This window comes from Cervus elaphus, chromosome 4 (assembly GCF_910594005.1).
Source record: "Cervus elaphus chromosome 4, mCerEla1.1, whole genome shotgun sequence".
Classification (NCBI taxonomy): domain Eukaryota; kingdom Metazoa; phylum Chordata; class Mammalia; order Artiodactyla; family Cervidae; genus Cervus; species Cervus elaphus.
In genome coordinates, this window is record NC_057818.1 from 35,006,833 (window position 1) to 35,252,386 (window position 245,554).

General features: G+C 43.7%; 6 protein-coding genes, 1 non-coding gene and 1 pseudogene across 15 annotated transcripts; 3 read left to right on the forward strand and 5 right to left on the reverse strand.

The window, feature by feature from the left end:
- Nucleotides 1-15,029: 15,029 nt before the first annotated feature.
- On the forward strand, nt 15,030-23,948 carry CMTM3 (CKLF like MARVEL transmembrane domain containing 3). Of its 3 annotated transcripts, none has more exons than XM_043898678.1 (6): nt 15,030-15,047; nt 15,320-15,563; nt 19,152-19,307; nt 20,294-20,389; nt 20,782-20,902; nt 22,802-23,948. In XM_043898678.1, exons 2-6 carry the CDS (start codon nt 15,417-15,419, stop codon nt 22,828-22,830), a joined length of 549 nt encoding a protein of 182 aa, XP_043754613.1. In that variant the 5' UTR covers nt 15,030-15,047; nt 15,320-15,416; the 3' UTR covers nt 22,831-23,948. The 3 variants fall into 3 exon arrangements, with proteins under 3 accessions (XP_043754613.1, XP_043754614.1, XP_043754615.1); XM_043898679.1 differs by lacking the exon at nt 15,030-15,047 and adding an exon at nt 15,102-15,117; XM_043898680.1 differs by lacking the exon at nt 15,030-15,047 and adding an exon at nt 15,111-15,126.
- A 583-nt stretch (nt 23,949-24,531) lies between these two features.
- CMTM4 (CKLF like MARVEL transmembrane domain containing 4) lies at nt 24,532-97,621 on the reverse strand. The gene is made up of 4 exons (XM_043898677.1): nt 97,198-97,621; nt 41,562-41,738; nt 33,123-33,221; nt 24,532-32,076 (listed from the first exon to the last, which is right to left on the reverse strand). The coding sequence occupies exons 1-4, from the start codon at nt 97,381-97,383 to the stop codon at nt 31,912-31,914; spliced, it is 627 nt and encodes a 208-aa protein (XP_043754612.1). The 5' UTR covers nt 97,384-97,621; the 3' UTR covers nt 24,532-31,911.
- A 17,594-nt stretch (nt 97,622-115,215) lies between these two features.
- On the reverse strand, nt 115,216-138,432 carry DYNC1LI2 (dynein cytoplasmic 1 light intermediate chain 2). The gene is made up of 13 exons (XM_043898682.1): nt 138,274-138,432; nt 138,052-138,125; nt 135,980-136,096; nt 132,027-132,257; nt 126,700-126,869; nt 125,651-125,744; nt 124,545-124,680; nt 122,336-122,447; nt 121,793-121,852; nt 120,897-120,938; nt 120,376-120,493; nt 119,500-119,616; nt 115,216-118,168 (listed from the first exon to the last, which is right to left on the reverse strand). Exons 1-13 carry the CDS (start codon nt 138,378-138,380, stop codon nt 118,068-118,070), a joined length of 1,479 nt encoding a protein of 492 aa, XP_043754617.1. The 5' UTR covers nt 138,381-138,432; the 3' UTR covers nt 115,216-118,067.
- Nucleotides 138,433-141,378: 2,946 nt separating this feature from the next.
- On the reverse strand, nt 141,379-174,607 carry TERB1 (telomere repeat binding bouquet formation protein 1). 7 transcript variants are annotated; one of them, XM_043898685.1, is made up of 20 exons: nt 174,515-174,591; nt 173,945-174,025; nt 172,619-172,691; nt 170,479-170,541; nt 165,849-165,959; nt 165,515-165,643; nt 163,555-163,686; nt 162,402-162,462; nt 162,192-162,307; nt 161,967-162,089; nt 157,414-157,566; nt 155,901-156,032; nt 154,675-154,800; nt 153,417-153,574; nt 152,240-152,589; nt 150,922-150,986; nt 150,525-150,620; nt 147,341-147,490; nt 146,970-147,035; nt 141,379-143,303 (listed from the first exon to the last, which is right to left on the reverse strand). In XM_043898685.1, the coding sequence occupies exons 4-20, from the start codon at nt 170,519-170,521 to the stop codon at nt 143,116-143,118; spliced, it is 2,199 nt and encodes a 732-aa protein (XP_043754620.1). In that variant the 5' UTR covers nt 170,522-170,541; nt 172,619-172,691; nt 173,945-174,025; nt 174,515-174,591; the 3' UTR covers nt 141,379-143,115. The 7 variants fall into 7 exon arrangements, with proteins under 7 accessions (XP_043754620.1, XP_043754622.1, XP_043754618.1 ...); XM_043898687.1 differs by lacking the exon at nt 173,945-174,025 and having other exon boundaries at nt 174,428-174,595; XM_043898683.1 differs by lacking the exons at nt 172,619-172,691; nt 173,945-174,025 and having other exon boundaries at nt 174,515-174,607.
- A 658-nt stretch (nt 174,608-175,265) lies between these two features.
- On the reverse strand, nt 175,266-197,239 carry NAE1 (NEDD8 activating enzyme E1 subunit 1). The gene is made up of 20 exons (XM_043898691.1): nt 197,095-197,239; nt 193,427-193,530; nt 193,278-193,338; nt 192,005-192,035; nt 191,141-191,212; nt 190,833-190,912; nt 190,159-190,268; nt 188,430-188,539; nt 187,200-187,262; nt 186,493-186,556; nt 186,092-186,183; nt 184,229-184,288; nt 184,005-184,138; nt 182,401-182,476; nt 182,121-182,160; nt 180,784-180,870; nt 179,988-180,080; nt 177,553-177,667; nt 177,415-177,464; nt 175,266-175,502 (listed from the first exon to the last, which is right to left on the reverse strand). The coding sequence occupies exons 1-20, from the start codon at nt 197,145-197,147 to the stop codon at nt 175,393-175,395; spliced, it is 1,605 nt and encodes a 534-aa protein (XP_043754626.1). The 5' UTR covers nt 197,148-197,239; the 3' UTR covers nt 175,266-175,392.
- An 8,309-nt stretch (nt 197,240-205,548) lies between these two features.
- Nucleotides 205,549-214,716, forward strand: CA7 (carbonic anhydrase 7). Its single transcript, XM_043897645.1, has 7 exons — nt 205,549-205,701; nt 208,235-208,432; nt 211,418-211,536; nt 212,501-212,596; nt 212,700-212,762; nt 213,288-213,443; nt 213,946-214,716. Exons 1-7 carry the CDS (start codon nt 205,662-205,664, stop codon nt 214,066-214,068), a joined length of 795 nt encoding a protein of 264 aa, XP_043753580.1. The 5' UTR covers nt 205,549-205,661; the 3' UTR covers nt 214,069-214,716.
- A 3,456-nt stretch (nt 214,717-218,172) lies between these two features.
- Nucleotides 218,173-218,279, reverse strand: LOC122693037. The gene has a single exon (XR_006340835.1). It is a non-coding gene; the product is annotated as a U6 spliceosomal RNA (small nuclear RNA).
- Nucleotides 218,280-235,400: 17,121 nt separating this feature from the next.
- Nucleotides 235,401-235,579, forward strand: LOC122693015 (annotated as a pseudogene).
- Nucleotides 235,580-245,554: the final 9,975 nt, after the last annotated feature.

Sequence of the window (245,554 nt, forward strand, 5' to 3'; positions counted from 1 at the left end):
CTCTGGTGCCTTGGGACCCTCTCCGACCCCCCAGTAGGGTGGTGTCAGCCACTCAGCAGATAAGTACTGGCTTAGAGTGGGCTCTGGCTCTGGCCCCTGCATGTCCAGCCTCATCTTCCACCAGGATGACAGCTGACAGCACACCCTGGGGAAAGACATGACCTGTGCTCATTTCAAATTCAGCTCTCCCATCAAAGCCACTGGTACACAGAGTTTGCATAGGGATGCTCCTACACAAGTAACTGTTTCACCTAATTGCTTATGAGAGACACAGGAATTTGTTTCAAGTGAATAAGGGGGGAAAAAACCTGCTGTAATAGCACAATAGCACAGGAAATTGTACTCAATACTCTGTAATAGCCTATCCATATGGGATAAGAATCTTAAAAAAAAAATAGTGGGTATGTGAATATGTATAACTGATTCACTTTACCGTACACCAGAAACTAACACAACATTGTCAATCAACTATACTCCTATTAAAAAAAAAAAAAAAAACAAACTAATGACACAGGGATTACTTACTACCTAAAGAGTTCAATGCATTTGTTTTTTCAAAGCATTTGTAATAAGAGTGCTATCTGAATCAGGGAAAAGAATACATGAATGCAGAACTGTTAACAACTAGAAAATATAAAGAACCAGTTAGAGCTGAAAAGTAAAATAACTGAAATGAAAAACACACTAGAAGGAATTAACAGTGATTTATATAGGTGATACAGAACACATAAGTGGTCTGAAAGGTAGAAAAATGGAAATCACTCAACCAGAATAGCAAAAATAAAATTTTTTAAAAGATGAGAATAAGGGACCTCTGGAATAAGATCAAGCACACTAATATTCACAGGAGGAAAAGAGAAAAAAGGGTTTTAAAAAAAGATGAAATTATGGCTAAAAACTTCCCAAACCTGAAGAAACAGATATCCAGGTTCAGGAATCACAGAGTTCCAAACAAGATGAATCCAAAGAGACCCACACCAAGATATGTCACAATTAAAATGGCAAACGTTAAAGACAATTCTAAAGGCAGCAAGAGAAAAAGACTCAGACACAAAGAAACCCCCTCAAAAGGCTATCAGCTAATTTTTCTAAAGAAACTTTGCAGGTCAAAAGGGAAATGGCATGACATATCTAAAGAGCTGAAAAGGAAAAAAAAAAAAATCTATAATTTAGGATTCTCTATCAAGCAAGATATCATTCAGAATTGAAATTAGAACATCTTCGTACACCATATACAAAAATAAACTCAAAAAGGACTTACCTGGTATCCCAGTGGTTAAGAATTTGCCTTGCAATGCAGAGGACACAGGCTTGGTTCCTGGCCAGAGAACTAAGGTCCCACATGCCACAGAGAATCTAAGCTCAGGCACTACAACGACTGAGACTGCCTGCCTGGCTGCAAGGAAAGATCCTGAATGATGTAATGAAGGTGCCGCTTACCACAGCTAAGACCTGACACAGCCAAATAGATATTTCAAACAGTAGATAAACTCAAAAGAGATTAAGGCCCTAAATGTAAGACTGGGACCCATAAAACTAGAAGAAAACATGTGCAGAACACTCTGACCTAAATCATAGCAGTCATTTTTTTTTTTCTTGTTTTTTGGAATCTGTCACCTAAGGCAAAGGAAACAAAAGCAAAACCAAGTAACTAGAACCTAAAGCTTTTGCACAACAAAGGAAACCATCAACAAAATGAAAAAGCAACCTACTGAATGGGAGAAAATATTTGCAAATGATATGATCAATAAGGGGCTAATATTTAAAGATATAGAAACAGCTCATACAAACTCACTATCAAACAACCTTATTTAAAAATGGGAAAGACTAGTGATCTCTTCAAGAAAATTAGAGATGCCAAGGGAATATTTCATGCAAAGATGAGCACAGTAAAGGACAGAAATGCTATGGACCTAACTGAAGCAGAAGAGATTAAGAAGAGGTAGCAAGAATACACAGAAGAACTGTACAAAAAAGATCACAATGACCCAGATAACCACGATGGTGTGATCACTTACCTAGACTAGACATCCTGAAGTGCAAAGTCAAGTGTGTCTTAGGAAGCATCACTACTAACAAAGCTAGTGGAGGTGATGGAATTCCAGCTGAGCTATTCCAAATCCTAAAAGATGATGCTGTGAAACTGCTGCACTCAATATGCCAGTAAATATGGAAAACTCAGCAGTGGCCACAGGACTGGAAAAGGTCAGTTTTCATTCCAATCCCAAAGAAAGGCAATGCCAAAGAATGCTCAAACTACCACACAATTGCACTCATCTCACATGCTAGCAAAGTAATGCTCAAGATTCTCCAAGCTAGGTTGCAACAAACAGTACATGAACAGAGAACTTCCAGATGTTCAAGCTGGACTTAGAAAAGGCAGAGGGACCAGAGATCAAATTGCCAACATCTGCTGGATCATAGAAAAAGCAAGAGAATTCCAGAAAAACATCTGCTTCATTGACTACACTAAAGCTTTTGACTGTGTGGATCACAACAAACTGTGAAAAATTCTTCAAGAGATGGGAATACCAGACCACCTGACCTGCCTCCTGAGAAATCTGTATGCAGGTCAGGAAGCAACAGTTAGACCCGGACATGGAACAATGGACTGGTTCCAAACTGGGAAAGGAGTACATCAAGGCTGTATATTGTCACCCTGCTTATTTAACTTCTGTGCAGAGTACTTCATGTGAAATGCCAGGCTGGATGAAGCACAAGCTGGACTCAAGACTGCCAGGAGAAATATCGATAACCTCAGATATGCAGATACCACCATCCTTATAGCAGAAAGCGAACAGCAACTAAAGAGCCTCTTGATAAAAGTGAAAGAGGAGAGTGAAAAAGCTGGCTTAAAGCTCAACATTCAGAAAACTAAAATATGGCATCTTGTCCCATCACTTCATGGCAAATAGATGGGGAAACAATGGAAATAGTGACAGAGTTTATTTTCTTGGGCTCCAAAATCACTGCAGATGATTACTGCAGCCATGAAATTAAAAGATACTTGTTCCTTGGAAGAAAAGCTATGACCAACTAGACAGCAGATTCAAAAGCAAAGACATTACTTTGCCAACAAACGTCCATCTAGTCAAAGCTATGGCTTTTCCAGTAGTCATGTACGGATATGAAAGCTGGACCATAAAAAAAAAAAAAAAAACTGAGCGCTGAAGAATTGATGGTTTTGAACCATGGTGTTGGAGAAGACTCTTGAGAGTCCCTTGGACAGCAAGGAGATCAAACCAGTCAATCCTAAAGGAAATCAGTCCTGAGTATTCATTGGAAGGACTGATGCTGAAGCTGAAGCTCCAATACTTTGGCCACCTGATGCAAAGAATTGACTCATTGGAAAAGACTGTGATGCTGGGAAAGATTGAAAGCAGGAAGAGAAGGGGATGACAGAGGTTGAGATGATTGGATGGCATCACCGACTCAATGGACATAAGTTTGAGCAAGCTCTGGGAGTTGGTGATGGACAGGGAAGCCTGGCATGCTGCAGTCAATGGGGTCACAAAGAGTTGGACACAACTGTGTGACTGAACTGAAAAGGTCTAAATAGACATTTATATATACACACACAGAGACATACACACACACTCATATATATATACACAATGGAATATTACTCAGCTATAAAAAGAATGAAATTTTGCTGTTTACAACAACATAGTGGATATCAGGGCTTCCTTGGTGGCTCAGACAGCAAAGAATCTGCCTGCAGTGTGGGAGACCTGCATTTGATCCCTGGGTTGGGAAGATCCCTGGAGGAGGGCATGGCAATCCACTCCAGTATTCTTGCCTACAGAATCCCATGGACAGAAGAACCTGGCAGGCTATAGTCCATGGGGTTGCAAAGAGTCAGACAGCTATCCTTCAATAAAAAAAAAATAAAAAACAAAAGCCTCGGACAGGACTGAGCGACTAAGCACATAGCACAGTGGATATTGTGCTTAGTAAAATAAGTCAGAGAAAGACAAATACTGTATGTTTTCACTTATCAGTGTAATTGAAAAAGTAAACAGGACTTCCCTGGCGGTACAGTGGATAAGAATCCACCTGTCAACTCAGGGGACACAGGTTTGATCCGTAGTCCAGGAAGAGTTCGCATGTCGAGGAGCAATTAAGCATGTGTGCCACAACTATTGAAGCCTGCACATTCCAAGGCCTTCAAGCCACAACTAGCCAGCCCTTGCACCCTAGAGCCAGCAAGCGGCTGCTACTAGGTTCATGCACCTGGAGCCTGTGCCCTGAAACAGGAAAAGCCACCACAACAAGAAGCCCGTGCACCTCAACGAGAGAGCACCTCCCGCTGTCTGCAACTATGCAACTAGGGAAAGCCTGCAAAGCAACGAAGACTGAGCACAGCCAAAAGTACAACTAATTAATTAATTTAAAAAATAAATTTCAAAATGAATGAATGTAACAAAATAGACTCCCAATAGAGAAAACAAATTAATGGTTACCACTGGGGTATGAGACATGGCCAGGCACAAGATAGAGGGAGGGAATTTAAGCTTATAAAATAAATAAGCTACAAGGATATATTTTACAACAAAAGGGATAGAGCCAATATTTTATAATTTTAAGTGGAGTATAACCTATAAAAATATTAAGTCATTTAATACATACACCTGAAACTAATATAATATTGTAAGTCAACTAGCTTCAATAAAAAAAAGAACAAGGATGTTGGTGGGAATGCAAACTAGTACAGCCACTATGGAGAACAGTGTGGAGATTCCTTTAAAAACTGGAAATAGAACTGCCACATGACCCAGCAATCCCACTCCTGGGCATACACACCGAGGAAACCAGATCTGAAAGAGACACGTGCACCCCAATGTTCATCGCAGCACTGTTTATAATAGCCAGGACATGGAAGCAACCTAAATGCCCATCAGCAGACGAATGGATAAGGAAACTGTGGTACATATACACCATGGAATATTACTCAGCCATTAAAAAGAATTCATTTGAATCAGTTCTAATGAGATGGATGAAACTGGAGCCCATTATACAGAGTGAAGTAAGCCAGAAAGATAAAGACCAATAAAGTATACTAACACATATATATGGAATTTAAAAAGATGGTAACGATAACCCTATATGCAAAACAGAAAAAGAGACACAGATGTACAGAACAGACTTTTAGACTCTGTGGGAGAAGTCGACGGTGGAATGTTCAGAGAGAACAGCATTGAAACATGTATACTATCAAGGGTGAAACAGATCGCCAGTCCAGGTTGGATGCATGAGACAAGTGCTCAGGGCTGGTGCACTGGGAAGACCCAGAGGGATGGGGTGGAGAGGGAGGCGGGAGGGGGGATCGGGATGGGGAACACATGTAAATCCATGGCTGATTCATGTCAATGTATGGCAAAAACCACCACAATACGGTAAAGTAATTAGCCTCCAACTAATAAAAATAAATGGGGAAAAAAAAAAAAAAGAACAAGGAAAAATATAGTGAAAGAAATGGAAACTGTAGTTCCCTCAGGAGGTGGAGAATGGAGACAGATTACAAAGGGGCAGGAAGGAGCTTTTGGGAGCATGAGAAAGCTTTATATCTTAATTGGAGGAACTGCTTACACAGGTGTATACATTTGTCAAAACATCCAACTATATACTCAAGATCTGTGTGTTTCATCATAGGTAAATTTTATCAAAAAGCATAAGCTAGGGACTTCCCTGGTGGTCCTGAGGCTAAGATTCCACACTCCCAATGAAATGGGTCTGCGTTTAGTCCCTGTCAGGGAACTAGAGCCCACATGCCACAACCAAGACCCAGCTCAGCTAAATAGGTAAATATTATTTTAAAAGCATAAGATAAATATGAATATGGTCATAATCCAATGGAAAAGGGTGGACCTTCCTAAACTTCTCCGTGTAGCCACTCCTCTCAACCCCTGGCAGTGGCTCTCGGAAGCACATTTTTCCACACCCAATCAGAGAAGGTACAATACACTGGCAGCCACTTGTCTTGCTGAAAAGAGGACCCCAAGTCAGGGATGTGGTCACCAGAGATTGCAGGACGATGCCCCTTCAGAGCAAAACCACACCAGGTATCTGCCAGGAACAGCCTGGGAGTGCGCATATCACCTATGGAACTAGTAGCAATGTAGATTCTGAAAAATCCTATCAAGTACATTCAGAATAAAAATGGGGACTTCCCTGGGGGTCCAATGGTTAAGACTTGGAACTCCCAATGCAGAGAGCCAGGGTTCAATCCCTAGTCAGGGAACTAGATTCCATATTCTGCAACTAAGAGTTTGCATGCTGAAACTAAAGATCTTGCATGTCGCAAGTAAGATCCAGCACTGCCAAATAAATATAAAAAAAAAAAGAAGAAATATGGATGCTGTGTCCATAAAACAAGAAAGACTGTAATGGATACGAAAATCTGTTTTTTCCACCAAATATCTCAGTTGATAGGGTATTAATTTTTTTGTACATTTTCCAAAGCATGTTAATGAATGTTTATTGAGTATTTATATACACAGAGAAGGGAATGGGTAACCCCTCCTGTGTTCCTGCCTGGAGAATTCCATGGACAGAGGAGCCTGGTGGGAACGCAAAGCAACAGACACAACTGAGTGACTAACACTTTCACTTTTCATACTCCCCCCCAAAAACTTCAGCAATTCCCCGCCTAAGCATATGTTCAACAGAAAATATTTATTTACCACAAAGGCATTGACTAGCCTAATAACACAATTCATAATAGCCCCAAACAAGAGACTAGCCAAAACACTAGTAACATTAGAATGAGTAAGCTGTGGTCTAGTCACACGATGATTGCCATAAAGCATCAACAGCTGTATGCAATAAGGATGAATCTCATGAAATGTTGGACAAAAGTTGCCAGATACAAAAAAGTACATACTGCATAATTCTATTAACATAAAATTCAATAACTGATGAAACTCATTTTTTAATTAAAAAAAAAAAAGTGTAAAAGGGCAACAAGCTAACAGTAGTTTTTCTGGGGGGTGGGAGGAACATTTTTAAACAGAAAGGTTGGATGCAATGGAAGATCAGTGCTCTGGAAAAATTAAGTCCAGGAAATTTCCCAGAAAGTAAAGCAAAAAAGCCAGAGACTATTTTAGAAGAACTTAAGAGAGACAGGGAGGATAAATTCAAGAGGTTCAACAATCATCTAAAAGAGATACCAGAAGGTGTGAACAGGAAAAAAAAAAAAAGGTGGGGGAGGGGGGAGAAAACAAAGAAACAATAGGAAAACATTGTTATATTAATAAAAAAGCTAGTCTTCTGATGTAAAGGGGCCACCTGGTGGTGAGCAAGTTTACTGGAAAAGGATCTTCACATCACATTTCTTGGTGAAATATGGGAACTCTAAAGATAGATGCTGACCACCTGATAGAAAGAACTGACTCATTGGAAAAGACCCTCATGCTGGGAAAGATTGAAGGTGGGAGGAGAAGGGGATGACAGAGGATGAGATGGTTGGATGGCATCATCAATTCAATGGACATGAGTTTGAGAAGCTCCAGGAGTTGGTGTTGGACAGGGAAGCCTGGTGTGCTACAGTTCACGGGGTTGCAAAGAGTTGGATATGACTGAGCAACTGAACTGAACTGACTGAAAGAAAATCCTTCAAGTTTTGAGTGAGAGAAACAGTAAGTCTCTTGTTACCGACAAGAGGACAATAGGGAATATCAAAGGTCACCCTGAATATTAGAAGACAATGAAGCAGTAGCTTCAGAATTGGAGGGAATTAGCAATTAAGTGAGAAAGCAAATAAAAATCTCCATCCCCTTCACCCCAGGTAATGACTCTTAAGATTACCACTGACAAACATTTGCTAAAAAATAAATTAATTAATTAAAACATAGGACAGCCCTGGTGGCCCAGTGGTTGGGAATCCGACTGCCAATGCAGGGGACATAGATTCCATCCCTGGTCCAGAAAGATTCCGCATGCTGTGGATTCCACACGTGTAAGCCCGTGCACCACAACTACCAAGCTCCTGAGCCTTGAGGCCCATGCTCTGCAACAAAAGCCACCTAATGAGAGGCCTGTGCAACAACTGAAGTGTGGCCCCTGCTCACCGCAACTAGAGAAAACCCATGCACAGTGATGAGCAGCCAAAAATAAATAAATTTTTAAAAAATAAAAAGGATAATACAACAAAAAAAGGTTTTTTTAATTCTAAGAGAAACTTCTTTTGTCTAATCCTTTATTTGCTTATTAAAAAAAAGCAAAAGAAGAAAATGAAAAAAGAACTGCACCTCAGCCCTAGACATATCAATTTGAAATCCGTGGTAAAATACACATAAAATTTACCATTAGTGACATCTAGTACATGAACAGTGTTCTGAAACCATCAACACAGATCTAGTTGCAGAATTATTTCATCACTCCAAAAAGAAGCCCTGTACCCATTAAGGCATCATTCCCCATTCTTTCCTCTTCCCAACCCCTGGCAACCACTAACTTCCTTTCTGTTTTTATGGATTTGACTACTTTGGGTATTTCATGTAAATGGAGTCATACAATATGTGACCTTTTGTGTCTCCTTCTCTCACTTAGCATGTTTTCAACTTTTGTCAATGCATAGTATCAGTACTTTTTCCTTTTTAAAAAGGACTATTTAAAATTTTTATTGAGGTAAAGTTTACATAATATAAAATTAACCATTCTAAAGTGAACAAGTCACTGGCATTTGTTACATTCACATACTTGATGTATGAAGAACCAGACAATGTCTCATGAAGGAAAAGGCAATCAACAGATAATAATTCTAAGAGTAACACAAATGTTAGGAGGATTAGACAAAGATTTTACAGAGAACATTATAACCATGCTATAATAATACATGAAATAAATGGAAAGTCTTAGAGAAGAAATAGAAGATTTTTTTAAAAAGAAGAGGAAATTTTCAAACTTATAACAATAATCAAAATATGTAACTCACTGAATGGGCTTAATAGAAGACTGGAGGAGATAACAGAAGAGTCGGTGAACTTGCAGAAAGTTCAGTAGAAACAATTATGTTTCACAAAAGGGAGTAAAAAGATAAACAAAAAAAGAAGAGTGTCTCAGGGACATTAGAGATAATTCCAAAAGGTCTAACATTTGTATAAATAGAAGGAGAAGAGAAAGTGAAGAGTCTCTTGATGAAAATGAAAGAGGAGAGTGAAAAGCCTGTCTTAAAACTCAACATTCAAAAAACTAAGATCATGGCATCCGGTCCCAGCATTTCATGACAAACAGATGGGGAAACAATGGAAACAGTAAGAGATTTTATTTTCTCGGGCTCCAAAATCACTGCAGATGGTGACTGCAGCCATGAAATTAAAAGATGCTTACTCCTTGGAAGAAAAGCTATGACCAACTAGACAGCATATTAAAAAGCAGAGATATTACTTTGCCAACAAAGGTCCGTGCAGTCAAAGCTATGGTTTTTCCAGTAGTCATGTATGGATGTGAGAGTTGCACCATAAAGAAAACTGAGCACCAAAAAAAAAAAAAAAAAAGCTGAGCACCAAAGAATTGATGGCTTTGAACTATGGTGTTGGAGAAGACTCTTGAGAGTCTCTTGGTCTGCAAGGAGATCAAACCAGTCAATCCTAAAGGAAATCAGTCCTGATTATTCATTGGAAGGACTGATGCAGAAGCTGAAGCTCCAATATTTTGGCCATCTGATGTGAAGAATTGACTCATTGGAAAAGACCCTGATGCTGGGAAAGATTGAAAGCAGTAGAAGGGGATGACAGAGGGTGAGTTGGTTGGATGGTGTCACCGACTCAATGGACATGAGTTTGAGCAAGTTCTGGGAGTTGGTGATAGACAGGGAGGCCTGCTGTGCTGCAGTCCATGGGGTCACAAAGAGTCAGACATGACTGAGTGACTGAACTGAACTGAAGAGAAAGTGTGGCAGAAAAAATTGAAAAAGTGATGGCTGACAACTTCCCCAGATTGGCAAAAGACATAAATTTACAATTTCATGTTCAGCAAATTCCAAATAGAATAAATTTTTAAAATCTATGCCCAGATACATCATAACTTGTTTGAAACTAAAAATAAAGAAAAAAAAATCTTGAAAGCAGCCAGAGGGAAATGATGCACTACTTTTAGGAAAACAAGAATTTGAATGTTTGAGGATTTCTCATCAGAGACCATGGAACCCAGAAGGAAGTGGCACATTTTTCAAGTGCTGAAAGAAATTAACTGCCAATCCAGAATACTATATCCAGTGAAATTATCTTTCATCAAGGGAAGCAAAATAAAGACATTCTCAAAAAAGAGTAAAACTGGACTTTCCCATTGGTGCAGTGGATAAGAATCTGCCGGCCAATGTAGGGGACACAGGTTCCATCCTTGGTCCGGGAAGATTCCATATGCTGCCGAGCAACTAAGCCTGTGCACCACGACCACAGCCCTCACTCTCAAGGCCTGTGAGCTTCAGCTATGTATATATATGTATACATATATCCCCTCCCTCTTGAGCTCCCCTCCCACCCTCACCGCCATCCCATCTTAGCTCATCATCCTAGCTCATCCAGCTCATCACAGAGCACCAAGCTGAGCTCCCTGTGTTACGTGGCAGCTTCCCACTAGCTCTCTGTTTTACACATGGTGGTGTACATACATGAATACTACTCTCTCAGTTCGTCCCACCTTTTCCTCCCTCCCTGCCACTGGTCGTGTCCACAAGTCCATTCTCTACGTCTGTGTCTGTATTCAATATTCAGTCTTTTTAAATACTCATGGAACATTTACAAAAACTGACTATTGGACACAAATACAAATTATAAAAAGCAGAACATATAGAACTAGTCTCTGAATAAAATAAATAAAATTAGAAACTAACCACAAAGTACAGTCCAAAATTTATCTAATTAAAAACACCTTTTAAAAGTTATTCTTGGATTAAGGAAGAACTTGAAATTGAAACAACCAGCTAGCTGGAAATGGATTGAAAACTAGAGCAACATTTTGGGGATGTATCTGAAATTATTCTCAGAGAAAAAAAATTACAGCTTTAAATCTCTTCATCAAGCAAAATAAAGGATAACACAAAAAATAAAATGAAACAAAAATTAGAGGTCAATTCTATTTATGAAAAATTGGCCAAAATCCCAAGTAAAGTACTAATAGAGTGAATCCAGCAGCATATCAAAAGAGGAAAAACACCATGACTAAGAAAGGCACATCCCACAGATGTAAAGATGGTGAGCATCAGGAAGCCTAATACTGTCATTCACTACATTTATAGATTCAGGGAGAAAAACAGCAGGTTCTAAAGGAAAAAAACCTGTGTGGCAAAAAAACCAAGTAAAAGACAATTGACAAACCAGAAAAAATACTCATAACTAACATTCAAGATTAATTTCCTGAATATATACACTCTTAGATACCAATTTTTTAAACCAGTAATTAATTGAAAAATATGCAAAGGATGTGTAAAGTTGGTTCTCAGAAAAGGAAATGCAAGTGGCTCTTCCACATGTAAAAAACTCAAGTTTGATCCACTCATAACTAGAGAAATGCAAATTAAGACTGTCCCAAGAGATCTCGGTTGCTAAACACCATTCTCCACTAAAAAGCACTTTTAGCTTCTTAGAAGAACAGTTGATTCTAGGATTGGGATGGGGAGAATATAAAATGAACCCGAAGCATCGTATAGCATCAGGAAATAAGAACATGGATGGGACTTCCCTGACAGTTCAGTGCTTAGGACTTCACACTTTCACTGCAGGGGGTCACTGCAGCTTAGATCCCTGGCGGGGGAGCTAAGATCCACATGCTTCTCAACATGGCCCCCCCAAAAAAAGAGGAAGTAGGGGGGAAAGTACATGGGGCATGTTAGATATAGAGGCTCCCACCTGAAGGAGATAGGTCCTAATGACCAAAGATGGAACTGTGTAACCAACAAAATTAAGCATGATAGTATTTAATTATAACCTGAAGAATAAGTTAAGATAAATAAGGGAAGGAGAAAATATTCCTTACATGAAGAATATAAAAGGAGAAGGGCCACCCCACTTCATTCCACAGCTGACATTTCTTAGTGCATCCTGTGTGACGGGTTCTGGGATGGGGCGGGCCACGACGACTGGCCCCTGGGAAGCTCAGAGCCTGCCGGGGGTGCACAGTGGTCACAGGTCACCCCACGCAAGGGCACCCCCCTGTCTCTGCTTGCCCTCTCCTGGGCCGTCTCAGCCAATCTACTCAGTCCCTGTATTTTCTTTTTCCTCAGAACCCCTTCAGTATAAGAGATATAAGTTACATGAAATCCTAAGTGCCCATTTTAAGTGTACAGTTCGGTGTGTTTTGACAAATATAAGTTCCTGTAAAACCATCACCCCAGTCAAAATAAAGAACATTTTCAGCACCCCAGAAAGCTTCCTCATGCCCCCAGGTAAACACAGATCTGACTTTTGTCACCATAGGTTCGTTTCACCTGTACTAAAATTTCACAAAAATGGATTCAAAAGTATCATCCCTTTGGGTCTGACTTTCTTAATTCAATACAATATTTGCAAAATGCATCCATGTTGCTGCATGTGTCAATCATTTATTTCTTTTTATTGCTGAGAAGTATGCCATTGCATAAACATCCCATGGTTAGTTTATTCCTTTACCTGCTGATGGACCATGGGTGATTTCCAGTGGGAGCTATAAAAATAGGCCTACCATAAACATCTGTCTACAAGCCTTTGTAGAGATGTATGCTTTCATTTCTCTTGGGTAAATGGCTGGGTTATATGGTAAATCTCTGTTTAACTTTTTTTTTTAAGTTTTTTATTTAATTGAATAAAGCTAATTTACAATGTTTTTCTGCTGTACAGGAAAGTGATTCAATTATATAGGCATATATATATTTTTTCCATATTATTTTCCATTATACTTTATTAAAGGATATTGAATATAGTTCTCTGTGCTATACAGTTGGACCTTCTTATTTATTTATTCTATATATAATAGTTTGCATCAGATAATCCCAACCTCCCAATCCATCTCTCCTCCACCCCCTTGTCAACCACCAGCCTGTTCTCTATGTCTGAATCTTTTCTGTTTCATAAATAAGTTCATTTCTGCCATATTTTAGACTCCACATATAAGTGATATCATAAGATATTTGTCTTTCTCTTTCTTACTTTGTTCAGTGTGATAATTTGTGGGTCCATCCATGTTGCTACAAATGGCATTATTTCATTCTTTTTATGGCTGAGTAGTATTCCACTGTATATATGTACCACATCTTCTGTATCCATTCCTCTGTTTAACTTTTTAAGAAACTGTCAAGCTGTCTTCCAAAGTGGGGGTAACAACTTCCACCCTTATCTGTGTCTGAGAGTTCCAGCTGGTCCACATCCTCACCAGCACTTAAATAGCAGCATCCCCTTTTACAAAGCCATTTTGATGGGTGTATAATACAATGTGATCTCATTGTGGCTTTAATTCACATTCCAAGATGTCTAATGATATTGGACATCTTTTCATGTGCTTCTTGGATGTTCACATACCTTTGTTGAATTGTCTGTTCAAGTCTTTGGCCCATTCTTTAAATTGGATTGTCTTCTTCTTACTGAGTTAGTGTTGAGTAGTGTTTAATTAACACAGATCAGAACCAGGTCATCCTCTATTCTAATCTTCACCTGACCACCTCCCAGAGAAAATCTAAACCCCAAGGCCTGGTCTTCTACAGTCTGGCTCCTCCTCTTGTCTGATTCATCTTCTCCCCCCAGCTCTTAGCTCAGTCCTTTCTTCCACACAGGCTGATTGGCTGCTCGGCTGCTCTTTGAACCAGCCACTCGTTTATTACCAAGAATCATCTTACTCAGGAGTCTCTGGATACCTTTACCCACCCACCCTGCCCCCTCAAACAAATCTGGGGTTTCCCTGCCTCTTGGGCTTCTAGCACTGGTGTGGAATGAATAAATAAATGACTCAATGACTCTTACCTAGCTGGGAAGGTCCGGAAGTCTCCTTTGAGACAGTGACAATGTGGTTATGATCACAGAAGAATAAAGAGTTAATCAGATAACATTTCTCTTCTTTGTTATCTGATTCCAGGCAGAGGGGTCAGCATTTACAAAGATTCCTTTGCAAGAAGTAGCATGGAGGAGATAATCAGCTCTACAGGTGGGAGAGACAGAGGAAAGCGTAGCAAGGGGCTGTTTTAACTCTATACCAAGACCACAAGCAAGATGGGAAGCTATCAAGGTCTTTGCAGGTGAGGACATGGAAGCAACTGTCATGGATGACTTAAGCATCCCTCTGTCTCCGAAGAGAGGAAGCAGAGAGGCCCCCTATAAGGCTCCCTCACAGGACTTCCCTGGTGGTCCAGCTGTTAAGACTGTTTTCCAATGCAGGCGGTGCGGGTTTAATCCCTGGGTGTGGAACTAAGATCCCACACGCCAAAAAAGTAAAAAAGAAAAGAAAAGACACCCTCACAACAGTCCAGGAAGGAGACAGGAGTTGTCTCAAGTCTAGTGGAGGCTGTAGTGGTTAAGACGTGGACAGAGACACAAGAAAGCTTTAGGAGGTGAAGATGGGCGGGTCACTGGCTCTTAGGGGTAGAAGGGCAACTGGCACAGCCCATTGCAGAGGCTCAGGCGCATTAAGAATGTCTTGGGCGGGATTTTGGTCACACTGAACTCCATGGAGACATGTGTGTGTGTTGTGTAGGGGCTGGGGCTCCGAGGTCTAAGTATGGGAGTCCTCCCAGGATGAAGATGCGTTGGGGCGGGGGGGGGGGGGGGGTGCCGAATCCAGGGCTGGGGCAGCCAAGGAAGAAACTCCAGGAGGTTGGGCAGGCCAAAGAGGGGTGGGGTGGCCAGCGGACAGAGAGAGGGAGTGGGGCAGGGAGCTGACCGCGGGGGTCAAAGCCGCAGGAAGACAAGACAGTAGTCTCGCTCTTTGAAGGCCTAAGTTCCTGGGTCCCCAGCACGCATGGGCAGGAAGTTAGACGGGAGATAGCGAAAGCCGACAATCTTCTGGGCAAGGAGGGGTGGTTTCAGAGCTCCGACGGAGTGTTGGGGGCGGCAGTAAGAAGGTCTCCGGCCGCCAGGACAGGGGTGAGGGGAGAAGGCGGGGTTCTGAGTAAGCCCCCGGCCAGCGCGGGCTGCAGGAGTGCGGGCAGCCGAGGTCCGAGGGGTAGGAGGGGCGGAGGAGGAGGAAGGCGGGCGGAAGAGGGGAGAGAAGAGAGGAGGGGGCAGGACTCAGGGAGGACGGCTGCAGGCGAGGAGGCGAGGAGCGCACAGGAAGGGAGGAGGGGCGGGGCGGGGGCGGAGCGGCAGGGATGCGCCCCCGCGCCCTGCGAGTCTGGCCCCGCTCTCCTTCCGCACAGTCGGGGTTTCCGCTTCCCTCCGGAGCGCAGGGTGAGAGGGAGCGAGGGTGAGAGGGAGCGAGGCCGAGCCTCAGCATCGGCCGCCGCCGCCGCCGCCATGTGGCCCCCAGACCCGGAGCCCGACCCGGACCCCGAGCCCGCGGGCAGCTCCCAGCCCAGCGCGGCCCTTCCCGGGCTCCGCGCCCTCCTGCCGGCGCGCGACTTCCTCTGCTCGCTCAAAGGCCGCCTCCTGCTGGCGGAGACGGTGAGTGCGGCGCCCACGGCCCCCTCCAGGCGGAGCCCAGCCCCCGGCGGCCGCCCCCGCCTGCAGCCCCGCAGAGTTAGGCTGAGTTGGGCAAACTTCTCCCGTTTGGGATGGGCTCGTTGAAGCTGACCCGCGCGCCGGTCGCAGGCGATGCGGGGGCCGCAGGGGAGACCGGGGAGGGGGCTCACCGACTCGGCGGCCGGACCCCGGGGAGCCCAGCCCGGCGCTGTGTGACCTCCGGCGCCTCCGCCCTCTCTGGGCCCCTGGGACGAGCTGCGTCCCCGCATCTTCAGGCCTCCCTCACGGGCACCCCGCTCCGCAAAACCTCCCGCCACGCCCCGGCGGGGTCCGGGAGGCATCGGCCCTTTGCGACCCAGGGTGGGCCCACTGCTCCTTGGCTCACTTCCTCGGGCGCAGGGAGGACCGTCCTGGCCTCGAGTTGCTGGGTGGAAGCCAGAGTGGAGTCCCGCCAGCCGGGAGGGGGGACCCCCCGGGATTGGGTGCGGCCCGGGCCACAAGGTTGGGGGGCGCGCAGGAGCCTACCCCCACCCAGACTGCGGAGGGGCGGCCGGGGGAGATGACTTCATCCCCCGCCCCTTGCCCGCCCGCGTTGGGACCCAGCCCCAGCCGTCCCACCCTCGCTGAGCTCCTTCCTTCTTCCCGCACCCCACACCCAGGCCCGTCAGCCCTTTGTCTTTGGGACACTCTGAAAACCCCTCGCACTGTCGGCCTGTGGGGTTGGGGGTTGGATCTGGGCCTCCGTGGAGGGGAGAGAAGGAAGACGCCTAGCGGGGAGGCGGGATGAGACAGACACACTTGTTACTTAGATCTCAGCAGTTTGATAACCCCTGTCATTATTCCCACTTTGCAGATGGGAAAGCTGAGGTCCCAGCGTCTAGGGGATTTGACCTAGATCAGTTGCGAGTCAGGTGACAGCATGGTTGAGAACAGGAGGGATCAGAGGGAGGAGGACTCTGTCCCCACCTCTCCTTTGGGCTCTCAGGGGGCAGATGGCAGGCGTCGGTCCTACCACCTCCTCTGCCTCTGGGGTCAGCTCAGAGGTCACAAGGCCAGCACCTGTCCAACTCCCCACATGAGGCACCCCAATCGTGGACTCAGCTCACACTGCTGGGAGTCACCTCCTGGTTGGCCACTTTGCAGACTGATAGGAGCCACATTTGTGGAGAGAAGCCTTGAGTCCACGGCCCACTGAGGGGACCCCAAACACACCCGGCTCAGACCCTCCTCATGGGTGAGGACGGGTGGCCAGAGCGTAGAGGAGGCCCTTGGCAAAACTGGGCACCAAGATCCTAGGTCCAGGTGGATGAAGAGGGGAGGAAGGACGGATGAGGGATGGGCACTGAAGAGGCAAGGGGAGCCAGTTGAGATCACTCCTGCCTCCTCAGGTCACCTCCGGCTGCCCCCAGGCCCAAGCAAGTGGGAGGCTGACATGGGCAGGAAGGAGGAGGAAGTTGCCACCAGGAATCCAGGGAATGAGGAACAGAATCAAAAGGGGGATCCCCAGAATCAGGCTCTGGGAGGGGAAAGGAAAATGAGGGCCACAGATAACAGCCTTTGGCACAGGAAGTAGAGGATAGGGTTGGGCCGGAGTCCCGTGGCCTTGTGTTCTTGGGAGGCCCCAGCAGCCTCTCAGCACATCTCTGTGCCTTAGTTTCCCATCTGTTCAAGCTGGGCTCAGCTACCTCCATTGTCATGCTCAGAGCAGACGCCCGTGTTCCGCAGCTTTCGTCTGAAGTCACCATGGTGCCCCCTGAGGGGCATCTGGGTGTCATCCCTACCGAGCCCCCCAGGCCCCGCTCTGAGCTACTCAGCCATGGATGTGCTCAAAGCCAGCCAGAGTGACCGAAAGCAGGATGGAAAAGAGCCAGCAACCACGGAGCAGGATTGCTTAAGAACTCCACACGTGGAGTCAGCCAGACCAGAGTTCAAATTCTGATGCCCTTTTATTAGCTGTATGACACTGAGCGAGCCACTTCATCTCTGTGAACCTCACTCTTCTCACCTGCAAAGTGGGCTGTGAACAACGGCACTGGGTGCACGGGTGGCGGTGAGGAGCTCTCACAAGCCTCGTCAGGCCCTGGCCCTGTGAACAGCCCCATCAACCCCGTCTGCACTTCCCAGTGCATGGTCTGCAGAGCTGACAGGCCTCAGCATCCTCCAGCACCAGTTGCAAAGGCTGCAGCGAACATCTCATTCTCAGTCAGTTCCTCATGACACCTTGCCCCTCCTTTCACAAAGGCTGGACCAGTGATGCAGCAGGGCATGCAGTGTCAGTGTTACCACTCCCTCTCCCTCTGGATGTTTTTTCCTTATTATGAAAATTTGAAAATATACAGCAAAAACATATGCCCACCAATTATACAGTTGGTAACACGTTGCCTTATTTGCTACTTATTTTCTCTCATATCTCTTTGCTACCTGGCTGACTCTTTGCAACCCCATGGACTATACAGTCCATGGCATTCTCCAGGCCAGAATACTGGAGTGGGTAGCTGTTACCTTCTCCAGGGGATCTTCCCAACGTAGGGATCGAACCCAGATCTCCCACATTGCAGGCAGATTCTTTACCAGCTGAACCACAAGGGAAGCCCAAGAATACTCTAGTGGGTAGCCTATCCATCCCTTCTCCAGCAGATCTTCCTGACCTAGGAATCGAACTGGGGTCTCCTGCATTTCAGGTGGATTCTTTACCAACCGAGCTATCAGGAAAGCCCCTCTCACATATCTCTCTGTCCATAAGTCCACTTTCTTAAATTTTTTATAATTTATTTTTGGTTGCACTGGGGCTTTGTTGCTGCTCGCCGGCTTTCTCTAGTTGTGGTGAGCAGAGGCTACTCTTCATTGTGGTGCATGGGCTTCTTATTGTGGTTTTGCTTGTTGCTGGAGCACAGGCTGTTGGTGCATGGGCTTCAGTAGTTGCAGCACACACAGGCTCAGTTGCTCCTTGACATGTGGAGTCTTCCTGGACCGGGGGTAGAACCAGTGTCCCCTGCATTGGCAGGCAGATTCTTACCCACTGTACCACCAGAGGAGTCCAATCCGTTTTATTTTTGGTGCATCCAAAGTAAATTGCAGACATTGGTACGTTTCAACTGTTGAATACTTCAGCAGGCATATTATTAACTAAAGTGCCAGATTTGTGTCCTGTTTTTCATGTAAATTCTTCATTCATTGAAAAACAGATCTTGAGTTTTGGGTGTAATTTTCTGAAACTGGCTCTTGCTTAGTTGACTGCCTTTGAGAGGGCATAGGTTTTATTCTCTCCTGTGGAGCACCATCTGGGTTGGGTGGATTCTGCCACAGAGCCTCAGAGGTGGGTGGCGGGGAGGTGGCCTTCAGGGGGACTGGACGCCGTGAGAGGCTGGGGCTTCCTCATTGGGTCCTGGCTGGGAGCTAGCCTGAGTCTGGGTGCAGGGCCATGCCCAGAGGCACTGGGGCAGCACCGTGTGGGTTCTAATCCTGCGGCTGCAGAACTGGGCAGGTCACTCCCTGCTGGAGCCACCTCCCTTCCTGCCTGCAGGGTGGGGCTGTGCACAGCCCCTGACCTCTCCCTCCCTCGCCTCCCAGGGTCTCTCGTTCATCATCTTCGTCTGCTATGTGGCATCCTCAGCATCTGCCTTCCTCACGGCGCCCCTGCTGGAGTTCCTGCTGGCCCTCTGCTTCCTCTTTGCTGATGCCATGCAGCTGAACGACAAGTGGCAGGGCTTGTGCTGGCCCATGATGGTGAGGGCTGGGGCCCCAGGAGGAAGGGGTTGGCTGGCCCTCACACTCCCTTCAAGTCACTGGAGGCCATTTGGAGCTAGTTGGAACCTGTTGGGTAGGTCTGGCCTTGAATGATCCAGGCCTCACAATGCAGCAGCCAGGGGACCCAGAGCAGGTTGCCCGCCTCCTGGGCCTCCAGGGTCCCTCTGTGAGGCTGTGAACCCAGGTGGCATTGTCACCCTTGGCCATCAGGTGGCGCTGGTGCTCCCAGCTGGGCCTTTCGGAATGAGCCTCGTCCGCAGGAATTCTAGCCATTTCCATAAGGGGCAGGGCCGGTTAACTGAGGACTTGCAGGGCTCCCCCAGATCTCAGCCATCTGGCAACTCACTTTATCACCTGGGAAGGCCCAGAAACCCACCCTGGACTTTGCTGTATGAAATGAGTCAGAAGGGACAGCAAAGGTACACTTGAAACACTTGAACCCTGGTCTGCAGCTTTCTCCCCTGTCTCCATTTTAGGGATCAGTAGGTGCAAACCATGGTACAAAAATGGATCTGCCACAAGCATGTGGCATAGCAAGGCCGGTGACCAGATCTCACTGTTGGAGAGCCAGAGGGAGCGGGTGACAAGGTTTCCAACTTCTCGCTCCCCACCAGATGGGGCGATCTGCATCTGGGCCAGGCCCCAGGGTGGGCTGCAGCCTGGTCCATACCCTGTTGTCCACCTGTCAGAGAAGGGCAGGCAGGGAGCACCTGAACAGGGCAGGAGTAGAGGTTGGAGGAGGACCAGGGCGTTCAGGTGGGGCCTGGAAGGTGGAGTGCATGGATGCTGGTTTGGGGGCCCCGCCTATGTCCTGGATCTGACAGTGGGATTCCAGCCCTGTCCTTGGCACATACTGCCCTTCTGAGCCCCTCTCCCCTGCCTCAGCTCCCCACGGCTGCCTTCCCATGCTGTGTGCCCCACGCCAGGGAGCTCACAGCCGTGCGACTGCACCCCTGTCTCCCCAGGACTTCCTTCGCTGTGTCACGGCAGCCCTCATCTACTTCGCCATCTCCATCACAGCTGTGGCCAAATACCCAGATGGGGCTTCCAAAGCAGCCGGGGTGAGTTGCTCCCCAACCTCTGGGAAGGGGGGTTCCCCACTCACGTTCACCCCACTCCTAAGTGGGTTCCCCTTCTAGCTCCTTGGGCACAGTCTACTTCTGCTGAGGTACCTTGGCCTTTCATCACGGATCTCAGCAACGCCATAGTCCTCTGGTTAAAGACTTCCTTTGCCCAGAATTTGGAAAGGCTGTTGGCCAAACCAAATGAACAGCTCGATTTCCTATCTGTCATTAACGGGAGGGGTCTGTGCTCACCATTCTGAGCTGCTTATCCAAGCAGATGAAGACAGGCTATGGGGACAGGGCGGCAGCTGCCCGGGGCAGCCTTCCCCATTCCCAGGCCCCCCGCTCCTGCTGACACGCGCCATCTGCCCCGCCCCTGTCTCCCCCAGGTGTTTGGATTCTTTGCCACCATCGTGTTTGCCATTGACTTCTACCTGATCTTTAACGATGTGGCCAAATTCCTCAAACAAGGGGACTCCGCACACGAGACCACAGCTGACAAGGCAGAAGGTGGGTGGCCACCCTGTGGGTTCCACCAGCGAACTGGGCTCGTCACCTGGAACGGTCGCTGTGGGGACCCTGCCCTCCCTTGGGGGCACTTGGCTAGTTTAAGGCTGGAGTAAGAGCATTTCCTCTCTCCTCACGGGCAGGAAGTGTGTTCACAGCCTGGTTCTAATATCTCTTCATGTGGCACTGATGATAAAACTGGTCCCCTCTGGGGCTTCAGCCTCTCCAGGAAGGGCATGCTGAGGGCACCCCGGCACGTCCTCGCCTCATGACACCACTCCTGGACTCTGTCCACTGGGCTGCAGAATGGCCACCAGTCCCAGAGTAGCCCCCCAGTCTCCAGTCTTGCCTGCCCCCCAGCTTAAAGACCAGCAAGCCAAGCTCTTATCCACAGCACCCAGGCAAATACAGGGCAGCTTGGGCTTGTTTTATCCAAGGATGGATATTTTTTGTATTCAGGGAAAAGTGCCACAGACTTTCTGGCCACCTCCAGCCATCCTTCAGCTCAGAATGGCTGTTGTGCCATTACCTAACTTAAAAAGAAAGAAAAACCCTGCAAGCTGGATGGCTGGTTTTTCCATCCGCAACAGCAGCCATACCAACACATCACATCCTTGGGGTGCATGTGCAGCACAGGGGGGCCCTTGAGGGACATGCCCAGAGGGACCAAGCCAGTTGGGAGATTGTGATCTCTCAGGGCTTCCTCAGCCACAGCCTGGGGCTTTCCTGCCCGGGGAGGCCATCAGAGGAGGTAGAGGTCCCTGCCCAGAGGGGCGGGACCTGGAGAGGCTCCAACACAGAAATGCAGGGAAGCCCAGGAGCCCATCTGGGATGGAGGGCCCAAGCTGTTCACCTGCCCGTCCCTCTCCAAACCCCCAGGCAGGCTTTAAATGGACAGACAGATGTCAGCTCCTTGCAAGTGAGTAAATCGGATGTTTGGCTCAGCCCAACTCCTCCCCCCAAGCCTGGTGTCCCTGATCCCTCCCAGCCCTTCTGTCAGCATCTGTTGACCCAAACACCTGCTGAGGCTGCCGTGTGCTGGGCCCTAGGGATGTGCAGATGGGCAGGCTAACTGCCTGCCCTCAGGGAATTGAGAGGGCAGGAATCAGACCCAGAGACAGAGTGGTGGTGTACAAACATGGCACAAACAGGGAGCAGGAGGAACCCAAGTGGACGTCAACTATAACAGCAAAACGAGAGCTCACAGCGGGGGATGAAGCAGCTGAGGGAGCACCCCTCCTACGGGCCAGCTTGGAGGCTGTGGAGGTGACTCTAGAGCTGGGTTTTGATAGATGTGTAGGAGTGTGCGGGCAAAATAAATGGGACGGGGGAGTGAGGACCACAGACTGTAAAGGGCAGGTGCCCCATCCAGGTGAGGTGCTTCTCTGGAACAGGTGGTCATGCCCTGTGAGGATCAGCAGTGACATGGGGCTGGACAGAGACAAGGGGGGTTTCGCGGGGCATCTTTCCACTGAGGGCCTGCTGTCCCAGGCAGGTGACATTGAAACTTCTGGGGCAGGGGAAACTGAAATGGCTAAAAACAAGCTTCCTGCTTTTCCAGTATGTTTTAGTTTCTCGGACAACAGCCAGCCCCACTGCAGGCTGGGGGGCGGCGGCGGGGGGCGGAGCGCAGAGATACAAGCCTGCCACCTGCAGTGAGAACAGCCAGGCAGATTTGGGAGGGCCTGGGGCCCCAGAGGAAGGGGCATCTGGGTTCCCCGCCTCCCTTCTGCTGCAGCCTAGAGGGTCCCAGGCACTCATAGTCCCCACACCAAGCGGACACCACCACCAGCTGTTGTGGCCTGAGCCCAGGGTTCCAGCTGACAGCGCCTCCCCGGAGTCGGCTCTCAGTACCACTGGCCCCAGAACTCCTGCCAAGCGTCCTCTCTGCTTTCCTTTCAGAAGAGAATTCCGACTCTGACTCCGACTGAAGACCTGCCCTGCCCTGGCACCTGAGCCACGCAGGCCTCCACTCCCGCACCTTTTGACCAGGCCGGCCAGAGTGTGGCCAGGGAAGCGTGTGGGGAGGGAGGCAGTGATTTCTCGAGCAGCAGTGGGAGCTGCTGGCGGAGCAGGCCTCCTTACAGCCCCAGGCAACATTCCTGAGCCCCATATTCACAGTGGCACCCCTTGGCTTAGCACTGCCAGCCTCTCTGCTGTGAGAGCATTGTGAATATTCCGCCCTTTCTCATTTCTGCCCCCGCAACCTTAAGCCCTTTAACCTCTCTGCCAAAAATAAGCACGGGGGACAGAGCAGATAGAGCCTTGTTACCCCATCACAGGGGGCCCTTCATGCTGTGGCGGGTGTGGGGGAGAGAAGCAAGATAAAGACTGCCACAGGGCCAAGCCCTGGGCCCCAGTGGTTTCCGTCTGCGGCTGGGGCCCCTGCCTCACGCCAGGCACTTTGTCAAGAATGATCCTTCCAAAAATTCTTGTGTTCAAGGAACACCAGTTCCCTCTTCATTCTTGAAGCAGGGAGAAAACTAGCCTTTACCCTGTGACCTAGGAGAGAGTAGGTCCCATTGCCCACCCCACACTTTTGGAGACCCTGACCATGACTTCAGGTGACCTGCCTATTCTGGATGTATGACTCTTTCAAAGCAAAGCTTGTAGGCTAGCTCACCAGGTCCAGAAGATTGAGGGCTCCAAGTGACAAGTGGCAGCGAGAGCGCCTGGACAGCTGGGCAGGCCCAGCCCAACCCTCTCTTTCCCCAGGGCCGTTGGCAGGTGAGTGGCTCCCAGGCCCTCAGGACAATGTACTTCTGGACACCTGACCCATGAGGGGTGAGACGTGCCTTCTGTGTTCACCTAAGGACCTTATGCTGTGCATATATCTTCAGTAGGATTTTGTAACTTTATGTATGATTTTTTTTTTTTAAACACAAAAGCAGCTTCTTCAGTGGCATTTCCTGTGACCCAAGAGACCTTGTGAATGAGCCAAAGTTCTGGACCCATGTTTTGGGCATTTGTAGTCTTTTTCTTCTTCTCTTGCATGTGAATCTCCTATCCTGAAAAAAGCCATCATGGATTAAACCAGACTGACTTCCTGCTTGGAGTGTGTGTGTTTGATAAAAACCTTACACACCCAGAGCAACGCTGTCAGGTGTGATGCATCAGCAGAGGGTGGTCCCACGCACCACGTGGATCCTGCGTCTGCAGGTTACAGCAGCCATGCCCACGCACTTGCTCCCGGCCAGGCATCTTCGTGTGGGCTCTTTACTCCTCACATGATCCTCTCGTAGTCCAGGAATCTGACGGAAGCTTCGGTGACTTGCTCAGGTCTCCACGAGAGGCCCGGGGTCTCAGCTTCTCGCATCAAGCTAACGGTCCCACAGTGAGTCAGTGTCTTGGCCCAGGTGATGGGAAGGATCAAGGCACCCTGCCCCAGCTTTTTGCACAATATGTAATGTGTTCTGAAAACACGTATGAAAGTAGAACCTGGAAAAGCCGACGGGCTGCCGGGGCTGGCTCCACTTTGCCAGCCCTGGCCAAGCCACCAGTCAACAGCAATACCAAAGTGTCCTCACCCCCCACTGTGGCTGTTTGGCCCCCAACTCACAGGCCTGTTTCAGGAACTGGGCCACAGCCTTTGAAGGGGCGGGAGCAAGGCAGAGTGAAGAAAGAGACGATACCGTTTTTACACGTCCGTTTATTAAACAAGAACTCCTTCATGACAATATTTATTAGCGATTAGTGTTGAGAAAATTATTTCCCTCTACATACAAAAATACAGATTTGAACACTATGAAAACAATCAGGACAAGTACCGTGAAAGAATTGGTCCTTCAAAAGAAAGAAAGGGGGAAAACTGAGGGCAGTGTGAGGCTCTGTAGGCTGTCAGGAATAAACCAACAGGAGCGAAGGCTCTGGGGCCCCCAAACCACTCTGAATGGATAGTCAAATCTGGGGCTGGTGGGAGCTGGGTGGTGCCCACACCAGCCTCAGAAGCCAAGATGGGAGCTCAGACCGACCAATAGCATAAACTGAAGTTTGCTGAACACACATCACCTCAGCTCACCCCACAGCTGCATCTACACTGTTAAAGGAAATAAGACTTTTTAAGAAGCAAAGTGTAGTAGTTATTAAATTAACATTGCCCCTCCCCCAAGTACCACTGGGCCAAGTACCAGAGTAGTCACATGGGAATTATCAGCCATCTGACTCGTCTTCCTTTGTTACAAAACAATGACACATTCTGTCTGACCCTTCAAAGCGGAAAAAAAATAAAATTTATGTTTCAATAAATCCATTCCTTCATTTTAAATGGGCTCAGCTAGTTTCCTCAAGATTTCTCTTGACCAGACATAACTCAGTCCTGCAGGGGCGGGAAAGCAAAAGGTCATCCGTGTCTTCATCAAGTTCGTCATAGCACGGAATCTAGTATGTTTGGGCCAGAAACCAGAAAGGGCCATGGAACCTATCCAGGGCATCCGTGAACCAATCAGAGATCCGAGTGGAAGATGAACCCGAGACCAGCAGAGTCCCCACTCCCATCCTGCCCCAGGACGTCTCACACGGGCAGAGGGAAGCTGGTGGCCAAGGAGGAGGATGGCCTGAGCGGATCTGGAAGACAGGCAGCAACCGGGAAAGGGCTTGTCACCATTTCAGACCCAAAGAAGGGGAAGTCAGAGCACCGAGAATGATCTGTTCTGTTCTCATGGAACCACTTTCCTCTTACCATTTGAGGTGAGCAGTGGCTGTTCAGAAGTAGCAAGTGGGTAAAAAAAAAGGCCAAATGCAGTTATACTGATTAATAACTATTTCACAGAAATATACTCTTACTCTCAGACTGTTTAAGCGGAAACAAGATGTTGGGGAGAAAGCAGCAGAGAAGAGACAGGGAAAGCTGAGGGGTTGGATTTTTTTTTTTTCTTTTTTAAAATACATAATGAAGTTTTAAAGGGAAAATGACCGAACCTCAAAACTAGCATTGCTGAAAGCAATATTAAAAGGACACAATCTAAAATCATGCTATAAAAATAGTGTTATCTTGTTTAACCAAATGTACATCTTTTTCCAATTCCATGATTGACGGGAGTGTTTATGTGACTGACACACGGAAGGCACCAAAGGTGAAGTGATTATTATTTGTCTTAAAATATACAAAGACATAATTACCTACTTTGGGAAAAGAAAAAAATACAGTCATACTTGTAATAAATAGCTAAGTGTTTTTGCCACGGGTTCCTGAACCCCTACAAATTTCAACATATACAAATAGTTTCGCCCCCTAGCGTTCTCTTATTGCTTAGGAAAAGCATTGGTTTTATCCACATACATCAGTTTCATCATGAGGCAGGGTTTGAAAACTCGTTTTCAAACGAGTGACAGAGCTGGGAGCGGGGTGAGGCCTTGGACCTGGGCCAGTCCTGGGGGGATTGGGGCGGTGCACATGCGTCCCACCCTTGAGCTCCCCCAGGAGGCCTTGGACCAGTCAGTTTTCCCTCCAAGCCCCGAGTATCTGCCTTCTCACATCTGCAGAGAGAAGAGCAAAGTCCTGAAACTTGCAAAGTCGATTCTGGAAAAGGCAGGAAAGCAAAATGGGCCACAAAGGGAAGCAGCCAGACGCGGCCCTGCCTGCCTGGGCACCAGGCTCCCATGCCGTCCTCGCTTCCTGACTGTTCCTTCGGGTGGCTGTCCTGATAAAATGGGCGCCTCCTACTGGGTTTCAGCAGCATCCTCCCAAGATGACTCAAATTGGATAGTTTCAGATTATTACTGAATCCTCGTCAAATCAATTGTGTCACGTGTTCTCTCTTCTGAGGCGCAATGGTGAAAAGAAACTTCAGGCCTCACCCTAATCCTGCCAGCAAAGCCGATTAAGGTCATTTGAGACAAGGTCCTACTCTAAATGAAAGTTCTGATGTAGCTCACTAGAGTCCAGGCTATTAACCCCTTCATGAAGGCTCTCGGCCCTGTGTAGAATGCATCCCAAAGGAGACACGACACGCCAGGCTGTCCAGATAGCACGTCACCCAGACTGAAGTCTTGGAATAAAAACTAGACAACAAACTAACCCTGTGAAAAAGATACATGATTCAAGGATCCATAAACTAAATGTTAGGCAAACTGCCACTGATTTAGACTCAGCGGGCTGGTGGGTAATTTTTTTTAATGTTTATAGAATAGTAAAAACAAGAAAGGAAAAAATAAATCCCCAAGGCTGAGAAATTACATCCAAATGAAAAGAGAATATAATCTAAACCAAAAAAGGGAGTTTCAAGCCTATAAGTATATAAATGCCATTTACTGATATGAAGAAAAGCTAAATAAACATTAAACTTTGAGAAAAAAAATTATTCTAGATCTAACAGATATTGAGGGCAGAAACAGTTTCTAAATAAATGTAAAGAGTCACAAAGATTTCCAATTACCTTCTCAACCAGACAGTTACAATTTCAGCTACATCTTCTGAGGAAAGAAGAAATGGGAGGTTTTACAAAGAGCCAGGAAGGTTTACACGGCTCGAGGCAGGCGGTGTTAGGTCTGTGTCCCCTCAAGGGGGGCCCCAGATCAGAATCTGAATCACCTGTCCACACCTGTGAGTTCCCAAACTCACACAAAGAGACCAGCAGTGCCCAGGCACGCTGGTCCCAACATTCGGTTCCTGCTCTCAAGTGGGTTCCAGAGTACAAGACCTTGCTTTTCCAAAGAGGACAGGAAGGTAGTTAACCAACTACAGCCTGGGTGGGTAACTGTGTCCAGCGCTCTCGACAGGCCCACAGCAGACGGTCTGGGCCTCCTCCTCCCTCCTCTCACCTCTCAGGCCCGCCCCTGCTCCCTCCTCGTCAGCTGTCACTGAGCTGGTCCTGGGAGTGGGTGCTGATGAAATTAGAGAGCCCCTGGGTTCTGCACACTTCACCAGGAGCTAGAAACGTGTCTGGAGATCTCACTTGCTAACGGCAGTCACTAGAGCAGGAAGCAATTTTTTATGTGGTTGAGACAATCAATTTAGAAGCAGCCCTCAGCTGAGTTGTTTTTGCCTTTTGCTATCTGCTTAGTGTCACGTTTTCCTGTAAACCACATGTGGAGAAAATGACTATCGGGCCTGGGCACAAAGACTTCATGGTTGCTTTGTTTGGAACATGGGTGGCACACCGGGACCCACTTACATCATCACTGCCTCCCAGAATCACTAAAGTGGCCACGCGTTGTCTCCACACTCTGTTAGGGCAGATTCTAGGAACAGCCCACAGAAAATCTTGCACAGCCTGAGATGAGGAACTTGGTCCACCTCTTAAACACATGGAGAGGCGAGGGGTTCCTTCCCAAACAGCAGGTGAGTCTATGAGAAAAGGTGAGCGTGGGCCACACACATGACACATGGAGGGGGGATTCAAGGGTCATTTGCTGCAAGCAGGAATTCACATACATGTGCAGACCAGAGTTAGTGCTTTATCTCCTCAGAGGCTGCCTGTGGCTCAAGCTAAGACTGAGTCACTCAGAAAGCCTCAAAGAAAGGAGAATGAAACTGCAAACTTTAAAAGACTAGGAATGTTTTCAACTGAGTCACCAAGCTCTCTCAAGAAGCCTCTGACATGGGGTGGGGTCAGATGCACCCCATGCCTGCCCACAGGAATGAGCCTTTAGCCAAGGGACAGTGATGGTGTCCAAAGGGTAGGGGCTGACATCCACGTCCCAAAGCCGAGCCCCCAGAACCAGACTGGGTCCCCAGCTTCCCTGCGGCCAGCCTGGGCTCCATCCACGTTGGCACTTTGGTTCAAGCTGCTAAGGAAGACATGGATATTGGGACTGGGCAGGCGTCAACATTCTTGCCTTTCTGTGGGCAAAGGTAGTCTCTCTTGAATGACTTGCTGCAGGGTGAAAATCTGTTTCCTTTACTTCAAATAGAACTTCTGCTATGAGGTTTTAATCTGTAACTGCCTGTGCCTTCCCCGGCTTTATATAGAGCTGACAAGTATCTTTAGGCTCTCATGACTGGAATCTCTCTGTATGAAAGGGCTAAGGTACCCCACCCCCCCTTCCCATGTCTTCGGCAATGTGAAGGGAGGCTAAAGGAGAATCAGAGAAAAGAAAAAATACCACATCAACCAGATCGATGCCAGGATAAACTTTCTCTGAAGACGTCAGTGTTTGCATCCATCTAAAACCACCAGAGGTTCCACCAAATGCTTGAGGGTTTCAACCATCCAGTCTCCAGGAACAAATTCAAACATATACAAGTTGGGCATCAACTGTGAATGCCAACATCATCCCACCAGAAAATTAAAAAACACTAAGATTGCCTCAATCTTAAAAATTCCCCAAACCAAACTGACACTGGTCCATATTACAACTATTAAATGCAAAAATAAGCTTATTTCAATTTGCAAAAAAAAAAAAAAAAGCTCTTTGAAGCCTCCCCAAATCTAGATAGTCTTGTTCATACACAGAAACAACATAAAGAAAATGCAAGTGTCTTTCCATTCACACTAGACAACCATATTCCTTCCTTCCTTCTCACCACGTGACAAGACTTATGACTCTATAGTACGCCAATCAGCATATCTGGTCACTTTTGGCTATACTGGGGGCTAATTAAATATAAAGAAATATATTTACAAAAACCATGGGAGAGCCTCATGGCACAGAGGACATTAAATAGTTACAGGGACATAAATAATTCCAAGACTCTAACACTAAGATGTAAATTAATTCCTAAGTGGTCTATGGCACAAGGTGTCACCACTTTTTATCATCTGTCAGCATGTACAACTTCAGTGGGCTTCAGAACTGTTCCTTGCAGCTGACAACACATTCTCAGGATACCAACAGACTCCTTTCAACCAGATGATAAACTGGTTTTATTGAAGTGACTTGGAAAAATTTGGGCAACAACCCTCGCCTGAAGAGTCTTCTTTTTTCCAATCTCACTTCAAAGGCAGCTTTTTATTGAGGCCAAGTAACATGAATCCCAGAGGGAGATTTCTGATAAAGTTCAGGGTGGTCCTTCCAAGTGGGCCCCATCTGATGCAAGGCTGAGTCTTTGTAACCCTGTTTTTAAATGGAACTCTCAGAGAGCAAGAAGCCCCATTTTGACGAAGCATACACACTCCACAAATGCAAAATAAATATATAAAATGAACAGATAAAATCCAGATGTCATAATCTCCTCGAAAGTCACTATACATAATAGGTATGAGGTTTGTGAAGCCTGGTTTGTACTGCCTCACAACATCCATGGGAAGAGGGCTCAGTCAGACCCGCCGTGACCAGGCCTGGCTGCCCTAGGCAGGGACAGTGGGAGGTCAGTTACCCCCAGACAAGCTGGGTCTCTGAGCAGACCAGGGGCTTGAACAGGTGGCCTGGTTCACGACCCCAGAAAGGAACTTCAGCAGAACTTGAGTTGTATAGGATGTTCGGTTCAGGGAGCCCTAACCCCGACCCTTCAGAGACGGCACAGTACCATTTCCTGCAGGGTCCCCAGCCAAGCAGTGCTTCCTGACGAAGCCACCCGTGCAGGGAATTGTACACTGCTCCGCTCTGCAGAAGGCAATGCCAGCCTCACACAGGCTCTGCTCCCCCAGACCCCCTCTCTCATGCCTGCTGCTGAAGCTGTAAGCGCTCACTAGCACAAGATCCTGGGGACTCTCCTCATTAATGCAAAATCTTCCCACCAGCAGTGAGCGTTCTTTTCCTTGGTGAGGGCGAAACACAAACTTATTAGAGCTAGAGAGAGGTCTGTAAACATTAAGGACAGTTCAAAGAGTGAAAACCCGACAGGTAAAAACAAATTTTCTGTAAGAGGAACAATTAGTCTCCAACAGAAAAAAACAAAAAACTACAGCATCGCGGGGGCTTGTGTAACTTAGTCACCACAATAATCTCCACTTTATCGAGAATTCATACAACACCTTACGTAACTAGAATGTTCCCTGACAGCCTTGAAGATCGACGCTCATAGTTATGACCCTGAGGTACAGGGTCGCCGCCCTCCAAAACATCGGTGAAAGGGGGTGTCGCGGTGCAGATTCAAGTAGTTTCCAAATCCTAGACAGAGCCACTCAGAATTCACTCTAGAACTCTTCTCAGGCTTGCCTTGAAAATCAAGACACACCCTTGAAACAGAGGTGTGTCCCCATCTGTGGTCTGTGAGGCCAGCAAGTGGGCAAGGGTCCAGGCTGGTGGAACAGACTGTATTTCTTCTGTGGCTTTTATCTGAGAAGGTAAGATGACAGAAAATCTGCAGTCCAGCCTCCGCGTATTCAGGGAAGGTAGGAAACTGGAAAACAAGATGGTCCCCGTTTTCTTGGAGGAGCCTCTGGGATTCAGGAAGATGATTCCAGGGACAACTCAGCAGGGTAGGAAACAGATGGTGACCTCCTGAAGGTCAGCAGTGCAGCCCAGCCAAGAGGCTGCCAGCCTCCCCCACCTCCATGAAGCCCAGAGCCAGCAAAGCACCCGGCGGGCACACCCACCGCCGAGACCCTTGGTGTCACACCCGGCTTTCCATGCTCGTGCTGGGGTCCCGGTGCCCCCAGGCATGGAAAACAATGGGGAGAGGGGCATCCTGGCAGCTAGACTAAAGCACATCCAGGGCCTCTATGGGGGTTGCCCAGAAATCACTGCTGACCCACCGTTCCAACCATAAAGTTTCACTCCTTGATATTTGTTTTTTCCCCTCCTAGCAGCCCCCATTTAATCCAAAGTCCTGACCCATCATGAATACACATGTGGGGGTGGCTCAGAGTCAGCCGCGAAGCCTGTGCTCAGGGACAGTGAAGTGGACACGGCGGCCCGCGAGGACACTGGCTCCCACGACCACCAAACCAGAGGATGGGGGGAGGGGAGAGGCCCCTCCCACCACCTCTGTGTGCAAGGCTGGGCACAGGGTCCCCTGCCTCCTGCAACCACCATCAGGGCCACCGTGAAAGCCCTTTCCCAGAATGAACTGTTACCAAGGAGGACAAAATTCGACTTAGTCACATGATAATCTGATGTGATGAGGAAAAGAAAAACTTGATTGAAAGGACGGGCACGAGGACCAGAGGGAAGAAGACTCCAGTGCGTCCTCACGTGTCCAGGCGCTGGATCTCGGGCCTGCTGTCCACGTCTCTGGACTCAGTACGAGCGCGGATGTAGTCGTTGGCGCTCTGCTGCCGGAGGCTGACCCTCCACTTCTGCACAGCCAGGAACGTGTTCACCGCGTAGGCCGCTGTTGCCAAGAAGCCGAATATCTACAAGACACAAGCCGGGTTAGTCCGCGGGGCCCCTGGGCAGCTTACAGTGGGCAAGGTGCGTTAGCCTCTCCTGGCTGTAACCCCAACACCCAGCCCCACTAACTGTCCAAATGTCAGACCCTGGCCAAGTTCATAGTCGTGTGACCCACAGAAAGGCAGCCTCAGGTCTCTTTCGAAGTATTCTGGATCTACAAGGAAAAAAAGATCACAGAAGGGCCTCTTTTACAGACCTTCATGACACTGGTCCCCGGGAGAAATACCATGTAGACAAAACACCATGAGATGAAAAATCAGGGTCTCAAGTGTGACCCCAAATCAAGCCACAAGGCCCAGCATTCCATATCTTAGCCCCCCAGCCCCACTGCCTCTCATGTGGGCAGCTCTGGGGGGACAGCTTGAGAGTGAAAAGTGGTGGTGTTTTAATGATTAGATAATGACTGATGAACCTATTGAGTGATACCTTGGAGAGCTCATAGTTTAGTATTCTCACTAAACCTTTTAACCATCCTCTCAGTTATAAAAGTGCTGCATATTCTTTGTAAATACCAAACAATAAAGAAAGGCAGAGCACAGAGAGACAGTCTTACATTACCTGGTCCCATCCTCCGCCCCCACCCCCTACTGTGCTGGCTGCCATGTGGTGTCCAGGCTGCATCTTCTTCATGAACGCCCCACCCTGGCAGGGAAGGCCCTTGAAAGCAACAGCCCTTTCAGACATCCAGGGTTCCGCTGGGCAGACTGAAACAGGGGTACCCAAGCCACAGTGTGCATCTGAGAGCTTGTTAAAACGCACTGCCAATTCGGCAGCTCTGGGGAAGGCTGAGAACGTCATCTCCAACAAACTCCCGGGTGATGCTGCCGTTGCAGGGACCACACTTTAAGAACCACAGCACTGAAGGAACCGGGGCCTCCACTGGCCCAGCGACATCATTAGCAAAGGAGAAGCTAAAGGAGAAGCAATAGGACACAAGCCCAGGGGACAGAGGAACAAGGCACAGAAAGTGTATGGACCAGCCTTGTTTTGACCTCTTGAGTTCACTTACCACAGCAGCGATTTCTGCTCCGGTCTTGTGGTTTAAAGCAGCCAGTACGATCGAAGCAATAAAGAAAAAGAAAGTGCTGAGTCCAGTGTTGACCAAATCCTAAAGAATAAGATAAAGTCACTTGAAAAGGATCATTGTAGGTTTTGTCTGAAAAAACCACTGAAGAACTTTTGACATAAAAAGCACAATACCCAGCCTCTCTGATGGCTCCTTATTTTTGTTTTGGTGGCCCAGGGGTATTGATCACACAGAGGAAGGCAAAGAGGATGCTATTAATCCTCTTAAATTTAATAGTTAATAATGCTGCTTGATAAACCACCACAGAAAAAATCCACATTTTAACCAAACACATCATGTTACCATTTCTTTCTTTCTTCTTTTTCGACCTTGCCTCAAGGCATGTGGGATCATTTTTTCTGACCAGGTATTGAACCCACGCCCCCTGCAGAAGAAGCTCAGAGCCTTAACCACTGGACCACCAAGGAAGTCACCATGTTAAATTACCATTTATTAATGACCTATTATAGAAACCAAACTGCTAACCCACAAGGATACATTCACTAATTACCAGGTAGAGTTCTATTGTCTTCTTTTCAAAACACGTTCAAATGCTCTTAAGGACAAGAATGGATTTAAACTGGTGAAACCCCTTCATGCATTTGTGACATATAGAGAGTACTGCTTTCAGACCTAAGAACACACTTAGCCAGGCCTCACACTTCTCTTCCTTGTGCGTGGTCTCTCAAGTCTCCACGATGCTAAAGCCTAGAGGATTTTCCCCTAAGCTCCTTGCAAAGCAAATCAGGTTACAAATCCAACGCTTCAAAGATTTAGTTCCTGTCTTACTTGTCCAGGGGAATACAGCACAGTGATTCATAGAAACACCCAGACGAGAGTCCTAACCAACCACAACTGTGGATGGGCCACTTTGCCTCTCGTGTCATTTGTGGGCACAGCCTCCCACCCCTCCGGAGTTGTTTCAAGGACTGGGTGGAACAGCGTACATGAAAAGCCAAAAAGCCAAGCGTGTGCCTAGCCCACACTTAGGGTTCCCTGCACGTTTATTGTTACTTCTGGTATTTCCACTTGTGTATTAGGCCCCCACAGCTTGGGTCATACCAGAGCACCTCTATGATCTCTACAGCAAAAGAGAAACCAGGCAAAACCCTACACTGCTTAGGCGCTAGCTCGACTGTATCATCAACACCAGGTGGGTCCTGCCGGCTGGCCTGGCTTTGGGGGCCATCTCCTCCTTAAAGATGGCAAAAGGCAACATTCACCTCCTAACAGTCCTGAGCCCTGTAGCAGCTCCTGCCACACTCCTGGCCAGCGCCTCTGCCCCTGCTCATGGACATCAGTGAAGTACAACTACAAACTCTACCCAGAGAGGTCTACCAGCAGCGCAGTGTTCAGTGGTGACCAGCGTGAAGCCAGGACAAATGTTTCACGTTAAACCTGGACGCATTTAGTTACACCCAACTCTGGGTAAGGAGCTGCAGGGATAAAGACAAATATACTTTCTAAACCAAAGGCTACTCAGAAACAGGGGAAAATGTTTTTATGATAAAATGCTGAGATTTTGAAGAGGTTCATGTGTTTATAGCTACACCACCCTGAACATGCTCAATCTCCTCTGAAGATGTGCATGTTATTTGTCTATGAATTCCACATTTGGAAATCTTAAACAGCATACTTCTTCAATCCAGTTCAGTGCAGTCGCTCAGTCGTATCCGACTCTCTGCGACCCCATGAATCTCAGCACGCCAGGCCTCCCTGTCCATCACCAACTCCTGGAGTTTACTCAGACCCATGTCCATTGAGTCGGTGATGCCATCCAGCCATCTCATCCTCTGTCGTTCCCTTCTCCTCCTGCCCCCAATCCCTCCCAGCATAAGGGTCTTTTCCAATGAGTCAACTCTTTGCATGAGGTGGCCAAAGTACTGGAGTTTCAGCTTCAGCATCAGTCCTTCCAATGAACACCCAGGACTTATCTCCTTCAGGATGGACTGGTTGGATCTCCTTGTAGTCCAAGGGACTCTCAAGAGTCTTCTCCAACACCACAGCTCAAAAGCATCCATTTTTCGGCGCTCAGCTTTGTTCACAGTCCAACTCTCACATCCATACATGACCACTGGAAAAACCATAGCCTTGACCAGACAGACCTTTGTTGGCAAAGTAATATCTCTACTTTTTAATATGCTATCTAGGTTGGTCATAACTTTCCCTCCAAGGAGTAAGCATCTTTTAATTTCATGGCTGCAGTCACCATCTGCAGTGATTTTGGAGCCCAGAAAAATAAAGTCTGACACTGTTTCCACTGTCTCCCCATCTATTTCCCATGAAGTGATGGGACCAGATGCCATGATCTTAGTTTTCTGAATGTTGAGCTTTAAGCCAGCTTTTTCACTCTCCTCTTTCACTTCATCAAGAGGCTTTTTAGTTCCTCTTCACTTTCAGCCATAAGGGTGGTGTCATCTGCATATCTGTGGTTATTGATATTTCTCCCGGCAATCTTGATTCCAGCTTGTGCTTCATCCAGCCCAGCGTTTTTCATGATGTACTCTGCATACTTCTTAAATCATCTTAAATAGCATACTAGTTGCAAAAAGGTCTAAGCATAAGGATGCTCATCATGTTATTTAAAAGAGTGAAAAACTGAAGATAAAATACTTAAGAATCAAGGACTTGTTAAGTAAAATGCTATTTCCAGTTGGAACAGTATGCAGTCCTTAAAACTAATGATACAGTTATATTTAACATGGAAGACACTCAAGATAGTTCAAATGGGAAAGTTTGACTTTAACAGTTTCATTTTTTGGCATTCACATATCACAACATACATCTACTTGTGAAAGACAGTCTAGGGAATTCTAGAGTATTACACCCCTGTATTAAGTGGTTACCCCTGGACGGCTGCTATCACATATGATTTTAATAACAGCTTTATTGAGATGTAATTCACCACAATCTAATTTTAGAACATTTTTAGCACTTCCAAAACAAACCTCATACTCATTAGCAGTTAATTCTTCATCCTTTCCCTGAATCCTAGGCAACTACGAATCAGTTTTCTGTCTCTAAGGATTTGCTTATCCTGGACATTTCATATAAACAAGAAACTTCTTTAAAAGAAAAAATAATCCAGGGACTTCCCTGGTGGTTAACAACCCACCTCCCAGTGCAGGGGATTCGGGTTCAATCCTTGGTGTAGGAACTAACATCCCATATGCTGGCTGCGGGGCAATTAAGCCCATGCATCACAACTGCTGAGAGTGTGCCACAGCTAGAGAGAGTTCTCACACTGCCACGAAGACCCAGTGCAACCAAAAATTAAAAAAAAAAAAAATCCAACTTTCAGCTGCTCCTGAAAAATTGTCCTTAAAAGTCCCGTGAAGTAACACAACTGGCTGGGACTTAGTAGGAGAACCACCTCTGGGTCTCACGGACCGCTGGCCCATCTCCTCACTTGCCCATTTCCATCACATACCCAGCCCCCCAGGGCCGAGTCCACGATCCTACTCCAGTCCCAGAGAATGGGCCATCCTTCAGCATGCCCCACCCTTCCATACCCTGTGCCCAGCAAGCACCTATTCATCCCTTGAGGCTCAACTGGAATCTGGCATTTCCTCTGAATTTCCCCAATTGACCTGTTCCAGGCCCCCTCCCCTGAGGAACCCACTGTGTTCTCCCAGACCTCACACAAAACTGCATCACACACGGCACACATACCACGGAAGAGCAGCAAGCATCTACCCTGGGCTTGCTTTCAGTTCCTGAAGCCTGGCCCCGGACAGGTGTTCACCACCACTGGGCTCTGTGACTGGCTGAAGTCAGTTCTACACACCCATAAGAGAGGAGGTTTACAACCCTTCAGCCCATACTGCGCCCTGACGGCCCCAGTACCGTGAGATTGATCACAGTACTGATGAGAGAGTGATAGAGACACAGTACAGGGACAAGGTAGGTAATTAAATCGCTGATCCCACTAAGGGATTGTAAGTAAAAAAAAAATATGGGAGACCCCTATAAGTTAATAATCACTTAAGAAAACGGGTTTAAAAAAAAAAGAAAAAAGGTTTGCTTAACTACAAAACCAAGCAGGCTTCCTGAGCAACAAAACCGTGCGGTGAAAGCATGAGACATGCCCCAAGACAATAAAACAATGGTGGCATGAGACCCACATCCTGCCCAGTGAGCTCAATAAGTTAATGACCCCTAGGACATGCTCTTTGCACACATAAAAAAACAACAATTAAAAAAAAAACAACAACAACAATTTATGGAAAGGTGACATTTCAAAGTAAAGACCCTCATTGTACTGAGACCTGAAATAAAATGTCCACAGTGCCATGACCATCTTGGCTTGATTAGGTAGGGACAAAAAAAACTCCCCCACTCAACCTGGAGGAGGAGCTGATGATGGAGGCATGACATCTACTAAAAAAAAAAGAAAATGAGGAAAAAGAAGTCGTCTTTTTCCCCTCCCACTTTTTCTTTGATTATAAAACTGTAGCCCTCTCACCCAGCTGCTTATAAGCCTCACAAGCATCCTGTTCTAATAAATCACTTCTTATCTATCACTTTGCCTCTCGATAAATTCTTTTTGCACTGAGACTTAAAGGACAAGAACTCCTCTGTGGAATGGTTTAGTCACTAAGTTGTGTCCGACTCCTGCAATCCCATGGACTGTAGCCCAGTCCATGTAGGACCATGTAGGACCAGGCTCCTCTGTTCATGGGATTCTCTAGCCAAGAATACTGGAGCGGGTTGCCATTTCCTTCTCCAGGGGATCTTCCCAACCCAGGGATCAAACCCAGGTCTCCTGCACTGCAGGCAGATTCTTTACCTTCTGAGCTACCAGGGAAGCCCCTTTGGAGCCCCCTGAAACGCCACCTTATGGTTTCAGGGGCAGCTACCATCTATAGAGAGCCTACTGTGCCAACCATACAACCCCCAGTGTTGCACTGAGTCCTAACCAAATTAGGATCCAAGACACCTCTAATGAAGGGCCTTGAGGAAGTTGAGTTCTAGAAAAGATGAGTTTGGCATAACGAAAAATATATATTTGGTCTGTGTCCCAGATTCCTTAACATTTCCTGAGTGCCCTTAGTTGCCCTTTAACCTGTGGGGTCTGCATTAACTCCAGGAGTTACTGTCAGAACTAAATTGAATTGCTGAATACCCAAGAGAATCCCCATGGACAGAGGAGCCTGGTGGGCTACTGTCCATGGGGTCGAAAGAGTCGGACACGACTGGGCGACTAAGCAAATTACTCTGTGTGGAAAAACTACACAGATTTGGTGTAGGGAAAAAAAAACACCACAACCTATATATTTGGTGCCAAAAGTAGTGTCAGAAAACACCACACAGTCAGTCACAGCGAAGCCTCAGGACTCTGCAGGTGGCCCCTCTGGGTGACTCCAGACTGTTCTCAACTCACCATAGCACCCAGCCTGGGTTCTCAGGTCAGGAGACACCTGTGTAGACGAGCAGAGGCCACAAAGGCCATCTAAGAAGGAACACAAAGAGGAAGAAGAAAAACAGACTGTGGTATCATCAGAGGCAAGAGAAGAGAGTGGGGCAGGATAGAGAGTGAGCAGAGCATACTCCAGGGCTGAAACGACTGGTGGGGGGTGCGGGACTGGGAAGTAAGCAGAGGACCCGGGAGCTCAGCAATCCCCCCGTGATCCTGACCAGAGGATTTTCAAGAACGGAGGGTCGGGAGAGTGGATGGCAGAGGGGAAGAGGTAGTCCCTGCGTTTGGAAGAGACACGTGGGAGGCTTGGAAGGTGTTGACACTGTCCTAACTCTTGACCCAGGGGTCTGGCTACATAGTCTTTATCATTCTTCACTAAACTCTACTTTGACTTCTACAGATTTCTCTGAATACGCTGTATTTGACAATAAAAACAGAGAAAAGAGAGATCAGGATGTAGGGAAATAGAGCAGACATGTGCGGACCTCCCTCCTCTACAAAGTCTGACTGAGCTTCCAGGGCTGGAGGGCTCTGAGTGCCAGTTCCGGGGAGGGGGAGACCCCAGCGGTTAGTGGTAGGAAAAGGATGGAAGGACGGAGGGACAGGGTGGGAGAGGAGGCCAGGGGCACCACCCAGTCATCTGCCCCAGCCAACCGCATCCTAAAGAAAAGGAGGGATGTTAACTTTCCAGTGAAAAAGATGTGTTTTGATACAACCCCCAACATGTGGTTGCCAACTAGTGGAAAGACTTTTGCAGTTAAAACAGAAAAACTAGGTATTTAAGAAAGCTCACCAAATAGGTATTTCTGGAGATAAAGGCCTGAACAAATTAATCAGAACCTGAAGTCTTTTTTGTTGTTATGGTGATCTGGGATCAGGGGTCCTTTTAAAATTAACTGTTTATTTATTATTTTGGCCACACCACACAGCTGGTGGGATCTTAGTTCCTCAACCAGGGATTGAACCCGGGCCCACGGCAGTGAAAGTGCAGAGTCCTAACCAGTGGACTGCCAGGGAAATCCTGGTGATTCTTTCTTGAAAAAAAAAGAAATAATTGGAAGTGTAGTTGATTTACAATATTGGTTTCAGGGGTACAGCACAGTGATTCAGTATTTTTGCAGATTCTACTCCCTTATAAGCTATTGTAAGACAATGGCTATAATTGCCTATGTTATACAATAGAGTGAAGTATGAAGTCTTCTAACAGATTTGTGGCTATCAAATAAGTAGATAAGACAGAATTCAGGGTGTGAAGTCAAAGCTGGTGAAGTCTATAGGAGAATGACGTGGCTGACAGACACCAGTGGCCTCTGACTCACAGTAAAGTTACTATTTCTCATACTGGCAGCAGTGCCCACTGGTTTGGAACCTTTGTACACACTTGTCTCATTTTGTTCTTAAAACAACCCTGCAAGAAAAATGCTACCATCTCCACTTGGGGGCTCTAAGTGACTACTTGCCCAGGGTCATATATAGCTCTTAAGAGCCACCTCGGACTTGAATACAGACAGGGCGGCCTGACTCAAAGCCCCTGGGTCTTAATCATCCTAGCAGCTGCTTCTTTGTCAAACAGGATAAAACCAGTGTGGTTTTATTCACAGCCCAGCCCAGCGCCTCCCTCAAAAGTATTTACTTTGGCCTTAGACACTCCAGGGGTCTGGGTTTCCAATGTGCCTTGCCCCATGACGATGACCTTGCCCACGGAGCCTGCATGCTGGTTGGGGGAGGTTTGTGAGGTACTCTTGCATTGCCTACTGCCTGTTCATTACACTGTCAATTTAGATCACAACACTGGAAGCATTTTCTTTAACACAGACTTTATCTTAAGAAGAGCTGAGACACTCAAACCCGTCACCAAGAACTGTGACGAAATGCCTCCAGTAAATCTTGAGGTTTTAGAGCTTATTTCTTCCTTTTCAATGTCAGGACGAAACCAACCGAGTTTTCAATGGACAACTTTTCTAGCCCAGTTCTCCTTTTATTTTTCTTCCTAAAAGAGTCTGAATGACGCAGACAGCACTCTGTCAGGAAGATGATCACCTCTTGGTTCCCCCACACGAACACCATGGGAGTGGCCCTGCCAGGCAAGGTGACCATCCAGGCTGCCTCCCTGGGCTCCGGCACTCCAGGCCACGCTCGCCACAGTGCTGCACGGGCCAGCAGGAGGAGCCCATGTGCGGGCAAGTGGTCTCAGAGTCCCTCCCTCCCAATCCAAGGCAGCTGATAGGGCCTGTCTGTGTCTCCCTAACTGGTTTTCTTTGAGCTCCTGCACGTGCTTATTTGCAAAGAAATATCAAGAAAACAAAGTGCTGTTAAGTTCACTCTTCCACTTGGCACAGCAGGGACAAGTAACACAAGTCCAGGAAAGGAGGTCTGGGAGTGACCAGCTCTGATCCCGTGCTGATCAGAGAGTAAGGCTGTCAGAGTCAAGAGCCCCAAACCATGAAGAGAAAAGGACACATTTCCTCAAGACTTGCTGATCAACCCAGCAAACCCTCTGGGACTTCCCAGCTGCTTTGAATTTAATAATAATAATATTCCTAGGTTTCACAAGTTAATGGCAATTTCATTCATATTTTCAGCTCTTCCTGAATCAGTACTTTTGCAAACGGCTTTCAGGTCCAGTGTGAAAATCTGCAAATGTATTCATTCCATGCTCTCTTTCCCATATTCTATAAATATCAACATTACCAATCGTCTCAAAGGATCCGCAAATCAAAATGACATCTTTAAAGAAGTCAGAATAATTGTTAAGTTTCTGTCATTAGTGAAGGTCCTATTAATTCTGTAGTCATGTTATTCAACCCAGGAAGGAAATTTAAAATTTCACAGTTGCATTACAAGGGAATATTTATGTATCAAAATGAACCGGAACCAAACATGTCATAGAATGATTCCTGATTTTCCTGGGAGCCGTGGAGCCCTTGATCCTTTCCTAGTCAGAGAACATGACTTTTACTCACCGTCAGGTTCCAGTTGATCTGGGGAATTCTCATGTGAAGGTTGAGGCTGAACAGAATCAGCAAGACTCCGGTCACCACAAACGCACTGCAGCTCACAAACTCAAAAAAGTAGAGGCCTTCACACGGGGAGCATTCCATGATGGTCTCTATGCAAATGAATGCGATCAGGGCCAAGATCTGGGAAGAAAATTGCAAAAACACATGTATGTGTATGGTTAGCACACGTCTGTAGACACACGTGCCTGCTGCCTTTAAAGAAAACTCAACCGCCACCACCACATAACAACCATGGAGTTTTCCCCCTGGGGACAGCAGTATCACGGACAGGAAAGTGACCTGATCCAATTCTTACATAAGAATAGGTACAGGGGCCTTAATGAAAAGATCAAATTCCTCATGTGAACAACCATGCCACCGCAGGATGCTGACACCAGTGCGGCCCCCCGTGAGGAAGCGGAGAGGAACAGGCTCAGAGTGTTTCTAGTTCTGCCTCTGCCACCAGTGAGCGGACACCACCTACGCGCGTTTCTCACTCACAGTCTCTATCAGGGTGATGTCAAACATTAACAGGGCAGGGTCCTGGGGGTGTCTGTGTTAAGATATTTGCAACTACCCTTGCTGGTTCAGCTGATGTCACACAGGCTGACTGAGACCTGTGTAAGGTCTGACAGTGAGGCTGACTGAGATGGCTTTAGAAGGACTTATAGAACCCCTCCGTTTATAAGTCCTACCCCCAAATAAGGCCCACCTAATTAAATCATGTGTGAAAGGAGAAATCAGTGGCAGAGGATGAGACGGTTGTAGAGCATCACTGACTCAATGGACATGAGTTTGAGCAAACTCTGGGAGATGGTGAGGGACAGGGAGGCCTGGCGTGCTGTAGTCCACGGGGTCACAGAGAGTTGGACACGACCTGGTGCCTGAACAACAACTACAACTAATTTATGAGCCGTGCTTTTTAAAATGTTTATCATTGGAGGGACTTGCCTGGCGGTCCAGTGGTTAAGAATCTGCCTTGCAATGCTGGGGACAAGGGTTCAATCCTTGGTTGGGGAACTAAGATCCCATTTGCTGCAGAGCAATTAAGCCTGAGCACCACAACTAGAGAGTCAGGGTGCCTGAATGAGAATCCACATGACGCAACTACAACCGTCTGTGCCACAACTAAGACTCAGCACTGCTAAATGGATGAATGATTCTGCCTTGCAATGTGGGGGATGCAAGCTCATCCCCTGGTCAGGGAACTAAGATCCCATGTGCCTTGGGGCAACTAAGCCCGAGGGCCACAACTTGAGAGCCGGAATGCTGCAACGAAAGATCTTGTATGTTGCAGCAAAGATCCTGCATGCCGCAGCTAAGACCTGATGCAGCCAAATAAATTTTTTTAAAGTTTATCATTGGATTTGATCATGAAGAGACAGCCTGGGAAGTTTATAAAAACATTTAAAATCTACCAACATTAGAAACACTTTCTTTCTGAAGGACCAAAGTAACACTCTAGCAATATGTCCTAAGAGATCAGAGATCGTGAAGGCAAACAGGTGTCAATGAAAATCACCAGGTCAACTTTTAAAGCGAGATTTTTGGAACAGGAGGCGGCCCAGGGACTGAGTTTAATGGCCCTGTGATCAAGGAAAAGTCACGTGGCCTTACACCTAAAACCAGACCAGTCTTGGGCTCCAGGCCTGTACCCTATACTTTTGTAACCCAGATCCTCACCACCTACCTACCACCTGTCAAGCCTATGCCAAAGCTTCCAGGCTGACCTCCGCCTCCAAGGTGGAGGAAGAATGGGCAGGCAGCTCTGTGGTACCAGGCCTGTCCTCAAGAACAGCAACATCAGCCTCACCAGGGAGCTCATTACAGATGAAAACGCAGACTCTCTGCCTCCCCTCCTTGACCCCCAGAGTCAGAATCTGCTTTTTGACAAGATCCCCAGATGACTGAAGTGTGGGGAGAACAGAAGGCCCAGGCTACTCTGGGGCCCTTCTTTTCCTCTAGGGGTCCCACTTGTGCCTTGATCAGCTCACCTCCTCCCCCTGCCCTCCCTGATGTTGCTTCTCCCCGCCAGACATGACTGATCCCACCCTTCCCCAGGAAAACTTGGTCTGCGGTTGCATCCCATCTTTTATACCTGCCACTACGCACCTCTCTGCCTCCTGAGCTCTCGGAGGGCAGCGGCCAGCCCACCTCCCTCCACTCCCAAGGCACCAACCACGCGAACCTGCACAAAGCAGGTAAATGGGGGCTCAGGGAGCCACTACAAACCCACCCCAACAATTCTTGACAGACTCGTCAGTCTCCACATGAAAGGAAGGGAGGCTCTCCTTTTTCCAAGCCTTTTTAACAATATGTAGTCTTTCCATATTTCCATGTCAACACGTTACAAATACGGCCTTTTAAGCACACACTTTCTGCTTCTCCTCATGGCTCTCCTAACTCTCTACAGAACCAGACACTTTATTTTTTTTTTTAATTTATTTTTATTAGTTGAAAGCTAATTACTTTACAATATTGTAGTGGTTTTTGCCATACACTGACATGTATCAGCCATGGATTTACATGTAGAACCAGACACTTTAATTCTCCATCTGAATTACATGCCTGACTTGCAATCAATTCACAAAGAAATAGTTTATATAAGGGAAACTCCAGAAAAAAAAATTTTTTTTTTACCCCTGTAATTGGATCTAGTAATCTTAGGCAAGAAATAATACACTCTACTGATGAGTTACAAATGTTTCTGGTATGCTAACTTCAACCATATTTGTGTGGGAAGGTAACACATACATTCTTACATATTAAAATAAATATGATTTCAAGAATATGCAAATCAGATAGGCCATTCAACACAGGAGTGCACAGAACAGACAAAATTCCCTGTTCTCTAGCTCATATGCTAATGAAGAATTTTTTTAAATTAAATTTTAAAATGTAGCATATTAGACAGTGATAAGTACAAAGAAGAAAAATCAAAGCAGGGAAGGAAAATGAAATGTAACCAGGGCAAGGATGTTGGAAATTTTAGGCAGAGTGACCATGGGAGGCCTCTATGAGAAGGTTCTAGATTTACTACAAAGTTTACTTTAGTTTATTATAAAGTTATTAAAGGATACAATTGAAGAGTGAGAAAAAGAGATACACAAGGCAAAGTCCAGAAGGGTCTTAATTACAGGAACCTCTGTCTCCCTGGAATCTGAAGTGCACTCACCCCCAGCAATTGGATGTGCTTTGGCTCACCAACGTAGATGATCAATCCTGTTCAAGAGTTTTTATAGAGTTTAATGTGGAGTCCCCTTCCCTTTCCAGAAGTCAGCGGGTAAGGTTAAAAGTTCCAACTCTCTTATCACCTGGTTGCTTCCCCTGGCAATCAGCCCCCATCCTTAGGAGCTTTCCAAAAATCATCTCATTTAACACAAACTCAGGTGTGGCTGAAAGATATTTGTTGTAAGTATAAAAAATATAGATATCAAACACCTCTTATCACTTAGGAAATTCCACGAGTTTTAAGAGCTCTGTGCCAGAAATGGAATGAAGACAAAATATGTATTTCATTATTCCAAATCACAGTATCTCAAGAGTTAGACATAAATACACACATATACACAACTATAGACATACAGTAATACCCAGTGATAGGTGTTTAGGTGGTTTGTAATACTCTAACATAAACTGTACACTGTTTATAAAAATTTGGCTGTGTTGCGAGTTGTCGATCTCTTCTTGCGGTGCTGGGGCTTAGCTGCTCCTTGGCATGTTGGGGGCTTCCCTGGTGGCTCAGATGGTAAAGAATCCGCCTGCAATGCAGGAGACTGGGGTTTGATCCCTGAGTTGGGAAGATCCCCTGGAGGAGGGCACAGCAGCCCATTGGAGTACTCTTGCCTGGGGAATCCCCACGGACAAAGGAGCCTGGCCGGCTACCGTCCACAGGGTCGCAGAGTCGGGCTGAAGGGACTGAGCAGCAGCAGGCGTGTGGGACCTTAGCTCCCCGACCAGGGGCCTTATGGTTTATCCATTCTGTATAATAGTTTGTATCTGCTAATCCCACACTCCCAATCCATACCTCTCCACCCCATCTCCCCCTTGGCAACCTCAAGCCTGTTCTCTATGTCTATGAGTCTGTTTCTGTTTTATACATTGATAAGTTCATTTGTGTTATATTTTAGATGCCACATGTGTCAAACAGTGTTCTGCCTATGTTTTCTTCTAGGAGTTTTATGGTCTTACATTCAGGTCTTCAATCCAATTTTTAAATTTTTGTATATGGTGTTAGAGAATGTTCTATTTTCATTCTTTTACACAGAGCCATCCAGTTTTCCCAGCACCACTTATTGAAGCGACTGTCTTTTCTCTATTGTATATTCTTGTCCCCATTCTCATAAACGAACTGACCATAAATTCTAGTAAGGAAAACACTTTTTTTTTTTTGCCTGCCTTTTGGTACAGAAAATGTCAAATTTCCTCCAGCACAGTCAAATATAACAATCATTGTTGAAGTAAAACCTGTCTAATAACCAATAAGGAAACAGAGACTCAGGCAGTCCAGCGGTTAGGACTCCGCACTTCCACTGCCGGAGGCATGGGTTCGATCCCTGGTTGGGGAACCAAGATCCCGTACGCTGTGTGGCATGGCCGAAAAGAAAGAAAACAGGGACCCAAAGTTATACTGGAAGCCAACAACTTCGAAGCACCTACAGAATCAAAAGTAATTCAACTTATAGCAATTCTGCAGTAGACAAAGATACATGTAAAACTGTACAGAGGAGCTGCCGCCGCCGCCACCACCGCCTGGAGCTCGATGGGCTTCTCCTGCGCGCCGCCCTGTGTCTGGCCGAGTCCAGGGAGCCGCGGCGCCTCGTGCCGGGGAGCCATCGCTGCAGCCCAGGGCCGGGTCCCGGGTCGGGGGCTGAAAGGGGAGCGACGACGGCAGCGGCAGCCGGAGCCCCACCGGGGGGGGGGGGGTCCTGGGACTGGGGAACTGCCTCCGGCTTCACGGTCAGTCGGGTGAGGAAACTGGGATCGGGTGAGAAAGCTGGGGCGAGACGACAGGCGCGGGCCGATTCCGGAGCCCGAAGGACTAGCGGTGGAAGAGGCGTAGGGCGCAGTTTGCTCAGAGCTGGAGTTGAAGTGGCCGGTCGTGTGCGTGTGTGTGTGTGTGTGTGTAAGAAAGAGACCGACCCCAAGTGAGAGGTGGCGGACGTCGCGATTGGCCTGAGAGAGGCTGTCTCTTGGGTCTCCTTCCTGCCCTCTTGTCTTGCATTTCTCTGGCCCATAGGGTGGTGGGTAAGAAAGAGGCGATCAAGCCCTCTTTAGGTCGTTCTCGGTGAGAAGGGTCTGGGCCGGGAGTGAATGCCCGCTAGTCCCGAGACGTCTTCAACTGCACCCCAGGGACTCCCCTACCCCCACCCCCTCTCTCTCTGGGGCTGGCTGACCGAACGCAGACCCCACCGGAACCTTGCAGGATCCCCATGCCCCGGATGGTTGCCGTAGCTTTGTCCCAAAGAGAGTAGAGGGGAGAGTCTTGGTCAACGCTGGCGGGGGGGGGGGGGGGGGGGTTGCGGGGGCGCAGTGCCCCGGCGTCCCCAGCGCTTCCCAGCAGGGACTGGAGGCCCTGGCTTGACCGGGTGATCGCTGGGAACCTTGGACAAAAAAAAAAATGCCGGCCCCGGTCGTGACCAAGTAGGAATATGGGCCTTGAATATCCAGAAGGGATACCTGCAAGGTGAACGTGGGGTCACTGAAGGAGCCCATTAAGGCGGGGTTGATAAGGCAGGGAACAGATTTTAAAGGGGCCAAGTAGATAAATGGAGGAAAGTTAACCCAAAATGATAGTAGCAACGAGGGGATCTGATGACTTTTCCAAGTGCCCTACTTTTGAGGAACCTCCCTGTTGTCAGAAGTGAAACTAACCCTTGACTGCTTGATGGTCCAAAGAATGGCCGGTGTTTCTCAGATAGTAACCTCAGTACAGTTTCACAGATAACTCTTGGGAGCCGACTGTTGATGGTCTTTGTGCTAGCTTTGAGACACTGAAACACAGCTTCTGCCCAGAGAAGCTCCCAGGCAGAGGGAAGGCTCCAGACCCAGCATAAACGTGGTGGTGAAGAGCTGGAACAGTGGCACCAGTGAACATAGTGGGATAGGGAGGTGGTATATCCCCTGAAGAGGGTATGGAGAGGAAGTACCTGCCCACATTCTGAAGCACTAAACTGCTGGGCCCCCAAATTGATGGTCTCTTCTTAGTAGACTGGGCATTTAGTTGTTTCCGGTGTCTCTCCGTAACTCTCTGCAGGTGTACCTATAGGGAGGATGTCTTGCAGTGTTGAATTTTGCCCTCCAGGAAACTCGGAGAGGTAAGCCCGGAAGGGTTTCCTCCTTCATGAAAGTACAGGTGCCCCACCTGTTGGGACACATGCACTTTGAGGCTTTTGTGTGATTGAACGTCTGGATTCTAATGAGCACCTGGGTGATGAGATAACAGGGGACTTCTGATGTTAGAAGTGGTGTCTTGTGCTTGAGATCGCTCAGAAAGAAGAGACCCCGGATGTGAAATTTTAATAGGCAGGATATCTAAGAGGATCGAGGATTTAAAAAGTGGCAGCGAATAGGTCAGAAAAGACATGGATAGAAAATTCTGAGTTTGGATACCATGGGATCATCTTTATGTAAAAATCTTTCAGTGCGTCTTGAAAACTATAGAACATACATTTGAAGTGTTTCCCAGATAAATGACTAAAGATTATCTGCTGGAGAAGGATTGGCAGTATTTGCTAAATAAAATTACAAACAATGAAAAAAAAAAAAACTGTACAGAGATGTTCAAAAAGATGTAAATAAGGAAGAGCCATTGCATTGCTCACCAGGAGATCACAGGGGCACCCGGGAAGAAAGTCTGCTCTGTGTAGCACCTACCGACGGCTCAGGAGTAAATGTTTGCATGCCTGAAAGGTACTGATGCTAAAAGGCTGTCAGCGCTCTGTAACAACCTCAGGGGATGGGGTGGGAGGGGCTTCAGGAGGGAGGGGACACAAGTATGGCAATGGCCAGTTCATGTTGATGGATGGCAAAAAACCATCACAATATTGTAAAGTAATTGGCCTCCCATTAAAATAAAAAACAAAAAAGGTTGTCAAATTTCCACAGCTATGGCTAATTATGACTGGCAACATCAAAAAGCGTGGATGGGGGGCAAACAGCTGGCTGATTAAGATGACATAAAACTTTTAAAAAATTCATAACCCCCTGTTACTACTGGTGGGAGTGAAAACCATCAGGACGCTTCTGGAGCACTGTGCTAACAACAGTATGCTTCACAGTACAGCCCGTTCTCTGACTTCCGGGCTCACGGTAGGGTTGGAGATTGGGGCTGAGTTTCCCAGGGAAAATTTATTTTCAGGATGATGAAACTTCCCATCCATTACAATGCCTTTTGCCAGTGGTGATGGAGTAACAGTGGGCGTTTTGGGGAGTCGGTTAACTGGAAGCTGAGAGAAAGAGACTGAATTTGGGTCTAGCGGTCGCTTCCACCTACAGCCACTGTAGTCTTCCCTCTGTAGGAATGGCCTCCAGATATGCGCTGATCTGACATCATGATGAAGAAACAGGCCTTAAAATTCACAAGATCAACATGCCCTTCCATGCCAAACTAAAAGTGTCTGAGTGGTGAGGAAGAAAGGGTTTGAATCATAAGGGGCCAGAAGCTAGAAGTTTTTAGCAGGAGAACTCTTCAGATCATCAAATGTGTGAAACAGTAGTCAGTGGACAATTCTCTTTTCATCAGCGCCTAAATGGAAGTTAGGTGTTTCCCAACAGGGATATACCCCATAATGCACAGTATCCAATTATAAACACACTATACCTTTCCTCGCATTTTGGTGGGAATCACATGAAACAGAACTTATGAGAATTCCGGGATTCATAGGGCAGAAACTCGTAGCAGTACTATAAGGGGAAAATACCTATATGTGGGAGATTAATATAATTTATGTAGCCAGTGTATCAGATCACATCGTAAAGTATCTGAAAAATCTTGAACTGACAAAGTCTGACAGCCCCAAATAAAATGGCACACCAAGTTGCCTCCAACGCATGGCAACAGCCTGAAGAGACAAACATTCCAATGACAGCCTCCTACACACACCGATCAATAAGGTGATGTATGCAGTATAAGAGCATATCGATTGTGTAATGACATCACCCGACACAAGGGAGTGGGCAAACTAAAACTTGAATTGGCCGGTGTGTGCCATGTCCCTCAGTCGTGTCCAACTCTTTGCCACCCCATGGACTGTAACCTACCAGGCTCTCTGTCCATGGGATCCTGCAGGCAAGAACACTGGAGTGGGTTCTCCAGGGGATCTTCCCAACCCAGGGATCGAACCCACGTCTCTTGCATCTCCTGCAATGGCAGGTGGATTCTTTACCTCTAGTGTCACCTAGGAAGCCCCAGATTGCTCTGATGGCCTCTGAAATTTCAGATCAATTTTTGTGCACTTTTTCAAAATTAACTGATTATACTAATGTTCAAATACCATCTATCTTAGTGGAGGCCAAAATAACAGAAGGAAAATACTTCTAAAATTTGTAATTTTCTGTGCTTCTCATTCTTAACAATGTAAAACTAGGTAGAATAGTATTTAACTCTAAATCTTTTTCCTTAAGAGTGGGTCTCCAAAATCAGATGAGTCTCAAGCCTCTCAAAACCCGACTCTGCTTCTGAGTTTGGGCAAAGAAAGGTGAGTGGATGAGACACCTGTTACCTCTGGCTTCCTTCAGGAACTGTGAGCACCTTCATGATGCTCCTTCTCCAGCTGGCCAGTAGTGTTTCTGGTGGGGGTGGCCTCTGAGTGGGGCTGATGGGGCAGCCAGCTTCCCACTGCCCTGAGATGAGCGCATGACATGGGGGAGAAGGAAACCTCCCTCGTCCTAAGCCATGGAGATTTTAGGTTTGTTTCTTACTATGGCATACTCGAGCTCATATTGACTAAAAAGGGCACCTTGGCATAGAGTTAAATTTGCACAACAGGTCCTGGGTATTTACTACAATGAAAATTCTTGCATGATAGATACATTACTATACCACTCACTCTTAAAGATACCAGATTCAAACGGTTTTACAGACCAATTCTTTTTTTTTTTTTGGCTGTACAGCTTGTGGAATCTTAGTTCCCTGACCAGGGATGGAACCCAGGCCCCTGCATTGGAAGTTCAGAGTCCTAATCCCTGAACCGCTAAGGAATTCCCTACAAATCAATTCATAACAGACTGTTAAGGTAAAGATATTGACTATATTATTTAAATTTTTTCAAAACAAAGAAAAGTATAAAACATTTGGGGAAAAAAACATTTGGAATTTCAGGGATCCATCTATGTGGCAGGATTGTGGGTTTTTTTTTTTTTAATTTAGGCTTCTGTTACTTTCCAAAATTTTTACAATGAGTATGTGTGGTTTTATTTTAAAAACTAATAATTTTATGTGTAAACACTTTGGGAAAACATCCATATTTATTATGAGTTACATTTTAGTGACTTCTAAGAATCATTTGTTTTGAAACTAGTCATGAATATTTTAAAATGATATTATACACTTGAATGGAAAATGAAAGTCACCCTCCAAATGCACATCAGTCCCATTTCTTTATCAGAAAAGTTCATCATCTCCAAGGCCAAACATATGATATGCTTATGTATGTATACGTGTACATGTATGTATGTATATATATATATATATATATATATACATCTGAATCTTATACTTTGTTGTACACCTGAAACCAACATAATATTGCTAGTTTCATTTTAAAAAGAAAGAAAGGAAAAAGGCAGCTGGGGCTACCCAGGTGGCGCTAGTGGTAAAGAACCCGCCTGCCAATGCTGGAGACAAAAAAGATGCAAGTTTGATCCGTGGGTCAGGAAGATCCCCTGGAGGAGGGCATAGCAATCCACTCAAGTTTTCTTGCCTGGAAAATCTTCATGACAGAGGATCCTGACGGGCTACAGTCCACGGGGTTGCAAAGAGTTGGACATTACTAAAGCAACTTAGCATGCACACACACACTCTCACCAATGGGATGGCAAGGACCCTCCCCCCTCACACCTAAGTGAACAGTACCTGTGCATCTATGAAAGCATCTTGGAAGATTAGACAAAATCCTAACCTTCCATGATCACCAGTTTATCAAAGGACTTCATGAAGCTCATTTAAAAATACACCTACAAGCAAAAGTCACAGCTTTTAAAAACAATTTTCAGGAGTCTTAAAAACCACCAGGTGTAAAAATGACTTTCCATTCAAAGATGTCTGAAACAACTTTAAGCTGTGTGGCTCCTATGTAGTCAGACGGCTTCTTCACTGACCCTGACAGCTCGGTGGCACCTGGGGGCTTGCTGTGCTCAGAGTCTCCGTTCCAACCCAGCCACCACACCCCAAAATACACAGATAGGAACTAACCAGGTACCAGGGGCTTGGGGCAGGGTGGGGGGTGCGGGTGGAGGTTTGGAAGGCAGAGGATGACTGAGAGTTTGGGGACCAGCAGAAGGCTCTAGGAGGTTTCCTGGAGAGCAGCAGTCAGTGAACGCTTGTGTCTGGCAGGGCCTCGCTTCCACACTGAATTCCTTAGCTGGGGGTGAGGTGGAGCGTAGGCACAGAACCTAGCCCCTCACCCAAGTACCTTCATTTTAGTGGTTCCTAAACTCTTCTGACTGTGTGGATCACAATAAACTGTGGAAAATTCTGAAAGAGACGGGAATACCAGACCACCTGACCTTCTCTTGAGAAACCTATATGCATGTCAGGAAGCAACAGTTAGAACTGGACATGGAACAACAGACTGGTTCCAAATAGGCAAAGGAGTACGTCAAGGCTGTATATTGTCACCCTGCTTATTTAATTTATATGCAGAGTACATCATGAGAAACGCTAGGCTGGATGAAGCACAAGCTAGAATCAAGATTGCCGGGAGAAATATCAATAACCACAGATATGCAGATGACACCACCCTTATGGCAGAAAGTGAAGAGGAACTAAAAAGCCTCTTGATGAAGTGAAAGAGGAGAGTGAAAAAGCTGGCTTAAAGCTCAACATTCAGAAAACTAAGATCATGGCATCTGGTCCCATCACCTCACGGGAAATAGATGGGGAAACAGTGGAAACAATGTCAGACTTTATTTTTCTGGGCTCCATAATTACTGAAGATGGTGATTGTAGCCATGAAATTAAAAGACGCTTACTCCTTGGAGGGAAAGTTATGACCAACCTAGAGAGCACATTAAAAAGCAGAGACATTACTTTGCCAACAAAGGTCTGTCCAGTCAAGGCTATGGTTTTTCCAGTGGTCATGTATGGATGTGAGAGTTGGACTGTGAAGAAAGCTGAGCGCCGAAAAATTGATGCTTTTCAACTGTGGTGTTGGAGAAGACACTTGAGAGTCCCTTGGATTGCAAGGAGATCCAATCAGTCCATCCTAAAGGAGATCAGTCCTGGGTGTTCATTGGAAGGACTGATGTTGAAGCTGAAACTCCAATACTTTGGCCACCTCATGCGAAGAGCTGACTCATTGGAAAAGACCCTGATGCTGGGAGGGATTGGGGGCAGGAGGAGAAGGGGACGACAGAGGATGAGATGGCTGGATGCCATCACCGACTCAATGGACATGGGTCTGAGTAAACTCCGGGAGTTGGTGATGGACAGGGAGGCCTGGCGTGCTGCAATTCATGGGGTCGCAAAGAGTCAGACACGACTGAGTGACTGAACTGAACTGAAACTCTTCTGATCAAAGAACAGAACACCTATTTTTATTTTTTGGCCATGCTGTGTAGCTTGTGGGATCTTAGTTCCTCAACCAGGAATGAAACCCATGCCCTCAACAGTGAAAATGTGGAGTCCTAACCAGACCGCCAGGGAATTCCCCAGAACACCTGTCAATAGTCTCCTGAACCAACGCTTCAGGAAGCATAGTTTGCAAATCATCAGTCTGGTTTATACACTGGGAAAATATTTCTGTTGTGCTTTAAAAAAAAAAAAAATCCTTTTAAGTTTGAAAACAACTACTGCAGGCTGACTCTTCCAGCTACAGAGCAGCAGTCCTGAATTCACACGGGGTGCTTGGCTATGGCCCCCACGGCCACCCAGCCCTGGGTTTTCTCATGCTAAGCTCCATGCCTGTTTCCATCATAATGACATCCCTCCTGGTCTTGGGGTCCTCAGAACACATGGGCATGTTAACCTTTCTGAAAAGCCTCACAGTCAAAAACCTGTTTACCTTCATCTGACACGTGGACGACATGACCTGAACACAAAATGTTTTTATTTCTCAGGATGCCTATTAATACTACATAGCAGTGTGTAGAGGGAAATGAGTTTGGGAAACACAAAAAGGGTGTGCTGGTCAGTATCCAGGTTTGTCAGGTCATACACAATTTAAATGCACAGAGTCATCTACCTAGAGGGACAGGGTGGTGAGGGTAGTGGGAGAGGGGTTCAGAATGAAGGGGACACATGCATGCCTGTCACTGATTCATGTTGATGTATGGCAAAAATCATCACAATATTGTAAAGTAATTATCCTCCAATTAAATTAATTAAATGCACAGAGTAAAACACAGAAGCTCATTTACTCATCAGGGTGGCAACGACCAAGGACCTGTTAACTGAGTGATACACACCACACACACAAGCAGGGTTCAAAGTACCTTCAGAATCAGACCAAGCTCTAATCAACTCTGGCACGTGCAAAATTAAAATCTCTCTCTTCCCACCCGTGGCGCTACCCAGGTGGCTCAGGGGTAAAGAATCAGCCTGCAGTGCAGGAGATGTGGGTTCAACCCCTGGATTGGGAAGATCCCCTGGAGAAGGGAATGGCAACCCACTCCAGTATTCTTGCCTGGGAAATCCCATGGAAAGAGGAGCCTGGTGGGTTACAGTCCATGGGGTGCCAAAAGTGTCAGACATGACTTAATGACTAAATAACAACAACAAACTTCCCACCAGTACTGAAAAAAATATCTGAAAGATGAGCACGTTTGGCATTTAGTCACAGAGATCCAACAGGTAAGTTGTTAAAATGCCACTGCACTTCAAGAAGCAGTTCCATTCTAACCACTCTCAGTGGATGCTCAGATGGGGTCCCTGAGACCAGAACTGCAGAAAAGGCACAGCAGGTCCTTCCCTTCCATCTTTCTGAGTCTGGAGACCAGGGAATTTAAGCTGCTCTATAGCGGGCCAAAGGACAGATGACCCTAAAGCATAAGCAAGCTCTCAGGTCAGGAGCCACGCGGCATGGTATGCAAAGGGTCTCAACTAGCTACCCGTGCAGCAGCAGTGCTGCAGAAAGACAAGGGCTGGCGTTTAGGCAGCATCAATAGTGTAATGAGGATGTTCTCAGGCCTCGTGCTGGGCACGGTCCACTTGTCATTTCTCTCTCTCTCTTTTTTTAAATACTTATTTCCTTGGCTGTGCCAGTCTTTAGTTTCGGCATACAGGCAGTAGTTGTTCCCTGCCCAGGGATTGAACCTGGGCCCCCTGCATGGGAGTTTGGAGTCTTAGCCACTGGACCACCAGGGAAGCCCCATTTCTTATCTCTGATACTCATGCCTCCCCATGAAGCCAGCGGTACCCAGAAGCTCTGTCCCAGAGCCCAGAGCTGGTTTCTCTGCACACCTCATTCTTCTACTCCAGATGCCTAATGGTGGACTTATCCAAGGTCCAGAACTCCCTGCACCCTAGGCCACGGGAAAAGGCATCCGTGCATAATTTCTCTTCAAGGAACATAGTAAGAGACACCAGGAGCCAGTCATGAGAGTCTCTGACAAAACACACAGCTTGATTACTCAAAGGGATCTAACAACAGCAACAACTCAATTTTTCTAAGAAAAATAATCTTTGAGTTATTCCACTCAAGGGAGGTCATCCATCCCTTGAGCTAAAATATAATCCTCCCTCCCCTGAGACAATAGAGTCACAAGCAAACACATTTTGGTTCCGAAAGGAAGGAGCTAATTACAGGTGTAAATTATTTAACCTGCAATCAATGCTTTTTCCCCATGATTTCTGGTTCCATTATTTTCCTCCAGCTAACCAATGTCCAAGCTTCAGACCTGAGAGATGCAGAAATTAAAAGGAAACTACCTGCTTGGGAAAGGCAGGGACGCCCCCAGGAGCTAAAGTCACCCAGCCTGGCAAGGGACACAAATCAGGCAGTAGTTAAGCAAGGGGGCCAAGGGGGCCAAGGCAAGTAAGTTCCTGACTGTTGAGGAGAAAGGGAGAGATGAAGACAAAAGTGGGGAGGCTGCTGAGGGCTCAGGGCAGTCACAAGAAAAGCAGGGACTCGGGAGGCCAGCTCTGACAGGTACACTCCAGGCTGTGCTCGCTTCAAACCTCTGAGGGCTTTGTTTTCACTGAGGACAGAAGGCTGCTGTTGCTTCAGAAAGCTGTCTGCTGGCTGGCCTGAGGCTGGCCCATGTCACAAGGCCAACTCCAGCCAGTACTCTGACCTGTTGTTCAAGCTGGGTTCTACTGTGTAAATAAGTTTGCTATTTTGGACTCCTAAACCCATATGTAAGTTAAGAGCCAAACTCAGCAGACTGCATTTCCATTTCTTTTTCTGGCAAGACTTACTTTTACCATAAATTATTATACTTAAAACAGCGTGAGCTCTAGGGCACGCATACTAAACCCACACACTACTTGGTGGCAATGGCTGGCCACAGTCTATCAGTCTCAGACCAATTAAAATAGGCTTCTTTGGGGACATTCAATGACTGAGAGCACGTTAAACAATATTATCCAGTGAAGTGCAAAAACATTTTCTTTTCTTTTTTTTTTTTTTTTTAAAAGAAGCCTAGAAAACCTTATTATGTGGCTGATGATATAATTGCACATGATTTCAGAAAACCACAGGACGGTCAGCATCTTTCCTGCCAAAAGAATGCCCACAACATTTTACTGAAAAAGCCACCCTGCCCCAAAGCTGCGTTTTCAGACCATGTGAATCAGAAATGGAGTGAAAACGATGCGTGTGTAGAGGACACAGGAAACAAGCCCTTCAAACCAAACACATCTGAAGCTGTTTAGACGCTGCTGGCGTCTGGGCTTTCTCTGCCCGCTTCCTCTCTGGTGTCCTAGCTTCACAGGTGAAGCAGTGTCACATCACCAACGTGATTCAAAAAAGCAAAACCTTCCCCCCCACTTTTCCTTCCTCCCCCTGCTTTAATTCCTGGGCACCTCCTACCCCAACATCTCTGACAAACTACCTCAACAGATGTGAAGGACAGGACAGCTTTTCTCAGCGAATGAGAAAGCAGGAGGCCGTGAGCAATTTTTTGCTAAAGATTAACTGAGGGCAAAATAGAGATGTAAATGGTGTGCCTGAAGAACTACGGACAGAGGTTCATAATATTGTACGTGAGATTTTGAACAAAACCAGCCCCCAAAACAGAAAAGCAAGAAGGCAAAGTGGTTATCTGAGGTTTTACAAATAGCTGAAGAAAGAAGAGAAGCAAAAGACTAGGGAGAAAGGGAAAGGTACACCCAACTAAACGCAGAGTTCCAAAGAATAGCAAGGACAGACAAGAAGGCCTTCAATGGACAATGAATAAAAATAGAGGAAAACAACAAAAGGGGGAAGACTAGAGATCTCTTCAGGAAAATTGGAAATCTCAAGGAAACACCTCACCCAAAGATGAGCACAATAAAGGACAGAAACGAAAGAGATGTTGAAGAGACCAAGAAGAGATGGAAAGAATATATGTACATAAGAACTGTACAAAAAAGATCTTAATGGAACAGATAACCATGATGGTGTGGTCAGTCATCCAGAACCAGACATTCTGGAGTGTGAAGTCAAGTGGGCCTTAGGAAGGACGGCTGTCAATAAAGCCGGTGGATGCAATGAAATTCCAGCAGAGCTACTCAAAACCCTAAAGGATGGTGCTATCAAAGTGTTGCACTCAATATGTCAGCAAATCTGGAAGACCCAGCAGTGGCCACAGGACTGGAAAAAGTCAACCCTCATCCCAGTTCCCAAGAAGGGTAGTTCTAAAGAACGTGCTAACCATTGGACAATTTCACTCATTTCCCACGCTAGTGAGGTCATGCTTAAAATCTTGCAAGCTAGGCTTCAGCATGGGCTTCCCTGGTGGCTCAGATGATAAAGAATCTGCCTCCAATGTGGGAGACCTGGGTTTGATCCCTGGGTTGGGAAGATCCCCGGGAGGAAGACATGGCATCCCACTCCAGTATTCTTGTATGGAGAATCCCCATAGACAGAGGAGCCTGGCAGGCTGCAGTTCATGGGGGGTCACAAAGAGTGGGACATGACTGAGCAACTGAACTTAGAGAATTGCATAGTCTAAGAGGCCAGGAGAGAGTCCACCTAGAGAAGCCCAGCACAGCCCGAAGAGCCCCCAGCACTGCAGCAGCAGCAGCCAGCTGAGGAAGGGTCCCAAAGGAGAGAAGCCTCCTTAAGTGGCCACACCCCAGGGCCTTGTGCATATATTCAGGGACTTAGACATTCAGGTACCTCCCCCTGCACCTTAGCACACAAATCCAGGCACTGGATTACAAATTCAGCACAGTCTTGGTATACTGGTGTCCCCAACACCGAAGGCAATAAAGACAGTGCCCTCCAGAATGTGTGACCCTGTGGCCCTCCTCAAAAATCCAACATTTGCTGGGTCTTCCCTGATGGTCCAATGGTTAAGAATCTGCCTGTCAGAAACCGACACAAAATTGTAAAGCAATTTTCCACCAATTAAAAAATAAATAAAATTTTAAAAATAAATAAAAAGGTTTAAAAAATGAAGAAGAAGAATCCGCCTGCCAGTGCAGGAGACACCACCAGTTCAATCATTGTCTGGGAAGATCCCAAATGCTGCAGGGTGACTAAGCCTGTGCGCCACAACTGCTGAAGCCCACGAACTCTACAGCCCTCAATCTGCAACTGCTGAGCCCATGTACCTATAGCCTGTGCTCTGCAACAAGAGAAACCACTGCAAAAAAAAAGAAAAAGAGAGAAAGAAGTCACCGCAGTGAGAAGACCAAGCAACCCCAACTAAGACAGTAGCCCCCGCTCGCTGCAACTAGACCAAGCCTGCGTGCAGCAACAAGACTAGTGCAGACAAAAATAAATAAATAAATAAATAATAAATACATAAAACTTTTTAAAAATTCAAGATTTGCTGAGTCCTTCTACCACGGGTCAAATGCTATGCTGGGCAGTGTCACAAGATTCTGTCCTTTTACTTAACCTGCACCTGATCCTGGGAAAAACATGGTTGGTTTGCTTGTTTTTAATTGAGATGTAATTTACTCGCATCATAAAAATCATCCACTTCAAGTGTACATAGAATTCAGTGGTTTTTAACACATTCAGTATCATGCAACCATCACCATTATGTAATTGCAGGATGTCTTCATCACGCCAAGAGGAATATCATTTCTAAGCCCCACCCTATTGATAAGGAAAATAAGGGAGCAATGTTAAACAACCCAACCAGGATCAGCAAGTCTCTGGCAGAGCTGCGGCGAAACCCGGTCCCTGAACCCCTCACAGCACTGGCCATCACTGATCACCCTCCCATCCACTCTTGGCTTCCGCTCCTTCCTTCCCATCCTACAGCCCTGCAAATGGTGGGTGCTCCCCGGGCCAGTTCCCTCTGCTGTTTTCTCACCAGACGTGTGTACCCACAGATTTCCCTGACCCCGACTCCCACTCCCAAATCTGCTTCTCTAGTTCGAGCTCCCATCTAAGCCCCGGATGCAGGCTGCGACACTGCCCCATGTTGGACACCTGCACCTAAATGTCCCCAGTCACCCACGAATGTGAACACAAAACTCCCTCCCTGACGCAACTAATGGCATCGCCAGCCGTAAGCAACAGTCACTCAGCACAGGAGTTACAGAGTTGGGGCTCTGGGGTCTCATGATCCTGAGTTCTGACTTCAGCTCTGCCACTTACTAAAAACAGCTCTGTGCCCTGGGCACACCGCTTCTCTTCTCTGGGCCTCTGTGGCTGCTGAGGATTAAACACTCTAAGACACTCAGCAGCACACCCAACACATAGTGAGTGTGAAGTACAATAAACAGTAGCCCTTGTCATGACTATGCGGAAGGTCCAGCAGAACTCACACACAATCCAGTCTTCATCAAGCTGACTCCGGTGGGGAAATGTGTCCAGGTTGCAACATTTGTCAGAATTTCCTTGTGAAGGACAAACGAGATTCCATCATATGTGTATACCACACTCTGTTTATTCCTCTGTTGATGGACACCTGAGTTGCTTTCATCTTTTGACTATTGTGAATAACACTGCTATGAATGCGGCTGTAGCAACACCCCGTTTGAGTCCCTGCTTTCAATTCTTTTGAGTTCTCCTCAGGAGTAGAACTGCCGGCTGTTGTTCAGCTGCTCAGTCATGTCAGACTCTTTACAACCCCATCCACGGGCTGCAGCACACCAGGCCTCCCTGTCCTTCGCTACCTCCAGGAGTTTGCTTAAACTCATGTCCATTGAGTCAGTGATGCCATGCAACCAACTCATCCTCAGTTGCCTCCTTCTCCTCCTGCCCTCCAGGCAAGAATACTGAAGTGGTTTGCCATTCCCTTCTCCAGGGGAACTGCTGGATCATTTGGTAATTCTACTTGTAATTTTTAGGAGTCAAAAACTTAATCATAAAAGAAAAAGAAATGAAAGTATAAAATCAAAGTAAAGTAAAATCCCTTAAATTTCAATAGAAAATATTAATATGAATTTATTTATTTTAAAAAATAGCTGTATCCATTGAAAAGGGCTAGAAATAATAACTCAATAATGATAAGCACCTCAAGTGTCCAGAACAAGGTTCTGAATATTATTTCCCACTAATAAGAACGGAAACTTCTTGGAGAAATGACTGATTCCAGGTATGTGGCAGGACATACACAAGATGAGTATGTCAGAAAGCAAGGATGCTCTAAAGACTACTGGGACTAAGGATACAAGTCAACTTGAAGGGGCTCCCAATGGCCAAGAGGACGACATAAGCATCAAAATATTTATTCATTAATTTATGTATTTCATTAAAACAACACCCAAATCTTGGTTTCTAAATACCATTGTTTTTCACTGAAAGGAACCAGGGTTCCTTGGAGCTGAGGTAGAAGAGTTTGAGATGAGTCTTTAAAACCTTGTGGTAGAGAGTGAAGTGAACATGTCTAAAGGGCACTAGAGCCAGTTTAAAAGGGATTTCATTGGCCAAACCCAGAACAATCTGATCAAAATAAATAATGATAGCTAAGTCATTAAAACCCACTGATAACATATGAATTCATGAGTCTACACTGATGTAAACAAACAGGGGAGAAGGGAAAATTCTTCCTTAAGATAAAAAATCCTGCTAATAAATACAAAAGGAATGATGGATTCATAAAATTGCCATCACTGGCAATCGTCATAAATAATACTTGGTTCAAGCAAGAATCATCAGTGGATATTAAAAATACTGAGTGAAAGCTGGAGAAGTTATAGGATATTTACAGTCTAAAGTATCTCCCCCACAAAAATAGTTACTAATGACAGGAAAAAAACAACCTCACAGCAGAGAAGTGTGGCACACATCACTTTAACAGAGTTAAGTTCATCAGTAACGGAACAAATCGGTATCATTTGCCTCTGGGGTGATGCACTAAAAAGAATGCATCATCATTTCTGTGGTATTCCTGACAACACCACAAAACAACCAGGATCGAAACAGGAGACAACATCAGACAAACCCAAACTGAGGGACTTTCTACAAAATAACTAGACTGTATTCTTTCAAAATGTCAATGTCATGAAACACAAAGGCTGATACTCCAGACTCAAGGAGACTGAAGAGACATGATGAGTGAATGCAACATCAATCCAGGACATTCTTGTACCATAAAGATCAGTTTTGAGACAATAAGGGAACACAACTCAGGTGAACAGGTTAGCAATTGTATCAGGGTTAACTCCCTGACTTCCATCATTATACTGAGGTTACTTAAAAAGTGGTCTTGTCTTTGAGGATTCTGAAGTATTTAGGGACAAAGAGGCATCAAGTCTGCAACATATCCTCAAAAGATTTAAAATATTATGAAAATACACAGATACACAGGTTCACATATATACATATAAGCAGAGGGAAATAGAAAGGATAAAGCAAAAATGTGGTAAAAAAATTTAACATTTGGAGAATCTAAGTGAGAGTATGTATGATTTTATATTCCTGCAATACTTATGTAATACTGAAATTATTTCAAAATAAAGTCTTTTTAGATGATCACAAAATATTGAAATATATTAAATACATAAAAATTCACAAGTTCCCTGGTGGCTCAGACAGTAGAGAATCTGCCTGCAATGCGGGAGACCCAGGTTCAACCCCTGGAAGAGGGAACAGCAGCCCACTCCAGTATTCCTGCCTAGAGAATTCCAAGGACAGAGGAGCCTGGCAGGCTACAGTCTATGGGGATGCAAAGAGTCAGACACGACTAAAAGACTAACACCATATCACAAGTTTGTATGAACATTACAAGGAGGAAGAACCCATTGTTCAACTGTGGAAGTTGCTAAAGCATCAGCTTGTTATTAGGAACACTGATAAATAAAGGGAAAAAAATCAAGCATGTACCCTGCCTTTGCTGTATAAACTGTATTTCAGGGTAATCAAATGGATGATGAGGGCAAGTTCCTTACAGAATCCCAGCTAACAAAGGCAGAAGGACTGATAGAGAATCACCATTGTGTAATGGACCAAGGCCAGAGTTTCTCAATCCACTTGAAAACTAGATGGTTTTAACTTTGCTGGACTCAACCAAAAACCTTCTTGTTCTGTATGTTCACATATCAAAGTCATTCTTCTAACTCCAATTTGAGTCAGTCTCCACTAAAGCTTTCTCTGGCTCTTTCTTCTGCCAAACCAGTCTCATCTCTCTCTCTCTGATTTACTGTAGCTTTTGGTCTATGCTAGTGGTTCACATCCTTGGTTCATCGTTTCAAAATTCTGATACCCACACTATACCTACCCTGCACTCCAGGTTTTCATGAACTCAGCACTACTGATACTGTGGGCCAGATCACTTGTTGCAGGGATGGTCCTCTGCACTGCAGATGTTTAGCAGCATCGCTGGCCTCTGCCCTCTTGATGCCAATACTTACTCCAACTGTTGCAAGAAGGGGGACCCCAGTGGTGACAAACAAAAACTGTCTCCAGATACTGTCAAATGTTCAAACGGTTCTCATGGAACAATGGACTGGTTCAAAATTGGGAAAGGAGTATGTCAAGGCTGTATATTGTCACCCTGCTTATTTAACTTATATGCAGAATACATCATGTGAAATGCCAGGCTGGATGAAGCACAAGCTGGAATCAAGATTGCAGGGAGAAACAGCAATAACCTCAGATATGCAGGTGACACCACCCTAATGGAAGAAAAGGAAGAGGAACTAAATAGCCTCTTGATGATGGTGAAAGAAGAGAGTGAAAAAGCTGGCTTGAAACTCAACATTCAAAAAACTAAGATCATGGCATCTGGTCCCATCACTTCATGGCAAATAGATGTGGAAACAATGGAAACAGTGAGAGACTTAATTTTCTTGGGCTCCAAAATCACTGTGGGCAGTGACTCAGTTCAGTTCGGTTCAGTCACTCAGTCATGTCCAACTCTTTGCGACCCCATGAACCGCAGCACACCAGGCCTCCCTGTCCATCACCAACTCCCGGAGTCCACCCAAACCCATGTCCATCGAGTTGGTGATGCCATCCAACCATCTCATCCTCTGTTGCCCTCTTCTCCTTTTGCTTTGGATTTTTTCCAGCGTCAGGGTGTTTTCCAATGAGTCAGCCCTTCACATCAGGTGGCCAAAGTATCAAAGCTTCAGCATCAGTCCTTCCAATGAATATTCAGAGTTGATTTCCTTTAGGACTGACTCACTTGGTCTCCTTTAACTGTTAGGGATGCATACTAATAAGCATTTACAGTTGAAATGCTATGGTAGCTGAGACTTGTTTTAAAATAATGCTAATGTGGTGCTCTGACTCTCTGTGACCCCACGGACTGTAACCCACCAGTTCCTCTGTCCATGACATTCTCCCTGCGAGAATACTGGAATGGGTTGCTATTTCCTCCTCTAGGGGATCTTCGCAACCCAGGGATCAAACTCAAGTCTCCTGCATTGGCAGGCAAATTCTTTACCACTGAGCCAACAGGGAAGCCCCGAAAGATATACTATCTAATGGTTAATTTTATGTGTCGACTTGAGTGAGTCACAGGATGCCCAGATTAAACACTCTTTCTAGATATGTCTGTAAGGATGTTTCCAGGTGAGATTAGCATTTGAATTGTAAACTCACTAAAGCACACTGCTTCCCCTCAAGTGGTTGAGCTTTGTCCAGTCTCTTGAGGGCCTATATAGAATAAAAGGCGGGGGGGGATTTGTCTCTTTTTCCAGCCTGTTGAGCTGGCACATCTCATCACATCTTTTCCTGTCCTTGAATTCATTTCCAGCTCCCTGGTTCTCAGGTCTTCAGCTTCAGAGTAAATTACACCACTGGCTTTCTTGGGTCTTGAGCTTGCAGAAGATCAAGGGACTTTCTCAGCCTCCATAATCTCATGAACCAACTCTTCAATAATAAATCTTTCATAGCCTACTGTTCTGTTTCTCTGGAGAACCCTGATTAACACAATTAGTAAACATTTGAAAGTTTCCATAATAAAAAGGTAAATTTAAAAAGAATATTGAAGGACTATATCCAGAATACACAGATGACTCTCAAATCTGTATAACAAGAAAACAATCCATGGGAGTTCCCTGGTGCTTTCATTTCATGACCTGGGTTCAGTCCCTGGTTGGGGAACTGAGATCCCACAAGTCACGCAGCATGGCCAAAAAATAAATAAAATAAAAATGAAAGGAAGAAAACAAACCCAATTAAAAAGTGGAAAGAAGATATGAACAGACACTTCATGAAAGAAGATAACATTACAGCAAATAAGCACAAGAAAAGATCCTTAACATCATCAGCCGTTAAGGAAATACAAATTAAAATCACAGTGATATGCCACTTCACACTCACTACCATGGCTATAATTTTTTAAAGTTTTAAGACACTATCCAGTGATGGCAAGGATGCAAAGCAACTGGAACTCTCATACACTACTGGTGAGAATGCAAAATGGTACAGCCACTGTGAAAACAGCTTGGCAGTTTTTTATAAAGTTAAACATACACTTGTCACATGGCCCAGTAATCCCACTCGTAGGTATTTGCCCTAGAGAAATGGAAATTATAACCCTATACCTCAATGTAAATGTTTACGTGCTTAGTTGGGCCCAACTCTTTGTGACCCCATGGACTGTAGCCTGCCAGGCTCCTCCATCCATGAGAATTCTCCAGGCAAGAATGCTGGAGTAGGTTGCCATGCCACCCTCTAGGGGATCTTCCCAACTCAGGGCTCAAACCCAGGTGTCCCTCATTGCAGGCAGATTCTTTACTGTCTGATCCAGCAGGGATAGCACCTCCATTTATAACTACCCACAAATTGGATACAATCCAAAATGTCCTCCAATGAGCAAATGGATACGCAAACAGTGGTATGTCCATAAAATGGAATACTACTCAGCAGTAAAAAGCATCAAACCGCAGATACACATATAAACATGGAAGAATATCTCACAGACATGGTGCTAAGTGAAAAAAGCCAGGCTGAAAAAACTACACACTGGAAAAGGTAAAACTTACATGGATGGAAACATGATCACTGGTTGCCAAGGGTTAGATCAAAGAAGAGAGGGACTGACCAAAAAAATGCAGCATGAGACAATTTTGAGGGGTGATAAACATTCTGAACTTTGCGGTGATAGACACATGACCATATGCTTGTCAAACTCACAGAACTGTACACTATGAAAAGTGAGTTTATTGTATATAAACTAAAAATAAAGAAAAACAGAAAAAAGAAAATGCTGTTAAGTCTGTTGGTAAACAGAGGCACGTATAAAATAGTCATGTTATAAAGCCAGTTATAGTTAGTGTGCGTGTGTTTATGCATGCGTGTGTACACACCCATATTTACACGTTAGTAAATACACAGGCAAAAGTATCACATGTGCAACATGAATAATGCTCATCTCTGATTAGCAAAATTCCAAGAAACTTGCTTTTTTCTTTTAACTTACTGCTGTTTCCTGATTTTTTTCCCCTAAAATAAATTAGTACTATTTGTATGCTTTCTTTAAAAAGTAATGTTAAAATCAACAGATAAAAAGAAAAATGCAAGCTCCTCTGGGAAGCTTTCCCCGGCTCCCTCCACAAATTAACCTTTCACCTTTCAGGCTTCCTCTCCATCTCCTCCAAGTACTTGACCGCGGGCTGCCCTGCAGCCTCAGTCTCTCTGAGAATGAGGAGCCTTAGTCTCTACTGAGCTAAGCGAGGAAGTGCCTCCTCACCAGCCTTACTCCTGTGTTCATGGCAGTTTACTCCAGGGGGCGCCTGCCTCAAGACTCAAGTGTATCCGGTTCCCTGCTTTATTCCACAAGCAGCCCCCAACAGGCACTCACTAAAGTGACTCACCACGCAACTGGGAGTGCATAGGCATCTAATAAATGACCAGTAAAGCACATCTACAGGTAACAGGATACTATCCAAAGGGTGATGATTAATGTTTCACATCAACTCACAATATGCGCTCAGGTGAAGGGCCCTTGAAATGACCCATGCCCATTTTAGTTTCTAGAAATTATTTGGGAGAGAACATACAAAGCTGGCTTATCACTTACCATATTTGTGGATAAGACTTGGGATTGTTAATACTTAAAATTAAGTTTCAAAATCATTCCAACAGGTGATAAAGTGGATGCTACCTGGAATACACTGAAAGTTCAAAGAGCCAACTGAGAGAGATTCGATAAAAACAAGTCATGATAAAACAGATCTGGTGATCTGAGGTGACATCAGTCACGTTGAAGCTAAATGTCTGTCAGTAAAGGATGAAGTTACAAGACAAAATTTTGGTGGCAGGCCCCAGGGTTTGACAGTTTGGCCCCAGGGTTGAGCTGAGTGATCATAAATCTTTCTCATCTATGACCCTTCATTTTCACATCCACAGGCTAAAGTCTGTGTATTAGTCTAAAAAGACATTAAGTCCAAACCTTATTAAAATGATCATTTTAATGATTCCATTCACATGTCAGGAATATTCAGAGTGACGTTTTAAATATTTCCTTACTTCAAAAACAAATAACAATATAAACAAACCAAAATATGACAGCATTCTAACTTCTCTCTAGCCTAAACAGACCAAGGTCCCAGCAGCCTGCAAGCCAATAATCTCTCTGCTGAATAAAAACATAACAGAAAGCTTCCAAACGTCACAACTTCAGTATTTCAGTTCCAGTTAATGGAGTAAGTACACTCTTCCCTGAATGCTGCTATCATGTCTGCAAACAATGCATGGAGCAGCTATTTCAGGACTCTGAAAAATAAACAGTAGCAGGTAAATGGGAGGAAGAAGACCAGAACACAAAAGTTCCACTGAGCAAGCAGTCAGTTTCCTATTTTTCCTCCAAGATTCCCCAGCTTAGACTCAAAGTAGCCTCAAATTCAGGAAAGGGAACCAGGTGTGGACACAGAGAACTCCAGGACAATCCCTCCTATTCTGGCTGGGGACGTGGGCAAGGGGATTCTTAATACTATAAACACTGGGAGGAATCCTGGTTTTGTTTTCTTTTGTTTTTTATTGAAGGATAATTGCTTTACAATATTGTGTTGGTTTCTGCCGTACATCAACATGAATCAGAAACAGTACACATATGTTCTCTCCTTCCTGACCCCCCTCGTTATCTCCCTCCCCATCTCACCCTCTCGGGTGTCACAGAATACTAGGTTGAGCTCCCTGTGTCACACGGCAAATCCCCACTTGGCATCTATTTCACATATGGTAATGTACATGTTCCCACGCTATTCTCTCAATTCGTCCCAGCCTCTTCTTCCCCCACCGTGTTCACAGGTCTGTTCTCTACGTCTGCGTCTCCACTGCTGCCCTGCAAACAAGTTCATCAGTACCATCTTTCTAGATTCCATATACATGCGTTTAATATAAAATATTTTGGTTTTGCTTTCATTTTTTCCCCTTCATTCTCTCCTATTCCAGATTCTAGGCAATCCTGAAGTGGCAGAAGCAGCTGCCGCAGCAGGAACCTACAGATGCCCGACCCTCTGAGGGAGGGGACTCTTCCTGCATGATCAGAGGAATGAGAATTCTAAGAGAGTGGGTGAATCCTACTGCTTTTTCCTATCCCTGTCCTCCCAGACAGTTTGGCCCCAGACAAACAGTTGTGATGGCAATTACACTAGTAACTAAAGGGCCAGCTTTCTGGACAGACCTGAAAGGGGAGTTACAGAGAAATGGACAGAGACCGCAGAAAGGGAAACAAATCCATAAGGCTGCTGCTGCTTATACACGCAGGGTTCACTCCAAGCTGTACATGCGTACCCTACTTGAAACAGCACAGTAAAGACTAAAATCTATGGGACAGGTCACCACACAGGTGAAAGACTGGCCACTGGGTGGTACACACAAAGGAGAGGTCCACAGAGCGCTGCAGAGGCTTTGCAACAACTGACACTGAATCCTTAATCCACAGAAGACTGGCCACAATGTGCCACCTAAACCCAATCAGATTGACTGCCTTATAAAATAAAACAAACTCAGGATTCTTCATAGGGTTTAAATAAGGCCAGAATTTCAAAACGTAGTAATCAAATGCTCATGATATAATCCAAAATTAGTTGAAATACAGAAACTAGGAAAATCCCACCTCACAGAAAAAAACAACTGACAGATGGCAATGGTCAGATGACAGAATTGTTGGAATTATCAGATTATAAAGCAGCTATAATAAGAATAATCCAAGAAAAAAGGATGGACACTCTTCAAAAGAATGGAAAGATAGAAAGTCTCAGCAAAGAAACTGAAATACGAAGAACAAAGTGATAATTTCAAAACTATAAAATCACAATATCCAGAATAAACTCAATGTATGGGCAAAAAAAATGGAGGTGATGAAAGAAAATAATCAGTGAACCTGAAGATAAATCAATATAAATCACCAGATCTAAACAACAAAGAGAGAAAAAAATGAACAGAACTCAATAGAGCCTTGAGTAGACCAAAAGGTCTACTATTGGTGTCACTGAAATCCCAAAAGTAGAAGAGAATGTGGAATGGAAAAAAAGTGTTTGAAGAAATAATGGCAGACAACTTCCCATATTTGGCAAAAAAAAAAAAAAACACATAAATTTAAAGATTCAAGAAGCTCAGCAAACTCTAAATAGAAAAAAAAGAATAGCAAAACCTCAAAGAAATTTATGCCCAGATTCATCAAAATCAAACTGCCTAAAACTGAGAAAGACAAAGTCCTAAAAATAGCCAGAGAAAAAATGGTGTGCTATAATACATAGCAAAACAATGATTCAAAGGATGCAGATTTATCATCAGAAACCACAGAGACCAGAAATAAGTGGAATAACATTTTTAAAGTGCTAAGAAACAAATTGACAATCCAGAATTCTACAGCCAGCAAAACTGTCCTACAGGAATAATGGTGAAGAGACTTCCTTGATGGTCCAGTGGTTAAGACTCTGCACTTCCAATGCAGGGGGCATGGGTTTGACCCTTGGTTGAGGAGCTAAGATCCCACATGCCTTGTGGCCAAAAAATTTTTTTTAATTAAAAAAATTTTTTAAATAATAAAGGTGAAATAAAGACAGTCTCAGACAAAAGAAAATTGAAAGAATTCACAGCCAGCAGAGAGGCTCTAAATGAAATGACAAATTTTCATATATTCAGATAGAATGAAAATGATACCAGAAAGAAACTTGGAACATCAGAAAGGAACAACTGAAAAGGTAAAAATCTGGGTAAATAAATAGACAATATTTCCCCTTTTGAGTTTTTTAAAATATACATGATGGTTGAGAGCATCAAATAGATAAACAACAAGTATTTACTGTATAGTACAGGGAACTATATTCATTACAAGATATTCAATATCTTGTAATAAACTATAATGGAAAATAATCTGAAAAAGAATATATGTATTAATATAAGTGAATGACTTTGTTGTATACCCAAAACTAATACAATATTGTAAATCAACTTCAAATGGATAAAAATAAACAAAATATGCAGAGAGAAAATATGTTTTGCATATTTTGCCTATTTTATCACAATTTCAATAATATAAACATATTGAACAATATCATCTACCACCTGAATCTCATGTTTATAAAACACTTCATCCATCTAGAGGAGAGAACACATTCTTCATAAATACATATGGAACATCAACGAAATACAGTTTCTTTTATTAGAAAACATACTTGAATAAATTTTAAAAAATCAAAATCACATAAAGTATGTTATCTGCCCATAATGAAACTAAACTAGAATAATAGAAAGAAAATTGGAAAAATCTCCAATCATTTGGCAATTAAACAACATATTCATAAATAATTGATGTATTAAACAAGAAGTTTCTTTTTTTTTTAAACAAGAAGTTTCAAGAGAAATTAGAAAATATTTTGAACTGAATGAAAATAAAAACATTATACAACTTATGAAAAGCTTGTGATATAGTTAAACTAGTGCTGAGGGAAACTTATCACACTGAACACTCACATTAGAAAAGAGCAAAGATCTCAAATCAACAACCCAACTTTCTACCTCGAGAAACTAGAAAGTAATCAAAATAAGTAGGAGAAAGGAAATAATAAAGAGCTAAAATCAATAAAGTGGAACAAAATAGACAATTGTCAGTGCAACAAAAAATGTCAGTTCACAGAAAAAAAAGCAAAAAATTTACCAATTATCAGAAATTAAGAAAACACTACCAACAAATCCCCACAAACATTAAAAGGCTAATACAGAAATACTACAAACAATCCTATACACATGAATTAATAATAATTGGGACCAATTTCTTGAAAGCCATGAACTACCAAAACCCACCCAAGAAGTAAAAGATGACTATATTCCTCATGAACACAGACACAAAAATCTTCAACAAAATATGAGGAAATCAAATCCAACAATATTAGGTAAAAAGAGTAGTATACCCCAATCATTGTGATTTATTCCAGGAACTTAAAAAATTGGCTCAGTTTTCCAAATCAACAGAAGTAATCCAGCATAGAACACTTGATTATTTCAATGGATGGAGACGAAAAAAAACAAAAAAAACTCACATTTGACAAAATTTAACATTCATTCATGATAAATGTTGCCAGCAAACTAGGAAGATAAGCGAACTTCCTCAACCCAAGAGGCATCTACCAAAAATCTACAGTTAACATCATACTTTGTCAAGAAAATGAATGCTTTCCTCTTAAGATGGGGAGCAAGGCAATGCAGTCTGTTCTATTCGACATCCTACTGGAAGTGCTAGCCAGTGCAAGGAAAACAGATAGAAGGCATACAGGTTGGAAAGAAAGAACTGCCCCTATTCACTGATGGCATGATTATCTACACAGACAATTCCATGGGAATCTATTAAAAAAACTCCAAGGACTAATATGTAAGTTAGCAAGGTTACAAGATATCAGGTTTACACACGAAAATCTATTGTATTTCTATATCCTAGCAGTAAATCATCAAAAACTGAAAATTTAAAAATATATATTAATTACAATAGATCTGAAAAGAATAAAATACTTTCATATAAATCTAACAACAGGGATCTGCACAACAAAAACTATGAAACATTTGAAAGAAGAAATTAAAACAACCTAAATAGGTCGATAGACATACAGTGTTCCTGAACTGGAAAGCTCAATACTGTGGTAATATCAATTCTCCACAAACTGATCTGTAGGTTTAACACAATACCAAAATCCTAACGAGATTTTTTTGTAGATAGAAACAAGGTGATTATAAAATTTATATGGAAAATCAAAGGAATGGTCAAAATAATTTTGAAGAAGAACTAAGTTGAAGGATTCACACTACCTGATTTAAGAATTACTATAAAGCTACAGTAATCAAGACAGTATATAGGAATAAAGGGATGGACACATGTATCAATGGAACAGAGTCCAGAAATAGACATACACAGTGTGGCCAGTAGATTTTTGACAAAGATGGAAAGGCAACAATAAAGGATGACCTTTTTGACAGTGTTGGAACTAGACATCAACAAGTATATGAACCTCAAGCTAAATTTTTCACCTTGTATAAAAACTTACCAAATCTAGATCTACATAAATGTAAAACATGAAACTATAATTCTTAGAAGAAAACATGGGAAAACTCTTTGTGACCTGAGATTTGTTCTTAGATATGACATAAACAGGCAAATCCATGAGAAAAAAAAATCTGTTGATTTTCATCAAAACTAAAAACTCATTCTGCAAGACAGGGTTAAGAGAATGCAAAGAAAAGACACAGAATGAGTTTAAAGTATTTTCAAGTCATGTATTTGACAAAGTTCTTGTATCCAAAGTATATAAAGAATTCTTTTTTAACATTAAATTAAATTAATTAATTCACCAGGTCTTCATTGCTGTGCATGGGCTTTCTCTACTTGTGGCAAGCAGGGACTACTCTTCATTGCCGAGTGCGCAAGCTCAGTAGTTGCGGTCCACAAGCTTAGTTGTTCCGCAGCATGTGGAATCTTCCCGGACTAGGAACCAAATCCACGTCTCGAATCCACGTCTCCTACATTGGCAGGTGGCTTTTTCAACCACTGGACCACCAGGGGAGACCTACAAAGAATTCTTAAGGGGGGGAAGTTCAGGATGGGGGACACATGTAAATCCATGGCTGATTCATGTCTATGTATGGCAAAAACCACTACAATATTGTAAAGTAATTAGCCCCCAACTAATAAAAATAAATGAAAAAAAAAAAAAAAAGAATTCTTAAAATTGTCGGGATTTTCCTGGCAGTCCAATGGTTAAAAATCTGCCTTGCAAAGCAGGGGACACAGGTTCAATCCCTGATTGGGGAACTAAGATCCCACATGCCACGGGGCAACTAAGCCGGAGCACCGTAACTAGAGAAAACCTAGGCACTGCAGTGACAAGCCCATGTGCCACAATAAAGACCCAGCGCAGCCAAAATAAAAAAATTTTTAAAGCAAACTAATAAGAAAAACAGTCAAAAGACTCCAATTCTTCTCCAGAGAGAATATACAGATAGCAAATAATTGCAAGATGCTTAAATCATTGGCTATTTAGGGAAATGCAAATTAAAACTGCTGTGAGATACCACCTATTACATTGATTTAAGAAAAAAGATGGTAACACCAAGTGTTAGCCAGGATGCAGGGCAACTGGAACTCTCATATACTGATGATAAAATGCAACACGGTACAGACACTCTGGAAAACTATTCAGCAGTTTCTTACACATGTAAGGCTTCCCTTGTGGCTCAGATGGGAAAGATTCTGTCTGCAATGTAGGAGACCTGGGTTCAATCCTTGGGTTAGGAAGATTCCCCTGGAGAAAGGAATGGCTACTCACTCCAGTATTTCTTGCCTGAAGAATTCCAGGAACAAGAAGAGCCTGGTGGGCTACAGTCCATGGGGTCACAGAGTCAGACACAACTGAGCGACTAACACTTTTACCACACGTGTAAACATACACATGCCATATGATCCAGCAATTTCACGTCTAGATATTAACCCCAGTGAAATAAAACCTGTGTTCACATAAAAACTGTATATTTACAGCAGCTCTATTCATAATCACCAAAAACTGGAACTCAAATGTCCTCCAACAGTAAATGACTGTAAGCAAACTGCAGTACGTACCTACAGTGTGAAACTACTTAGCAATAAAAAAGAATGAACTACTGATAAAACACAACATAAATGAATCTCAAATGCACCACACTGAAACACAAAATCAAAAAGTTGTATACTCTATGACGCTCTGGAAAAGACATAGCTATAATGATGGGGAAGAGATGAGTGGTTGTCAAGCGGGAGGGTGTGACCACAAAGGAAAAGAATGAGGAAATTTTGTGGGTTGATGTAACTGTTCTGTATCTTGATTGTGGTAGTGGTTACATGAATGTATGTATATGTTTGTTATAACTCACAGACCTGAACGTCAAAAAAAAGTCAATTTTATTGTATTTGAATTTCAAAAAATGAACATATGGAGACTACCAACATCCTTAGCATGTTCCCAAACCTCTAGAGCTCAAACTTCCATCAGTTTTCTTACACACTCAGAAAGAAAATAGTGTGAATTTCCTTACTAAATTTTTTTTCTTGTTGGTTTATTTCTCAAAACCACGATGTGACAAATTTCAAATTAGCTTTTAAATGCTGTTTTTCAAGAATTCAAGATACAGAATGAAAGCCTTCAATTTTGCCACTCAATCACGAAACAAAAATAATCTAAAGAAAGAAACCGATCCATTTCCAAAATGGCAACCAAAACAAAGCAAGACTGAGTTGACTGGATGGGCCCGACCAGCTAGAGTCTAAAGCACTTCTGAGGCTTCCCTTGCGGTTCAGTGGTAAAAAATGTGCCTGTCAGTGCAGGAGACACAGGTGTGATTCCTGGTCTGGGAAGACCCCACATGCCATGGAGCAACTAAGCCTGTGTGCCACAATTATTGAGCCTGTGCTCTAGAGTCTGGGAACTACAACTATGGAGCCCATGTGCCCAACTACTGAAGGCCTCGTGCCCCAGAGTATCTGCTCCACAAGAAGCCACTGCCATGAGAAGCCCAAGCACTGTGGCAAAAAGGAGCCCCTGCTCGCGCAACCAGAGAAGAGCCTGCACAGCAAGGAAGACCCAGCAGAGTCAAAAATAAATTAATCTTAAAAAAAAAGATTTGTGCGGTTTTCTGAATATATACAACTCCATAAAAAGTCCTTAAAAGCAATAACATAAATCTATAGTTGTAACTCAAAAAAAAAAAAAGAAAGAAAGAAAACACCACTCTGTGCCATACCTGAAAGCAAGTTACTGAATGACATCCCATTTTTACAAATATGCACACAAAGGCGTAACAATAGGTACCCGATCATGGAAGTGGGATTCCCAGGCGGCTCAGTGGTAAAGAATCTGCCTTCCAATGCAGGAGAAACGGGTTCGATCCCTGGGTCAGAAAGATCCCATGAAGAAGTAAATGACAACCCTCTCCAGTACTTTTCCCTGAAGAATCTCATGGACAGAGGAGCCTGGCGGCCACAGTCAATACTATTGCAGAGTTGGACACAACTGAGCAACTAAACAACAATGGAAGTTCTCTCTAGCTAATGAGAATATTCCAGATTTTTACTCTTTTCTTCATTGTTCTATAGTGGGTTTTTTTTTTTTTTTTTAAATAACCACAGACACAAATACTTTTACAATCAGAAAAGATGTGGGTTGTTTTTTTTCCCCCATTTTGGAAAACAGCATTCAAGTTGAAAATCTGATATTTATACTATGGTTCCATCTATGTATGACTTATGCTGTGGACTCCTTGACATAACGGGGCCTTGTAAGCCTCACACAATACCAGTTTCCCAAAAGACACTTAACCAGATGCATGACTGGAGAAGGGAGAACAGAAATATGGCAAGTTTGTCATGAGAAGTGGTAAGTTCTCTAGCGCCTCTGAATAAACAGAGGGGAAGAAATCAGGCAAGTGGCAAAAGTATTCAGATGGGGGAATGCCCAAAAGTGATAGCAAAGAGGCAGAATAGATCCTGACGTGGAACAAAGGCAGGGGAGTAACCAAGGTGGGGGACCAGGAAATCTAGAATAGGTGAGAAGGAAGAGACCACTGTGCCCACTAAAGATCAGAGAGCTAACTAGTCCATCCCTCTTCCCGCCCCTGCCTCCCCACCCTTAAGGGAAGGGACCTCAGGCTGTTCCTTGCACAGGGGTGTCATGCTCAGGACCCCAGCGCACAAGAGGCATGGGCCCTTGACCCGAGGACAGCCAACCCACAGGCCGGCGAGGCTGTCTCCTCTGGCCTGCCTGGGAAGGCTCCACACAAACAGAGGCAGTGGTAAGCAGGCCAATCCGACGCTTTCTGGAATTCAGCTGCAGTGAGCAAGTGAGCATTGGAAAGGGCAGAGAGACCTGGAAGGGGCATTTTAAATAATCGATCACAATCTATTTATAATACGTACATCAGAAACCATAACACCTGCAACTTTACCTAACCGTTCTTTTATGATTCCTCTGAATTGCTTTTTGTGTTACACCATCATTTACAGAAAACACCCAAGGGCGCACACTGCAGAGCCTGAATGCTGTCCTGCACTTTGGTGCCGCTACTCAACAGTGAGATGTGCTTGTTCCACAGGCGATTCCTAACGGCAGGAGATTGTGTTCCCCACAGCTAACAAGTCAGGCAGCAATGTTTTTAACATGCTCCTCCTTGCACTCTTTCCCTCAGCCAGTTTTCACTTCTTGGAAGCAAGCAAGCGGAGGGTTCACATTTTATTAAGAAAACTGTCTCCCTGTGCATAGTTTTCAGCCCCCACTTGGATCCCTGACCAGACTCACTGCTAGGATTCTTCCAGGTTGACAGCATCCAGCCCTTGGTGGCCTGAGACAGACCCCCTACCACGGGCTGCACTCCACAGTGGGGCAGGACCCTGGAGCCCCACCAGCCAGTCCGTGCCCCCAACTTCTCAGACCAAGGCAGTCAGTGCTCAGAAGCCCCTGCAGCCAGACCAGCCCAACGGACAGATGCCCACCCCTAAGCAAGCCCAGCTGTCAAAAAGATGAGGCGCTTGGCAGGCCTCGGGCTAGAATGGGGCCAGCTCGGAGCTGGGCAGAGCCCAGTCCGTTTCAGATGTGATGAGGTCACAGGCCAGGGCATGGGCCCTGTGGACATGAGAAGAGAGGACATGGGCTCTTTGTGGCCCAGGAGCCACGGGCTGCCCTCAACCCGGCAGCTAGAAAGAGAAACAGTCCTGCTGAATCATGCACTGACCCGAGTAAAACCCCCAAGATTCATGAGGGCCCACTGCTTGGCCCTGCCAGGGTTCCCTCCAAGGTTTATCTGGTCTTGCAGTCCACCCAAAGAAACCCATGCGTCCCTCTGTTCCAGGCAACTCAGAGCGGACCCACACTGCACGGATGGGCTCGGCTATGCGAGCAGCCCACCCGGTCAGTCCTGGAGGCCCCTCACTGCTCACACCCAGAGCTCCTGGGGTAGAAGGCATGTCAGGGGATTGGTACAGCCTTGATGACCCAGCACACACCATCAGTTGTTGGACAGATGTTCCAACAAACAGCGGGATTGCAAGTTTAATTTCAACAACATGGGAGCTCTCGTTGAAATGAGTCAGAAGGTTACCTTTTTATCTGTATTCACCTATGTATTCAGCACTGAATACATCACCATCTACATACCTCACAGAGGACCACACAAAAGGCTAGAAGGCCCTGCATATGCTTACTAATCTAAATAAATTTATTTACTGAATCTGGAAAATTAAACTTCAAGTTCACACTTTTGTTTTATCCGGTCTTATTTTAAAATGCACTTGCCCGACTTCCCTGGAGGGCCAGTTAAGAATCCACCTGCCAGTACAGAGGACAAGATCATCCCTGGTCCGGGGGGACTCCACATGCCACGGGGCACCTAAGCCCATGCACCACAACTACTGAAACCCATGCACCTCTAAAGCCTGTGCTCACGAGAAACCACCGCAGTGAGAAGCCCATGTACGGCAACGAGAGGAGCCTCTGCACAGCAACACAGACCAGCGTAGCCAAAAATAAAAATAAATTAAAAATTTTCTTAAATAAAAATGCACTCTTGTATCTAACTTAATATCACAGCTAAGCCATGCCTCTAAAATAAGTTTCCCAGTTAAATAATCAACACATAAGCTGCTTCACATAGCACCTCTGTGCCAGTCAGAGACATTCCAGTCTGGGTGGCAACTTGGCTTGGCAAGAGGACAGCAAATTAAAAACAGCACCTGCTCTAGGCTGATGAATTGGGACGCTGCCCAGTACCAGGGCATGTGCCTTGGCAAAAGAGTATGCAGGCTGGATCTCAGCCTCCTTCACCCTCTTGGCCAGACCCACTGTGCAGCACACAACCTGCCCAACTGTACAAAGTAGCCATGGACAATACAGATTCAGAGCAGGATCTTGGGGACTTTCTTTGTTCCTCTAGAACAATAACAGTAATACTGAACCAATCCTGCTAAATCCTGTATTTGGCAGGTCTTGATGATCTGTTTGTTAAGTATTAAGAAGCTTACTAATAGGTAGAATTTTAAAATATTGTTTTACTTTGTTTTCATTTATATGGATCTGATCTGGGACTCAACAATAGATGTCACTGTCCATTAAAAAAAAGACAAAACAAAGGGGCTTTCCTGGTGGCTCAGTGATAAAGAAACTGCCTGTCAATGCAGGCGACACAGGTTCGATTCCTGATTTTCCCAGGGAAGATCCCACATGCTTCAGAGCCCATGCATGCACCTGAGCCTGTGTGCCACAACCACGGAGGCTGTGCTGTACAGCCTGGGAGCTGAAGCTGCTAAAGCCCACACGCCCGAGAGCCGGGGCTCTGCAACAAGAGAAGCCACCGCGATGACCAGCTCGTGCACCGTGACTAGAGAGCAGCCCCCACTCACTGCTAGAAAAATGCCCGAGCAGCAACAAAAACTCAGCACAGCCAAAAACAAACAAACAAATGAAATGATTAAAAAATAAAAATAAGGACAGCAGGTCTCCTGCAGAACTCCATGGAGCTAAACACAGAGGAAGGCCTCATAAACTATTGCCCCTGATGAGGTCCCCCAGGTTACCCTCAACCTAGTAATTCATCATTCTCTGTGGGCTTCCCTCATCTAATAAGCTTGGCAGTCCCAGGCCCAAAAAACCCCAAGCTAAGAGCTGAAATTTTTCCAAAGCATCTAGGGAAGGTGAGACATGTGCAGCATCTCCCCAGCTACCTCACCAAAACCAACTCTGAGCACCCACACCACCAGCAACACCCTCATCACCACCTCCACACCATCGCACATTTTGGGACCCGGCACAGAGCCGTGTGGAGGAGCCCACCTGTGACGAGTGGGGGTCTGTCTCCCTAGTTTCAGCTCTAAAACCAAACTCTAAAGGAACACACATCAATCTGCGAAAAATTATCTGGATCTCAACTTTTTAAATAACTGTATTTATTATTTTGGGCTGTGGGAGGTCTTTGTTGCTGCGCAGGCTTTTGTCTAGTCTCAGAGAGCGGGGTCTCCTCTATGTCTTGGTGCGCAAGTTCCTCACTGTGGCTTCTCTTGTTACAGAGCACGGACTCTAGGACGCTTGGGTTCAGTAGTTGTGGCTCATGGGCTTAGTTCTTCCATGGCATGTGGGATCTTCTTGGATCAGGGATTGAATCCATGTCTCCTTCATTGGCAGAACTCTTTGCCATTAAGCCACCAGAGAAGCCCCTCTGATTTCAGTTTTTAAAAAATTATTTTTTGACCTCTCTGTACAGCTTGTAGGATCTTAATTCCCTGACCAGGGATCAAACCCAGGTCCCTGGAATGAAAGCACCAAGTCTTAACCACTGGACAGCCAGCAAATTCCCCCTGATCTCAATTTATTAACAAATTAAGGAACTAAACTGAACCAAACTGAAGGAACTAAAAGGCAAATAATATCTATCAACATCAGGGCTTCGTTATAATCCAAGCTTTGGGGGTTCCCAAGTCCACTGCCCACCCTAGTACATTCACTTGAGCCATGTGCCTGGGTTGGGTAAAAACCTACACTTTAAACTGAATTATCACAGGCAAAGACTTGATTTGTCATATACAGCTGTTCCTGAAACTACTGTCCTAGAATGTGCCTGAGGCTATTAACCATTCATCTGTCTTCCCCATAATCACATAAAGGATAAGAAAGATGATCAGAATTCAGAGCTGTCCCACAGAAAGGAATCAAACTGTCACCAAGAGCAGCAGCTAGTTACAGGGGCAAGCACACCGGTCTGAGACCCAGGTTGCAGCACCATCAACAAACTGGGCAGCCATAGGTTAAGTTACAGCTTCTCTAGGGTCCGATTCCTCACCTAGGAAACAAAGGAGGGGCACACACGGATGGCTTCTAGATTCCTTCTAGTCTAAAACTCTAAGTTGGAGTAGGAAACGGCAACCTGCTCCAGTATTCTCGCCTGGAGAATCCCATGAACAGAGCCTGTACATGGGATGTACAGTCCATAGGGTCACAAAGAGTCGGACACGACTGAGCACACATACAAAATTGTATTTTAAGTTGGAGTTTCAAGATGTTTTGAGCCATCTTAAACCTCTATTACTGATTTATACCATTCTCTTACCTTGCTATGGACTGAACTGTATCCCCCTAACCCCCTAATTCACACTTATCACGGCCAGGCTCTATGCTAGGCAGTTTCAGTTCAACTTCACATCAATTCTACAGTGTCAGGTAATCTTAACTGTGCCTGTGTGCTAAGTCACTTCAGTAGTGTCTGACTTTTTGCGACCCCATGGACTCCTGCCAGGCTCCTCTGTCCATGCCTATTCAGGCAATAATACTGGAGTGAGTTGCCATGCCCTCCTCCAGGGGATCTTCCTGACCCAGGGATCAAACCTGCGTCTCTTATGTCTCGTGCATTGACAGGTAGGTCCTTTACCACTAGCATCATCTGGGAAGTCACGGAAGGGCCAGGCTGAGGCCTAAAATGTATAGTTCTATGGATGGGTGATCAGGATCTATTTTTGTGAAGAACAGTAACCAGGGAGAAGTAAGAAAAACAAAAGAGAAATCTAGAGTAGGGTGCAGGAGGCCATAAAGAATGTTCCTCCAGCCACCCGACAATGTGGAGATCAAACATCAGGTTGGAGGAACACAGGAAAGAGAGTAAGGAATGAATAAAATCAGGAGGTTCTAACATATACAGGATGGATAAAAACCCTGCCCACTCAGACCCCTCCCCATTTATTTCCCTTCTCAGGATAAACTGTGGACAATTTTGAAAATAGACCAAAAAGACATATTCAATGGATGAATAGGCCTTGTTAGGACATAACTTTGCAAGTTATCTGATCCCATGGTTTTTATACTTTTCACAGTCTTTTGAGATATTTTGCAACTCTGTTAAGTTGTACATAAATGATAGCAATGCAAATAATTCTTGTCTGAAGACAGGTACATGAATTGTCTGGCAGAGAGACAACAGATTCCCCCCTTCCAAAGTCAAAGCTGCATCTACTGAAATTCATTTCATGGTATGTGTATGTGTGCCTACTCTGAATTTTCCTTTGAACAGGCTATAACATCTTACTGGCTCCTTTAATTAATCTTTTTAATCTTTTTAATTAATTTGTATGTGAGTCATAATTTTATCTTTTAAAAATTATCCTCTAATACCCATAAACATGGTTTCCCAGATGGCGCTAGTGATAAAGAACTGGCCTGCCAGTTCAGGAAATATAAAGAGATGTGGGTTCGATCCCTGGGTCAGGAAGATCCCCTGGAGGAGGGCATGGCAACCCACACCAGTATTTGTGCCTGGAGAATCCCATGGAGAGAGGAGCCTGGCGGGCTGCAGTCCAGTGGGTGGCAGAATCGGACATGACTGAAGCGACTTAGCATGCATGTGCCCATAAATGAGCTAAGTCCAAAAAGGTGCCCAAGGGTGTATTAGCTGCTCTAAGGGGAAAAAAAAGGTTCCAGAAATCAATAATCCTTCCAACCCCACATACTTTGAAGGCCACTGGCTCAAGCAAACAGGAAAATAAAGCTTCAATCTTTACCCCTCTACCCCTCCTCTACCAGAAATTCTTAAATTTCACTGATAATCCAAAGAGTTAGAAGAGAAGGACTAAGGGGCCTCGCTCTGTAGTACCACCCACCCCTCCCAACTATAACAGATGTGATTCATGTATTGTGCAAGAACTGACAGCCAGAAGGCCTCTTAAAGCTGCCTGGCCCACCAGGAGCAATATCGGCAGAAGAGGGAAAACAGAAACGGGCTAAGTCCCTGTAGAGCGGGAAAGACGAGTGATGTTGGAACAAATCTCATAATCTGTCTAATGGTTGGATTATAGAATCACACACATGTAGGGGTCCAGGTGTGGTCTCCGAAGGCAGACTAGTGAGCTCCCCACTCACTAGCTGTGGGGACTCTGAGTGAGTGATTGAACTCAGTAAGCCTCTGTTTCCTCAGCAGTAAAGTATCTGCCTTGTAGGACTGCTGTGAGCATTAAATGAGATAACACATGTAGAACACTAGCAGTCTGGACGTGGTAGAAGTGCAATAAATGTTAGCTTCAATATTTCTTTGTTTGAGGAACAAACAACGAAAAGTAAAAACAAGGGATATAATAAAACATGATTGCCATCTCTTCTCTCCCACTTGTCACGTCCTTTCCGCCTCTGATCCTCACCTGAGTTACTCAAAGTCTCTTAGCAGGCCTTGGATCATCTCATCCTTCTCAAAGCCATTTCTCACACTCTCTAACCCAGCGAGGGCCAATAGAAACACACAAGCCACATGAGTAATTTCAAATTTTCTAACAGTCATACTTTAAAAAGTAAAAAGAAATAGGGGGAGTGGACTTCCATGGTGGTACAGTGGATAGCAATCCACCTGCCAATGCAGGGGGACATGGGTTCGATCCCTTGTCTGGGAAGATTTTACACACTGCAGAGCAACCAAGCCCGAGTGCCACACCGCTGAGCCTGCGCTCTACAGCCCACAAGCTGCAGCTCCTAAGCCCTGAGCCTAGAGCCTGTGCTCTGCAACAAGAGAAGCCACAGCAATGAGAAGCCAGCACACCGCAACGAAGAGTAGCCCCCTTCTCCACAACTAGAGAAAGCCCTCGCACAGCAATGAAGACCCACCACAACAAAAAAAATAAATAATTTTAAAAATAAGACTCCAAAATGGAGGCCTTTCCTTGACCCATGGTTTCACATTTTAAAAAAAGAAACAGGTGGAGCAAATTTTAATAGTAAATTTAATTTATCCCTATGTAGCCAAAATATCACCATTTTGACACATAATTTTACATTCTGGTTGTTTCCTATTACATCCTTAAACTCTAGCATGTATTTTACACTTATGCACACCTCAAATTCAGTATGTCAGCAAATCTGGAAGACTCAGCAGTGGCCACAGGACTGGAAAAGGTCAATCCTCATCCCAATTCCCAAGAAGGGTAGTACTAAAGAATGTGCTAGCCATCAGACAATTGCACTCATCTTCTATGCTAGTAACGTCAAGCTTAAAATCTTGCATGCCAGGATTCAGCATTATGCAAACCAAGAACTTCCAGATGTCCAAGCTGGGTTTAGAAAAGGAAGAAAAACCAGAGATCAAATTGCCAACATTTGCTGGATCATAGAGAAACCAAAGGAATTTCAGAAAAACATCTACCTCTGTTTTGTCAACTACACCAAAGCCTATGACGGTGTTCAGTTCAGTTCAGTTGCTCAGTCTTGTCCAACTCTTTGAGACTCCATGGACTGCAGTACGCCAGGCTTCCCTCCCTGTCCATCACCAACTTCTGGAGCTTGCTCAAACTCATGTCCATTGAGTCGGTGATGCCATCCAACCATCTCATCCTCTGTCATCCCCTTCTCCTCCTGCCTTCAATCTTTCCCAGCACCAGGGTCTTTTCCAACGAGCCAGTTCTTCCCATCAGGTGGCCAAAGTATTGGAGCTTCAGCTTCAGTCCTTTCAATGAATATTTGACTGTGTGAACCATAATGAACTGTGGAAAGCTCTTAAAGAGATGGGAATACCAGACCATCTTACCTGTCTCCCAAGAAACCTGTATGCAGTTCAAGAAGCAACAGTTAGAACCCTGTATGGAACAACTGAATTGAACAATTTCAATTTCAGGATTGAAAAAGGAATACGACAGGACCGTCTGCTGTAACCCTCTTTGTTTAACCCATACACTGAGCACGTCATGAGAAAGGCCAAGCTGGATGAGTTATAAGCTGGAATCAAGACAGGCAGGAGAAACGTCAACAACCTCAGACATGCGGATGATACCATTCTAATGGCAGAAATCGAAGAGGAACTAAAGAGCCTCATGATGAGGGTGAAGGAGTAGAGTGAAAGAGTTGGCTTAAAACTAAATATTAAAAAAACTAAGATTATGGCATCTGGCCCCATTACTGCCTGGCAAATAGAAGGGGAAAACGTGGAAGTAGTGACAGATTTCCTCTTCTTGGATTCCAAAATCACTGCAGACAGTGACTGCAGCCATGAAATCAGACAATTGCTTCTTGGCAGGAAAGCTATGACAAACCTAGACAGTGTGTTGAAAAGCAGAGACATTACGCTGCTGACAAAGGTCCATATAGTCAAGGCTACGGTTCTCCCAGGGGTCACGTATGGGTGTGAGAGTTGAACCATAATTACAGAAGGCCAAGCGCTGAAGAATTGATGCCTTCAAACTGCGGTGCTGGAGAAGACTCCTGAGAGTCCCTTGGACTGCAAGGAGATCAAACCAGTCAAATCTTAAGGGAAATCAACCCTGAGTACTTGTTGGAAGGACTGATGCTGAAGCTGAAACTCCAGTATTTTGGTCATCTGATGAAATAGCCAACTCATTGGAAAAGTCCCTGATGCTGGGAAAGATTGAGGGCAGAAGGAGAAGAGGGCATCAGAAGATGAGATAGCTGGATGGCATCACCGATTCAATGGACATGAGCTTGGGCAAACTTTGGGAAACTATGAGGGACAGGGAGGCCTGGGCTGCTGCAGTCCATGAGGTCACAGAGTCAGACACCACTGGGAGACTGAACTACAACAGCACCTCAAATTCATACTAGCCACATTGCAAGTGCTCAACAGCCACCGCTCTGCCTGCTCATGTCTTTCAGAAGATTCAAATTCATTAGCCTAACATGTTGGGCCCAATTTCAGTGCCCCCATACCCTCCCCCATCCCTGCCCTTCCATACCTTTGCCTGGTGAACCACACCTGGTACCTCCTCCTCACCCCTTTCCTGGGCTCACCCTTGACTCCCAGGACCTGGTATACTCCTTCTCCACAGGACACACCCTACCTGGTTCCAGGACCTAGCCATTCAACATGCAAATATGTCCATTTCCCACAAGGGCTTCCTAGCCAAGCCCACTGTCCTGGGCCACTAGTAGAGCACCTGGCTCCAGTGGTCAGGACAGACGGTGCACCTTTTCTGCCTCACACCAAACCCTCCAAGCCCCTCAGAGGCAGGGCTCTGTGTCCTACTGATGGGTGCACAATAGTACCTGGCCCAGCCTAGGTGTTCAACACATATATAAAGCACAGATTTTTTTTTTTAATGGAAAGAATATGTTAGAATTTTTACCAACATCTAGTTAGTGACCTTGATCTAACTCTAAAGTCATTTAGCCAACTCTTAATCTGAAATTATACACAATGTGTAGGGCTTGGACCAAAAATGGTTGAAAGTAGACCAGCTATAAAGAAGCAACTACTGCTGGAAGAGCCATTGTTCCTGAGGTTTGTTTTTTTTCCACTGGCACAAAAAACTTTTAGCCTTAAACTGTTTTTCATAGCTGTGCTGGAATAAACGGGAAACCACAAAAATGAAGGCTTCCCCTGCACCAGTCATCAAACTGTAGTGGCAAGAAAGAAAGCATCCAAAATGATCCACGTTTGATTAAACCCAACATTTTAAGTGTTTATTAACCCACTGAATTCCCAAATTGAACCAATCATTTGAAATGCTCAGAGACACCATTCTGGATTCCAGTATTTCCTATGGGCCTCTGCGGTCTTCACTGAAGATCAAGGCCTCCCTTTCTCAGGCCTCACAGAACTGCTATTCTTCTGTTTTCATCAGAGAAGCCATAAAAACAAGCACAAGGACCCTCAGTTGTGACTTCTTCTTTGCACGTGTTAAGTGTCTGCTCTAAGGATTCTCAAAACACTGACTTGGCAGATCCTGAGTGACCCTGTCGCCCAGCAAGTCAATCAGAAAGCAGACAACTTTAATAATAATTACAGAACCCCTGGTTTTCATTTTATACTTTCCTAAGCAGAAAGTTTGGCAAAGCCTCTTATGGTTTCCTCTTCTTTTACAAAAATCTGTCTCCTAAGCAAAAGCTTCTGTTTCCTAGTAGCACTCTACACACTTTTAAAACTCACAGTTTAAGGAAAAAAAAGAAAAAATAATTACAAAGGCATTTTGTCTCTATACTTTCTCCCCAATATTTTCCATTTACAACAGAGTCCAGTTTATCTGCTTAGAAATACATGTTATTGTTCTCTGATAGATTCCATGTTTTCAAACAATTGGACCTTTTAGGAGCTATGTTAAATACTACATAAACTGTGACTTTTTTTCTTTCTTCTATGAAACAAATATGTATTCACCTGTTTATTCAGGGCCTCCCTATGGGCAGGCACTGTTTTAGACACAAGGGATATAGCAGGGAACTCAAAACAGAAAGCTTCAGCTCTGGTGCAGTTGAAATTCTAGTTGGGTAGTAAATGCCGCAAAGCAAAGTAAAGCAGGGTGCGGGGGATAAAAAGTGGGAATGGGGGGACATCCCACTTTTGACAGGGTGGTCAGGGAAGGTCTCCTGGACAGAACAGAAGAACAGCAATTCTGAAGAACAGAGCCAAGTGGGCATTTTGGGGAAGGGATGGATGGCGGAGAGGGGTGGCAGGGTGGGGTCTACGGAAGACTGAACTTCAAATGCAAAGACTCTCAGGCAGGAATATGTTAATCCAACAGTTAATCAAAGTTTCTGGTCAAGTGAAATAATCAGTACCGTAAAACCCTAGTCAAAAAAGAAACTGGGGCGGGGACGGCGTTGGACAGAGGCTCGTGAGGGAGAGGAGATATATATATATATAGACATACACATACTTATGGCTGATTCACATTGTTGAATAGCAGAAACCAATACAACACTGTAAAAGAATTATCCTCCAATTTAAAATAAGAAGAAGAAAAAAAAAAACGGATGCTGGGCTTTATATGAGATTTTCTGAAATACAATTGGTACACAGTCCCTCAGTCTCTCAGTCTCCCATTTCTATCTTGATAACCTTAGAGCTCCCGGGGGACACCCGCACTCTGAAAACGAGTGGCAGACTCGACCACCTAATGTGAGCACATAAGGCCACACACAAGAGGAGCTGAGATGAGGGCTGGGCCTCCCTTTGAGGGAGAATTTTTCACACAAAAATCCTCCCCCTCAAGAAGTTAAACTGGGCCATTCTTACATTTTGAGATGGACTACACTCTGTGAAGTGTGTTTCTCTAAATAACCCACTTCTTACCTATCACTTTATCTCTCACCGAATGCGTTCTGCAATGAGCTTCATTAAGTTCTGAAATCAGGTGTGTGATCTCAATTGGAAGACTGTGGGGTTTGGCCAGGTTCCAGTCCCCGTGTATGGGTTCAAGTTCTAATCGGAGGCGAACAGTCGCAATGGATACCCAGTGTGTGACCAGCAAAGCCTGAAGTTGAACCTTGGCTGTGCCACTCTAGCGTGCAGCCTCCATGCTGTAGTGTTCCTAGCCAAAGTGCCCACAGCAGTCTGTACAAGTATCACCCCTGCGGTATCCTGCAACTATCTGTTTACATCTTTCTCCCAGCCTCGAGGTGCTGTTAAGAAAGAGCCATTCATGGAAAAGGAAATGGCAACCCACTTCAGTGTTCTTGCCCGGGAAATCCCATGGACAGAGGAGCCTGGTGGGCTACCGTCCTTGGGGTCGCAAAGGAGTCAGACATGAGTTAGCAACTAAACATGACTATGCTAAAAATATTTTCAAGAGTAAAGGATATTTTCTTACCTCCATTATAGCTTTAAAAATAGCATTAAAAAAAAAAAAGAAGTTAAACTGTTTCACAATAAGATGGTTTCCAAATGCTGAGAAGGCAAGCTCTTCTCCCAAAAGAGGTGTCACTTTCTGACTTCTGTACTACTTATCTGTCCCCTCTTCAGTCAGCTACAGGCCTGCTCCCAGCTCTGGACCACTTTAAACTGAGCCTCTGAAAGTTTAAATTGGCTCCTGGCCACCACATGAGATGCTGAGGCCATGCCCTCAGCCAGAGGTGTCTTGTTCTCTCATTCTCTGCCTTTCTATTCTCCTATTCTAGACTCCTCTATTCTCCTATTCTCCTCCTTCTAGACTCGCTGAAGGCTCACCCTGCTAAGGAATCCAAATCCCAGCTTGTCTCACCCGCTTTTATCTCTTCTGCACACACAGGCTGTCCCCCAAGAATAATCTTACTTTCCAAAGAAAAACCTCAGAACACACTGTCAATACATGAGCCCTTGCTGCTCTGATTTCAATGACGGGACTATTTCATAGTTTAAAGTACAGTAATTTTTTTTAAAACTTAGGACGTACTTACATAGAGTCTGAGACAGCACAGGAAATCAGGACTGTCTGGGAAAATGTAGGATCTGTGATCAGGCCTTTGACTGTTGCTCTATTCTCTAAAAAACAACTTTATTTTCTAAAGACACATGACATCGTTCTACAAAAGGATTTGGAGCTACTTCTAGGAGTAAGGATAAAGAGTCAGCAAGTGATAGCTGTGGGTTGAAGGCCAGAACGCTGGTATTTCCAGCCATTTCAACAGCTCAGGAAGCTAAATGGACCATCATGGAAAATAATCAGCTCTGGCCGCCACACAGACCTCAGCCCTTAATGGGGTGAATCACACACTCCATTACCTGTGCTGGAGCTCAGGTAAACGCAGCACTAATTCCAGAGGCTGGAATATGCCTCTCCCCAGCATGCAGGAAAGTACCCATTCATTCTACCAGGAGAAGCCTCTTGGATCTGACAGGGCATGTACACCTGACCCCTTGACCCCTCTAAGCGTCCTCTGAAGTGCCTTGACATGGGAAAGGCTCCTATAACTTTCTAATTAAGAAAAAAAGTCACCATAGTGATAATTTTGTTTTTTTTTATAATGATAATTTCGAAATGTACAGAAATACCAAACTCTATCTTGTATATAACAGGAACTAACCCAGGGACGGCGGAGCCTGGTGGGCTGCTGGGGTCACACACAGTCGGACATGACTGAAGTGACTTAGCAGCAGCAGCAACAGTGTGTACGCGCCAAGTCACTTCAGTTGTGTCGAACTCTTTGCGATCCCACGGACAGTAGCCCGCCGGGTTCCTCTGTCCATGGGATTCTTCAGGCAAGAATACTGGAGTGGGTTGCCATGCCCTCCTCCAGGGGGTCTTCCCGACCCAGGGACTGAATCCGTGTCTCTTACGTCTGCTGCATTGGCAGGGGGGTTCTTTACCAGTAGGGCCACCTGGGAAGCCCCAACACAGGTTTGTAGGTCAATTATACTTCAAAATTAAACTCATAGAAAAAGAGATCAGAATTGTGGCTACCAGAGATGGAAGAAGGAGAGGAATGAAGGCAGGGAAGGTACAAACTTCTAGTTACAAGATAAACAAGCACTAGGAATGTTATGTACAATATGGTAAGTATAATTAACAACGCTATTGTTATGTACGAAAGTTGTCAAGAGAGTAAATTCTAAGAGTTCTTCTAGTCACAAGGCAAAAAAGTTTTTTTCTATTTCTTCTTTTTTTTTTTTTTTACTGTGCCACATGGCGTGTGGGCTCTTAGTTCCTGTATCAGGGATTGAACCTATGCCCACTGCAGTGGAAGCACAGAGTCTTAACTACTGGGAAGTCCTCTATTTCTTTAATTTTTATCTATATGAGATGGCTGTTCATTAAAGTTAACTGTGGTAACCATTTCATGATGTATGTAAATTAAATCATTAAGCTGTATACCTTAAACTTACAGTGTTTATGTTAAGTATATCTCAATAAATCAACCCACTCCGGTATGTTCTTGCCTGAAAAATCCTAGGGACAGAGGAGCCTGGCAGACTACAGTCCACAGGGTCACAAAGAGTCAGGACACGACTGAGAGTCCACTCACACACATATGTCAACAAAACTGAAAGGACTTTTTTTTTTTTTTTTTTAAAGAAAGAAAGAACAAAGGTCTTCCAGAGCTGTCAATTGAGAATTAATTTGGTCCTGGGACCCAGGAGGAGTCCTGAAGGTCTTACCGAGCTCACCATTTCCCACTGGAGGTTCTTGTGAATAAGCACATTGATAACTCGGAGTAAACTGAGACCTTTAGGTATGTTGTATGACCAAGTTCATAATTTTTTTAAAAAGTGTTCAGAAATGTAATGATATTGCCCTTTGATCTAGTAGAAGTACTCCTTGAAATTTAACAACAACAACAAAATAGTAACAATTCAAAAGAAGAATGCCGGACATTTACTGAAGGATCCTTCCTTTTAGCAAAAAATTGGGAACAATGATCAGGGGAAACCATGATCAGGGGATCTTATGCAGTCTTCGGAAGGGAAAAATTCCAAAATTCTTTTCATTGCCTAAGATTTTTTTCCCTAATTTCTTTCTAAGTTACAATGGCTTTTTTTTTTTTTTTCATTGAGATTTACCTGGCATGTAACATTATACTAGGGTGTACAACAAAATAATTCAATATCTCTATATACAAATATTTGTATCAATAATGATGTAGACATCACCACATGATCAGCACAACAGGTCTTATGTAACATGCATCATTATACATAGTCAAAAAAATTTTTCCTGTGATGAGAGCCTATCAGATCTATTCTCTTAGCAACTTTCAATTGCAATACAATTGCAATACAGTTTTATTAACTACAGTCACCATGCTATAGGGTAAATTCCTTTCAAGTGGAAGAAGTTTTCCCATTAGCATCAGCAAATTTATTAAGCACCTGCTATTATACAGAAGGCTTTTTTTTAAACAGGAAGATAGACCGAAAAACTTCTTAAACTTCAAGTTTCTTCAAGATGTCTGTATTGTTGATATCACTCTCCCCAAGGGCCTCCAAATTACAAAGTAAGGAAAGTAATAAGAGGTTAACTAAAGATTATGATTGGTACAACAGCTTTAAGGCTAATCTATCCTGAGGTGGAGCCAGTGACAGCTGGCGCCCTGGGAAGTTTTGAATAGAAGACATTTGCATGTGATGTACAAAAGGATGAAGAGTCATACAGTGAAAAACAAGTCTCCCTTCCACCCTGACTCTTGGTCACCCAGTTTCCCAACTGGGACCATGTCAGAGATACGTCACAGTGCCAACGGGCTCATGTGACTTCTGTGTGTGAGACACGCTGCTGAGGACTTTGTACAGAAGGCTCACGGCTGCCGTGCCAGCAGCACTCTGATCAGCTTCGATTTACAAATCAGGAGACCTGCTTGTGGCCTGAAGTGAACAAGCAACTGCCCAAAGTCCTGTGGTGGTAAGAGACATAAAGTCGGTACTTTCAGACCCCCTCCTCATCCCCCTTCCCCCTGCACACACCCCTAAACTCCACATTCTCTCTTCCTGTTGTGCTGTGTCCTCTGCCCTGGAAAGCAATCCTTCACCACGCCTCTGCCTGGTTAACCTGACTTTCCATATCAATTTTAGAATCATCTTGTCTCTTAAAAAAAAAAAACCAACCTTGCTGGGCTTTTGGGATTATGTTAAACCTACAGATCGATTTGTGGAGACAAAATATTTTAGTAACTATATTGAGTCTTCCAATTCATGAATATGTCTTCCCACTTATATCGGTAGTCTTTGATTTCCTCCTTCAGTGTTTCATAGTTTTCAGATCCTGTATGTGTTTTGTTAGATTTAGACCTACTTCATTCTTTTCAGAGCTATCATAACTGACATGGGTTGCTTCCCCCCACCACCCCCCCACCAATTTCAGCTTCCAGTGATTTATTGCTAGGATATAAAAATATGATTGATTTTTCTGTGTTGACCTTGCTAACTCACACATTAGTCCTTGGAGCTTTTCTTTTTATGGATTCCCATGGGATTGTCTATATAGACAATCATGCCATCTGCAAATAAGGACAGTTGTTCTTTCTTTCCAATCTGAATGCCTTCTATTTACTTTTCCTGCACTGGCTAGCACTTCCAGTAGGATGTGGAATAGCAGTGGTGAGAACAGACTTCATTGCCTTGCTCCCCATCTTAAGGGGAAAGCATTCTCTCACCACCAAGTATGTCAGCTGTAGATTTCTGGCAGATGCCCTTTTCTGGGTTTGCTTGGCAACATTTATCATGAATGAATGCTGAATTTTGTCAAAAGTTTTTTTTTACTGCATGCACTGACATAATCAAGTGTATTTTGCCCTTTAAACTGTTAGTATGGTGGATTATATCTCCTGATTTTGGAAAACTGAACCAGCCTTTTGTTCCTGGGACAAACCACAATGATTGTGGTGTACTATTCTTTTTACATAACATTGCTGGATTCTATTTCCTCGTATTTTGTTGAGAATTTTTGTGCCTGTGTTCATGAGGATGACTGGTCTGGAGTGTTCTTTTCTTGAACTGTCTTTGTCTGGTTTTATAAAACAGATGTGTCCTAGACATTTTTCTGAGGCCTTGAATGATAATTTTACTATTTTAAGCATCATAAAAACTTATGAATGGTTTTAATCTTCGATTTTCTGCTAGAATTTCTTTGACTCCAAATTTTTGAGCAGGAACACAACTTTCAAAGATAACAAAATTCCCAAGGGGAAAGAAAACTATTCTAACTATTCTCACCTTAAGGTACATGTGAGAATCTCATGCAGTGAAACTATTTCACCTGCCATTCTCTGCACATCCCCGCCCTGCTTCAGTATAGTCAAGGAAGCAGGAACTGTACTCCCCAGCCTGGGATGAAAAACTGACACAGTTTCCATCAAATAAAAGATACATTATTACCCAACCCTGAAATGCAAATACTCACAGTGGTCCTTGAGTTACTGAAGAAAGCACCTGCAAACATTAACCCCTTTAGTTCTTAAAATTCCCCAAACGTTCAGTCATTACTACTCACGTTCTACTATGGGAGAAGCCCAAACACAAAGGGATTAAGAGATTTCAAGGCGATCAGCAGAGCTAAAGTCTGAATTTAAACATCACCTACTATCCAACTTTGTTTTAAAAAACAGTCCTAGACAAATGCAATGCAAGGTCAGAAGGTCAATCAGGCATGGGAGGGACTTCAGAAAGGGGTTCAGGGACTTTCCAGATGGTCCAGTGGTTAAGACTTCGCACTTCCACTGCAGATGGCACAGGTTCCAGCCCTGGTTGGGGAAGTAACATCCCTCAAGCTGGGCAGCACAGCCCAAAAACATTAATACAAGTGTTGTAAGAAAGGAAGGAAGAGAGAGAGAGAGAGAGAGAGAAAGGAGAGAGAGAAGGAAAGAAGAAAACTAAGAAAGAAAGGAATGTGATGCAAAAGAGCTCACTGAGGGGTGTTTTAGGAACTTAAATGCTGATTCTGATCTTGGCTCTTTTGACAAGGCCCATCCCCTCACTGCAGAAAGTGAGCAAGACTAATGGCTGAGGAACAGAACACCACACAGGAACTGCTCACCTAGGGACGGCACAATGGCCACAGAGAAATCAAAACCCTTGTAAAGTGTCTCATTTCAGCATGTAAAAGTCAGCCAAAAGGTCACCCAAAAGTCGCCCAAAAGGGTGGACCAAAGACCACAGAAATGTCCCTGGACTCAAGATCTGTCCTGTTGAGTGGAACAACTCAAAGTCATGTGTTAAAGAGGCAGTAAAGGATACATGAGCATACATGCTAAGTCACTTCAGTCGTGTTTGACTCTGTGCAACACTATGGACTACAGCCTGCCAGACTCCTCTGTCCATGGGATTCTCCAGGCAAGAATACTGGACTGGGCTGCCATGCCCTCCTCCAGGGGATCTTCCCGACCCAGGGGTCAAACCTGCATCTCTTATGTCTCCTGCATTGTCAGGCAGGTTCTTTACCACTAGTACCACCTGGGAAGCCTAAAGAGCATACTGCCTGGGTTCAAATCCCAGTTTCACCAACCACTAGACACAAGACCTTAAAGGAGTCACAACCTCTGTACCGCTAATGTTCTCATCCATAAAAGTGGCAAGAGTAAGCATTCATTAACGATGCCTGCTGTTGTTATTACTCAGAAAGTTGTCCCACTGAAGGCCGGTGCTTTTCTGACACTGTCCTAACATCGTGGTACCCCTTTCCCATCACAAGAGCAAAATTTTGCCTTCAACCAAGTGTGCTTGAGAAAAAAAAATCAGAACAATAAACAAATAAACAATAAATAAACATTAACTATTTCATTAAATGATGTGTGGGAGCTAAAAACCAATAAGCACTCACAGAATCCACATCCAAAAGGAAGAAGAAGGTATTTAAATCTATAGCTTAAACCAACTGTTTTCCCACAAAAAGTACATTTACATTGTTTGAGATATTCTCCCCAACGAAGAAACAGGTATGAGCTGTATTTTTAAAAGATATAAACTATGAAAATGCACTGATTAATTTCCATACTATTTCAGATTAGTTTTACGATCAAATAACATTCCACTTCAAAGATCAATTTAACTTTTAAATCACTAGGAAGTAAGCTATCTTTAGTTCAAATATGTAATTTTAGGACTTCCCTGGTGGCGCAGTGGATAAGAATCTGCCTGCCAATTCAGGGAACACAAGCTGGATCTCTGGTCTGGGAAGTTTCACGTGCTGCGGAGCAACTAAGCCCATGTGCTCTAGAGCCCATGTTCCCCAACCAATGAAGGGTAGCCCCCGCGCATGGCAACCAGAGCAATACCTTGCAGAGCAACCAAGACCCAGTGCAACCAAAAACAAATAAATAAAACTTTTTTTAAAAGAGGGACCAGAGAGCTGGTGAAAGTTTATTTTTTAAAAAATTTAATTATAATTTTGGGGTGGCATTTTCATCAAGTTTCTTTAATTAATTAGCAACAGTGACAGCTAACGTTTTATTATACACTAAGCGCCTAATAAGCCAGGTCCTAATTTCTACGTATTACCTCATTCTCTTAATCCTCTGAGGAAAGTATAGGCTCATTTTACAGAAGAACCCCAGCCTTGATGCTGACTATTTACGATTCTGATTGCCAGTACCTGTATATAAAGTTTTAACGCTAAAATGATATAGAGCTTCCCTGGTGGTTCAGCTGATAAAGAACCCGCCTGCCAATGTAGGAGATGCAAGAAACGTCTGATCCCTGGGTCAGGAAGATCCCCTGGAGAAGGAAATGGCAACTCGCTCCAGTACTCTTGCCTGGAAAATTCCATAGACAGAGGAGCCTGGCGGGCTACAGTCCATGGGGTCATGAAGAGTCGGACACAACTGAGCACATATACACGGGTATAAAGTTTTAATACTAAAAATGATTACAGAAAGGTAAGTCTCAAACTCTAACGTGCAAGAGAACTCCTGGCGAATCTTGCTAAACTGTAGATTATGATTCATAAGGTCTGAGGTGAAGCCTATGATTCTGCAATTCTAACAAGCTCTTAGGTGCTAGGAGTACTGCCGACCACACTTGTAGCAAGGACCTACAGGTAGCAATAAGCCACAGACCACAAAAAAATGTCTCTAAAGACTAATACAAAATTTTAAAAAATCAAATTTTTCACAAAAGCCACAGAATTAGAACTTATATTAAAATATTTCTTGATGGGATATTGCAACATCTTAGAAATATCTTCAGGGACTTCTCTGGTGGTCCAGTGAATAGGACTCCAAGCTTCCAATGCTTCCAAGGCAGGAGAGATGGGTTCGATCCCTGGTCAGGGAACTAAGACCCCACATGCTATATGGGGCAGCCAAAAAAAAAATCTTCATAACGACTCTTGTTTTCTTTTTCAGTTTAAGTCAAGAGTCCAATTTCTTAGAGTTTTATGGAGGGGTTTTTCCCCTAAAAACCCTGATTTTTCAATCAAGGCTGAAAAGCTAAATGCATGGGAGACTATTTCATGTTGCCACACCCTTCAAGCAGATCCCTGTCCTTCACTCACCCACATATAACACAACCTCTCACTGTTTAAATTCTAGAGGCAAGAGTTAGTGGAGATTTTAGGAGCTGGACACCAAAGTTCTTCTAGATGAAAAGCAAAGTTCTACTAAAAATAGCACCTTACAAAAAGGCAATGATAAATACCATTTATCATTGGCTTCCATTTATGGCCTTAGGTGACCAAATTCCAGCAATGAGGTGGTAGCTAACATTCTATACAAACTACTGGATTTCATTCTTTTACCAGATCCCTTAAGTGGCAAGGTCTATTTACTTTCAAAAGTCCAGAGTGAACAAAGCCAGGTACTTAACAGGATCCCTAAATTCCACCTGGGTCCAAGTTCCCTTTCTCCCAGCCTTTATTCATTTGTGATTATCTGTGTTGTACTCAAACATCAGCTAGCTGCCTCTTCTAAATGGCACCTCCCCCACCTTCTCCATTCTCTTTACTAACAGCAGTGCCTAAGTCCAGAACCAATATATCTCTGAGAACATTCCAGTTTACCAGATAAGGTCAGTTTAAAATTCTAGAGAGGAATAACCTGCTCCGTTTGTCTTTCCTGAGAGCCCTTCAAAAACTACCATCTCACAATCAGCAGAACAAGCCTTTCACCCAAAAGAAAGATAAAACATTTTTCTATGATTCTGCAATTTACAAACCTTTATTGAAAGGATAGTCACGTTAAATAATTCCCAAGGAACCTTTACCGACGTGCTCAAGTAAGCACAAGGAGACCAATGCTTGGAATAAACAAAATGCATATACCGTGCAGGTCCGTGCAAATGGCTTCTCTAGCTAAGAAGTCAATGAAGTTTTGCTAAGCGGCCCCAGAGGAAGGCCTACCTGTGTCAGGGAATACCGGGACACAGTTTTGTCCCAACCCGAGCATGGTCCATCCACATCAGAGCTAAGCAACCAACCAAACAGGCTCGTTAGAAACCCACAAAAGAGGGGCAGAGGGGACAGGACCCTGCCCTGAACGCCCTGGAAGCTAAAAATAAGTATTCTGAGGAATGAGCTCTACCATAGACAAGCCCAACAGAAAGTTCTCTGTTTCTATTACCTCCAAAACTGGCTGCCCTCCCGCAGTGATTTAACTCTGGGTACCAATTGGGCAATGCCAGCCACCGTGCTGGGGCGGAGGATTCAGAGATGCCGGTTCTATCTTCTGGGCTAATTAGAAGGAATCAAAACCTCTGCAATATAAACTGGAGACTCTGCGGGCAGAGTCGGGCTCCCTCAATGCTTCTAGACTACATGCCTCCATTCAACCAACATTTATCTGAGCGTCTACCATATGCTCAGCACTCTGCTGGGCACCGGGGGAAGAAATCTTCCCCAGTAGTGGAAGCAGAGACAAACGAGGACGGTCCGGAGGAGTGGAGGACGTGCGGCCCCCGAAAACCTAACACAAGTTATTGCTACGACCAGCAGCACCCAGGGGAAGGCGTGACCCCCGCCGGGTTCCGCGCACCACCAAGTCCAACAGTGAAAGAGGCCCGCTATAGCGAAGGTTGGCGTGGACAGGTAGGCCCGGGGGCAGGTGTTCAGGTAGAAGGCGCACACCTGAGACGGCAGGGGTCGGAAAGGTGGGGTCCCCAGGGGAGAAGGGAGGGAGGCCCGGGGATCCGGCTAGAAGAGGGGGCGCAAGGAGTCGGGAGATGGGAAGCCCGGGGCGCGGTGGAGGCCGGCCGGGCCTGCGCCCCCTGAAGCGGGAGCAGCGAGAGAAGGCGCGCGGCTAGGCCGCCCGCCCGCACCTGGGGCCCCGCCCGGCACCTACCACTTGGGCGACCTTGAGGCAGCCGAGCGCGCCGCGCAGGTAGTCGGGGTCGCAGCGCAGGCCGGCCAGCCCGCGGCGCTGGCTCACCGGCTCGGTGGTGGGCTGGTACGGGCTGCTGGCGCCCGAGATCATGGAGGTGCTCGAGGCCTCGCCCTCGAAGCCGTCCAGCTCCTCGCCGCTCCGCATGCTGCCGCCCGGCCCAAGCCGCCTCGCGCGGCTGGCTCCCGGCGCCCGGAGCTGGCGGGCTCAGCAGGGCCGCCGCATTGCCGCCGCCGCCGCTGCCGACGGAGACGACGACAGACTGACTTCCCGCACCAGCGCCGCCGCCGCCTCTGCACCCGCCGCCCCGCTGCGGCCGCGGTTCGGTCCGCTCGGGCTCGGCTCCCGCCGCCTCAGCAGCGGAAAGGGAGGGAGGCGGGAGCGAGTGGAGAGAGAAGGAGGCGGGAGCCGGCGCGGCGGGCCGGGAGGGGGCGGAGCGAGCGCCCGCCCGCTGGCCGCTCGGCGGCGCTCTGCTCGGCGGCTCCCGCGAGGGGAGGCGACGGCCCGCGCCGCGGGGCCTCGGAGAGGCGGGGCCTCTAGCCAGACCGGGCTGGGGGCGGGGCGCCGGGAACTCCGGCCCCGCCCTCACCTGCCCGTGCGGGGGCCCGGGCCGCGGCTGCGCGTCAGGCCATCACGGCGTGGGAAGGCAGGGGTCCAGGAGACTGGGGATTGTGGGGACCCGGGACAGTGGGGGCTGTCGGAGGGTTGAGGTGGGCCTAGAGGGGCACGGTGTTGCTTTCTCAGGGCGCTGCCTCAGTTTCTCCCCTGGAGGAAGTAGGCTAGAGGACTTTCTGGTGAAGGCCAAGATGTGCGGCCTCAGTGCTGAGAACAGTAAGAAGTCCCGGGTGGACTTGACTTGGACTGTTTGACTGACAAGAGGGGGCACAGTGTCTGGGCTCCCACACCGGGCAACAAACCGGTTCTGAGGTCAGGGACACGAGTGAGGAGAAATCAGGGTGAGTGAGTGAGGGGGGTCGTTTAGTACTGGGTCTGCAAGACAGACACACAGTAAGATTGGTGAATAACTCCCAGTGTACGTTCTGGGTCCACCTGCCTGACCGAGGAGTGGCCGCTTGCCCATAGGAGACCCTTGGTGACGAACATTAGTTTCCTCTCTTAGATGCAAAGGTTTTGCCATCTCTGTCTAATCATCAAGGCAAGTAAAACACAGATTTTTTACACTGAAGGGCATTAATTAGGGGCCAATTTGCAATTCAAGTGTGAAGGCTAATTTTGAGCTTAAGTAAAACACTGACTTTCTAAGAATTGTCGCTTTGGTATCAAACCCTTCCACACCTCAAATATCTAGAGCTTATCATGCTCTGAGCACCGAGGAAGACACTTGAAAGTGTTATTCCCATTTTACAGAAGACTCAAGTAAGGTTTCAGACTGGTAGTCCCAGGCCACACAGTTGGTGGGCAGAGCCGGCTCATGTCCAATTTTTTTTCACTACACGTTGTTCAGTTCAGTTCAGTTCAGTTGCTCAGTCATGTCTGACTCTTTGTGACCCCATGAACCGCAGCACGCCAGGCCTCCCTGTCCATCACCAACTCCCAGAGTCTACCCAAACTCATGTCCATTGACTAGTATATATTTCAGATGAGGTTGTGAAGTGAGAAGCAGTAAATGCCGTAACTAAGGAGATCTCAATTTAAACAGCTCTCACCTTTTGGTTACCAAAGATGGGAAAGACAAGGACTCTAACACTCTATTCAACCAACAAATATTTATTGGGCACTTCTATGCTAAAGGATATGTTAAGACCTGGAGATTGCCAGTGAAAGACAAGGTGAATGACTGGATGCAGGCTTTGGCCTCTGCTTTCTTCCCACATCCCAGTGAAATGACAGTTACACGGATTTATGTTTTAAAGGCATAAAACCACAGGGACAAAGAATGAGAGAGGAGAAAATGGCAACAAAATGTTGGAAGCAGAAGAGCAAAGGGGCAAGTGGTAACTGACTTAGCAGATCCAAGAAAGCTAAACCCTAAGCTGGTACAGGGGAAGGCTGAAATGCAACCTAGGTCATATCACAGGAAAAAACGCTTGGGAATCATGACATCACCAAGCACATCTAGAAGTGGGGGTGAAAGCAGAAATCTAAAAAACAAACTAAAAGAAGACCTTAACTGAAAGTCTTTTAAGAAGCAAATGGATTCCTGGATCCTCTCCCTTGCTCATCCCCCACAACTAGAACTTTTTTCTCTAGAGAAGGTAAGACAGAGTGTCCCTTAGCTAGGGAACACTAGGCACAGTTGAGGGTAGGGGGTACCATATTAAAAATTATATGTATTTGTGTCTTGGATATTAAATAATATGAAAGCAAAACAAATTTTAATTCATTATGAGTTAAAGCATTACTTTGCCAACAAAGGTCTGTCTAGTCAAGGCTATGGTTTTTCCAGTGGTCATGTATGGATGTGAAAGTTGCACTGCAAAGAAAGCTGAGCGCCTAAGAATTGATGCTTTTGAACTGTGGTGTTGGAGAAGACTCTTGAGAGTCCCTTGGATTGCAAGGAGATCAGTCCTGGGTGTTCATTGGAAGGACTGATGCTGAAGCTGAAACTCCAATACTTTGGCCACCTCATGCAAAGAGTTGACTCATTGGAAAAGACCCTGATGCTGGGAGGGATTGGGGGCAGGAGGAGAAGGGGACGACAGAGGATGAGATGGCTGGATGGCATCACCGACTCAATGGACATGAGTTTGAGTAAACTCCGGGAGTTGGTGATGGACAGGGAGGCCTGGCGTGCTGCGATTCATGGGGTCACAAAGAGTGGGACACAACTGAGCGACTGAACTGAACTGATGAGTTAAAGAAAATCTCACAGGAAAAAGAATCAAAAGACAAAGAGGTGGAAAATGAGAGAAAAGAGACTAATAGAATAATAAGACTCTCATAAAGTTAGAACAGAGAATATGGAGGGAAGAAAACAAAAAATAATAATTCAGGAACATGTTTACAGAGCCGAAGGATATGAGTTTTGGATTTAAAGGACCCATCAGTGCCCAGCACAATGAATCAACATGGACCAGCATCAGATACATCAAGATCACTGAGGCAAAAAGAAGAGCCTCAAGGTTCCAGACAACGAGCAGATTTCATTATAAAGGATCAGGAATCGGAAAAGCATCAAGAAAGAAAGAGAAAGGCATCAGACCTTTCAAAAGCAACTTAGGGAAGTACAAGGGAATGGAGTAAATCATTCCATATCCTGAGGAAAAATGACGCCTATTTAGAAGTCTGATTCCAGCTGGAGTATCAACTGCGTATGATGACTTATGAAAGACTCTTTTGGACATGAAAGACTCCTTCTGTCTCTTCTCAGGAAGCTGCTGGAGAACACCACGAGTACAAGGATTTAAACCAAAGAAGCAGAGGACATGCGATCCAGGAAAGGGTGGATGCAGCCTAGAGAGAGGTGATAAGGGTCCTTATGGTGGAGGGGACATAGGCCCCTGTGCAGCAGGGCTGGGGGTTAACCAGACCAGATTAGAGCAGCTAGAGGCTTCGGGAGACACCTTCAAGATGAAATTATTCAGTTCGTCAAAAAATTCGTTCAGGTTTTTCACCATCTTACCCAAAGAACTTTTTGGCCAACCCAGTAAGAATGTGTCTGAATATACAGAAAAGAAAGATTCATAGTTTCAGTAAAGTTTTCAGATAAATTAGTGATAAATGTGTGCTTCCCAGGTGGCTCAGTGGTAAAGAATCTGCCTGCCAATGCAGGAGACGCAGGAGACGTGGGTTTGATCCCTGGGTTGGGAAGACCCCCTGGAGGAGAAAATGGCAACCCACTCCAGTATCCTTGTTGGGAAAATCCCATGGACAGAGGAGCTTGATGGGCTACAGTCCATGGGGTCGCAAAGAGTCAGGCACAACTGAGTAACTGAGCACACACACACATATAGGGATAAATGCACAGAAAATTAAGGAAATATTCATAGATGAACTGTGGGGAAATAAAATGATACATAGAAAAGAAGTACGGTAAATCACAGGTGAATAATACCTGCATAATTATAAGAATGTAAACAATGAGTGCTGACCTAACCACAGTACCTGGTCATATTAGGAAGAAAGGACAGAGAGATAGAATGTGTCCATGTGGGATAGGAAGAAGGGGAAGATGGGCAAGAGACCTAAAGACTCATCATCCATGCTTAAAACTCAAGAGGTAGCAGTATATGCATGTCAATTAAAAAGATAATGCTAAAGGGACTTCCCATATAATTATGAATACGATTGGTTAAAAGTTTTAAAATGTCAATTCTGGGAAGCAGGAAATGTAATGGGGGTTATAGGCCTTGTAGAACTATTTGATTCTCTCAACGATGGGTTCATGTCATTTTTATGTGTTCATATAATTTTAATAAATGCTAGATCTTAAATGATTTTTTAAAAAGAAACTTGAGCGTTTGATATCATCCCTGCCAGCACAGACGTGGGGAGCAAGCATTGAAACCAATAAAATGTGTGGAGGATTGTTCATGGTGGTAAGGGAATTTCCAGGAAGGATTTCACTGAGTCTGTGGGTCAGAATTTCAGCTGAGGTCTGAAATAGGAAGAGCAGTTAGCAAGGCAAAGAGATGATAAGGATTGGTGGAAAAGTGTTTCAGCAAGAAGGAACAACATGCACAAAGACCCAAAGATAAGTGAGAAAGCAAAGCACAATGAAGAGGGTGGAATGTGGCTTTGGGCGTCCCTGCAGGGCCTCGGGGGCCATGTAAGAGGATGGATTAAGCAGTGTTAAGCAGAAGAGTGACACCTCCCTCTAGAATGTTCTCTTGGCTTCATCAAAGGAGATAGATTGAGCGGAAGCAAGACTGGAGGCTCCTCTCCAGTCCTCATTAACTGTTCCCTGTTCCTGGACACTTGCCTACATTTATTTTTAGTTCTAGGGACACATGCAAAATTTTTCCTTCTGGTTTTTAACAAAAGTTCACAGACTTTCAATGGGCGTTGTTGGGAATCCCACATAGTAGATAAAACTTGGCATCGTTGCCTTCCTCAAGTGGTCAACTGTAATAGAGCATGAGCTTGTGGCTAGAGCTGTGCTTCCAGGTGTCTGCAAATGCTGAAGACAAAAAGAAGATGAGAAATGACAGAGAGGTGGGTAGCCCTCAGGTCCCTAGGTTCCAGCATCTGGTCCACCTATCCAGGCCTTACTCAAGGAAACCAGACTCAGAAGAGATTGATGAAGGAACCAGACGCTACTTCACTCATTGCTGCCAGTGGATAGCCTCTGCCAGCAAATATAATGCTGATTCTTAGCTCAGTCCCTGAACTCATTGTGAAAGAGCTGCTCAAAGCACATCATCCTTTGTTGTTCAATTGCTCAGTTGTGTCTGACTCTTTGCGACCCCATGGACTGCAGCACGCCAGGCTTCCCTGTCCTTCACTATCTCTTGGAGTTTGATTGAACTCATATCCATTGAGTCGTTGATGCCATCCAACCCTCTCGTCCTCTGATATCCCTTTCTCTCCCTGCCCTCAATCTTTCCCAGCATCAGGGGCTTTTCCAAAGAAAAGGTACTGGAATAAACTCTTTAACCTCTGAAGGTGCACATTATGCCCCAGTATCCATTGCATTACCTGCATCAGGCCTGACCTCTTGCCAAGTCTCTCAGCTTCTCATTCAGCCCAAAGGTAACCACCTCCAAGTCTGGGGGACTCCTTACTCTAGCCCTCCCCCCCAAGCATATGGATTCCTTGGAGAGTACTAACCTCAAAAGCATTGATACTACAAGGGCTTTAGATTCTAAATTCCATGAAAGGCTGGGAGCAAAACCTTCCCCAACTGGGGTCCCTGTCCCTGAAGGCATTGCCTGATGATGATGAGAAGGGCTTCCAATTTCACTTTGTTTCTTACTGAGGCCCCCTCCCCAGGGTAACCCCCTGAGTGTTGGGGGCTGGGGTAGCTTTTCCTGTGACTTCAATTAAGCAGTAGATCTAATCTACCACTTTTAATAAGCTCAGTAATTAGCAGGATCCCTAGAGACTTCCACCTCAAACAGAAAAACAGACAATGGTAGTTAAGTAGAACACTGCAAGCATAAAGCAGGTAGTGGGAAGACTAAGTTGATCATGAACGATTATTAATATTAAGCATGATCTGAACAACCAAGAAAATCATGTTTAATGTTTCCAGACTATGAGCTTGGCCTGAAATGATTCTCTACTTTTAAAGAAAGGTACCAGTATAAATTCCTAATGTTTGAAGGATTCAACTCAAAGATGTAAAAATAAACAAACAACCTCTTTCCCTGTTTGAAAGGAGCCGATAACCCCCTCCCCCATCAAACACCCCACCCCCCACCCCGACCTCGAGTGTTCCCATGAGCCTGGAGGGCCTGGGTCGATTCCAGGCGGGAGCGGTTCAGGGGTTAGAGTTAACTGCTGCTTCTGAAAGAACTTGTCCCTTCAGCCGGAAAAATGCTCTCCAAGTCTCCTCTAAAAATAGTGCTTGCCGGGATTTTCCAGTTTGACATTCCTTCAGTTCCTATGACCAAGGACAACCCGGGCCAAACCATCTGTGCCCCTCATGGGGGCCTCCAGTGGAATCCCAGCCTCCGTGGGACCCCAGTTTGTGGTTCCTGCCACCTCCACACCCTGCTGGCACCTGACGATTCAGGGATTCAGGGGAAGATTGGCCCGCTCAGCAGCTGCCTGGCTTCTCCCTAGCTGCCTTCCCCCATCCCGTTCTCTTCCCAGGGCAGGCGCAGGGGAAAGGTTTTCTGGGGAAGAAAGAGGAAAGTGTGGCTACAAGGGAAAGGGGACACTGCGTACACTTACCTCCGATACCTGTGGCCCCCACTGGCCTGGGCTGGCTAAACTAGCCTATGAGCCTCCAGGAGCTGCCCAGGTTAGCCAGGAGTCAAGGCACATAAAGTAAATATTTGCTGACGGCCCTCCCCCGGTGCCCGAACCCCATGCTGGAGCTTGGAGGCTCTCTGAAAAGAACTGTGGAAGCACAGAGGACATCTGTCTGTCCAGCACAATCCCTGCTCCTAGTAACAGCAGCTCTCCCGTTCCGGGGCCATTCCTCTTCTACTCCAGCATCCACCTCCCACCTCCCACCATGCCCACCTGGGAAGAGTCGGCACCTGACCCAAGAATGACCAATAAGGGTTCCCTTCAGGGTGGGCGTGGGACTAATGAGAATTCTACCCTGGGATTCTTGTCTCTAGAAAGCAGGCTTCTGCAGGCTTTAATGTGCACAGGATTCAGTCAAGGGGTAGATTTTCAGGACCTCCCCCAAGAGTCTGATGCTTAGGCCCTAAGGTGGGGAATGGGAATCTGCTGCTGCCACATATGCAGGACTACAAGGCCAGTACAGTCGCCCAGGGTGAGAGAGGAAGAGAAAGCTTTGCAGAGTTACACTGCGTCTGGAAAGCTAAGGAGGAGTTCACCAAGCAGCACGTGATCCTGCCAACCGCTTCTGCCTTCTTGTGACAATCTCCCTGCGTGGCACAGACGGCCCCAGGCTCTCCTGATTTTCCTCTCATCTCTCTGGTGGCTCTCGTCAGTCATCTTTATGGGCTTAGCTCCTAGTACTCCGTGTTCTTCAGGGTGCTAGCTTCATCCTCTTTCCTATGACCTTTCTCCCACTAGAAGTCACCCCTGGGTGTCCTGAATTCCATCAGGCCAGAATGTAACTCATAATCTCACCTGCTGCACCCCCTTCCACATTAAAAACAGCCATTCCTTTATAAGGCCAAGAGGAAGAGGAAGAAGAGGAGGGGAAGGTGGAGGTGACACTCTTAGCATGCTTTCTACATGCCAGACACTGCTCTACTTGTTCTCACATCTTAAAGCATTTAAACCTCGAAACAGCAGAGGGCTACGTCCTGCATATCAGGAACACCTTCCTGCATTCCCAGGCTGGGTCAGGTGCTCCGGCTCCGGCTTCCACGGCTCCTAGGATCAAAGTGTTTGTAACACTGTGTTATGACTCACTGTTTACCCATCGGTCTCTGACCATGAGCTCCGAGAGGGCAAAGGCCTCTCTGTTGTATCCTCTGGCCTGGCTCAGGGCCAGACATGGGGTGGATGTGCAAAGAAGCATTTGTGGAACACAGGATTGTATTCACTGGCTGCATGACCTCAGACAAGTCGTGAACATCTGTGAGCCTCAGCCTCCTCATCTTTACCTTGTAAAGGCTCTAGTATCGTGTCTGAGACAAAGGAGACTCTGAGCAAATGTTTACTCATTATTGTTGCTGTCACCATTCTGAACAAGCAAGGCATTCTGGAAAGAGGACCCAGCCTAAGAAAAGGCCCTGATGGAAAGGCTGTAGCGGTTCAGAAAGAGGGGAGCAGTCTGGGTTCTTGTTCAGATAGAAAGGGGTTAAAAGGCATGTGAAGGGCAGGGACAAGGGCAGATACTGCAGGCCCCTGTAGTCAGGGGAGCCATCGGAGCCGCGCTGTGCTCTTTAAGCAGGGAGCTGACGTGATTGGATACGGGTGAAAATGAAGCACCGATGAATAATTCAAAGTCCTATCTCTGCTGTATCAAATGGGCACTAGAGCTTGTTATCCTGAAAAATGTACAGAGCTCTTTGAAAGAAGAAATGTCTCAGAGGCCCCTAAGAATACTTCTCTGGATGCCTAGGGGGTCCCCAGACCTACTCAGGGAAAGCCAGGGGGCAGCCAGAAATGCTCCAGGAGTTCTTTGACCTGGTCTTAGAAGGGGCATGGAGGCCCCTGGACCCATGGGCAGGAAAACAGATGGGACTTAGGTAAACGATCAGAGTGGGCAGGAAAGGATGATGGTAGGACATGCCAAGGACAAAGTGTGGAAAGTCAGGAGACTTGGGGAGGAAGAATGAAATATGAGCTGAAAAAACCACAAAGAAGTGGAAAGGTTTTAGGAGTTACTATGAATGGCCTGAATGTCACACCACCTGATTCTTTAATCCACATACATGGGCAGACTCAAAGGTGGTTTGTTTGAATTAAATGTATTTGAAACCAGTCTCCAGAAAAGTTTTAAGTACAGAACAAAGAACTTCCCCCCACCCCAAACTATTTGAGAGTAAGTTGCCAACCTAACACCACATCACCTCAAATACTACATACAGGGATGTTTTCCTCCTTTACCAGAATACAACCATCAAAACCTGAAAGTTACTCAAGATACATTACTACCATCCAACTGTCGATGACATTACTTTGCCTACAAAGGTCTGTATAGTCAAAGCTACGGTTTTGCCAGTAGTCATGTAGGGACGTAAGCTGGACAATAAAACAGGCTGAGGCCAAAGAATTAATGGCTTTGAACTGTGGCGCTGGAGAAGACTCTTGAGAGTCCCTTGGACTGCAAGATCAAACCAGTCAATCCTAAAGGATATCAGTCCTGAATATTCATTGGAAGGATTGATGCTGAAGCTGAAGCTCCAATATTTTGGCCACCTGATGTGAAAAACTGACCGATTAGAAAAAACCCTGATGCTGGGAAAGATTGAAGGCAGGAGGAGAAGGGGACGATAGAGGATGAGATGGCTGGATGGCATCATCAATTCAATGGACTGAGTTTGAGCAGGCTCCAGGAGATGGTGATGGACAGAGGAGCCTGGAGTGCTGCAGTCCATGGGGTCACAGAGTTGGACATGACTGAGCGACTGAACGATACTGACACTTATATTACTAATGGCGTTTACTTCTAGGGATTAAGCTTGGGTCTCCCAGGCTTGTCCTCCACTGTTACTCTTCCCCGCTGCTCTCTTGTAATGAACAAATAAATCTGAAGCAATCAAATTAAGTACTGACTGTAATGAATTATAACCCACCAAAGAAATCACATCCATTGAAATTTTGAGGAGGCAGGGAATGTTGTTTCTTATTAAACTTTCAATTAATTTATATAAATATAGGCTTCCTTTTTTTTTTTTAATGGGTTGTAATCCATTACAAATTTTGTTTTTTAATGCTCAAATTGTCCCTCAAACCTGGCCACTGGACTGCTGGTTTTTTTTTTTTTTTGGACACATCTCCATTGCTCTGAGCCCTTTCTGTCTGGCACAGATGTCCAAGCTCACTTATACTTTCCCTATCCCAGCCCTGACTTCGTTTTTTGGAAAGGGGTACCTCAAAAATGAGCCTGGACCTGAGGTATGTTCAGTAGGCTGTTGCTGCTCCCAGGCCTGAGCTATCCATGCAACCAGCTAGGGAATGTGTATGTAAACACACACATATACATGCACATACTACATCTATATATTGGTTCTCTCTCAGTGTGAAAATGAGTTCATAACGCTATATCCAACTCCAATTCAGCATTCTAGTTTTCTCTCTTCATTCTTTGTAACTCCCTTCTCCAGTGGTGAGGACCCTGGTTACTCTTTCATCTGGTAATTTGCTTAATCCATGTCTCTGTGTTCATCCATCTCCACATCACTCCCACCCCTACCCAGATGCACTTCTACCACGCGGCCCCACTCCGGGCCACCCCTCTCCTGTGGAGGCTCCCTTCACCTGCCTCAGGTTCTGACACCTCCTGTGGATGCTCGCCTCACCCCACCCACGCTGACAGTCTGAGCCAGTTCAGCTCCACGCCACCCTCCCTCTGGCGGGCTTGCTCTCCTCACCTGACTTGGGCTCCGACACTGGTGTCCCGCCCAAGCCCTGCCCTGGGCAGGAAGCTGCCCTCCTCACCCTGCTCAGGTTAATGCTCCATGCTGGGCCATTCCCTCATCCCCACCCACAGGGACACTCTCAGGTTCCAAAGCCCAGCCCGGGGTCACCACCCCACCACACCCTGACCTACCAAGTTCTGCCCACCTAAAGGCTGTAGGGGCAAGTCGGTGGGGAACAGGAAGACCACAAAGACCTCAGTGTTTATTTGGAGCAGAGAGCGGACTGTGGTGGTAGAGACGGCAGGTGTCTGTTGCTCCCAGCAGACTCTAAGCCCTGAGGGGAAGGCTCACCTTCATCACCAGCATCTTGAGTCACCCTCTCTTGCCCATGGTTTCCTGCGAGAGGGCAGTGGTAGCTGAGGGGCAGGGAGGAGGCGCCAGGAGACCCCATACCTCACCACGTATTCAGGTGCCCACGCGCGCAGATGGTGAAGCACTGCCTTGCCCAAGAAATCAGGCAGTTGCCCAGGTGATGGAATTTATGGTGTGCTGAAAGTGTGCCTGCCCTAAAATAGCTCTCTTGCTCACAGTCTAAACTAGCAATTTATTTCTTCGGATTTAAGACCTGGTGTTTAGCTCGACTGGGTGGGGAAGAGGCCTCGGGTAGAGGAAGGCAGGGACGGGGCAGCAGTCACAACTCTGCTCTTCTGTGTGACCGGGACACGTCTTTCCCCTCCCTGGCCTTATTTCCCCACCTTGAAAGTGGCGATTTCTAAGACCCTTCAAAAACTAAGGTGTGTCTCTCACAGCTGGGACAGGGTTGGCTGTTTCAGGATGGTCTGCACACCAGGCACTCTGCTGCATGTCCATTCCAGTGCATCCGGCCTCCCTGTGAGGCAGGTGAGAATCTGTTCACCGCTCTCCAGATGAAGACACTGAGACTCAGAGGGGTTAAGTGACTTGTCACCCAAGTCCACCTAACTCAGGGTTCGCAGCTGAGACCGTCCAGGCTGGAACTGTGGGCCGTGGTTTTCCTTGTTATGTCAGAGCAGCTCCAGTTCAGCTCAATGCCAGAAACACTTCTGGTTCCAAGTGTGGGCCGAGTGGCTGGTCTGAGGCTGTGCTGGTGATGCTCCCCCTTAAGGACCCACAGCCAGTTGTGTCTGTTGTACTCCTTTTGTGCCTAGGGCCACGATGGCTGTGAGAGCCACTGGAGAAATGTGCTCCCAGGGGCAAAACCTCCCAGGAGTTGTCCTAGTTATGATGAACTCACCCGTCTATGGAAGCTGATCCCCACTGGGGTAGTGAGAGGGAAGAGAAGGTGGGGCAGGAAAGAGGACACCGAGAAGCCACAAGCAAAGATCACCAGCGTCCAAATTCCATGAGTCATGAAAACATGGACCTTGACCCAGCCTCACAAACCCTTCATGTGGAAGTTCTCAAAGGGCGTTCTGTGAAACCTGGAGGTTTGTCCACAGTCATGCTCAGCTGGAAACGCCCACACTTGAGCCTTTCTGAAGAGTCACACCTACCCAGTCCCCTGTAAAAACAAATCAAGACTGAAAACCTGTTTCCACCAAGTTAAACCTTGAGTCTTCCAATCCTTCTTGACTGCCTATACTATGACATGGCCAAAGGACACTCTGGGAAACCTAGATTTAGGTCTTCACAAATGCAAAGAGCAATGTTAAGAGCAAGGCTGCCTGAGAGGGGACCACAAGTCAGAACCACAGCTCCGGGCTGTTACCAGCACAGTCGCTTTATTACAGAGCAAAGTCTGGGCGTCTGCTGGCCTCCTGCAGCTCTGCTGGAACAGAGGACAGATCTGCTCAGACGGGCCTGCAGGGCGCAAAGCCACCTGGTGCTAATTGGAACCTTGGAAATACCTCCTCACCACACATATATCGTCTGTATACACAGTTTAAACAATGACAGTGTTCTGTTTCCCATGGACTCCAAGGATTCATTCCAGGCCAGCATTTGTTAGATGATTCTGAGTAGGTCAGAAATGGATTCACAGGAAAATGGTGCCAAATATTTTAAGTATCAAGGACAGATGTAACACACCACAAGCTGCTGACAGATGTGCCAAAGCACCCCCCACTCTTTAAAATAAATTACTGCATTCAACAGGGACATAGTTTAAATTGTTAAATTCTTCCCCACACGAAACTTAAGATGCTTAAAATCTGAGGTTCACATCATGTTTGCCTTTCAAGGACTTTAAAATAGATAGTTCCACAGAGAAGCTGACTGGGTGAGGGGGGTTTGTGGGGAGGCAGCCTGAGGAAGATGGTGAAGGCTGACCATCATTTAGGAATGTTAACTCAGTCCTACACCCAAAAAGTCAGTTCAATTAAATGTTCCAGGAAAACATCTTTGACATAAATGAATAAATCATAAATGAAAAACATAATGAAAACATCTCACGTCGCTCCTGTGATTTATCCTGACTTGCTTGATGAGAACAATCAAGATGGAACACAAAAGTTAATTTTAACCTTACCCACATAGAAATTTCTTCACAAGATTAGAAACACTTTAAAGGTTAGGTTCTTCTTGTCTGAAATGCTGGCCAGGGTTGGGGAAAGGACCTTGTGACTTCTCAACCCTCCCACACAGCACCCTGGTTCCCACTTATCTGGTGACCGCCCCTCCCCCCATTCCTGGCCTCTCTACCCCCTGCCACCTCAGCAGTGTCTCCTCTCCCATCAAGCTGTGAGTCCCTCAGTCAGAGCCTAGGGAGAGACTTCTGGGCTATGCCTCAACCGGAGTCTGGCTCCGTGTACCAGCAGAAAGCAATGTCCACCCACGGTGGAGTTTTGGCTTCTTCCTCCTGCTCCCAACAACCCTGCCACAGGCCTGTCATCTCCGTCTCCTCCTAGTCAGAACTCACCATCTGTGCCTCCCCCAGCAAGTCAGAAAGAGCATCCAAACAGCACTCTGCATCCTCATGGTTATCTGCAGGCCTTCACAGGGTAAGGCACACAGCACAAAGTAACAAGCACTGTCCTTGCCTTCAGAATCCAAGGCTCTGGTGTGGGATCCCATGGGTACAGTACCAAACAGTTACAGGATATCCATCCCTCCAACCTCTATTTTCTTCAGAGATGAGACGATCTTTAGACTACTAATTGTGAAATCCCACAAATGGATAGGGTAGATTCTACAGGGATACAAATGGGGTTGCTGGAACAATATTCACTGGAGAGCTTCCTAGAGGTATTTTCAGGGTCAACCATCACACTGAGGACCTACCACATACCGGGCACTTGTGTGCCTCCTCTAATGTTCACAACAACTGGGAAGAAACTTTATCCCCACTTTACTATGAAAGGAGGCCTAAGAGGGGTGAAGTTCCCCAAGCCTCATTGTTTTCTTGTTCTACTTCTTGATCAATTTCTCATCTACCTAAACTGTTACTTGCCTGATTCAAAAGTAATGAGACTTCCATAAAGTCAGAGGAAGCACCAGGATTGGAACCTACTCCCCAACATTCTAGCTGCCTCAGTCCACGTGCTGTCCCCAGTCCACAGGTGGCCGGAAAGGGAATGGGGGGGGAGGGTGGTGGTGGCGTGCGGTGTGTGTGAAGGCCAGGTGGACAGGCAGGCTGGCCTCTCACATACATTCAGGAGTATCTGTACTGATGCAGGTCTACATCTCAGGGCCCGCCAGGAGCCCTTACCACTTGTGACCCACCAAATCACTCATACCTAAGGGGCAGAGATCCTTCCAAGGGGAGTGGCAGGCATTCCAACCTGCCTTTCTCAGGAAAGTACTGACTGCAATCCTGTCCCCTTTTGCATAGGTGTACTGTATACTTTTCCTTTGGGTACATTCTCTGCCATGTTTTTCCCCACCTAACAAGGACTCCTTCATCCCCAACAGAAAAGGGTAAAGGCTGTGGAGGAGCACCATGCATGCTTATGACGACAGATGAAAACACCCTCAATTGCTTTTATTTTCCCCATTTGCTTCAAAAATGAGCACAATGAATCCAAGCGTAGCTCCGCTGACTGGGTTCAAATTCTGGCTCTGACCCTGGTAGCTGCCTAACCTGTCCATGTTTAGTTTGCCTCTATAGGGTTTTTGTAAAGATTAAATCAATTTACATAAAACATCTAGAGGAATCACTGGTATCATCAAATAAAGCAAACTCTATTTACTCACAAAACTTCCTAAACTAAATTTTAAGCCAAAATATAACAAGTTAATAATTTCCACAACTGCTGACAGCTGTACAGAATGATGTGATCTTTATGAAAGGGACGCGGAAACATTTAACAAAAACTACATTTACGTGGGGATTTCCTGACAGCCCAGGGGTTAGGACTCTGAGCTCTCACTGGCAAGGGCCTGGGTTCTATCCCTGGCTGGGGAACCAGGAACCCACAAGCCGCACAGTGTGGTCGGCCAAGACAAAAAGAAACAAGAAAAAAACAACAACAAAAAACACGAGTAACGCAGTAAAGGAAGTCACAGGAAATTTAAAAACAAAACAAACTACATTTGCCTTTTAAGGAGGAAGAGCCACACTAGGAATTTACCCTGAAGATGCATCTCCACAAATAAAAGCAACACATGCACAAGGCTACTCACTGCAGCATTGCCTAAAAACAAAATGACTGGAAATGTCCCAAATGCCTAGCTACAAGAGACTGGGTCAGTAAACCAAGGTACATCCGCATAATCAAGTACTGTGGAGCCATAAACAACAATAATAAACTGAACTGATATATATATAAACAACTTTTAGGCAACTTTTAGGTGAAAAAGGACATATTGTATGTCCACTGAAAGGGCCTAGAGGCAACAGCATCCATAACATGAAGCATGCCCACAGTCTAGATCTTGGTTTCTAAATACCAGCCCTCCCTAAAGGGACCAGGGGAAAGACAAGGTGAGCTTGGAACACCTTTTTTGTGGCAGAAACTAGAGAAATGCTCAAAGAACAATGATGGAGTCAAAAGGACACAGCTCTATCTGGGAGAGTCTACTATCCAGAATATATAAAGAACTCTTACCATTCAACAGTAAGACAAATAGTTTTAAAGTGGGCAAAGGATTTGAACACACACCTCTCCTAAGAGGCTATGTAAATGGCCAACAAACAAGCAGATGAAAAGATGCTCAACATCATTAGTCACTGAGATACCATTTCACTCACTAGGAGAGCTATAGTCAAAGCAAACAAAAAACTCCCAGAAAGCAAGTCTCGGCCAAGATATGGAGAAAGAACATTATACACTGACAGCAGGAATATAAAGTGGTTCAGTTGCTATGGAAAAGTTTGGGGATTCTCTGCTAAAACAGAATTACCAATTTAGCCCTTCCACTTGTAAGTATCTGCCTAAAGAACATATGCTTACATAAAATCTTCACAGTAGCCTTATTCATAATAACCAACAACTTGAAATAACCCGAATGTGCATCAACTTATGAATGGATAAAATATGGTCTTCCATGTAATGGGACATCATTCAGTCATAAAAGGAATGATACAATGTTACAACATGGATGAACTTAGAAAACATGCTAGAATGAAATAAACCAGATACAAAAAGGCCACATGTTGAAAGAGTCCAACTATGTAAAATATCCAGGATAGGCAAATCCCTGGTCAGATCTGTGGTTGCTAGGAATGGGGAGAAGGAAGTGGGACTAGCAGGCATGGAGTTCCTTTTTAGGGTATTAAGTTTGATGATGGCAATAGGTGCACAATATAATGAATATACATACTAAAACCCCCTGAATATTCTAAAATGATGAATTTTATCTCAATAAAAGGGAAAAAAGGACACAGCTGGTTGAAGAAGCTCCCACTCATCAAATCTGGAGCCATCTGAGCATCAAATAGAGCAAGCTATTAGATTACAACAGTTCGAATTAAAAAAACAAAACTAAATTCATAGTGAAAACAAGAAGAGTAGAGGGACAAAAACTTTTTTATAGATGAATGCCAGCTGATACAGGCAGGGGATGATGGGATAAGAAAATTACCATTTAAGAATTTCTCATGTGGTTATATATGGAATTTAGAAAGATGGTAACGATAACCCTATATGCAAAACAGAAAAAGAGACATGGAAGTACAGAACAGACTTTTGAACTCTGTGGGAGAAGGTGAGGGTGGGATGTTTCGAAAGAACAGCATGTATATTATCCATGGTGAAACAGATCAACAGCCCAGGTGGGATGCATGAGACAAGTGCTCGGGCCTGGTGCACTGGGAAGACCCAGAGGAATCGGGTAGAGAGGGAGGTGGGAGGGGGGATCGGGATGGGGAATGCATGTAACTCTATGGCTGATTCATATCAATGTGTGACAAAACCCACTGAAATGTTGTGAAGTAATTAGCCTCCAACTAATAAAAAAAAAAAAAGAATTTCTCATGTGGTAACTGGTTTAGGAAAGGATCACCAGTGGATGCTACAAATGATGTGTAAAAGGCGGCTGAGAGCCAAGATCTTCAAGGGTATCACCTCAGTTTGACAGACATGGAGGACATACCTTCACCAAAGCATCACCAACACAGAAATAAACCTGATGTGCCATACTGGAGCACATTCGACTTCACTCATGTAGCGTTCTTACAAAAACTGTTTAACCTAAATGAAATCATGAGGAAACACTAAGACAAATCCAGACTGTGAGATATTCTCACAAGACAACTGGCCTGGATCCAGCTAATATATTTAGGGGTGAAATATCCTGGTGTTTAAAACTGATTTTAAATGGCTTGGGGGGAGAAAAAGTGAGATAGATATAAGGAAGGAGGGAGAGAGGAAGAGAGGCAAAGAGAAAAAAAATATGGCAAAAAGTCAATTACTGGTGAATCTATGTAAAAGAACACAGGTATTCAATATATTCCTCTTTCAACTTCTCTGTTGAAAATTTTTTTCAAAATAAAAAGTTGGGGAGAAATTTTCTGTAATCAGCTTTAAAAGAACAGAAAATTCAACATGCTTAAAAGTGTAATAATCAGAAACACAATTCCTCTCCAATATAAAGTATCTGATTTTCTCAAACATACTTTACTGTTGCCCATTTCAGTAAGTGAGAAACATTATGGTATAATTGCTCTGAAATTCCTCTATGAATCCTCAAGGTTTCTAAAAAAGTTAAGCGAAAATTTCTTAGCCCAATTCTGACAATCAAAAATTTACCTAAGAGGCAAGAAACTATGCTGGACAACTCACAACCCTTGCACTTTACCCACAGCCTGGAATTCCACATACCTCAGAATATGGCTTTAAAATGTTCCTTAATAGAATTTTTGATATTTTCAAGTGAGAGATGTATACATTTTTAGCTACATGGCAGACACCCCACATATGACTAGTGGACAACTCAATGTATCTCCAGCGGGATGATTTATCATAAATAAAGTCACCAAAAATTGTAAGCAGTCTGGATTCGTGTTTATTGAAGCCAGTAATTAGAGACATCTTCTTTTCAGCACTAGAAAGCAAGGTTCCACATGACTGCATACTGCATCCAGATAGAGTCACACCCCTGGACTAAGGCTGGTTGGGGAATATATCTGCAGTCCTAATTTTTAAGTTAAAAACACCAATAAACTTAGTATAGAGACAACAGTGAACTTTCACTTACAGCATCAACATTGTTAAGGTCATGATGTACAGAGCAGTCACTTTCAATTAACTAATAAAACACATCTTCAGTTTAAATACTGGTTTAAAAATGCCAATCCAAAAAAAAAAAAAAAAGTGCAAATGAAATTAAATAATTCTAGCAGCATACCCGTTGCATTTTTAGGAAAGACCAATTCATGGCCTTTATCATGGCCATATCTTTAAGGTTGGGCTTGTTTCTTTGATTTTTCCATTTTGAAGACAAACTGCAGCAGATGTAGCCACTACAATGTATATAAATAGTCATAAAATTATCTTTAACAGTCTACCATACAAGTGTATTCTGCAAATAAAATGAATTTTACTTTAAAAAGTAAAGGCTGTTTATTGTTTGGCCTTTGGTTCCAATGCTTGAAGACCCCCAAAATAACAAAAAATATGCCCCCTCCTCCCACCCTCCCTAAGAAGAACCCTGCAGCTCCCCAAAGTTGGTAGACTTTGGCAACCACTGAGCACATGACACTATACATCAGCTTCTTCTGATCCTAGGAGTAGCCACTTGTCCCAGGAAACTAAAAGTGATTGCCAAGAAATCCTCCTTCACAAGACAGGTGTCTTGGCATTTCTTCGGTTTTAGTACATTTTATACTGACACAAAAAGTGCTTATCAGTTTAAGTGATAAAAGTAAAGTCTTGCATTAAAATTTTAAATCACACTGTATCCCTCCTGGATATGTGGCCTTTCAAATAATTTTTCTGAGGTCACTTATTTTGTGGCCTCAGCCCGCCCCTGCCAGATGCTAGAGAGGGATAAAGTGACCCCATCATTCGTGTGGCCGCAAGCTGTTTGGCATCTATTGGTCATTATACCACAACTATCATTCCAAGTCAGTTTACTGTCATCACCTGGACAATCTGGTAACTGGAAGCCACAATACATTTAAAAAAAAAAAAAAAAACAATTAAAAAAGGGGGGTAAAAGTGTATTTTCAACAATAAAACTGGCACGAGAAACATATTTTTATGTTTGTCAGAAAGGTAAGTAAATACTCAGCTTTCTCCTTAACAGTGTTCAGACCTTTACAAAAAAGCAATTCAAGACAGTCTTAGAGTCTTATTATATAACACAGGATATTAAGTTATACCCAGTACAGTTAGTGGTCAGTCAAATCTGGTATGTAAAAGTAATGATATTAGGGAAGTTATGCTCAGAAACAGTACAACAAACATTCATATAAAAAAAGTAAACTCCACAGAAGTGAACTGTGGTTTTCCCTTGGTTTGACAACAAAGGTTTTATACATTAAATTAATGGTAGTGTTTGCATTTCAACGTTCTGTGTCATGTATAAAATTAAAAGTGCTGTTTTAAATCCACAGAAGTCACTTCCAGGGTGATGTGAGACGACAATGTGCATGAATCTGCCCTAAATGGAAACACCTGAAACACTTATTTCCATAAGAAAAAAAAATGCTAGTTTATGAAAGACATAAAACAAGAGAAATGCATCATTTCCATCCTCAGTACAAAACATTCATACTCATTTGTTTATCTAATAGCACTGATCAGACCAGGGAGCTAGGACAAAACCCTTTTGCATCACTGGAACTCCATGAAAGTTTCCAATGACCTTAAGGCAGGGACAGTGTGAGCTAATTAATCAAGAGTGCAATTACATTAAAACCTCCCTCATACTTTCTGTAGCACACTGCATTATGGTAAAATGAGAGGTTGGTCACCCATTCTCTACTAATAGGCCAGCCTGTGATAGTAAAAAAAATAAAATAAAAAATGACAAAGCAGAAGCTATTCAGAACACACAATTCAAGGTAAACTAATGTTGTAACTGCTGACTTTAAACACGCCCCACAGTGACTGACTGCCCCACGATGCACATGTGTGGAGCCCAACACCTCCCACGAGGACATGGCCTGAGCCACACACATGAGCCCTGGGCAGCTGCATCTTCCCCACCCCCACATCAGCTCTACCTGACTCAGGCATCCCCACACCAACACATCTTCCGTAAGGTAAAGATGCATTCAGAACAAGTCCAATTCCTACTCTGCTTAGTGTTTAGTTTGGAAATGCTTCTGATTTTTAAGTTTTAAAAATGATTTGACTTCTACTGAACACACGGTATTTACTAACATTGCTCATCTCCTCCTCCGCCTCCTGCAACGTTCAGCTTCCCCAACACTTTTCTCATTCTTCCTTCCAGTCTTTCTCTTCCCTGGACTTTCTGCTACTTAATCTGCTTCCCATGAAGAAGTGAATCTGTTAACATGCAATTGGTTGGACTAGCCACCATCTGATCAATGACTTCCTGGTCTCATTGGCTCCACCCTAAAAGAAAGTGGGCCCTCTTTCTCTCCATCTATCTTCCCTTCCACAAGAGGCCCAGCTGCACTTGCTGCCCACAAGAGAGCCACACGCCTGAGAGTCCAAGGGTTATCCATCACAAAGGGGTCTGACACACAGCCTTCCTAAAGGTGCATTTCACACTCGGACAGCCACTCAAGTTTTTTTTTTTTAAGTTCATCTCCCCTGCCCCCAAAAACTGATAGCATGTGCCATATCAGAAAAATCCTGGTCTTAGAGAAGATCAATATACATAGTTATTTGGTCATTTTACATATGCACTTTTTAAGGAGGATCAGGCTTCATTTTCTGTTGAAGAGTTTGTTACCATGGAGTCTGGCTTTCGAGTCATTCTATCCAGTTCTTCCTGAACATTTGTCAACACAGTCTTTTGTCCTTAAAAAAAAAAAAAAAAGCAGTAATGATGAGACCAGAAAAAAGAAATTTTTTTTAAAGGAACATTTAAAATAATACAGATTTCTATAATCATTTCTGGTGATAATTCCAGTAAGAATGAGAAAAGTCTTTTTTCATTGTACTGATTATAAGGAGACAGACTCTGTAATTCAGCCCTTCTTTATTCCAAATGCCACAGGTCTGGGCTCCCGGACTACATTACTGCCCCCTGCCTGGGGATGCCTTTGTGCCAAAAACAAAGGCCTTTCTGAAAACCCTCTGAGCCCTATGCACTCTCATCACCATCTTCCGAGAGGTGATATTTGAGTTTCTGGCATGCAGCAAACTACTCTCTGTGCCTCAGACAGATGTTTATGTTTTGTTTCTAATACAGTGGACTCATATGGAATCCTGGAATCACCATATTTCAATAAGAATATTAGACTAAGGCTGACAATTTCAACCTTGCACAAAGTTGGTGCACACATTATTGAATACTAACTGGGGCCTAGAAATGACCCCTATTTCCTCCCAGGGAATACCAGCTTATAGCCTGGGCCACCAGACCAGACTCCTGAGTCTCCAAGGACACAAGAGCCCCTGAAGGCCCAGGCTGACTTGAGGATACAGTGATTTCCTGAGGGCTTTGATCAGAAAATACCAATTAAGGAAAACACTGTATTAATTGATATTTCTTATAGCTAATGGAAAACTTAAAACCCTTCTGAAATGGCCTCAAGCTTCCTGAGAAAACGCGTAATCTTTGAGGAAGCTGGTTCTTTTGTTTCAGAGACCTCCAAGTCATAGACTTGCCCCACCTGCCCATCTGGAAGAACAGATGAGTGGGCAGTCACAGAGCTGGCTATGTGTGACGAGACAGGGAGAGTCAAGGAGGAGAATGCCTGCAGACTTCACAGGCAGCTGATGCTGAGACTGGGGGGGGCAACAGAGTGAACAAAACCCTTATAAAGCAACATAGAAAATTAAAAGGTAAATAGGATGTCAACAGTACACTCTAGACCACACTTCCAACGGACAGAGCTTCTACACCAGGGCCATATGTTTAGGATCTACTTCAATTCACCCAGTACTCAGTTCCTGAGAACCAAATATACATAAAACCCACATTAAAAAAACAAACAAACAAAAAAACCCACCTCAAATGTGCCAAGAAACATGCATGTTAATACGGTAATTCTGTTGTAAAGTATACTGCTCAGTATAAACCAAACACCTGTTCAGAACATCGAGGGTCTGCAGGTCAGTCTACCACCTCATCTTCCAGCACCCTTCCATCACAAGGGTCATAAATCTTTGGGGCCCTTCAGTACCTGACTTCTTGGATGTGCTCTGCACCCCACCAGCACCAGGACTTCCAGGAGAGCCTGTTTTTTTACTCAATAGACTATTGAAGAAGCTGGCCAACACCCCTTCACTTGCTGCATTATCTAAGGAAACATTAAAGAAAAAAGCATCATACAAACTGGATGACTCAATTAAACACCAAACTATTTTCCAGCTTAGAATTATCCACTTGTGGTTATGATCTTTGATACTGAGCACATTCCTTCACTATTATGCCTTATATATGGCTACTGCTAAGGCTGATTATGTGTTAGCATAATTAAGTGAAACTTGTTTATATTTCTCACCGGGGAACCTGTACTCCATGAGGCAGAAGTTTTATGACATTCCATGACATTCCAAAGGTGCTGTGAAAAACTCTCATTCAGAATATAGGCACCAAACATGCAAGAACTAAATACAATTTGAGCGTTTTACTAAAGCCAGTATCTTGGGATATTTATTAAGTCACTGGGATGAGGGCCAAACTAGTAAGCGATTGAGCTTGACAAAAGAAGTGACAATTCATAATTGGTAAAAATATATACCTATTAAGAAACAAAACCAAGGATTCAAAATATACATTTTAAATGACTTCTTATGCTGTATTCTTCTCTGAATACAGAGAGGCCTAAGCAAGGCCTTTACAAAGCCAGGTGTGAGGGGCCACCAATTCCAGTGAAGGAACAGGCCTTGGTCTCTGCCAACCCATGAGCTCCCTCTCTCTAAGACAGGAAGTGGAAAACAGCCCTTGTGGGGAAGAAAATAGCTCAGCTGCCTTAAGATTCCACCTACTAAACCCACCAACTCAGCCCCTAAAGCAAGAAAGGGCCAAGGACCCTCCAAGGAGACAGGACACATACTTTTGATGTTCGGGTCCGGCTTCTTTACTGACGTGCCTGGGGAGGCGCTGGGCACGCTGGCTGGCCCTCCCCGGCCCTGGGTTCTCGGAGAGCCGGAGGGTCCTCTTGCAGGGGATTCCTAAGTCCAAAACCAGGTCGAGTCACACACAGGCATCAAAATAACAGAAAATACATATTCCAAAAACAAGGACATGCCTCTGCGGGGTATTTTTCACAGTCTAGGGAGACAGGTGGCAGGAATGGGAGCTTGTGCTCAGCTCAGTTTCTTTTTAGATCCTAGTTTCTCCTGAGAGAAATATCAAGGTAACAAAGCCTGTTCACTCTAATGCCCAGAGCTCTGTATTCCTTCATCAGACATTTTCTGATTTTCTACCATGTTTCTGGCCCTGGGCTTTTAGGGGGACAACATTCCCTCTGAAAATATAAAAGCCCACACAAATATAAGTTCTCAAAATAATGGTACAAAGCTTGGACACCCATGACACTGGCCCTGGACCCTCAGCTTAATTTAAGGTACTTACGGAGGCTCTAGTGGGCGTGGCTGGCTGCTTGGCAAGGAGTGACTGCAAGAGAGGGACACACCGGCCATTAACACACGCCTGCAGAGTGAGCGGGTCTGGAGAAACACCTGAGTATTCCACTAGAGGGCACCATTAACAACACGCAAGTCATAGGGTCTACACTATAAATGCAAACAGTTTAATCGAGCAACTTGATAGATGGTGGGAAAAAAAATACTTCCAGGAACCAGTTTTTAAGCTAAAAAAGTAAAGAGAGCACAGAAGGGAGGAAAAGCTGGCAGAGGAACTATCGACTCCCTCTGCTGACCTGCCTGCACCACGGGGTCTAACAACAGTCTCATTGAAACAGACAGGTGGGACTGGGTCTGCAATCTGAACCGATCAGCTTGGCTTTACTCCCCTCACCTACAAAGTGTGTATTGGCTCACCTCCTTCACGCACAGGGCTGTGTGGGGGCTATGTGACAAACTGGAGGTAAGGTCAGGGCATTTGGTAAACTGTTAACATGGAAAATGTTATGTCAGGAAATGTACATTTACAGACAGAACAGGTACTTAAGGGACTTCCCCAGTGGTCAGTGGTTAAGACTCTGAGCTCCCAATGCAGAGTGCACAGGTTCAAATCCTGGTGAGAGAGCTAAGATCCCGCATGCCACTCAGCACGGCCAAAAAAACCCTCCAAAGAGAAGGCACTTAATAAGGCAGTAAGCCTACTGCTGTAAGATAATCTGCAAGGCAGGTACCTTGTACTGATCTGACAAACAAGAGAGAATGACGAGAACTGGTAACAATCCCTTTGTTGCTGCAGGCTCTTTGTGGTATCCCCTAACCTTGCCCCAGGGAGCTGGCCTTCCACTCACGAGAAAGCCTCTGCTTCAGCCTCACTGGTCTTCTTACCTGTTGCTTCATTAGAAACACCTGCTCATCCTCCGCTGCCAACTCTTTGTCGTGGACCAGCTGTGAAGTGAAGCAACACGCTCATTTGCAGTCACAGGCCAAGAACACCCCAACTACTTGTCAAAATTCACACCGAAAGGAGAATCTTGGGTTCATGTCTCAACAAGGGTTTTGGAAGTCTCTGCAGAGGTAGGTTTTTCTAGCCTAGCAAAGACCCTGTTTCAAGGCCAGCCTTGGCATGTGAGCAAATGATATTTTAAGTCTGGCAGGTTCTAAACAATACCTCCCAGCTCAGGGTCTGCAGGTGATCTCAGGAGCAAAGGGCATCTACGAACAGTAACCCAGAGGCAGTGGAGGCACTCCGTCCCTCATGCCGCACCACCCAGAGCCATTTACATAACACCACATTTCATCTAAAGCCTTTTTAAAGGCCCCTGGATTATTATCTATTTTTTACTCCCTAAGTGGTTCAATGTGTAAGACTTGTATCTTTATATGTTAAAAAAAAACACCTACAACTCTTAAAATGATTGATTTGGGTACCTTTCTCACAGGAGGTTTCACAATAAAGTCTTCATATGCATCTTCTGGCTTAACAGTTGTGAAATTTTCATGTAAAATAGCTATTTTCTTTTCATTGTCCCAGCCTGCGGGTCTAAAGGCAAAGAGACAGAGACTGACTTGCTTCTCCTTAGACTGAATTAGAGAACACTCCACACACTCTGGGTTAGAGAGGACCCCCAGCTGATACCCTTTTCCCCCAAGTTCTGATACACAGTTGCTGGGCTGGCTGGTAGCCTCTGGCAGAGAAGCCAATATTCACTGCAGGTCCAGTTCCATACTGAGGTCACAGGGCCAAGGCCTAAGGAACCAGCAAAAGATCTGACTGTACATGCTGACTGATCCATAGCAAGTGTTCAGAGCTTTCCCACAACTCCGCCCAGAAGAACTAGGACACCGCGGGGCCCTGTTCTGACAGAGGGGAGAATACAGAGCAACAGAGAGCTCAGGGTGAGACTGTTTCTCTTGGACTCTGGCACAGAGACCCTCGTGAGTCGTCTGAAACCTCTTCTTTCTGACAATGGTTTTTTTACAATGTGTGAATATGTACCCTGGAGCAAAGGGGAGTGGTAGGATCTGCACTTCCCTGGGCCTCAAAACAGAGGAACAGAGGAGTTTTTGAGGGCCCTAAATGGGTGCTGCCCAGCTCAATATCGCAGGACAGGATGGCACCCAGGTTCCATTAAGTTAAGCTGCAGCCTAAGGTAAGGAGCAACTGTAAAATGCCCTACATGACAAACTTTTCTCTAGGCTTCTCATTCTCCATCCAACTCTAGCTCTACAGCTCTATAGAGGTGCTTAGTCAGGGCGCTCCCCACAAATGGCTTTGCTGACTTCACCAGCTCCTCAATGGGCAACGACCAACAGTACCCCAGGTGCCAAAGACACTGCCGTGACCTATGTCACCCTCAGAAGCTCTGAGCTTCTTCTCCACTCCAGATTGCCCTGAACACGACCAGTCTCCCTGTATCTCTTCCTCCTGAGATCTTAAGTGACTTGGGTATTGACTGACTCCAAAAGCATACCACTCACTGCGTGCTTGTGGCTTTGGTGCTGGCCTGACTGCTCTGGACAACGGTTCTCTGATATCAGTCCGTGTCTCTAAGTTTGCTGTCTGGGAATCTCCTGACAGCAGGCAGCCAGCCTGTTCGGTACCCTGAGCACTCTGGGCTTCCACACCTTCAGGCGTCTTCCCCACTGTCCCTCCTGCCCTTCCATTCCTCTGGCTTGCACACACCACTCACCCTCCCGGCGTCTCTCTGCTCTCCCTGTGGCACCGCCTCTCCTACCCCACCAGTGACCTATCCCCCCCTCCGCTGTGTCTCTTACAGGCCACATACAGGGACCACATCTCATTCATTTCTGTGTCCTCAGCAAAAAAACGTGGTCACCTAGGAGGTACTCAGTGTTTGCTGGATGAACTGCCATTCTTTTTTAAGTCAAGAGGACATCTAAGCCTAAAAACGCACAAGTCCTCTCAGAGACCACACCTCCAACATTTATTTATGCATCCACCATACTTCTCATTCTCCAGTGAGAAAATGACACAGGTTCCAAGTCTCTGCCCAGGACAGTCGGCCCCAGTGGCTCCCAAGTGTGAAAAGCCAGAAACACAACAGGCATTCAGTATAGCCAAAGCCCAAGCTGATGAGGTGCGAGGGAGGGGGCAGGCAGTCATCCTGCCAACAGATGCCAGTAAACCAGACGTTGCAACAGAAAATGTCCAGGATCCCCAAAGTGCCAATTCCCTATGCTGGCACTCCTTTGCTCAGCCAGTATTTTACCAGAGTTGACAGTAAGTTGGCAAAAATGTTTTGTCAACTTGCTTTCAATGAAGAGAGGCAGCACACCTGACCTCACTCCATCCACTTCCTTCAGACAGGAGGCAACGACAAGTAATCTGGAAAGGAGCGGAGAGGTAAAGTTGGGTGTATCTATGCCCTAGGAGGTCCAACTCCAAGAACTTTGCCAAGCAAGCTGGCTATATGAGAGAGAAACAGAGGCACCTCACTTGGAAGGATAAAATGTAAAGAGCAAATGTACCATAAAGAGAAGCATTCAAAAGCACCACTCTCTGCCCTCTTTAGATGTCTCTGTCAAAAGCTTCTTCTGTCCCTTTTTCACTATAATAAAACTCTGCTACACACACACACACAAACACACACACACGCATCACCTACAAAGAACTCACATAAAAACTGCTTCCTTTTCCACAACTAAGGCAGGCGTGGTAAAGTGGAAACCGTATGTTTTATGAACAATGTACTTATACAACAAGTCGAGGTTCTTCTCTTCCTTCACTGATGTGTATATCAAAGCCGCTCCATCTGATCAATCTGCTTAAGGAAAACAAATTCACTGCAGGAGACAAAAACAAACACATACAAGAACAATCCTCAAAGTATTAATCACAGGTTGCTCAGTTTTGATCAATATATGATTAACAGAAAGTGTTAAAATTTTAACAAAAAAGGGAATAGTAGCAGAGGAAGTAAGTTGAAAGCATAGAGCATGTTGATGATAGTGGGCCACGTAGGTCTTTTTTTTAAAACATGTAAACTGCCATCTTCTGACCCATTAGGCTGTGTCCCAAGCAGTCAAGTTACTGGTTCTAAGGCTAGCCTGGGAAAACCTTGAGCACCGCCCAGGCACACAGGCTCTTTCCCAGACAGATGCCCACATGTGATCAAGTGTGCCATTAAGCATAAGAGAGATGGGTACCACCATGTCACTGCCCTCACCACTGAGCGGGACAAGTTGAAGAGCCCGAAGGAAGCAGTGGAACCCATCCTTACCCTCCCCAGCCCAGGATGTGGGGCTACTGGATTGTCACAGAAATAAAGACTCAAAAGACTGTTGACAAAGCATCTCTCTCATTGACAGGACAAAACATAAACATACAGGAAACCCTGAAGCATCTAAAACACTGTCATTTGGGTAATTAACCTTTTCTAAAAACAAAAAAAAAGTGAAGTTTAGAAAGATTTCCAAGATACAATAAAGATAATTTGTAATAAAATTATCACATATCAGCTTTCTTCTTAATATGAAAGCCTATCACATGTACACCATTAAAAATAGAAAGCAATCAAAAATAGGCAGAAATTAAGTCTCAAATACCAACACTGTTAAATTTTAAAAAGTAAAAACATGTATACAGTTTCATCCCAGCATGAGACTATTCTGGGTTCAGGAAGTATTTCGTCTCTTTGAAGATGCCCCATCTGGAGCAAGACTGGATCAACACACAGAGGGAAGCCTGTGCCCCTGGGCCCCAGCTCAGCGCCCCAAGGATACACTGAAGGCAGAACCTCCGTAGGTGTGACTGGATGAAGTCAAAGTGCTCGTCCCTGTAATCATGCTCCTTCTCCAGGACACTCACTGCATCACACTGCAGGGAAGATAGAAAGAGAAGGCAGTTACCTTTCTGCCTCTCTGCCTGCTGAGATGAGGACCACTGGCTGCTTCAGAAATAAAATTATCACAGCTTCAAAGAAGGAAGCCACAGCCCAGAGTCCAAGCATTAATTAACTAAACAGACAAGAATGAAAAGCAACTGGAGATTTCCCCCTTCATCCTGGGCCTTAGCTTCCGCATCTGTAAAGTGGGATAAAACAGCCCTGATCAAAAAAAAAAAAAAAAAAACAGCCCTGATCATCTCACAGTTGTTCCAGGACTCAAACAAGGTCACATCAGGGAACAGGCAGGTGACCGTGCGCCGCACACTCCGAGGGCTCCAGTCTCAGAGTATGGTGTGAACAGCTCATGCTGTACTTGGGCAACCTACCAGCTCCGACTAAGATCACAGAACGTCTGAAACCCAGAGTGTTTTTACAGCTATTTCCTTTTCATTTCTAAGAGACACAACTTTATGTCTCTATGACTACCCTTTATTTCTATTCCCACCTCATTATCTTACAAACCCTGAATCCCCTTTCTTCTTTTTCGAGGGTTGCTATGTTCCTTTCTGAAAACAAGCCCGATAGACTTTAGAGACTAAAGGCCAAAAGAATTCTGCTCTTCTGTGTTCCTTTTGCACCATTAGTTTGATCTAAACAAACTGGTTTACACAGCCTTAAGAAAACTACTTTCAGTTCTGAATCTGAGTCCCTCAATAGAGTTGACAGTGCTCCATGAGGAGATTAACTCAAGCTATAAGTAAATGTCACATTTCTAGCAACAAGGTAAAATGACAATATTTTCTATACTAATATATTCAGTGTACCTTAATGAATCCTGAATTAGCCCAACATCCCCTTGGGAAGACACCTAATTAGAGCCTCTCAAAGTTTCTTACAGATGGTGAGTGTTCACTGACCAAACCCAGCCAAGCTTACGACTCCCACCTTTGCGCACACCACCAGCACTGGGATCCCGAGGTTATGAGTCAGCATGTTGTCACCGAGAGGCAGGGCAACATTTTCTTCATCAGGACCTGAGGTCAGAGGCCCTCTTCTTTGTGGGGAACCTTGACAACCTTCCTCAGGCTCGACATAGTCTTGAAAATCTTTCACAACTACAGGTGAAGAAGGAAAAGAAAATTACACACGCATTCACACAATAAAAAATGCACAAGCCAGCTTTAGAAGACGAAAGAGGGAGTAATAAGCACAAAACCTTAAGAGTTGTGACAAACTTCCTAACTGCATCCAACTTAACTGCTGTATTAAGGATTTAGGGGTACTGATGCAAAAATCTCAATTCTGACATATTCAGTCTGAGCAGCAAAGATACTGACCTGGTCATCTTCAACTGTATCCAGCTCTTAACAATTAAACAGGTTTTTAAAAATCTAAGGCTTCAGTAGTTCCTACTATGAAAACAAAAAGCAAACACTTTTTTTTTTTGGTCCACACAGGGAGGCTTGCAGGATCTTAGTTTCCCAATCAGGGATTGAACCCAGGTCATGGCAGTGAAAGCGCTGAGTCCCAACCATGGGACCACCAGGGAATTCCCAACGATTTTCTTATATGTTTTACACTTTCAAAACATTAGGATAGTTGAACTGTGTTAATTCAACAGAGGCAACCACTAGAAATAGGTTATAACTTATAAAACTCCCCAGCTTTCTCATTAGAAATAGTTAAAACCACTTGATCTACACAAAAACATGCTGTTTCCACGCAGAGGAGGTGTGTCCCTGGTAAAAAGTGAGGCTGCATCTGCCCAGCACCACCTGCATCTCCTCGTCATCCTCACTCTTGCGGACGTTCACCTTTAAGAGATCCTGAGGTGTGTGTGTCATGGGCCTGTCCCTGCCTAACACAAGGAGGGGTCAGTGGTACCACATTCACCCCCTGGCACACACAGCCACTACTCCGGCCAGGGATGCAACCCCACAGGAGGGCCTTCAAGCTGAGAGAGGTCTATGGCCTTGGTTCAGGCAAAGCCCACAGACCTGCACCTTTTTCTTGGTGCTTCAAAGTCACATGCCAAGCCAGAGAATAAGGACATGGTGATTAAAGCTACTTCGAGCCAGAGGAACAAACGGGCAATTTACAGAGTTTAGGGTATCATTATCCAAGCTTCTGGAATTATCTGGGGACACACTGTCTTTCACATAAACTGAAAATCACTGATTAAGCCCAAAAGTGTAGATGTAATATTTCATCTCTACAACTTCTCTCATATATATATAATTAAGCTCATTCATATAATTTCATTGCCAATATAAACAACTGACTGAAGAGATCTTCACTGCATTGCATTTTGGACAAAAACAGAGAAGGGTTTTTTGATAACTGCTGAAGGATCTTGAAGCAATCAAAGGTTCCCACTTATTTTTTTAAAATCTGCTTTATTTTAGCTTTATGGAGCCAAGACTGACACACAACAAACTGCACATGTTTAAAATGTAAATTTGAAAAAAAATTAAATGTAAATTTGATTTGGGGGGAGGGATGGGAACCTGACTGGTGTTTTGCGGGAACTCAGTTTCCTGACCAGGAATTGAATCCAGGCCACAGCAAAGAGCCTGGGATCCTAACTACCAGGCCACCACGGAACTCCCTAAATTTGGTATTTCTGACATTATGAATACACCCCTGAGTCAGTAACACCATCAAGATGGTACATGTATCTATCACTCCCAGAAGTTTCCTTATACCTTTTGGTAATCTGTTCTCCCCACCTCTCCTCAACACCATCCCTAACTCCATGCAATCACGGATCCACTTTCTTTCAATACAGATTAGTTTGCATTTTCTAGAATTATATATAAATGTAACTGAGAATATGTTCTCTTTTTAGTCTTCCCACATTTTCTCTTTAAAAGCATTTTAACAGATCTCCAGGTCAAGGAAAAATACAATGGCTTAACTTGGTAGTATCTGTAACTCCCCAAGGTCACAGGCAGCACTCAAACAGGCCGCAAGACAGTGAGCACGGCAGAGCCTGGAACAGGTTACGGGTGAGCTAGGGGACTGCGGGAGGGCAGGCAGGGGCGGGCAGCTCCAGCAGTCTGCTCCATGAACCTCCACTCCCAGCACGCTGTATCAACTCTGTTGTGTTCTACACATGCCATGATATGAACGTGGGTGGGAAACCCTGGGCTGGGCTCCTTATTCTCTGAAGGACTGGCTTAACTACTGCTATCCAAAAACAGTAGGAAACGCACACATGTTTTTAATAATCCAGCATTTAAAAAATAAGTTGGAAGACAGAGCAGATATTCCTAACAGAGGTGACGAAAAGGAATGATAAAAATAAAGTGAGGACTGTGTAATCTGAATAATAAAATGTACATTTCACTTAAGGCACACAAATTTGTTGTTGTTTAGTCACTAGGTGGTGGCTGACTCCTTGCGACACCATAGACTGTAGCCCGCCAGGCTCCTCTGTCCATGGGATTCTCCAGGCAAGAATACTGCAGTGGGTTGCCATTTCCTCCTCCAGGGGATCCTCCTGACCCAAGGATCGAACCTGCATCTCCTGCATTGGCATGCAGATTCTCTACCACTGAACCCAGGGAAGCCCAAGTGCACACATACTATAGGATTAACAGTTTCTCTCCGGCAGGTGGGATGGCCAGGATTTCACAGAAGCCATCTGCCCACCTGGGGCGTCAGATGGGAATTGGTACAGGAAGGAGCAGCGCTCTACCCTACTGCTGCCACCTCCTTCTGTTCTCTTCCCTCCTATCTCACTGATCACCTGTTGGTTCCATAGTTCTGAGAAGACTCAAGAGACAGTACCTAACTGTTTTCCTCTACCTGATAAGCAAGGGAAGCCCCAGACACAAAGCTGGAAAGAGAAGACCAACCTACACACAAGCACCACCTTCTGGCAGCTTCAGGGACTGCTCTATCCTCCCCCATCAATCCTGCTGCCAAACAGCTGCAATGGATTCAGGACCACTGGGGACCCTAATCCAGAAAGAACAACTGGCCAGGGAGCAGCCTTCCAAACTCAGCCGACTGGAGACTGAAAGCAGGATGGGCGACAGCCTTTTGCTTATTCAATACAATACCTAGAGCGCAATTAATCTGGAAAGTGGGAGTCCTTCAAGCGAAAAGATGGCCAACCACTTTATTAAAATGTAACCTAAAACCAGCACTAACAAAGGCACTCCTTCAACGGGTAACACAAAGGCGTGAATACCATTCCAAACATCTCAGACGAAGGGCAGTGAGAACAAGAGAGGCCCTCAGAAGGTTAACCAGAGTCACGAGGCATGGATGCGGTGCCAGCAATCTCTAGCTGCCCTCTAGTGTCCTCCTCTCCTTCCTTACAACCAAACAGAACACACGGCCACACCGACTACATTTCCTAGGGAAATGTCTTCTTAGGAAGACCATGGGCACACGCCCTTCAGTCCTTTGCTTTTCCTCCATCTGGCTGCCTGCAACACAGATGTGAAGGCTGGAGCTCTAGGTGCCAAGAAGTGAACCACACCCTAGAGATGACCAAGTAGTAAGCAAAAAGGAGCCTGGGTCCTTGACCTGTCTTCCTTGAGCCACTTTCCAGGCCTGAACTTACCAACCACTTCTGGATTTCACTTGCAGGAGCGAGTAATAAAACCCAGTCTTGTTTAGGCCACTGTTATTTTGGGGCTTGTGTCACATGCAGCTCAATCTAATCCTAAAAGATACAGACATCAATGACTAAGACCACAAAATGAATTCTGTGTGTCATGGGAACACAAGCTCCCCAGGATTGGGCACCCTGTCTGCTGTATGTATCCCAACACCTAGAACAGACCTGGCCCAAGGCAGACACTTTCCCTCTCTGGGAAGTAAAAATATCCTTGGCCCAATCTCTTCCTTTTTTTTTCTGTTTTAACAAGCCTTTACAAGGTTTATAACTCTCAAGAAAACAGGTTCAGAGACTGAAATCTCTTGTGCCATTAATCTGGGTATGATGGTAAATGTGCAATGAAAAGGAAAATGGCTCTTCAGCCTCAGAAGTCTTCTCAGAAGTTGTCTTCAGGGTCTCTATTTCAGGGGCAAGATCGGCTTTATCTAGAAAGATCAGTGTTTGAGGACTGATGAGCTGAGCTGCATAACAATCACTGCAGCACACAGGCGGGTGTCCCAGGAAACATATGCACATAGCAAACTAAACAATCACCCATTAAACTCGTTTTAGCTAATCTGAGACAGGGACAAGCTGAAGTTATGACGGGAAGACACTCCCGTCAAGAAATCTGATTTGAAAAGCACATCGAGATTCCCGATGTGTCTCTGCCAGTAAGTATGAAGGTCCCGTGTGCCATGCCCCAGCAGCCCTCACTAATTCACTAAAGGGAATGATGTCATCCTGTGGAAATAAGCCAGGTGGAGCCAAGACTGCCCTGGCCAAGAGAGCGCTGCTGCCGCTCCAGCCCCTGCCCCTCCCATTTCCCTGGCAAGTGGACAGAAGCTGATGTAACTGCACAGAAGCAAAGACAACGAAAAACAAGCTTCTGAATCACAAAAAGGAAAAACAAAAACGAACTTCCTTTAAAGTTTGCTCTCAAAAGGCCTTGGATATCCTGAGTCTTAAAATATCCTTTCATTTTAATGACCAAAAAAAAAAAAAAAGAACTTCCTATTTTTTACTAAAATCGTATTTGCCGGATGGCAAAATGAACTAAGGTAAGAGCCGAAAGATTTATCTCTTGTGAGGCTTCCTTTAAACCTGCAAACGAAAGGGTCCATAGAACCTCAATGACATCCAGGGCAATGAACTCGCTACAGAAATCACAATAAATCTCCAAACCCACAGATGTGAACTCAGCAGACAAGGGGTAAACAGAAGAGGAAAAAGACTTATAGAACCGATCACATTTTAGGGGATGAGGCAAGAACACTTATTATAAAAGAAAACCAATGACAATAAGGAACACTGATTCATGTATTTTCTTCAACTGTGACAGCTGAGACAAAGACTGCCTTGAAGACTTTTTTTTGGCCATGCCACACAGCTTGCAGGATCTTACTTCCCCGACCAGGGATGGAACCTGTATCCCTGCAGGGGAAGCATGGAGTCCCAGCCACTGGACAGCCAGGAAATTCCCTGCTTTGAAGACTTTCTGACCACTGAATCAACAAAAGCAACTCTGAAATAAATGGTGCAAACAAACACTCTAAAAGGGGAGCTTTGCAGCCTCTTGATCCTGTTGAAAACGAAGGTGGTTGGAATCATCCAAAGTGAGCAGGGAGCTTTCCAATTAAGAAAACCCTACATTACTTACACTTCCGTTCCAGCTCCCTCATTTCTTCTGGTGGAATTTTCATTTTATCAATGTGCTCACGTAAAACACTAGCCCATTTCTGTAGTGATTCCATCACAGTCCAAGGCCTAGACATATCTGCAACAAAGATGACCAAGGTCTCCGGCAAGGATTCAGCAGAAACTGCAAATTTCAGCAGGCCTTTGTGGTATAGATCTCCATCCAGAATCCACACATTGCAGCGTGTGTGATCTAAGAAAAGAAGCGAAGTGAAGTTACTGACGATGACCATCAGCACAGCTGAAAAGGAGAGTCACAATAGGAATAAATTTGAAGATGAGAGCCACAGAATTCCACACAGAACACAAAAAAATCCTAACCAGGAAACACAACGCTTCATCAAGATGTCCTGTGAACTGTCCAAACTATAAAATTTCTTTAACAACCATAATATACTGTGCCCACATCTAACAGAATTGCTGCAACATCTGAAGACCAAAGAATAAAGGACATTTTAGCTTTCAGTAAGGATCAGGAAATATGAATAAAAGCTACAAAAGTTCCCTGGACAACTGTGCCATAGTCTAAATAATCCATTCTAAGATATCAGCAATCTGTGAAGCAGCAAGCTGGGGCCAAGAGCCTGTGGTTAAACAAGCTCTTCTTCTGTCAGTCACACTAAACAGTGAGCTCACATACCACAAAGGGTGCAAAGAAACAGGACCTTTGTAATTAAACGCTGAGATAAACTCATTACTTACATAACTCAGATATGGATTATGGGATGCCTGATGATATTAAGGAATTACACTTATTTTGGGTATAATATAATTACATTTTCAAAAGCCCTAATCTTTTAGAGATACATTTGGAAGTAGTCACAGATAAAAAGACATAATGTCTGTGAAGTCTGCTTGAAAATAATCCAATGTGGAGTAAAAAGAGGGTGTAAAGTATAGCTGACGTAACACACCAAGAACTGGTAACCTGAAGGCAGCGGATAGATATACTGGGGCTCATCAAACTAGTCTGTGTTTTAGGTAGTTTGGTTTTCCCCCGTAAAGTTAAAAACGCATTTGCACAAATGTGCAAGTGCTGACTTTTAATGAAGCACGATTCTAAAATTATACCTAAATAATCAAACTGTAAAATTCTCCAAATTAATAATAAAGTTTTTAAAATATCTTTTTCAAGAAAAAATTTTTTTAAATATAAGCACCTCAAGGGAGCCATCCTACTATCAAAATATAATTTTATTAATTTCTTCCCCAAAAAATTCCAACTTATACTTTAAAAAACCTGTCTTCAAATTCAGGAAAGGTCAAAAGGAGATTCTAGATGTCCTACTGACCTCCCGGAACCCTCCTCGTTGGAAACATTTTGACTGAGCAATGTGTGTGCTACCAGGAAGGACCCTGAGTCAGAGTGACTGGCCAGAGACAAACCGGAAACTAATCCTATCACCATAAAATCCAAGAATTCGAGCCATGAAATCTGAGAAATGGCAAAGCATTTCTCCTGGGTTCCCTTACCATCCTGTGCTCCACCTGGGGGCCCCTCCCCAATGAAGTCTCTTGCTTTAAAAAAAAAAAACAAACAAACCTATCTTCAGTTAGCCACCTTTTTCTGATATAATCAATTCATTTACAGGCTGTAAAAAATCTTATATTCATGACTTTATTTCAATAGTACAATAAAGGTATCTACATCCAACTATGCTTTCAAAACTCTTAACACATTTCAGATAGCAGTTTTGATTTGGATTCTACGAATGCCTTCAAAAATACTGCACTATACCTGAAGTCTGCAGATTTTAATGCCTGCTGCTCACAAAACATAGCTCCTTTCTTCCCACTGCCCATTACATATAACTCACCCGTGTGCATGGAGGTTACACACACCACAAGTGGTATCAAATGGATACCCCAAACCCTGAAGGCAGAGGTCCTTTGACATGTCAAGTCCTACCACAAATGAAGGACAAACCAGATCCTATATTCTCTACCTAGGTGATTGCCTGCAAAATGTATATTTATAACCCAGTCATAACACACAATTAAAAAAAGGGAGGCTGAAAGATGTATAATTAACCACAGGTAAGGACAACTCTTTCATCAAAGAGGAACTTGCAAGTAGGCGGCCTAAAAAAATCCTGTAAATGCAGAGGTCAAGAAGTTTTTAAGGCAAGTTTAAGGAATCTGAAATAAAAATTAACATGTACTTCAACTCAAAAGCAAGTGAACATGGTTACTTTGAGGCTGGGATGAGATATGTTTATGCCCTTTGAAACAAGCATCTGTAGACATGTAAAGAGTATATACATGATGTTTCATATACTTTCAAAAAGTTACTAGATCACTTTGCTGTTCCCCTGAAACTACAACATTGTTAATCAGCTATATCCCAATACAAAATAAAAAGTTTATAAAGTTTTTTTGGGGGAAAAAATGGGTACTAGACCTACCACTGTGTTTCAAGCACTCAGCAACACTTAACACACGCCACCTCTCATTCTGTCAACTTACAAACTAGTTTCATTGCCCAATATTACTAATGAGGAAACTGAGGAACAGAGTGGTTAAGTCAGTTACAACTAGTGACTACAGGAGTGGGATCTAAACCAGTTCTGCCTGGCTACAATGCCCAAGTTATTTCCACAATAATCATCAAAGACAGGAATCAAAAGACTCAGACATGTAAGGCCCCCTAGTCTAGCTCAGTGACCCCTGAGTCCCAACCCTACTACCTACACAAACTCCAGTGGGCCTAGGCAGGCACTGGAAAGCCTCTGCTCTCCTTAGACAAGGAGTCTCAGCACCTTCCACCTCTCTTTCACAATGAACACAGGGAATGTTCAGTAAGGCAAAGGAAGCCAAGGAAGGAGGAGCAGGAAAAAAGTCCTTGGGGTTCTAAGATGACCATAAAGTTAAGATTAAAGGGTTTTTTCCCCTTTATTTATATGATTCTTGGAACTTAAAGAATTAAGGTAGAAGGAACCATCTGAGATCAGCTTCTTCATTCCAGCAATAAAGAAATGAGGGACTAGAGATGGTGGAATTTGTCCCCTTGTAAAATCACTGTTACATGGTGATTCTTACTGTTTAAATGGGTAAAGGCAATTTTAAAGAAAGTAATTTAATGAAGATATTTCATCCTTAGGCTACATAGATAACTTTCCTACAAATTAAAAGACCTAGGCGCTAATAATTATTTATTCTAGAGTCATTCAAGATCTAACATAAAATCTGAAAGTTTAGAAAGGAGGCAATACTGACTAGTGGTAACCAAAAACCATTATTCCTACTGGACTCATAAGAAAAAACTTGTAAATGATATCTAATCCTTATAAGAGAGTTTACCATGCACTTTTAATCATCCCAAATACCCAGAAGGTAGAAAACGATTACTATCCACATTCTACAAATGTGAATTAAAAGAGAACATTATTGCCTCTGAGTCTCTATTCTCTCCACTTGGGGAAAACAAAAAATACTAAACAAATATCCCCCAGGAAATCAGCATTTCTACACTATCACACACACACACAAAAACCTCCAAATTCTCTTGTGAATATCTGTTAAGCAGGTACATTTTGAATTACACTATTTTCAGATTTTCCACTAGAACCAGACAGAGTAACAATAGTGCCCAGATCAGCGAGCCAAGCATTTCTCTCAAACAAAAGTCTAAGGCACTTAAAAATTTCTTAGTTTCTTACATTCATGTGCATCTGAAACTTTACCCTCAGTATCTCCTTTTAAATGGGGCCAGCCAGCTAACAGGCCCATTCCCCATTTTGCTAACATACTCTATATAAAGAGAAGTAGGTAAAGTCCTACAAAAACACACACTTCATCTCTTCTCCTGTGACTAATTCTCTTAGAACTAAACAGAAAATTGAGAATGCCTGGCCATGTTGCAGGAGTGGTAACCAAGGACTCAGACACCTGCATGGGTATCAATGCTTCACTCACCATCTCGGTCCTCATCATGGACGCTGAGGTAGAGATACTCTAGGCCTCTTCCTTTTTTGCCATGCTCAGCTCCTTGAAGTTTCGTCATGAGGGTTGTTTTACCAGAACCATCTTCACCTGCAAGTGATGCACGTAAGAAGACAAAGTGTACTGTTTATTCTAGGCAAGGATGGGGAGTCTGCAGTCACACAAGGAACTTTCATACGGAGCTTGCTACAGAGGTCTCATCTGCATTCATAAACAAAGCAGGACCTGCTGCAAGAGTAGTCAGGGTGGGGAGAGGTGAGAAAGGTGGCAATTTCCAAGATCTCAAACGACAATCTACTGCAGCCATCCTTACCTCCCAAGGAAAGGAAGAAGGCAGGTCCACAGACCCTATCTACAATTTGTAAGACACGCAAATGGAGAAGTGAAAGTAAAAGGTGGGGCCAGTGTCTCACAAAATAAACTTCTACCCCAAGAAAAGCAAATCTTCAAAATATAATCAACCTTAATGAAAAAAACTCTAACCCTGCCTCATAACCATGAATGATGGGGATGCTTTTCACTTTCAGTTTTCATACATTTCCTTCACAAGCACCCTGAAGGCCAGGAAACCAATGAAAATAATCACAGACTTAAGCAAAACTCTTAAAGCGCAACCTTAATAATTACCAAGCCTCTCCTCGTCCCCCTCCACCCAGTGAACAACTCCCCTCCCCCAGCCTCAAAAGAAACCTTAAACATCAGAAGGAGCCACCACCAAGAAACACTGCTGGCACTCCTGGGATTTAATACTACAGAATTATGGACCAAGAATACTGAAAGGCAATCCACAGATCCAAGTTCTCCTCTCCACCCCCAATGCCTCTCACTCAGGCCCTCCGCATCCCATCTGGACACGGTGAGCACTCAGCCTGACTTCAGGCCACCTGCCGCTCTCTGCCAGAGTCCCCTTTCTAAACATAGATCTGGTGCCCCGGATCCCCCAATTTGTGAAGACCTCTAAGGGTCTTTCATTACCTGGTGCAGTGGTCATCAACTAAAGAGGGCCATCCATTCTCCTCAAAAACAGTGGGAAAACCACCCTCCAAGTGATTCCCATGAGAATCAGACCGAAGAGGTGAAATAAAATGCCCCCAAGAATCAAGTGGCTTCAGGAAAAAGCAGCGACTCTTCAGCCTTCCACAGTGTACCTCCACCTTACCTCATCAGTCACCTTCCACAAGGAGGCTGTGCTAGCTTCCACCCTCCTCCATCCTCCTCACCTCTGTGTTCCTGAGAACACTAACCCTCTGCGGCCCTGCATGTTGACACTTATCTTTCAAAATACCTACCTCCAAACAGCAGCAAGCCATGGCTGATGCTCCAGAATCATCTACCTATGCCCAGGACATCTATCCCCCTCTCACTAGACTGAGATTCTTGTGTACTGTCTGCGGGATGTCTGCACAGTCCCAAGGCCCAACCTGGGCAGTACATGACTCACTCAACAAATAGGTATTGGCTGTATGAATGAACCCAGCCAAAGCCTCTCACTCGACAGAGATGTTGAGGGACCTAAGCCAGGTAACCCAGCAGTAAAGCCTTCAACAATGCAGGAAAAGTCCCTGGTGGGGACTCCAAAGCCTGCTGCCCTTTGCGGCGTCCCTCTCACCTTACACTGCTTTATCAAGATCGAGAAATGGCTCCTGTGGCATCTCCTCCCAGTCCGACGACCCCCAGTTCACCTCGTTCCCCCAGCCTCCTCCGCTAACCTCCTCATCCAGTCCCTCCCCTCTTTATGCCCAGTTTGGTGAACTTCGAGGCTATGAGCGGAGGAAGTCAGGGACATTTAAAGCAAAGCTAATATTGCGGCCAAGCGACTAAGGAATGTGCCGAGAAGCACTTGCCAGCATCCCTGGGCTCTCGAAAAGGGGCAGCGTCCCGACCTCGGCCGTGGTGACTCGGCCACACTAGGACTGTCCAGCCAGGGTCTCCAGGCCCTCCCGAGCAGGCAGGCGGCAGAGGAGAGAGAAGGCAGGGACGAGGGAGAGGGCGCCCCGCCTCGCCCACCCCAGCTCCCCGGACAACGCCCCGCCGGCGGCGCTCACCGAAGACCAGAATGTTCTTGCCGGACGGTAGCTTGGATCTGGCGCGGGTGGACACCTCGCTCAGGATCGAGGACCTGTGGGGAAACGGCAGAGCGGTCGGCCCCGGGGCCAGCCTGAAACTGACCGGTCCGCGACTGCCCGTCAGTCCGTCCGACGGTCCGCCCCGCCCGGGCGCACCCTCCCCGGACCGGCTGCCGTAGCCCGGCCGCCTCGCAGTCTCACCATAGACTCTGGCCCTCCTCCTCTTCACTGGTCAGGTCGCCGGCGGCCGCCACCGCGGGCCCGTTGGGGCCCAGCAGCAGCTTCTTCTCCACCCCCACCGGCGCCATCTTGCCAACTGCAGCCACAAAGAGGGCCCTCCCCCGGGCCCGCCGAGGACCCGCGAGGACCCCGCCGGGCCGCCCGCGCCCGCCGCACCCCGCGCCACCCGCCCCGCACGGTCCGCGCCGCTCGCCGCGCTCCGCCGGGCTTGCGAAGTCCGCGGGCTCCTACAGGGTCGTGAGGCCACCGCGGTGGTGGGAGGTGGGCGGTGGTCAGGCAGCTGCCTGGGCAGCCCTGCTCAGGGAGGCGGCGGTGCGAGCGGGAGCCGCCCGGGCGGAGGTCGCGCTGGCGGCCTCTGCCGGCCGAAGAGGGCAACAGCATCCCCGGTTCCCGGTCTTCCGTCCAGTGGCCGCTCCGGCTGCGCTGTCCGAGGACTGAGGCACCGGACGGAGGCGCTGAAGCGAAAAGCTCAGGCTTTGGAATGAGAACAATACAGAATAACGCCGTTTGTCGGGCGCTTATCGTGTGCCAGAGTCCCACGTTATCTCACTAAATCTCGTCAAACTCTTTAACGGTGAGGAACCTGAAGCTCAGAAATCTTAAGAAACCTGACCGAGGACTCAATGCTTTCCAGCTATCTTTTGATAGCATCCTGGTACTTCCAGTCTTACTCACCAGTTTTAACCTATTATATATACCATGAACTCTGCCTAACCCTAATCGAGCCACGAATTGAAAGATCGGCCTTAAACGAGACTCCCCAAATACAAATATCCTGCTTTTCACGTCGTTCTTCCTTGACCCTATTAAGACCACGAGGCAGTGATTTTTACCGCAATGAAGAATACACTTTTTTTTTTTTCTGGGAGCCACCGTTTGACACCAAAAATACTAGGCTTTAATTTCCTTTCTTCAGGAAAAGAAAGAAAAAGGAATAGATGTGAAAGGAGAAGGGGCAGGGGAGGAAAGGGGAGGAAGAGGGTAATGGGAAGAAAAGGAAAGAAAAAATACACTTCACCTGTCCAGTTTCACTTTAGGTGTGACTGCTACCTGAGGGCTCTGTGGACGCAGAGGCATTTTACAAGGCATTTCTAAATATCACAAGGAAGTAGGATATAGCAGAAAAGCAATCAAGTATGTGGGTTTCAGATGAGTAGGACTCTGATCCTGGCTCTGCCAACATGATGGCAGCATGAATTAAAGGATCTAACAAATCAGCATATATGCCAACCTGAATGTAAGGTTCAAACAAGACAATGGGAGTGAAAACTTATTTATAATTATACCTCGAAGTCTAGGAAAAGCAGAGAAAGTGTTGTACATCATAAGTAGTATCAGAATTTTCACAGGACAAAAGATGGAGTTGAAAACTACAGGCCAGTGAAATTCATCACCCCTAGGTGAAATTCTCTAATGTGACCAGTTGGAAAAGGAAAAGATAGCACCAGATTTAGTTTCTTTTTTTTTTTTTTGCAGGAATACCAAGTAGGAGGATGCTGCAGAGTTAGCAAATTCAGATTTCAACAGGACATTTGCCAATGCACATTGTAAACGAGAAAGTGAAATGTAGGCTGGATGATGGTATCCAGGCTTGTTAAAGACCAGGCCCAGAGTGGGCTGATAAGCAAGCACCCTGCTCCCTTCCACCCCGAGGAGGCTGCTAGGAGCCTGCTCCAATCTCCTGCCTTGGCCCAGTCAATTCAGGGTATACCATTCGTGACTTGGATGAGAATGCAGCCACACACTCCTAGAAGTTGTGGATGACCTGAAGCAGGAAGGGAGGCCTAACACACTGGATGACAAATGATTACAGAATAAATCTAAAATTCAATTTAACAGGGACCACTGAAGTCTTGTGGGGCTTCCCTGGTGACTCAGATGGTAAATAATCTGCCTGCAATGCAGAAGACCCAGGTTTGATCCCTGGATTGCAAAGATCCCCTGGAGAAGGAAATAGCTACCTATTCCAATATTCTTGCCTGGAGAATTCCATGGACAGAGGAGCCTGGTGGGCTATAATCCATGGGATTACAAAGAGTTGGACACAACTGATTAACACATACAAACACTGAAGTCTTGTAGTGGAGTTAAAATAAGAAGGTAAGAATTAGTAAAAAAAAAAAAAAAAAAAAATCATGTCTTAACTATATCAATTATAATTGGAGAGTTGGTCATGTAGAATGCCAAGAAGCATGTTAGGTAAGGTCCATAAAACCTTTGGCGCTTCCCAGGTGGCACTAGTAGTAAAGAATCCACCTGTCAATGCAGGAGACACAAGAGACACAGGTTCGATCCCTGGGTCGGGAATATTCGTGGGTTGGGAAGATCTCCTGGAGATGGAAATGGCAACCCACTCCAGTATCCTTGCCAGGATAATTCTATGGACAGAGGAGCCTGGTGGGCTATAGTCTATGGGTCTGCAAAGAGTTGAACATGACTTAGCACACAAGACTCACTGAATTGAGTCCATGCTCACTTGCTCTTATAAAACCTTTGGGAGAGCAAAGAAACTGGTCCTTATACTCTGCCAGTCAGTCCACATTTTTGGGTGGACAGTCTATAAACAAAAAGGTGCCCCGTGGTCAGTGACTAAGTTCATAAGGGGACATGACACTGTTCTGCTGAAGCAGGAAGTAGCTAAGATTCAGCAGCATGGAAGATAAAGGATGTAGAGGGGAAACTGATGAACATCTATCTTTAACTCTCTAAAGGGCTGGTATGTGGAAAAGAGATTCAACTTTTGTGGTTCTGCAGGAGGTACTCCAGAAAAGCATATTTCATTTTGGCATAAGGAAGAACTGACCATCAGTTTTCACCCTGTGAAACAGTAAATTCCAGGTTTCTGAGCATATAGGCAAAACTAAAGACAGTCACCAATGTCCGGATTGTTGTACAGCAGTTAGTTCTCTGGCATGAACTATAACTGAGGTAAGCTCCAACTCCAAGGGTCTGACTTCTTGTTCCCTGTGGAACTGGTCGGGTTTGGGTTCCTAAAACCAAACAGTCCTCTAATATGTGATCATTCTTTGGCTTTCCTTTTGATGTGTATTTATTTACTATCAAATTCCATTTGAGGGGAAAAAAAGCAGTTCACGTTAACCAAGTTAGCCAAAGGTTAGGATAAAATTTCAAGGTTTCAGAAGGCAATGTAAGTTATTTTAAATAAAGTGTCAGTGACGGATACAAAACATCTTCCAAGTTACAGTGTGTCATGCTCTTGGGGATGTAAGTAGTATTTGATTTTCTGTTACAGATAACTTCCAATTAAAACAGAAAACAAACAAACAAACAAAAAACTATTGCCAGCAAGGTTGAGGCAACAAAATGTCTTCCCCGTTGACCTAAAACAACATTCACACATCTTGAGAATTACACAGCACAGTAGCCCAGCAGACCATTTAAATCACCTCCATAGAGCTTAGGAAAGACTGATAATGGACTAAATTCACTCACACTTTAAATGATGCAAAGAATTTTCCTAACTGTAAATTATTCTTAGGCCTAAAGGAACTTTTGGATTTTAAACAGAGACTTTTCTGCTTATTGACCCTCCGGTATTTTCATTGTACAACAGAAATTAATAAGTAGACATACTTTATCTAAGTAGACATACTCATGATCTGAAAGGATCCAAGAATACATGCTTATAGGAAAATACCCTTCAGTATTTTAAGAATGACATCAAACAGTGAGCCAATGTGTACAGACGTGCAGCTGAACTTTCAGGCCTTGATGCTTGATCACTGCCACGGTATTTTAAGTATAATGAAGAAGGCATTGGTGTGATGGAATATAAAAAGAGTAAGAAAAATAGAAGTTTGAGATTTAATAGTTTGGTTTCCAACTGGAAGAAAACTTAAAAGCAAACAATCAAAAATTGTTTCAAACTTTGAAAATGCAGAAGCAAATAAATATGCACCAAAAAGAAGTGAACCTGACAATAGAATCTGGAGTATTTGGAGCAACTGCACAATTGCCTGTAGAAGGAGAAACATTAGTGTGTGGGAACATAATTTGAACAACCTGGGAAACTAAGTTCCAGGGAGGGACTTTCACTGGGTAAAAATACTAAATCCAGTGTCTCATATAGTATATAATATCAAATAATGTTTAAAGGCCAATAATTTTTTTTCTCTGACCTGGGTTGAGCTTAAGGGAAAAAAAGCGTAATCCTATACATATGTTTCACCTCATGTGGAATTTTGTCCTACCAATCTACACATTGAAAATGTATTTGTTTTAGGGACTTCTCTGATGGTCCAGTGGTTAAGAATCTGCCTTCCAATGCATGGAACATGGGTTCGATCTCTGGTCAGGGAACTAAGATCCCACATGCTATGGGGCAACTAAGGCTGCATGATACAACTAGAGAGCTCTCGTACCAGAACTAGAGAGAAGCCCACACATCACAACTAGCGCAGCCAAAGATATGATAAAATAAAATTTTTAGAAGAAAATGTACTTGTTTTATAATTAAAAAATAATAATTTTATTTGGCTGCACTGGGTCTTAGTTGCAGGGGATTTTTAGTTGCAACTTATGGGATCTAATTCCCTGACCAAGAACTGAATCCAGGATCCCTGCATTGGGACCACAGGGTCTTAGACACTGGACCACCAGGGAAGTCCTTATAAGTTATTTTAATAGTCTGATGAGCTACAGCATCACAAAAAATAATTAAAACAGTATCCCCATTGCTGCATTTCCTGTCTCATGAGAGTGTCTAAGAATATTTAAAATTTTGTATTTTTAACACACTGTTTTTCAAGGTGTCAAACTAACAATTGACAAGTCTTCTTCCAATCAAGGAGCCACACACTTGGGGCATTTGGTCAGCTTATGGTATTTGTGAGCAAGGTCCACAGCCTTCCGTCCTTGCTGAAAGGGGAAAGACCACAAAATTAAATTCCAGTGATTTCCCATTTTCTTAACTCCATTGAAAAGGTAATTTATTTCTTCTTTGGTAAAGTTTTTACGAACTCTTCTTTTCTCTGTAATTAATGAGAATTGTAGAATATATTAGTACTTGCTAAAAAAGAGATCTTCTTGAGAAATAAAAACTTATTCTAAGGATATGGATTATACAGTGAGAAAACTTCATGCCTGGGCTACTCATCATATGAAAATACACTTCAAATGAAAACAAACAATCTCTGAGTGCCTACTATCAACCTAGATGCTATCACTGTGATCTCTGTAATAACTGTAACTTAATCTTATGATAAGAAACACAAAATTTTATAAACATTTGGTTGTTAACTCTTTCGACATTCCTGTGAGGACAGTTAACCACTTACCTGTCTTACAGCTACAGTCTTCCCAAAGGGCTCCATAACTTCATAGAAAAGAATATCAATACTTGTTACTTTAATTATCATGCTTGATTAATATTTTTAAAGGATTAAGGGTCTTTTTTGAAATTTGACTTAAAGAACATGTTCATCACCTATATGAGGGCTAGCTTGATTAAAACTAAAAAAAAAAAAAAACAGGCTGCACAAGGAGGAAGTTTTATCTGGTTTTTAGGGGTAATTTCTACAACAGAAAGAATACACAGTTGATATCCGTAAACAAATATTTTCTAGTCATGACTACCTGGAAATAGTCCTCCTTTAAGGTTTTTATTTTATTGTGAATGCTGATGAGGAGGAGTTTTTGTATTTCCAATTAAGGCTGCTATTCACTCTAGTAGGACCTGGAATAATTGCTGGGACAACCTTAGAAAATCTTGCCTTTGCAGGTCAGGACTGTTAGTCCATCTCTCCTAAAATAGGAGCCACAGTTCAGATCTCTTAAATCAGAAGAGAAAAATCTTAGCAGCAGAAGGCCAAGAAATCAATGAAATAATGTCTAATTATTACCGAATGGTATTGCTTAGAATGCGAGATCCATGAAGACTGGGATTTTTGTCTGTTTCACTCACCATTATGTCCCCCGTGCCTAAAATTGTGTCAGACACACGGGAGGTAATCAATAAATATTTGTTGAAAGAAAAAAAAGTTACTACTGGTAAAAAAATTTTTTTTTAATTTATCACTGGGACTTCCCTGGTGGTACAGTGGATAGGAATCCACCTGCTAGGGCAGGGGACACAGGTTCGATCTGTGGTCCGGGTAGATTCCACATGCCTCAGGGCAACTAAGCCAGTGTGCCACAGCTGCTGAGCTAGCGTGCTACAACCACTGAAGCCTGTGTGCCTAGACTCTGTGTTCCCCAAGAGAAGCCACCTCAATGAGAAGCCCATGTATTGCAATGGAGTAGATCCCGCTCTCCGCACAACTAGAGTGCCTGCACACAGCAACAAAGATGAAGAGCAACCAAAAATAAAATAATATATATTTAATATATTAAATATATTTTAAATATAAAATTTATATATATACATATAAGTTTTTAAAAAACTCATCAATGAAGTTACTTCTTACTTTTAGGTCTACTGGGAAACTGTAGTTCTCTGAGAAATAGATGATTTCAATTTCACTTGCTAAATGATCTCAAAACTCATTATAATCAGAACCAGATGGGTTATTATATCATTCAGGATATTGGGTCTTGGGGTTGTTCATGTAGAGCCCATCCCCACTTTTCCACTGCAGTTGCCATTTCACTGACTTCTAACTTAAATTAACATCTGTGCCCAACTCCTCAAAGGTCTCCACAGCAGAGCAGTGGGCAGCCTAGAAGGGGAAACAGCTCTCTACACCACAAGGCTCCCTTCTGTGGCTTCTTTAGTGCTCTTTTTTATACTGATTGGGCATTAGAAGAAAGCAGGGGGAAGAAAATAGTAGGGAAAAGTAGGCAAGAAGACTCAGTTTTAGACTTATTTTTCAATCCATCCTAAAAAAGCCTTGTCCCCAAGACTCTTTTAAATACTTAGATGCTGCAATGGTCCCTTCTCAAAAGAATAGTCTCAAATTTGAGTGTAACCTATAACCAAATGAAAGGTAATGAATGTCTCTAGTAAAAAAGGGAAATTTATTAACGGGGGAAAACAGTACATCAAATATTCCTGGCCTGCCTGTAAAAGAGATATGGATGCATACTAAGTCGCTTCAGTCGTGTCCCACTCTTTGTGATCCCATGGACTGTAGTCTGCCAGGTTCCTTTGTCCATGGGATTCTCCAAGCAAGATTACTGGAGAGGGTTGCCATGCCCTCCTCCAGAGGATCTTCCTGACCCACATCTCCTGCCTTGGCAGGCAGGTTCTTTACCACTAGTGCCACCTGGGAGGCCCCATAAGAGATATAAGACCAATCTAATCACCACCTCCTCAAGATGCCTAAATTTGAAAAACAGCAGGCCAACTTATTATTTGATTTTAACTAAGCAATTCTAACCTACAAAAAAGATGTAGGTGTTTATGAGTTGAAAATGATCCTAACAGTATTTAGGATCCCTCTGTATAATCAATATATAGGAATAATTATGTATATTTCATGAGGTTATGCAAATGACTTTACTATGAAAAATGATTATCAAATATTTTTAGTTGTTTTATATTTGTTTTAAGACATGCTGGTGAAGAAATTCTATTGTTAATTTGATGCTAACTCCTTGTCAAAGACAAGACTTCCAACTGTAACATTTCTATGGAAAAATAACTATTTTCTAACAGTTTCTACAGAAAATATTACTTTAAGAAGTGGGCTACCCTATACTGGTACTGCACTTAATTTATATGCAGAATTTTAATCTTGAAAAAGACCCAGTTATAAAAAGTAAATTTGAAATTTCTTTCAAGGTTTTGGCAGTGAAAATGGCCAAACAAAAGTGAGTGGCAAAATGTTTCCTGGATGGATCAAGTCCAGACCTCTTCACAATAAATAACAGAATGGCTCTATAGTTACTAATGGCTATTAATTTCTAGGTTACTTTGACAAGTAATGTACTCAATTGCTTACTCTTATTCTGCAGGTACTAATTCCATACAAACAGAAGAAAATGGTAACATTCTTTAAGTCTCATGATAAATTTGAAATGGTGATAAACCTGAACTGTTAACCCTGTAGTTTAATAAAACCCCCTATAAGTTAACTCATAGTCAGAGAAGTATATTAACTTTTAAGCAGGGATCTAAGCTTTATACTATTTGTCTTTCAATTTTGATTATTTGAAGTGCTATAGATGTAAACCAAAATCTTCTGCAAAACCTTTCTGAAGCACTTGTGCATAGGAGAATAAACTTTATTCTTAAAACAGAAATGTGATCTAGAGGAATGAACCGGGGGTTCTGGAGAAAGACAAACTTGCATTTGAATCTAAGTTCTGCCATTTGTTCACTGGCAAATTTTGGCTATTCAGGGATTTTCCTATTGTTATGCAACCCAAAAGAAAGTAAAGTAGAAATAAAATAATACCTTATCTTACAATTTTATTTTATGAAATAAAGGAAATAATATCCATAAAACACCTAATACATAATGGGTTCTTAATAAATGTTGTTTTCTCTTGCTCCTTCCCCAACTAGAAAGCAAGAGATGAGCGAGTGGCATGAGGAAGGGAGGAGGGAAACCTCTTTTCTCAGGAAATATGACTCTTATCAGAGCCAAGGGTTATTATTTAGAAGCCATTAATGATGTGACTGAGAACAATCATTGAGCTGTTCTGTTTCAAGAGTATATTAAATTTAAATTTATTTAAAAATTAAGTATATTCACTTATTCTTCCAGGGGTAGTAGATTCACTACTGAGTTGATGTCTTCTACGCGGGGTCAGCAGAATTTCTGAAAAATACGAAAACATTTAGCCTACTTAGAGTATTAATCTGAGTAGTATCACATCAATTCCATTAGTATGATATTTCGTTTTTTCCCCTTCTAATGGGAATCCTTAGGTGGATTAGGAAGAATTTTTAAACCACCAGAGACTAAATCTACTCCCTGGGAACATTTTAAATCATAGTTGCTCAGAGACAGATTTTCTTTTCAACACTTTTTGTACCCTTTAGCTTTTAATATACTTAACGTTCTAGATCATAGTTCAGAAGGTACAGTCATAATTACAGTTTTAAAACTGCTGAATTAATTACTTTTGTTACAGATAAGTGATTTCCTTAGTTCACTTTTATATCTGTCTTCAGCTTCCACAATGACTTTGTGACGATCACATTGGTATGGGCAACAGTGCAAGAGCTTGCTAAAATTTCGACTATTCAGGGATTTTCCTACTGCTATGCAACCTAAAAGAAAACAAATTAAAATGATGCATAGATGTTATAAAATATTTAATAACAAATTTATGAAAGCAAATATCTTTATGATGGTAACTGAAGTGAAATCAGAAAGTTAATTATAAATACATTACGAAACTCAAAGCCACATCATATGAAAGAGTAAAGACAACAAATACAATACAGGGAAACGAGTGTTGCCACAGAGGTGTAAACACTTATGGTGATACAGGAAAGGGCGTCTAGCTTGGTCTAATTCTGAGCAGGAGTCACTGTCAGGGAAGATATCCAAAAGAAGTGACCCTTAAGCTCAGTCATCTTTTTTTTTTTTTAATATTATGGAACACTTCAAATACATGAGAATCAATGGAAAAGAATAATGAACCACCATGTAACTAGCATCTAGCTTCAACTATTCTTAACTCAAGGCCAATCATATTTTATCTCCCTCTACCTACTCAGCTCTGCCTTCCTGTACACACTGGATTATGAAGCCTGGAAGTTGCATTTGAGTATTATTTCATATTCATTCTTAACAGATAAGAACTCTTTTTAAAAAGTACTTATTTTGTCTTATTTCTTTAAATGGCAAAACCACTATCACACCTAAGAAAATTATGCTTAATATAATCTAATATCCAGTCAGTGCTCAAATTTCCCCATCATTTTAAAACTTTCTCTTTATGGTCGGTTTATTTGAATCATGATTCAAACAAGGTCGACCATTACATTCAGCTGATATGTCTCTTGAGTTTCTTTTAATCTATCACTTCTCCTCTCTTCCTCTTTGTCATTTGCCTGTTGGAGACACCAGATCATTTGTAATGTGCAATTTCCCAAAATTGGGGTTTTGCTGATTACATCCTAGTTGTATCCTTTAAAATGCTCCTATGTGCCCAAGAAACTGTTAATTAGATCTAGATGACTGATCAGATTCAGATTAAGTTGTTTTTAGTAGAATTCCTCACAGGTAGTAGTGTGGACTTCTAACTGTATCATATTAACAGACACATAAAGTCTGACTATCTTTTTTAAAACGTTAACATTGATCAGTAGCTTCAGGTAATGTTAGCCACATCCATACATTATAAGGTACTCTATCTGCCTGTTGCCTAAAGGAAAAGTTAGCCAGACAGAAAGTTGGCAGGGATGAGGACATTTTAAGTACAAAGAACACGTGCAAAAGCACAGAAGAGTGAGAAAGTGTAGTGTGTCTGGAGTATAAGGTATGAGAGAAGTGTGGGAGAAAAGTTGAGGCTGATAAGGGTTGCCAGGGGTCGATCAACAAGAGTCTTGAGAACCATCCTAAGGATTTTTAGCCATCTTCAAGTCAATGGGAGAACTGAGGGATATTTATCAAGCAGGGATATGATGTAATTTGTCAAAGAGAAAGCTCAGCTGAAAGTAAGAGAATCAGTTGAGGGGTAACTTAAATAGTCCAGAAAACAAATGAGGGGATTCTGAAATACAACATTTGCTGGGAGAAGGCAGAGATTTCTGAGGTAAAATTGATGAATAATGAGCTATTAGGGTAAGACAGACGTTTAGGACAATGCTCAATTGTGATGGATCGAATGGTAGGGTCTGGAATAAACAGCACATTTCTGGTAGAACAAATGTGCAGTAAAATTTTACAAGTGGAAGCAGAAAAAAATTCCACACAATTTTGAAAGCCAGGCAGAGAGTTTGATTTGGTGAGTTACAGAGAAGCACTGAGGGTTCTTTACCCTGGTAACATGATAAAAAGCACATGAGGACGAGAAGTTAATAGCAATATGCATGACTTGGGGGTTGGTGAGACTTGAGACTGAAAGACTGCTAGAGAGTTGCTGGAGTAATTGAGGCATGAAGGAAAAGAGGCCTGTGTGGGAAAGAAAGAAACAACCAAATCTGATAGACTGGAAACAGGGGATGTAAGGAGAAAAGATAGTTATAGATGACTCAATGTTTGATATCTGGGGGGGGCCGGAAGAATAGTGGCAATATTAACAAAAATGAAGACGCTGGAGGGAGGGAAGTTTAAGAGGGAGAAAGTTGTTGTGTTTTTAATATATTAAACTTGAAATAACAAGATATTAAAGTGAGTATGTCCCGGATACAGCTGGAAATGGCAGAATGTGGCTCTAACCCAAGGTACAAGTGAAGTGTGGAGATACAGATTTGAAAATCATTGGTAAAATGAGAGATGATACCACAAAAGTATATGTTGCAGCAGAGTTGAGTAAGTGCTGTAGATTATTTTAGTGGGGGAAATATCTGCAGAAATTTGGCAGGAAGAGAAAGGTCAAGGAATAACAGATGGCTCAGTAGTAAAGAATCTGCCTGCCAATGCAGGAGACACAGACATAGGTTCGATCCCTGGTCAGGAAGATCCCCTGGAGGAAATGGCATCCCACTCCAGTATTCTTGCGTAGGAAATTCCATGGACTGAGGAGCCTGGCAGGCTATAATCCTGCAAAGAGTTGGGCACGACTGGTGGAAGACAGAAGAATAGTAGTATTTTGAGCCTACTGTGGAAGAGCCTCAATTTTCTCCAAAGGGCAGAGTGCAACAATAAGAGTAAACAAAGAGCAAATACTTGGATATGAAGGAGAAGAGAGGATGGAGTAAGCACTGAGGACCCTGAAGAAAAAAGAAATAATGGGACATGGAATACTAGAAAAACTTATAAATTTACTCTAAATATAAAAATAGACAATTAATGCCTATGATTTTCAGAACATAATCCAGAATATATACCTATCTATTGACTCTCTGAAAATACAAAAAATGTTTACCTTACTCAGTAAAGCTAAACTTATAGATGGTGACAAAAAGAGAATAAGGTAATTTTTAAAAACTATTAGCTGTGTTGACTCATATGAACAAATATTGGGAACACAGGCTACTGTAGATAAAACGTATTGAGTTTTTTATGACACCCAAGATTGTTATTTCTCCAAAGGGAATGAAGTCTAAATCACACTGGTAGAACTATTACAAATTCTGGTTAACTTATGTCATATAAACTTTAATTATGAATTACAATTAAAAAAATACTTACCTGAGCATCTATACCTCAACATTTTGGAACAATTGTCTGTTTCTAGAAAACTGATGACTTCTTTATTTATTATATCTGAACATAATGTAAATGGATCTGGAGAAAAAATTGCAAAATGCAAGGTATTTTTGATCAGTAAAAAGTATGTGACATTTACAAGATTTATTAATTCTGAAAATTTTCATAAACTGTAGCCCGGGACTACACATCCAGTCATCCTAGTGGATAAACAGAAAGGTTCTGGATATTAACAAAAGGTGACTGAAGCACTTCGTTTAGAAAGAGAGGTAAAGGCATGGCTTGTATGTTAGAGAGAAGATATACCAATGTACATTTTTAGCTATATTAATCACCTGAATATGTTCAACAATCAAAGAAGAAACATTTTTAGTCATACCTGTTACTGGTAATTGCTGCTTTGTATTTTTGGCAATAGGAGTTGGGTGTTTAAAAATTTGGTCTCTGAAAGAAAATAGACACAAGATTACTATAAGTAAATATTGGTGTGTGAACAAATGTTTCTATATAAGCAGAGTTTGGCAGACAGAAGGAGCTGGAACCAGGATCTACTGAAACCCACCAAATTCTGCCAAAGTATGGTATGCAGCAGTTACATACAACCTTGTTTCTAAAAGTGGAGTTAACTATTATATATAAATAGATGATAAGGGCCTACAGTATAGAATGGGGAACTATATTCAATATCTTGTAGTAATATGTAATGGAAAAGAATCGGAAAAAGAACAGTAAGTGGATCACTGCTGTACAGCTGAAACACTGCAACTGTAACATCAACTCTACTTCAATTTAAAAAAAAGCGAGAGTTAAACAAGACTCCAAACAGCAACAATACTGATGTCAGCAGAAACATGGGGGAAAAAAGAGGAAAATAAGAAAGAAGAAAAGCAAAAAAGAGGAAATAAAAAATTCAGTGGGCCAGAGGGCAAGAAGGCTGGCCCAAGAGCATATCTCACTAATTCCCAATTCTACATGCCTAAGAAATCAAGTTAAAATTACATGGTTTGGAAAAGGAAAAAGGGAATGTGATGATATAATCCATCTTTCTAACACTTGTTTTACCCTGCAACCTCCCAAAACATGGCAGCATCCTCTTCCGTCTCCCTCATAGTCCAGTAACTATCAGAAGAGCAGAACATAAGAAAGGTTCTAAGAAGAAAGGCTATGATCCCAGGTCTAGTCCCGTAGGCTACCCGTGAGGGAGAAAGAACATGTACTGGAGAGGAGATACAGGGGACAAATGAAAAGGTAAGCCTAAACCAGAGCTTAATCACACCTTACTGCCATTTATCAAATTAAACTTACAAACTGGCTTTTGCCAAATTGCTGATTGATTATCAATATGTGTATCATTATTTCAGCTATAGACATTCAGTTTAAGTTTTCTGAGTATCCCTTCTAAAATTCAAATCTGGTTATGCCATTTGATTTAAAATTATCAATGGCTCCTTATACCTTTTAAGTTAAAACAGAAAATCTTGAGTATGACATGCCAGACCCTAGACGAACTGGCCAAGACTGTCCCGTCCAAACCCTTTTCCCAAAACTTCCTACATTAGGTTCCTTCCCAAAACCATGTTTTATCATTTCTATATCCCAGTGCTTAGGAGTATAGCACATTGTACTACACGCACACACACACACAAATGCTGAATAAATAAGTAAAATAAAAGTTAGAAACAATTATTAAATTATACCTTGAGTGAGAAACAAAGTTCTTTTTTTCAGAAGTTGTTTCTTCACATAGGTTTTGTTTGCAGCTTGAATTGGCTGTACATAAAGTCTTATTTTGCCCACTCTCCCTATAACAAGCATTAACTGGATTTGCACTCCTTAACACCATCTTCACTTGATCATCATTTGTACATGCTTTAGACATGACTTTATGGGACTTAGAACCATGTAGCTTTCTAGCCTGGCTTTTATCTTTATCTTCTGCTTTGGGAACATCACCGCTGCTATCTGCATGGAGGTGTTTCAGTGTATCTTGAATATTTATGTTCATAGATGAAACATTATTCTTATAATTCTCTCCTTGTACATTTTCCTATAATATAGAAATAAGTAAATAATTTCAAAATAATCAGGTTTTATAATCCAAATTACACTCCCTTTAAATAATGCATAAAAAGTTTATGACTGTCAGTAGAATAATACATTATAAAAGATGAAGTTTACATTAGGGAGAAAGGGGAGAATATTTATTAAATGATTTGGGGACTTTTGGGTAGTCAGATGGGAACATATATCTCATGATTTACACAAAAATAAAGTCAAAATAAGCCATGTATGAATAGATTCAAGCAGTTCAAACACCTGTTGTTCAAGGGACAACTATTACTTCTCCATTCTTTCTCTTTCTCAAACCCTTACTATATAAATGGTAGATCTCGTGACTCTATCTTCCATGTCTCTTATTTTTTCAGTCACTATTTCCACTTTTTTAAACATCTATTTTAAGCTGCTTTACAGTTGTGGCACCTAGGCTTCTCTGAAGTTGTAGAGAGCAAGGTTCTGGAGTGCCTGGGCTCTGCCATCTGCAGCAGGAAGGCTCTCTAGACGTGAAGGCCAGGCTTAATGCCCCCATGGAATGTGGGATCTTAGTTCTCTGACCAGGAATCGAACCTGCATCCATTGCATTGGAAGGCGGACTCTTAACCAATGGACCACCAGGGAAGTCCTTCATTTTCACTTTTTAAAAATATTTTTTTTTTCTGTGTTCAAGGATGATTCCTCAAGTATTACTATTGAATTTTAAATTTAAAACCATAAAAATAAAAAGCAAATATGTAAGAAAAATATTTTACCCTCCAACCTCTATTATTAAAAAAATTTTGAAAACAGTTCTGTATTATTTGAAACAAAAAAGCCAACCTCATTTCCTTCTGTTTCAAGTTCTTCTATTCTGTGTAAAATTTCCTTTGCTTTCTTCCAGTAATCTTCAAGATTCTTCTCTTTCATATTTATGTCCTTTAAACGCTCTTCATTTTTATCAAAAGAATATTCTCCTAGACTTAGAGATAACTTCTCAGCTTTGTAATATGGAAAAAAAATAGTGAGTTTATCCATTACAAGAAATGTTATTCGAACACTTTAAATAAGGACAAACTCATATCCCACAACCCCTTCTCTAAATTTTGCACATCCAAACCATCTTAACTGCCTAATTGGTACTGAAAATAAGTGGAAAGTGCTTGGCAGAAGTTGAGGACCCGAAGAGTCATAAAATAGACTTTACTTTTTGGAATTATAGGTAAAAAATAGCATGAAAATATGTTATACCAGACATATAAACATGCTCAAGTTTATGGATACTGGTTTTATTTTTTTTTTAACACATGTGGATTATAGGTTCCTTCCTATAATTTTAAAATTTTTTACGTATTGTGGCTGCAATTTTTCTTTCAAAAGACCAAACTCCTTTTCATGGCTATTTCCTCAATGCTCCAGCCATCAATTCTTGGATGTACCAGGTTCTTTCCTCTCACAGGACCTTTGTGCCTCACCGTTGCTTATGCTTGAGACACTGGACCAAGACAAACTCCCTTCTTTTCACCTAATTAACTCTACATTCAGATCTCAGGTGAAGAATCACTTCCTCCCAAAGCCTGTTCTGCTCCAAGTCTAGGTCACCGTCTTTTATTACAGGTTAGGATCTGTGTTCCATCCACTCTTAACCTTTGCATTAATTTATAATAATATATTCATTTACTTCATATTTCTCTAGTTAAACTAAGTTCTATGAGCACATAGACTGCTATATCTTATCACTGTCTCCCTTAAGCTTAGCACAGTGCCTGGCAAATAAGAGGCACTCAAATATTTTTTAAATAAATAAATGAACATACTTTATATTATGATTTAATCCTAAGTCACCTGTAACCCTCAGATTTAAGTTCTAGAACTAAATCTGTCCACAGTGCATTAAATAAGTGAATTATCTATACTGCTGCTCCCTTCCATAGAAGTTTTTTATATGCTGTAATACTCTAGTTGTCATGTCAAAATTATATAGTCTACTTTTCAAATGTAAGAAGAGGCTGGGAGCTAAAGGGGCTTGGTTCATCAAAGCAGATATAAATTGCCTTTCAAAAACTTTGGTAGGTTTTTTTTTAAGTAATAGTAAACTTACTAATTTTTTTGCAGTTGTGAAGCACGAAAGTGGCAGCTTTGTTTAGTTCCTCACTTTGAGATTCAGTTAAGGCTTGTATCATGAGTGGAAGGCCATTGTTTTTAAAAAAATCATACTGATTTTCCTCTGGAAAACACATCAAAAATTAAAGTAGAAAATAGTTATTTCATCTTTTTTTTGGCCGTACCATGGGGCTTACGAGATCTTGGTTCCCCAACCAGAGATCGAACTGATAGTGAAAGTGCCAAGTCCTAACCCCTGGACGACCATGGAATTCTGAGAGTTATTTTATCTTAAGCTATATGCATGAGGTCATAATTCTTTCTTGTGATAATTATGAACACAGTTCAAATTTAAAAATACAGAAAAACAAAGTTTCAAAAGTATTTTCAATCTAGAAAATAATCTACTTACGTAAGATACCTAAGTCTCATAAGTTATAATCTGTGAAAAACAGCCACAGAATAGTGTCATATCTCATAAGAGTAAATGAACTGTCCTCACTTGGTTTAAAAAAAGGTTTAGTTGCCAATTATACCGCAATTAAAAAATAAAAATTAAGAATTTTAAAAGTATAGTAAACCCTAAATTATATACAGGTAAAGAGAAAGTATAGAGAAATAAATGAATGGAGAGAATGGAAAATGAGGGAAGAGAGAGAAGAAGCAAGAAAGCACGAAGAAAGGGAAGTGGAAACATGGGAGGAGGAGACAGAGAAAAGTAAAGAAGGTTAGAAAGGAGGCAAGTGAACAGGGGAACAATGGCAGGAAACTAGAGAGGGAAAAAATGAAAGGGGAAGAGAAAAATAGGAGAGAATGAAAAGTAGCGAAAGAAAGATAGAACTTTTGAAGGCTTTCAACAAGGGAGAACAGGATCATATCTGTGCAGCAATGTGAGGAGTAGAATGAAAAATCGGAGACAGAAGGAAGAGGACACAAGGACGACTCTTGCAAAAACACTGATGAAAGATGTTGAGGGGCTGAGGGCGTAAATTGGGAAAGTAGCACTGGAATTGAGCAGAAAATGCTAAGGAAGGATAAATAGATGTATTAGTAGAACCACAGGTCTTAGTGACTGACTGAATACCATGGATGAAGAAGGATGAGGCCCGATGACTGGCTGAGGGACTAGGAGAAAGGCAACAGTACTTTTAAGCTGGGGAGGAAATAACAGTGTATTTCCACTCTACTGTTTTAATAAACATGCTAAGTAAATCCAGTACTTACCACAATCCTCTGTACAATGACCAAGAGTAAGTATGACACTAAATTTTTCTCCTGAATCCAGACTGTCAAGAAGCAGCAATGCCAGAAGTTTTGAAACAATGTGGTACTTGGATAATACAACACCAAAAGTAGCTTAAAAAGGGGAAAAAAAAGAACAAGTACAAACTTACAACTTATCCCTACCTATACATATTTTCCAGATATTACATATACTATTTTTCAGATCTTATCCTGGGAGAATGATATTATGTAGTATCTAAAATTCACATCTCATATAACATGCAATATATATGTATGACTATAAACAAATGCATTATAATAAGATGGAGGCTTATAAAGCTCTCATTAATTCCTCTTCCCATACTAAAGACATTATACTAAAGCAAATTTTTTGAAGAATGCTTTCTGCTAAGTTGTCCTATATAGTGTTATGAATATGAAGTAATACTACCTTCCCTAAAAGCTGCTTGCTCTCATCTTACATACCTTGTCTTATCTAGACTGACAGTATAGACCTTCCTATGTAATCAATTCCTGCCTGTCATTGAAATACACTACTAACAGGTCATGGTTCTATTGATGTTAATGATGCAGTGAAGCATACTTGAATCTATACTGAGATGTGAAAAATTCAAGAAGTCTACCATTTTAAACTACACTTCTCATGGGTTGTGTTTTTGTTTTTTTTTTTTTTGCAGTTTTTAAAAACAGAGTTCAGAGTCTAACAGTCCTGATAGCAACAAAAAGGTTGTGAACTCCTCAGAGGACTATGTCATAATCATTTTTTTTATCTCTAGAGCTTACATAGAGCCTAGCACATAACTGAATTTTTAAAAAATGATCTACCATGTTTTTTCAGTTATTCATGAATGTCAAGAACTGCTTATTACAAAGATTTGTGGACTATCATTCTTCAGTATTTGTACATGTGAGAACAGCCATGAGTTCTAGTCTGGTTCGGCCACTCGCTCATTATGGTAGGATAAGTCCAACTCATACTTACCAGATAAGAGGCGTACCTTAATTCTTTATGTCATTTTTAAAAATCTATAGCCATGAATTCTAGTCTGGTTCAGCCACTCACTAGTCGTGGTAGGATAAGTCCATCTCATACTTACTGGATAGAGGCATACCTTAATTCTTTATCTCATTTTTTAAAATCTATAAATTGGGCTTTCCATTCCCTGTGTCTCCAAAATGTCCCTTGATTCCTCATCTAATCTTTTTCATTTAATGCTGCTTTTTAACTGAAACAAAGATTTAGGACTGATAGGCTTTTCTCTTGATTCTGTCATCAAACCTGAAATCAGAAGACCTAGATTTGAATCCTTAGGGACGTCATAACCTCCATGAGAAAATAAGTAGTTGGACTAGATAATTTCTAGGTTCTCTCCCACTTATGTGAAACTAGAAGTCCAATCCATGCTTGTGTTCAATCTACCATTTCAACACTCACCATGCTGAATTCAAACAAAATGCAACTGTGGAAAAATTACTAAGCATTTTCACTCACGATTATCAGCAATGCATGCATCCACTGTCTTTGTCACCACCACTGCAAGCTTAGCACTGAAAGGAGTCTTGTGTGAATCAGATTCCAGTTGCACAAGAACTTGAGACAATACATCCAGTCCACCCACAGATATAAAGTATTTCTGAACATAAGCTTAAGGAATAAAGTAGCAGAACTATTAATACTTCAAATAAGACAAGTATATGGTTTCATTAAATTAACTTGTACTAAATATAACATTAACTTGACTTTTAAAAATACTTACTAAAAATCCCAAAATTAAAGAATGAAAAATCTAATCCTTACCTGTGCATATACATAATCACAAGATTGATTCTATTTACTTATATAAGAAACTCATTTCAACATAGTACAACCATATGTATAGTATAGTACTTCTTTCTTGTATGTTAGACATCTCATTTCATTGATCAAGACTGGTAAATTTTGCAAGAATGATATTAAACTCAAGTCCTACAAGAGCTATAGATTCATTCATTTAGCTTGGTATTACAACTAGCAAGCTGCCTATTTTCTGAATTCCAAAATAACTCATTCCTCAGATTGGCTAAATCAACAAAAAGGTAATTTAACTGTTTCAAAAAAACTCACATATTTCATCCATCTTATTTAGGTAAGCCTAATTCTTTTACTTCTTAGAGCATTAGAGTATAACATATTACTGAGAGTCATAACAACTATTCCAAGCAAAGATTCAATGACAGATATATTTTTTAAAAGCCTTCAGTCTTTTATTCCCCTGTTGAAAATGATTCTGATGGGAAAGTACCCCATGGGTCTGTGCATTCAATAGTCTCTATAGCCCCTATCCCAGCAGGGGACATATAACAAATGAATATATGGGCTAATGATTATAATTCTGTGATAAACCTTCTTCCTGGTCTACCCTAGAACCACAAATTAAGCCAGGATGATTTAAACATAAAAGTACTTTTTATATTAAAATTGTTTAATAAAACACAAAGCTCTTAATCTAAAAAGAATCAGGTTCAAAAATTTCTACATCTGGGAACAGACTGTTAGAAAATGTTATTTAAGGATATGTAAACATTTTCAGTTTCTTCAGTTTCCCTGTGGCTTAGATAGTAAAGAATCTGCCTGCAGTGTGGGAGACCCGGGTTCTATCCCTGAGTCAGGAAGATTCCCTGGAAAAGGAAATGGCAATCCACTCCAGTATTCTTGCCTGGAAAATTCCATGGACAGAGAAGGCTGGTAGGCTATAATCCTGCAAAGAGTCAGACATGACTGGTGGCAAAGAGTTGGACACGATTAACCGGCTTTCATTCATTCATTCAAACATTTTCAGTATTACAGGGATGCCAAAATAGGTTTCTTTACTAAAAAGTATTTTCAATTATATTCTGTGTAATGAAAAATCAGACTTATAAACAGAACATCCTAGTCTATACTTTGTACAGAGTATTTAAAATTGTTGTTCGGTCACTAAGTCGTGTCCAACTCTTTGCGACCCCATGGACTGCAGCACGCCATGCTTACCTGTCCTTCACTATCTCCCAGAGTTTGCTCAGATTCATGTCTATTAAGTTGATGATGCCTCTAATCTATTTCATACCAGTCTGCTGAGAGTAATAAGGTCCTATATGTATTATTCATTTAAGTTGGTATTTAAAGAAAGAGGAAATGTCAAAGCATCACGGAAATAGGTTTCAATTTTTGAAATTATATAGAGATATGTTCCTTTGCACATAAGCATGTGAAAGACAACTATTTGCTTTAAATATCTGAATATAGATATACCACCAGCAATGTGTGAGAAAGTTCAGTTGTTCTACAACCTCAATATTTAATGTCACTAGCCTTTTTACTTTTAGTCATGCTAATGGGTGTATAGTGATATTTCCTTGGGGTTTTCCTGGGCACAAGTTCTTTATCAGATGTACATTTCACAAATATTTTCTCCCAGTCAATGGCTTGCCTTTTTGCCTTAACAGGAACTTCTGAAGAATAAAACATTTTTATTTCAGTGAACTCCAAATGATCATTTTTTCTTTGGTGGCTCATGTTTTTTCTATCCTAAGAAATGTGTGTCTACTCCCAAATTATAAAGATTTGCTCCTGTTTTTGTCTAGAAGTTTTATAGTTTATTTCTTATATTGAGGTATATGGATCATTTCATTTTTGTATATTATGTTAATTTTGTATACCAGCTTCCCTAGTGGCTCAGATGGTAAAGAATCTGCCTGCAGTGCAGGAGACCCAGGTTCAATCCCCAAATTGGGAAGATTCCCAGGAGAAGGGCATGGCAACCCACTCCAGCATCCTTGCCTGGAGAATTCTATGGACAGAGGAGCCTGGCTGGCTACAGTCAATGGAGTCACAAAGAATTGGAAACGATTGAGCAACTAACACTTCACACTGTTTAAGGTAAGGGTTGATATTCATATTTCACAGATAGGTAAATACTTTTACCAGCATCATTTTTTTTAAATACTACATTTTCCAACACAGAGTTACCATGGCACCTTTGTAGAAAATCAACCATATGTGTGTGTGTGTGTGTGTGTGTGTGTGTGTGTGTGTGTCTATTTTTAGGCTCTCTATTTTATCCCATTGATCTATACCTACACTTACACCAGTACTACACTGTTGATTACTGTATAGTACATACTGAAATCAGGTAACATAAATTCTACAATTTTGTCCTTTTTCAAATAAATTTTACTATCCTAGCCCCTTTGCATCTCCATGTAAATTTTAGAGTCAAGTTGTCAATTTCTATAGAAAAGCCTGCTGAGATTTTTATAGGGAATGCTATGAATTTAGAGACAAATTTGAGAAGTGACATTATGACAATATTGAATCTTACAATCCATGAGTATGATATCTCTCCCATTAAGTTTTAATTTTTTTTAATCTCAGCAATGTTTTATAGTTTTCAGCATACAGACATTCCACATATATCAATAAATATATCCCTAAGTATTTTGAGTTTTTTATATTATCCTACATGATAGTCACTTTAAGTTCCTAATTGTCTCCATATGACCTTGTATCCTGCAACCTTGCTAAAATCACTTATTAGTTTTGTAGCTTTTTGTAGATTCTTTACACAATCAGGTCATCTATGAATAAGTACTATATTTTCTTCTTCCTTTTCAATCTCTATGTCTTTTATTTCATTTTCTTGCCTTATTGCACTGACTTGGATGTCCAGTTAAATAAAGAGAGTGGCCATCCTTGTCTTCTTTCCAATCTTAGGGGAAAAGCATTAAGTCCTTCACCATTTAAGTATTAGCTATAATATTTTGTAGAGGCCCTTCATCACATTGAGAAAGTTCCCTTCTGTTCCTAGCTCACCAAAATCTTTTGTCATGAATGTATGTTAAATTACGTGAAAAGCTTTTCCTACATCTCTGAAGATCATATAGTTTTTCTTTTCTAGTCTATGAATATTGTGAATTTCCTAATGTTAAACCAACCTTGCATTCCTAAAATGAATGTCACCTAATCAGAATACATCATCCTTTCTATATTTTGCTGGATTGATTTGTTAATATCTTGTTAAGGATGTTTACATCTGCATATATGTAGGATATTGGCATATAGTTTTCTTATAATGCTTTTTTCAAGCTTTAGTATGGAAATAACGCTGGCCTTAAAAGTTTGTTGAGAAGTGCTTCTTCTACTTCTACTTCTTGGAATAATTTATGTAGAACTTTTTTCCTTAAATGTTTGGTAGAATTTACCAGTGATGCCTTTATGACCTAGAATTTCCTCTGTGTTAAGGTTTTAAACTACAAATTCAATTTTTCTGTTAGATACTGAATACTCAGGTTATATATTTCTTCTTGAGTGAGCTTTTGTAGCTTGTCTTTCAAAGAATTTGTCCAGTTCATTATCTAATTTAGTGGCATAAAGCTATATTCCTCATAATTTGGGCCTTCTCTCTATTTCGTGATTAGTCTGGGTAAAGGATCCATTTTACTGATCTTTTCAAAGATCTAGTTTTTGGTTTAATTGATTTATCTATTCTGTTCTTTTTATATTTCATTGATTGCTAATCTTCTCTTTATTATTCACTTTGTTATGCTTACATTTACTTTAACTTGTTTTATTATTTTGTTTCTTAGGTGGAAACTAATATAATTGATTTGGGACCTTTCTTCTTTTCTATGCAAGCCTTACTCCTATAAATTTCCATCTAAAAATATTATGTTTTCATCGTCATTAAGTTAAAAACATTTCTAATTTCCTTTGTAATTTTTTTTTGACTCATAGGTTTGTGTTTTTGTTTTGATGTGGGTTTTTAGTATTTTGTTGCTTAATTTCTAGATATTAGGGACTTTTCTAGATGTTTTACTTTTATTAATTTCTAATTTTTTCAGATAACACTCTATGTGGGTTTTTATAGTTTTGCTATGTTTTTCTATGTATAAGATTGTAACTTATACAATAGTAAAATGTATCCAAAATGACCCAATTTACTGGAATTCATTAATTAATTCAATAGGTTATGCTTTGAAATTCAATAGGTTATCTCAAATAAAGCCTGGAGAATAATAAATACTTACTGTTATTTGCAAGAGTGAGTCCAATAAATGAGCAAATAGGGCGAATTATCTCAGCTTTCATGCAATTTATCAGCCAGTCATTAGCATGCGTAAAAAGTGAGCAGCAAAGCATTTGATTTTCATCTGAAAGGGATAAAGGCAATCATATTTTAGTATACTCGGAAAATATCAGCTTTTTATTTGTTTTTAGTCTTTTTTTAGTATTTAAATATTTGAGATAATTACCATTTTGAGGATTGTTGACACAGACACACAGAGTACTACACACTGAAGACCACAACTGATAACTCTGCAAAGCACTTTCATCTGACAAATTCAACTCATATTTTGAAAGAACAGTCCTATCAGGTTAAAGAGTAAAGAAAGTAATTAATACATATGTGTTAAGGTATTAAGTTATGAATAATTAATAATAAGAAACATCTTTTTACTTACTTGAACAACTGTGATAGAACTGAAATACAACCTGTTTCTCTCACAAGTGTCTGTCCAGTCCCTTAAAAAAATTGCCATGTATTACATGAAAGATTTCTGTTTAGAAAATAATTTTGCACAAATGGAAAACAACATTTAAGCAGTACTTTTAATAAATAACTTTCAGTCACTTTAAAGTATTATAAAGTACAATACAGAATTACAGTAGGTAAAAATTTATAATCAAGATTATTATGGAAAATATATTACTTATGCTTAGAGAATGACAGTATTCAAATTTCCTCTAAAAATCACAAAACATTTATTTTGCATAGTTCTGTGTTATAGTACCAAAATATGCTCCAAAATAGAAAAAAAAATTTAAATATTAAAAAATGAAAAAATAAAATCTAGAAGCATTTAAATGCATATAAAATTTCTAACAATTTGAAGATCTAAATAAAGCAACAAAAAAAAAGCCTTTAGCCTGAGCAAGAGGTATACAGGAACACTCTATATACTATCTTTGCAACTTTTTTGTGAAGCTAAGATTATTCCAAAATAAAAACTAAAACAACAAAAGCAAAGTAAAACTTTAGCCAAGAGCTACATGAAATTTAAGGTCATTGCTGACTGATAAAATGACCTTAAATATGATGATAACTGAGTGGCCAATTCAATGGAAAATCAACCAAACTAATTCATTAAATGGGGCTTCCCTGGTGGCTCAGCAGTAAAGAATCTGCCTGCCAATGCAGGAGACGTGGGTTCGATCCCTGGGTCAGGAAGATCTGGAGAAGGAAATGGCAACCCACTACAGTATTCTTGCCTGGGAAATCCCCTGGACAGAGGAGCCTGGTAGGCTACAGTCCATGGGGTCACAAAAGAGTTGGACATGACTTAGTGTCAAAACAACAATAATTCATTAAATGCTTCTCTTTTGCTTTTAATGCCATTCCTTTGCAATGCTAGTTAAATAATACAAATCACTTTACTATTTTTTAAATTAATAAATATTAAATAATTAAAATCATGCTATATTGTCTTTAGAGCCAGTAGTTCTAAGAAGTTAGTAAAGTTTTAAAAGGCACTGACTAGAATAAAATGATTAATAATGTCTGTTCCAATTTATTATTTTTAAAAATATTTCTATAACATAAGAGAATGTACTTACTGTTATTTGAAACCAGAACCAAAATAACATAGACAGACATTCTTTTCAGATTTGTGTTTGAATCACTGTTAGATAAGAACCAAGTTAAGTCTTCAAACAATTCTGAAGTACACAAAGTCTGCTGACAGTAAACTGAAACATGAAAATATAATTTTAATTTCTATGTATTAGCACAAACAAGTTTTAAAATATGCTGAACAAAATATAAAATTGCCATTATGGATGGTTCTCAACCGAGTCTCATTTCACTGACATTCATCAGTCATATAGCAAATTCTGACAAATTTAAGTGCTTACTCAATTAACAGACCAAAGAAGCAGTATCTTAATCAGAAGTACTTGACCTAGTTCTAAAGCACGTATTACAATCTCAGAATTTTCAGTAACTAAACTTCAAAATTAAGCCTAACAAAAATTTGGGATAAAACATGACCGAAGAATTTGAGGATAAGTAACAAAATGTAGCCAAAGAAAAATTTAAGAAAATTCAGAAACCTGCTTTAGAAGAGAGGGGTAAATGATAGTTGTGCTATTTTTAAAGACTCTTCTAGATATAAAAATATCTTTTCAAAAAGCAAAAGTGATACCTACCTGATAAGGAGGGGTTCTTTGGTGATAATCATGCAATAAGCAGAATTGTAAAAAATAATTTGAACACATATATCCAGGGTCTAGAACAGTTTTTAGACAATCTCAAAGGCAAAGACAATGTCTTTATTTATCCCCAGTGCCTAGAGCATAACTTAGTCTCAAAACAAGTGATGAAGTTAATGGATGAAAATATAAGAATATAAAGTTATTTGATAAACATGATTTAGATTTAACTTCATTTCAGGTACACTACAGAAAAAATATTTTTGTCAGCCACACCCAAAACATGGAGAAGAAAATGGCAACCCATTCCAGTGTTCTTGCCTGGAGAATCCCATGGACAGAAGAGTTGGCAGGAAATAATCCACGGGTTGCAAAGAGTTGGACACAACTGAGTGGCCAAGCACCCAAAACATCTTTATCCACATACAAGATGGTTGTGGGTTACCTTCATATTCTGATTCAAGTACCCGGATATACAGACAATGAACAGAATAGAAAAACTAGAGATAGACTCATTAAGTGATAGTGGCTGCATCTCAAATCAATGTGAAAAAGATCTCCTTTACAATAAGAAGTGCTGCAATAGCTGGATTGCCACATAAAACTGGAACCATTCATCATCTCATACCCCAGGAAAATTCAAAAAGAATAAAACATGCAAAAGTAAAAAATAAAGTCATACAAGTACCAAAAGAAAATGTGGGTGGATTCCTCTATAACCTGGGAATATGGGAAAACTTCCTCTGATTCAAAATTCAGAAACAAGAAAGGAAAAGAATGATGAATTTATTTTTATAAAAATAAAAAAACTTTGTATGGCCAAAAAAAAAAAAAAAGGATAAGCATAGTAAAAGACAAAGTTAAAAAAATGTTTCCAACTAATGGCAAGAAAAAAGCTGTGAAAAATTTCGAAATGGATGATAACAAGTACTGAACATCCTGTCTAGCCTTCTTTCCAGATTATTTGTGCCTTTTACAGTCTTTGGGCTAATTCATAACTCTAGAAAACTGATAGTGACACAAGTTATTCTTGTCCACAGAAATGCAAAACATTTTGACCAGTAGAACGCAACTCATCTTTGACCTGCAGACACTGACTAGTTATGTACCTGTTCATAAAATTCAGCTTTCTCAAATGCCTACAGCACTGTTTTTTGCCATTACTTTTGAAGCAGCTATAACATTTTACTGCTTCCCTCGTTAGTTAAAAAGTTAAATAAAATCTTTGGCATGCATTAATTTAAATAAAACACTTGGATAAAACTATCCAGACATGTAAAAAATTTAATTCTAAAATTGTATTTCAATAGTTTGTTAAAGTAAAACACAATGCTTAGGACAGTGAAATAAAGTTTTCATATTTTACCATTTTGTTCTGCAACAGCTCCTAATGTATATAAGGCTGCTTCTTTTACCATACTATGTTCACTTGACTTTGCAAGATTTTTTACAAACATCAAACCACCGATTTCCCGAAAATAAAGACCTGCATTACCTGTAAAATGTGCAGACAAAACAAAGAAGGATATTTATTATAATTATTCTTTTAAGGACAAGAAATCACATGAACATAACAACATATAAAGTAACTGAATAGAAGAGAAAGAACAATGCATACTTCATAATATGCATTGAAAGAACAACACATACATCACAATACTAAAAAGAATCACAAACAAAATTTCACTATCATGTCTTACTGTTTTGTTGGCAAATTGAATGAATAGTGACCAAAGCTTCCTTTTGTGAAAAAGCATTGTCCATTTGATACTTCAGACACTCCAATAATAAGTTCAGGTCAGTCTTTACTTCTAAAGAACAAAAATTTCATTATTTTAAACATTTCCTTAAAAAACTAATCACTTAAGTTTCACCCTCAAAATACATGTTTTTGTTTTCTAAATAACATGTATTACTTTAAAAAAATCTAACAAGGAATGAAAATATGTAAAGAAAGATGCTCCTTAAATAAAACAACTTGAAATGAGCTTCTTATAATTTGATTTTCTCCACACACAAAATATAGGAAAAGAAAATACAAGCATTATTCTCTTGAATTAAAGCTACTTTGGTTTAAATATTTATTTAGAATGAACTGAATGAAAATGAAATACAGTATATTAGAATTGGTGGGATGTACTAATTGCCTGGTGGTTCAGTAGTTAAGACTTAGCACTTTCAGTGCTGGGGCCTGGGTTTGATCCCTGGTTGGGGAACTAAGATCCCACAAGCCATGCAGCATACACCCCTCCAAAAAAAAGAATTTGTGTGATGCTACTAAATCAGTGTTTAGGAGAAATGTGTAATGCTAAATGTCTACATTATAAAAGAAGAAAGTCACAAATTAATGATCTCAGCTTCCACCTTAAAGAAACTAGTGAAAGAGTAAATTAAACCAGCATAAGCAGAAGGAACGAAATCATAAAGATCCAAGCTGAACTACAGAGCCGGGTCTTTGAGATCAGTAAAACCAACAAACCCCTAGACAAACTGATCAGGGAAAAAAAAGAGCAAAGACAAAAATCACCAATATCAGACTAAGACAGATGCATCAACATAGATTCTAAAGATATTCAAAAGATAATAATGGTCATGTACAACTTCATACCTACAGATTCAATGATTTAGGTGAATGGACAAGTTGCTTCAAAAAAACAAATTAACCAAAACTCGCCCAAGAAGAAATAAATATTATATATATATATATATGTGTGTGTGTGTGTGTGTATGAAATAGATTGAAATCATAGTTTAAAACCTTTCTATAAAGAAAACCCCCCCCCAAAAAAAAGAAAACCCCAGGTTCAGATGGCTTCATCTGTAAATTCTTCCCAACATTTAAGGAAGAAATAATTTCAATTCTACACAAAGTCTTCCAAAAAGTTTCAAGAGAAATAATACTTTACAACTTATTTTCAGTTCAGTTCAGTTCAGTCGCTCAGTCGTGTCCGACTCTTTGTGACCCCGTGACCCCATGCACGCCAGGCCTCCCTGTCCATCACCAACTCCCAGAGTCCACCCAAACCCATGTCCATTGAGTCGGTGATGCCATCCAACCATCTCATCCTTTGTCGTCCCCTTCTGTTCCTGCCCTCAATCTTTCCCAGCATCAGGGTCTTTTCAAATGAGTCAGCTCTTCGCATCAGGTGGCCAAAGTATTGGAGTTTCAGCTTCAGCATCAGCCCTTCCAATGAACACCCAGGACTGATCTCCTTTAGGATGGACTGGTTGGATCTCCCTGCAGTCCAAGGGACTCTCAAGAGTCTTCTCCAACACCACAGTTCAAAAGCATCAATTCTTCAGTGCTCAGCTTTCCTTATAGTCCAACTCTCACATCTATACATGACCACTGGAAAAACCATATCTTTGACTAGACGGACCTTTGTTGGCAAAGTAATGTCTCTGCTTTTTAATATGCTATCTAGGTTGGTCATAACTTTCCTTCCAAGGAGTAAGCATCTTTTAATTTCATGGCTGCAATCACCATCTGCAGTGATTTTGGAGCCCCCCAAAATAAAGTCAGCCACTGTTTCCACTGTTTCCCCATCTATTTTTGGAAAGTATTAGTTCTTCATTCTAATATTAAAACTAAGTCATTAGAAAGGAAAAAAGAAAACTACAGACCAATATCTCTCACAAACATACATGCAAAAAATGTCTAAACAATTTTAACAAATTGAACTCAAAAATAAATTAAAATTATAATGCATCATGACCAAGTGACTTTATCCCAGGAATGCAGGATTAGTTTATGATTTTAAAAATCAGTCAATGTAATACAACAAACTAAAACAGAATACATCATCTCAGTATATGCAAAAAAAGCATTTGATAAAATTTCATTTCTGATCTAAAAAAAAATTCAGCAAACTTGAAATAGAAAGGAACCTCCTCAACCTGATGAAGTATATCTACCAAAAACCCTACAGTAAATACCATACTTAGCAGAGAAAGAATGAATTCTTTCTCCCTAAGGAACAAGACAGAGATGTTTAGCATTGTACTGGAGAAGCTAGCCAGTGTCATTCTATTTAACATTCCATTTATCATTGCACTAGAGAGCCTAGCCAGTGCCATCAGGTAAGAAAAAAGAAAAGGCATCCAAATTGGGAAGGAAGTAATAAAACTATCAGTATTCACATACGACATGGCCTTCTATGTAGATAATCTGATGGAATCTACAAAATAGGTACTGAACTAATAAATGAGTATAGTAAGGTTTCAGAATATCCATCTAACATGCAAAAAATCAGTAACATTTCTATATACCAGCAATAAGTAATTAGAAATTGAAATTAAACACCAATGCCAATTAAAATGGCATAAAAAATATGAAATACTGGAAGCTCCCTGGTGGTACGGGGGTTAAGGCTCTGTGCTTGCACTGCAGGTGGCACAGGTTCAATCTCTGGTTAGGGAACTAGGATCCTGCACAAGGTGTGGCCAAAGAAAAAGAAAAAGAAATTTTACTAGCAAAAGATGTGAATTATATACACACTAAAAACTAAAAAATACTGTGAGGTATTAAAGAAGACAGAAATAAAGGAAGTGATACACCTTGTTCATGGGTCAGAAGATTAAATACTGTTAAGACGTCAATTCTCCCCCAAATTGATCTAGAGATTCAATGCAATCCCAACAGGCTATTTTGGTACAAATTGACAAGCTGATTTAAATTCATACGGAAAGGCAAAGGACCTAGAATAGCCAAACAATTCTGAAAGAGAAGAGTAAAGATGGAAGACTCAACTCTCTTTAATTTCAAGACTTAATACAAACCTATAGTAATCAAGAGTATAGTATGGCATCAACAGATAAATGAAACAGAATATAGTACAAAAATAAACCCATACATATGAGTGGCTGTTTTTTTTACAAAGGCAATGTAGAGAAGAAAGCATAGCCTTTTCAACAAATGGTGTTGGAACAACTGGATAATCATATTCAAAAAGACAATAAAACAAAACTTGAATCCATTATTCACACTGTATACAAAAACTAATTTAAAATAGATTGTAGTTCTAAATGTAAAATCTGAAACTATAAAACTTAAAATATACATGTATATATATATTCAGCTGTGCCACATCTCAGTTGTGGCATGAAGGATCTGCTACCTTCATTTGGAATGTGGAATCTTTTAGCTGGAGTATGAGGGGTCTTTTCAGGTGCAGCCTGCAGGATCTTGTTAGTTGTGGCATGCAAACTCTTAGTGCAGCATGTAGAATCTAGTTCCCTGACCAGGGAGAGAACCCAGGCCCCCTAGAGTGGAAGTGTGAAGTCTTAACCACTAGACCACCAGGAAAGTCCCTTCACAAATTCTCTTATCTCTGTACCTCTTATAAGATCCTTAACATTACAACCTCCCTCTAGTTACTGCCATATATTTTCAGATAAGCTCTGAAGAAGAGCAAGCTATTCATGGGAATCTCTGGTGCCTCAACGGTAAAGAATCCGCCTGCAATGTAGGAGATGTGAGTTTGATCCCTGGGTCAGGAAGATCCTCTAGAGGAGCAAATGGCAACCCACTCCAGTATTCTTGCCTGGGAAATCCCACAGACAGAGGAGTCTGGCAGGCTACAGTTCTTGGGATTGCAAAGAGTTGGACATGACTTAACAACTAAACAACCACCACCAAGCTATTCATACTGTCTCCAGATTATTTCCCACCCAGACCTCAATATACTGCAATCTGGCTGAAATCTATTAAGTTTACTATTAACAAAACAAATGAAAAGGCCAGTGGATACTTCAGTCATCATCTGTGACATTTAAGACTGAGCCTCTTGGGTAATGAGGGTAATGAGAATGCCTTTCTCAAAGCATTCTCATAAGGCTAATTTCCAAAATACCACATTCCTGTCTCTTTACCTTTCTGAAATGTTTTTCTTAGTCTTTTTTTGGGGGCGGGGGGTCTTCTTCCTCAGCCAAACCCTGATGTGATGGGGTCCATCAGGGAGTACTATTTCCCATCCTATTATATTTTAGTATTTCCTCTCTGGTTAACCTCCTCCATGTCCATGAATTAAATTTCCATTTTTCTGAAGACAGTCTGAAATTTGCTGGTGGTCCTCTCAGGTTTCCACTGTTCTTACATACACCTCCATTGAATCAGCTATCATATGGTATTCTAATTATCAGCATGCCATCTCCCATTAGAATGTCAGTTTCCTAAAGTCAGTGTGACTGGTACAGACTAGATGTTTAATAAATACTTACATAAATTAGTGAATAATTCTTTCAATTCCTGGAGCCTGTCAGATAATCTGTGGTGTATTCCACAAATAGACTAAAAAACAAATCCCAGATATATGATCCATAAATTTCTCACCTTGTGTTTTCTTTGTGTCCTCACTTTCCATGCTTGTCTGCATTCTTTTTCCTTATATTTCATCTATAAGATAAAGGTATTCTCTCAATTTAAATCTATTTTGAGAATTCCAGAAGTATAGTATGCAAAGGAGTAGGAAAAGAACACGTGTGCTCAGTAGTGTCTGTCTTTGCAACCCCATGAACTGTAGCCTGCCAGGCTTCTCTGTCCATGGGATTTCCCAGGCAAGAATACTGGATTGGGTTGCCATTTCCTTCTCCAGCAGATCTTCCTGACCCAGGGATCAAACCCACATGTCCTGAATTGGCAGGGCAGATTCTTTACCACTGAGCCACTAGGGAAGCCCCTGAAACTTACTAGATATTAGACTTAAGTTCTCTGTGGCTCAGTTTCCTCATCTATAAAATAGAAATTTCCAACTTCATAGAGTTGTTACAAGAATTAAAATTGAAAACATACACGAATGCACCTCACATTCTTAAATACTACAGGCATTCAATAGGTTTTATTAAACAAACACATGAATTATTGATTGAATCTAACTGCTCTGCTCCTCCTTCCTTATTTTCTTTTCTGTAAATTTTCATCCCATCATTTCAGATTGGCACCCTCCATGAATCAGAGGTTTAAAACACAAATACACACACACTCTTTAGATGTGCGTTTCTCTTCACAAGCTTAGCTTAATACTAAAATTTTTTTCTAACAACTTTTGCTTTCTTTCAAGCTTAAATCTTTGTTTATACATCATTCATTAGAAGAATTTTAAAAATAACTGGAAACCCTAATATGGCCTCTCACATTCTTTACTTTAAAATGCTAAGCTGATTTTTTTTTTTTTAATGCTAAGCTGATTTTTTTAGAAAAATATATCAGAGTCAAGTCAACTTCTTAGAACAATAAATCAGGACTCACAGAACTCAAAAATTCTTATTTACCCCAATACTATGTAGTTAAAAGGAGACAATTATTCTATTGTTCATTCTTACTCTCAAAATTAAAATTCACAACAAATTTAATGATAAATATGCAAATCTTTTATAAAGTAATATACACATATTTACTGGGGGCTTCCCAGGTGGTGCTAGCAGTAAAGAACCTGCCTGACAATCAGTTCAGTTGCTCAGTCATGTCCAGCTCTTTGTGACCCCATGGACCCCACGCCTGTCAGTGCAGGAGATGTAAGAGACATGGATTCAATCCCTGGGTCAGGAAGACCACCTGGAAGAGGGCATGGTGATCCACTCCAGTATTTTTGCCTGGAGAATTCCATGGACAGGGGAGCCTGGCATGCTACAGTCCACAAGGTCACACAGAGTTGGATGTGACTAAAGTGACTTAGTACACAAGCACACAGACATTTACTAGTTTTGCCAGTTTCTTAACCTAAATATTCCATTAAAAAAGGAATGGGTAGGTACACCATAGTATATCTACAGGATATGATATTGTTACAAGAATATTGACATTTACTTGAAATGTTTGATAACATGGAAAAATGCTTATGTTACAATATAATCAAAAAGAGCAAGACTCAAAATTTTATCTACAGTATGACCCCAATTATCTGGAGGCAAACATAAAATTTGATGGAAAACAGCAACATACACTTCTTGTCTTTAGCTGGTAGTGTTTTATTTCACTATTTTTCATTTTTCACAGGTTTTGTAAGAGAAGCTTCTAATGTTCAGCAAGCCCAATGGTAGGTCAGGCCCTGTAAACCCCTATAAATCTTATAAATATTATTATTTTTAGTCTTTACAGGAACCCTGCAAGGGAGCTACAAGGATAAAGATAGATGAGGAGAAAGTAAACAATTTGTCCAAATTCAAAGAGCTAGTAAGTGACAGAGCTGAAATGAGAATCAAGAAAACTAAGATAAGGGCTACACTCTTATCCTCCGTTACTCTGTTTCCTACATATAATTTGGAGACATGTTATAAACAGACATACCATATATACATAAAAGTATACAGGAAAATTTTCATTCTTTTCTAAATGTTGAATTGCCTATGAGCAAATGGGTTAAGATTTGGAAAAACACTAGATTAAAAAACAATCTGTTGAAAAATTAGTCTATTCAGTGGGGAAGGAGAAGGTGGGATGAATTGGGAGAGTAACACTGAAACATATACATTACCATGTGTAAAACAGAAAGCTAGTGGAAAGATGCTGAAAAGCACAAGGAGCTCAACCAGGTGCTCTGTGACAACCTAGAAGGGTGGGATGGAGTAGGGGTGAGAGGGAGGTTCAAAAGGGAGGACATATGTATATTTATGGCTGATTCATGCTATCCTATGACAGAAACCAACACAGCACTGTAAAGTAATTATCTTCCAATTAAAAATACTTCTGCTAAAAAAATAGTCCATTGTATCATACATGGAGGTTTTTGCTTTGTGAGAGTTTAAGGACTCGTTCCTTCATTTTAATTAGTCAATCTGCTTTTTAGTAAGATTTTCATTATTAAAGAGGGATATAACTTTTAAATTGAAACTAACAACACAAACTACCTTCTATTCCCCTGTCTTTTTTATACCATTTTTAATAAAGTTACACAGTAAAATAAGATAAAGTTTGCCAAATATCTAGTAACATTAAAAACAAGTCATTATATTTACTTGTTACATACTTAAAGACATCCACGGCAAAGGATAAATTATAACTTCCAAGTGATTAATAATTATAAATTAATTTTAAAGTATAAAATACAGTATATTCCCAAGAACAAAAGCACCTGCCCCAATAAAGCATATGGTTAAGTATTTTCAGAACTTAGTGAATAGATGCAAACTGTCATGAACAAGATTTCAACATTATTTACTGTATTCTCACAAGAGGAAAAAAGGGATTCCTCCCCCGATCAGCCCCCTCACTCCCCAGGTACCAACAAGAAACTATCCTACTTACAGGTTTCACTCAATTCCCCAAACTCAAATTAAAATTTAAGCAAGTAAAGGAGCTGAACATTACTTATTTATGTGGTCCAGAATATGTTAACATGAAAAGCTTTTTGAAATCTAAATAGCACCCCCAAAATATTAGAAAGATAAATGACATCATTCTGTGGATAAGGCTGGCAGGGGTGAAAATCCCACAATAAATGCCACCACTAAGTAGCTACAGTGGATCCCCAGCTTGGACTCATCCTGCGTAGAAATATTCCTCTAAAGCAGGCGAGGCAGGGGAGAAAGGGCCGATATGCAACTAATGTTAAACCTTCCCTTACAATAGTTTAGGTTGAGAAATAACAATCGATCCGGTCCAGAAACAGGTCGCCAGTACCAGAAGCCATTTCACTACAACATCAGCACTCCCAGCCTCAGGAGCACACCGGTCGACATCCAGCCGCATCACCTCATCCCAGTTTCCACGGGTAACTGATAGACGTCTCTCCCAGGAGGGAGGGCAAACTCCACCCTGTTCCGTCAATTGGCGCTCCTTAACCCCCGCTGGCCTGGCTCACCTAAATAACCGGAGGAACTCCTTTTGAAGAGCATAGGTGGTCCCTCGGGCCTTTCCCTCTTAGAACAGGATTCTCCAATTCCTGCAGTGAGCGGGGCGCTGGTTAGCGACCTGAGGCCGGCCCCACCACTTGCGATTCACCCAAAGGATAGTGGGTGGGTCCGAAAATCAGCCCCTTTAACATGCCTTCCCGCTCAGGTGATGTAGGACACAGGGACCCACACCCGACCTGAGAAACGACCTCCGCAGCAGCGCACACCTCCTTCATATATCAGAATAACCTGGGGAGACGCCCGGGGATTCTGAAGTACTATCGGGCGGAAAACTACCAGGGTCAAGCCTCCTAAGTGGTACGTGACAGTTCTTTTTCCCTGTGGGGGCCGCAGCCGGGGAAGGCCTCCTCCTCAGGAAGGCCCCTTCCCGCCAACTCATTCCATCCCCCCTTGTGGGTCTGTTAAGAAGGTTAAGGAGAGGTGTGCCGCACCCCAGACATTCCACAGGAAGCGACGGCCGGGTTCCCAGAAGGAGCTAAGGGCCCCAAGGCGCAGAGAGTGGAGGCCGTGACCTTTACCCTTAAGTCGCAGCGCGTTGGGTTTCGCCCTTTCTCCCTCGACGGGCGCCTAGTTCGACGCCGCACCCGGTTTCCCGCCGAGAGGGCGGGCGCACTTCCGCAGGGCGGGACTTCCGGCCGCCCCGCCCCTACTCGGAGCCAAAGGCGCGCCGCCGGTCACCAGCATTCCAAAGGGCCGGGGTTTAGTAACTGTGCTCCTGTTTAAGTGGTGGAAAGTCACAACGTGAAACGGGAACTCCTCTAACCTCGCCGCTCTCCATGTAAGGGGCTTTCTTTCCTTAAAGGGGCGTCTGCCTCAAGGACTCAGAACTGGCTGTAGAGTCGCTGAGGCCTTGGGGCAGGTGTATGCAGACGTGGGGACTAAGACTAGGCCCTAGGAGCCCCAAGCCCTGCCTTCATTCCTCTCTTCCAGTCTTCCCTCTCCCTCCCTTTTGTACCCTGTTTTTGTTTTCTGATAAAACTATACATTTGAAATACTTGTTTTCTTTAAATTGTATTAGTTTTAGCAAATAGTGATGGGTACTAAGATCTCCACAGCTTAAATCTGCAACATGCCTTAAATTCATTATTTAAGCCTAAGGAAAAAGTATTTTATGCTGTTTCTAATGTTAACACATTTCTATAAGTAACTTTGAAATAGCAAGCCAGAAATAATGAACTCAATTAGGAATGGATAACTTTTATTCTGAGAAAATTGTTTCCTTCCTCTCCACCTCAGCTCCCCATGCCCCCAAAGAACAAGATTACATTATTACAAATGAGAAAAATGTTTATTAAGGAAACAATTTAACAATTCTCCCCAGCAGAACTTGACAGACTAGGGCACAACCTGAAAACAATTACAGTTTCAGTCATTAACACACTACAGGGTACTTATTCTACAACTGAAAAGTTGCTGAAGTTTGTGACATGCCACTATAAATGTAAGTATTATTAAAAATTACAAATTGTTTGGTGATTATTTTGATAACCTCTTGAGCAGCAGCTCCTGCAAGGAAAAAGGAGAAAAGCAAATCTTTGAAAAAGGTAAATCTTAAAAATTATATAAATATAAAAATACTCAATTCTGTAAAGAAAACCTTTCCTTTCCAAAATCAGAGATGTTTAACAGTAATCCAAAACAGACATAACTTACTGAGTCATATCAAAACAAGGGACTATAAGCTTTTATAACTATGTTATTAAAGGAAATAAAAATTTTGTTCTATACATTCACACCTTGAAATAATATGCCATAGTTTAAAAGAAAGAAGTTTTTAAAATTATGGTGGTTTAAAAATATTGGCAAAATATATGCTGCAAGAAAAAGTCAAACAGTATTATAAATTACTGCTGTTTTTTAAAAAGGCTTTTTTAAAGACAGAAAAGATTCTCAAAGGATACCCTTCTGTTGCATTTGAATTTTACCCTGTGCATGTTTTAAAATAAAAAGGGGTTAAAGGAATATTTATAATTTGGAAAAGATCTATATTAAATACTGCTAGACTGCTTTACTCAGTAACAGTCTGAGGATATAGAGATAGTAACAAGTTTTAAAGTTACTGTTCAAACAACCTGGCTTCCCAGGTACCTGCAAGGCAGGAGACACAGGAGACTTGGGTTCTATCCCTGGGTCAGGAAGATCTGGACAAGCAAATGGCAACCCGCTCCAGTATTATTGCCTGGAAAATTCTATGGACAGAGGAGCCTGGCAGGCTATAGTCCATGGGGTCACAAAGAGTCAAACACAACTGGTACGCATGCACATTCAAAAAAAAGAAAACAAAGAAGCAACAACAAAAAACAACTAAGAAAACAATTTTTCATCTTTTATAATCTGAAGCTTCTGCTTTCATATTCATTCATTCAATAAAATCAGACTCTGCTCTGTACCAGATACTGTCTTAGGCACTAGGGATACAGCAGGGAACAAAAGACAAAAATTCTTGTCCTCATGGATCTTATTTTTCAGTAGTGAGGGAGAGAGAATTTACAAACAAGGAAAATGTCAAGTGACTAGGAGCTAAGGAGAAAAAGCAAGGAGGGGGGTGGATATGAGTGCAAGAGGAGGGACTATTTTAAATCAGGGAATCAGGAATGGCCTCACAGAGAAGATAATATTTAAACAAAGACCCCAAAGAAGTGACTTGTGCAGAATAATAATAGGATGCACGTGTTGTAGACCAAAGGCATGTACCCCAAATTTGTATGTTAAAGCCTTAACCCTCAATGTGACCATATTTGGAGATAGTCTTTGGGAGGTAATTAGGTAACTAAGGTCATGGGGAGGGGCCTTCTAAGAAGAGACACTAGAGAGCTTGTGTTCCACCCACCCTCACCTTCCTGCACAGAAAAGAGGTTATGGCACCCAGCAAGATGGTGACTGCCTACAAGCCATGAAGAGACAGAGGCCTCACCAGAAACCAATTATACCGGCCCTGATCTCAAACTTCCAGACTCCAAGGAGTCTTATGAAAGAGAAGGTATTGTTGAGTTGGGTCATGAAAAGCAGGTAGATTTTAGACATGGAAGAAATAGGGAGATTTAGGGCAAATGGGTCCAGAGAGGGGTAAAGATTCAAGAAGCAGGAATCAAAGGGCATGTCTAGGGGGAAAGCAAGTAACTTGAAAAAAACAAGGAAAGAAAGGCTGGGTAAAACCAGAACACAGAATGAAGGACTCTGGATTTGTTTTCCAAGGACTACTATAGTGTATATGTGTGTACTGGCAGGTCAGAGGGTTCGTTAAGTGAGAGAAACAATCAGAGCTATGCCTCAGAAAGATTAATTGCGCTTCAGGACAGCAGTGGGAGAGATGGAAAGCAGGGAAACCAACTGTGCTACACTGACCTCCTAGGAAAACAAAACTTCACAACTGTACCATATAACAACAGGTGACAGTCTTCTCATCTCTGGAACTTACCCCCTAAGAATGCAGCAGTGGTGTGTGGTTCAGCAGCTCCGTATCGGCAGCTACAGGAAAGAATGGAGACAGGAACACAGATTAACCATATGACACAACAGTATTGTCTCTTAAATTCCCTAAAAAAAAAGTACTCACAATTCATGGACATAATCGTCTTTCACCATTACAGATAATCCATATTCCTGAAGGAAGCCAGTGAGACAAGACTTCAACTTTCCTATATCTTCTTCAACTTGATAGTTAGATACCCCTAAAATATATATATATATATATAAATTAATTTTCATTGAAATAAATACATGATTCAAAATTGTTGACTGCCTCTTCTATTTAATCCAGTTTTAGCTGTTTAGTCAAAACTATAAATCTGAAATAAGAACAAAAATAATGTAAAGTATGAGACCAATAACTGCAACTATCACAAACCTGTAACAATCAAAGAAACCATCTAAAAACCTATTAAACATTTGAGTTTCACAAATCTGCTTTGTTCAGTGCTCTATACCCAGTATCTAGAAGACTATCTGACACATAGTTGGTGCTCAGTAATTGTTTGATAGAATTGAATGAATGAGAAAGTAATGTCATATATATATATACACATACACACACACACACACCCCCTTTATAAAAATTCTGTTTATTACCCTTTCCAGGAGATTAAATGACACTAAGGACATAAAGCTATAATAATAAGTAACACTTATGGAGCATTAATAGACGCTGGACATTGTTTTAAATACCATCTATATATTACTTCATTTATTCCTCACAACAACCCTGTGAAATAGACACTATTATTATCTTCATTTTACAGATGGGAAAACTGAGGCACAGAGAGATCAGGTTATTTGCCTGAGTTACTCAGCTCATAAGTAGCAAAAGTGCAATATGAGCCCAGGCAGTTCTTAATGATCAAACTATGATGTCGCCAAAGGGAAGCTGTTGTTATTACTACTGGAAGGAAAAATGTAATTACCATAATATCCAGGTACTGTTAAATCCCTCTAGTTTAGCTTTTAACCCCTCTAGTTTAAAAACTATCATTATTCCTTGTCCTCAAAATAGTAGCATCTACCCTTTATTAAGTACTTATAAACAGCTAGGCAGTGTGTTAAGTGATTTTCATACATCATGTACCTAACCCTAACAATCTAACAACAGAGTAGTTATTATTGTCACCATTCCATACTGAGAGAACTGAGACTTGGAAGGAAATAGTGACTCACCCAAGATCAAGAAGACAAGAAGTGATTTGAACCTAGGTTTAATTCCAAAGTCAGCTCTATGTAATAGCTAATTTCCCAAGATGGCTCCCCAGTGAACACCTCTTCATGCTCTCATGTGGTCCCCCTTCCACTCAATCTAAGCTGCGAAGCCAACAGGACATAAGTGATGCTTAAAAGCCACGTCATAAAAAGCTCTGTACCATCGAGCTGGGTCTTTTGAATTGTTAACTCTGGGGAAGGCAGCCACTATGTCAGAAATCTCAAACTGCCATGCTGAATGGAAGCCCCAATGAGCCACGGGGTGAGAGGTGCCTGAGCAGCCCCCAGCAGTCCCAGATATCCTGCCTGAAGTGCCACACATGTGAGTGAGTATGTCTTCTTGGACGACTCCAGCCCCAAGTGTCCTGCACCTCCATTCTTGGATGACTCTAGCCCTAGGCATCATGCATCTCCATGGGATCCCCTTTCCCCAGTGAGAACTATCTAACTGAGCCCAGCCAATCCTCAAAGTCACAGACACAATAATGGATTGTTTTAAACTACTAAATTTGGGGATGGTCTGTTATGCAGAAGATAACAAAAAATACATTCTAAGCAAACAATACAAATAAAGCAGTACATTTATTTGGTGTTTTATTCTTTTTCCTTTTCTGGTAAGCTTGCTCATTAAGATTATAACTCATTGGGTATACTACATCAGCTGGGGCAACAGACTTTATGACACACCCAGAATGTGCTGCTATGCAATAATCCTGCACAATTAAAACTATCATCTTAATAAAGATGTCCTGGACAACTGAAGACCTTTGAGCATATGCCAATACTCCAATTACTACATTTATAGATAACAAAAAATAGCTACTGAGCAAAGAAATATCTTTAGAGTTCTGAGTTCAGAAGTCACTGGCATACTTGTGATTTTCCCATTCTACCAAATCAAACTCAGTGTGAATCTAATAAGTCAACTACAGAAACTAGCAGAAAAAAGTTTTATCCCATACGCAACCAACCAACAGTCCCCTGTAATAGTTCAGAATCAAATGCTGTTTGCAGTTGGTTACGTTTGGCCTCACTGAGATGACCCATGTGTAAACTGTTTACAGTGTGAATTCAAGCATTGTACTACTGTAAATACCCCAAGATCCCTTTAAGATTTCATTCCATTTAAGTATTTATTTAAGATTTTATTGGGAACTCCCTGGCAGTCCAATGGTTAGGATTTGGAGCTTTCACTGCTCTGGCCTGGGTTCAATCCCTGGTAGAATTAAGATCCCGCAAACCATGCTGTGAAGCCAAAAAAAATATTTTCACTGTTTTTGACAATTTAATTGCTATCCTTACCTGGATATCTACCATGCTGTTTATGAAATCTATCAACAGCCCGTAACATTAAGTATAATACTATCTCATTATCTGGATTGTCCATGCTGGAAACTGAAAGGAAAAACATTTCAGTATAATTTGGGTAATTCATGATTTAAAAACAAGGAAAAACTGAATTTACTATATACTCAAGTTCCAGAATACAAGGTAATTCTATCACGAAATTTAAATATTTTGTGATAATAAAATAGAAAATGATACATAATAGTAAAATAAAGGGAAACATTAAAATAAAACCCAGTGGTATTACAGATAGTTATGGTCACATAATCTCTTAATATAGTAGTAAAATGCTAAATTTAGCTCTTCTACATATAACACCACTTACTCAGTGACATAAATATGATTATATATAGATACATTAAGTTTTTTAGGCTTCACTGATGGCTCAGATGGTAAAGAATCCAACTGCAATGTGGGAGACCTGGGTTCAATCCCTGGGTTGGGAAGACCCCCAGGAGGAGGGTATGGCAATCCACTCAAGTATTCTGGCCTGGAGAATCCCCATGGCAGACGAGTCTGGTGGTCTACAGTCCATGGGGTCGCAGAGAGTCAGACACAAGAGTCTGACACAACTGAGCGACTAAGCACCACACAGCACATTGAGTTTTATATTTTGAAATTACAACCACTTGGACAGGCTTATAGAATAAAATTTAGAGTATAAATATTTATATTATCCTTTATATTATCATCATACACTCTTATCATATCCTTAAAATTAATAACCTAGCATCAAAAGGTTATTACTCACTAATTTCATCCCTGTTAACTGTATCCAAGCTGTATTCTTCAGCTAAGGATCGACATCTCACCACTCGAAGAAATGCTGAATTGCTGCCTGAACGCAGGAAAGGTATGATGGAAATAAATGGTTAAGATACACTAATATCCTGATTAAGAACAGAAAATTTTGTGTATCCTCTTTACAGACAGAGAAATATGAAGAAGTGGCTCTAATGTTAGCAGAAATGGCACTACAACACAAGCCATCTTAAATTCATGTTCTTGGCGTTACAATCAGTTCAGCACTGAGTACGTGGGTGACGGTACTTGTCTGAGCCTCAGTTTTCATTTGTAAAATAGAAATATATTTTTAAACTTTGAGTTGTTCTGTGGATGAGAATGGCAACTATATAAAGTATATACCGAGCAGAAAGCCTGACAGGGCTCAATGAACAGTAATTTTTATTATTATTCTCGATAAGCAGTCCTGAAGGAGAGTGGTATATATAGTGTGCTCTAAGTATATGTTAAGGCTTTAAAAACAAAAAACTTTGTATTATGGGAATTTTCAAACATATTCCAGTAGAGAGACCAAAATAATACCAAATACCTTCAAATACTCTCAAATACCCAGTATCCAGCTTTTAATCTGGTATCATATAATGTAGTAGAACAAACACTAATGCATAAACAAGGTGCAAGATTAGTAGTGGAACAAAACATTAAATCTAAGCCTAAACAAACATTGCTGAAGAATCTTAAAATGGATAATTTGGATACATATATTTTAAGAATGGGTAACACACAAAACATGCTTTTCCAGAAACGAGAGGTCATAGCTACAGGGAAAAATTCTCAGATGGCATATGAAACAGACTTTATTATTCTTAAACTAACTCTTAAATACTCTGGGCCTACTCAAGAGTTATCAAAAAGACCCCAGGAGCCTAGCCACTCTGAAACTAAATGGCAAAATTCCTAATTCTATCACAGTCTGATCAAATACTGATCAAAATTAGTATTTAAGCCAATCTTGTCAATGTACATGTGACTCAAGACTTGATACCCAAACTCTTCAGATAAGACTGTTCCAAGTTAGTTAAAATTAATAAGCAGAAAACAATTCTGCACTACTGATAATTTTCAATGTATCGATATAGATATGATCTGTCTCTGACCAGTCTTAGAATACCCTCTCCTTTCATTATGAGAGAGAGAAAAAAACCTTACCCAATAATTACCTATATCGATACCACTGAGACCATGGAAAAATTTTAATTTCAATGATTTAAAATTGCTGGGAACATTTTCCATGTCACATTTTTTATCAAACAAAATAAGGAAATTTAAGTCAAGGTGACTTACAGAGTAATTTTAATTCTTTCTCTGAAATGGACTCTGGTGCCTGTAAAGAGATAAATGCAGATTTTGCTCCAGTGTAAAAGAAGATCAACAGAGGGTGCAGCACAAAGCCAGTCACTATGACAGGCCTTCTCATTAGGCAGGCGAGTGAAAGACCCTCTGCAGACGGTCTGAGCCAGTGCCACACCCTCTCTCTGAGCCCTTCCTGGCTGGGTTTATGCAATGCAATCTGGCCCATGTGGAGCTGCACTGTCTGCTAAAGGCACTGCGCCCAGCAGCTTACCTGGCCTACAGACTGAAGCAATTTGGCAACATGATTACCCACAGCAGCAGCATCTTTCTTTGCTTTTTCACGGTAACTGGAAAAGAACAACAAAAAACTATTAACAAATATTTAAATTGCCAGATTTAAATATCACCATGAAGCAAACAAAAAAATGTCTTTCCCTTTCATAAAAAAAATACTGATCTGGCAACATTATGAAATGTGACAATGCCATGGAAATGCTACCGGTAGCACCTGTTAGTGGGTGGTGATGGACTCTGGGACTTCACTAATACCTAGGCTCTCTGAGTAATTAACGGCACCTAACTTAAAACCTGCCCTCCTGGAGAAGTCCATGACCCATGCTCCTCTGATAGAGGACCTAACAAAATGTTCTGCAAAAGAACATGCTTAAGCTCCCTCGTGGCTCAGATGATAAAGAGTCTGCCTGCAATGCGGGAGACCGGGGTTCAATCCCTGGCTTGGGAAGATACCCTGGAGAAGGAAATGGCAATCCACTCCAGTATTCTTGCCTGGAGAATTCCATAGATGCAGGAGCCTGGCAGGCTTCAGTCCATGAGGTTGCAAAGAGTCGGACACGACTGAGAGACTTCACTTTCACTTTTCCAATCTCCTTGAAGTCGAGTCCAAGGAAAGTTAAACCCTTCAAAACCAGCCATCTAGCAAATGCATGTAAAACTTGAGATGGTCACCCTTAGAGATGATCAGCATTAAGCTGATCACCTCTGATATGAGGTCATACTTCTTTCTCTCATCTGACTTTTCCCAAGTTTTAAGTAGTTGAACTTTTAGGCTAGGGCAACAAAGATTTGTTAAGAGAATGACTGAGATGAAGAGTGCAATCTGTTTATGGAATAGAGACCTTCTCTGTGTGACACTATCTGGCCCTTGAAGAAGCCAGGCCAGTGGCCCTGCATTTATCCGCAGCATGCCCAAAGATACACAAGGGTAATATCTATTGAGACCCATCCTTATGACAGTGGATAGCACATGTCTGTCTATAGTCATGAACTCTTTAAATTATGAAACATTAATGACAAAAAATTTATCAAAAACTAAAATCTTGAAAGCTTTAAATTACAGATAAAAGAGTATAGGGCCATGGTTATGAGTACAGATCTGGGTTTCATGAATTCAAATCCTGGTTTTACCATTTACCAGTTGTCCTGCCCTGAATAAATTCTCTCTTCTATGCCTTAGTTTCCTCACCTGTAAAATTGGGACAATAACAGTATCTCTCTCATAGGATTTTTGTGAATATTAAATTAGTTAATACATAGAACAGTTCATAGCACAGAGTTAAGTGTTCAAATGTTAGGCTTTATCTTGAAATATGCAAGAAAAAGTCTGATGCCCAGAAAGCAAGTGGGAACTCTCTATACTTTCTCCCCAATTTTGCTGTGAACCTAAAATTATTCTTAAAAATAAAATAAATTTTTAAAAACATCTGCCCTCTAAGTTTTTTAGCTTATTTTTAAAGCAATGAGATTATAACAAACTTTCATTTGATTTCTGATTTCTGGTAGACTGATAAAACATGTTCTTCTCTAAAATAAACAGATTGATTTTTCTCTTACATAGCTTAAAGACAGGTGACTTACACATTTTGAAGTTTTATATATTTGCCTGAATCTGCAATCATATCAGGAATTGTGCCTCGAACAGGTAGATTTCCTTGACCCTCTTTGGCCACAAATTCCTTTAAGGCACGAGCTAAAATCCAAAATGTCGGAGTCTAAAAAAAAGAAGAAAAAATTTTCTATTAACTGACATTTTAATATGACCTGAAGGTTAAGGGGCACTAATTTTACTTTTTTGTTGTTACCTGTTTGGTGATATTTATGCAGCGATCATCATTAAATATATCTTCAATACTGCTTGGGATCTAATAAAGGAACACAAAACATTTACCTATACTAAGAATTTGCCCACCTTTATTTTAACTGTAATCTTCCAAACAAGTTCAAATACAAACTTCTGATTTGTTTGGACTTTTATTCAGAATTATCACCAGATGGAGATTTGTTGGGGAAAGAGAGAACGGAAGAAAGTCCCCTCCTGCCCACTCAGGTTAGCATTTAAAGACTGACCTATATTCTTACATCATATATGGAGTGAAGATGGAGCCTAAGTAAATCTTTTTACAGTTATATTTGAGGACAGAATGAAGAAAACAGACATTAATCCCAAGCTAGATTTGTAATCCTTCATGTTGTTTCAGCTTGTAAAAAATCTGAAACCTGTATACCCTAACTAGTGATGGTGGAAGGAGACAAGCACTCTGAAAAAAGCAAGACAGTTAAATTAAGAACTTTTAATGCAAGCAAGAATATCATGTTATAAAAACTATAGAAATTGTAGGCTTTGGTTCTACTGTTATGTGGAAAAAAGAAATTTCTTACTGGAAACTCCTAACTGGTCTCCCTGCTTCCACTCCCAGTAGTCTTTTGTCCTCAAAAGAGCCAGAATAACATTTTTAGAAATATAAATCAGGTCACTTCATTCCTCTGCTCAAAACACTTCAGTGGCCTGCACTGCCTTTATGATGGGGCCCTTTCTGCCTCTCCAAACTTAAATTCCTCCCACCACCTTCCCCCTTGTTCACTTCGTTCCAATCACAGCGGCTTTCATACCCATCCTTGAACAAACGCCAGGCGTCATCCCACTTCTGGGCCTTTGTACTTGTGCTTCCTCAGCCTGAAAAGCTCTCCTTCCAGACCTCTGCATGTCACACCTCACTTAGGCTTCTGCTTAAACACATCTCCTTCAAGTCTCCCTGGTCCTTCCCCTCATGCTCTACCCCTTTGTTCTGCTCTAATTTTGTTCATAGCACCCTAGTACATATGTCTGTTTGCTTAGCTCACTGTCCCCCAACCACAGAACCTTGTTTGTTTTTTTTCAATTGGGGTAAATTATACATTCAGTGAAATGTATAAATCTTAAATGACAATCTGATGCTTTCTTGTAACTATACATATACTTTTAACCATCACTCCAATTGAGACATTAGAAAATTTCCATCACCCCAGAAAACTGTGTGATTCACAGAGCACATACTTTTAATCACTCAGCAACACTACCTCACTGTCTCCAGAAAGTCTGCAGTAACACCTTAAGTGCTTTCCTAACTTGAAAGGCAGCGTGTTTTGCTGTTTTAAACTATAAGAAAATTCTAACTTAAACTATCAATTGTGTTATTCCAAAGTTCCCCAAAACTTCACTGGTCAGACTTCAACAATAAAGTCCTCAAAGTAATTTTTAAGGTATATGATGTCATTAAGAACATCTTCCAATGTATTCAAATAATTACTGTTAGAAGCAAATGCAAAAAAATAAAAGCAAATGCAGAGTAAGATTTAATTTTTCAGGCAACACTATTTGGACCAGCAAAACAACACTTTCATTATATAATTCCTACCCCTAAACCCTTACTACTCACAAATCCTGTACTTCAAACAATATATTATGTAAATCACTACGTAGATATTATATGCTGAAGCACTGACGTCCATTTTAACAAGGACAATACAGAATCCAATAAAAGAAGATTAAAGCTATATTATAATATTAATTTCTAACCAACTATACAATGTAAGAAATATTAAATTAAACCTAAAATCAACTATTTCACCTATGAGGACTTCAGAAAACAGCTTTCACTGGTGAATAATTCAGTAGCTCTTAATACCTGAGTTGTATTTAGTGCTGTATTCACATTTTTAATAGCTTCTTCAAAATTCTCTTCATCTTCTGGAGCCCCATTTTCATTCTTTAAAATTCCTATTAAAATAGAAACTGATTACTAGCAAAGGACAGCCCTTTTCTTTTCATTCCTTCTCTTTCCCCAACATTAAGGAAATAACCTTGTCAGATTCCAAAGGGAGGATTGGATACTGAACCTTAAGAAGGAATACAGCTTATTATTAGTCATTCTTAAAATTACACAAGGAGTGGCTCCTTAACCTCCCCTGAGGAAAATAAAAGCTCAGGATGGCATCATTCAACAAAAGTGCTGACAGAAATCCAGTAAAATTAGCTTCAAGCAATCTTTTTAAACTTTATATGAGGTTTAATCAAATCCCAAATTACCTTGTCTAATCAAATCTCTGAAGTCTTCTTTTTCTTTATACGTTTTAGGTATTCGTCCATTGGTCTAAATTGGGTTAAATAAATTTAAATATAGTTGTAAAAACTCAAGATATGGAAATTAAAAGTCCAGTTCCCCCCATTTTCCCATCCACATGAGACTGCATCAGCAAATTGATACCTCAGTGAAACCAGCTGACTTGATAAAAAACGAAAAGTGTGGGCCATTTCTCTACATTCATTCCTCACTGCCAGTTTCAGAAAGACATTTGTTCAAATTTCATTTTGTTAATAAAAATGTCAGTATCAAAAGAGAAAATGCTAGATTCAAACTGAAAAACACCCACCTTTCCTATAACCCCACAAGGAAAAAATATCAGTCTCCCATCCCCTCCAATGAAATTCTTTTTAATAAACTGAAAAAATACAGTCACATATGGAATGTCCTTTCTCAAAAAAGGAAATACTGGGACTTCCCTGCTGGTCCAGTGGTTAAGAATCCGCCTTCCAATGCAGGGGATGTGGGTTCGATCCCTGGTCAGGGAACTAAGATCTCACATGCCGTGGGACAACTAAGCCCACGCCACAGCTAGAGAAGCCTGTGTATAAGCAACAAGAAGTCCTGTGTGCCAACAAAGATCCCACATGCCACAACTAAGACCCAACACGGTCAAATAAATAAATCTTAGAAAAAAAAAAGAAGGACATACTTCACTATACCACTGTGCTAAGTATTTAGCTACGATCACAATCCATGGAGTGTGGCTATGGTCCTAAAAATAAAACAATCAAAGAAAATGTCAGTATTAGTTAACATTTATTTTTCACTACACCATATCATTTTCAATTCAACAATATTTTACACAATTATTCTACCATGTTTGCATCTCTCAGTATACGTGGAATAATGAATGGAGGAAAAATGAGCTGGGTTAATAAAAATTGCTTAACAAAGCTTTTCGAGGCAGTGTCCAATTTAATCCTAGTAAGGCAGGTATATACTACAACTGTCCCCTTTTAGCATTCAGAAAACAGCCTCAGAGACTGCCACTCAGAAATAAAGCTCAGGTAGAGCTTCCCTGATAGCTCAGTTGGTAAAGAATCCGCCTGCAATACAGGAGACCCTGGTTCAATTCCTGGGTTGGGAAGATCCCCTAGACAAGGGGTAGGCTACCCACTCCAGTATTCCTGCCTTGAGAATTCCATGGCCTGTATCATCCATGGGACTGCAAAGAGTCAGACATGACCGAGCGACTTTCACTTTCACATCTTGATTTCAGACAACAAGCCTAGACTAAGGACAAGGGATCTTTTCTGTGTTTGCTGATGAGGCAAATACCTGCATTTTAATTAATGTGTAGGTAGGAAAATACATATATATGCCTTAAATTACATGGCCTGTTATAAATATCATTATTTCTATAATGAAATATGCAGTTGCCTTGGTAATTCTCAAACTCTAAAAATAAGTTTCAACAGGAGTCAATTTCAACAAACACCCACCTCACATTCAAACTATTTTAAAAAGTACATCTCTTTGTTTAGGAGAAAAGAACCAAGAAGAGGGCTTCTGGGACATGTCAGTGTCCAATCCCGTGGTTAGGACTCCATGCTTCCACTGCCGGGGCACAGGTTCAGCCCTTGGCCAGAGAACTAAGATCCTACGTGCGGCATGGCAGGCAAACACACACACACCCGCACACACAGAGTCCAATTTCTCAACCTGAGTGTTGATTACACAGATGTGTTCAGTTAATGTCCTTTTCTTCAATAAAAAAGTTTTTAAATTTGGGGGAAAGATAGATTTATTTAAAATAAATCAGGTACAATGTTGTTACTGTGTGAGGTTTATATTTTCTCACTTTGTAATTCAAAAACCTTAGGTTTAAAAAAAAGGTTTTCAGTATACTTATAAATGAAAAGTCACACACACTACCAACCTTTTTTTCCATATGATCCAAATCATAAGACTGAAAATGTTCTCTCAGTTCAGGAAATGGCTTATCCAGTCGTAGATCCTCTAACGCATTATCTGGATGAGATTCTATTACTGTGAACCAAATAATCCCGAAAGATAAACTTATTTCCTTAGCAGTATTGCTGGCAACATCTATACTACAGGAACTTAGGAAATCTGGAATTTTTAAATGGACATAGGGCCTACAGGTTTTTCTCATTGTTTTGTTCATTACTGAGTTTAATTTACATATACATATAAACATATTTTACTAAACGCACAAATGATAAGTGGACTACAGTATTAATAAAAATAAAACCAAGAGTCCTTTAGTGCAGAATTTTCTTGTTATTGTAATTGGAAAAGATGAAAATGTGTTCAGATGGCACCCAAAAACCTACCCTTCTTCCTCCTGTGGTTTTCAACAGACAGCATCACCATGTACCTATACCTCTTCCTTAGGAATGTGATGGTCTTCCCTGATGTCGAGCGTCCATGGCCCAGTTATCTGTCATTCCCCACATCCTGATGTCACTTCGTACATAGCCCTCCATATAGGAGAGTACGGGGAAGTGTGTAATTTCAGTAAGTGTTTAGAGCGAGGCTCAGTGCTGTCACTTGCTAGTTGTGTGACCTTAGGCAAATAACTTAATTTCTCTATGCCTCAGCATCCTTATCTGTAAAAAGCAGATACAATAGTATCTACTTTATAAGGATTTGGGAAAGAGTAAATGAAATAACCCACATGAAGGCCAGCACACAGCTAGCAAGCTTAACCTTCTCTATCGTCTCTCCCCTCTTCCCTAGCCTCAGAACATCTGCCCTCAATCAAGGACGCTCTCTCTGTCTCTGTCTCTCTCTTTCTCAGACCTAGACCACTGAAAATCTCCTAAAAGCAATCCTTGCCTCCAGCCTCTGTCCCTCCAAACCCATTCATTCTCCACCAGGCTTCAGAGTGACCCATTTAAAACAAAATGTTTACCTTATCACTCTTCCCACAACTCTTAAATGACCCAGCCCCACTGCCAAAAGCTTATCCCCAAAAGCCACTCCCCAGCTTCCCAAGCAGACATCACTCTTCAGTGATGACTATCACTGCACTAACAGACGACCTGGCTTACAGCAATGCATGAGTCCTGAGTGAAAATCTTACAATGATTTAAGATCAAAATTGTGTAAGTAAGGAACTTGAGTTGATGCAAGCCTGCCTTTGAATGACTTTAGTCTCCTACTAACAGCTTCCTTGGAACAGTAGTTAATCAAATGCCTTGATTGTTGTGTGGAATTACACCTGAACTGGGGGAGCCTGAGGCCTATGTAAGAATAGAATAGAAAACTGGTGGGGAAAAGGTAGTGTAACCTCTCTGTATCAGTGTGACCCACATACCATGGCTCTTGCCTGTGCCAGTCATATATGCCCTATGTAGGTTAAGAGGCAAAAAAAGCTAGGTACATGCATAGCTGCCAGGCCTTCTAATAAAATGAAGAAGCTGTACCTATTTTATCTCCTGCTTTGTATTCTTCTATAATGCTTAGTAAAGGAAATAGGAAGATTAAAGCCTACTGATTCTGATTAGCACTTTAAACCTGTAACCAGAGTTGTGCTGCTATAAATTAACTTTGTGATTTCAAACTGACTTTCTAAATTATCAAGTTCCTAAAATTACAGCTAAAACAACCAACAGGAAGCCCCATATGTGCAACAATTTTACCTGGATGTTCTTTTATAATGATCCTCATATAACCAACTAGTCCATATGTCCTACAGATCAGAAGAGGGATTTGGGAATTCCAGAGGACATCTGCTAAACGTAGTAATGTACTGTAAAAGAAGGCATAATAGACACGAACATAAACAAATGGATATATGCCCAACATGAAAATGCCTTAAAATGAAGCAACTTCCTTACTAAATAATAAATGCAAAGATATATCTATTGCATTTACATAAACAGCATATTTACATAAAGATAGGCTGAAAACCAAGCAATTCCACAAGGCAGCAGTTTCAAAGTAAGTATATCTTTTGGACTAGAGAGATATGAAAGCCTTGTCTTTTGTATTAGGGAGAATGTTGCTGAAAAACATTTCTATAATAAAGAAGAAAATATTTATAAAACCTATTTATCTATCCTCAAGCACTCCCTATAATTGTTTTTTTTTTCCACTAAAAAAATAACCAGTGTTCAATTTAACTGTTCTAAGTTTCACATCTCAATGTTTTTCTCTTCTTTATCTTTTTAATGCTGGAGATTTTATTAGACCACTTCTAATTAAAGGTTTCCATGGAATTGAAGAATTTAAAGACTATAGACTCTGCAGAGAAAACAAACTATGCAAATCTAATAAGAGGTTAATATAAAAACAAATTAACTTAAACATTTACCTTTCAGAAAGCTGAGTTGTAACCACAATGGTAAACCTACAGAAAAATGAAGGATCGTTGTCTAGAAGGTTTTCTGGACTCTAAATAGGACAGGGGAAAGAAAATCCAACAATTTCACAATCATATTAAACATGACAGAAATGGTTAAGCTTTTTTAGAACAAGTGAGGCAAATGCTAGACTCCAATGTTAAAATAATTCAACTTTCAACATAAAAATACAAAGATTAAAAATTCTAAATTCCTAGGGCTCCGAATTACTAAAAAATTATATTTCTGTACAGAAATAATAACATATATACATATATACCTCTTCCACAAAACTCCCAGAGACATCATTATTTAATTCTTGTAAGAATTCCATGGCAGCTTGAGCTCGGTTCTTTAAAAAACAAAGCATTTGACTTCAATTAGAAAAAAATTTGGTTAAAATGTTACTCCCTAATTTACAGATCAGGCAAACAGACTGTAAAACAACCCAAATTCCATGTATAGATATGAAACGTCTGCTTTTCATAGTGTTTAAAAACTGAGATTAAACCATAATATTATTTAAAACAGAGCTAAACCATCATTATTCAGAATTCTTACATGACTACATGATTTGCACTCTACTTTTCTGATTAGACAAATGACCAGAAAACTCTGGGTAGCAGGCAGGGATATTCTAAGTCATGTTTAGACTTATGCTAATCTTCCACATTTACAATCCTGTATAAGAGAGGTCAGTCATTAAGGAAACTACATACATAATACTATATAATACATTATGTAGTACATAATATACATTAGTTGACCAATATGGTTTTGTAAGATTTTTAATATAAAATACAAAAATAAGACACATTCTAACTCTTGCAAAAATCTTAACCAAATACCCCAACTTCTGACCATTAACATTACTCAGTATTTATCTTTAATACAGGATACAATCTAAAACTTCTAAGTTCTTAAACTTCCAAGCACATAAACCTTTATAAGAGCAGAAAGAAATGAGATAATTAAATTTTTTCTCAGAGAAATAATAAGATCTTTTTTAAAAACAGGTTATAATGATTTTAATACAATTTAACAGTTAACCTCTTTCAAAGTAAAGCTTTTCAAGCAATCAAAACATAGTGACATCACTAGATGTTCAAATACAACTATATTCTATTACAAACTGATTTTTTACCTTGCCAATACTGCTTCTCTGAAGGAAAAAACTAAAATAGAATAAAAAAAAATTTTAATGGCTTCTTTGACTATAAAGGGAAGGTTATGTGTAATACCCTGTGCACTTCATTCATAGTTTAAAACAAACTATATTTTAATTTTAGACTGTAATAGACTTCCTAGAGGAAGAAAGCTGAGTGAAAACTTATAATCAAAGACAGGCTAATAAATCAATGTTTCCCAAAGTGTGTGCCATAGAATATGGATTTCATAGCATTTCAAATGTTGAAATGCTCTGAGAAAACAGGGTTCCCTGGCTTTAAAAAGTTTGGGAAATACCATGTGTTATATCCTCTCTTGGAAATTAACAGTATACATAATACACAATATTTAAAATCTTATACTAAGGAAATATTTTATAATTTGACCATGGAATCCATATGCCCGTTTAACAGCTATAAACATTTCCTAGAATCAAAGTTCCACAGACCCACCCTTGGGAAATGCCAGACTGAACAGTCTGCTCTTGCAGGTAACTATAACAGATTTATTCAGGCTTCCTCCCACACATACCCTTATCATGTCCTAAGGCCCAGATCTGAGAGTCAGGGTACTCTCAGAGTCAGGGTACTCTACCCAATGAAAGGATAACCAAGCTCAATATGAACCAAAATCTGATTTCCCTTGTATTTACTCATTGTTGATTTTTGACAAATATAAGAGAACCCAGACTCCAAGTTCCTGAAAAGGGAACCCTGAAATACAAATTTGGGAATGCCCTGACAGTCTATATATGATCATCCTTAAAGAATGATATACAAGCCAACTTTAAAATGGCATTTTTATAGAGACAATATAGTGTAGAAGGAGATATACCTGGACCAAGCTTAGAAGACACCACAAATAAAAGGCAGTTTTTATTATTCTTATAATCCCAAAATATAATTACTGTTAATTACATACAAATACCTAGGAATCAAGGCAAGGACTTAGGAAGGACACAGATTTCACAAATTAAGGAATAACGACTACTCTTTGCATTAATAACATCAATAAAGACAGTAATGATGACTATCTTTTACTAACAGCCTATTTGCCAGACACCTTGCTAGCACTTTACCTATATTAACTCACTCAATCCTTGCCGTAATCCTAAACGCAGCGTTGACTTGACTTTCCACCTGAAAGTCAAGTCACCCTGACTAAGGAGGTGAAGCTGGGATTTAGGCCTTGCTCTCCATGACAATGCACTACCTTCCCTAATGCATGTATTTGAAAAGAACAGAACATACTTATTTCCAGCATCTTCTCCGCTGACCTGATTTCCATCAATAATTGTAAATGAACCGATACCTGGGAAACAAAACAGAGTCCGTCAAGAACATATGTTTCCAGTTAAAAACCTTAAAGAAGTAAATTTACAACCACAAAATTATCATACCTGGTAGCACCAAATTTTTAAGGATTTCAGTTCCTGTGGCTGTTGCGTTTATTAGGCAAACATGAGCAGATTCTAGAGCCTCCTGGCCGTGATCACCCCACAATCTACAAAAGAAGACACAAATTTAACATTTTAAAAACTTCCATGAAAATACAACTTTATTTGAAGGGTGATCGTTAAAGTGTTCTTGCATCGAATAACTGATGTGACCAGCATGGCACACATGTGAGACAGGAACAGCAGGAGGTGTTATGGGAACCACACAGCTGAGTAACCTGAGACTTAGCTTGAGCCTGTCATGGTTAAAGGCGGGGTCAAATTAGAACTAGACACTTGGGTCTTTCAGCTCTTAGTCCATTCCTCTTTTCAAGTCAGGTAACTTACAGAACAGAAAGTCTTTATATTCATTAACATTACAGAAGTACCTTAGATTTAAAACCTATTATTCTCTGTTGTTATTAAAACCTATTATTCTCAGAAGGCTGAGTGCCGAAGAATTGGTGCTTTTGAACTGTGGTGTTGGAGAAGACTCTTGAGTGTCCCTTGGACTGCAAGGAGATCAAACCAGTCAATCCTAAAGGAAATCAATCCTGAATATTCACTGGAAGGGCTGATGCTGAAGCTCCAATACTTTGGCCACCTGTAAAGAGCCAACTCATTGGAAAAGACCCTGATGCTGGGAAAGACTGAAGGTAGGAGGAGAAGGGGACGACAGAGAATGAGATGGTTGGATGGCATCACTGACTCAATGGACTGGAGTTTGAGCAAGCTCCGGGAGATGGTGAACGACAGAGAAGCCTAGTGTGCTGCAGTCCATGGGGTCGCAAAGAGTCAGACACAACTGAGTGACTGACAACATTCTCTATTTTGGGTTTCCCAGGTGGCTCAATGGGTAAAGAATATGCCTGCAAGGCACGAGACTCGGGAGACACAGGTTCGATCCCTGGGTCGCAAAGATTCCCTGGAAGAGTACATGGCAACCCACTCCAGTATTCTTGCCTGGAGAATCCCATGGACAGAGGAGCCTGGAGGGTTACAGTCCACAGGGTTGCAAAGAGTCGGACATGACTGAAGCGACTGAGCACACATGCACCCTCTAGTTTATTTCTCCGTAAGTTACAGGGATCCAGTATAATTTAAGATCTTGACATAAGACTGATCCACCATGACATTTTCAAGAGTGAGAAAAGCTTTACCAAGAAAACTGAAGTACCATCTTGAAAAGCCTTCACACTGACTTCTACAGGAGTCCTTTAAAATGTTATTCCCAATTCTAACAGTATGACGCGTAAATGCATGTATTAACAAACAAAAAGATCTAATAAGGATTAGAAATGTGTTATAACCTGAAATATATGTTACGTCTTGTCACACCAGCATATCATTAACAGGGCAAGATATGTGACCAAACAGGCATCATGACAGCCAGGCTAACATAGCTGCCTTTGCCCAGAAAGTCTAATGTATCTTTTCTTGCAAGTATAGGAAATACAGGGGAAGCCCAAATCATTAGAAAAATGTCATAGCTTGGAGGACTGAGAGACTTTAAGCTGCTTCCTGTCCGTTGTCTAAAGCAGATCCTTTTCTATTATGTAGCCTGTACGTCCTCCAGAGCAAATCACAACGATAACTGCCTCATCTGGTGTTTTATCTGCTGAACATCCATCTCTCCATTCCACTCTAAGTTCTGTAAGGGCACAAACCACTCCCTATGTTCACCACTGAAGCCCCAGAGCTTGACACAGTGCCTTGCCCGGGATAAATAATCATTGAATAGCTGTCAAATGCATGGAGGATGAGTCTAGAAGAACCAGATAGACTGGAAACCTGTTTTTTTCCTATGAAAGTATGGCACACAGAAGACACTTGGCATATTTGGTTGGTGGATACTTGGGTAGCTAGAGAAAGAGCCTAAGAGAATATTGGTGTATCTCTAGGTAATACGTTTCAAGAAATGGCCCAAACGAAAATCAATCCTCTCCATTCTCTTGCTGGCTAAGGAAGGCAGGGCGGGCTGACTGCTAGCTGGCGGCACAATCTTGCTTGTAACTGCTTCCCTCTGACACTTCAAAACCAATAAATAGTTCTCACTGTTTGTTCCTTAAATGGACTGGATTCAGCAAAAACTCTTTTGTCACAGTTACTTAGTAATCTAAAATATTTTATCAGCTCTGTCATGTATGGTTACCTCTGCTTCAAAACACAAGGATCTCCAAGCATTTACAAGAGAACACAAGCTGGTTACTGTCTCTACCACCTTGCTTCTTTCCCCAGAAACTTTCCTTTCCCCTTCCCCAGGGAGCAGACAGTACCAGCTCTGGAAAAGCCAGAAGGTCTCCAGTTTACATCTTGGTTCAAACACATGGGAGACTCAGAGCAGGTTATCAAACTTTTAAAATTCAGCTTTCCCATCTATAAAGCAGACAGAATATCTGCCTTCAAGACTGCTCTCACAATTGAGTGCATAAAGCCCCTAACAGCACTAAGCCAGAGGTGTAAACGAGTTCCAGTCCTTAGGGACATACTGGAGCTTCTGGCTTGTGGGTCTTCAGAAAGGAGAGGGGCCACATAGTTGTTCTATTTCTGCTGCCTTTGGTGGTGGTTTAGTCTCTAAGTCACGTCTGACTCTTTTGTGATCCCAGAGATGACAGTCCGCCAGGCTTCTCTGTCCATGGGATTTCCCAGGCAAGAATATTGGAATTGGTTGTCATTTCCTTCTCCAGGGGATCTTCTCAATGCCGGGATGAAACCCACATCTCCTGCCTTGTAGATGGTCTCCTGCATTGCAGGTGAATGTTTTACCACTGAGCCACCATGGAAGCCCTTTAACCACATAGAAAATACTCAAGAAATAAGGAATGGGGAGTGTTAGGAGAAAAGGCATGGGAGGGGAAGTAGTCAAGGACTAGCCCGATGGCTTAGACCTGCAGTCCATTAAGTAGATATCCATTAGTCCATTAGCCACATGTGGCTACTGGGCACTAGAAATAAGGCTAGTCCAATTTGAGATGCACCAGAAGTGTAAAATGTTGGATTCTGATGACAGAATGAAAAAATGGTAAAATATCTCTAATAACTTTTTATCTGATTATGCGTTGAAATAGTAATATTTTGCACATACTGGGTTAAGCAAAATAAACTGAATTATTAAAATTATTTTTACCTGTTTCTTTTTCCTTTTTTAATGTGACTACAAATATAAATATTATATATTATATACATATACACACATGTATAACTATGTATGTGGTTCACATGAGACTGGCATTATATTTCTACTGGACAGCGCCGGCTTAGAACAATACCTAACATTCCGTGCTGCCCTGGGCGGCCGAGATGGGGTAGTCCCGAGCCCCTCATTCCGCAAAACCAGCAGCACAGCGAGGCGGAACCGGCAGCCGCCGCGGTGACTCGGCGGACGCTGGGGGCGGTGCACCTCGACCTGCACACCGCGTGGCGAGCGGGCGGGCGCGCCCCTCGGGGAAGGCGAGTGCCGGCCCCCGAGAAGCACCGGGGCCCCAGGCCGGAACCCTGAGCACGGGACGCACGGCCCGGCCCAGCCCGGCGGGAGGCCCGAGAGAGGCCCAACCGCGCCGCCCGCTCGCTTAGGCCCGGCCCGGATGCAGAGGAACCCGCTGGCCCGCCCGAACCGGTGAGCCCTGGCTCACCTCAGCTGCCGGTCGTACTTCTGCTCCTTAAGCAGCTTCCCCGGCTGCGCCATGGCCGCGCCCGCCCCACGGAGAACCGCCGGGCCACTACCGAAAACTGCCACCACCTCCGCGAGCGCGCAAGCGCACTGAGCGCCCCTTTGCCGCTGCCGTCTCCTGCGCGCGGCCGGCAGGGGGCGCCTCCACTGCACTGCGCACGCGTCGCCGGTACACCCGGGCGTCTGCGGCCAAAGCTCAGGAATGGGTCTAGTGACCATGGGGGCGGTGGTCGCGCCTTACCCGTGCAGCAGTCCTTCTGGTCGACCAATACTTGACTTTGCACGCTCGGTAGTTGTGGGGAACTTGGGCTTTGGAACCAGGCAGATTTATATTTTCACCACTCATTGGTTGTGAAATATGCTCTTTACCTCTCAAATCCTCAGTTTTTTCTATGTCATGGGGATAAATGAACCTCTGTCACAGAGTTCTGTTAACCTTAAGTGAGATTTTGAACACACAGGACTCACAAAAAAATCCTGTCGGAAGAAGAACTTTCATTATTATGTTCATTATTATTCACCCATTTCTTCCATCTTCTCAGACAAGAAGCCCACAGTGAGCGCCTATTTCCAACCACAAAGCTAGCTGCTCCTGGCTTCACATGCGAAGAGGAATAAGTCCAGGACTCGGTTCTTGGGGAGTTCACTGTCCCAAGAAGAGAGAGACAGTAAACGAGTACTCCCTAGACAATTTGAGCCTCCCATAGGTAGAGGGAAGTTGGGGACCTGAGAGGTGAGCAGAGGAACTCTACTTACTCCCCATCTTCCAGGAATGTGTTCACATGATGTGGGCAAGATAGAATGTATTAAGCAGAAAGAACAGCAGATGTCATCCCTGGGAGGTAAGGCATGACAGGCTGAGGCACTAAAGGAAGTTTGGTGTGGTGTAGGAGTTAGGTGAAGGGTAGGGAGTGGTCACCCAGGTGGTTCAGTGGTGAAGAATCTGCCAGCCAATGCAGGAGGTCCGGGTTCGACCCCTTGGTGGAGAAGATCCCCTGGATCCCCTGGGAAATCCCATGGACAGAGGAGCCTGGTGGGGCTACAGACCACGGGGTTGCAAAAGAGTTGGACACGACTTAGCAACCAAACAACAAGGAGTGGTCAGAGGAAGTTTCAGAGGTGGTAGGAGCCAGGTTGTGAAGACTGAGAACATAAAATCAAGGAGGAATTTAAAGCTTTGCACTTCCTGAAAAGAGCCATCCCTGTGGGGATGGCTGCCAAGGAACGGGGCTACTCCATAAGGAAGGTGGGGAGAGAGGGGACTGGAGGGACATAAGGATTCCTTCCTATTTCACAGACACTACAGGCATCTTCAGGTTAATGATTACCTCAAATAAGGTGAAAGTGAGCACAGATCTCCACCCCAACCCACCCTGGGATGGGAACTGGGTAAGGGGCACGGTTGACAGTAACGATGCAGCAATGATGCTGCAATGATAAAATTCCCCCTGGGTGCTGTCTCCAGGATCAGGTTGGGGCACACCCTCTCGTGACTTCCCTGACCCCTGCATAGCACCATGGAACACGACCGATGGGAAACAGAGGCAGGAGACTCTCCCAGCTTGTCATGTGCTTTTTCTGTCACATGCCCTCCAATTGGACAGGTGAAATATAACAGATAATAAAATACACCCAGGGAATGTGGGAAGGTCAAAAAATGATAGGTGAGAGTTCAGTGCAATCATGGACTGCATGAATAGAAACATCCCCAAGTTTGGCGGAGGGGAGTCATACTGACTATGAAGATATACATGATTTTGAAAAAGGTTTGTGTTGGTGGCAATCTGTAAAAGAAGATACTTCAGTGTATTAATTTCCTGGAGTTGCTATAACAAAGTTCCACAAACTGCTCCAAACTACAGAAATTCATTGCCTCACAGTTGTGAAAGCTGGAAGTTCAAAATTAAAGTGTGTGCACTGTGCTCCCTCTGAACTTTAAGTTCCCTTTAAGGGAAGAACCTGGCCTGGCCTTCCTAGCTTCTGGTGGTTGGCTAGTAATCCTTGGCTCACAGCCATATGTAGCACTTCAGTTTCCACCTGTATCATCATATGGTATTCTCTCCTCATGTCTCTGTATTTCTTCTCTTCTAAGTCACATTGGATTAGGGCCCACCCTAAAGACTGCATCTTTTTTTGAAAGATTTGTTTATGACTGCACTGGGTCTTTGTTGCTGCTTGCAAGATTTCTCTAGTTGCATCTACTCTGTAGATAAGATGCACAAGCTTCTCATTGCAATGGTTTCTCTTGTTGTGGAGAACAGGCTGTAAGTGCACGGGCTTAGTTTTCCCTTGGAATGTGGCATCTTCCCGGACCAGGGATTGAACCCGTGTTCCCTGCATTGGCAGACAAATTCTTCACCACTGAACCAGCAGGGAAACCCATGACCTCATCTTAACTTGATTAAAGCTTCAAAAACCATGTTTCCAAATAAGATTACACTCAAAGGTCCTGGACATTAGGACTTTAACAACTTTCTCGGCAGGGCATCTAGTTCAAGCCATAACAGCGTGTAAAAGTGCTGTGCTGGAGCCATATGCAGGGATGACCCAATACAAGCCCTACCACCTGGGAACTCAGGGCTCCTCACAAGTTTTTCCTTTTGCAGAAGACAGGCAATCAAAGGTATCAGACCAGGAAAGCATGGCTTCATTGACTTAGACCATTGGTTTTTTTTAAGGGTGATCCTGAACCAGCAGTATCAACATCACCTGGGAGTCTGTTAGAAAGGCAAATTCTCAGGTCCCATTCCAGACCTGCTGAAACAGAAATTCTGGGGTGAGGCCTGGGAAACTTTTAACAAGTCTCCTGGTGGCTCTGATTCATGCTCAAGTTTGAGAACCACCGACCTATGCCAATCTCCCACTGAAGGGTGGGAAAACTGAGCCCTAAACCCCATACACCACCCCATTTACTGAGACTCATGAGCCAGGTAGACCCTTGACACACATCACCATTTTGTGCTCACTGTATTCACCCAATGCAATAGATACTACTATTCACCCCATTTTATACCTAAGAGAGGAGAGGCTTGGAGAGGTGAGTAAAATTCCAAACTCTCACAGCTATTAAAAGGTGGCACAGGGATTAGAAACAAATACACTACAGATCTGGCCAGACCCCAGTTCAAGTCTATTGTGTTACCCACCCTGGTTGGTCTCAGCTGGAGGAGGCCAGATCCTTGAGCTGCCAGGAAGTGTGGGGCTAGCTCTGCCCTTCATGTTGTTTGGTCACTCATTCATGTCCAGCTCTTTGCGACCGCATGGACTGCAGCACACCAGGCTTCCCTGTCCTTCAACATCTCGCTGAGTTTGCACAAACTCATGTCTGTCGAGTCAGTGATGCTATCCAACCATCTCATCCGCTGTCGCCCCCTTCTCCTCTTGCCCTCAGTGTTTCCCAGCATCAGGGTCTGCCCTAGAAGAGCTTATAATCTGTGGGAAACCAGCCAGGAAGAATGAATCACAATGTTGGACACGCTCCCAGGGTGCTGTGTTGGGTCTTAGTTGACTCATGCAAGATCTTTCATTTCGGTGCACCGAATCTCTATTTGTGATGTGCAGGCTCACTAGTCGCAGTGCTCGGGCTTAGCTGCTCCATGGTTTGCAGGATCTTAGTTCCCCAGCCAGGGATCAAACCCACGTCCCCTCCATTGCAAGGTGGATTCTTAACCACTGGATCACCAGGGAAGTATGCCTTCTACATTTTAAAATGTCTTACCTGCAATGTGTTTATCATCTGATTTGGTTAATCCACTTTCTCAGGGAAATCATCAGCCACCCACACAAAGATGTATAAATAAGGCTGTCCACTGCAGTACACTTACAATAGTGAAAAATGGAAAAATCCACATACTAGAGTACTGTGCAGTTATTAAGTGTTAAGTTCTCCAAGACTGATGAAGCAGGGAAATGCTTACCATAGGGCATTAAGTGACAAATACCTGGTCACAAAACCCCACATATGGTTCTGATTGTTTTTTAAGTACTACTAATATATATTGTCTTCCCAGGTAGTGCTAGTGGTAAAGAACTTGCCTGCCAATGCAGGAGGCACAGGAGACATGGGTTCGACCCACTGGGTCAGGAAGATCCCCTGGAGGAGGAAATGGCAACCCACTCCAGTATTCTTGCCTGGAGAATCCCATGGACAGAGGAGCCTGGTGGGCTACAGTCCATAGGGTCTCAAAGAGTCAGATATGACTGCATGACTGACCACAATACATACTGAAAAAGCCTGGCAGGATGGTCACTACAGTGTTTACAGTAGTGATTCTTGGGTGGTAATATGACCAGTGAATTTTCTTTACTATGCTTTTCTGATTCTCCTGAATTTTCTATAGTAAATAGGTACTACCACTGTAACTGGAAAATGACTATTTGGGGTTTTAAATTTCCCTGAAAAGCTAAGGAAAAGGGGAAAGAACAGAGGTCTGAGGAGTACATACTTTGTTCTAGAAGTCTCACAGATATGCTCACCCAACCATCCTATTGGCCCTCTTGACTCTCTGTTCGCATCTGACAGATCAGAAAACAGACTGAGAGGTGAAGCAACTTGCTCCAGATCACACAGCTAGTGATGCTGGGAGCCAGGACCATATCTGGCTGAGTTCACAGCCCAGATTCATTCCACATGTGAGTGCACACACATACATACTTGTTGCTGTTATTCAGTCACTCAGTCGAGTCTGACTCTTTGCGAGCCCATGGACTGCAGCACACCAGGCTTCCCTGTCCTTCACCATCTCCAGGAATTTGCTCAAACTCATGTCCACTGAGTCAGTGATGCCACTCCAACCATCTCACCCTTTGTCACCCCCTTCTCTTGCCTTCAGTCTTTCCCAACATCAGGGCCTTTTCCAATGAGTTGGCTCTTCGCATCAGGTGGCCAAAGTATTGGAGCTTCAGCTTCAGCATCAGTCCTTCCAATGAATATTCAGGGTTGATTTCCTTTTGGATTGACTGGTTGGATCTCCTTGCTGTCCAAGGGACTCTCAAGAGTCTTCTCCAGCACCACAGTTCGGAGGCATCAGGTCTTCAGGGCTCAGCCTTTTTTATTGTCCTGCTCTCACATCTGTACATGACTACTGGAAAAACCATAGCTTTGACTATATGGATCATTGGAGGCAAAGTAATGTCTCTGCTTTTTAATACACTAAGTTTGTAATTGCTTTTCTTCCAAGGATTAAGCGCCTTTTAATTTCATGGCTGCAGTCACCATCCACAGTGATTTTGGAGCCCAAGAAACTAACATCTCACTGTTTCCATTGTTTCTATATACTTGGAGTGGACATTTTTTGAAAAAACCTAAGAAGCTGTAATTTTGATCTTAGAGTCTCAAGGTCACAGGGCTTCCAGTCTGGCCGGTTGGCCCTGGGCACAACACACAGTGACGAGCAGGCATGATTCTGCCTGTTGGTGCAGCACTGGACAACTCTTGTCTCAACTGAAACTCACAGGGATCCCATGAGTTTGGGTAGGGCAGGGATGATGCCCTAATCACCTCATTACTGTAGAGCAAAGACACTTGTATCTTTGAGAGGGGAAGTGAGATCTGGTCAAGGTCAGGATGAATGAGGTGTGGCTATACAACCCTCCCCCAGCCCTTCATCATAGCTCTCACATCCCTATACTTCCTCTCCCCTAGAAAGAGCGAAATGCAGGAGGCCACTGACACCAATGAGACCAAAGAATAAGCTCCAGAGAAGTGAAATCAATTCTTATTTTTTTTATTCCACTTTTTCTTTAATTTTTTTTGGCTGAGTTGTATGGCATGTGGGATCTTAGTTCCCTGACCAGGGATCGAACCCACGCCCCCTGCATTGGGAGCACAGTCTTAACCACTAGACTGCCAGGGAAGTCCCCAGTTCCCTTTTAAAGACAGCATGTAATTGAGACAGGATGTGCCTGAATGGCCCAGTCGTTCCCAAGTTGACCTGAGTGGGCTACAGGGGCAACTGAGGCTTCACCTCAGACAGGCAGACTCCATCAGCTCCTCTCACCTACCTGAGTTCCCAGCTCTCCAGCACCTAGAGAAAACTGCTAAAGACAGGATGCAGGAAGGAAAGAATTGGAGCAACTTTTATTTGGTTGTTAAAGAGGCAATATTTTAATTCTTTCTGAAGGAGTGAGCAGTAAAGGGTGTCCCTCCCACTCCCATTCTGCACCCTCTCCTGCCCTTCCGGGCTCCCAGTCTCCACCCAGGAGGCAAACACTCTCCCTAGCTTCTCTTCAGTCACTGTGGAGGAAGTCTTACCTGTCTACACAAATGACAATCAAATTTCTAATCCACTTCCTCCCCCCTCCTGGTGATTTTAGACATGTCGAAGAAGGGACTCAGAGCCCTGGGTTTTTATCCTAGCTCTGTCACTCACAGTGCACCCTAACTCAACTCCTCTGAGCCCTGCTTTCCTCATCTACAAAGTGGGGCTACTGTGAGAATGAAGCTCGATTCAACGCTATATAAGTAATTCCATTTTTTTTTGTACTATAAATATGGAAATGTCTGGGTCACAGCGAGGGGGAAGTAGGTCAATGAAGTAGACACATTTGGGCCCAACCCCAGGCCCTGAGAGTGTTGCAGCTCCCCCAGGAGAAAGGTGGCTGGCTCTTCTGGGAGATGAACAGAGGCAGTCTTGGGGGCTACCCTCTGCATGTCTGTTATGATCCCCTGCCCCCTGTCTTAGAGTCAGATTTTTATTAAGGGCCCCTTCCAGCTCCTGGGTCAAGGAGAGGCATCTAGGCAGTGCTGGGAGGTCACTGACTGACCTTGGCCCAGCCAACCAGTTGTCACTTAATCTCCAAAGCTCCACTCGGGGACCTGAAGGGTTCAGGGCCTAAGAGAGGGAAACCAAGACAGCCACACAGATATAGGGGAGCCTGGCAGACAAGATGGCAGATTCCCTCACAAGGTCAGCCAACAAAAGGGTCTGAAATAGTCTCCCTCTGGTAGAGGTCAGACCAGCAGAGATTTCACAAATGGTCCTTCAACTCTGGTTGGGTACAAATCCCTGGGTGGGATCATTTGTCTCTCCTTCCATCCACCCATCTGTTTGTCTTCCCAAAAGTGCCTGCTGAGGCCTAGCCAGAGACAAGCCCTATCCTTGGCATAAGGCCACATCCTCAGATGAATCAGATTGGGCCGGCTGGAGCCAGTGGGTGGAAGACAGAGGACATCCCAGGCGGAGGGCACAGCAAGGACCAGGGCTTGTGGATGGGAAAATGTTGGGCCAAGGCAGATACTGAGATTGAGTGCAGGGTGGAGGGCCTGAGCTCCCAGCAGGTATGCCGAAGGTCATGGGCAGGCAAGGAAAGGAGGGACAAACAGTGGGCTGTAAAGAAATAGGCAAAGAGACCAGGACAGTGGAGGAAGCAAGGGAGAGAAGGAGAGGGTGGAGGTAGGGCTTCATACTTAGTTCCATGGGGTGAGCCAGCTGGTGTTCTGTGGGCCTGTCTTTTTAAGTATTTATTTGGCTGCGCCGAGTTTTCATTGCGGCATGTGGGATCCTGAGTTGTGGCATGTGGAATCTAGTTCCCTGACCAGGGATCCATTGAACCCTGGCCCCCTGCATTGGGAGCGCAGTCTCAGCTTCTGGACCACCAGGGAAGTTCCCTGGGGTCTGTCTGCCTTCATGCCCAGTGGTTAAAGTCCAAACTCCCCACTCCCATTATGAGACCGTGGTTCTGCCTAAGCCCTCCTCCTACCCCAGGGCTCCCAGACCCCCACAACCACAGGACTCCTTTGCCCCCCCCTCCCCACCCCCTCCCGCCCAACCCCGACACCAAAGGAAAGTAGAAAAGAGCACAAGAATCCAGGAGTGAGACAAATGGAGAATAAAGCCCTCAGTCTCTAGCTAGAAGATCTGTGGCGAGAAGTCACTTCACCTCTCTGGGCCTCCGTCTCCTGCTATATGCAATCAGGCTAGTGAAGTATACCACCCATTGCTGTAGGAAAGCCGAGCGGGTTAGGAAGCAGGAAGGATCCAAAGCTTGGCCCAGCACCTGGATCCTTCCCCAAACAGGGGAAACTCCATTCCTGGACACTTGATGGTCAGTGCAATTTGCAGTTTCAAGGGACCCCAGTCCAAGAGGACTCGGAGCCCAGAGCCCAGGTCTCCGGTGGTGGAATTGACCGCCAGGGACAACCTGGGAGACGGACCGGGTGTGGAGAAACGGAGGCGGCCCTCGATGGGTGGCTTCTCCTGCCCCACAGGCTGTACACGTACTGGAGGGAAGGAGGAATAGGGCTCGGCCAGGGTCAGGGTGGGGGTGGGGTTTAGGTCCCCTTGACACCCCCCACACAGCCCGCATCTCAACTCAGGGCTCAACTGGCTTGCGGGGTGGGTGGGAGAGGGCAGGGCGGGGCAGGGCCAGCCTCTCTCGCCCTACTAGGGGGGTGGGGGGGCGGGTCCCCTGGGAACCGCTCCTCCCGCCTGCCGCCGCTTTAAGAGGCTGCTCCGCAGCAGCGAGCGGGGCCGGAGCCGCAGCCCGAGCGAGGAGAACTGAGCCGAGCCGGCAGGTGACGGCAGCGGCATGACCGGCCACCACGGCTGGGGCTACGGCCAGAACGACGGTAGGCACAGACCCCAGCCGGCCCCCATCCACTGGGACTCGTCCCTGACCCTCCCACCCAGCGGGACCTGGAAGCCCCCTATCCTCCAGGCGAGATGGGGACCCTTCTCCCATCCAGCCCCCAGAGCCCGGCCCACCCGCTGGGTCAGAGCCCTCGCTCACCTGGCGCAAAGTGCGCGCTGCTCTCCGTCCGGCCCCGCCGCCAGCGAGCCAAGCGCGTCCTGCCTCCTCCTCCGCGCAGCCCCTGACGACCCAGCTCGCTGGGACCCTGGCCGGACACTCACTCACTCATGCCCGCCGGAGTGCGCAGCGGGTGGAGGTAGCCCAGGGCAGCTGGGGGCGGTCCGAACGCAGCGCGCTGCGCGGTGTCTGTGCGGGGAGCGCGCACGGCTGGTGTGCGGTGACCTCCCGGGAGCTGGACTCCGCGTGGGCAAGGGCGCGGTGTCCCTGGCAGAGTTTGCCCGTCGAAGTGTCCAAGCTTTCGAGTTGGCAGGTATGTGAAGGAAGGGAGCATCTAAGGGCGCACGGATGTGTCTGCGTGTCTGCCTCTGGCAGGATGTCTGAGCAGGTCCCGGTGTGAGACAAGGGAGCCGGTGGCCCACATCAGCCTCCTGGTCTGACCCGGAGAATAGCTCCTCCATCCTGCCTCACTTTCCTTAAAATGCAGAGGAAGGGAGAAGAGGCAGAAGGTGAGAGCCAGACCACTTGAGTGTGGGTCTGCGGCAGGGCAGTTCCTTTGGGGCTATTTCTTACCAAGCTGGGATGGGGATGTGGGATAAGAGTTCTTAGCTTTCCCCGAGGAACCAAGATCCAGAGGAAACCAAGGCAAGGCAGGTGGGGGTGGGAGAAGGGGAGTGCTGGTGTGAGGAACACCCCCATCCCTACTTATCTGCAGAGAGGCAGGCACTCTGTGAGGGGTGGATGGGGTCCTGGGTACCAAGTCTGGGGGTCTGAGGCTTACAATTGGGTCAGAGAGAGTTAGGGAGGTGCTGTGGGGTCTTTGCCCCCGCTCTGAGGTCCCAAGCACAGAGGAGCATATTTTGAAGGGGAAAACCCTGTTTGGACATGCAAAAGCTAGAAAGAGATTTTCAGAAAAAGGCAACAGAGATCCACAGAGATGCAGAGCGAGGCAGAGAAGGGGCAGGTTGACAGGACCCTCCTGATAGATTCTCTCCTCCCATCCCCAGCTCCTGCTTCCAGCCAGCTTCTGGGTGCCTCCCCCAGAGTCCAAGTCCCCTGACTTTAGCCTTCTTGCTAGTCCTGACCACCAGCACTGAATGTCCAGTATTGCATTAGGTCTGCCCTGTAGCTGGCCTCCCTGAAGCTGCTGTGCCTCACCCAGTCCTGGGTCACCCAGCCGGGGGACAGTGAGGGCGGGAAGGACAGAGGATGGAGGTGCCGGCATGCGGCATGCTCACAGGACTTCAAAAATAACCCACAGTGGGTCTGGGCCACGCTTCTGAGTCATCCGCTGGGGACACAGTTCTGTCGGCACCTGCTGCTGTTTTCTCAGGAAAACTTAAGAAGCCAAAAACGGGGAGAAGCACCAGCCGGCAGTGGCTCTAAAAATAGGCTGCATCTCAGGATGTTCCCCAGGGAGATGCCGAGCCTCTCGGCTGCAGATGGAATCTCTGGGAGGCAGGTGGTGGGTGCTCGTGGGTGTGCACACAGGTGTGCATGTATGTGCACGAGCATGTGTTTTGCTGTAGTCTCTTAGTGCAGACCTGGGTTTGCAACAGGGGGTATCTACATGTGAGGGTGCATATATGTGTGTCAGAGATACTTAGAAGAGCTGCACATTTGTACACATGTGTTACTGGGCCTGCCCACTCTGGATGCGGTGAGCTCAGGTCACTGTGCACATATGTCGGCGCTCATGAAAATCTCCCTGGACCTGCACATGCCCAAGGAGGGCAGCTGGGGGGCAAGGCATGCACACACTGTGTGTTTACCCCTGTACCCAAGTGTGCATGCGCACGTGCACAAGTGACTCTCAGTGCCCTCATCTGTGAAATGGGAATCACACTTGTCTCTACTTGACAAGGCTATTGTGAGAAGCAAATGCATGTCATGGAGCCAAAGTGAAGTTGATGTGAGCTTTTGTTATCATTATTATGAACACTGACTGGAACTTGGTCAGATGCAAGAAGAGGCCAGACATCTGGTAGGGTCGGGTCAGTGACCTCGGGGCTTTGGGGACCTCTCTACACATATGCTGGGTGTCGGGGAGGACCTGCTACCCCAAACTGCCCCTGAGCCTGTAGCTTTTGTGTGCTCCCTTCCGCGCATTAGCTCTCTGCATATCCTATCAGCTATGGGTAGAGAGCTTTGGGGGGGCCATTTCACAGACAAAAAAGTGGAGGCTAAGCGGGGAAGTGGCAGAGCTGGGAGTGACGCTCCAGACCATGTGACTCCAGAGCAGGGGCTGACCTCTGAAAGTATATAGCATGGAGACCATCCCCCACAGATGCCCTCGTCTGCAGCCCTGAGATCCGGGTTGGCCTGAGTCCTTACCCTCTTCCCGCCATCTGCAGGCCCATCACACTGGCACAAGCTGTATCCCATTGCCCAGGGAGACCGCCAGTCACCAATCAATATCGTATCTAGCCAGGCTGTGTATTCACCCAGCCTGAAGCCACTGGAGATCTCCTATGAGTCCTGCACATCCCTCAGCATCGCCAACAATGGCCACTCTGTCCAAGTGGACTTCAATGACAGTGATGACCGAACTGGTAAGTGGCCCCTGCCGGCCCCTGGCACTCTTCTCCCTGGAATCCTAACCTGACTGGGGTAGGCTCAAGAAGGGCAGAACACCATGCTGGGAAAGGAAGGCTCCACTTTTGACCAGCTGTGAAGCCTCAGTCTCCTGATGCATAAAATGGGGGCATTAAGACCCTGTTTCCCTCCCTGGGGTCACAGAGAGGAAAAATGAAAAAACCTGGAGTGATGTCTGTAGTGCTGGCATGTAGTAGATGCACAAGAAACACTAATTCTCTTTCATTTAGTGCTTGAGGTCAGGTTTGTTTCCACTCCCTGCCTCATCACTGATCTGCTGTGTGGCCTAAGGCCAAACGCTCCTCTCTGTGTGATCTGGTTAAGCCCAGCAGAAAGAGAACGGAGCTAAAATGTTCTGCGTGCCAGGCCCCTTGTTAAGGTCATAAGCAGTTGGCTTATTCCTCTCAAGAACCTGCCTGTAAGATGGGCTAGCAGAAACTTAGTGAACTGGGGAAGGCCAGAACCTGCCTGGTCCTACTCCGAAGTCTCCAGCCCACCTACAGCCTCAAATCCCAACCATCTTGGACCAAAGAGAACCCAGTGGGAACTTGTGGCAGCTCCTTCCAGGGTCTCTTTGGCCTGGGATTAGAGGATTCTTCCATGATAAATTCCTAGACAGAAGGCTTGGGAGTGTTCCTTAGCATAGGGATTTTTGTCCTTATGACCAGGCCTGTGAGGGGGTCGAGTGGGACAAGGCGGGAACCTGCTAAAGTTTCTTACATGAGGAAGTGACTGGTACTCTGCCCCTCTGTCTCCTACCCCTGCCCGCCATACATGCAATGAAAGTACTCAGGGGAACTCAGATTTCAAGTAGAGAATCAAAAGGCAGACAAGAGGAGGAAAGCCAGATAGGAATGATCTTATTTGCTTAGTCCCGAGTTCTCTGTTAGGTTAGGAAAAAAGGGAAAGTGGATCAGTTATAATTCTTGCTGCAGAAGGGAGGAAATCCAACAGATCCTCTGAAGAGAGACACAGCATTCCTGGTACTGAATTCTAAGTAAAAGGCTCTCACCCAGAGCTTTGGGGAGGGACATGGGGCTCTTGATGACATTGTTGTTGTTGTTTAGTCACTAAGTCGTGTCCAACTCTTGGCGACCCTGTGGAATGTAGCCCGCCAGGCTCCTCTGTCCTTTGGGATTTCCCAGGCAAGAATACTGCCGTGGGTTGCCATTTCTTTCTCCAGGGAGTCTTCCCAACCCAGGGATCAAATCTGCATCTCCTGCATTGGCAGATTCTTTACCACTAAGCCACCAGGGAAGCACCTAAGATCACAGTTTATGAAGGAGTAGTTTTCAAGTGACTGGACCTTCTGAATAACCTTCAGAGGACACTGAGGGGTCAATTCAGACATAAGGAGCTCAGTGAAGGCCACTCTTGGTAGGGGAGGCCCAAGGGAGCATTCCTCTGGACCATGGATCCAGGGGCTCACTTTCTAGCCTGGCTGGGGTTCCCTCCCTTAATAGAATGCCCAGGCCTGAGGGGTTAGGGACCCAGTGGAAAGAAAGTAGGCTGAGGAGTGAAAGAGTTGGGGCCCTGCCACTTCCCAGCTGTGAGACCTTGGGCAAGAGACCTACCTTTCTGAGCCTCTGTCCCACATCTGGCCAGGGCGGGTAACAGTGTGTCCCCCTCTAAGCCACTGTGGGGGTTGATGTCTGCAGAGTGCCTGAACACATAGTAAGTACACCGTGAATGGCAGTGTGTTCTGTGGTCAGGATGCAGAGAGCAGGCTGAGGAAGCCAAGCTCAAGGGTTAGGGAGGGAGGTCACTCTCTAAGAGGTTACACTATGGAGTCCCAGGTGGGGCATGCTTGGAAGAGTGAGCCTCCACAGTCCATATCAGAAGCTCAGTCTACAGGCCTTCCCCAGGATGGAGGCATCCTGATTGGGCCTCAACCCAGAGCCACAACCTTCAGGTTCAGTTAACCACCCAGCATTGCCATGGCCAGACCTGCTGCCCAGGTGAGGCAGGACAGTGAGACGGGGCCTCTGGGGTGTCCCATTATCCTCCTCCTTGAGGGGCCCACGGGGGTCAGGGCCCTGCCCCGGTCACCCATCCTGGAGGGGCCTAGTGGAACTCTGAGCCCAGGGCCGTCACCTGATCCAGGAGCTCACATTCAGACCTAGCGGGGGCTCCCTCCACTGCTAGATCTATTTCAGCTAGAAATTCAATCAGTCCCAGGAGGCCTTGTGTGTGGCCTCTGCTCGCTGGATATCAGAGTAGGAAAGTCACAAAACCAGCATAAACTGGCCCTGCCAAAGAGGCCATGAGGGCGGGACTCTGATCAAGACAGGGGCCTGACCCTTGGAGTGGGGACCCTCAGGAGCTGGCCTCTGGACATCAGGCCCTGGGGAGCCACCAGGTTCTGGGCAGGCAACACAGCCTGGTGATTAGGGCCTTGGGCTCTGGACTCACATGAAGTAGATGTGGGCTTATATCTTAGCTCAGTGCCTTGCTGTGTGTGACCTTGGACAAAGACCTTGCCCTCTCTGTCTCTCGGTTCCTCCTTCATACAATAGGAATAATAATAGGTTCTGTCCTTCTGAGTTACCATGAAGACTAAAGAAGAGAATCCTTCTGACCCAGCTCTGAGTCAGGGCTGCAGGCATGGGACGTCTACCATTAGTGGCGAAGAGGGTCTGAGAGGCAAAGTCCCAGCTTCCACTGGAAAGTGGGCAGGAGTGGGGAGGACAGCCTGATGGAAGGATGTACCCTGTCAGTACCAGACTCCTCTGCCACCTACAGGCCTCCAGGATTTCTGCCCTGGCCCAGTCAAAGGCATAAGGGAACTGTGTGGGGACTGATCCAAGTCCACTTAGCTCCAGGAATGTTCCAAATGAAAAGTTTACCCCCCTCCTGGGCACTGCCCCAATGCTAGTACTGCCACCTTCAGGCAGTGTGGGGTCTCTCGCGGCTATTGCTACAGGTCCCCCTTCTCCCCGCAGTGGTGTCTGGGGGCCCCCTGGATGGGCCCTACCGGCTTAAGCAGTTCCATTTCCACTGGGGCAAGAAGCATGGTGTGGGCTCGGAGCACACGGTGGATGGCAAGTCATTCCCCAGCGAGGTAAGACCCTCCTCTGCCTAAAGGGGGAAGGAGTGGGAGTACTGGGGAGTCAGGGGCTTGCTAGGTGCCCAGTGTGGGGCACTGGAGAGAGTGAAGTCCCCTAGGGGACCTCCACCCACCCTCAGCACAGGGTCTTCCACCTGAAGTTGGCCCACTGTTGTGCTGATCTGTGTGTCCAGAAGGAATTTTCTGAAGGGCAAATCCAGTCCCATCACAGCCTTGCAACAACCCTTCAAGGATTAAGCCTGGCCTTCAAGGGCCTATGTGACCTGGCTTTGCCTGGCCTCATCTCACCTTGACCTCTTCTCATACTGACCTGCATGTAATGAATCCCTGCCCGCACCTGGCTCTTTCATGTTGCCGTTGTTATTGTTTAGTGGCTAAGTCTTGTCCTACTCTTTTGCAACTGCATCGACTATAATTCGCCAGGCTCCTCTGTCTATGGGATTCTCCAGGCAAGAATACTGGAGTGGGTTGCCATTTCCTTCTCCAGGCGATCTCCTAGACCCAGGGATCAAACCCCCATCTCCTGTGTCTCCTGCATTGGCAGGCGGATTCTTTACCACTGAGCCACCTGCGAAGCTTGGCTCTTTCATACCTCTAGGCATTTACCTATGCTGTTCTTTCTGCCTAAAATGCCTTGTCCCGAGAGTTCCATCAGGCAACCCTCTTCTGATTCTTTGGCCTCAGCTGCAGGATCCACTTCCTCAGGGAGGTGTCACACTAGATGGTCGTTATCTATTTCATAGTTCATGGAGGGCAGGGCCTGAGCTCTTTGGTCCCTTGGGGCTCAGGAAAGGGTCAGACCTAGAACAGGGTAAATGCTCTTTGACCCATGGCTCCCAGAGGAGCCCCTCCTGCAGGGGGGCCAGGAGTCCTGTGGGAGTGAGGGAAGCCTAGCCCTGAACTCTCGCGGACCCTGGGAGGCACTAAAGCACTGGCCTGGCCTGTTGTTGCCCTGTAGCTGCACCTGGTTCACTGGAACGCCAAGAAGTACAGCACCTTTGGGGAGGCAGCCTCAGCGCCCGATGGCCTGGCTGTGGTCGGTGTCTTCCTGGAGGTGAGAGGGTTACCGGGGACCCAGAGGGCCATGGGAGGCCTGGTGCCACCCCGAGTCACAGAACACAGTGAATTCTGGGCTCACGCTGCCTTCTCTCTGACAGACGGGGGACGAGCACCCCAGCATGAACCGTCTGACAGATGCGCTCTACATGGTTCGGTTTAAGGTGAGACCAGGGGTCGGTGCCCTTGATCCAGAGCAGCCTGGGAGGGGAGGGAGGGCCAGGCTAGATCGTGGAGTGGGCCCTCCCACTCCTCCATCCTGGCAGCAGACCCTTGCAGAGGTGAAGGGTGCAGGTCCGCAGCTGTGGGGCGCTGCGACTGACTCCTTGTCATCAGGGCCCATGGCTCCACTGTGTGCCCAGCGTGCGGTCTGGTTTGGTATAGGATTCATAAGATGCTTATCACTTTAATGGTCCTCCAACAGGCAGCATTACTGAGGTTTGTCGAGGGCAAAGGAGAGAACATGATGCCCCAAGGGCTTAGGAACCACAGCTTTCTAATGCAAAAGGATGGGTAAAGAGGGCCGGCCAGGCTGGGAGATGGCCTCTGGGATCACAGACGTTTGCCCACAGTTTGCCTCAGTGGGTCGTATAAGCCTAAATCCTATTGACAGAAATGGGCAGGGAGGATGCTGCTCTCATCCTGGTGGGAGGTCTGTGCTGATTCCTGGGTCTTCCACCCTGCCCCAGGGCACCAAGGCCCAGTTCAGCTGCTTCAACCCTAAGTGCCTCCTGCCTGCCAGCCGGCACTACTGGACCTACCCCGGGTCCCTGACGACACCACCGCTGAGCGAGAGCGTCACCTGGATTGTGCTCCGGGAGCCCATCCGTATCTCTGAGAGACAGGTGAGTCCTCTCAGAGCAGCAGATGGAGGGAGGAGACACTCAGGTACACCTGGGCAGCGTGACCATAGCAGCCCACAGCCTGCGGTCCCACCGTCAAGGTTCCCATTTTTTGCTAATAAATGTTCAGATTCTTGGGTGGGGGTGAGCTTGGTTGTTAGTCATTAGGACCTGGACACAGGCTAGAAGGAGGGATCCCTGGATACTGGGACCACCCCTAGCGTGCTAGAATCTGAATGCTGCATTTGCGGACGGTTCTTAGCTAGAGTGAAGATTGGAACTGGAGCTACACAGAACAGGACCTGGGTTCAGAGGCTCTTTAGTGAATAAGTCACTGAGGTCGGGGGTCCCAACAGGAAATGAGTGGGGAGAAGTAGGGACAAGCCCTCAGAGCAGGAGGAGAGAAGGGCAGAGCTGGCTAGGCAGGGTATGTCAGATGATGTGTCTGGGGTCAGAGGGGACCACAGCTCCCCCATTCTGCCCTGAGTATCTCTCCTGCCTTAAGATGGAGAAATTCCGGAGCCTGCTTTTCACCTCAGAGGAGGATGAGAGGATCCACATGGTGAACAACTTCCGGCCGCCACAGCCACTGAAGGGCCGTGTGGTCAAGGCCTCCTTCCGGGCCTGAGCTGCCTACCTGCCCAGCCAGTCACCGGGGCACCATCTTCCCAAGGGCTTCCATGTCAGCAGACACCAAACCATCCGAGGCTCCCTGCCTGGGGTTGCTGTGGACCCTCCTTCAGCTGGCTTGCTCCTTGGCCACGCTGGAGGCTTCTTGATGGGACCCTCAAGTCAGGGGACACCTTTCAGCCACCCTGGGGACAGGAAGGGACCTGAGCCGAGTGTGGCCCAAGCCTGAGGCTGCCTTTGCTCCCCAAGACCCAAAGGCCCCTGGGAACCTCCTCTTGTCTTCCCCACTGGCAGTGGTAGCAGCCCTACCCCGAGCTCACACTGTGACAGATGAGACCAAACTCTCTGGGGCAGGCAGCTGGCACTCCCGGAAAGACTCAAGCAATAATTAGAAGAGTGGGCAGAGCTGCCCTCTCAGCATTACCTCTTCTGCGGGCCTCCGCCATGCACGCACCTCACTGCCAGGCCATTAAAATGGACTCAGCCTGCTGCGGGTGACGTGGCCTTCTCCTTCCAGCCACCTGCTGCCGTAGGCAGGCACTGGCTACAGCGTATGTAGTATCTCCCTTCATCCCCACCCAGCCACCAAAGCCACCTACATGACAATCCATCCATGCACTGATTAATAAATTCAATCATTCATGCAGCAAATACCCATTGAGTGCCTGTGTTCTGTCAAGTACCGTTCTGGACAGGCCTCTGGAGAGGCCATGGTGATGAGTCAAGCTCAGACTTGAGTGCCATGGGCACTGAGCTCAGACTGTGATATCTTCATCTGGTGAAGGAATTACATTCCAACCAGTGTTCCCAGGCAGAGAGATGGGAACAGTGTGTTTGAGCAGAAAGAGCAGGGGTGCCAGCTCCCAGGTGAGAGCCCAGGATGTCTGTAGAGTGGAGAAGCACCAGTGGGGCTGGGGCCCTGGGGGAGGGCCTGAGACTCTCTCCAAGGCTAGTGGGAGTCAGGAAGGATCTGGAGTAAAGGAAGGGGAGGCCGGATGTGCAAAGGGGGGATCCCTGGGGAGCGTTGGGGGGCAGGCAGGAATGGCAGCAGGGGGAGATGTTGGCCAGTGGCCAGGAGAAAGAATACAGTGTGGTGGAGGCTCGGAGCAGGGGGCTGAATGAGAGAGATTTAGATAGCATTTAGCGATCTATGAGGGAAGGGGGTGGGGGGAGTGCAGAGTATGTCCCTGGGTAGAGAAAGGTGACAGGAAAGCCTGGACAAGAGGAGACCAGGAGGGACACATGGCATTTGTGGGGCCCTGGAAAGGAGTGCTAGGAAGGAGTGGGGTGTTGGGGTCTGAGCCAAGAAGAGAGGTAGAGGGTGGAGGGAGGTTTGGAGCATCTTCATTCAAGGTGGTAGGAGAGGCCGAGGGGCAGGAGGGGGAGGGGACTCAGTAAGAGATCCAGCCCAGAACCAGTGCACAACCCTGGAGAGATGCTGCTGAGGGGGAAAGCCACAGAGTGAGGTCTGAGACACCTAATGAGAGTGTTTGGAAAGGTGTGGGGGGTGGTTGCAGGGTCCGAGGCAGGGCGGGGCTAGGGTGAGAGAAGTGATCTCTCAGGGTGCAAAATTTAAAGAGGCATGCACCCTCAGGTACCAACTCTGCATCTGAATGACTTTGACGGTGCCCGTTTCCTTAAATGTGCACCTGAAGTGCCTTGCTGGACTCACGGTAGTCCCAGCCCAGGTCCAGAAGGGTTGGAGACCCAGCTATTACTGCGCCCCAGATGAGCCAGAGCAGGGAGGATGGTGGACAGTGGGGGCACTGAGGAGTGGGGGGCAGTAAAGCTGGAGCAGCAAATGTATGCATGAGGTTGTGAAGGGAGAGCTGAGGGGACACAGGGTCAAGGACTGTGGAGAGATGGACCAGGGCATGCCTGGGAAGGAGGCTTGTTCAGGATGTGCCTGAGCATCCTTGGAAAGGAGGCCAACCTGCAGGTACTGCTGGGGCCGGGGGTGCATCTGTGTCTACTCACTTTGGCCACAGCTTGTCACGGTCACTATACCAGGAGGGCACTCCAAGGTCATGGGACACTTCTGAGCTTTGGCTGAGGCCATGAGGAGAGGGTGGAATTGGGCCTCAGACCTCTAGCTGCAAGCCCAGGGAGGCAGGGGAGGGAGAGGTTTGCTCTGTTGACAATCCCCCTTTCGGGTGGGTATGTTGAGCATACCCACCCGAGAGGTATGCTTGGGGCATACCTCTCCCCAGTGGGTTGGGGCATAGGGAGGCACAGGGTCCCTCGCCAAGGGCTGCTCCAGCGCAGGGTCAGACAGTTTTACTCCTGCAGGCACTCCTGGCCTCATCTAAGGACCGTTTTCTCCCTCCACATTGGTGATGTTGAAGGGACTGAACTGAACTGAACTGTAAGGGATGGTGTCTGGAGGACAGCGTTTGCTCAGCTTGAGGGAAGTGACGCTAGTGATGGGCCTCTGAAGGCAGGTAAGGGGCCTGGGGCAGGTGTCTGACTCTCTCCCTATGACCCAAGAGCTATCATTACCTCCATGTTACAGATAAGAAAGATGAGGCTGGGGGAGGTTAAATAGGCATGTGGCCGAGCAGAATTTGAAGCTGGATTTGTCCAGCTTGCTCTTTGCCAGTGCAGCTGGGCCCGACGGAAGGAGGGGTGAGCAGAGCGGTGGCCACCTGGAGACGGTACAATAGGCCTGAAATCACTGGCCCTGCCAGAGATCTTGGCCACCCTCCCAGGGATGGCAGCACCACAGGCCTGGCGCTGCGGAGGACTTGAGAAATGGGAGCTGGTTTTAAAATAATTATCCCAAGGCTGCCAAGATTCCTCACGCCTTTCATCCTTCCACTTAATTCATTTTTTAAATTTAAAACTATTTTAAAACCAAAAGTGGCCTTCTTCTGCTATAATTACAGTGCAAGCTTTGACCCTATTAACATCCAAATGGGATGCCCCAGCTGGATCCCAAATGCCTCCAGCAGACCTGACCTCAAGAGACACAGGACTGGATCCTGAATCCTCATCCATGGCAAGATTGCCTCCTGGAGGCACTGCTGGGCACATTTAGGGTACCCAAGACAAGATGGGCTCTGCTTACTCCCAAGACCCCAGAGACCCCTTCCCAGGGTAGCCAGGTTGACCCTCTAAGAGATTTGGACTGCAGGGCCCAGGCAAGTGGCCACAGCATGCCAAACCTGTGCCCAGGCTAGGGGGCACAATCTTCCCCCCGAAGCACCTCCTGGGCTCCAGAGCATCTCCCTTCTCTTGGCCTCACCCCATCTCAGGAGGTGGGGGGTGGGTGGCTGTGAAGACCCAGACTGCCAAGAATTTGCTCCCAAACCCAAAGTCATTCTCTACATCTGTTGCCTCAGGGGCCAGGGAAGGGGTCCTGCTATGGACTGGCCAGGAACAACAACTAGCCAGGATGCTTAACTGTGAGGAAAGTGGTCTGCGGCCTGAGCAATGTTTGGGAACAGGGACAGAGGGGGGTCTGAGGTAGAGGGTGCAAGATAACCTGATAGAGTAGCTGATAGGGTTGATGTCTGGGAGGGGGCCACACTGAGGTTCAAGTTGATGGGGCCTGGGGCAGGGCAGAGGCCGGCCCGCTGCAGTTGGAACTGGGGAGGGAGGTCAGTTAATGGTATCTGCTCAGGCTGGGCATCTTGGGGAGCCTCCCATGTTCATGGGTCACAGCTTCAACTCCAAGCCCACCCTCAAAGGCAGAATATACTACTGGTTGGTTAAGATTCCCAGGAGGAGGGGAACGTGACTGTTTGAGCATGGAGGGTTCTAGTATTTGTCCCACAGCCAAAGGGCCTGGGGAATGCATCCTTTTGGAGTCCTCTCTGCTCACAAATTCTAAAGCAGATTCACTGACTTCCGCGCTTGGGCTTTGCATCACACGTCACTCAAGCCCTCTGATGCTTGTGTCCGCCTCTGTAAAATGGAAATGATATAATGTGAGTTTCATATGTAAGTAAAAATTTTCTAGTAGCTCTATTTTTAAAAGTAAAAAAAGTCCAAGGTACAGCAATCAGAAAAGAACGAGAAATAAAAGGAATCCAAATCTGGAAAGGAAGAAATAAGCCTATCACTATAGCAGATGACATGATACTTTTTTTTTTTTTTCTTTAAAAATATGGAACGCTTCACGAATTTGCGTGTCACCCTTGCGCAGGGGCCATGCTAATCTTCTCTGTATCGTTCCAATTTTAGTATATGTGCTGCCGAAGCGAGCACTGACATGATACTTGACTTAGAAAATCCTAAAGATATCACCAAAAAACTACTAGAACTCATCAGTAAATTCAGTAAGGCTGCAGGATACAAAATTAATATACAGAAATCAGTTGCATTTTATACACTAACAATGAACTGTCAGAAAAAGAAATTAAGAAAGCACTCTTATTTATAATCACATCAAAAAGAATAAAATCCCTAGGAATAAACCTAAGGCAGTAAAAGATCTGTGCTCAGAAAACTATAAGGCACAGATGAAATAAACTGAAGATGGCACAAACAGATGGAAAGATAAACCATGCTCATGGGTTGGAAGAATTAATACTGTTAAGGTGACCATACTGCCCAAAGCAATCTACAGATTTAATGCAACTCTTATCAAAATACCAGTGGCATTTTTCACAGAACTAGAATGAATAATTCTAAGATTTGTATGGTAACACAAAAGACTTCCAAATAGCCAAAACAATCTTGAGAAAGAAAAAGAAGCTAGGAGCATCACACTCCCTGACTTCAAACTACGCTACAAAGCTACAGTATACTCCATACAGAACAGTATGATACTGCCACAGGAACAGATTATACAGCAATGGAACAGAATAGAGAACCCAGAAATGAACCCACACTTAGATGGCAATTAATCTATGACAAAAGAGGCAAGAACATACAGTGGGGAAAAGACAATCTCTTCAATAAATAGTGTTAAAAAAACTGGATCGTTACATGAAAAAGAACTGAAATGGATGACACCCTCACACCATGCACAAAAATAAATTCAAAATGGGTTAAAGACTTAAAAAATAAGTTCTGAAATCATAAAATTTCTAGAAGGAAACAGAGGCAGTACTTGCTTTAACAATTGGTCTTAGTATATTTTTTGGATATGTCTCCTCTGTCAAGGGAAACAAAAGCAACAATAAACAAATGGCATTACATCAAACTAAAAAGCTTTTGTACAGTGAAGGAAAATATCAACAAAATGAGAAGGCCACCTACTGAATGGGAGAAGATATTTACAAACAAATATCCAATAAGGGGTTAAGATACAAAATGTAAAAAGAACTCATACAACTCAACATCAAAAAAAAAAAAAAACAACAACAAATAGAACCTCCCTGATGGCCCAGTGGTTAAGAATCTACCTGTCAATGCAGGGAACATGGGTTCAATCCCTGGTTTGGGAAGATTCCATGTGTTATAGGGCAATTAAGCCCACAGGTCACAACTAGAGAAGGGCCCCCACTCACTGCAACTAGAGAAAGCCCATGCACAGTGAAGAAGACCCAGCACAGACAAAAAATAAAACCAAATAACCCAAATAAAAAATAGGCAGAGGATCTGAACAGACATTTTTCCAAAGAAGACAGGCAGATGGTCAAGAGACATTTGAAAAGATGCTCAACATCACTCATCACCAGGGAAATGCAAATCAGAACCACAATGAGGTATTACCTCCCACTTGTCAGAATGGCTATTACCAAAAGACAACAAATAAAAAGTGTTGGTGAGGGTGTGGAGAAAAGGGAACCTTCACTACACTGTTGGTAGAAATGTCAGTTGGTGCAGCCACTACAGAAAACCATATGGAGATTCTTCAAAATATCAAAACTAGAATTGCCATTTGATGCAACAATCCCACTTCTGGGTATTTATCTGAAGAAAATAAAATTACTACTGAGAAAACATGTATGTACCCCTATGTTCATTAGTTATTATTTATAATTGCCAATATATGGAAGAAACCATTTCATTTATATTTAATTGAATATTACTCAGCCATAAAAAAGAATGAAGTCTTGATTTGCGATGATGTGGATATGGGCTGAGAGGTATTAAGTGAAATAAATGAAATAAGTGAAATAAATCCAAGAAAGACAAATACTGTATGATTTCGCATATATGTAGAATCTAGAAAGCAAAGCAAGTGAACAAATATGAAGAAACAAAAACAGAATTATAAAATACAGAGAACAGATGGTTGACAGAGGGGAAGGGGGTGGGGGGAAGAAAGTAGTCGGTGAGGGAGATCAAGAGGTACAAACTTCTAGTTGCAAAATAAATAAGTCACAGGTATGAGATGTACAATATGAGAAACAGCCAACGATTATGTAATATCTTTGTGTGATGACAGATTGTAACCAGACTTATAGTAGTGAATATTTTGAAATGTATAGAAATATGGAATCACTATGTTGGGTACCAGAAACTAACATAGTGCTGTAGGTCAGTTGTACTTCAAGAACAAATAAACAAAAAAAGAGATCAAGCTTGTGGCTACCAGAGGCAGGGTATGGGGGTAGAGGGAATCGGATGAAGACAGTCAAAAGGCGCAAAGTTCCAGTTATAATGAAATAATCATTAGGGATGTAATGTACAATGCAATAAGTATAATTACACTACTGTAGGTCATATATGAAAGTTGTTAAGAAAGTAAATCCATAGAGCTCTTGTCACAATGAAAAAAAGTTTTTTCCATTTCTTTACATTTTTATCTACACAAGATGAAGGATGTTCCCTGAACTTATTGTGACCATCAATTCATGTATAAAGTCAAATCATTATGTTGTATCCCTTAAATTGATGTCGTGCTGTGTGTCAACTATATCTCAATAAAGCTGGAAGATGAATAAAATTTAAGAATAAAATTTTTATATAAAAGAAAAATGTATTTAACTTGAATACTATATTTTAGTTATATATATAATGTAATATACCTATTTTATATAAATATATATAAAATAACAGTATATATTTCAATATATTATACATATAAAATATAAATTATATATAATATAGTATATAAAATATATAAATTTGATGTATAAATATTATATTTATATTATAAATAATATTATATATAATATGTCATATATATTATATATTATAACTTTATATATAATTTATATTTATATATTATATTTTATATATTTATATATTATATATTATAAATATGTTATATATAATATATTTTATATGTATGTATGCTTATATAATATATATTATATACTATATTATATACTATATTATATATAAATATATTTATAAAATTTATATGTTATATTAATTATAATATATTAATATTATATTATAGAAATTTTAATATAAATTTTAAAAATAAATTTTTATATAAATATACATATATAAAATAATAAAATATATATTTCTATATATATTTCAATATATTTCAAGATATGTATTTCAATATATATTATATACATAAAATATATAAATTTTATGTATATATAAATATGTATATTTACATATATATAAAATAATAAAATATATATATTTCAATTATATCCAAAATACTTTATCATTTTAACGTATCATCAATATAAAAAATTAATGAGATAGTTCACATTATTTTTGGTGCTAAATTCTTGAACACCTGTGTTTATTTCACACTTTCTACATATCTTTCTACATATCTCGGCTCAGACTGGCCACATTTCAAGTGCCCAAGACCACATGTGGCCAGCGGCCACCATACTGGATAGCACAGCCCGAAACAGATGCCACTCTTTACAGGGCCATCTGCTAGCAAGGTGTCCAAGCAGGCCCTCTGGCCAGGCCCAGAGCCAGACAAGGCAATGTCAGGCATGAGTCAGACCTGCTCCAAGCCTCTATCCTCGACAAGGGCAGTCTCAGAACACTTAATGCCAACTTGGCTCTCTCTGTCAGGACGTCCCTCCTCTAGGAAACTGCCTAAGTCCCTTCCTCAGTCTGGCCTGGCTGGCCCTGTCCCAGGACACCCCATGCAAGACCCTTGCTGTTCCACTGGGAAAAAGATCAAGACCCTCAAGAAGGAACAAATGGCAAGAGACTGGGGGGAGGTGGGAGTGCCCCTGAGAAGGGTCATGGCTTGGTTGAGGACACTTGATTCGTTCGGGAGGGCTTCCTGGAAGAGGGGGCCAGGGCAAAGTTGTCGGAATCCGGAATCCGAGTGGAGGCTCAAAAGCCTCAGCAGCAGCGAGCCCTACGAGACAGAAAGAAGGGAGGTCTGGCCCTTGCCCAGCATGGATCAACATAGGGGAGATGTGTGGCTGCAGACACAGAGGTCCCCAGGCTCTGGAGGGCACAAATGCCAGGCAGGAGTCTACCCTTACATCCAGGGGCCAAGAGGAGCTACTGGGAGATCTACAGCAGGGGCTAAAGGGCTCCCAGATTGGAGGAAGAGGACTCTCTGAGGTTCAGAAAGCACTGGGCATCTTGGCCTGAATTCACCTTCCAACACAGGCTCAAGTGCAAATGTTGGCAGGTGTGATTCATCAGCTCCTCCTGCTGCCTCTCCTTGGCTCCTGGAAATGGACTCATGCCCATGCCCTGGCAGTTCCTGGCTTGGCAGTCTGTGAGTCTAATCTAAATCTCTCCAGCTGCAACCCAAATACCTGTCTTTAGTGGCATGTGAGGGTGAGCAGATGGCTCTTTCCCACTAAGCTGCCCTCCAGGGAAAAGCCCTGCAGGGACAGCATGGGTACACAGGAGCCCTACTCTCAGCTGGGCCCCCATAGATCCCTTGGATCTTCAGAAAGGGACTCTCTCCCCAGCTTCTTCTCTCAGCACCTGCTCTGAGTGACAAGTTGTTGCTCTGGACACAGGTGTCCCCAGAGGGCTCACTGCCCTGTCTCTCCAGCTATCCAGCCTCCAGGGGAACCAGGAGTGGGCGTGTGAATTTTTGCTGTGGTTGCTTCTTCTCCTGAGTGTTCAGGAGTAGAGTTTTAGGGGAACGCCTTTTTAAGCCAGAGGAAGCCGTGGCAGTAATCAACAAATTGCTCAGGGAATCTCAGGGCATCCAGGTCAAGAGGATTCCTGGTCTGACCCCACTCTACAGATAGAACAACTGAGGCTCAGAGAGGGAACAGCGTCTGTTCAAATGAGTTGGTGGGAGATCTAAAATTTATGACACCCAGTGCTATGCTCTTCACCCATCATGAGAGCCTAAACTAGCAGAAAAATCTCCCCCATACCAAATAATTCCTTCTTGCCTGTCATGGGGGCTTACCAGGTGGCGCAGTGGTAAAGAATTCACCTGCCAGTGCAGGAGAAATAAGAGACATGGGTTCGATCCCTGGGTCGGGAAGATCCCCTGGAGAAGGGCATGGTAACACACTTCAGTATTCTTACTTGGAGAACCCCCACGGACAGAGGAGCCTGGCGGGCTGCAGTCCATGGAGTTGCAGAGAGTCAGTCATGACTGAATTGACTGAGGATACACGCACACCTGTCGTGGAGCCTGAAATCCTGCCGTTTGAGCTACAGTGCTCATAGCTGAGAAAGGTCCTCTAAGGAAAGGCAAGTGTCCCTGGAAGGGGCACACAGCAGCACTTTATGGGTTAATGACTACCACCTCCTCTCAGCCTGCTCTGCAACCCCTTCACTTGGCCTCAGTCTCTGCATCTGTAAAATGTGTCAATGAAAGGCCCAAGAGGCCTAAGGTAGAGCTTGAGAGAAGAGGGAAAACAGAGTCCCCAGGGGGAAAGTTAGTCTGTGTCTGAGCTGGGGGGCAGATAGCTCTGGATTTCAGGATGTGGGTCGCCCTAGGCACTCCCTACACTGAACGTGGACGTAGTGCTGGGTCAAAACCTGCAGGGACAGATGATCAAAAGAGCCTCCCCAAACCCCCAGGGCTTTTCTCATCAGCGCTCATCAACCCAGGAGAATACCTGTGCTGAAATCCCCCCCAGCCCAATGTAATGGGAGCTTAGAGGTAGATTCAATTGATTTATGGAAAATAAAGGCATCTGATGTGTTTATCCAAGTCCATGAACTATTACCTCCTATAACACGAGGTCTGTACTTCAGGAGAAGTCAGTGTTTGGAAATGGTCTCTCCTAGGAGAACAGAGCTCTAATGGTATAATTTCAGGCAGGGGGCAGGTGAGCTGAAAAAATATCTGGGGGCAGCTAAGCCTTAGAAGCCTTGGCCCCCACACTCAGCCTGTGGTTTCTAGGGGCAGCAAAGGAGACTGGGGGCCTCCTCAGCCCCTGCAGCTCAGGTCTGCCAGGTACAGAGTTGCTCACATGCGTCCTTTGACCTTGGGCTGGGTCCAGAGTGCTGAGCGCCAACCTGGCTGCTTTAGCTGGAGCCAGGGGCGACTCTGGCAACTCTGGGGGCACGGGTCAGGGCGCAGCAGCCAGCTCTACAGTCTTCGGGGCACCTGCCTTGATCCTAGTGTCCCCTGAGGTCAGAAGTCACGCTGAGGAAGGGAAGTCAGGTGGCAGGCAGCTGGCAAGAACTGCCAATCCCAGCCAACTTCACTAAGCTTTGCTGTAGGTTAGGACATTTAGAGATGGGCCTTCAGCACCTATGGCACACAGCTCTGGCCTCCGTGTCAGGAAATGCCAGGCTTCACTTTCTTTCTTTTTCTGCCTCTCTTTGAAGAAGGAATTCATAGGGCCTGGACTCCATCTCAGGCCTGTCTGTGCTGATCGTGCACGGCCACCTCTCCAGTGGACTCTGAACTCTGTGCTTAGCGCCTGTGGGAATGACAATGGAAGGATAAGACCCCCCTCTGGGCAGGGGAATCTTGAAGAAGAGAAAACAGACACTAATCACCCCTGCCTCCGGACACTAGCTATCAGAATGTAAGCACAGGCTTATCAGTTATTAACTATTTGTTATGTAACTGCGGGCTTATTGATTATTGACTGTTTGAACACATAACACGTGAATGATGGGGTTATTGTAGTTGTATTTACCCTTCCTTTGTTTATGTAAGTCTCAAGGGAATTGGGGTAGTGGGTTTGGACACATGGGGTATAAAAGATTTTCACAAATGCTGGTCGGGGTCCTTGGCTAAGAGGAGACTCTGCCTTGGGCCCGCCGGTGTAATAAACTGCATTCCACTATCTGCATTGTCCTTCTGAGTTTGTTTCCCGGAAAGCGTGGCTATAACATCTTCACACTGACACCCATGAGAACTGGGAATAGAGAATGCAAGGAAATAGAGAAGGTGGTCATAGGAATAGAGAAAGGAAGAGTCAATGCTTAGGGTTCTACTATCAGACCTGGAGCCCCTTAACCCCAACATTTTACTTCAGCATAACTTAAGATTTATGGAAAAGTTGAAAAAAATACATTGAATACCCATAGACTAGCCACTCAGACTCGGTTTTGTCACATTTGCTCTCTCCCACTCTTTCTTCATATGCACATTTTAAAAAAACTCTTTGAGAATAAGTTTTGGTGATGATACTCTTTCACTCCTCAGTACTTTAGCAGTTTTTCCTAAAAACAAGGACATTCTCTTACATAACCACTATACAAGAATCAAAATCAGGAAATTCACATTGATATGTTGCTGTTATCTAATCAGTGTACCTCAATCAGATTTTGCTCATTGTCCCCATAATGTCTTTGTGAACCCCCCAAATTCCCAGACCATGCATTGTATTCAGTTGTCCCGTCCCTTAAGTCTCCTTTTCTCTGGACAGTTCCCCTATATGTTTTTCTTTCACAACCTTGCCATGGTTGGAGAGCACAGGCCAGTGATGTAGTAGGAATACATCTACTAGGGATACTGATGTATCCTTCAGTTAGGTTTCGTCAAGTGTTTCTTCATGGAGACTTATATACCTTTCATGAGAATATCACAAATCAATCCCACATTGTCTTCAGCACATGATATTGACTTGTCCCATCCAGTTCAGTTCAGTTCAGTCACTCAGTCATGTCTGATCCTTTGCAACCCCATAGACTGCAGCACACCAGGCCTCCCTGTCCATCACCAACTCCTGGAGTTTACTAAAACTCAAGTCCATTGAGTCGGTGATGCCATCCAACCATCTCACCCTCTGTTGTCCCCTTCTCCTCCTGCCTTCAATCTTTCCCAGTGTCAGGGTCTTTTCAAATGAGTCAGCTCTTCGCATCAGGTGGCCAAAGTATTGGAGTTTCAGCTTCAGCATTAGTCCTTCCAATGAATATTCAGGACTGATCTCCTTTAGGATGGACTGGTTGAATCTCCCTGCTGTCCAAGGGACTCTCAAGAGTCTTCTCCAACACCATAGTTGAAAGTGTCAGTTCCTCAGTGCTCAGCTTTCTTTATAGTCCAACTCTCACATCCATACATGACTACTGGAAAAACCATACCTTTGACTAGATGGACTTTTGTTGACAAAGTAATGTCTCTGCTTTTTAATATGTTATCTATGTTGGTCATAACATTTCTTTCAAGGAGCAAGTGTCTTTTAATTTCATGGCTGCAGTCACCATCTGCAGTGATTTTGGAGCCCCCCAAAATAGTCTTGATTCCAGCTTGTGCTTCATCCAGTCCAGCATTTCTCATGATGTACTCTGCATATAAGTTAAATAAGCAGGGTGACAATATACAACTTGACTTACTCCTTTCCTGATTTGGAACCAGTCTGTTGTTCCATGTCCAGTTCTAACTGTTGCCTCTTGACCTGCATTCAGATTTCTCAGGAGGCAGATCAAGTGGTCTGGTATTCCCATCTTTTGAAGAATTTTCCACAGTTTGCTGTGATCCACACAGTCAAAGGCTTTGGTGTAGTCAATAAAGCAGAAATAGATGTTTTTCTAGAACTCTCTTGCTTTTTCATCCTTCATTGGGAAGACTGATGTTGAAGTTGAAGCTCCGATACTTTGGCCACCTGATGCAAAGAGCTGACTCATTGGAAAAGACCCTGATGCTGGGAAAGATTGAGGGCAGGAGGAGAAGGGGACGACAGAGGATGAGATGGTTGGATGGCATCACCGACTCAACGGACATGGGTTTGGGTGGACTCTGGGAGTTGGTGATGGACAGGGAGGCCTGGAGTGCTGCAGTTCATGGGGTCTCAAGGAGTCGGACATGACTGAGCGACTGAATTGAACTGAACTTGCTTTTTCGATGATCCAGTGGATGTTGGCAATTTGATCTCTGGTTCCTCTGCCTTTTCTAAATCCAGCTTGAATATCTGGAAGTTCACGGTTCACATACTGTTGAAGCCTGGCTTGGAGAATTTTGAGCATCGCTTTGCTAGGGTGATTTTGCTAGCTTGTCCCATTATTGGTGATGTTAACTTTGTTTTCTGTTATTGTTTTTTCATGGAAGCATAATGTATATATGGCTTCCCTGTTGGCTCAGACAGTAAAGCATCTGCCTGCAGCGCAGGAGACCTGGTTTCGGAGGCCTGGGTTGAGAGGATCCCTTGGAGGAGGGCATGGCAACCCACTCCAGGTATTCTTGCCTGGAGAATCCCATGGACAGAGGAGCCTGGAGAGCTACATCCCATGGAGTCCCAAAGAGTTTAACAAGACTGAGCGACTAACAACACACACATACATGCAGGGTATATACAGAAAAGTACATACACCCAATGAACTTTCACAGTCTGAAGACACGTGTGCAAACAGCACCCAGATCAACAAAAATACATTTCCAACACTGCAAACCCCCAAGTCTGCCGGGGTCCAGCCCCAGCGGGTCCAGGAATACCCAAGGGATGAGTGGCATCGGCGAAGAAGAAGACAGACACACACAGGTTGCATAGAAGAGGTAGCTTTCTTTTATTTTTAGGACAGCTTAGTTTTCAAAGAATGAACGTTACCTCCCCCTTAAGTCACCACATATTACATCAGATGTTGGTTTCGTGCTTCTGTCAATATTTTTCTTCCCCATGTTTTTCCCCTATGCATTCATCCAGAATGTTTCCGATTACAGGGCTTTTTCTTAAATGTCCCGTACGTAGTCTTCTTGCCTCAATGGTCTAACATTGTCACTCTAACAAAAACAATGTTCCATAGATTCCAGATATAGTATGAATTCTTTGGGTAATAAAACAATACATGGGAAGGGTTATGAAAAACATGTTTGACATTTCTGACAATAATACCATGTGAAAACCCTGATATTTTTCTTTACCTGAAATTACCAAGTCTACAATGATTAACTATGAAGCGGCAAAACACCTCTAAAGCAGCAAAACACCTCTATTAATAGTGAGATAATGGCAGTGAAGCTGGTTAATATAAATCTATTGAAATCCTATGTACTCCATTTTCTAAATCTACAAAAATACCCATAATATCCCATGTTGTTTAAAGAAAAGGAAACAATGAACAAATAGCAGCAAAGAAATAGCAATAATGAAAACCCTCTCAACCAAGGAGCAAGTAAACTGAAGCAGTATATCTACTTCTAAATCTAAATGCCTCTACTCTTTTCTATTCTGGAACATTATAATCTTTTAAGCAAGCAGCCAAACTATATCTGTGGCCTTTTTCTTTTTTTTGACTTGATGTTTATGGTCGTGTCCTGAGCCAAAGCAATCATGAGCATTTCCAAAAAGGCTTGGACTTTTCCAGGCAGGCCTTATTACTATATATTATATTTCCAAAAATTAATAGAAAGCCCAACAACAGTAAGACAGAAAGAAGAAAGGGACATACCGGGCCCCCAGGACAACCTCGAGGGGAAGAGCTGCCTTGCAGATTCCTTTCTCGTCCCGTGACCTTGTCCCTGGGACAACCTTGAGAGGAAGAACTCCCTTGCAGGTTCTTCTCTTGTCCCGTGACCTTGTCACGGCCTGGATACGTCCCGGTGATTCCCGAGGGGACATATTGGGCCCCCAGGGCAGCCCCGTGTGAGGAAGAGCTGCTTTGCAGGTTCCTCTCTTGTCCCGTGACCTTGTCACAGACTGGGCGCATCCCGGCAGCTCCTGATACAAGTCCTCATCAAGTTCCTATCTCCCCAAAGTAACCACCATTCTGACTTCTAATAGCATAAACTGCATTTGTCTGGTTTTGGACTCCGAATAAATAAAGTCATTTATTTCAGAAACATCTGTGGTTTCTGGATGTTTTGCTTATAGTATGTTTGTGAGATTCTCAGAACCTACTTTCTAAAATAATAAATGCCATACTTACCATTATGAGCCTTCAATGAAAATGGAAGAAAATGTAACATCTACATGTAATTTAAAAAAAAATCAGCATAACACTTTGCTAAGTCACTTCAGTCATGTCCGACTCTGTGTGTGACCCCATAGACAGCAGCCCACCAGGCTCCCCCATCCCTGGGATTCTCCAGGCAAGAACACTGGAGTGGGTTGCCATTTCCTTCTCCAACGCATGAAAGTGAAAAATGAAAGTGAAGTCGTTCAGTCGTGTCCGACTCTTAGCGACCCCATGGACTGCAGCCTACCAGGCTCCTCCGTCCGTGGGATTTTCCAGGCAAGAGTACTGGAGGGGGTGCCATTGCCTTCTCTGGCATAACACTTTAGTTGTAGATAAATCAGGGGTCCCCAACCTCTGGGATCTAATGCCTGATGATCTGAGGTGGACCTGATGTCATATTAATAGAAATAAATGTAAGCTCACTTGAATCATCTTAAAATATCCCCCGGCCCAGTCCATGGAAAAATTGTCTTCCACAAAACCGGTGCCTGGAGTCAAAAAGTTTAGGGACCACTGATATAAAGGACAGTCATTTATAATACATAATAAGATATATTTATATATACTAATATGTAATTTTCAATAAAAATATTATGTGTGTCAGTATGTAAATGCAGGGGGACAAGGATGTGAAGAAGTCTTCCTATGTGTCTGTGCCCATATTCAGAAGCCCTGTAACATGGCGGCCACACACACATTCCAAGCAGAGGAACATGATATTGTTGCCATCGTGGGGAGATTTTCCTATTTGGTGAACAACTCCTGGTGAAATTACAAATGACACAAAAGTATGATAATTTGCTGCATATCAAACCTGTGCAAGCCTTACTTTGCACTTCCAAATAAAATGGTACAAGGTTGTAGGCTCTGATGTAGATAAAGTTTCTTCACTTGATTGAATATCCAGGTGAGATGTTTGAAGGTGGGGCAGGACTCAGACATCCTCTGTGGCGTGAATTGTCCTCTAGGACTCCTAGGACCCTGACTGTCCCAGAAGCCAGGGTCTCCTCAACCATGTGACAACTACCCCCAGGTTCTCCAAATGCTTTCTGAGGTGGCACCACAAGTCTAGGGGACAAATGGGGAGGTCATCTGGGGGTCAGAGAACCATGGGGGAGGGGTGGGGGGGCAAGGGAAGTACAAGGTAGAATGTTGGGCATGACCTGAAGGAGGTGGGGGCATGGATGAGAGGACCAATGGGGTCCCTAAGGTGGGGCCTCCCCAAGGCCAGCTCCGGGGTAGGAGGCTGGTCTCTGGGGATGGAGGGATGGGGACCTATGTGGACCTTGCTACCCATTTCCACTCCTTCCTCAGAGGATGCTACCACTACCTACTTTCCTGAGCCCTGCATGCATGTCTGCTCAGTTGCTCTGGGCCTCACAGAAAGTGAAACCCCCTAATAGACATAGGTGGCCCCATCATCAGTAGCTCCTCTGGGGATCTTCCTGGGCTGAAAAACCCACATAAGTCATACATCAAAAGGATTACAGGACCCTCACCTGTGTAACTGGGGCTTCTCTGGTAGCTCAGACAGTAAAGAATCTGCCTGCAATGCCGAAGACCCAGGTTTGGTCCCCAGGTCAGGAAGATCCCCTGGAGAAGGAAATGGCAACCCACTCCAGTATTCTTGCTTGGAGAATCCCATGGACAAAGGAGCCTGGTGGGCATGGGTCCATGGGTTGCAAAGAGTCGGACACTACTGAGCGACTAAGCGCACGTGCACCTGTGTAATTAGATATAAAACCAATATGATACTAAATTGATACTAAAATAAAGAAGTTAAAGTTCTGATTTTTCCTATTATGCTTTTATTTTAATAAAACACTAAGTAACGAGTTGTTTTAAAGTACCTTCCTTTGCTGCCCCTGAGAACATGCTCCATGTGTCTGTGGTGTGACCCAACCAGTGAACACAACCCATGAACTGGCTCATTTAATTAAACTCAAGACCTTTTGAGATGGGCACCATTCTTTCTTTTTTAAAAAATATTCATATTTATTTGGCTGCCCCAGGTCTTAATTGTGGCATGGGGGTGGCATGTAGGAACCTGTTCCCTGACCAGGGATTGAATCTGGGTCCCCTGCATTAGGAGCATTGGAGTGTTAGCATCTGTACCACCAGGGAAGTCCAAGGTGGGGGCCATTCTTATTCTCATTTGGGAGATAAGATACTGAGGATAAGACTGATTAAGACGCTTGCTCTAGGGCACACAGCAAGAATTGCTGGGACTAGGATTGGCCAACATCCAGAGCTAAGCACCACTCTCTAAGTTCCTTAAAAGGCATTTAACCTCTCCACCACTGACTGTCAGTTTCTGGTGCTAAGCGCTATGGAAGGATGCATGCATATACACACACATTCTCTCTCCACCAACTAGGCAAAGTGGGAGGCTCAGGTGCTTCCTGTAGTGTGTTTACGCCCCCTGGTGGCCACGTGCAGCTTCATCTCTGGTCCTTCCCAGTCAGGGATCACCTGCCGGGGTGATCTCAGTTCATTTCCAAGGCAAACCACTCAATATCACAATAATCCAAATCTATGCCCCAAACACTAACGCCAAAGAAGCTGAAGTTGAATGGTTTTAAGACCTACAAGACCTTTTAGAACTAACACCAAAAAAGATGTCCTTTTCATCATAGAGGATTGTAATGCAAAAGTTAGGAAGTCAAGAAATACCTGGAGTAACAGGCAAGTTTGGCCTTGGAGTATAATGTGAAGCAGGGCAAAGGCTAACAGAGTTTTGCCAAGAGAACTCACTGGGCATAGCAAGCACCCTCTTCCAACAACCCAACAGACAATTCTACACATGGACATCACCAAATGGTCAATAGTGAAATCAGATTGATTATATTCTTTGCAATTGAAGATGGAGAAGCTCTATACAGTCAGCAAAAACAAGACCTGGAGCTGACTGTGGCTCAGATCATCAGCTCCTTATTGCAAAATTCAGGCTTAAATTGAAGAAAGTAGGAAAAACCACTAGACCATTCAGGTATAACCTAAATCAAATCCCTTATGATTATACAGTGAAGGTGACTAATAGATTCAAGGGATTAGATCTGATAGACAGAGAACTATGGATGGAGGTTCATAACATTGTACAGGAAGCAGTGACTAAAACCACCCCCAAGAAAAAGAAATGCAAATGGGCAAAATGGCTGTCTGAGGAGGTCATACAAATAGCTGAGAAAAGAAGAAAAGCAAAAGGCAAAGGAGAAACAGAAAGATATACCCAACTGAACGCAGAGTACCAAAGAATAGTAGGGAGAGATTAAAAAAATAAGCCTTCTTAAGTGAACAATAAGCTTATTTAACTTACATGCAGAGTACATCATGAGAAACACTGGGCTGGATGAAGCTCAAGATGGAATCAAGATTGCCGGGAGAAATATCAATAACCTCAGATATGCAGATGACACCACCCTTATGGCAGAAAGTGAAGAAGAACTAAAGAGCCTCTTGATGAAACTGAAAGAGGACAGTGAAAAAGTTGGCTTAAAGCTCAACATTCAGAAAACTAAGATCATGGTATCTGGTCCCATCACTTCATGGCAAATAGATGGGGAAACAGTGGAAACAGTGTCAGACTTTATTTTTTTCGGCTCCAAAATCACTGCAGATGGTGATTGCAGCCATGAAACAAAAAGGTGTTTACTCCTTGGAAGAAAAGTTATGACCGACCTAAGCAGCATATTAAAAAGCAGAGACGTTACTTTGCCAACGAAGGTCCATCTAGTCAAGGCTATTGTCTTCCCAGTAGTCATGTATGGATGTGTGAGTTGGACTATAAAGAAAGCTGAGCATCGAAGAATTGAAGCTTTTCAACTGTGGTGTTGGAGAAGACTCTTGAGAGTCCCTTGGACAGCAAGGAGATCCAACCAGTCCATCCTAAAGGAAATCAGTCCTGAATATTCATTGGAAGGACTGATGCTGAAGCTGAAACTCCAATACTTTGGCCACCTGATGCGAAGAGCTGACTCATTGGAAAAGACCCTGATGCTGGGAAAGATTGAGGGCAGGAGGAGAAGGGAACGACAGAGGATGAGACGGTTGGATGGCATCATTGACTCAATGGATATGAGTTTGAGTAAACTCCGGGAGTTGGTGATGGACAGGGAGGCCTCATGTGCAGTCCATGGGGTGGCAAAGAGTCTGACATGACTGAGCGACTGAACTGAACTGAACTGAACAATGCAAAGAAACAGAGGAAAACAACAGAATGGGAAAGACTAGAGATCTCTTCAAGAAAATCAGAGATACCAAGGGAACATTTCACACAAAGATGGGCACAATAAAGGACAGAAACAAGGACTTAACAGAAGCAGAAGAGATTAAGAAGAGATGGCAAGAATACACAGAACTATACAAAAAATGTCTTAATGACCCAGGTAACCATTTTGGTGTGGTTACTCACCTACAGCCAGACCTCCTGAAGTGTGAAGTCAAGTGGGCCTTCGGAAGCATTACTATGAACAAAGCTAGCGGAGGTGATGGAATTCCAGATCCTATTTCAAATCCTAAAAGATGATGCTATGAAAGTGCTGCACTCAATATGCCAGCAAATTTGGAAAGCTCAGCAGTGGCTACAGGACTGGAAAAGGTCAGTTTTCATTCCAATCCTAAATAAGGGCAATGCCAAAGAATGTTCAGACTACTGCACAATTGCACTTATTTCACATGCTAGCAAGATAATGCTCAAAATCCTTCAAGCTAGGCTTCAGCAGTATATGAACCGAGAACTTATAGATGTACAAGCTGGATTTAGAAAAGGCAGAGGAACCAGAGATCAAATTGCTAAAATCTGTTGGATCATAGAAAAGGCATTTTTTAAAAATCTACTTCTGTTTCATTGACTACAGTAAAGCCTTTTATTGTGTGGATCACAACAAACTGTGGAAAATTCTTAAAGAGATAGGAATACCAGACCACCTTACTTGCCTCCTGAGAAACCTGTATGCGGAATAAGAAGCAACAGTTTAGAACAGGGCATGGAAAAACAGACTGGTTCAAAATTGGGAAAGAAATATAACAAGGCTATATATTGTCACCCTGATTATTTAACTTCTATGTGAAGTTATACATAATGAGAAATGCTGGGCTGGATGAATCACAAGCTGAAATCAAGATTCATGGGAGAAATATCAATACCCTTAGATATGCAAATGATACCACTCTAAGGCAGAAAGTGAAGAGGAACTAAAGAGCCCCTTGATGAGGATGAAAGAGGAGAGTGAAAATGTTTCAGGAAGGGGGACCCCTTCCAGGACCCGAAACTGGGCTCTTGTCTAACACTCGGAAATGAATTGTCCGAGGAGACACATGCTGACAAAGCAAGAGATTTTATTGGGAAAGGGCACCCGGGTGGAGAGCAGTAGGTAAGGGAACCCAGGAGAACTGCTCTGCCGCGTGGCTCGCAGTCTTGGGTTTTATGGTTATGGGATTCATTTCCGGGTAGTCTTTGGCCAATCATTCTAATTCAGAGTCTTTCCTGGTGGCGCACGCATCGCTCAGCCAAGATGGATGCTAGCAAGAGGGATTCTGGGAAGTGGATAGACACGCGGTGTTTCCTTTTGACCTTTCCCGAACTCTTCCGGTTGGTGGTGGCTTATTAGTTCCGTATTCCTTATCAGGATCTCCTGTCATAAAACAACTCATGCAAATGGTTACTATGGTGCCTGGCCAAGGTGGGCGGTTTCAATCAGTGTGCTTCCCCTAACAAAAAGACTGGCTGAAAACTCAACATTCAAAAAACTAAGATCAGGGCATCTGGTCCCATCACTTCATGGCAAATAGATGGGGAAACAGTGACAGAATTTATTTTCTTGGGCTCCAAAATCACTGCAGATGGTGACTGCAACCACAAAATTAAAAGACTCTTTCTCCTTGGAAAGAAAGCTATGACAAACCTAAATGGTGTATTACAACACAGAAACATCATTTTGCCGACAACTGTCTGTAGAGTTGAGAGTAAATTTCTACATAGGTTGATAAGAATTGATAAGAAGTCTGGGACACCCAAGAAGGAGAGTGGGGTCTAGGGCTCTCAAGGAGGAGATAGGGGTCTGGAGTTCTCAAGGAGGAGAAAAGAACAAAGATTGTTTTCTACATATTTAGTCTTAGTCACATAAAATGTTTTTTCCCTTTAAGCCCAGAGCTGATGATTACACAACAAAACAACTCAGTTTAAACTCTGTACTAAGGATTATATAACAAAAATGTAACCTGCTTAGCTTTGCGCAGTGGCAGTATCGTAGCCAATGAGGTTTATCGGAGGCGCGATTATTGCTAATTGAAAAGAAAAAAAAAAAATGTAACCTGCTTGAGGACATGTTTCTCCTTCTTGAGAACCTTCTGACTAATCCTGTTATCTTAAAATGTATATTGTGGGAATGGGTCTGGTAAGACCTTTACAACCTTGAGACATTCTTTTGATTTACTGTAATACCCAACTGAAAAAGTATATAGCTCCCTTGCTAAAACTAGGGCGGCACTCTCCATTCCCCTTCTGATGTCTGTATCAGAAACTTTCTTTGTGCCTTTTCATACTTTAATAAAACTCTGCTACTCAAAAGCTCTTGAGTGATGAAGCCTGGTCCCTGGTCCCAAAGCTAAATCTTCTTTGGAGATCATGAATCGGACACCATCCACCCTAAGCTATCAGAGTCAAGGCTGTTTTTTTTGTTTCTTTTTCCAGTAGTCATGTATGGATGTGAGAGGTGGACTATAAAGAATACTGAGAGCCGAAGAATTGATGCTTTAGAATTGTGGTGCTGGAGAAGACTCTTGAGAGTCCCTTGGATAGCAAGAAGATCAAACCAGCCAATACTAAAGGAAATCAACTTTGAATATTCTTTGTGTTAGGTAGTTAGAACAGGGAAAAGGAGTCCAAAAGGGCGGTGGCTAAAAGACCTGGAAGGGAAAGCCCGCGAAAATAGAACAAAGGAAGGTCCGAGGACCGGAGTGAGAACCTCAGGTAAAACAAACAACGCTCCTGCCTAAGCCCAATTTGCATAGGACAGGCCCAGGGGGAACAACAACAACAAAAAAAACACATAAAAAGAGGAGCCAAAGCCCTCTTCTCCCCATCTCCCCCTCTCCCCCTCTCCCCCTCTCCTCCTCTCCTCCTCTCCTCCTCTCCTCCTCTCCTCCTCTCCCGCGCGATGGGGCACTCTCCTCTTTGCGTCTTTGGATCGACGTGCCCTCAAGCCTCAAAGATGGATTTTCCTGCTATTATCTAAATAAATAGAGCTGTAACACTGATTTATTTAAGAGCTATAACATGGTCTGTCCTCCAAGGGCTGTGACCCGCCAAGGGGGCTTCAATGTCTGTCACTCCAAATTTTTGTTGTGACGAGACAAAGAACCGAGGCGCATACACTCGCGTGACATTTGGAAGGACTGATGCTGAAGCTGAAACTCCAATATTTAGCCACCTGATACAAATTCATTGAAATGCCAATGAATTCAATGGAAAGCCAATTCATTGGGAAAGACCCTGATGCTGGGAAAGATCGAAGGCAGGAGAAAAAGGGGACGACACAGGATGAGATGGTTGGACCGTCTCAATGAACATTAGTTTGAGCAAACTCAGGGAGATGGTAAAGGACAGGGAAGCCTGCCTGGCGTGCTGCTGTTCATGGGGTTGCAAAGAGTGGACACATCTTAGTGACTGAACAGTAACAGTCGGGTGTGTGTGTCTGTGTGTGTGTCTGTGTGTGTGTGCGCGCACACTCAGTCATGCCTGACTCTTTGCAACCTCTTGGGAGCCTACTGGGCTCCTCTGTCCATGGAATTTTTCAGGCAAGGATACATTCCCTACTCCAGGGGATCTTTTTAACCCAGGGATCAAACCTGAGTCTCTTGCGTCTCCTGCATTGACAGGCAGATTCTTTACCACTCTGCCACCTGGTAAGCCTGCCCAGCTTACCAGGTTTTCAGTTGTCAAAATGTTTAAAATATTTTTGCTGTTGTCTGTGGTCCTGCTTTACTAACATCGTAGGCTCTTGCTTCTTCTGCTGCCCCTGGGGTCCAGCACCGGGTAGAGCAGGCAGCTGGTCAATGCTACCAAGGCCACTGGGCTACTTGGGAAAGGGCGTGCATGGAGGGCTGAGTCAGTGGCCCCACTGTTCCCAAAGGCATGGAGGATAGAATAGGGCATTCTAGGCAGGGGAACAGTAGGGACAAAGGCCTGCAGGTAGTTACATGGGACTGAAGTGAGCACAGAAAAAAAAGCTGAATTAAATTTGACCCAGTCTCCAGCAGAGTCTGGGGATGAGGGTGCCCTGATTACAGTGACAGGCCCTAGTTCTTTAGACAGAAATATCTCCAGAGCTAGGGAAAGGAGGACAGTTCTGCTTCAACACCCCCATATGCTATCCCTTGCCCCCATTCTGTAGTCACAACACACCTAGGGGGAGGGGTTCACCCCAACGACATACATGGGAATGGCTGCCCCCATTCAGCAGATGGAGAAACAGAGGCTCTAAATTCAGCTGAGGCCTCTGGCCCAAATAATGTATCCAGCTGATGGCTAGGGTTCTCATGTTCTGCCTGACCCTAGGTCCAGCCTCTGAAACCCCCACATTACACGGGGTGCCCTTTTGAAACAGAAGGGAAGGAGGAGGGGCACAGCCTTTGAAAGAAAGACAGAGCCCAAGGATACAACATAAACTGATTAGAATCAAATGGATCCAAGATGGTGGACGGGACAACTCCTACCAGACCTTGAACCTCAATATAGGCTCATTACAACACAGCAGCAAACTAAATGACACACCCACAGGTTTCATGACTGTTCCAAGGCCTTCAAAGACCAAAAAGTGGGCGGTGGCTCAATTCCTGGAAATCCCCGCCCCTTCCCCAAAAGAGTTGGACTAATCCTCCCACTCATTAGCCTATGAAACTACTCAGCCCATAAAATCTAACACACCACATTTTGAGGCCACTCTCTCCTGCGATGGCCTGCATAGTCTGTGAAGTGTGTTTCTTTTGGAAGTTCAGTTCAGTTCAATCACTTAGTTGTATCTGACCTGCGACCCCACAGACTGTAGCATGCCGGGTATCTCTGTCAATCACCAACTCCCAGAGCTTGTTCAAACTCATGTCCATCTAATCAGTGATGCCATCCAACCATCTCACCCTCTGTCGTCCCCTTTTCCTCCTTCCTTCAGTCTTTCCCAGCATCAGGGTCTTTTCAAAGAGCTGATTCATTCAAATGAATCAGCTCTTTGCATCAGGTGGCCAAAGTACTGGAGCTTCAGCTTCAGCATCAGTCTTTCCAATGAATATTCAGGACTAATTTCCCTTAGGATTGACTGGTTTGATATCCTTGCAGTCCAAAGGACTCTCAAGAGTATACTCCAACACCATGGTTCAAAAGCATCCATCCTTAGGTATTTCTTTTGGAAGAGGTGTAAAAAGTGCTGCGGTGGGGCTTGGCACTTCATAAATGAGGCCCAAGACCACAGTACCACACTGGTCCTCAGCAGGGAAGAAAAAATACCTAGTCTATGACACCGTTGGTGGGAATGTAAGTTGATGCAGCCACTGAGGTTCCTCAGAAAAATAAAAATAGAATTACCATATGATTCAGCGATCCCACTCCTGGACATATAGCCAGACAAGACTCTAATTCAAAAAGATACATACACCCTTATGTTCATAGCACCACTATTCACAACAGTCTAGACATGGAAACAGCCTAAATGTCCATCAGCAGATGAATGGGTAAAGAAGATGTGGTATATACATACAATGGAATACTACATAACCATATAAAAGAACAAAATAATGCCATTTACAGCAACATGAATGCAACTAGAGCTTACCATACTGAGTGAAATCAGAAAAGAGAAAGACAAATACCATATGATATCACTTATATGTGGACTCTAAACTATGCCGCAAATGAACCTATCTACAAAACAGAAACAGACGCACAGACATAGAGAACAGACTTGAGGTTGCCAAGGGAGAGAAAGTTGGGAGAGGAATGCAGTGGGAGGTTGGGGTTAGCAGATGTAAGCTATACATATAGAATGGATAAACAACAAGGTCCTACGGGATAGCACACAGAACTTTTAAAATATCCTATGATAAAGCATAATGGAAAAGGCTATTTTTTAAATGTATAGTATGTATATCTGAATCACTTTGCTTTATAGCAGAAATGAACACAACATACAACACAATCAAACTATACTTTGATTTCAAAAAATTCCATAGGAAAAAAAAAATCATTCCACAGATTCCCAGTCTTCTACAAGAAGTGGGGTGTCAAGTGGAAGTTTTGATTGTCTCTATCAGCTGATTAAAGTATATTTGATTTTCCATGAGTGTGTTTGAAATACATCAGCCTGCACTGCCCACTGGGGGACCAGGCTCAAGACACACACATTGTTAACACCCACGAAGATGGAGTGCCTATTTAAGCTACAGTCTTTACCTAAAGGTGGCTAAACAAAAACATGGCATGGTGAAAACTAGCTTCTCTGTACAGTGTACCGGAGTCTTCCTCTGGATTTGTCTGGCTTTGGAGAAGTCTAACCTGGTCCCTCAGGCTAGTAAATATACATAAGGTGCTTCCAGGAATGTGACTTGCCAATGAGTCCAGAGAGCAGGACCCAGACTCCTCTCAGCCACAAGCTTAAAGGGGAACCTGGGGAAGTCAGTTTAGGTCTTCCGACTCTATTTTGCTCTTCCAAGAATAGATATGTGGCATCTCACAAAGCACACAGGTTCTGCCAGATGTGACGAAATTTTACGGAAAAAAGGAGGTTCATGAGAACAGTTTTGCACTGATGCAATGAAGCTGGATGAATTCCTTTTACTGAATCATGTTGATTCAGCCAATAATTTTGACTAAGCCATTGTTTACTGTGCATCTCTGCCAGGGCAGAGTGGTATGGATGTGGTCCTTTTCTCTCAGAACATTTTCTGAGACCATGTTCCATGGAGCACACTTTAGGAAAGAAGTGGGGAGATGCTCCTTTAAGTTCTCTTCAGCCCTGGTCAAAGGACTGGAGATGAGACAGCCGGCTCTAGCCATAAAATTTAAGCCCTTCCCTTGACTGGCAAGGCCAGGACCTTTGTCCCTGATATTTTCTCTCTGTTGAATGTATCTCAGTTTCCCAGATATTGCCAGGTTCATTCCCTAACTCCCTTCAGATCTCTGGCCAAAGCCTGTCTTATCAGATGAAACTTTCTGATTTCCCCCATCTAGAAGAGCAGTCTCCTCTAGGACCCTGCTCCCCGCCCCAGCTGCCTCCCTTGCCTCAGGACAGTCTCTACCCAGGCCGCCTTGCTGTGAGTCCTTCCCTCCCACTCCTAGATGTAATTAGGTAGGATAGACAGGCTGACTGTTAAAAACATTTTTTTTTTTAAAAGGAAATAATAAATGAATGGAGAGGCTAAGAAGGTGAAAGTTCCTTCAGAGAGAAGCATTGTTAACTGCTGGCAAGAGTCCTACTACACTTTTCTTTGGAGGCAGAGAAAGGAGGGATGGGGAGAAATGCAGAGATAATTGCTGTTATTATCAAATGCCTTCTCTTTGTTGTAATCTAGTTTTTCCATCTGAGGTCTGTCCTGGTCAAAATAGCTCCTTTCTGGACTTTCCAGCCTGGCTCTTGGCTTCTTGTTGGGTGTGAGGGACCTGCTCAGGCCAAGGCGCTGATACTCCACTCCTAGCCTTTTCTATGGCAACCCACTCCAGTACTCTTGCCTGGAAAATTCCATGGATGGAGGAGCCTGGTGGGCTACAGTCCATGGGGTCGCACAAAGAGTCGGACACAACTGAGCAACTTCACTCACTGAACCGTGTCTGAAAGAGGCGCCCTGGGCACTTGAGGTGGGGCCTCCACGGGAGTGTGGGAGAGGCACTGGAAGTTTCCCTGGGGAACTACTGTTTCACAGGGGAGCACAGGACGGTGCTTCAAGGGAAAGAACAGGAAGGGTGCTTCTGCGGAGCTCCAGAATTGTCTCCCAACTTCTTCTTCCCCACACTAGGCCCCTATTGCTGTTTTTCTTCTGCTGCTAAGTCATTTCAGTTGTGTCTGACTCTTTGTGATCCCATGGACTATAGTCCACCAGGCTCCTCTGTCCATGGAATTCTCCAGGCAAGAATACTCCAGTGGGTTGCCATCTCCTTCTCCAGGGGGATCTTCCCAACCTAGGGATCGAACCTGCATCTCTTCCATCTCCTGTATTGGCAGGTGGGTTCTTTACCACTAGTGCCACCTGGGAAGCCCGTGCTGTTCTTGTGTTCCTCTCCAAATTCACTCTCAAGAAAGGATATGTCATGGGCAACCTAGAGTGCAAATGACAACTCCAAGGCCCACATAACTGCCCTCTCCAAATAGTTCTGTGGAGGCTTTGAGAGAGGAAGTGACTGGCCCATGATCACACAGCAAGTAGGTGTCAGAGCTGGGCCTCAGACTTGGGACTCCAGGGTGATGGAAAATTCTGAGCTCACCAGTTAATAAGGCCTGAGTGAGAATGGGTATGGGGTGACAGTGACAAAGGGAATGATTCGTTGATGGTCGCAGAAGAAGGTGCCCTCTGGCCTAGATCATCGCAGCCTTGGTAGCAGCTGAAAAAGATTAACTTATGTTTGAAGAAGGCTTAAAGAGACAGAAACACAGGTGTATTTCCCCAAAAAGGCTCTGCCCATCCTTCTCTACTGAAGTGCAATCTTAGCTTGACTCTAGGAGCTAGGAGCTTAACATAACCATTTTTGAAGCCTCCTGGCAAGCCTGTCAGTGCTGTTGCTTTACAACAGGTTTAAGAGGGCTAAGGCAGGACTTGTATTTTTCAAAAATTTCCAAGCCTTTGTCACGAGCATCCTCAAGACTGGCTAAATATGTCCCTGAATGTGCTGCTCTGCAGGGATTGGTAACCATCCCCTCTAACGAGAAGAGAGGTGGGGTGTGTGTGTGTGTGTGTGTGCATGTGTGATCAATCTGGGAGGGAACAGTGCCAGGGAAAGCCACCTGCTTAGCTAAAAGGTGGTGAAGTTAAATCACTTGATTTGGGATGGCACTGGTCTCTGGGACAACTGTCTCAGAGCACAGATGTGCTCAGATTAGCAAGAAGGCTTTTCTGGGCTTAAAGCTGCCTTGGGCAAGGGTGATGCTACAGAAACGCTGCATGGGCAAGCTCGTGCTGGCAAAAAAGACATCTGAGGTTTTTCTAAACTCTCCCAGATGATCAGGCCAGACAAATCCCCATCTCAATTCCTCCTGACATAAAGGTCATCTTCAAATCCAGCTTTCCTAATATTCCATAGGTGGGCTTATCTGCATTGCTAAGGAAACAGGGGACCTGCCCAGAATCATCTAAGAGATTTGTTTCCCTACCCCCACCACTCCTCTGCTTGCAAAATACAGTTTTGCTTCTTTTTTTTTTTTTCTGATTATACAAGATGATTATACAAGATGGGGGTAACATGTGTTTATTGTAGAAAATTTGCAATGTTTGCCTTTGATTGTCTCTGTAAAATTAAAAGACGTAGAATTAATGGATCAAAGAGCTGTCCCTTGGGCAGCTTCAATTTATACTCCCACCTGCCAAGAAGGCAATGCCCACTCACCAACATTAGGTATTAATCATGTTTTAATGTTCGTCAGTTTGACAAAAATCAGTATCTCATTCTAATTCACATTTGCTTGGTTTTGAATGAGACAGTATTTTTTACATATTTTCTTGGAAAATGACAGCTGAGCTGCTGCTTCCCCTTTCTCAAGGCAGCTGCTACTGCTGCTAAGTCACTTCAGTCACGTCCGACTCTGTGCGACCCCATAGACGGCAACCCATCAGGCTCCTCCGTCCCTGGGATTCTCCAGGCAAGAACACTGGAGTGGGTTGCCATTTCCTTCTCCAATGAGTGAAAGTGAAAAGTGAAAGTGAAGTCACTCAGTCGTGTCGGACTCTTCACGACCCCGTGGACTGCAGCCTACCAGGCTCCTCCGTCCATGGGATTTTCCAGGCAAGAGTACTGGAGTGTGTTGCCATTTCCTTCTCCAATCTCAAGGCAGAGATAAGTCTTTTTCCTTCTTCTTTTTTTTTTTTTTCTAATAAGACTTTGTGCCAAGGAAGCCTTGGGACACTGAATAGGGTTCTTGGGCTAGCCATCATGTATATATAGGGCAAATAAGCTCACTATAGGCTTTAAACAAAAGTACCAATGCACACAAAATCCTCAAGAGTGGATTTTTACTTTGGAAGTGGTGTACGTGTGGTAACTTAGAAAAACTCAGTGGTTTCAGACAGCAGAATGATGTAATTTTCTCAGGAAAGTGCTGTTGGGGCTGCCATCTGTGTTTCTCCAGTAGTCATCAGCCCAGGGCCTGACATATGGTAGACACCCAGAAACTGTGTTGCCCCTAAAAATAATAATAACTGCATCTATTTATTTGGAATCTTTTGGAGTCATTTTTAGTTTAAGTTGGAAACAGCTGTCTCAATATCCAGGAAGAGAGACATTGCAAATTCTGACTTACTGGTAGAACTTCTGAAAAAGGGCAAGGGTGAGTGGCAGTATGAATATCATATCACCAACAAGTCTGACAGGAACCATTTTATGGCTGTCATGTCCTTGGATCCAGGTGGGCTGGCCAGGCTCCCTAGATAAGCCAGTGTGCCTTCCTCTCAGAAGGTCACATTTTCAGGGTTCTAAGTGGCCTTTTCTGGTCATCTCCCAGTTTTCTCTGCTTCTAGGGAAGACTACACTTGATTTATCATAGGTAGTTGTTGTTTAGTTGCTAAGTCAAATCCCATTCTTTTGCAACCCCATGGACCATAGCCTCAGGCTCCTCTGTCTATGGGATTTCCCAGGCAAAAATACCAGAGTGGGTTGCCATTTCCTTCGCCAGGGGATCTTTCCCACCTAGGGATCAAAGCCGTGTCTCCTGTATTGGCAGGCGGATTCTTTGCCACTGACCTACCTGGAAAACCCTTATTTTCTTGGGCTCCAAAATCACTGTGGATGGTGACAGCCATAGTGTTATGGATGGTGACAGCCATGAAATTAGAAGATGCTTGCTCCTTGGAAGAAAAGTTATGACAAACCTAGAACAGCGTATTAAAAAGCAGAGACATCACTTTGCCAACAAAGGTCCGTCTAGTTAAAGCTGTGGTTTTTCCAGTAGTCATGTATGGATATGAGAGTTGGACCATAGAGAAGGCTGAGCACTGAGGAACTGATGCTTTCGAACTGTGGTGTTGGAGAATACTCTTGAGAGTCCCTTGGATAACAAGATCAAACCAGTCAATCTAAAGGAAATCCGTCCTGAATATTCATTGGAAAGACTGATGCTGAAGCTGAAGCTTTAATACCTTGGCCACCTAATGCAAAGAGTTGACTCATTAGAAAAGACCCTGATGCTAGGAAAGGAGGCAAGAGGAGAAGGGGATAACAGAGGATGAGATGGTTGGATAGCATCACTGACTAGATGGACATAAGTTTGAGCAAACTCTGGGAGATGGTGAAAGTTAGGCAAGCCTGATGTGCTGCAGTCCATGGGGTTTCAAAAAGTTGGACACTACCGAGCAACTGAACAACAAACTGGGAAGCCCACCATAGGTAGTAGATAGGTTCTATTAAAGCAATTTGTAAGGCAGCAGGTTATAACCTTAATTCTACAGGGACAGAGGGAGTATCTGGTGTTCTGGTTCTCAGCTTTTCTCAATCTACCCACCACTAACTATTGTGATAACTGTCAGTGGCCATGCCAATGTAATTGTCAGTTCAAGGCCCAGTGGTTGGTGGGCAGTCAATGAAGACTTTATAGTAGCAATTTGAATTGTAGAAGGGTTACCCTACCTTCTCTATAGAGGAAGAGCGTGCTCAGTCGCTCAGCTGTCTGACTCTTTGTGACCCCATGAACTGCAGCCTGCCAGGCTCCTCTGTCCATGGGGTTTTCCAGGCAGGAATACTGGAGGAGGTTGCCATTTCCTTCTCCAGGGATAGAGGAAGAGTGCCTAGGGCCAAGTTGAAGTCAGGGTGGAGCGACCAGATAAGAAGATTGTATAGAGTGGTAGAGCAGCTGGAGGCAAATATTTGGATTAGAGGGATATTTAGGAGGTGAGATGAAGAACAGGATCAGATAACCTACAGAAGAGGGGTGGGGGTTAGGGAAGAGGAGTCAAAATGACTCCCAGGCTTGGGGCTTGGGTCTCTGAGCATGTGGTGGGGCCATTACTGGGTTAGGGAAGGAGAAGAGCAGGTTTAGCAGAAAAAAATGAGTTCGAGACAAACTGTGTTTAAGGTGTACATAGGGACTCCGAGGGAGGCGTCTAAGGGGATTGTCTAAGAGGATATAGAAGGGTGTGGCGCCTGGGAGAGGGGTCTGAACTGGTCAGGACAGAAATGGAGAGGAAGCCTTGGG

Bases quoted from the DNA above. Each gene is read 5' to 3' on its own strand.
- CMTM3 (XM_043898678.1), top strand. From the start codon at position 15,417: ATGTGGCCCCCAGACCCGGAGCCCGACCCGGACCCCGAGCCCGCGGGC. The intron at 20,390-20,781 runs GTGAGTTGCTCC...TGTCTCCCCCAG, and splicing joins GGGCTTCCAAAGCAGCCGGG to GTGTTTGGATTCTTTGCCAC. The intron at 20,903-22,801 runs GTGGGTGGCCAC...CTTTCCTTTCAG, and splicing joins CACAGCTGACAAGGCAGAAG to AAGAGAATTCCGACTCTGAC.
- CMTM4 (XM_043898677.1), bottom strand. From the start codon at position 97,383: ATGCGGAGCGGCGAGGAGCTGGACGGCTTCGAGGGCGAGGCCTCGAGC. The intron at 41,739-97,197 runs GTAGGTGCCGGG...TTTTCTTCCCAG, and splicing joins GCCTCAAGGTCGCCCAAGTG to ATCTTGGCCCTGATCGCATT. The intron at 32,077-33,122 runs GTAAGTGAACTC...TGTGTCTTGTAG, and splicing joins GAGCAGAAATCGCTGCTGTG to ATATTCGGCTTCTTGGCAAC.
- DYNC1LI2 (XM_043898682.1), bottom strand. From the start codon at position 138,380: ATGGCGCCGGTGGGGGTGGAGAAGAAGCTGCTGCTGGGCCCCAACGGG. The intron at 136,097-138,051 runs GTGAGCGCCGCC...CATCACTTGCAG, and splicing joins CAAGAACATTCTGGTCTTCG to GTGAAGATGGTTCTGGTAAA. The intron at 126,870-132,026 runs GTAAGTAATGTA...CTTCACCTGTAG, and splicing joins GAGGGAGCTGGAACGGAAGT to TTGTGAAAGATTTTCAAGAC.
- TERB1 (XM_043898683.1), bottom strand. From the start codon at position 170,521: ATGCAGACAAGCATGGAAAGTGAGGACACAAAGAAAACACAAG. The intron at 157,567-161,966 runs GTAAGTATTTAT...TTATTCCTTAAG, and splicing joins ACTCACTCTTGCAAATAACA to CTTATGTTCAGAAATACTTT. The intron at 156,033-157,413 runs GTGAGTGAAAAT...CCCCTTTTTAAG, and splicing joins TGCATGCATTGCTGATAATC to CTACTTTTGGTGTTGTATTA.
- NAE1 (XM_043898691.1), bottom strand. From the start codon at position 197,147: ATGGCGCAGCCGGGGAAGCTGCTTAAGGAGCAGAAGTACGACCGGCAG. The intron at 180,081-180,783 runs GTGAGTAATAAC...TTTTCCTTTCAG, and splicing joins AGTTAACAGGGATGAAATTA to TTTCCAGCATGGACAATCCA. The intron at 175,503-177,414 runs GTAAGTTCCAGA...TTTTCCTTGCAG, and splicing joins CACTGCTGCATTCTTAGGGG to GAGCTGCTGCTCAAGAGGTT.
- CA7 (XM_043897645.1), top strand. From the start codon at position 205,662: ATGACCGGCCACCACGGCTGGGGCTACGGCCAGAACGACG. The intron at 205,702-208,234 runs GTAGGCACAGAC...CGCCATCTGCAG, and splicing joins GGGCTACGGCCAGAACGACG to GCCCATCACACTGGCACAAG. The intron at 208,433-211,417 runs GTAAGTGGCCCC...TTCTCCCCGCAG, and splicing joins TGACAGTGATGACCGAACTG to TGGTGTCTGGGGGCCCCCTG.